Here is a 287,396-nt window from a genome sequence, read left to right on the forward strand (position 1 = left end):
TTGTTGTCATTTATTTCAATATACAGATTTATGTGAGCTGTGAGTAAATCTTTGAATCTGCTGTCAGAAAGTAAATGTGAACTAAATCTTCATTGTTTAAAATATGTCTATGATCAGAGATGACTATACTATGATAGTTTCAGGGGACAGCCTGCCACGCCATCCCTCAGCTCCACACACACACACACACACACACACACACACACACACACACGTAGTCTGTCCCCATCATACTAAGTATCGGCACCTGCGGCTCGTTAACTGCTGCCCTACATAAACTCCTCTCCTGCTCTCACTCACCGTCAGTTCTACTATCTAACGTAGATAAACACTGTGACCTCGCTATATGACAGGCCACCTTCCTGTGGATATCCGCCGCGTTCTCTATACCTCCAGAGACCGCTCTGTTCTTCCTCCCCGAAGAACCATTTACTTTTTGTTCGGCATTTCTGTTTGTTTACCTGTTGCACTACTACTTCATTAAAACCCTTTTTTTCACTACCCTGGGGTTTTGCTTCAGTCACTCTGCAACCGTGACAGATAGTCACATGAACTGACAGAGTGCATAATTCTGTTATCTAAAAGAAAAAAATAGATCCGTGAATATGAATAGTCAACTTATGAGAAAAAGGAGAAGGCTTTGCTAGCCGGAAACCTTGCTCTCCAGGGCAATCTGTTTAGTGTAACAATAAAAGTCTAGCAGAGTTAGTCAGCATTGACTGTTTGAGGAAGACATGTCCAGTATTGTATTTTACACCAAATTAAAATCTCCCCCATAAATTATGGGATGATTATCAAGATTAGGGAATACAGAATTTATTTTTGCAAAAAATATATTATTGTCCTAATTTGGACCATATATACATGCTAAAATAACTGGAATCGTTTGTAAAATCCCAGTCACAATCACACAGTGACCATTCAAATCTGTGACCACTGATTCTGGTTTAAAAGCAATGTTCTTGTGTACAAGAATCGCTGCTCCTCTTGCCCTCACACAAAATATGGAGTGAAAATAATGACTGATCCATGCACTCTTATTAGTGTCTTGTAAAAAAAAAATGTATTTCCTTTAATAGACTGTAAATGTGAAATAACATTTTTGGTCTTAAAGGAGATCTAGTTGTCGGAGAAAAGAGAAGCACATCTACTCCATTACCCTGCTAACCGCCCATCTCCTTGACTTTTTTTTTTGTTTCAGACTTTGTTTGAAACTTTTTGCCTGAGAAGATTTTTTAAAATTTTAAATTGTAGACTTACTTTTGCTCTAATTTTGTGTTGTAATTTTTTAGATTTCGTGCATTTCTACCCTTTGCCCTAGACCAGACATGGGCAAACTACGCACGGGTTTGGGTTTATTAATCCGGCTCGCCGAACGTGACCAAATTCTATTAAAATAGGTACTGGTAAACATTGTTCAATTTACCTCTACCCTGTAATGCCCACGGTTCCCCTAAAGATGTCGCACTTCAGCTCCATTGACGTTGTTCGCGTAATCTGATACTCTTTAAAAACTGCGACAGTTTCTGACAAACATCTCGGATCTATCCTGAGAATTGCCACAACAAAACTTACTCCAGACTTTGATGAACTGGCAAAATAAGAAGTTCAACAACACTGTTCCTACTGAAACTAAACTTTTGTTGGCAAAAAAAGATCCACAAATTGTTGATCTTCTGGCATTTGATGAAACTGAATTTGCCAAATTTCTAATGTAATATATACATACATATATATATATATATATATATATATATATATATATATATATATATATATATATATGTATGACCCGGCCCCTCTGTCAAATTTTAGAACCTATTGTGGCCTGTGAGTCAAAAAGTTTGCCCATCCCTGCCCTAGACCTTTTTGTTCTGTGAAATGTATTTTTATTTTTATTTTTTTTTGGACATTAAAATAAAAACTAAAGATTTTTCAATGTGTACAAGTCTGTCTCTCCACACACCTCCCCGTGGCACACTGCTAGACCTCACACCTCTAATGCAGTCCTGAAAATGATAGCACCTGCTGAGAAATGAAAGAGCACTGGTTATAGTAGACTCTGTTCTAAGGCATGTGAAATTATGCCTTCAGTCACTGGTGTGGTGGTTGTGTACATATATTATTAATCTTCTGTGGGTGTAGTAGAGCTTCTGTGCTGGTGATCATCAGGATTAATTAAAAATGTCAGGATTCTTGGACATGAAAAGAATTTTGCTATGTTTGGCTATGTAAAGTGTGGTCCTTGCACTGAAAAAAACAAACAAAAGGCCATTAAATCTTGTCTAGAGTGCTTGGACTCTACTGTCCAGTTCACTTCGAGATCCATGAGAAACTGCACTCAGGACAGCATCACAAATTAACAAATGCCACAGGGTTTCTCCAAGACAAGATCTGCTCTAGACATGGCAAGCTGCTAGAGGTCTTTTGTTGCTTGAATCAGCAATGTGTCTGTTTTATGTGTACAATGGATGATCATATAGGACATAGAATTGTGTCTGCTTTAGCAGAGAGAACAAAGAAACAAGTTTGTAGTAACTACTCAATGTTTCCCAAAATAATGTATTAAGCTAAGACAACTAAATTTGAAAGCATGCATATATGCTATATCCAGCTTTATTTAATTATATTTAATAATTAAAGTGCATACTTATAACTGTGCACTGTGAGACATTTCTCCTGACTTGTACTTCTGGAGTTAAAAGTTTTTTTAAAGGTCTATTGATGTGTTATACTAAATTAAGTTGTATAATGAGAGGTGTTAAAAATTATTTTGTCAGCTTGTGCGTAATTGTCAGGGATCCACCAGCCACACCTCCACCTATCACTCCAAGCAGCTCTCCCACATACTAATCAGCTACACCTGGCCCTTATCAGTTTGCACTCTATTTAAACCCCATTCTCCCACCAGTTCTTTGTCTGTTCTACAGCTTAGGCAATAGAACACTGTCGGACTACCCAAGCTACACAGTTTCGTTTATCTTTGGTTACGGGACTCTATGTGGGTTTGTTTTACTTCAGTCTGGTCCTAGCTCTCACCTGGTTTAATTAACCTGGGGTTTCATTGCGGTTTACCGTTTTGTGCCTTGTCCTGTTATTCCTCATTAAAAAGCCTTGTGGATTTCACTTCGGTTTCCGGCACGTTCTTTCGCCTGACAGTAATTTGAGTATGAAAACACACATAGATGCTGCCAGTTACCAACCTCATCACATTCTGTAACTTAGCATATTCGTCTGTCCTAAAAAACAAACAAAAAAAACCCAAAGCATACAGTTCATTCAGACAGATAAAAATAAAAATAGCGATATACCAATATAATGTTATAATACTACTGCAATAAATCTTTACACTTTCACATTTATCCAATAAAAAAATATATAAAAATTGAAAGGACAAAGTTTATATTTTAAAATATACATTTTTAAAAATAATTACTAAGTAAAAATGTAGTTTTTAACTGATTAAATTAGGTATCATCATAAGTATATGATTTTTACTTTACTTTTAGATCTGATGAGAAGTTTTGGAATTTTATTTTTAAAGCACTGTTATTACTTCATCAGTCGGTCCCTTCATCTGCTGGTCATCTGCATGACTAATGCAACACTGTGCTTTAGAAGTAAAACTCGTCATTAATGTACAACATTTATCATTAGCTTGAATTTGACTTGTTTGCCTAGTTATTAGCTGCTGGAGTTTTGTGTTAAGTAGTCTATTTCCAACCTTGTATTAGAAATCAGGCATTTATCTTAATGAGAACTATAGACAGATATTAGCAAATTACTGAGACTAACCTAAACTTACTTTTTCAGTTCCCTTTCAGGAACTCAAGCTGCGTCAAAACACTTTGGGAATGCCCCCGCGTTGTCCATGCTCTGAATCACGTGTAAAATCTGGCCAATAGGCAAATCATGACCTCATCGGTGGGCGACATCGCGTAAACCAGGAAGCTACAAAACGGCTGAGCAATGGTAGCGACATTAGCTTCTGTTGTTCAGGTAAGCGCTTTGTGTGTAAATCTGTGCAGCCACGAGCTTTAAATGCAAGCAGAATCTTGACTGTCTGACAGGCGATGTATTGTTTGCTTGGCTTAGGAGCATGCTTAGTCGGCTCTCAAGAGAGTTGACTGTTAGCATGTTTAGCCGTGAGGCTATGCGCTCCCAGAGAGCACTCTCCGAGGTGGGTGCTCTCCCTTGCGGCTCAGGTCCCGTTCTTTCGCCGAGGCGAAGCGAAGCGGCGCCGAAGGTCGCGGGTTTTGCAGGCCGACCTAGCAGAAGGCATGGAGATGGATAAGTCCTCTTCAGCCTCTCCTGCTGGGCCGAGCTCATAGGGGGAAGCACCTCTGTGGCGGTTTCTTCTTTCGGCGCGTGTAACGCGGTGCTCTGGATTTCTTCCACAGAGGAGGGATGCTCGGATGCTAGCGAGCCCATGGACTCCTCACAGCCTGTGCTGTTCAAGGAGCTCCTGGAGGTAGTGACGCGGGCCATCACTAAGCTAGAGATAGCTTGGCCTAATGAGTAGTGGAAGCAACGTGTTCCCAGCAAGCTGGATGAGCGTTTCCTGCTTCCCCCGGGGCCTACCATTTTTTCCTGACCTACACACCGAGGTGTGTAGGTCAGGGGTCACCAACGTGGTCGCCTGCAAGGACCACATGAGACGCCCGCAAGCCTTTTCTAAAAATAGCTGATTAGTACCTTGTTAAATCATTGTTGATAATTATTGTAAGAAATTATTAACATGATCAGTGTCTTCATATAGATCAGGGGTGTCAAACTCAGTGTCAAATCCAGCCCGACGTACTATTATATCCGGCCCGGCAGATGATTTTATATAGATCTATTATTATTATAATGTCCCGGCGATATGAAGTGCTGATAACACAAACTACAGATCCCATAATGCGCTCGGCTACCTGGGAACATTCCAGCGTCAATCAAGTCGAGCTTCTGTTGATGTATTTAACCCTATTGTAAAGTTATTGTGAAGTACCTCACAATGGCGAAGAGAAAAGTTGATTCTGAAAACAGAGCCTTTCAAAACCGATGAAATTCTGAGTATATGTTTACTGACACTGCCGGTAAACCCATGTGTCTTATTTGTGGAGCGAATGTGGCTGTAATTAAGGAATTTGATCTAAGACGGATTACGAGACAAAACATCAGGATAAGATGGAAAACCTGAATGCAGAGCAGAAGATACAGAAAGTAGAAGAGTTAAAGAAGAATTTAACATTTCAGCAGACGCTTTTCACCAGAGCACAATCACAAAGTGAAGCTGCTGTAAAAGCAGAGGAGAAATCAGAGGCACATCAGCCAGTTATTTACCCAGGGAGAGTTTCTGAAGAGCTGCATGAAGCTGTGAGATGTATTGTGTTTGACAGGAGATATTTTTATGGAGAGCAAAATATTTTAATTTATTTAAAGTTTCAGATTATTTTTTATAAAATGGCATAAGAGCAAATAAATCTGATTGTTTTGATCTGTTGTTATATTAACATTTACATAAAAGCACAATTTTTATTCATTTGTTCAAGGTTTTTTCGCAGCATGTTCATATTTCTAACTTGTATAATTTTGACAGGAGATATTTTTATAGAGAGCTATTTATTTAACATTTAAGTTTATTTATTCTGGAATAATATTTCTGTCTGTATTTATTCATATTTATGTTAAAAAAACATTGTTTTAGTGTGTTCAATAAATGTTTATCCTGTTCGGTCCGCGACCAAAAGTGTGCTTTGAGTTTTGGCCCCCTGTGCAATTGAGTTTGACATAGATAAATATCATTAATTATTAAAAATAACATACAATTAAAGGTAAATTAAGCAAAATTGTTATTTCAGAATTGTGTATCAAACTGGTAGCCCTTCACATTAGTCGGTACCCAAGAAGTAGCTCTCTGTGTCAAAAAGGTTGGTGACCTTTGGTCTATGTTCTGGGAGACCCCAGGACCTAGACCCAGTACCTTCCCCCGCATCACTATACACAACTATAGTAGGTTTCAGGGAGTGCGGCTATGGGGAGATGCCTAGGGTTAAAGAGACGCTAGCAATGGCTATCTCTTCCCAGATAGAGGCATCACGAAATGCTCCGGTATTGCCAACGAAAGCCACTTCACCTCTAGTAGGTAGGGCTTACATGGCGACAGGTAAGGCCAGGGGTTGCCTCCACACGAGTGTGTTGCAGGCATACCAGGCTGACCTGCTATGAGAGATAGCGAGGGATTCAGCTCTAAGGCTAACATGCACATTATCAACTTGTGCTGTTAATATCATGAACAGCAGCTACGCTAATTTTTCTCCACTGCTTTTCTTTCTCTCCCTATCCCGAGGCTTTCTGAGGTTTGGCTAGCTCCAGTCATGTCCCACCTCATGAAGATTATGGACTTTAAAGAAGTAGATGCCAAACTCGCGAACATCCTGAACCATCTAGAGACGTACCAGTGCCAATTGGATCCCACTGCATGTGTGGAGTTTGACATTGGACCTCCTGGAGTGTTTAAAGGCTCTGGCATGGAGAAGCTGATGCTGGATCTGTGATGATCACAAATGTTGAGCTCAGTAGCTCCTACTTTTATACCAAAGACTGTTAAAAGAACATTTCTTATAATCTTATACTCCAGTGCTCATGTTAGTTCTCACTCCCTAGTGTTCTGTATTGTTGAAAATTTTTTGATCAAACTCTTGATGTCACCCAAATGAGGATGGGTTCACCTTTTGAGTCTGGTTCCTCTCAAGGTTTCTTTCTCATAACATCTAAGGGAGTTTTTCCTTGCCACAGTCGCTATGGCTTGCTCATCAGGAATAAATGCACACCATTCACCTTGACTGGTGATTTCTGTAAAGCTGCTTTGAGACAATGTCTGTTGTGAAAAGCGCTTTACAAATAAACTTGACTTGACATTACCGCCCGCAGCACGGTCAAGTCCCATACCACGCCCAAGAAGATGGTTTTCCGCAACTCTCTCCCCTGCGTTCAGTCTAAACCCCAGCTCCTCCAGGCAGGCGAGAACGACATCTCAATGCCGGACTGCCTGAAGCTCTGATCGAGATAATACCAACCAATCGTCGATATAGTTCAGAATGTGGATGCCCTGAAGCCGTAGTGGGTCTAGAGCCACTTTGTGAAGGTGCAGGGCGAGAATGCCAGGCCAAAGGGAAGGACCCGATTTTGGTAAGCTTCACTACCAAAAGCAAACCTCACCACCATTCTGTGAGCAGGAACGATGGCTATGTGGAAATCAGGTACTAACCCTCTCAGAACGGCTGGAGCAGTGCCCTGCAGCTGTTGGAGCCACTGGAGAGGCGGCAAATCCTCCCCATCCACAGCGATCTCTCGGTCGGAGATGGGAGGAAGCACCCACACAAGTGTAGACCACCCCCTCAATGCAGGGTGCTCCGGTTGTCAGGGTCGCTTCACCACCGTCCATTTGTTCGAATATAGGACCCCCTTCAGGTTGGCCGACACCTTCGATTTGGGCCTAGAGTGTCGCATGGAGCCCTCCTGTCCTGGGCTGTCCTGGGCCGTCCTGGGCCGTCCTGGGGGTGCGTTTCTGGGCCTATGCCTGGCCGTGCCGGGCTGGGGCTGCACCCGCCGAGCAGCCCCATGAGTGGCGGGGAAGTACCACTGAAACACCGCCACGGTCTCCTGAACCTGCCTACAGCATCGCCTGAACAGGCCAGGAGGAGCCACCAGGGGTGTTCAGAAGGAAAACCCTGTCCCTATCGAAATCTCCACTCACAGAAGCCTTTCTGTGGCTACTCGAGCTGACAATGACCGATCTATGGCCCATGCTGTACCTTGGCGACCCTGAGGGTTAGGTCGCAGCACGACGTAATTCCTAATTGGCAGCCTTAGAGCTGAATCCCTCGCTATCTCTCATAGCAGGTCAGCCTGGTATGCCTGCAACACACTCGTGTGGAGGCAACCCCTGGCCTTACCTGTCGCCATGTAAGCCCTACCTACTAGAGGCGAAGTGGCTTTCGTTGGCAATACCGGAGCATTTCGTGATGCCTCTATCTGGGAAGAGATAGCCATTGCTAGCGTCTCTTTAACCCTAGGCATCTCCCCATAGCCGCACTCCCTGAAACCTACTATAGTTGTGTATAGTGATGCGGGGGAAGGTACTGGGTCTAGGTCCTGGGGTCTCCCAGAACATAGACCAAAGGTCACCAACCTTTTTGACACAGAGAGCTACTTCTTGGGTACCGACTAATGTGAAGGGCTACCAGTTTGATACACAATTCTGAAATAACAATTTTGCTTAATTTACCTTTAACTGTATGTTATTATTAATAATTAATGATATTTATCTATGTCAAACTCAATTGCACAGGGGGCCAAAACTCAAAGCACACTTTTGGTCGCGGGCCGAACAGGATAAACATTTATTGAACACACTAAAACAATGTTTTTTTAACATAAATATGAATAAATACAGACAGAAATATTATTCCAAAATAAATAAACTTAAATGTTAAATAAATAGCTCTCTATAAAAATATCTCCTGTCAAAATTATACAAGTTAGAAATATGAACATGCTGCGAAAAAACCTTGAACAAATGAATAAAAATTGTGCTTTTATGTAAATGTTAAAATAACAACAGATCAAAACAATCAGATTTATTTGCTCTTATGCCATTTTATAAAAAATAATCTGAAACTTTAAATAAATTAAAATAAGTTTGACAGGAGATCTCCTGTCAAACACAAGCTGCTTCATGCAGCTCTTCAGAAACTCTCCCTGGGTAAATAACTGGGTGAGTGTGTCTAAACCCCGAGCACTGTCAGGAAGACTATTCCAGAAGTTAGAAGCTAAATGTAAAAATGCTCTATCACCTTTAGTGGACTTTGCTATTCTAGGAACTACTAGAAGCCCAGAGTTTTGAGATCTCAGGGAGCGTGACGGATTGTAGCGTGTTAAAAGACTGGAGAGATACATGGGGGCCAATCCATTTAGTGCTTTATAAGTGAGTAGCAGTAGTTTGTAGTCTATTCGAAACTTAACCGGAAGCCAATGTAGGGACGATAAGATTGGGGTTATGTGGTCATATTTTCTTGACCTTGTAAGAACTCTTGCTGCCGCATTCTGAACTAACTGAAGCTTGTTTATTAATGATGCAGGACATCCACCTAGTAACGCATTACAGTAGTCTATTCTGGCGGTCATAAATGCATGGACGAGCTTCTCTGCATCGGATATAGACAACATATTTCTTAGTTTAAAAATATTTCTAAGGTGAAAGAAGGCTGTTTTTGTAACTTGGTTGATATGATTTTTAAAAGATAAGTTGCTGTCTAAAATAACTCCCAGGTCTTTTACTGTTGAACTAGTGGTTACAGAACATCCGTCTAAATGCAGGTTGAGATGCTGGTGCTTCTGTATACTAGTTTTTGGGCCGATGAGCAAAATCTCCGTCTTAACAGAATTTAAAAGTAGAAAGTTATGGGTCATCCAATCTCTTATTTCTTTAACACACTCAGTTATCCGGGTTAATTGAGCTATATCGCCTGGTTTAGATTGGATATATAGTTGGGTATCATCAGCATAACAATGGAAGCTAATTCCATACCTTCTAATAATACTTCCTAAGGGAAGCATGTTTATTGTGAAGAGCAGGGGTCCTAGAACTGAACCTTGTGGCACGCCATAGTTCACTAGCATTAGCCTGGATAGCTCTCCATTTAAATCTACGAAATGGTAACGATCGGACAGGTAGGATTTAAACCAGCCTAATGCCTGTCTCTGAATGCCAATGTAATTCTGTAAACGATCTAGTAGAAGTTCATGATCTATAGTGTTGAACGCAGCACTAAGATCTAGTAAAACTTACAGCGAGATGAAGCCTTGGTCTGCAGCTAAAAAAAGGTAATTAATGATTTTAACTAGGGCAGTTTCTGTGCTATGATGGTATTGTCTCCTGCCCGGATTGCAGCCATTCTCATGGCAGTCAGGAGAGTGAGAGAAGGCCAACCACTCACTGTAAGGCAGTTCCAGAGGCTGCTGGGTCTCATGGCGGCGGCGTCCAACGTGATTCTGCTTGGCCTCCTCCATATAAGGCCCCACCAGTGGTGGCTCAGGGACAGAGGGTTCTCCCGAGGGGGCAGCCCACTCTGTACTATCAAGGTTTTGAGGTGAGCTCCTCGAACCTTGGATATATGGAGGGAACACGTTCTTGTCTCAGGGCCCAGTCCTGGGAGCGCCTTGTCGTCGCGTAACGCTAACCAAGGTCGGTGGGACGAGCTACATAGTTTATGGCACCTAAACTGTATGGAGATAATGGCTGTGCTTGGAGCGTGTAGTGATGGTCTTGGAAATAGTCACGTCATCAATGCACTTGCCGATGTAGCTGGTCACTGTTGACGTGTACTCTTTCAAGTTAATGAAATTGTTGTTGGTTGCAGCTTCCCTGAACATGTCCCAGTCGGTAAATTCAAAGCAGTCCTGGAGAGCAGACATGGATCCTGCTGGCCAGGTTCTCACCTGCTTTCGAGCTGGTCTTACATGCTTGCTGAGGTTTCTGTATTCTGGGATCAGCATAACAGAGATGTGGTCATATGTATTGCTGCGGGTTGGTCCACCCCTTTGACCTTTGTCAGGTTTTACGACATCGACATGAGATGGTGTAATCTCATCAGTATGGTGTAATGGTATGCTTGTTCCCAAACGTACGTATGTAACCCATTATGTATGTAACCCTAGTTCCTTGAGGGAACGAGACGCTGTGTCTCAAGCCATACTCCCTGCATCCCTGAAAGTGCTTACCTTTTCTTTCCTCAGAAACTAATGTCGCTACCATCGCTAAGCTGTTTTGTAGCTTAATGGTTTACACGACGTCGCCCGCCGATAACATCACGACTTGCCTATTGGCCGGATTTTACACGTGATTCAGAGCGTGGACAACGCGGGGGCGTACCCAAAGAGTTTTGAAGCATTGTCTCATTCCCTCAGGGAAATAGGGTTACATACGTAACCTGGAGACATTTAGATGGTGTAAAATTTCGCCCGTTAATGGCACCAGCAGCACAGGTTAGTGTATACCAGGCACCATACAGAGAAGGGAATCATTCAGGAGCTAATGATATGTTTCCATTTACAAGCAGAGGTTACTTTCACCTTTGGCTTGCTGATTTGGGGATAAACTTATAGAAAAAAATGTATGACGCTAACATTTATAGTTGCAATCTATTCAATTCTGTAAAGTGAAAACAACAGATCTATTTGGATTTATTCATTTTAAGGAAAGCACTTTTTACCAATTTGACCCTATCTCTATTGCATTAACCTCTAATGAGATCACCTGTGACACTAAATTTACCTTTCTGCAAAGGCTTGAGAAGCTGGCAAAGTCAACAGGTCTAAAGCAAATTGTTTCAGCAAGTGATAAAAATTGTCCCTTTTTGCCGGCAAAGGCTGTTCCCTTTTTGCCGGCAAAGGCTGTTCCTGTGTCATCAGTGATGAGTTGTTGTAAAAACTCTTCCTTGTACTTCCTGATCTGCTACTTCATACTAGTCGCGGAAGACCTTTATCTAGGCCTTCTGCAAAATTTTGAAATAAATAAAAATGTTGGCTATTTTGATGAGGATTTTGCTGTTTCCGGTCCTGCAATATTCTCCTCTTCTGCATCATCCTCAGACTGTTTGTCACATTGTGTGTGAAGAAGATTGTTTCACCTGATAATTCTGTGCCTGTTTCAGGAATATTGTCATCAGCCACATCTAAAAGAGTTTCACAGACAGCAGGGTTGACAAAGCAGGCATCTGCAGCAAGTGGTGAGAACCTTTCACTTGTTGGATCCAAGAGCCAAGCAAAACTTTTTACTTAGTTCTTAGACATACGAGGTTGTATCAAAACGTTTTGAGACTAATGGTGTTAAGTTATGCTATACTGACCATATGGTACCACTTCTGTGATTTCATCATGGACAAGTTTGAACAAAGAGCAAGTGTAAAATTCTGTGTGAAACTGAGCAAATCTGCCTCAGAGACATGACATACATTTGACTTTTGAGGTGTTTTGAGCAGCACACCCACTTTACGAGCGGAAGAACATTACTGGAAGACTTACGAGCTCAACCCCCAAAAATGGTTCTATTCTGCAACTTGTACACGATGATCATTGGAGAACAATCCACATGGTTTCACTTCCGCTCCCACCGTACTCACCAGATTTGTCTCCTGCGGATTTTGCCCTCTTCCAGAAGATGAAGATCCAGCTTAAAGGTTGCCATTTTGACATCATTGGAAATCCAGCATGAATCGCAGAAGGTGCTTGACACACTTCAAAAAGAAGACTTCCAGGACATATTTCATAAGTGGCAGGAATGCTGGGAGGACTGTATTGAATTTTGTATTTTGAAGGTGATAGTGTGTAAATATAGATAAATAAAGTACTGTCTTGTAAACAGTGTTAGTCCTGAAACTTTTTGATACCACCACACCTTTTTAGTAATACTCATATTTCCAGCCTTCTGTTGCCCCATCCCAACTTTTTTTAGACATGCTGAAGTCATCAAATTCAAAATAATTTTTTTTTTCTTTTTTTTTTTTCTTTTTTTTAACTGAAAATGGTGCATTTCCAAAAATGTGTTTTCTGTGTTATATTGAAAATAAAATTGGGTGCAATTGCATTCTCTTTGTATTTACATTTTACATAACATCCCAACATTTTTCACAGTGTCCCACTAATTTCTGAATATCACATATTTACTATTTCGGAATGGAACAGTGATGTAAGACTCCATGTGAGTTCAAGTCTAAACACTAATCTGCCACTCAATGTTACAATGTTACTTTAAAAATCACAATTACCATCAGACTGTTTTATTTGTTTTAATGTTATATGCTAAATGGAGTCCTACTGAATTCATGTATGCCAAATGTAATGTGTATGTATCAAATAACAGAAGTATTAAGTAACAAACAGCAATACTGACACTCTTCTTAATGCCCAAGATGTCCACTTCTAATGCACTATGTACTGTGGATATGGATAGATGGCTGTTGTCAGCTTTATTTATAACTTGATAGCTGACTACTTAAGTGAAATTTAACCTCTTTCTCTCCCCCCACCCCTTCTCTTCTCCCTTCTAAAATCAAATGAGACTTCTCCTCTTCCTACTCAGTCCTCCGTGTGATTTTCCACTAGTGTGGTGGCTGTGAACATCTATTAATAATCTTCTGTGTGTGTAGTAGAGCTTATGTTCTGGTGATTAGTGATATCAGGATTAATTAAAAATGTCAGGATTCTTGGACATGGTGGCCAAAAATAAGAATTTAGCTATGTTTGGCTATGTAGAGTGTGGTCCTTGCACTGGAAAAAAACAAAAGGCCATTAAATCTTGTCTAGAGTGCTTGGACTCCTACTGTCCAGTTCACTTCAAGATCCATGAGGAACTGCACTCAGGACAGCATCACAAATTAACAAATGCCACAGGGTTTCTCCAAGACAAGATCTGCTCTAGACATGGCAAGCTGCTAGAGGTCTTTTGTTGCTTGGATCAGCAATGTGTCTGTCTCATGTGTACAATGGATGATCATATAGGACATAGAATTGTGTCTGCTTTAGCAGAGAGAACAGAGAAACAGGTTTGTAGTAACTACTCTTTGTTTTCAAAAATAATTAATTAAGCTAAAACATCTAAATTTGAAAGCATGCAAATATGTTATATCTGGCTTTATTTAATTATATTTAATAATTAAAGTGCATACTTATAACTGTGCACTGTGAAACATTTCTCCTGACTTGTACTTCTCAAAATGTTTTTTTAAAAGGTCTATTGATGTGTTATACTTAATTAAGTTGTATAATGAGAGGTGTTAAAAATAATTTTGTCAGCTTGTGCGTAATTTGAGTATGAAAACACACAAAGATCCTGTCAGTTACCAACCTCATCACATTCTGTAACTCATATTCGTCTGTCCTAAAAAAAACCCCTAAAAAATAGATTTCATTCAGTCGGATAAAAATAAAAAAGCGATATACCAATATAATTTTATGATACTACTGCAATAAATCTTTAAATTTTTACATTTATCCAATAAAAAAAATATAAAAATTTAAAGGACAAAGTTTATATTTTTAAACATACTTTTTAAAAAGATTTACAAAGTAACAAAAATTACTTTTTTTTAACTGATTAAATTAGTATCATAATTAGTATCATCATAAGTATATAATTTTTTACTTTACTTTAAGATCTGATTGGAAGATTTGGAATTTTATTTCTAAAGCACTGTTATTACTTCAAACATCAGTCGGTCCCTTCATCTGCTGGTCATCTGCATGACCAGTGCAACACTGTTAGCTTTAGAAATAAAACTTAATGTACAACATTTATCATTAGCTTGAATGTGACTTATTTGTCTGGTTATTAGCTGCTGGAGTTTTATTTTCATTAGTCTATTTCCAACCTGGTATTTGAAATCTGGCATTTATCTTAATGAAAAATATAGACAGATATTAGCAAATTACTGAGACATACGTAAACATACTTACTTAAACATACTTTTTCAGATTGGATGGTGTAGAATCCTTCTAGGGAAGCAAAAATAGGTTTTCACTTACTCCAGAACATTTAAAAACTTTACTGATAAAGTGCTAGGATGCCTTATCCACAAAAACAACACTGCAGTCTAGTGCCTTATATATCTTCAGATGCTCATGGATGTGGTAACCACCTTGTTTAGCATGAGAAATTTACCACAAATTAAAACTTAAAAGAGCTTAAATGTATTCTTTAAAAATATGTATTGTATTTGTGAATTGATTACACAAAACAAAAAAAAGCCTGATTGGTAGTGTATACATAGACTAGGACCTCACTGCACATGAATGTAATGTTTACACAGTTCAACTGAATGCTATCTATATTTACAGAGCCAGATAAGTGAGCCAAAGATGAAATCACAGCAGAGGATCCTGGACAGAAAAAGGGAGCTGGGAGACCTGCAGAAAGCTGTTGAATCTCATAAGGTTAGTTTCTGAGCATGAAAAAGAGAACCTAAAACCTTTTCTAGATTCAACCAATTATGGATTATAGTGCAGCACCATTGAGTATTGCTGTTAAGGAAGAGAGTATCATTAATCACAAGTTGCCTACACTTTGGAATGAATAAATACAAGTACATTTATACAAGCTCCATCTTGTGTGTGTTTGTATGTGTGTGTGTGTGTGTGTGTGTGTGTGTGTGTGTGTGTGTGTGTGTGTGTGTGTGTGTGCGTGTTTGTTTAGCAATCTGCAAAGGCAGCACTGACCGAGTGTGAGAAGACCTTCACTGAAATTATTTGCTTTATTAAAAAAAAACAGTCTGAGGTTCAAGACCTTATTCAAACTCAGGAGAAGATTGCAGTTAGTCAAGCTGAACACCTCCTGAAGCAGATGGAAGAGGAAATTGCTGACCTTCAGAGGCAAGATGAAGAGCTGCAGCAACTTTCCCTAACAGAGGATCACATTCACTTTCTGCAGGTATTGCCCTTTACATTTAACCCAACTGGTGCAGCAGACCTCATATGACTCTGTAATAGAATGCAACATATAGTAGACTATAAACTATGTTCTGACATTTTTGTTTCCTTGTTTTTAGCGTTACGTATTGCTTACTGCCACTCATGGATCATCAGATTTACCATCCATCACTGTTAGCTCTGTCCTGTCCTTTGATGAAGTAGCAAAAGCCATAACTGAACTGAAAAAAAATGTGGAAGATTTTTGTAAATCAGGAATGGAAAAGATTGAAAACAGAGGTAATGTTCAAATCACTTTGTTTGCATTAATTATTTTACTTCTGCCTCTGAAACTCCTATATATTGTGAACATTCACATGTGTGTAGTCATTGTACTCTATTTACTGATATTAAGAGCCATCTATCTGGGCTGTAACATGGTGTGTTTTACAGGACAGCCCATAGTTAAATATATTTCCTTCCCACAGGTTATATATCCTTTCCATTACACATTAGTTTGCATCTACATTACACACTATAATAGCACTGTTTATAGTGGCACAATTATATATTTCTTTATATTTTAATGCATGCGGAACCCACCCCAACACACACAAACACACACACACACATGGAGTATGTAGACCATATAAATGTTGCCTTAAATCTTTTCTGTTTTCACAGTCAAGCAAATTCAAATCCTTACACCCATGACTAGAGAGGAGGTGCTGCAGTGTATGTTGTTCTGACAAAACACAAACACACACACACACACACACACACACACACACACTTCCAATGACATAAAAAAAATTAATAGAATGTCTAAAACTACAGTAAATAGAAACATATACTCATTAAAAAAATTATTTCTTCATCTCATGGAGATTAGCTATCACTTATTAAACAAAAATCATGTTTCCTTATCAGATTATTGTGAGCTAACCATGGATCCCAACACTGCATACAGACGCCTTGACCTGTCTGAGGGAAACCGAGCTGTGTCCAACCAGGACCGCGACCTACCTTACAAAGATCATCCAGAGAGGTTTGACTGGCCCCAAGTGTTGTGTGAGCAGCCAGTGTGTGGACGCTTTTACTGGGAGGTGGAGTGGAGCGGTGGAAATGGTGTTAACATTGCTGTCTCATATAAAAGCATTCGCCGGAAGGGTGGCCACAATGAGTGCTGGTTTGGCTGCAGTGAACAATCATGGAGGCTGTACTGTTCACCATTTAGATATGCCTTTAGGCATCATGGTAAGGAGACATACATCCCCAAAACAAACAACTCCACCAGGATTGGCGTGTATGTTGATTACAATGCTGGTGCATTGTCCTTCTACAGCATAGCTGGAAAAATGATTTTGCTTTACAAAGTAAAGTGTGAGTTCACAGAGCCTCTCTATCCAGGATTTACTGTGTGGCCAGGATCCAGGCTGACACTATGTTCTCCTACAAATGTCAAATAGAGAGTAATAAGATTCTTGAACCCACATTTTTAGTGTAGTTTACTGAAAGCAGTTTATATGTTAGTCATTTTTCACTGTGGAAAAACAGGTGACCCAATATCAGCTAGGTGTCTTTGGTATGCTGACAGTGATTATAAAATTAAAATGTAAATTTATATAAAATGTGCTTACAAATATCAACAAATATCAAAACGTATTTGAAGTCAAAATACTTTATTTAATAATATCCTAAATGGTTTGTTATTAGCAATTATTGAAATAATAGTTGCAGTGTCTAACAAAACTGCCTATCAAAACCTTTTTTGAGACATGCATGTTCCTTGTAGTTAATTAATTTTAATGAATGAAATAAAGTTATGTGGACAGATGTGAAACTTTCAGCTCTAACAGAAAAACATATGTAAGACAGAGAACAGGAGAGAAAATGTTATGAGACTGCCTACACCTACAGTCAAACATAGAGTTTGAAACTTTATGGTCTGGGGTTGTTTTGGAGCATGAAATGTTGTAGATTTATTCTGGGAGAAAGGAATGCTGAACCATCATGGATCTTGGCTAATTAGAAACAACTTTACTATACAAGAGTAGAATGAGCCAAGCCAATCTGCAAGTGTTATTTAGACAAAATCAGTCAGCTGGAGTGTTATCTATTATGGAATGGCTTGCTCAGTCACCAGAGCTAAATCCTATTGAACTGCTCATTGGCATGGCAAAGTATTTCAGCTGAATGTTTAGACAAGCTAACTTTCTGTACATCAAAGGGGTGTAAATCTGTTATTCATGCTAAGTATTTTTCAGTGCACATGTACATTTATATTTTTGTTTGGTCAAAATAAATCTTCATATTGTTAAATCATCTAGTTTGTTGCATTTTAATGAAAAGAACATGCATATGCCTCTCAGGAATTATAAAAGACTAGGTGTTTTCAAACCTTTCTCAGGCCCTGTACAGTTTTAGAAAATGTTATGTTTTATACCAGTGCTGTTATGAAAATTTTAATGGCTTATACTATTTCATTTATCCTAAACGTATGCATGTGTGCACATGTGAGAAGACTACAAAATTATGTGGTGACCTTATGGCCTTATAAAATACCACTGTCAACACTTTCGAGCTATCTGCACAATAGCTTATGACTATAGTCAGAGAACCCTGTCCTATAAACTGGTTATCGTTTTAAAATATCTTCATAAGTACTATTGCTATGATTAACATAGATTATCTACATCAGGGGTGGGCAATTAATTTTTACAAGGGGCCACATGAGAAACCTGAATTGTGTCAGAGGGCCACACCAACTATAATATTTTAGGGATGCACCGAAATGAAAATTCTTGGCCGAAACCTAAAACCAGAAAATGAGGAAACCAAGGCCAAAACGGAAAACCGAAACACCGAAAGAAAAGATTATGTCAATTATTAGAACCATTGCATTTATGGCTATGAGTGTGTACTAACCTCACTAAAATCAATGCATTGCAATTCAAAGAATAAATCAATTACAAAAGTTTGTTATTTATTATTATAAAATATTGTTATTTATTTGTTACTATGCATAGTATTCACATACAGACAGCGGTCAATTATTATCAGCAACGGTCTGTTAGATGAAAATAATTGACCGCCGAACGTTTGGAAGCCCATTCAAGTGAATGGAACATTCTAATCTACAGCATTAAGAAGAGCTGTGTAATAAATTATATTATATTATAATTATTATTATTTTCGGGATCCACGGGAAATGTTTCAAAGATCAACCGGTCGATCCACTGGCGACCACTGATCTAAGGCAATGAATTCCATAATTTTTTGTGTTATGCCTTTTGCCTTGTCACCATCACTGGAAAACTTTCCTGCCTTTTTAAAAACGTCCTCTACAGGCAGCACCTAGGGCACCTTTCTTTTACACCTGGGACCCTTGGTGTGCCCAGGTATAAGCCTATATCTGGCCACAACAGCTTGTTAAAACGCCACTAATGTGGTGGAGTTTTTTCTTTAACTCACAAAAAAAGAAAAAGTGTTTCCATTTCATGTTTCCATATTAATGGCAAGTAAGGAGAAGTAGGCAGAATACACTGTCTGTATGTATTTTATTCTTTGTGGCATTCCAGGAGGGTTGTGGCAGTGTCTCTCAGAATCAAGATGGGCAGAGGATCACCAATTTCCTCAATGCTGCGGTGAAAAATAGTGGAGCAATATCAGAAAGGAGTTTCTCAGAGAAAAATTGCAAAGAGTTTGAAGTTATCATCATCTACAGTGCATAATACCATCCAAAGATTCAGAGAATCTGGAACAATCTCTGTGCGTAAGGGTCAAGGCCGGAAAACCATACTGGATGCCTGTGATCTTTGGGCCCTTAGACGGCACTGCATCACATACAGGAACGCTACTGTAATGTAAATCACAACATGGGCTCAGGAATACTTCCAGAAAACATTGTCAGTGAACAAAATCCACCGTGCCATTCGCCGCTAAAACTCTATAGGTAAAAAAAAAAAAAGCCATATCTAAACATTATCCAGAAGAGCAGGCGTTTTCTCTGGGCAAAGGCTCATTTAAAATGGACTGTGGCAAAGTGGAAAACTGTTCTGTGGTCAGACGAATTAAAATTTGAAGTTCTTTTTTGGAAAACTGGGACGCCATGTCATCCGGACTAAAGAGGATAAGGACAACCCGAATTGTTATCAGCGCTTAGTTCAGAAGCCTGCATCTCTGATAGTATGGGGTTGCATGAGTGCATGTGGCATGGGCAGCTTACACATCTTGAAAGGCACCATCAATGCTGAAAGGTATATCCAAGTTCTAGACGACATATGCTCCCATCCAGACATCATCTCTTTCAGGGAAGATCTTGCATTTTCGAACATGACAATGCCAGACCACTGCATCAATTACAACATCATGGCTGCGTAGAAGAAGGATCTGAAATGGCCAGCCTGCAGTCCAGATCTTTCAACCATAGAAAACATTTGGCGCATCATAAAGAGGAAGATGCGACAAAGAAGACCTAAGACAGTTGAGCAACTGGAAGCCTGTATTAGACAAGAATGGGACAACATTCCTATTCCTAAACTTGAGCAACTTGTCTCCTCAGTCCCCAGATGTCTGCAGACTGTTTTAAAAAGAAGACGGGATGCCACACAGTGGTAAACATGGCCTTGTCAGATGTGTTGATGCCATTAAATGTAAAATTACATTATTTTTCCCTTAAAATTATAAATTTTTACATGTCATCTATTTTGTATTCTGAATAAAATTTTGAAATTGGAAACTTCCACATCATTGCATTCTGTTTTTATTCACAATTTGTACAGTGTCCCAACTCTTTTGGAATCAGGTTTGTGTGTGTGTATATATATATATATATATATATATATATATAGTAAAATTATAAAGTAAAATTAAGAGGAGCTATAAGGGAGCGTTCCGGTTATAGCAGTGCTAGTCAAAAGTTTGAAAAAGCCTATTCTTTTATCAGTAACAAACTCGGTAATTGTACAGTATGGGGATTGTACAAGTGCTGGTACAACAATGCAAGTTAAATCTTCTCTTAGCATGAACTGCAGCTTTAAACACTCTTGGCATCAGGATAGTTAGTTTGAATTGCTAGAATTGAGGGGAGGCTGGGGGGGATCCAAGATCCCCATAAGGCATTAGGGACCCCCATGACAAGAAAAAAATAGACTTAGGGGGGTCCTAGTAAAACATATATGAATTACACAACAACTGGGGACCCCCTCATAAGACTTGACTCAATTCAAGCACTTATTATTGTAGTATTGGAAACTACTTCATGCACCCATGTTAGTGTAAATGTATGTAAAGTGCATGAATCAAAATTCATACTAATAACTAAAGTAATCAATACAGCAACATCTCTCTCACCTCCAAACCAGACATTTCGGGAAGTCTAACCGGCCATTTAGTAGCGGCCGAATATTTAAAAAGCCTGCACCTGCCCTTGTAAGTATCGAAAAGTCGCTAAACGAGAATACAGATTGTCCATAAGATTTTGAAGGGTTATAGGGAGGTTAGAAAAAAAAAAACGACGCTCATCGCGATATCCAATCTGGTCCTGTCTTTCTAAGCGAAATAAGCAATCAAATGCCGCGTTGTATCGAGGCCAGTTTGTGTTGGTCTGAGCATGCGCGTCTGTGACAGTTGGTAACAACTGCAATGTGGTCTTGCGTTGGAAGCATCTGGGAACGCTTAAACCAGTCATATTTGTTAAATATATAAATACGATTTAATTCATGTATAGAGTAGTTTTAGACAGAGAACATTTGAGCGGTCATAATGCTTCGTCAAAGTAAAAATCTCATATACCTGAGGTGAGTTATTCATTTCAATTTCAATTCCATTTAAGTTTTGAATTAATATAGACCTACGATCATTGTCCCAAAGCAGCTTTGCAGTTATACTGTATGTACTTCTTGGTGGAGAGAGTTATATGGGAAATTACTATTGAATACTATTACAATACTATTGAATTGGAACTTGTCGCTGGTCGTGCTTTAATAGTTTCACCATAAGATATATTTCAGCTCCTCAGATTGTTCACTTGCAAAGTATGAGTTTAACAAGCAAATGCTGAAATAATCAGTTATATGTATAATATCGTTGGACTTATTTTTAGATTATGTAGAGAATATTATTTTGTCTAATTCTTATATAAATCTTTCGCATACAATTATTATTGCTGTTTCAGATGTACACCTGTTGTTGTTTAAAGCAAAGCCAAATCACACTTCAGTTAAACTTGATATAAAATAAATGTTTTGTTGTACATTAGGCTTAAGGGCCAGTATGTTTGGAGACCAAAGAGCAGCTCAGCCCCTGAACGAGCTCTGCAATATGTGACAGGCCAGAAGATCCATGGGTTTACCATCCAAGAGGTAGTCAACAAGAAACAATTCTGATCTCACAAAGCACATACATCACCTAGAACTGCAGGAACAACTAAGACAGCAAATTTTTACAAAAACCTGTATTACTACTGATAAGTGGGAAGTGTTGGTTGCTAAGATTGATTACTGTTCAGCTAATTGGACTATTGTAAAACATCTCTTAATGCTAGGCATTTCCCCTTCTTTTCTTTTTTGTAAAAACACTAGATCCTAGAATGTCTAGAACTTCCAAACTGTAATGGCATTTCCTGTGCCTAGCCTGCTTTAGGTCACCCCATAGTTATTTCATATTATATTTTATATTGAATTCAAGTTCAGGGTTCGTCAGTGGCCTTTCCAATCATCAGATCCGAATCCAGTAGAACACCTTTAGGATGTGGTAGCATGGGAAAATGACAGCATAAAATCTGTAGGATTTTTGCTCTCATATCAACAGGGACCAAAATTTCATTCTAATTTTTAACATTTTGTGGAATCCATGCTGTAATGAATTGAGGCTGTTTTGTTAGCAAAGGGAAGCCCTGGCCATTATAATGTAAAGTGTTCCTAATAATGTGTTTGGTAACTGTAAATAACCCAAGATAAAATATATTCGTTTTATATGTGGCATGGAAACCAAATCCAAGGATAAAATGCACTATAAAAAATATAAATGCCATTTGTCTGAGAATTTAGTTAGTCTAGTATAACTTCCTAGCACAGTTATAGCCTACATTAGTGTATTGAGTACATGCACATGATCAAGTGTAACTTGCATTACAGAGGGCAAAATAATCATTTAGCATTCTGCTATTCTGCTGTAGATTCTGCTGTAGAAGCTAATTAAAATGATCAGATACAATATTTTAAAATTTTTTATTACTGAATAGATTTTTTTCTATGTTTGGAATTACTCTATTGCACTACATCATTGAATTTAGACAAAAATAAGTTAAAATCATCTGATTATTACCCGTTGAGTCGCCACTAAATCGAAAGTGTATGTCATCTAGGTTTAATATTTGCATGTACAGTTTAAACCATGAAAGTATAAAATGCCTGTAAAAACGTGTACATCACTTTCAGTATACTGTGTGTTTATGTAGGTAACTCAAGTGCCTGATCTGTCCTTGACAGCAGTAAAACTCATTCATGATGTCACAGGAGCTAAGTATCTACATACAGCAAAGGATGACTCCAATAACCTCTTCAGGTGTGCATGGCTGAGTATTTACATGTGTGCATCTGTGTGTTTGTATAATTTTTTGCATGTTGGTGTCCAAGTGTTTTGTGTCTGCATTTGTTAGGATTGCACAAAGTCAGGGATTTTATGGAGTCAGGTGTATGATTAACCAATTATAATAAGCGGGTGCTAATGATTCCATATTCATATTCCGTACATATGAATCCATTTTATATGTACACAATTAACTGAAACAGAAACAGCTCTGTATGAGGTTCAAAAAATAGTTGCGAAATAGCCAAACTCTGCTTCTAAGGTGAGGTTGTTTCATGTCACAGCTCATACACTACAGCAAGACTGAGCACAGTAACAAGACATGTTATACTATATTAGCAATGTGTCTCCCAGGTAAATAGTGAAGACCTTCATTACAAATGCACCGTTCAAGCTATTTTAAAGAAGCACAAAGAAATGTTTGAAAGAACTGGCAGAAACCAGTGGAATCTACTGTCTCTGTCTCAAAGTAGTCTGGACAGAAGTGGTCTTCATGAAAGAATTACAGTTTTCTTGTTCCTTGCTAGTTTGGAGCTGCATTTCTGCAAAAGAAGGTGAAGATTTAGTCAGACAGATACTTAGCCATAATGCAATATCATCAGGGAGGTGTCTTATAGACCCAAAGTTAGTTTGCAATAGGACAATGACCCCAGACTTACAGTCCATGTCATTAAGAACTATATTCAGCATAGAGAACAACAATGAGTCTTGGAAGTGATTGTTTGCCACTGATCTCAACATACCGTATTTTTCGGATTATAAGCTGCTACTTTTTTCTCACGTTTTGAACCCCGCGGCTTAAACAAAGAAGCGGCTTATTTATGATTTTTTTTCCTGGGTTTTTCCCGGTTTCACAAACTTCAAGCCAAAAAACTGAGCCCCATAACATTAGACCAATGAAATTTCCGAACGGAAACGAAAAAACACACCTCACCTGTGTTCTGAGCTGCACGGCATCGAAAGAAAAAACGTTTTTTTTAAACGCACGACGATGCCAAAAGATAAACTCCAGAGAGAAATAGTTGAGAAAGGAAGGAGGAAGAGAGTGAACAATGACTTTCTTGGTAGGCTACTGTTTAGATACAAGTCGTTGTAACGCGTTGAGTGTGGGTTAAGGGAGAGCTTGCTAACCTTAGTTGCAACAGAAATCATATAAGTACAGACAGGTTTCCAAAACTCGTGCTTTTTTTTTTTTTTTCTTGGCAACAGCATTATGGGTTAGTCAAAGAAACTTAGAATGAGCATCAGAAAATAATAAGGACATATTCCTCGGTCTCCACACATGGAGTAATAGCAGAAAAATGCTGCGGCAGGCTATTCCCAAAATTACGCTCTGCTCTTAAAGGAGCCACAACATATTTCACCCGTGCAACAGTCACTGTCGTTAAAGCCTGTGTAAAGTTCATTAGTTTCAGTGTAGACATGCGGCTTATACACAGGTGTGGCTTATTTATGTTTAAAATAAACATCTTTGTCAAATTCAGTGGGTGCGGCTTATATATGGGTGCACTTTATAGTCCGGAAATTACGGTAATCAAGTTTGTCTGGGATTACATGAATTGGATTACATTCACACAAGAACTGTGGTTAGTTTATTAATGCTCTACTTAACAGCTTTTTTTCAAAACCTACATAAAACTTTTGCACAGTACTGTCTGCTTTCTCATCTGCATGCGCCATGGCTAAGGCATACATTTGTTTGCTCCAGGGTAAAAAAAACAAAACAAAAAGTAGCCTATAATCAATTCCTATATGTTTGAAGTAAAGGCATGCATCCTGGTAACCTTTCATTTATCAGTTTTTAAATATTCTGCTTTTGTGTATTTTCAGTGTGCAATTTCGTACCACACCCATGGACAATACTGGGGTTGCCCACATTCTAGAACACACAGTTCTGTGTGGCTCTCGGCGTTTTCCCTGCCGAGATCCGTTCTTTAAAATGCTGAATCGCTCTCTCTCCACATTTATGAATGCTTTTACAGGTATTGACTACCCTTGGTGTGTGTCTAGCCTTACAACAGTATTTTCTAAGAAAAAATGCATATTGTACTTTGCTAGTTAATCACTGGCTAGTGGGGGTGTTAAATGTATTTTACAAAATGGAAATTTTTTAATTATCATATTCTGAATCATTTTGAAAGCCCATCAAATTAAACTCATAATTGAGCTGATTACTATTAAAGATTTGTATAGGTTTGTGTGTCTGCATCTGTGAGAGGAAAGAAACTAACTGCACTTGTTTTTTCCCCCCAGCTAGTGATTATACAATGTACCCATTCTCCACTCAGAATGCCAAGGATTTCCAGAACCTTCTATCCGTCTACCTTGATGCTGTATTCTTCCCCTGTTTGCGAGAGCTTGACTTCTGGTACAGAATTTATATACATACGAATGTCATTTCCTGATATATATTCTATAAGTTAAATAACTTCTAGTTTTTGCTACTCAACCAGTATTATAGTAGAATATATGTGTCGATCAGTATCATCAAATCAAAACAAATTTTATTTGTCCAAACACATACATGCACTCTGGTCCTTCACCGCGTGCTGTAGATGTCCTGCAGGTTAGGGAGCTCGGTGTGGATGGTACGTTCAGCTGAACGCACCACCCTCTGGAAAGCTCGCCTGTCCTGCAAGGTGCTGTTCCAGAACCAGGAATTGATGCTACCCGTCAGAACGCTCTCAATGGTGTAGAAAGTCTTTAGCACCTGAGAGGGTAGTTTAAAGTCCCTTAAGCGTCTCAGATGGTACAGACGCTGCCGGGCTTTCTTCACTAGGGTGTTGGTGTGACAGGACCAAGCCCGGTCCTGTGTGATGTGAACACCTAGGTACCGGAAACTGTACACTCTCTTCACTTGGGTCCCGTTGATGTTTAGCGGTTGGTATGACTGCTCCTGCTTCATGCTGAAGTCCACTTTCAACTCCTTAGTCTTGCTGACGTTCAGGAGAAGGTTGTTCTCCTGGCACCATCTCTCCAGGTTTTTAACTTCCTGTAGGTAGGCCCTCTCGTCGTTGTTGGAGATCAGGCCCACCACAACAGTGTCGTCAGCAAACTTGATGATAGTTGTGGAGTTGGAAGTGGCCACACAGTCGTATGTGTACAGTGAGTACAGCAGGGGGCTCAGAACACAACCCTGTGGAGCTCCAGTGTCGAGGGTGGATGAGGTGTGTTTGCCCACCCATATGGCTTGTGGTCTGTCTGTCAGGAAGTTAGAGATCCATTGACATCCATTGAGTCCCAGGACCTCCAACTTAGAGGTAAGCGTGGAGGGAATTGTGGTGTTAAACGCTGAACTGTAGTCCACAAAGAGCATCTTTCTATAATTCCCTTTTCTGTAGTCCAGGTGGCTCATCGTAGTGTGGAGGAGATGAGCAATGGCGTTCTTAGTAGAACGGTTCAGGCGGTACGCAAACTGTAATGGGTCCATTGTGTCAGGTAGTAATGAAGTCTCTAATCAGTCTCTCAAAGCACTTCATTACCACTGAGGTCAAGGCTACAGGGCGGTAGTCGTTGAGGCAGGCGGGCTGGGCTTTCTTCGATTTGATTTGATTTGAATATGGGTTTTTGTCTGGCCGATGCTGATACTTAGAAATCAGGGCAAACAAACACAATGTAAAAGCAGCAAATAACAGCAGCTATAAACGATTACATTTTTAGTTACTGTCGTGGTGTACGGATAATGATTATGCATTTGTACAACAATGCATATTTTATCTTTTTTTTTAATCAAGTCTGTTAGCTTGCTGTGCTGTTCCACGCTTATCTTCACAACTGAACAAAATGTTTTTCTTTTTTTTTTTCAGATTCCTTTAAGCAAGGTTTTCGAATTGCCATCTGCTATTATTATTAAAAACAAGACAAATGTTAATTTAGACAAATTGCTTGACCTTGCATACTTAAAAAATGTTTTGATTTATTTGAGATATATGGTATATACATTTTTTTTTTAAATTTATTTATTTATTTTACAGAAACAAACAACCCAGAATTAGTGAATTTGTTCAAAGTATAAATCCCCCATGCACTCCACAACAAACAACTACTATAAGCTTTAAAATGTCTAAATGAAAGATATTTAAACTTAATATGTGCATTCTTTTAAAGTAAACTGTTATACAGAAATACTGTGGATATAGTTATAATAACAGCAAAACATCTGAAAATCAAAAAAAAAAACAGATTAAACGATTATTCGGTTATTATATATCACATTAATCTGATTAGTTAGCCGGCCTTTTGAATCAACGGCGGCGATAATTAGCTTAGCAAATGAATACACAAAAAAGACGCTTGTTGTCGCTTAGCAGACCTGTTTGAAAAAAGCTACATGAGTCCATTAGTAATGATCGTGGCATGTGAAAACTGCTTGCTTTATATATTTGTAGTTCTAGCTCTTCCGCTTTCCCTGTTTGGATGCCGACTGACACTTATTGGTCGATCTCTAATAATAAACATTCTGGGGAAAAAATCAGCTTGTTAGTACTTTATAGACTGCAATCCATAGGCTGTTTTGGTTTGAAGCTGGTGATTTGCTTCATGCCAGCCCATGCATCTTTTGCAAAAGCCTAGCACTCTGGCAGCACAGATTTTTTAAGTGCCAGTGTACGTGACCTATGGTTTTCCGTTATGTAGACTGCATAATTGTCATGTACATAAATAAGTATGTACCAAAACAGACTAAACGTTATAAATAGGCAAAAGGCCAAATTAAAAAAAGTAGCATATATTTAAGTCTATAAAATGAATATAGTTAATATAACTCTCAAGACAGAGTCAACTGGTATTGCTCCACATTTCAGAATTTTGTTTATTTTAATGCACTATAGAACTGTGGGAAGAATTACTTCCAGAGTCTGCAGTAGTTAGGATTAAAGACAAGGCTTCTGAAGTACATCATCTTTCTTTGTTGAAACAACTAGTAAATGTATTAGTCTGTTCACCTCTATGTTTGTGTATCTGTGTTTTGCAGGCAAGAAGGCTGGCGTTTGGAAAATGAACATCCTACAGATTCATCCTCTTCACTGATGTTTAAAGGAGTGGTTTTCAATGAAATGAAAGGAGCATTTGTGAGTCAACCAAAATGTGTTTAATAAAATGTTTAATATTATAAAACATGGATCTTTTTAAAAACTTTTTTAAATAAGCAACAGTACCTTCCAGTTATAAGTTTTGATTACTTTGATATAAAAAGCTACTGTAATAATTTGTGTGCAAACCAATTTTTGTGTGTGTTGCTGCATGCTAAAATGGAGGAGTAGGTTCTGTGCAAGGTTTAGAAAACAAGAAAAGACACTGCAGACACAAATTATTATATTTAATCAATTAAGATATATCGACCTGATGCAGTGTCTTTTCTATATATATATATATATATATATATATATATATATATATATATATATATATATATATATATATATATATATATATAGATATATAGATATATATATATATATAGATATATAGATATATACATACATACAGTGAGGAAAATAAGTATTTGAACACCCTGCTATTTTGCAAGTTCTCCCATTTAGAAATAATGGAGGGGTCTGAAATTGTCATTGTAGGTGCATGTCCACTGTGAGAGACATAATCTAAAAAAAAAAAAATTCCAGAAATCACAATATATGATTTTTAAACTATTTATTTGTATGATACAGCTGCAAATAAGTATTTAAACACCTGTCTATCAGCTAGAATTCTGACCCTCAAAGACCTGTTAGTCTGCCTTTAAAATGTCCACCTCCACTACATTTATTATCCTAAATTAGATGCACCTGTTTGAGGTCGTTAGCTGCATAAAGACACCTGTCCACCCCATACAATCAGTAAGAAGCCAACTACTAACATGGCCAAGACCAAAGAGCTGTCCAAAGACACTAGAGACAAAATTGTACACCTCCACAAGACTGGAAAGGGCTACGGGGAAATTGAGAAGCAGCTTGGTGAAAAAAAGGTCCACTGTTGGAGCAATTATTAGAAAATGGAAGAAGCTAAACATGACTGTCAATCTACCTCGGACTGGGGCTCCATGCAAGATCTCACCTCGTGGGGTCTCAATGATCCTAAGGAAGGTGAGAAATCAGCCCAGAACTACACGGGAGGAGCTGGGGAAAAGAGCTGGGACCACCGTTTCCCAGGTTACTGTTGGTAATACACTAAGACGTCATGGTTTGAAATCATGCATGGCACGGAAGGTTCCCCTGCTTAAACCAGCACATGTCCAGGCACGTCTTAAGTTTGCCAATGACCATTTGGATGATCCAGAGGAGTCATGGGAGAAAGTCATGTGGTCAGATGAGACCAAAATAGAACTTTTGGGTCATAATTCCACTAAACGTGTTGAGTACCATCCCAAGAACACCATCCCTACTGTGAAGCATGGGGGTGGTAGCATCATGCTTTGGGGGTGTTTTTCTGGACATGGGACAGGGCGACTGCACTGTATTAAGGAGAGGATGACCGGGGCCATGTATTGCGAGATTTTGGGGAACAACCTCCTTCCCTCAGTTAGAGCATTGAAGATGGGTCGAGGCTGGGTCTTCCAACATGACAATGACCCAAAGCACACAGCCAGGATAACCAAGGAGAGGCTCTGTAAGAAGCATATCAAGGTTCTAGCGTGGCCTAGCCAGTCTCCAGACCTAAACCCAATAGAGAATCTTTGGAGGGAGCTCAAACTCTGTGTTTCTCAGCGACAGGCCAGCAACCTGACTGATCTAAAGAAGATCTGTGTGGAGGAGTGGGCCAAAATCCCTACTGCAGTGTGTGCAAACCTGGTGAAAAACTACAGGAAACGTTGATCTCTGTAATTGCAAACAAAGGCTACTGTACCAAATATTAACATTGACTTTCTCAGGTGTTCAAATACTTGTTTGCAGCTGTATCATACAAATAAATAGTTTAAAAACTATAAAAATCACATATATTGCGATTTTTGGATTTTTTTTTTTTTTTTAGATTATGTCTCTCACAGTGTACATGCACCTACAATGACAATTTCAGACCCCTCCATGATTTCTAAGTGGGAGAACTTGCAAAATAGCAGGGTGTTCAAATACTTATTTTCCTCACTGTGTATATGTATGTATATATATGTGTGTGTGTGTGTGTGTGTGTGTGTGTGTGTGTGTGTGTGTGTATATATATATATATATATATATATATATATATATATATATATATATATATATATATATATATACACACACACACACACACACACACACACACACACACACTGGCGATCAAAATTAGAGAACAATTAACAATTCTGAAATAATGTTTTCTTCACTGCTCAACAGTTGAAGGAGTTTTTGTCCTGTCTATACCATGCTACCAGAACACCTTTTCCACAAAATAACTAAGGCATTTAAATAAAAAAAACATTATTTTGCAGAAAACACACTGATCAAAATTAGAGAACAACAATGACTGTAGCATCGAAAAATATTACAACAAAATTTTCTGAAGGTTACAAGAGTCAGCAATTAGTAGGAAGTGTACAGGCCTCTGCTCTGAATGACTTCAGCACATCTGCGGCCACAGGACAGCACTAGTCTCTCACACTGCTCTGGTGTGATTTTGGTCCACTCTTCTTCCAGTCTCCTCCACAGTTCGGAGACTGTAGTGGGTTTCTTGGCCATAACTTTGTAAACTTGCTTTCAGCACTGAAGTGAACTTTGGACCAGTTCTCTTCTGTCCACACAACATGTTCCTCAGCAAAGCTTAGTCTAGCCTTTTGATTCTTTCTGCTAATGAGAGGTTTGGTCACTGCAGAGTGGGCTTTTAGTCCAAATGCTCTTAAACGTCGAGACACTGTATGACGAGAGAGATCCTTACCCTGTTCAGCACTGAACTGGTGAGCAATTCAATCAAATCAAATGAAATCAAATCAAATTTTATTTGTCACATACACATACATACAGGGTACGACATGCAGTGAAATGCTTTTAACGACGGTCCGGCATGAGGGAATAAAATAGGGTAAAAAGGGGAATAAAAATATAAATATAATAACAAAATTTAAAGAAAAATATAGTAAGAAAAAGAAGGCAGATAAATAAAGATATAAGGATATCTAAATATATATGTATATATACATACATATACATATATACATATATATATATACACATACACAGAAAATGTTTATGGCAGTGTGCAGTTAACCAGTAAACAACAGTAAACAGTAAACAAGTTAGGCATGTTTTTGATTGTCCATAAGTGTCCGTGTGCAGTAAGGTGTGGTGTAAAGTGTCCTTGTGCGGAATGGTGTGGTATAAAAAAAGAATATAAGAAATATGAAATAAATATGAAAAAGATATTGAAAATATGAAAAGTAAAGTGCACTGTGCTGTGCAAGTCCAGTGTATAATGTGCCGTAGCACGAAAAGTGTGATTGTGCAGGGGAAAAAAGGGTGATGATGGAGAGTGGGCCAGTTTTAGATCCTGGGTGTTTCCTGGTTTAAACACCGAATGGCCTGCGGGAAGAAGCTCCTCCTCATTCTCTGTGTTCGCCTTCAGGGAGTGGAAGCGTTTCCCCGAACGCAACAGAGAAAAGAGTCCATTGTTGGGATGGCTGAGGTCCTTCACAATTTTCCTGGCTCTGGTCCTGCACCGCGTGCTGTAGATGTCCTGCAGGTCAGGGAGCTCGGTGTGGATGGTACGTTCAGCTGAACGCACCACCCACTGGAGGGCTCGTCTGTCCTGCATGGTGCTGTTCCCGAACCAGGAAGTGATGCTACCCGTCAGAACACTCTCAATAGTGCAAGTGTAAAAAGTCTTAAGCACCTGAGAGGGTAGTTTAAAGTCCCTTAAGCGTCTCAGATGGTACAGACGCTGCCGGACCTTCTTCACCAGGGTGTTGATGTGACAGGACCAAGACAGGTCCTGTGTGATGTGAACACCCAGGTACCAGAAACTGTCCACTCTTTCCACTGGAGTCCCGCAGATGTTTAGCGGTTGGTATGACCGTTCCTGCTGCGTGCTGAAGTCCACGATCAACTCCTTAGTCTTGCTGACGTTCAGGTGAAGGTTGTTCTCCTGGCACCATCTCTCCAGGTTTTTAACCTCCTGTTGATAGGCCGTCTCGTTGTTGTTGGAGATCAGGCCCACCACAACGGTGTCGTCAGCAAACTTGATGATGGTTGTGGAGTTGGAAGTGGCCACACAGTCATATGTGTACAGTGAGTACAGCAGGGGGCTCAGAACACAACCCTGGGGAGCTCCAGTGCTGAGGGTGAGGGTGGATGAGGTGTGTTTTCCCACCCGTACAGCTTGTGGTCTGTCCGTCAGGAAGTTTGAGATCCATTGACACAGCGGCAGGCTGAGTCCCAGGACCTCCAACTTAGAGGTGAGTGTGGAGGGAATTATGGTGTTGAACGCTGAACTGTAGTCCACAAACAACATCTTTGTTTCAATTCCAGCTGCAGTGTGGAAACGATTGCCCATTGAGATCCTCAGCAGTATCTTGTCTAGGGATGCACCGAATATTCGGCCACCGAAAATTTTGATCCACCGAAGACTTTGATCACCGAAAAAACTCGGCCAAAATGGTTTGTTGTGATGACGCAAACAGAAACCGCGCCCTGCATGTGCATGTCTAAAACATGTCTGCGGTGTGGACGTATTTCAGTATATCTGAGAAAGACCCACGGATATCGATTTGCAAAACATGTAATGCCGAAATTTCATCTGCAAAGACTTTCTCCACGTCGGGTTTAATTTATCACCTGAAATCCAAACTTCCCAATCGCTATGCTGAATATGAGAGGAACACGGCACAGAAAAGCAAAACCCCTCCGAGCACGCGCACTCCGTTTTTGAAGAGGCAGGAAGTTTCCCAGTGATATTGTTGTATCTTTAAGCAGTTGCACTTGTTCTGAATGCACTTTTGTTTTTATGAAAGAACATATATTTACTTTTACAACCTTTCAGCAGGCCAGAGGGCCTGTACATTATTATTTAATGTACACGAGTGCATTTAAGTTAAACATTTAAGTTTGAATTTTAATTTATTTTATCTTGTGCATTGTTGCAATGTGCTATAATATAATATTTTCATAATTTGTAATTGATTTATTCTTTGAAACTTTAATATTAATTTATGCAATTGAAATGCCTTGATTTTAGTAAGGTTAGTACACAGTCATAGCCATAAATGCAATGGTAATAATAATTGGAATAATTTCTTTCGGTGTTTCGGTTTTCGGTTTTCGGCCTTGCTTTCCTCTTTTTCGGTTTCGGCCAAGAATTTTCATTTCGGTGCATCCCTAATCTTGTCCTCTCTTGTATTTGTCTTCCGTGGACGACCAGCCTTCTTGGCGGACTTGAATGAGTTTGTGATATTGTAAAGATGCAATATTCTTGAAATCACAGATTTGGAACAACCAACTTGTCTTGCTATGGCTGATAGGGTCATCCCTTTGGCCTTCATCTGGACAACCTGCTGCCGGAGGCTTTCAGTCACTTTAGAACAGACCACCATCTTGCAGAGTCAGTGAAACTGGAAGTTAGGCTGCCAGTTAAATAGGGGTTGACAGATAATCAAAGAAATTAGCACCAGGTGCCAGATTAACACCAATAACTGGGAGGTATCTGAAATTGTTCTCTAATTTTGATCAGTGTGTTTTCTGCACAATTTTTTTTTAATGCCTTAGTTATTTTGTGGAAAAGGTGTTCTGGTAGCATGGTATAGACAGGACAAAAACTCCAACTGTTGAGCAGTGAAGATGACATTATTTTAGAATTGTTCAATTGCTTAAAAATTGTTCTCTAATTTTGATCGCCTGTGTGTGTGTGTGTGTGTATGTATATATATATATATATATATATATATATATATATATATATATATATATATATATATATAAATATAAATAAATGTGGTTGTCTCTCTCTCTCTGTGTGTGTGTGTGTGTGTGTGTGTGTGTGTGTGTGTGTGTGTGTGTGTGTGTGTGTGTGTGTTTAGTCTGACAAAGAACGAGTTTATGCCCAGCACTTACAGAATAAGCTGTTACCTGATCACACATATTCTGTGGTGTCTGGAGGAGAACCTCTTGCCATCCCTGACCTCACATGGGAACAACTAAAACATTTCCATGCGACACACTATCATCCTAGCAATTCAAGGTGCGCAGAAACACATTTTCTAACATTCCAGATATGTCAGGGAATAGGTTTATAAATATATTCAGCCTCATACATGCCCACCACAACAATGGTAAAACATCAGTATAAACAAAACAACCAGTCAGTAGTAAACTCAAATTGTGAACTCCAAATTATAGCATACCTTGGTTATAAGTTTAATGGGTTATTGAAAGAATTATGAGGCTATTTTCACACTGAAAATCAAATATAATTCATTTGACTTAAATCTAAGCAATTTCAAATTTTATTAGTCACACAACCATATGCAGCACAACCATACAAATGGTATTTATTAGGGGTGTAACGGTACACAAAATTCATGGTTCAGGACGTACCTCGGTTCTGGTTGGGTCATGGTTGGGTTCAATTCAGTACGGTTATTTTTATTAATATTTGCGATCATTAACATTTGAACGGTTTCCATTTTTAAAACAATTTTTAATTTAAAGCCTGCTTGGTTAAATAATCTATAAAATAATATTTTACAACATTTAAAAAAAAAAAAGAATAAACTTGAATTTATGCAATAAACTTTTCATTATATTGATGAAATTGTGTATTCAATTAAATTGACACAAAATAATTTATTAAATAAAATTAAATAAATGGAAAAAGTTGAACTAAATAATTTACATGTGTGCTTTACATTTTAATATTTAATTTTCCAAAGATATGTTTTACTTAACTGTTCTACTCATTTCAACATACCGTATTTTCCGGACTATAAGCCGCTACTTTTTCCCCACGTTTTGAACCCTGCGGCTTAACCAACGAAGCGGCTAATTTATGGATTTTTTTCTGGGTTTTTCCTGGTTTCACAAACTTCAAGCCCAAAAACTGAGCTCCATAAAATTAGACCAATGAAATGGCTGAACGGGTTAAGGACTGTCAACAGGAAATGCGAATCATTCGTTAAGCTGAAAACAACCGGGCATGAAAAAACGCACTTTACCTGTGTTCTGAGCTGCACGGCATCGAGAGAAAAGCTTCCACCGATGGTGATTTTTAAACGCACGACGATGCCAAAAGATAAACTCTCGAGAGAAATTGTTGTGAAAGGAAGGAGGAAGACAGTGAACAATGACTTTCTTGGTAGGCTACTGTTTAGATACAAGTCGTGTAACAGGCACTGTCTTTCGTTAAAGCCTGTGTAAAGTTCATTTGTTTTAATGTAGGCAGGTGCGGCTTATTTATTCAATATTTCTTCAATATGTGGAATTGTCAGGAATTTCTCCTATCAAGAGAAATCTTTAAAGCTGGACATATAATGCTGAAGAATCTGTAGCACCAGAGTTAGTTGCTAACCAGGAAGCATTATTGATTCAAAATTCAATATTTTTTATTCTGCACAAACATGGTTATATGCAGGATACAAGTTGCAATGAAATAATAAGTTAAAAAGAAAATATTGAATCCATAGTGCTAGTGGCTGATACACAGGCTGTGCTAATGTTCTGTTTTTGTTTAACAGGTTTTTTACCTATGGTGACATGCCATTGGAGCAGCATCTAAAGCAGATACAGGAAGAGGCCCTGTGCAAGTTTCAGAGAACAGAAACAAACACAGCAGTACCAGCCCAGAGCCGATGGGACAAGCCAGTTAGACACACATACACACAATCACCTACAAAAATAATCAGTGGCATCAAGAATGTCATTCTATCTCAGTCACACATGGTGTATTAATTAATTTGGCTTGTTTGTTTAGAGGGAAGCTCATGTGACCTGCAGTCCTGATGCATTGGCTCCAGATCCGGCTAAACAGAACACACTCTGTGTTAGCTACCTGCTGGCTGAGTAAATGTTCACACACACACACACACACACACACACACACACACACACACACTTACTAATCAGTATCTCTGTTTACTTTGTGTGTGTTTGTGTGCATGTATGTGTTATTTACAGCATCACAGATACATTTGAGGCTTTCACTCTGAATTTTCTCTCTTCCCTGATGATCTCTGGCCCGAGCTCTCCATTTTACAAAACACTGATTGAAACGAAGATTGGCACTGACTTTGCTTCTGTAGTTGGGTAAAAACACAATTCACAATCTATTTCTGGACATTTCTGATAGCGTGGAGTATAGTGTACGTGTCAGCTTGAATTTTTTTGCAAAAAAAAAGTTTTAAACATATTGCATTTATTAATATTTGACATATTACACAGGTATGATTGCAGTACCAGGGATGCCTCATTTAGCATCGGCTTACAGGGTATGGCAGAAGAGGACATGGAGAATATCAAACATATTATTAGCCAAACCATTGATGACATCATAGAGTAAGCAATATCATAGAGTTAAAAGTGTTTAAAATATATGTTTTCAAGCTAAACACAGAGGAAACATGTGAGCATGCCATTTTTGTGCACATGCTAAAAAGGTATTGTAAAACACTGATGGGTGCCTGTTCTGAAATAGATATTTTAAACTTGATGGTAAGCTCATTGTCAATTTTCATTAAAATTTTTCATTGCCAAATTGACAAAATTTGTAGGAGAAATACACAATGTCTCAGAGCTTGCATTGCTTGAGTGTATTTACACGGTTTGTAAAATACATTGCATTCATGACTGTGTCTCTGAGTATAAAACAGGAGAATAATGTAAGGCCAGAGGTGTTTATCACCTTTTTGGTTAATAACCTCCTTAATGAATCTTGCACTTCCAACCTGTTATATTATTGTGTAATCTTATATTGACTTCAGAGGCACATGCTTGGATGCAAATGTTTTTAAAAAGTTACTTGTAGGTTTTTGCTAGTATAAAAGTATGTTTTTATGACTTTTAGCCTGTTAATAATTATGGGGTTAGTACTAATTGTTTGTGCTTTATTTGCAGGGCCGGGTTTGAAGAAGAACGGATAAAGGCTTTGCTGCACAAAATTGAGATTCAAATGAAACATCAGTCTACCAATTTTGGCTTGTCCCTTGCCTCTGTGAGTAATATACCTCTAGATATAGTACACACACACTAAATTAAGATTTGATGTGACTACATTTTGGCTTTCAATTCTTACACTTCAGGTGTGTAATTGATCAATTATACAGAGCAGGTGTTAATGGCCATCAATTTCATATTCATGTTGAAGCACAGTAATTAACTGAAACCGAAACAGATGTGTAGGAGGCTTGGATGGGGAACAGGCAACCACAGGCTCTGGAAAACAGTTTAATGTCATGGGTCACACCATGGCAAGACTCAGCACAGAAACAAGTTACAAGGCAGCTATACTACATCAGCAATGTCTCTCCCAGGAAAAGATTTCAAAGCAGACTAGGGTTTTTGAATGTACTGTTTAAGCTACTTTGAAGAACCACAAAAAAACAGGCAATGTTGAGGACTGTAGATTCAGCCAAGGAAACTTTACACAGCAGATGAAAGATGCTTACTTTCCTACGACATTGAAAGATGTCCAGCAGTGCCATCAGCAAAAAACTGGTAAAAACCAGTTGAAGGAGTGATTTGTGATAGAAGGGTATCTGCAAGAGTGAAAGGGAAAGTTTATAGGACTGCGGTGAGACCTGCGATGTTGTATGGTTTAGAGACGGTGACATTGACTAAAAGACAGGAGGTGGAGCAGGAGGTAACAGAGCTGAAGATGCTGAGGTTTTCATTGTGATGAGGATGGACAAGATGTAGAATGAGTTTATTAGAGGGCCTGCACATGTAGGATGTTTTGGTGAGGGAGGTGTGATTGAGAAGGTTTGGACATGTGCAGAGGAGGGACATGGGTTATATCAGTAGGAGAATGGTGATGATGGAGCCACCAGGAAGGAGGAAAAGAGGAAGGCCAAGGAGGTGGTTTATGGATGTAGTGAAGGAAGACATGCAGGTACCGGTAGTTGGTTTGAAAGAGGCATATGTAGAAAAAAAAAGCATCTGGCTTAACAGCACCACAAAAAGAAGGATTTCTTATAGTATAGAGTGCATTAGTGTCTGGAGAATGGGCATCTTGCACTTTTGGAAAGGCTCAGTCTCTAAGAAACAGTATATACAGGTATAAGAGTATTAAATGCTTCAATTCAGAAAGCATCTTTTTTCAGGGAAGTGTAGACCTTTCACCATTTAAAGACATTTGGCACATCATGAAACAAGACGTTCAAAAGGATACCATAACTCATCAGACCTATTTGGCACAACATTCTTCTTCCAAAACTTGAGCAACTTGTCTCCTAAGTTCCCATATTTATACCGACAGAAGACAAAATAATTGGCCTTATTTTTTCCTTATAATTGTCTATGTTCCCAGTTTAAACATTGAATGTTTTGTTTTATTATGAATAGAATATAGATTTATTATATTTGCAAATAATTGCATTTTGTTGCAAATTAAGAAGAAAAAAAAATTATACATATATACACACACACACACATATATATATACAGGGAGTGCAGAATTATTAGGCAAGTTGTATTTTTGAGGATTAATTTTATTTGAGGATTTAATTTGAACAACAACCATGTTCTCAATGAACACAAAAAACTCATTAATATCAAAGCTGAATATTTTTGGAAGTAGTTTTTAGTTTTAGCTATTTTAGGGGGATATCTGTGTGTGCAGGTGACTATTACTGTGCATAATTATTAGGCAACTTAACAAAAAACAAATTCATACCCATTTCAATTATTTATTTTTACCAGTGAAACCAATATAACATCTCAACATTCACAAATATACATTTCTGACATTCAAAACCAAACAAAACAAATCAGTGACCAATATAGCCACCTTTCTTTGCAAGGACACTCAAAAGCCTGCCATCCATGGATTCTGTCAGTGTTTTGATCTGTTCACCATCAACATTGCGTGCAGCAGCAACCACAGCCTCCCAGACACTGTTCAGAGAGGTGTACTGTTTTCCTCCTTGTAAATCGCACATTTGATGATGGACCACAGGTTCTCAATGGGGTTCAGATCAGGTGAACAAGGAGGCCATATCATTAGATTTTCTTCTTTTATACCCTTTCTTGCCAGCCACGCTGTGGAGTACTTGGACATGTGTGATGGAGCATTGTCCTGCATGAAAATCATGTTTTTCTTGAAGGATGCAGACTTCTTCCTGTACCACTGCTTGAAGAAGGTGTCTTCCAGAAACTGGCAGTAGGACTGGGAGTTCAGCTTGACTCCATCCTCAACCCGAAAAGGCCCCACAAGCTCATCTTTGATGATACCAGCCCAAACCAGTACTCCACCTCCACCTTGCTGGCGTCTGAGTCGGACTGGAGCTCTCTGCCCTTTACCAATCCAGCCACGGGCCCATCCATCTGGCCCATCAAGACTCACTCTCATTTCATCAGTCCATAAAACCTTAGAAAATCAGTCTTGAGATATTTCTTGGCCCAGTCTTGACGTTTCAGCTTGTGTGTCTTGTTCAGTGGTGGTCGACTTTCTGCCTTTCTTACCTTGGCCATGTCTCTGAGTATTGCACACCTTGTGCTTTTGGGCACTCAGTGATGTTGCAGCTCTGAAATATGGCCAAACTGGTGGCAAGTGGCATCTTGGCAGCTGCACGCTTGACTTTTCTCAGTTCACGGGCAGTTATTTTGCGCCTTGGTTTTTCCACACGCTTCTTGCGACCCTGTCGACTATTTTGAATGAAACGCTTGATTGTTCGATGATCACGCTTCAGAAGCTTGGCTATTTTAAGACTGCTGCATCCTCTGCAATATATCTCACTATTTTTGACTTTTCTGAGCCTGTCAAGTCCTTCTTTTGACCCATTTTGCCAAAGGAAAGGAAGTTGCCTAATAATTATGCACACCTGATATAGGGTGTTGATGTCATTAGACCACACCCTTCTCATTACAGAGATGCACATCACCTAATATGCTTAATTGGTAGTAGGCTTTCCAGCCTATACAGCTTGAGTAAGACAACATGCATAACGAGGATGATGTGGTCAAAATACTCATTTGCCTAATAATTCTGCACTCCTGTGTATATATATATATATATATATATATATATATATATATATACACAGGAGTGCAGAATTATTAGGCAAGTTGTATTTTGAGGATTAATTTTATTTGAGGATTTAATTTGAACAACAACCATGTTCTCAATGAACACAAAAACTCATTAATATCAAAGCTGAATATTTTTGGAAGTAGTTTTAGTTTTAGCTATTTTAGGGGATATCTGTGTGTGCAGGTGACTATTACTGTGCATAATTATTAGGCAACAACAAAAACAAATTCATACCCATTTCAATTATTTATTTTTACCAGTGAAACCAATATAACATCTCAACATTCACAAATATACATTTCTGACATTCAAAACCAAACAAAACAAATCAGTGACCAATATAGCCACCTTTCTTTGCAAGGACACTCAAAAGCCTGCCATCCATGGATTCTGTCAGTGTTTTGATCTGTTCACCATCAACATTATGCAGCAGCAACCACAGCCTCCCAGACACTGTTCAGAGGTGTACTGTTTTCCTCCTTGTAAATCGCACATTTGATGATGGACCACAGGTTCTCAATGGGGTTCAGATCAGGTGAACAAGGAGGCCATATCATTAGATTTTCTTCTTTATACCCTTTCTTGCCAGCCACGCTGTGGAGTACTTGGGCGTGTGTGATGGAGCATTGTCCTGCATGAAAATCATGTTTTTCTTGAAGGATGCAGACTTCTTCCTGTACCACTGCTTGAAGAAGGTGTCTTCCAGAAACTGGCAGTAGGACTGGGAGTTCAGCTTGACTCCATCCTCAACCCGAAAAGGCCCCACAAGCTCATCTTTGATGATACCAGCCCAAACCAGTACTCCACCTCCACCTTGCTGGCGCCTGAGTCGGACTGGAGCTCTCTGCCCTTTACCAATCCAGCCACGGGCCCATCCATCTGGCCCATCAAGACTCACTCTCATTTCATCAGTCCATAAAACCTTAGAAAATCAGTCTTGAGATATTTCTTGGCCCAGTCTTGACGTTTCAGCTTGTGTGTCTTGTTCAGTGGTGGTCGACTTTCTGCCTTTCTTACCTTGGCCATGTCTCTGAGTATTGCACACCTTGTGCTTTTGGGCACCCAGTGATGTTGCAGCTCTGAAATATGGCCAAACTGGTGGCAAGTGGCATCTTGGCAGCTGCACGCTTGACTTTTCTCAGTTCACGGGCAGTTATTTTGCGCCTTGGTTTTTCCACACGCTTCTTGCGACCCTGTTGACTATTTTGAATGAAACGCTTGATTGTTCGATGATCACGCTCAGAAGCTTGGCTATTTTAAGACTGCTGCATCCCTCTGCAATATATCTCACTATTTTTGACTTTTCTGAGCCTGTCAAGTCCTTCTTTTGACCCATTTTGCCAAAGGAAAGGAAGTTGCCTAATAATTATGCACACCTGATATAGGGTGTTGATGTCATTAGACCACACCCTTCTCATTACAGAGATGCACATCACCTAATATGCTTAATTGGTAGTAGGCTTTCCAGCCTATACAGCTTGGAGTAAGACAACATGCATAACGAGGATGATGTGGTCAAAATACTCATTTGCCTAATAATTCTGCACTCCTGTATATATATATATATATATATATATATATATATATATATATATATATACACTCCTGTGTGTATATATATATATATATATATATATATATATATATATATATATATATATATATATATATATATATATACACACCCAGTAAGGAAAATAAGTATTTGAACACCCTGCTATTTTGCAAGTTCTCCCACTTAGAAATCATGGAGGGGTCTGAAATTGTCATCGTAGGTGCATGTCCACTGTGAGAGACATAATCTAAAAAAAAAAAATCCAGAAATCACAATATATTATTTTTAACTATTTATTTGTATGATACAGCTGCTTACAAATATTTAAACACCTGTCTATCAGCTAGAATTCTGACCCTCAAAGACCTGTTAGTCTGCCTTTAAAATGTCCACCTCGGTTTGAAATCATGCATGGCACGGAAGGTTCCCCTGCTTAAACCAGCACATGTCCAGGCACGTCTTAAGTTTGCCAATGACCATTTGGATGATCCAGAGGAGTCATGGGAGAAAGTCATGTGGTCAGATGAGACCAAAATAGAACTTTTGGGTCATAATTCCACTAAACGTGTTTGGAGAAAGAAGAATGATGAGTACCATCCCAAGAACACCATCCCTACTGTGAAGCATGGGGGTGGTAGCATCATGCTTTGGGGTGTCTTTCTGCACATGGGACAGGGCGACTGCACTGTATTAAGGAGAGGATGACCGGGGCCATGTATTGTGAGATTTTGGGGAACAACCTCCTTCCCTCAGTTAGAGCATTGAAGATGGGTCGAGGCTGGGTCTTCCAACATGACAATGACCCGAAGCACACAGCCAGGATAACCAAGGAGTGGCTCTGTAAGAAGCATATCAAGGTTCTGGTGTGGCCTAGCCAGTCTCCAGACCTAAACCCAATAGAGAATCTTTGGAGGGAGCTCAAACTCTGTGTTTCTCAGCGACAGGCCAGAAACCTGACTGATCTAGAGAAGATCTGTGCGGAGGAGTGGGCCAAAATCCCTCCTGCAGTGTGTGCAAACCTGGTGAAAAACTACAGGAAACATTTGACCTCTGTAATTGCAAACAAAGGCAACTGTACCAAATATTAACATTGACTTTCTCAGGTGTTCAAATACTTATTTGCAGCTGTATCATACAAATAAATAGTTAAAAAAATCATACATTGTTATTTCTGGATTTTTTTTTTTTTGGATTATGTCTCTCACAGTGGACATGCACCTACGATGACAATTTCAGACCCCTCCATGATTTCTAAGTGGGAGAACTTACAAAATAGCAGGGTGTTCAAATACCTATTTTCCTCACTGTATATACATATATATACAGTTGTGTTCAAAATTATTCAACCCCCATTGCTGTAAATGGTTTTAGGCAATTTAGTGTACATTTGTAATTGTATTCAGAATGAAATCCTACAAGGACTTCTTAAAGAACCATATGCAACTAAAATGACATCAATTAGTTTTGTAATACAGTAGTAAATGTTTCTTTTGTGAATTCTTCATTGACATAATTATTCAACCCCTTAAAGACTACCACTCTGAAGAACAGAGGTTCAATGAAGTGTTTTCAATCAGGTATTGAAAACACCTGTGGATATCAGGGAGCAGCAATAAAGCCTAATAAGCACCAATTAGGCAGCTTTAAAATGACTGTGATACTCAGCTCCTTCTAGACATTTACTGGTGTGGTTACAAACATGGTGAGGTCAAGAGAATGGTCCAGGAAGACAAGAGAACAGGTGATTACTCTTCACAGGAAGGGCAATGGCTATAAGAAGATTGCAAAGATGTTAAACATACCAAGAGACACCATAGGAAGCATCATTCGCAAATTCAAGGCAAAGGGCACTGTTGAAACGCTACCTGGTCGTGGCAGAAAGAAGATGCTGACTTGACTGCTGTGTGCTACCTGAAGCGTAGAGTGGAGAAAAGTCCCCGTGTGACTGCTGAGGAACTGAGAAAAGATTTGTCAGATGTGGGTACTGAAGTTTCTGCTCAGACAATACGGCGCACCCTGCGTAATGAAGGCCTCCATGCCAGAACTCCCAGGCGCACCCCTTGCTGTCCCCAAAGAATAAGAAGAGTCGACTGCAGTATGCCAAAAGTCATGTGGACAAACCACAGAAGTTTTGGGATAGTGTTCTGTGGACTGATGAAACAAAATTAGAACTGTTTGGGCCCATGGATCAACGCTATGTTTGGAGGAGGAAGAACAAGGCCTATGAAGAAAAGAACACCTTGCCTACTGTGAAGCATGGCGGGGGGTCAATCATGCTTTGGGGCTGTTTTGCTTCTGCAGGTACTGGGAAGCTTCAGCGTGTGCAAGGTACCATGAATTCTCTTCAGTACCAGGAGATATTGGATGACAATGTGATGCAGTCCGTCACAAACCTGAGGCTTGGAAGACGTTGGACCTTTCAACAGGACAATGATCCCAAGCATACCTCCAAGTCCACTAGAGCATGGTTGCAGATTAAAGGCTGGAACATTTTGAAGTGGCCATCGCAGTCACCAGACTTAAATCCGATTGAGAACCTCTGGTGGGACTTAAAGAAAGCAGTTGCAGTGCAAGCCTAAGAATGTGACTGAACTGGAGGCTTTTGCCCATGATGAATGGGCGAAGATACCCGTAGATCGCTGCAAGACACTTGTGTCAAGCTATGCTTCACGTTTAAAAGCTGTTATTACTGTAAAAGGATGTTGTACTAAGTACTAAGATTGAATGTCACTTGGGGGTTGAATAAAACTGATAATGATGTGAGCTCAGAAAAGACATTTGTGGTTATTTCATTATAAATGTTATGTTATATTTGTCTGACCTACACGTGCCTCTTTGATTTAATTGTAAGCAGGATGACTGAATGATCATAATCAATGTCAAACCGACCAAAACAATCAATTTCAGTGGGGGTTGAATAATTTTGAACACAACTGTGTATATATATATATATATATATATATATATATATATATATATATATATATATATATATATATACATACATACATACATACATACATACAGCGGGGAAAATAGGTATTTGACACATCAGCATTTTTATCAGTAAGGGGATTTCTAAGTGGGCTATTGATCCACCAGATGTAGCCAACAAGCCAAATATTGAATTCATACAAAGAAATCAGAACATTTATGTATACAAGTTGAGTCATAATAAATAAAGTGAAATGACACAGGGAATAAGTATTGAACACATGAAGATAACAAGGTGCAAAATGGCATAGAAAGCCAGGAGATCACCTGAAATCTGTCAGTATTGAGAGAGAAACCCTGCCCCCTATCAGTACTAATTGATATCAGCTGCTTTAGTCCTAATGGATGGCCTATAAAGACTTCTCATTACCTAGGAGGCACACAGGAAAGACTTCATGATGGGTAAAAGCAAAGAACTCTCTCAAGATCTTCGTAATCTTATCGTTGAAAAGCATTTAGATGGGAATGGTTATAGGCGCATTTCCAGAATGCTAAATGTTTCTGTGAGCACTGTGGGGGCCATTATCCGGAAATGGAAAGAGCATCAGTTCACCATAAACCGGCCACATAAGATCCCTGTCCAAGAAGTCCAAAGAATAATCAGGAGAATTCACCAAGAGCCAAGAACCACTCGGGTAGAACTTCAGGAAGACCTTGCATCAGCAGGTACTGTTGTTTCAAAGAAAACTATAAGCAATGCACTGAACCGCCATGGCATCCATGTACGCTCACCACGCAAGACTCCACTGCTGAACAAAAAGCATGTTGAGGCTCGGTTAAAGATTGCGAAAGAGCATTTGGAAAAGCCTGTGGATTATTGGGAGACTATAGTATGGTCAGATGAAAGCAAAATTGAACTTTTTGGCAGTCATTCTACACACCATGTTTGGAGAAGAAATGGCACTGCCCACCACCCCGAGAACACCATACCACCAGTTAAGTTTGGGGGTGGAAGCATCATTGTTTGGGGCTGCTTTTCAGCAAGGGGTACTGGCAGACTTCATATTATTAAAGGCAGGATAACTGGAGAAATGTACTGGGACATTCTGGATAAAAATCTGCTGCCATCTACCAGAAAGCTGAAAATTAAAAGAGGGTGGACATTTCAGCAAGACGATGATCACAAGGCACAAGAAAACAATGAAGTGGTTTCAAAGAAAGAAAATCAAGTTGCTTAAAGTCAATCACCTGACCTAAATCCCATAGAAAATCTATGGAGAGAACTGGAGATCAAAGTTCATAAAAGAGGCACAAGGAACCTTCAAGATTTAAAGACCATTTGTGTGGAAGAATGGGCCAGAATCACTCCTGATCAATGCAGACGACTGGTCTCTCCATACAAGAGGCGTCTAGAAGCTGTAATCACCAACAAAGGCTTTTCTACAAAATATTTAATAAAGTGTGTTCAATACTTATTCCCTGTGTCATTTCACTTTATTTATTATGACTCAACTTGTATACTTAAATGTTCTGATTTCTTTGTATGAATGTAATATTTGGCTTGATGGCTACATCTGGTGGAAATTTTGTGTCAATAGCCCATTTAGAAATCCCCTTACTGATAAAAATGCTGATGTCAAATACTTTTTTTCCCTGCTGTGTGTATATGTGTGTGTATATGTGTGTGTGTGTGTATGTATGTATGTATGTATGTATATGTATGTATATATATGTATATATATATATATATATATATATATATATATATATATATATATATATATATATATATATATACACACACACACACACAGTGGAACCCGGTTATGTCAATGTCCTAGGGGGTTGCAAAAAAGCATCGAGATAACCGATGATCGAGATAAATTGAAAATCAATATGGCGGCAATATATTAACGTGCTTGAAATTTCTTTATGTACATGATGTGCGTTAATAAATGAGAATGTGCATGCACGTGTTTTTGGAGGGGTTTTTTACACAACAGCGTTGCGCCGATTTGTTTGATGAAGGCATGCTATAAAAATGTACATACAGTACATGTTTGTTAACTGTCAGGAATCCACCTGCCACGCCCCCTTCGGTGTGCTTTCTCGGCCGCTTTCTCTGAAGCTCCCGGCTTCAATCGCGCACATATGGTGCTTGTTTAGCATCATCACCAGCTCCTATTTAAACTTCCACACTCTCACTGTCCGTTATCGTTATCGCTCATGCGTATCCCGGTATCACGTGCCTTCCCACCGGCACTCTCTCAACGGCTGCGATTTTCTTTCCAAAGCGCATCGCGGATTCCCCCCGATCATGCCGTTGTTAATTCTATGCTTTTGCTGCTCATCCCACGCGCTCCTATCAAGCGCCGCGCTGTGCTCCTACCGAGCGCCGCTTTCGCCTCCCGTTCATCGCATAACATTTAACAACAAAAGGCATTTGTGCACTAACTAACAGCAGAGATTCACTAGTATACAATACAACACCTGTATTGTATCTGTATCTGTAAGGCTTGATTTTTCAGCCACTTTTGCGAGTTCTTCTGCACAGTGCCGATCGAGATAACAAATTTAGCAAATTTTCCCCCCCTTGTGCTCGAGATATTAGGGTTCGGCGACATAAAAAATTCGACATAACCATTAAAAAAAAATGCTTGGACAAAGCGAGAATTTGGCGGTTCCACTTCAAAAACGTCGACTTAATAGGGTTGTCGAGTTACCTGAGGTCGAGATAAGAGATTTTTTTTTTCCATCAATTTGGATTTTTTTTTTCACTGAATAATTGTACAATAATTAAAGGATGTATTTATTTTTAATTCTTTTAGCAGTGTGGTTCAATATTGTTTAAAAAACACACAAGAACACATCTACCAGGGGTGGCAATAATTGTGGAGGGTTCTGTGTGTGGGTGTGTGTGTTGCTAATTGCATTCATATTATGTACATTATTTAATTTAATTTCAATATTCTTGAATATTTCACTTTCTAGTATATTGCATCCTGCTGGAATCATGATGGAGACCCAGTGGAATTGCTGAAGATCAGTGAGCATGTCTCCAGATTCAGACAGTGTCTGCAAGACAACCCTCGCTATCTACAGGACAAATTGCAGCACTATTTTAAGGTAATCAACAAATTTTAAAGACACGTGGATGGATGGATGGATGGATGGATGGATGGATGGATGGATGGATGGATTGATTGTTTGTTTGTGTTTCAGGCCAACACACACAGATTGACATTGTCCATGAGCCCAGATGAACAGTATATGGAGAAACTGAACAAAGCAGAACAAGAAAAACTAAAGCAAAAAGTACAAGCTCTGACTAAAATTGACTTTAAAGACATCTATGAAAAAGGTATTAACATGATTTATGCGCACTTGCCTTTGATACATATAATGAGCTTTGCTGTATGTTTTATGTTAACCCCCTTCTCACAAATATTTATCAAATTTCTCAATGTCAAGTGGAAAGTTTATTAGCTCAATTAAGTGCAATACCTTTCACCAACTATTTAAACACACACACACACACACACACACACACACACACACACACACACAAACTTTAGACAGTTTAAGGAATAACGCATGATTCACAAAATTTACAGTATCTGTAACAAAAATGTGAATATTGTAAATTACCCCATTTACAATGTCGCCAGTGAAGGGTATATATTATGCACAAATTAAACAGTAGGTTCTAGAAGGTTCTATGTTAAAAGATGAAAAATGTTCCAGTTAACGGTCTGAGTGACTTTGACAAGAGTCAAATTGTGATAGGTAGACAACTGGGTTAGAAATTCTCCAAAACATCAGGTCTCACACTCTGGACAAGGGTGTCTGCTAAATGCACTTTTCACAACAGACATTGTCTAAAAGCAGCTTTACAGAATGTAAAAATTGTAGAAAAAAAAATTAAGTGGATTATGTGTTTTAGTCCCTAATAAGTGTGGCAAGGGAAAAACTCCCTTAGATGGTATTAGTAAGAAATCTTAAGAGGAACCAGACTCAAAAGGGGAACCATCCTCGTTAGGGTGATATCGAGAGTGATTATGACTAATGTCCTTTCTACAGTCTTATACAGTTCGTTGACCGTGTGGAACCAGGAACTACTGAGCAGTTCATAAAATAGTCAGTATGAATATGATAGAATACTTTGGACAATATTCTGCACCAACTTCCTAGACACAAAGTAACTATTATTTAATAGTACTGCCATTTTTTTAGCAGGTTAATGTGTTAATGCTCTTTGCCACATATAAATTATTTTTGAGCCTTCAGAAATGGATCATTATTCAGGAATGGTTTAAGGAACATAGAAAGTTCAAGGTCTTTACTCGACTTCCAGATTTCCCAAATCTCAGTTCAAATGATCATTTTTGGTATGTGATGGACAAACAAGTCTGATCAATTAAGGCCCCACCTAGCACCTTACGAGATATGCTCCTAACATCTTTATTTCAGATACCACAGCATTTACAATTTACATGTCTTGATGTGTCAGGCTATTTTGAGAAATATTGTGCCAATTGATCTTTCCAAACCACCAGTCACAAATCAGACCCTAACCATTACCATATTTGAATTACATTGATAGTCACGCTTCAGATCCTTTTCCTTGTATGCATTCTTTTGTTGACAAATTGTGCTTAATGATATATTTTAATGCTTACATATTTTATATGCATTGCTTGTCCAGGTCAAAATATGCTTTCTGTTGAAAGTTTTATGTTTTTTTTTATATAAATGTGCCACTAGGAAACATGATATTTACCCCTCAAGAATATACACATCTGGATGTTGCATAATACTTGTTTGTATTGTGTTCATAGTATTTCGAACTGCATTTGATATTGTAGATGTTAAACTGAATTGGGCTTCGTCTATTTTAAAAGGTTTTTAATTTTAAGGTGAACCCTACAGCTGTGCCATAAAAATATAAACAAGGCTGCCCAGCAAATACTTTATTAGATTTTTATTTATTGATTTATTCCTGTTTGTTGATTATAGTTCTTATGTAACTTTATTCAACTCCAATATTACATGTCCTGTGGAAATTTTGTTTAAGCTTTCTATTTTCTAATGTGACTGACTAAGCAAGCTAGCTATGTCTTTTGCAAATCAGTTGGAAACAGTAACATTTACATTTATTCTATTTCATTTTATTTTGAGAAACATTTACTTAACACCTACCATAATTTCCGGACTATGAAGCCGACCCAAATATAAGCCGCACCCAGTGAATTTGACAAAGATTTTTATTTTGAACATAAATAAGCCGCACCTGTCTGCTTACACTGAAACAAATGAACTTTACACAGGCTTTATCGAAAGACAGTTCCTGTTACACGGCTTGTATCTAAACAGTAGCCTACCAAGAAAGTCATGGTTATCTTTTGGCATCGTCGTGCGTTTAAAAATCACCCTCGGTTGAACCTTTTCTCCCGATGCCGTGCAGCTCAGAACACAGGTGAAGTGTGTTTTTTCATGCCCGGTTGTTTTCAGCGTGACGAATGATTCTCATTTCCTGTAGACAGTCCGAGTGAGCGGCAGGTCAAACGTCAGAGGAACCTCATCCATATTTATGATGTGGTGTGGCGCGATTCAGTGGGAGCGCGATTTAATATAAAGAGTTTCATTGGTTCACCTAAACCTGTTCAGCAATTTCATTGGTCTAATGTTATGGGGCTCAGTTTTTTTGCTTGAAGCTTGTGAAACTGGGAAAAACCCAGGAAAAATCCATAAATTAGCCGCTTCATTGTTTAAGCCATGGGGTTCAAAGCATGGGAAAAAAGTAGCAGCTTATAGTCCGGAAAATACGGTAATCAGAATCTCTTATAATAGCGTTATGCTGTCTGTTTGCTTTTTCTGTCATTCAAATATTATTAAATTTCAGGTTTACAGTTGCTCACTGAACACAGCAAAAGTACGGACGCATCCTGCTTACCTGCCCTAAGGGTATCCGATATTGAACCCACCATTCTTCACACATCTGTGCAAATGGGTACTGCAGGTATTTTCAGTTCAGTTCCTTTATTATAATTGTATCCATTTAATTAGGGCCTAAATCTCATGGACATATAGGATAGTACTTTATCTTTGGTTCCCTTAAGAGACAATTTCAAGATTACATACCCATATAAATACTATTCCTCCGGGTTTATCAGATTCAAACCAATTTTGGTCAGTATGACACAAGGTATCTATAATGCAAAATTGCTAAGAAATATTTGAAACCTTAAGAAGGGTTTGATAATTGCATTAGACAAGATGCAGAGAGAGGAGTTGTATTTAATGAGGAAGTCAGGTGTGTCAGAGAAGTATGTGAGGGTGGTGCAGGACATGTATGAGTATGTTGCAGGGAGAAGAGGTGGAGAAGGTGGAGGAGTTCAGGTACCTGGGGTCAACAGTGCAAAGTAATGTAGAGTGTGTTAGAGAAATGAAGAAAAGATTGCAGGCAGGGTGGAGTGGGTGGAGAAGAGTGGCAGGAGTGAATTGTGAGAGAAGAGTATCTGCAAGAGTGAAAGGAAAAGTGTATAGGACTGTGATGAGACCTGTGATGTTGTATGGATTAGAGACAGTGGCATTGAGTAAAAGACAGGAGGTGGAACAGGAGGTAGCAGAGATGAAGATGTTGAGGTTTTTGTTGGGATTGAAATAAGGCGAGCTTGAGATTGTTTGGACATGTGCAGAGAAGGGACATTAGGTGTATCGGTAGGAGAATGCTGAGGATGGAGCCACCAGGAAGGAGGAAAACAGGAAGGCCTAGGTGGAGGCTTATGGATGTGGTGAGGGAAGACATGCAGGTAGTTGGTTTGAAAGAGGCAGATGTAGAGGACAAGGCGGTATGGAGACTGATGATCCGCTGTGGCGACCCCTAATGGGAAAAGCAAAAAGAAGAAGAGCAGGGTTTAATAATACACAAACGGGAAATGTTTGTACACTGTGGCTCAAAGTGACACATTAGTTATTTTCATTGATGGGGCGTAATCAGGGGCACATGCCATTACTAGCTCATTAAGGAGGCCTCACCTTTGATGTTTGGGCAAACCAAATGCACCACATAGCTATATATTTTTTATTTCATGTGTATGTATTTGCAATGTATTTGCAATTAAGTTAAAAACACTAAACGCAAATAGTCTTCTTTTTTTTTTTTTAAAAAGCAAACAGAAGTATTGTGTTTTATTTCTATTTTTCAGGAGGAGTGCCCGTTCAGTACTGTGAGCAGCCCACTAATGGCATGGTGTATTTCAGGGCCATGTGCAATCTCTACACTCTCTCAGAGGACCTGAAAATCTATGTTCCCCTCTTCTGCAATGTTATCACTAAGTAAGTCTTATATATGTGATACATACACAAAGTAATATGTATGTACACTTGCAATCAGAAATATTCAACCCCCTCACCTCAATAGACAATACAGTGATGTTGATGAAAGATAATGAAAATAAATGGAAAAAAAAACTCGTGAAGTAACAAACAATATTTATTGATACATATTTGAGTTATTTTGACAACAGAAGTTGACTTAACTTTGAAGTTCAAATGAAAATTTTAAGTCTTGTAACACATGAGCATGTGCAGTATTATTCAACCCCCAGCTTCAGTACCTTGTGGAGCGCCCTTTAGTTTTTATAACTTCTAACAAGTGCTGACAAGCTTCTTACACCTCTCGATTGGAATCTTTGCCCATTCTTTATGTGCAAAAGCCTCTAACTCGGTGATGTTTGATGGCTTCTGTGCTGCAACTGCCTTTGTCAAACTCAATCAAAGATTTTTAATTGGATTTAAATCTGGTGACTGAGAAGGCCACTCTAGGACACGCCATCATCTTTTCCCCAACCAAGCTTGATTTGGTTGGTATGCTTGGGATCATTGTCTTGCTGGAAGATCCAATGATCACCACGGTTTTAATTTTGAACAGAAGGCATCACGTTCTTCTTCAAAATGACCTTCCAAATGAATCCATAATGCAGGGTACACAATCAAGATTGCCAGTTCCTGCCGCAGAAAAACATCCCCACATCATTATTGACCCACCTCCGTGCTTGACCGTGGGGATGGTATTCTTCTGGTCATAAGCCTGACCTTTTGCACGCCAGACATACCGCTGGTCCATATGTCCAAAAAGTTCCAGTTTGGTTTCATCAGTCCATAGAACTGTCTCCCAGAACTCTGTAGTTTTTTTCCAAATTCCTCCTGGCATATTCTAGTCGACTCCTGATGTTCCTTGAGGTCAAGAGTGGAGTGCGTCTTGGGGTCTGGCCATGAAGTCCTTGATTATTCAGTGCACGTCTTATAGTTGCCACTGAAGCACTTGTACCAGCCTTCATCATGTCATCCTGTCTTGCAGTCACACAGGGGTTTTCTTAGCTGTCCTGACTAAGTTGCTAAGGGCCCTTGATGAAATTGTGAGCTTTTTTCCATGGCCAGGCAGGTTTGCAGCTGTCCCATAAGTTTTAAACTTCCTTATAATGCACCCAATGTTGTCTCTTGGAATGTTAAATGTTTTGGAAATCTTCTTATACCCAAGGCCCTTTAGATGTGATGAAATAATCTCCTCTCTCAGCTTTTGTGGAAGCTCCTTTGTCTTTCCCATGATTGCAACTCACCTTGGTCGGGGTTTATATATGCATCACAGCTGAAGCAAATAAAGGATCGTTATAGAGTTCCCAAAGGCTTAATGATGTTTTAGCTCCACTTGAGGCCATAAAAACTGTCAGAAAGCTTTAAAAACAACAATATTATATAGGGGTTGAATAATTGTGACATGGCGATCTTAACAAAATATACTGTTACACACAAATGCTACATCATACATTTTCTGTGTTGATTTTATGTATCATTAAACTCATTAAGAAGCCATCCAAAGCAGAATCCTGCACTTTGAAAAGATTTTTATTTATAAATCCTTAAAACTCTGTAGGGGTTGAATATTTCTGATTGCAAGTGTATGTATGTGTGTGTGTGTGTGTGTGTGTGTGTGTGTGTGTGTGTATTTATATTCATATATCTCTCAGTGGAAAAAAATCCCACATTAAGATGCACCTTCCAAAACCACTGCTATTTCTCTTAAACATCTCTACACTTCTACTGGTATGCTATCTGGTCCTACCAACTATTCACTCTTCATCTACCACTATCTGCGCTTCCACATTAAAGTCTGCCCCAATCATCAATTGTTCATTCCTAGGTACACCTTCTTCCACTTTATCTAACTCACTCCAGAATTTTTCCTTCTCTTCCATCTCACAACCCACTTGTGAAGCATAGGCCTTGATAACATTTATTTACATTTACATTTGCGGCATTTAGCAAACGCCCTTGTCCAGAGCGACGTACAAAAGTGAATTGCATCTCTAGCAATGAATAAATCTACACTGGTACGCTAGAACAAACTTAATATAAATCAGACTATAACTCTTGAATTATACAAAAGCAAACTTGGAAAGTCCTAATTTAAGCGTTTCAGGAAGAGGTAGGTCTTCAACTGTCGCTTAAAGATAGCCAGGGACTCCACTGTACGGACATCTAGGGGAAGTTTTTTCCACCACCTTGGTGCCAGAACAGAGAAGAGCCTTGAAGTATACTTACTTTTCATTCTGAGATAAGGTGGTACCAGTCGAGTAGTGCTGGAGGATCTCAGACTGCGAGGTGTGATGAGATCTCTGAGGTAAGATGGTGCTGGTCCATTTTTGGCCTTGTAGGCAAGCATTTGTGTCTTGAATCTGATACATGCAGCTAATCGAAGCCAGTGAAGGGAGCACAGCAGTGTGATGGTATGGGTGAACTTGGGCAGATTGAACACAAGTCACGCAGCTGCATTTTGTACCATTGAAAAATGTTTTGCTGGTGTTGAGTTTTAATTGATGAGCACTCATCCATGAAGATATGTCTGTCAAGCATGCCGAGATCTGAGCGGAAGCTGTGGTATCTGAGGGAGGGAAATTAAAGATGACTTGAGTGTCATCTGCATAGCAGTGGTAAGAAAACCCATGTGTGGATAGATGTCAGGATTTATCGTCACTCTTTTAACTTCAAGCTTTACGTTCATCACCCTATCAGATCCCACCCCCCTCCAATGTTCCTGGCCTTACTGCCTTTCCACTTGGTCTCCTGAACACACAACATATCTACGTTTCTACACTCCATCATATCAGCTACCTCTCTCCTTTTACCAGTCATAGTACCAACATTTAAAGTAGGGATGCACCAAATATTCGGCCACCGAAAATTTTCGGCCGAAAATGAAAATGGCCCAAAAGTGCATTTTCGGTTTTCGGCCGAAAGACTTTGATCACCGAAAAAACACGGCCGAAACAGTTTGTTGTGATGACGCAAACAGAAACCGCTGCCTGCACGTGCCTGTACAAAACATCATGTCTGCGGTGTGGTTGTATTTCAGTATATCTGAGAAAGACACACGGATAGTGATTTGCAAAACACGTAATGCCGAAATTTCATCTGCAAAAACTTTCTCCATGTCGGGTTTAATTTGAAATCCAAACATCCGATCGCTATGCTGAATATACACATGAGTGCATTTAAGTTAAACATTTAAGACTAAATTTTAATTAATTTTATCCTGTGCATTGTTGCAATGCTATAAATAAATATTTTCATAATTTGTAATTAATTAATTCTTTGAGACTTTAATATTAATTTATGCAATTGAAATGCCTTGATTTTAGTAAGGTTAGTACACAGTCATAGCCATTAATTCAATGGTAATAATAATTGCCATAATTTCTTTCGGTGTTTCGGTTTTTGCCCTTGCTTTCCTCCTTTTTCGGTTTCGGCCAAGAATTTTCATTTCGGTGCCTCCCTAGTACCAACCTGAATCTCCACTCTTCTACACTTCTCCTTTCCCTGTTGTCTCTGTAGACGTCTCCACTCCTTCTCCTCCTTCGGCCAACAGTAGCCCAATTTCCACCGATACCGTGTTGGCTAACAATACCTGTGGTGGTCGTTTACACGGCCGGCATCCCAGAAATTACACAGTTTACATGGCCGGCATCCCAGAAGGAAGCCTCTTTTGCAGCTGGCTCAAAAAAGCCAGGCAACCGTTTGCTGAAGACAACATGTCCATGAGCATAAATTACTGGAACCATGTCTTGTGGTCTGATGAAACTAAGATAAACTTGTTTGGCTCAGATGGCATGTGCGATGACGCTCAGGTAAGTATTACCAAAAAATTGTGTCTTGCCTACATTCAAGCATTGTGGTGGTAGCATCATGGTCTGGGACTGTATGAATGCTGCTGGTACTGGGGAGCTGTGGTTCATTGAGGGAATCATGGATTCCAACATGTACCTACAACATGATATTCTAAAACGGATCATTCACCAGCGCTGCACAGGTTGTTGCTGGGATCCTCTTCCACGCCTTCATAATGACATCACGGAGCTGCTGGATGTTAGACACATGATGCTTCTCCACCTTTCACTTGATAAATGGTGAATGGCCCACAGGTGCACAGGAAGTTTTGATAAGAAGGCTGTTTTTGTAATATGGATATCACAATTTTTTCCCTTACCTATCATTCCTGCTTTAAACACATCAACTGAACTGACTCTTCAATTGCTGCTTAATACAGTATAATATCACCCCTTGACAGGTGCCATTGTAACAAGATGATCAGTTCACGTCACCTGTGACCTGTTTAACTGTTTTAATGTTATGGCTGAGCAGTTTATACTGGCTGTCCTTGATTATGGAACCATTTGTTAGACTTTCATTATTTAAATCCTATTTAGAATGGGTTTTAAAAAGTAATTTTGTTAAATCTTTAGTTGTTTTAGTAATTATGTAGTTTGAGTAAATTTAAGAAATCAGGGTATCAGTGTTGAAGTAATGTAGAAGTCATTATTTACAGAAATTATAGTTTAGTTATTGTGTTTTTGTAATTTCAGGTTGGGCTGTGGGAACCTGGATTATAGGCAGCAGGCCCTGCAGATGGAGTTGAAGACAGGTGGCATATCTGTGACTCCACAGGTCATACCAGACACAACTGACCTTGACACGTTTGAACAGGTAAACACAATAAAATAATATTTCTTTTTAGAAATCGGCTATAACGTTATTTTGAATGATTACAACAGAGTTTAACTGTATTTGCATCCAGAATACCACATTAATTATTATTTTTTTTTTCTTCGAGGACTGGTAAACTGATTAACATAATATTTATACATTTAAAAAATGTTCTTTGCTAAGATGTCAGTCCAGAAATCTCTGTTCATGGTCACAGATTCTAACTCCTGCTTTCAAGCAAACTGTATAATATAATCTGTCCAGCAGGTTTTGAGCCTTTCTTGGGACTGACCAACAGAGAGCTTTGTCAAAAACTTTCTGAAAAATAGGAACCACTATCAATGTTTGCCAGCCCAAACGCAGTACCCAAGTATTTTATACAACACTTAATATTTATATTTACCACATAATCCCCAAAATATATAGTGCTATCTATGGTCAACTCCCTGCAGTCTTTTTATAACTCTTATAAACTCTTATAACTCTTTTTTTATAACTCTTTATAAAAATGTTTAATGACATGGTAATCTTGGCCACAGGCAGCAGAGATTTTTTTTCATACTGCCTTCTAAATCTAAAGCATGTCCCTTCAAGGAGTTAATCAAGTTGTCCCAATACTTAATAATATTTCAGTAGTGGTCAGAATTTCCATGCACTTGCTCAGCAGTGCTTGTGCAAATTCTTTTGAACCAAAACGCTACTGCATGACTTGTGTTCAACCTGCCCAAGTTCTCTCACTGCTGCGCTCCCTCCACTGGCTTCCAGTAGCTGCACGTATCAGATTTAAAACACTGATGCTTGCCTACAAGGCCAAAAATGGACCAGCACCATCTTACCTCAGAGACCTTATCACACCTTGCACTCCACCACGCTGTCTGAGATCCTCCAGCATTGCACTACTGATACCACCTTCTCTCAGAATGAGAGGTAAGTATACTTCAATGCTCTTCTATGTTCTGACACCGAGGTGGTGAAATGAACTTCCCAGATGTCCGAACAGCAGACTCCCTGGCTGTCTTTAACCGACGGGTAAAGACCTTCCTCTTCCTGAACTTCAAACCTTTTATTTCCAGCCAGCAGCATTATGGAAACAAAATGATTGATGGAAAATGTAGCCAATAAGTGTGGGATTCTAACAATATATCGAAGGTATTTATTCACCATGTGGGTGAGTTTTAGTTTTATTAATCGTTACAAACTCTTACTGGTCAAAGCAGCACACATGCACAGTGACAGACCAGGAAGTGGATGCAGGTCTCAGTTCTGCTCAAACAGCTGTTTCTAGCTTGTGCTAACTGGGCTTTGTTTACAAAGAAAGAAAACAAAGAAAAAAATGGACAATCAAAAAAGATTTGCACAAAGCAATGATGGGGAAAATATTCTTGGGGCGGAGAGACAGAGACTCGAAAATCTGCATGGATATGGAAAATCTTAGTCTATTTTACATCTGTAAGTTACAATTTATCTCTTTTTAAAGTTTTATACAATTATATAGTTTTTGTTGCCCGTTTGTTTGTATAAGAGAAATGCTTGAAAAGTGTGTGTGTGTGGGTGTGTGTGTGTATTGTTGGGATTGGAATGGCCGGACATCAATATAAATGGTCATGACTGTAAAACAAGAGCTTGTCTGGCTACCTGGTCATCAATATGAATGGCAAATCAATATCAATAGCCCCAAACATGTATAACAAAAGCCTTTAATGGTCAGCCATTCATTTATATACAGACTATGAATAGAGTATGAATGGCCACCTGAGTTTAGCAGGTGGCTCTCAAACAGGGGGAGAGAGAAAATTATCAGACATTAGTCTCAGATAAATGTTTGTAGGAATTATCTTCACAAAATTTTAAATATAAACTCATGAGACATGTAGCTTTCAACCCAGTACTTTTCAGGATTGCTCCAGGACTGATTTCATGTATTTATATATGAAAAAATAATACTGTTCAATGCAGGAAATGTATATCCATGGCACTTCCAAAAAAAAATCTGTGGCGAAGGCACACCTTTTTACGAACACCTTTTCAAGTTTGCGTTGTTCAAAAAACCTTTTCAGCTAAATGCCATAAATGTTTTAACCCATCCATGTTAATAAAATGTTTGTGGTTTTCTACTTTATTTGTGTCATTATTACACATTTTATAACCTATCAACCTGAGATCAAAAATCCTGTCTACAAACTGTTTTATAACTATTTGTGTCCTACAGGGCATACTTCTTACATCCTCCTGTCTGGAAAGGAACTTGCCTCATATGTTCCTCCTGTGGAGTGACATATTTAACTGGTGGGTATATTTAAGAATGGGCTAATAATGAAAAAAATACAGTGGAACCCACTTATCTCGACCTCGGTTAACTCGCCAACCCTATTAAGTCGACGTTTTTGAAGTGGAACCGCCAAATTCTCGCTTTGTCTTAGCATTTTTTTTTATTGGTTATGTCTTTTTTTTTTTTTTTTATGTCGCCGAACCCTAATATCTCAAGCACAAGGGGGGGCAAATTTGCCACTTAACGTCGGTTATATCAGGAATCCCCCTGCCACGCCCCCTTCGGCGGTGGCATTCCCCAAGGCACCCAGCTTCTTCTCCTGTGCGGGCGAGCTCATCGCAGTCACTCTGATCACACACCTGACTCTCATTCACTCACTCATCCCATCTCCTAGTTAAGCCCCTCACCTCCACACACTCGCGGTCCGTTATTGTTTGTGCATGATCGTATGTGTTGGTTCATGGCGGTCTGTGTAATCGCGTATACGTATCCCGTTACGTACCCTTCTTCTCGGACTCCGCATTCTCTCAACGGCACCCCGGATTACCCCGATCCTGCTGTTTTCCATGTTCACGCTGTCTGCACCACGTTTATCCGTTGCTGCCCAGCGCTGCGCTTTCCATAGCGCAGATCCGTGGATTCTCTACAGGATCTGTCTTTCTGCTTTCACAGAACTTCGTGGACCGCGCTCCCGGAGCGCACCACTGGATATTACTGCTTCGCTACAAGTATTGGTGGATTATCTCCTGAGTATTCTCAATAAACTTTGTTTGCGTTTACTTCGGCTTCCGCCTCCTTATCCTCATTACAGGTTATCTCAATCTGCATGAACAATCAGACAAATTGCGGCGACGCTGTTGTGTAAAAAAAACCCTCCAAAAACACAGGCATGCACATTCTCATTTAATAATGCACATCATGTACATAAAGAAATTTTAAGCACGTTAATATATTGCCGCCATGTTGGTTTTCGTTTATCTCGATCTTCGGTTATCTCGATGCTTTTTGGTGTCCCCTAGGCCGGCAACATAACCGGGTTCCACTGTGTATATATATGGTTTGTTGTAATTTCAATTACAATTAAAAAGCCCTTTGTCTTCTAGTCCTCATTTTGATGACGAGGAGAGGCTACGAGTGTTGGTGATGTCGATAGCTCAAGACTTGTCCAATGGGATTTCATATTCAGGTCATATTTATGCAATGACACGAGCAGGGCGTTCACTTACACCTGCTGCTGATCTGTATGAGACCTTCACTGGTATGGACCAGGTAGGTTCCAAGATTACACCTAATGTATTTTGCATTACTTAGGTTATGACAGGTTTACATTAAGATGATTCAATTCCAGTTATTTTTAAAAACTATTTTTTCGTCTCACAGGTAAGGTTCATGAGGAGAATAGCTGAGATGCCTGATTTGACATCCGTTTTAAGAAAGCTACCCAGAATAAAGAGACACCTCCTAAACCCAGATAATATGAGGTACAAGTTGTCTAAATGATCTCACAAAAGTGAGTACACCCCTCTCATTTCAGCAGCCATTTTAATATATCTTCTCAAGGGACAATAAAATATATTAAACTTTTTTTTCTATAGTAGATTAGTCAATGTGCAACTTGTATAGCAGTACAGATTTACTGTCCTCTAAAAACAAATCTCAACATACAGACATTATTGTCAAAATACAATAAGTGAACATGTCAGGCTGTGTCCAAACTGTCAATAATTTGTGTAAACACCATTGCTCTCTAGCACTTCTTTAATCCTCCTAGTCATACAATTGAGCTGAGATCCTCTTCCACTCCTCCATAATGGCATCTTGGAGTCGCTTTATGTTAGACACATGATGCTTCTCCACTTTCCGTTTGAGGTTTCCCCCTACAAGTGCGCAATAGATTTCAGGTCTGGAGACATTCTTTTCCACTCCATCACCTTCAGCTTCCTCAGTGTCATCTTGGCGGTGTGTTTATGGTCGTTATTATGTTGTAAAACTGTCGTTTGGCCAAGTTTCTGTAGGGAGGGCATAATTTTCTGCTTAAGAATGTCACAATACATGTTGAAATCCATGTTTCCCTCAATGTAAGGTTCACCACAGAGCATCACCACACACGCTGGACACCATCTAAGCCAATCAAATGTATCTTAGTCTTATCAGACCACAGGACATGATTCCAGTAATTCATGCTCTTTGACAGATACAAGCACTGACAAGTGGACTGTCCACTTCTGCAACTTCTAAAGCAATGCTGGCAGCACCCATGTGTCTGTTTTTTTTAAGCCAGCTTCTGCACCTGACACAAAGCACAAGGATTCAACTTCTTTGATGGACCCTTGCGAGGCCTGTTCCGAGTGATAACTGTCTTGAAAAACCTCTGTATGTCCCTGACTGTAACTCAGTTTCAGGGTGTTACTGATCTTATATCCTCGGCCATCTTTGTGGAGAGCAACAATTCCGATTCTCAATTCCTCAGGGAGTTCTTTGACATGAGGTGCCATGTTTAACATCCAGTTGTCAGTATAAGAGAATTGAACTCAAAGCACCAAATTTTAACTACTTTAATACAAGATACACAAATATGTATGGTCCTATCAATCAGTTAAAAACAGGAACATGATGAATAGGACCTTAAGCAACGTACAGCTGTGATCACTATTTTTACAATAATGGCTGTATGTTATTTTCAGACGACTAATTCATCTATACAGTAATCCCTCGCCTATTGCGAGGGTTACGTTCCAGACAGCCCCCCACCCCTCCCATGTGATGGGCGAAAATCCGCGAAGTAGCAAACTAATATGTATACAGTATAATATATAGAATACCAGTATATCGTCAAGCTTTATAAACTGTCCCAACACTCTTATAAACACAATTAATATTCTTAAACCTATGTAATTTTAACATAAAAAATTTATAATTAAGTTACAACTTAAATTATGATGATGAATTAAGTGTGCAGTACTAATGATGATGATGGTGGTGATGATGAAATGAATGTACTGCAGAAGAGCATTACAACTTTTCTGAAAGCTTAATTTATTTGGCTAGTAAATGCTTATTTTACCGCAAAAATAAATAAAACAACTCTTATCAATACTACCTTCATACTGCAAAATCCCAAGATACAGTGAAAAATCCACAAAACAAAATTAGATATTTTCCATGTAAAAACCCGTGTTAGAGTGAGGCCGCAAAAGCTGAAACATGATGTGGCGAGGGATTACTGTACTGTTATACAAACTGCACATTGACTACTCTAAAATATATCCATCTAGTGCATTTCTATAATATTTTCCTTTGAGAAGTTATACTAAAATGTTGGCTGAAATGTGAGGGGTGTACTCAATTTTATGAAATACTCTAAATACATATCCTTAATTGCTTCAGTACATCTGCCATTATCCTAAAGATAATTAATAGAGTATGCATGTTTGCTTAATTCAAAGCATAATATTGCATTTAACATTACATATAGCACCTAAGAATTCTACCTGTTATTGTCTACTTTATACATCCCAGAACTCTAGAAACACTTTCACCCCCAAATCCTTTGAAAAACTGATCTGATATAGTTTTAGAGATCTGGATTTAGGGTTGAGTTAAAATATAAAAAGAAACAATTGACCCCCACTGAACCACATAAACTGAGCACAATGTTCCAGTGTTTCAAACATTCTGAAGTCTAAGAACAAGTATTGAGGCCCTGAGGTTATACTCAAATTAGATCACAATGCAAAAAATGAAATAATGCAGTTTTGTCTTTTAAATAACATTCTTAGATGTGCAATTAACGCTACTCCTGAGAAAATGAGAGAAGCTGAGGTTGAGCTGGAGAAGTTTGTTTGTAGTGTATCCTCTAACAGAAAGGAGCGGAAAGCCATCAAAGCAGTTATTGTTGAGGTACTGTAATTAACCAGACCTGCTTATTTGAATTAATGTCATAATTTTAAAATGTATTTTATTCACTGTACTGTCTTGTACCTTTGTGTGTATGCATTTCAGAGACCACTGGATCCTCATGCCCCTGTTGGATCAGTTCCTATTCGTAACCTTGTCTCTGTATGTACATTTATACTATAATGCTTTATTCAGTATTTATAGTATTTATTTACCTTTTGTATTATAATTTGCATCCATGCTTGGGTTTTTAGGCGGCTCATTTTAAACCATGTCAGATGAAGACTTATTTCGAATTTCCATTTCCTGTGAACTTTGTTAGTGAATGTGTGCGCACTGTCCCCATGACACACGAGGATTATGCCAGGTAAATCACAAAATGTGCTTTTACCACATTTAAACAATTTACCGTATTTTTCGGACTCTAAGCCGCTACTTTTTCCCCCACGTTTTGAACCCTGCGGCTTAAACAACGAGGCGGCTAATATATGGATTTTTCCTGGGTTTTTCCCGGTTTCACAAACTTTAAGCCAAAAAACTGAGCGACATAACATTAGACCAATAAAATTTCCGAACGGAAACGAAAAAATGCACCTCACCTGTGCTCTGAGCTGCAGGGCATCGTGAGAAAAACTTTAACCGGTGTTGATTTTTAAATCCACGACGATGACAAAAGATAAACTCCCCAGAGAAATACAGTGGTACCTTGACCTACGAGTTTAATTCGTTCCGTGGACGAGCTCGTATCTCAATTTGCTCACACATCAAATCAGTTTTCCATATTGAAAATACTTAAAATGGCATTAATCCGTTCCAACCCTCAAAATGACTCCCCGTTTTTGTTTCATGTTATTAAATTGGAAAATACATTTCTAAATAACAAATCTTGTATAAAAACATAATAGAAAGCATATGTAAAGATATAATAAGGTTTTATTCAGTGTATTTTCCTTGTAGATGAGACGACTTGAGCTAACGAATACACCGGGGGGGGTTGTGTGTGTGTGTGTGTGTGTGTGTGTGTGTGTGTGTGTGTGTGTGTGTGTGTGTGTGTGGAGGGGGGGTAGAGGCAATAAGCGGAGGAGGAGGGAAAACTCGTTTTTAACTATCACTCGTGTACACTACGTATCCCTAAACTTTAAAATTTTTACTTTTTCTTCTTTGTTTATCTTAATTTTCGTCACAATCAGTGGTGTTTCACAAGTGAAGACAGTGAACAATGACTTACTTGGTCAGCTACTGTTTAGATACAAGCCGTTGTAACGCGTGAGTCTGGGTGAAGGGAGCGCTCACTAAAACTCCAGTTGCAACAGAAATCCTTTAAGCACAGACAGGTTTCCAAAGCTCGTGCTTTTTTTTAAAATTTTTCTTGGCAACAGCGTTATGGGTTAGTCAAAGAAACTTAGAAATGAGCATCAGAGAATAATAAGGACATAATCCTCAGTCTCACACACGCAGTAATACCGGAAGAATGCAGTGACCTGCTTTTCCCAAAATGCCGCTCTGCTCTTAAAGGAGTGTGGCTACAACATATTTCACCCGTTACAGACACTCTCTTTCGGAAAAGCCTGTGTAAAGTTCATTAGTTTCAGTGTAGACATGGCTTATAGACAGGTGCGGCTTATTTATGTAAAAAATAAAAATATCTGTAAAATTCAGTGGGTGCGGCTTATAGTCCGGAAATTACGGTAGTTGTTTGTCTAGTTTGCCTAACATAATTTGTTCTCTCTAGTCTCTGTGTTTTAGGAAGAATGATGAGTGCTAAGTTTCTACATTCAGAAATCAGAGAGAAAGGTGGAGCCTATGGAGGAGGAGCAAAAATCGGAAGAGATGGCCTATTTGCTTTTTACTCTTATAGGTAAGAAACTTAAACGGCTACTGTGTGTATTATTTAGGAATTGTGCTGCATTCTTTACTGTGCAGATTAATATAACATGCAACTTCAATGCAATACACAATCAAAAACTTGCATTTTACATTTATAGCATTTAGAAGACGCCCTTATCCTCAAATCTTAATTTAATTTAATTCTTGACCAGTCAAGGCCTGGGTTTCCAACAACCGCCACTGGTATTGTTAGCCAACAGGGTACCGGTGGAAATTGGGATACTGTTGGCCAAAAAAGGAGAAGGGGAGGGGTTGGTACTTTAAATGTTGGTACTATGACTGGTTAAGGGAGAGAGGTAGCTGATAGTAGGTAGCTGATGAGGTAGAAGAAAGGTAGTTTAGGAGATAAAGTGGAAAGGGAGTAAGGCCAGGAATATTGGAGATGGGTTAAACTGTTTTTATCATGGTGTGGATGGAAAGAGAAATGGTGTAGGGGTGATCCTGAGGGAAGAGTACAGTAAGAGTGTAGTGGAGGTAAAGAGAGTTTCTGATAGGGGAAGCTGGAAGGTAAAGGGGTGATGATAAATGCCATCAGTGCCTATGCTCCACAAGTGGGTTGTAAGATGGAGGAGAAGGAAAAATTCTGGAGTGAGCTAGATGAAGTGGTAGAAGGTGTACCTAGGAAATAATAATTGGGGCAGACTTTAATGGCCATGTTGGTGAAGGGAACAGAGGTGATGAGGAGGTGATGGGTAGGTTTAAAGGAGAGGAATGTGGAAGGGCAGATGGTGGTAGATTTTGCTAGGATGAAAATGGCAGTAGTAAATACATATTTTAAGAAGAAGGGGGTGACGTATAAGAGTGGAGGAAGGTACACACAGGTGGACTATGTTCTATGTAGGAGATGAAACCTGAAGGAGATTGGAGACTATAAGGTGTTGGCAGGGGACAGTGTAGCTAGACATCGGATGGTGGTTTGTAGGATGGATTTAAAGGTGAAAAAGAGGAGGAGGAGAGTGAGGACTTAAAAAAAGAATAAGATGGAAACCGAAGGATGAAGACCGTAGTGTGAGATTCAGGGTAGAGGTCAGACTGGGGCTCGGTGGTGGTGAAGAGGTGCTGGATGATTGGGCAACTACTGCAGAAGTGATGAGGGAGACAGCTAGAAAGGTGCTTGGTGTGACATCTGGAAATAGAAAGGAAGTGGCAGTGGAGTTTTTAACCAGATTATTTAAAAGGATTTTGGAAGGTGAGGGGATGCCTGAGGAATGGAGAAGGAGTGTGCTGGTACAGATCTTTAGGAATAAGGGAGATGTGCAGACCTGCAGTAACTACAGGGGAATTAATTTGATCAGTCATACCATGAAGCTATGGGAAAGAGTAGTGAAAGCCAAGCTGAGAGAAGAGGTGACCATCTGTGAGCAACAGTATGGTTTCATGCTGAGAAAGAGCACCACAGAAACATTATTTGCTTTTAGAATGTTGATGGAGAAGTATAGAGAAGGTCAGAAGGAGTTGCATTGGGTGTTTGTGGATTTAGAGAAAGCGTATGACAGAGTGCCAAGAGAGGAGTTGTGGAAGTCAGGTGTGGCAGAGAAGTATGTGAGGGTGGTGTAGGACATGTATGAGAACAGTTTGACAGCAGTGAAGTGTACAGTAGGAACGACAGACTGGTTCATGGTGGAGGTTGGATTGGATCAAGGATCGGCTCTGAGCCGTTTGCTGTTTGCAGTGGTGAAGGGCGAGGTCAGACAAGAGTCTTCGTGGAGGCTGAGATTTGAACTCGCAAAGTTCAGAGCTGAAGTTAAATGCCTTAACCACTAACAACTAACAACTAACTACTATCTGGATAACATTCTATACACCTCAAAAAGCACACTAGCATTACATTTCACTGTGTAATTCTTTTTAAAGATAGAAAAGTAGTCAAACCAATGACAAATACAGTAAAATACACACTTGTGTTTCTTTCCACAAGTGCTAAATGTTATTGCTTTTTTTTTGTTGTTTAAAAATGTATTACAATTATTCATTTATGGCCATTAGCTATAAAACTTCTAAAAGGTATGGCTGTTTATAGCCAGGTTTGTAATAACTATAAAAAAAAAAAAAAAAAAAACCCGCAGTGCTTTGTGTCTTTCCTTTTTTATTTTTTATTGTCTTAAAAACATCAACAGGAAATATCTGTTTTCCAACTAATATTTTAGTTTTAGTTTTGCACCTAATGCCTTATTGGCTTACAATTTCTAATCATATGGGGACACTGGACACTTTCAGGTTGGGACACTGTGTAAAATGTAAATAAAAACAAAATGTAGTTATTTGCAAATATCAAAGCAACATTTTACTTTATAAGATATGCAGCTTATTGCAAACTGTTTTTATTTACATTTTACACAATGTCCTAATTTGTTTGGAATTGAGGTTGTATTTAATTGTTGTGGAGTGGCAGCACCACACTGAGACCTGAAAACTTGGTCATAAATAAATGAACAAATTATTAAATAATAGATATATTTATATTTTGTATGTATTTAACAATTTTTTTAAATACCTTGTGTATTTTTTAATTCCACATTATCTTAACAGAGACCCTAACTGCTCACAGACTCTTAAAGTGTTTCGCAGTGGTGTGGAGTGGGCTCAGGATGGCAGGTTTACACAGCAGGATGTGGATGAGGCCAAATTGTCTGTCTTCTCCTCTGTAGATGCCCCAGTTGCCCCATCAGATAAAGGTCAGCCATTGCATACAGATTTTTTGTTTGGTTGCAATCATTGCCTCTGTTATTGAATATTTATAAATAATGCTTTCAAACTTGCAGGTTTGGGGCTTTTTTTAAATGGGATTACTGATGAAATGAAACAGGCTCACAGAGAAAGACTCTTTGCTGTCACACAGAAAAGCCTTATAGATGTGGCTAACCGGTAAGGGCATTTTTAACAGAAAAACGTAAATAATATATATAAATCCCATTTTCATGTGCAATTACTAGTAATCCTTGTGGCAGCTTTTTCTTTTAATATTACTGTAAAAATATGTAGACAACAAATCATTCAGTAAACTATTTCCTGTACACTTTTAAAATGTTAACTGCATAAACACTTTTTTACAAATGATGTTTCAGCATGTATGCATTTTGTCTGCAGGTATCTTGGCATCGGTCAGAGGACTTGTGGTACTGCAGTTTTGGGTCCCAAAAATGAGAGTATCAAAAAGGACCCATCCTGGGTTGTAAAATAGGCAAAACAATCACATGTTCTGAATGCTATATTTACATACACATCAAAATAGTGATGTAAATTACTTATGATGATGTGTGTAGATACTCTCGTTTTTCTCGTTTTGTCATTGTTGTTTCAAATGTCTTTTTCGACTTGGCAAGCACATTCCAATATTAAAAAATCTATTATCCAATATCGTGTTGTCTATAGCTTCTTATATTTTGTACTAAAATTAATCTTTTGCAAACACGTCAGAGTAAAAGAATGCCTTGTATCATAGTTTTACATTTTAAATGTAATACACAATAATTGCTTCAGGTAGATTGGTGTGTAGTATTCGACAGTGTCCAACAATGCCATACATTTTTTGTTCATTTTAGTACATCTTAAATTGGAAAAGGAGGGTGGCATCACATAATATGGCACATTGTTTGCACTTACATTGTTATGCTAATTACAAAGTAATTCAAATAACTTAAATTCATGCCTATGGTATTATAAATAACTTTTTTCACAGGAATTTTACTTTTGCTCAAACGTGATTGCTTCATTTAAAAAAAGCCACAGTTATTGAAGAATTGTTATCAATAAAACTTTGATAGTCCAGAACAGTCTGGGTGTTTATTTTAGACTCAGTAGGGCAGTGGCGGGCCGTTCATTTGGTACCTGGGCCTTCAGTGGGGACTTACCTGACTTAATCCACCTCTTAATACCGCCACTATTACGTCGCAATTATAGAAACCATCAATACTGCACAACGTGAAGGTATTACTCGAACAACGTGTGGTATTACAGAGAGAGAGGAATTTCACATATGGGGGGTGAATACCATTTTACTAAAGTAAGAAACCCGCAGTTCAGAATCAATATTTGTCTAATAACATGACAAAAACTTTCAAATGTAAATAAAATACACCCTACTCACCAGAGATGCAGATTTATAATTTGCACCGCTCCTCAGAGGCTGTAAGCCAGTGGTACTCAGTGGTCTGGAAGCAGTAAACAAACCCTTTCCCAGGTTGAGACACACTAACTAGCTTCGGGGTTGGCCAACCTCTCCTCACGGTGTCTAGCTTTTCCTAAAAATGTATTTTTAAGTGTGTCCGAGACCAAATAAATTTTTCTTCCTCCAGAGGCATAAAAAAGTCTAACTGTGATGTAATCATGTGTGCAGCGTGCTACACACGTGTTTTGCCAGTCAAACTTGGCTGTAACGGTTTCCCTCTGACCAACCAATCAGAGGACGGAAAATATTCTATTCTGGGCCAACGAGCTTGCTCTCTGAGGTGAATATGAAATTTGATTGGTTAAAGAAACAGATCCATTGCTTATAAAGATTATGGTAAAAAGGCCAGCAGTACAGACATTGAAGGCCCTGGGCAGAATAGATTGACATGGCAGCACACAGAGGCCGAAATCTGATTGGACAAAAAATCTAACACACGTGTTAGAGAAGGCTCTGCTGGCCCTGACCGCCCACCACTGCAGTAGGGGTCAGTCAGAATGTAAAAGAAGCACTGATGCTCTAGCTCATGAACACTGAAGTGTCTGCCACAATATTCTTTTAATAATTACAAACTTTTTTCCCCAAATCATCGTCTTTGGACTTGGTTTGATGATTTTCTGACTGACACTTTTCTAGTAGTCTCATGTTTTCAGACAACCTTGATGTGTTTGAATGCAAATCCAAACGTAACAAAACTGATTAACTACATAACTTTTAGCAAATAAATTCACGTTTTAACTGTGACTGACACAAACATTAATTTTTACAGACTGCTGCCTCAGTTTTTATGATGGCAATTTGCATATACTCCAGAATGTTATGAAGAGTGATCAGATGAATTGTAATTAATTGCAAAGTTCATCTTTGCCATGAAAATTAACTAAATAAATAAAAAAAATTTCCACTGCATATCAGCCCTGCCACAAAAGGACCAGCTGACATCATGGCAGTGATTCTTATTAATACAAGTGAGAGTTTGTTGAGGACATGGCTGAAGATTACTCTCATGCTAATTGAGTTAGAATAACAGACTGGATGCTTTAAAAGAAGGGTGGTGCTAGAAATCATTGAAAAGGGGCAGGAAAGAAGCCACTTCTATCCAGGAAAAACATCAGAAACTGACTGATATATATTGCAAAAGGTACAGAGAAGTTATTTTCTTCAATGAATCCCCAGGGAACAAATTAAAATTTTGGGTCCATGTCCAGAAATCTCCAAAGACCTTAATCCCATTGAGAACTTGCTGTCAATCCTCAAGAGGGAGGTAAACAAAAAAACAAAACAAAAAAAATCCCTAAAACCCCGTAAATCCTGTGATCAGGCAGGATGTGGCCCAGAATTTAATTGACAAGCATGCCAGGGCAGACTGCAGAGGTCTTGAAAAAGAAGGGCTAACGCTGCAAATATTGACTCTGCATAAACATATAATGTCTGACAAAAGATCGAAAAACACTGAAGCACAGACTTTATGAAAATTAATATTTGTAATTCTCAAAACTTTTGGCTATGGAGCCATGCAGAAAGCTTGTAGTCAATTTGACTAAGTTATTAGTACTACATACTATTGCACATCCCTCTTCCAATTCCTACATTCCTTATGTATCTTTTGATATCTTTATTCTGCTGTTTTTTGTTTTCAAACTTTTTTCAACAGACAGTGGCTAGTGGAGGTGCTACACAGTTACTCAGACAAAAATGAGTAGACATCTTGTATGTAATGTCCAAGAGATATTGTGCAACATCAAGGTAAACATCTTGTTTAAAATTTGTCTGAAATTTTAATAAAGAAAAATAAAATAAAGTTACAAAGCATGGATTTTTAAGGATTCTTCTATAATATACAAGGTGAAACAAACTCATGAAAAAAATCCACTCAAGCCTCTATATACTGAAATAAAATATAGCCCAGGTTAGCATACAGAAAACAATCAAATTGATTACAAATTGTAATTCTAAATTGTATCCCAAATTTGCTTATCCCATTGCAAGTTATACAACATGTATTTAGATTTTTGTCCAATGCATGTAAGTGTGGCTAGACCCCAAACTAAATTACAAATATTCAAACCTACCAACAATAAACATTGCAATAACATGTCATGATTGTCATGTTATGACATATGACGTATGGTTATCTTCATTTCCTCTCTGTTCAAATGACCTAATTTTCAAATGACTGATGTGGTTATGCTAGTAATGGATTGCAGCAATATTACATTCTAATTAGATATATTTGTAATATTCTACATGGTTCTTTATGAAAAGCATTGTGATTTCAAAATAATGGATTAGTCCACAGCAGACAGAATGTCTTCACAAATTTGCATGATGTGTGTTCTAGATGACTTCTGGGAATTCTTTCTCCTTCTGGTTATCAGCTGGGCATGCATTAGAAGTAGCTGAGGCACTTTTGCTCCACACCAGATCTCAGGAATATACAAGGACAACAGCTTCAGACCTATTTCTAAACAAAACAAATTACAGTAAAGCAACAATCAGTAATAAAAGAGAAAAGTGATAAAAGTGAAAGTTACCTTTTTTAACCTGATCATCAGTTGGGTACGAGCATACTCTTATTATATTTTTGTGAAGTTTTTCTCCAACATCTAACAAGTGCACCATAACTGTGGTGAAAACCTGGAGTGTCCAGTTTGTAAGCACTTTGTTCACATGTTTGCTGGTACAGTTTTAAGAGGTCAATTCTCATAGCTTCATCAGATATTAAAGACCTTGCAATGGCTTCATGGGGCACTATAACTTTTTCCATCCATTTCAAGGTTGCAAAGGTGAGATATTCATCAAAAGGCATCTCAGATAAAGTCCAGAGGGTCCATTTGATGAGCGTGTGGGCAGTTGCAGTCATGAGACTTGCTGTTTTATCAGAATGAAGGCAAAAACTGTTGGGTGGCAACACTGTTGCGGGGTTAGAGTTTTTATCAGACCATGGGTCCCAGTGTGTGAGAACACTCAGCAGTAAGGGTTTGCATTTAATCAAAGACTGCATATATTTCTCTGTATGACAATCCTTGCAATTATCTGTTCCTTGCACTTTCTCCTGCCATGCTCCTGCGAAAACAAATCATTTTTGGTATATACAAATATTTAAACAAATATAGTGTAGTAAAGAATATTTCAGTTGATACTTAGACACAACTTATGCAGGTCAGAAAACAAGAATACACAGCAATAAAAATGCTTAAAATATTATTATTATTATAATTATTTGTGCTTAAATTGAAATAACATCGATTAACCATCAGGACGCTGCGCTTATTGTGGTCGGAGATTTCAACAGTGCCAACCTCAAGCGCGCACTACCAAACTTTCATCAGCACATCACCTGCCCCACCAGGGGCGAAAGGATACTGGACCACTGTTACATAACACTAAAGAACAGCTACAAGGCACAATCACGTCCACCATTTGGGAAATCGGACCATGCCGCCTTTACAAATCTTCCTCATACCTGTTTACAAACAAAGGCTAAAACAGGAAGCTCTGGTTCAAAGAGAGGTTGCACGCTGGACTGACCAATCGGTGGCCGCTCTGCAGGACGCTTTGGATGATGCAGACTGGGACATGTTTACGGAAGCGGTTGTGGGATTCATTAGGAAACTAGCGGATGATACGGTGCAAAAAAACACTATCAGAACGTTTCCCAACCAGAAGCCGTGGGTGGACAAAACCATCCGCGACGCTCTGAGATCCCGCTCCGCTGCCTACAACACGGGGCTCGCCACCGGGGACATGGAGGAGTACAAGGCGTTTTTTTTTTTTCAGTTTTTGCAGAGCGGTGAAGGATGCAAAAGCGGCGCTACGAGAGGAAACTAGAGTCACAGTTTTAACATGGTGGCTATAGGAGCCTGTGGCAGGGACTAAAAACAATAAGCGGCACAACCAGCACGCACGCCGAGAGAGCCGGAGAGGTAAACACGTTCACCATCTCGGAGCATGACATGAGGAGGGCATTCAAGAGGGTGAATACCTGGAAGGCAGCAGGACCAAAAGGCATCCCAGGTCGGGTTCTGAAAGCCTGCGCTGACCAGCTAGCACTGGTGTTCACTGAGATATTCAACCTCTCACTGGAACAGTCTGTTGTTCCCTCATGTTTCAAACAGTACACCATTGTTTCCGTCCCGAAGAAACCCCAGCCCAACGGCCTTAACGACTACCGCCCTGTAGCTCTGACCTCAGTAGTGATTAAGTGCTTCAAGAGACTGGTCAGAGACTTCATCACTGCCCCAATTCAGTGGGAGTGCATCTGATTTAATATAAAAAGTTTAATTGGTTCACTTTAACCCGTTTGGCCTAATGTTATGATGTTCAGTTTTTTGGCTTGAAGCTTGTGAAACCGGAAAAAACCCAGGAAAAATTCATAAATTAGCCACTTCGTTGTTTAAACCGCGGGGTTCAAAGCGTGGGAAAAAGTAGCGGCTTATAGTCCGGAAAATACGGTAATATCATTGTGCAGGGTTAAATGGTCAAAAAGCATGTTGTAAAATGCAATGAATTAGTAGCACCTCCAAAAGGCCACGTAAGATGTTTAAGATCAAAATTAAGATAGATTTTATCGATAGCAAAAATACAGTAATGTGAGTAGAGAGAGGTGATAAAAAAGCATCTTATATGCAGACAGATTTTTCTTTGCATGTCAAAACTTTTTTGCACACACTGTAGATATTCTTTGCATGTGAGGGATTAAATAAAGTGGAAAGCAATTATAGAATTGATAATGTCTGATCATCAGAAACATGTGACCTTGTTTTTAATACAAAGGCTGTAACAATGGAGGAAAAAAAAAAAGGTTTTCCACTGCACCAGTGAGAGCTAAATAAGACCACACACCATACATACATTTGGATATTTGAAGTCGTGCCTAACTGTAAAATTAAATACATCCAAAGGTGTATGATTTACACTTACCATGCAGTATTTTGATGTTCTGCAATTTGAATAGGTCATGAAGGCAACAAAGTAGTTTGGTATCAGAGGCCAGTTTTCCCCAGCAGTAAAGCAGGTTGACCGCAGCTGTACAGGACAGTGTCTGGGGATGCAGCCAGTTTGTATCCTTGTTACTATTCAGTGCAGTGCCATGATGCTTCAACACTGAATGAAGAATTTGCAGAAAGCTTTCCATGTCAGATGGTTCCACTTCAGTTCTAAATAAAAAAAAAATTATAGAGCTCTCATTTGAAATGAATAATTATAAAATTCTATACATATCACAACTACAAAATCTTGATCCTTTTTTAAATGAAAAATGTGATTCAAGATCTTAAACGTGATCTAGAAAAGATAGGGATGGGATGTCCAAAAGGAACTGAAATGTTGGAGAACATTTTTAGAAATTTAGTACGAAGGACGTTTTAAGCAGACTCTAGGAACGGTACCTCTATCTTGTGACTGCTGGCGTTTGGTGGTGTATGGTTTTGATCTGAGAGCCTGGGCTACCAAAACACTTCCATGTACAGCTGTAATTTTACTTCATCTAGTCATTTGAATACAGCCATACAAAGACAAACACTAACAGTAGAATGGCTCATTCAGAAGAGCTCTGTGATGTTTAACGTGACACTAAGATGCAACCAATGCAATAAGACTATTATATTACTATTATTACTATAAAATATTTTTCAGAATTTCTGCCCTGTTCATGATGTGCCACAAATGTCAAAGTGTCTAGGCCTAGCTCTATTGTGAAGTGATAGACCACACAAACTCACAGAACAGAGCCATAGAGTGTCAAACAAACAAAATCGGACCTTGGTCAGTTCTAAAATCTGCCTCTGGAAGCAACGTGCATAACAACCCAATTAAAATACCTGAATATTGTACAATATTTGTACGTAGGGCATTAATTCATGACCTTTTATTTTTTTTTCTCTCTCTTTTTACCTCCACCTAATTCATTCTTAATAATTATACCAGGGTTTGTTGTTGTGTTGTTTTGTTTAAGTAGGCAACTTTTTGTTGAGGGCTAGAGTGTACTTACCTGAGGTATCTAATGACTGACAGCAGAGCACATAGGAAGTCATTGACAAGTGAAAATGGAAGACATTTGCCCAAACTCTTTAGTTGCATATCTGCACTATTGCTCCATTGCACCCTACTTGTCTTGCCAAGGAGAGAGAACCATAGATTATAGAGCAGTCCTATTAAAATTGTAGGCATCCTTCTGTCAACATTTCTGATAGAAACAAAAAGACAGATTATAGTTAGTCAATTTTTAAATATAAATTTGCATATGAACTGAAACCAGGAAAAAACATTTAATTATTTAAATAGGGAAAATGTCAGAAGTCATACTCACTCCCTTTTTGTCAATTGTAATATCCATGTTAAAATTCCATGAGTCTTGCTGAAGTCATGAGATGCTTTGGGAAGTTGAGCAGTCTTGCAAAGTACATTCACAATCTGAATCTGCAAGAAAGTCAGTTTAATACAACTAGGGCTGTAGCTATCGATTATTTTAATAATCTAGTATTCTACTGATTATTCCAACGATAAGTAGTACTTTTTTTTTTTATAAAGAGCAATACTAAATTTAAAAGAGAAAATAAGACAGGTTTCTTAAAATGAACAAGTAATTGTTTTCCAATTAGAAAAAATTAAATTTGATTGCTGAAATTGCATACAAGAATATCTGTGAAAACACATTTTGTGCATTTAATATGAACTGCACAAAAGTTGTCCTAATTAAAAATTGTATTTTTTTTTTTACTTTTTTTCTCGCAATTTTTTTCAGCAACTCGGGCAGAGTCACCCCCTCAATAGTGTCTGAAAGCTTTGAAATATCAACCCTGCCCGCTAATTGCAATTTTTTTGAGTATCGCCTGTTGATAGTTTATATAATAAGCGGCATGTTGATATTATTGCTTTTGCCTCACTGGTAGCCAGAAAACAAATACTGCTTTATTGGAAATCCTCATGCCCTCCTGCTAATTTTTCTTGGTTAAAGGACCTAATGTCTTTTCTACATTTGTAAAAAACTTATTTTACAAAAACTGGAATCCAATGATTTTCTTTGTTGTATACCTTCATTTTTTTTTTTTTTTTTGTGGGATACTTTGGGTTGGTTGGGGATAAGGAGGATGTTCCGGTTATTTACATAACATTCATTTTTATGGATGTTTAAAAAATAAAAAAATAAATAAATAATAAAAACCACAGGTTATGTTTCACATAAACCATGTATATTATGTATTTTTTCAAGAACCTGCTTAATAACGAGGAAAATGAGAAAAAAAAATTCAAATATATAAATAAAATACACATTTCTGATAAATCTTAAAAATAAAATAAATACATTAAAAAAAAAAAGTAAATGCACTGTAGTGTTTTCCTTATGTTTTAGTTTGAAATGATCCTAAACTTTGGAAATTTTGTCTTTTTTTTTGGCCTGAATAATACAAAGCCTGTTTCCACCACATAAAAAAAATTGCCTAATTCCACCTTTTTTCGTGCAATTCTGACTATTTTTCGTAAAAATCCACAAGCAACCATGTTAGCCTGCCTGAAGTTTGAAGCTGTAGGCGTATGAACAAGGCTCCTCTGCTTCATCTTTCTTGTTCTGTCTCTTTCAGAGCTGATTGTTAGACAGAGATCTCTCCATGCGTCTGAGATTAAGTTTAATACCATGCGATTCTATTGGTTGTAGCCTATTTCAAAGCTTTCAGACACTACTGAGGGGGTGACTCTGCCCGATTTGCTGAAAAAAATTGCGAGAAAAAAAGTAAAAAAAAAAAATTTTTATAAAATTTTAATTAGGCCAACTTTTTTTTTAATGCGGCCGAAATGGCCTTCAATAGGAGTCTTCTCCTTGCCCCACGCTGTTTTCTCCCCAGTCCTCCATTTTATTAATTCTGCAGCATCTTCTGTGTTTACCTGTCCAGAGCTATCCAGAGTTTAGTGGGTGCTGCGTCAGTAATAATGGTCCGTGGGGAAACACAATGCTCCATATGTAATTACACAATGCTCCATATGTAATTAAATGGACTAAACGAAGCACTGAGGCAAATAATGTTTGGTATAAAAAATTTTATTTCAGTCCCCGCTGAAGTGAAACACACACAACAAATTGCTGCCACCAGCATGCTTTTCAATAGCTATGGTGTACTTTGGGTGGTGTGCGGTGTTTGCTTTTTGCCAAACATAGCGGTTGGCATTTAGTCCAAAACAGTAAAATTGGCCAAAAAATGCATGTAAAGCAAATAGACAAATATTAACGGTCTTTATGATACAAAAATGTCAGTCTGCAGCCTACTGTGTATGAAGATGCTTAGTTGCAGGTCAAAAGCCATTAGCATCCATGTGTATGAGCATCAGAAATGCACTGTAGCTTTATTGCATATTAGTCAATTGATTACTTGTGGGCTGTGTAATACAACTTTTGCAATTGCAATGCAATTTAAAAACAAAAAATTTAACATATGCACATATTTGTAAAAGACACCTAATATAAAGTGGGATTGATGATTGTATTATACTATTTGTATTACCATTAGCTATGGTATTAGCAGAAGCATGATCTGACAACTAACTTAGTGTTTTACATCTAAAAGCTACATTCCTAGGGAGGCATTCTCTACATTTATTGAAGAAATAATAGTATTTCTTACTCTTCAGTCAGGGATGACATACACTCTCAGGCATATACAGTATCTCACAAAGTGAGTACACCCCTTACATTTCAGCAATAATTTTAGTATATCTTCTAAAAGGACAATACTATAGAAAATAAAACTTGAATGTAAGATAAACTTGTTTGGCTCGCATGGTGTCCAGCATGTATGGCTGTCTTGCCTATAGTCAAGAATGGTGGCAGTAGAATTATGGTCAACATAACAAACCTTACTGATGGTAAAGGTAATGGAGTGGCTAAGTATGTCTCCAGACCTGAACCCCTATTGAGTACTTGTGGGGCATCCTTAAGAGGAAGGTGGAAGAGGATCCCTTCAACAACCTGTGCAGCTCTGGTGAATTTCATGCCCAGAAGGATTAAGGCAGTGTTAGATAACACTGGTGCTCACACAAAATATTGACACTTTGGATGCAGTTTTGATGTGTTCACTTAGTGTACTCACTTTTGTTGGCAGTTATTTTTACAATAATTGCTGTATGTTGAGTTATGAGTCAAATATCCAAGTTTTATTTTTATAGTATTATCCCATGAGAAGATATACTAAAATGGCTGCTGAAATGTGAGGGGTGTATTAATTTTTGTGAGATACTGTATAGCACTGTTCGTTAAGCTACAAATTAGGCTTTGTCTGTTTATAAGTGTGCGCCTCTCTGGCGCTTGTCCATGTTAACGCAGCCATAAAGTGCAACCACGAACAGCACGTTGTTCCTGCGAATCTTAATGACATTTTAAGATATTCTCGTTTAAAAAAAAAAAAAAAAAAAAAAACGCACATAAACAAAACGTATTGCTGTCGGCTGAAGTCAGTCAGCGCTGCTATTACTTCCGGCAAATGTTATACCCATAATCGTTTTACAGCAGTGCCCCAGAAAACAGGTAGAGGGCTATTAAAGGTAACAACGGTAAGTTCTAAGATATAAAGACTGCTGTCTGTCTAACTTTTGGGATATAAACTTAAACAAAACAATTGCCATGAATCTTATATGATTTTTTTTTTCATATCGATATTGCGTTTTTGAGAATCAAAACAGTATCTCCAAACTAAATATCGCAATACTCGTATGATATTTTCTTACATCCCTATTACAAACTGAAGCACACGCTCATGATCCAGAAAACACAACATATTTATAGTTTTTGAAAGTATGCTGTATTAAAAACCAGGGAATAATTGGAATTTGTACCTGGACAGACTGGTCACAGAGTGGGCTGCTACTGAATCCCAGAAGTGTATGGAAGATGCTCTGTTGTTCACACAGCTCATAGCAGAGCCCATCTCTCATACCCATTTCCAGCACCTTTAAGAGCCAATCCCTCTCCAGTTTATGCTGAGGTAAACAATAAAGGACAAAAAGACTAAATGAAACAATAATTCTTTGATAATTTATATACGTTAACAATGGCAAAAATAAACTATGAAACAATATTAATCGAAAAGGCAAGGCCTTACTTCTAAATCAAAGCTGTAGAAAAGTCTGAAGAAGTCTGGAACCCTTTTGAGATCTACATACTGGCTTCCCAAAAGAAACTTACTGATCACCAGGTACATGTGCTCCTCTGTAAGTAAGCAGACAGTTTTGAGCTTAAGCAATTAAATGAAAATATAATAGAACAATTTCTGTATGTAAACAAATAAAAGATCCAGAAATAATACACACCTGGTCTTAAAATCTGCTGTGCCACCTTTGCAATGTAGACAGCATGCATGAAAGAAACTCTGAGATTCTGCTTTTGAATCGCATTCCTGATTGTATCCAATAAATAAATTAGCTGGGGGAAGGAGACAACAATGTGCTTAGCAATCAGCTCTAATAATTTAATCAAGTAACTGTTTGGGGCTGAGCTGGATACCTGTTTTTTCTCTTTGAAATGACCTGATTCCAAATGCTGGTAAAAGGAACCCAGGACATGGTACGCTGCAGCTCTCATTTTGTGATCATAGCTGCTTAGGGCCACTACTGTAAGGCCCAGAGCATGTCTGCATACAAACGTTCGACAATCTAACAAAGCCTCTGTGAGGAAAGATGACATGAACAGAAAAATGATAAACAGAACAAAGACCACTGTGTTTGGGATGTTAACTTGTATCGATTGTTTTTGTAGAACAAATTATAGCTAGAATACATACAAAATATTAAAATATATAATACTGTACAACATTGAAAAATTGCACATTAACCTAAATATAACCAAGAAAAAAAATATATAACATATGACATAAAAAGAAAGCAGTAATTAGATTGGAAAAAGCAAAACATTTTGAGGTTGCACAGAAGACTTACTTTACAGTCACTTTTACAGTAGAATCGCAAAAACAATTCACATAAATCAACTCAAAATATGGCTAGGGTTTAATAATCATACACACACATACACATACATACACACACACATACATGTGTATATATGTGTATAGAGATTATATATATATATATATATATATATATATATATATATATACACACACACACACACACACACACACACACACACACACACACACACACACACACACACACACACACACACTTACACACAGGCGATCAAAATTAGAGAACAATTTATAAACAATTGAACAATTCTGAAATAATGTTTTCTTCACTGCTCAACAGTTGAAGGAGTTTTTGTCCTGTCTATACCATGCTACCAGAACACCTTTTCCACAAAATAACTAAGGTATTTACAAAAAAAAAATCAAAATTAGATCAAAATTAGAGAACAACAATGACTGTAGCATGGAAAAAGATTACAACAAAATGTTCTGAAGGTTACAACAGTCAGCAATTAGTAGGAAGTGTACAGGCCTCTGCTCTGAATGACTTCAGCACATCTGCGGCCACAGGACAGCACTAGTCTCTCACACTGCTCTGGTGTGATTTTGGTCCACTCTTCTTCCAGTCTCCTCCACAGTTCGGTGACTGTAGTGGGTTTCTTGGCCATAACTTTGACCCACCAGGAATTTTCCAGAGGTTCTTTATTGGGTTGAGTTCAGGACTCTGGGCAGGCCATGTCATTATTTCAATGTTTTCAGTTTCAAGGAACTGCTTTACCTGTTTTGCTGTGTGACATGGAGCATTGTCCTGCATGAACACTGTGGGCTGATTGGGTGATGAGCGCAGGGAAGGAACCATATGTTGTTGAAGAAGGTTCTAAAAACATTTGCATTCACTCTGCCATGTAGCTGTATAAGAGGCCCAACTCCTGCTGCAGAAAACATGCCCCAAACCATGACACTTCCTCCTTCACTTTTCACTGACTTCTTTACACACTTTGGGTTTAGTCTTTCTCCAGTTTGTCGCCAAACATAATGTTTCCCATCGGACCCAAATAAATTAAACTTGCTTTCATCACTGAAGTGAACTTTGGACCAGTTCTCCTCTGTCCACACAACATGCTCCTCAGCAAAGCTTAGTCTAGCCTTTTGATTCTTTCTGCTAATGAGAGGTTTGGTCACTGCAGAGTGGGCTTTCAGTCCAAATGCTCTTAAACGTCGAGACACTGTATGACGAAACAGATCCTTACCCTGTTCAGCGTTGAACTGGTGAGCGATTCCAGCTGCAGTGTGGAAACGATTGCCCATTGAGATCCTCCGCAGTATCCTGTCCTCTCTTGTATTTGTCTTCCGTGGACGACCAGCCTTCTTGGCGGACTTGAATGAGTTTGTGATGTTGTAAAGATTCAATATTCTTGAAATCACAGATTTGGAACAACCAACTTGTCTTGCTATGGCTAATAGGGTCATAGAACGATCCACCATCTTGCAGAGTCAGTGAAACTGGAAGTTAGGCTGCCAGTTAAATAGGGGTTGACAAATAATCAAGGAAATTAGCACCAGATTAGCACCAATAACTGGGAGGAATCTGAAAGTGTTCTCTAATTTTGATCAGTGTGTTTTCTGCAAAATAATTTTTTTTTTTAAATGCCTCAGTTAATTTGTGGAAAAGGTGTTTTGGTAGCATGGTTAGACAGGACAAAAACTCCTTCAACTGTTGAGCAGTGAAGATGACATTATTTCAGAATTGTTTAATTGTTAATAAATTGTTCACTAATTTTGATCGCCTGTGTGTGTGTGTATATATATATATATATATATATATATATATATATATATATATATATATATATATATATATATATATATATAGTATTTTCAACAATTGAGCTGAAAAAAAGAAAAATTATTTTGTCTGTGTAGTCTCAATGGCGGTTCTACCTACAAGCATCCAAATGTACTTTTCAAATGGCAGAAAATCCCAACTAGTCTACAGACGAACAAAATGTTTAAGTTTTTTTTATGGGCTGCTCTGAATCACTGGGCAGCATACCAAATATTATACCTGCCCCTCTTATACATTATTCCATATATATGCACACATGCCCATAATTAGCTAAAGTTGTTCTAACTAACAAGGAAGTGGGTATGCCATTCCTGAAGACCCAAAGAACATGTCAAATTTGGTTCCAATCGCTCTCAGCCACAGTGGAGGGGATTCAAACACATTGCTTTAAAATAATTTTGGAATGTATGGTGGTTATGAGTTTAGTTACCTGGGGTCAACAGTGTAAAGTAATGGAGAAGTAGAGAAGTAAAGAAGTAAAGAAAAGAGGGCAGACAGGTTAGAGAGGGTGGAGAAGAGTGATAAAAGGGTATCTGCAAGAGTGAAAGGGGAAGATAATAGGACTGTGGTGAGACCTGCTATGTTGTGCTGTTTAGAGACAGTTTCAGTGACTAAAAGACAGGAGGTGGAGCTGGAGGTAGCAGAGCTGAAGATGTTGAGGTTTTCATTGGGAGTGACGAGGATGGACAAGATTAGAAATTAGTTTATTAGATTAGGACGTTTTGATGACAAGGTCAAAGGTGCAACTGAAATGGTTTGGTCATGTGCCGATCAGGGACATGGGGTACGTAGGTAGAGGAGGCCAAGGAGGATGTTTATGGATGTAGTGAGGGACGACATACAGGTAGTTGGTTTAAAAGAGGCAGATGTAGAGGACAGAATGGTATGGAGACTGATGATCTGCTGTGGCAAACCCTAACAGAAGCAGCTGAAAGAAGATTATGTTGGTGTTCAGTTGATTACCTGGGCGGACAATGTAGCTGAACAAGGGTATAAGGAAAGCAGGATCGTAAAGACACATCGGATCTGGTGAGCCTTCTTTCTCGTCTGTAGAATCCAAATCTTCATTCTCCTTATTAACACAAATAAAAATTAAACATCCAACTAACAATAATTGTACACCTACTGATTGTTTCTTTTAAAGAATTACTATAATATTTGAAATAAAATTTCACTATAAATAATTCATGGCAAATATATAAAACCTTGGTACAAACTCTTCAACATTAATTTAGAGCTGTTTAAAAAATGCTGTAACTTTACAGTTACAGTGCATCGGGAAATTATTCACAGCGCTTCACTTTTTCCACATTTTGTAATGTTCAGCCTTATTCCAAAATGGATTCAATTAATTACTTCCTTTAAATTCTATAAACAATACTTCATTATACTTCATTAATGACAAAGTGAAAGAAGTTTGTTTAAAATCTTTGCAAATTTATAAAAATAAATAAATAAATTTCACATGTACATAAGTATTCACAGCCTTTGCTCAACACTTTGTTGAAGCACCTTTTGCACCAATTGCAGCCTCAAGTCTTTTGAGTAAGATGCTACAAGCTGGGCACCTATTTTTTGGGCAGGTTCTTCCATTCTTCTTTGCAGAGCCTTTTAAGCTCAATCAGGTTAGATGGGGAGCGTCGGTGCACAGCCATTTTCAGATCTCTCCAGAGATGTTCAATCGGGTTCAAGTCTGGGCTCTGGCTGGGCCACTCAAGGACATTCACAGAGTCGTCCGCAGAGATGGTTGTTGTTCTGGAAGGTTCTCCTCTCTTCACAGAGAAACGCTGGAGCTCTTTCAGAGTGACTTCTTGGTTCTTAGTCACCTCACTGACTAAGGCCCTTCTCCCCGATCACTCAGTTTGGCGGGCGGCCCGCTCTAGGAAGAGTCCTGGTGGTTCCAAACTTATTCCATTTACGGATGATGGAGGCCACTGTGCTCATTGGGACCTTCAATGCTGCAGAATCCTTCTGCACCGTTCCCCAGATCTATGCAATCCTGTTTTGGAGGTCTACAGAAAATTCCATGGACTTCATGGCTTGGTTTGTGCTCTGACATGCACTGTTAACTGTGGGACCTCATAAAGACAGGTGTGTGCCTTTAAAAATCATGTCCAATCAACTGAATTTACCACAAGTAAACATCTCAAGGATGATAAGTGGAAACAGAATCCAGGTACATTTTGTGTATTGTCAAACGCTGTGAATACGTACATTTTATTTTGGTTTTTAATACATTTGTAAAGATTTTAAACAAACTTCTTCCATGTTGTAATTATGGGGTATTAGTTGTAGAAAAATAATGAATTTGATCCAGTTTGGAATAAGGCTGCTCCATGCTTCCCTGATGCACTGTAGATAAAATATGTTAAAAGTAGCCATCACTGTATTCTTTTTTCTGGTCCTTAGTGGTACAAAAAAGAAATGTGTAATTTGTGTCATAATTCAATGGGGTGTGCAAATATTTAAGTAACACAAATAGGGGCTTCTGATAGACATAGAATCGAGATTCGACAGGTTTAAATATTGATAACCATGACTTTTTGCATTGCAAGTACAGTGGTACCGCCTCCACTTATCGCCTCTACCAACGGATTAATGGCATTTCAATTAATTTCAATGGGGAAATTTGCTTTGAAATACGAGCAATTTGACATACAAGCAAGGTTACGGAACAAATTAAACTCGTATGACGAGGTACCACTGTATTACAAGTATCAAGGCATTTGTTTGTTTTAAGTGTGTCATACAAGTGTTATAGATAGTTAAGTATTTTTTTTTTTTCCCCATTCTGTTTTAAGTGGAATAAGGTGTTGGTGTTAGTGCGGTACCTGTGGGACAAGACACTTATTTAGTGGAAAGTGTGTAATAGTATTTAACATCCTGTCTTCAATAAGTTGGTCCAAAAGCGACTCAGAGTTAAGCTGCTGCCAAAGTGATGGACCCAGGCTCTTCCGTGCTTTGTGGTACTCCACTGCTGCATGACCCCATAGCAAGTACCTAAACATAAACAAGAAAAAAATATTTGGGAAGACTATTGCTTGTGCCATTTACAAAGTCAATTTTAAATACATTTGGAGCAGTGGTAGCTCAGTGATGTAGGCACTGGGTTATTGATCAGAAGAAAAAAGGCCCCAGCATTGCCATAAAAAAAGCTTCTGTTTCTTAACTTAATGTTAAGAAAGTGTTTCAACCTGGCTTTAGTTTATTGCTTCAGTGAAGTGAGTGACAGCATGCATTTGTTCATACTTTGTACAAGACAAGAGCTAGAGTGATCCTTGACTTCTGATTGGAAGACAGAGTTCAAATCCCAGCCTGTTAGTTCCAAACAAAAATGTTTTAATATTTCTGCAAGTGTTGATTTACTAGGATCTTGGGAGTTTAATCAAAATGATGCAATAAAAAGAGCAATACATCCAGTGAGAGCTGGTGCTACTGACCAAAAAACCTTGCTGATGGAAGGTCAAGAGAGAATGGCCAGACTGGTTCGAGCTAACACAGACTACACCTAAAGTAGTATGACTACAAAATAAGCCCATGTAAGGTTCCACTTCTGTCAACCAAGAACACCACGTTGAGGCTGCAGTGGGCAAAGACTAGTCTAGAGTCTGATGAATGTGAAGTTCTGCAAGAGTCACACACATGGTATGGTCAGAATTTTATGCTCACAATCCACACACTAAATTTAACTTGCTTCAGTGGTGGAATGGTGTGGGGATTACTGCATGAATGCCATAGTCTATTTGACTTTTGCTGAGCATGTTCATCCCGTTCATGGTTACACTTTATCTTAATCTATTACCTAGCTATTATCTTCGAATGGCTACTTCCAGCATTAAAACACACCAATTTACAAAAAAAAATAAAATAAAAAATTATTTCACCCATAATACTTAATCTTTATTTTGACTCTGTGGACAGTAATAAAAATCCATGCCCTCTCATTTTGCTGAAAATGTCTTCTTTAATTTCATCTATTAAATAAAATACACACACAACCATCCAACCAGAACCACAACCAAAAAAAAAAAAACAACCATCGATATAAATATCACAGATGCAGTAAAGAAACTATGTGACTCCCCACTCCTGCATATATTCCTGATCGGCATGCTCCCCTGTCCTGCTCTTACCAAGCCAGTGAGGCTGTTTTGAGAGCACAGTGAGACCCTACACACTATAAGCATATTGTTCCTAGTAAAGTGCCCAGTGACTCTGATGCACTGCAGAAAGAACAGTCACATTTGCAGACATGACCAAAAAAAAAAAAAAACTTACTGAAATTCCATTAAACTCATGTTGTTCTTCTCATATTCTTTAAGCAGCAACAACATTTTCTGATCTGTAAATGTTAAAACAAATAACCATTAGAAACACTTTAGTATTTGTGTTGAATAACGCACAATATGTTCATGCAACAGGTTTTAAAATGGACACACAGGTGATCGCAAATGCTTTACTTATCTGTTTTACAACTTTACAAATGTCTTTACCTATCTTTACAGTATCTGTTTGCATGGCTGAATGCCATCAGTTCCTACTAAAGTGGACCGTGCTGACCTTTTATTAGAGCAGGGCATAGATTCAGGTAAAGCAGCCCTTAACCTTAATGTGAAAGAAAAACCTTATCTACTCGAAAGACATTGCAATAGAATGTAGTTTTCCCCATGAACCAGGTACCTTATTAAAAAAACAATGCAATATACCCAAGAAAATTTTAATTGCTGCTTAAATATGATAGTATTATGTCCAAACCAGGTGACCTGACAGCATAAGAATTACAGCATGTTTAAGGGACCAATTCTAACTGGCATGACCAGGTAAATGTTACTCCTTCATTCTTTTATTTACATTAAAGTAGATAATGTTGAGAGTTTTATTTGGCAATGGATTTGAAATCTGTTGCTGTTAACTGAAAATATGAAGTCCATAGTGTTGTTTAAATAAAAATCCTGCAATTTGTTGATATTCGGCAGTGAGAAACAACCCGAGAATGGTTTTAATGTTATGGACCAACTGTGTATCTCTCCATTGTATTTCTCCAATCTAAGGTTCACCCTTAGATGGCAACACCTTTAGGGTAGAGCTGGAAGTCTGCACTTTGTGCTTATATTCATTATTTAATGTCTTATTATGCAATAACTTAAAATTGGTACGGTAAACTTGATGTTTTTTCAGTGTGAAATGTTTATAGACCTGATGCATACAGTACTGTATATCTGACTGCAGCATTGCACTATTTGATCAATAATTGTTCATTAAACAATTCTTTTTATACAGATCAGCCAGATTCAGACCCCAGCACACATTCAGAGGTCTATGTTTTATGTAGCACCACTGTGTACTGAACTGTATATGACAGTAAAGCCACCTGAAGAAGCTTTAAAAAAATAATGCAACAAAGGTTCTCTTTGGAATCTCATGAGTAGATAAAAAGATAAATCAGATTTAAAAAGAAGGGTTGCCCAGTCCCAGACTGTCCAGTTATATTCTAATGGTCTAAACCTATCATGGCCATTTTAGAAGTCATTTAAGAGCATACTCTTTCAAAATACAACTTGCTTATTTTATAAATGTGTACAGACTATTCCCTGTAATACACGCGCACTGTGCGCACACACACACACACACACACACACACACACTTACCTGTATTGCTCAATGTTGCTCCATACGCACCAAGTAGAACATGAAAATGATTGCTTTTGCAGACTTCCGGACATTTTCTCACAAGAGTGAGCAGGAGGGTTACTAGTGCCTCTAAAAATAAAGTTTTTATTTATTATAGTAAATATTATACAATTCTATACATAGAATTACAAACCACAGGGCCACAAAAACTGGAAAAACTGGACTCTAGGAATTACAATGATTCAGTGTTAAGCATAGCCTGCAGCAATTCTTACCCTTAGAATAAGGAAAAAATTCTGTGTCATCCAGAGGAGCCAACATTGTAGGCATGAAAAGAGAGTGACTAGTGACCATCATGTGAATGGTAGATATGGGTAACAATTCTTTAGAACTTAACACACTTCCATACATTGGCTCCAACAAAGAGTTCAGTGTGGAGAGAAACATTTTGTCTTTGTAACGATATCTGTAAGTATAATTCAGGGGGAGATGATGTTAACAAAACAAAACAACAAATTACTATTTCTGGTTTTTAGATTGGTTGGTATTAAGGATAAATGTCACTTACTTTAAACCTGACTTAACAAAAGTGTTCCAGTCCAAATCCATTACATCCTCTGAAGAGATCTGGAAGAATGTAACAACCCCCAAAAAGCATACATAAATATTTGCATTACAGTCATAATATACAATAACCTGCACAAGCATAACAGTTACAACTATTTACAAAGGTTATTATTAATTCAGGATTTAGTCTGTAAAATATAATAGCCATAAAAGAACAGGATCAGGAACTACTGTAACGTAGTAAAATAAACATTTACAGAAACATGCTTGATTCATACCAGTAGTGACTTCAGTCTGTGTAACATGGTCTCCTCTGTTTTAATAAGTGGCTTCGTGTGCTCCTTATATGTTGCTGACAACCAGCGAAGGGAAGAAGTGAGCAAAGATTTCCTCCACTGCATGTGCTCTGGAGTACAAGTCAACTTCTTAGTGATTATGTCAGCCAACTGCCACCTGGAACAAAATCAATCCTTAAATATAATAGCTATGTAATTGGCAAAAACCAACTGCATGACCAAGATACACTTCACATTACTGATAGCAATCATCATGTTTAACCGTTACAAAAACATTTGCATGAAAATGTGGATCATCAACTGATGATTTTTTCCCCTAAAATGCTAATGATTTGCAGTCATACCACCCCCTTCCTCACAATAATATGATTAAGACCAGTCATACGCAATAAGGATGTGTCAATATTTGCGCATTCTTACAGGCAAATTTTCTGAAAATCAGTTGTTCTGCTTTTCCAAATAACTCAATAATAACAATAATAACAACTGTTTGTTTATTGCACAAAAAGCATAAAAAATTTCTGTCATGCACATATTTTTTATATTATTTGAGTCCTGAAATATTGAAGTGTCCATAACAATGTGTAACTTGCTCGATATACCATATAAATATAAAAGCAGATTCTCCGGTTTAAACGACTTTACCTTTGGTCACTGGTTTCCGGTTTTTCAAGGAGGACAGGCAAACCTTGCATAAGTTTAGTGACCTCAATATCCATAGCTCCCAATGGGATGAGGCTGGAGAGCAGTTCCACACCCAGTTCTAAAGGCACATCAGCATGTTCCTGCAGCACTGAGCATGACAGCTCATCCAGCAAAGATTTGGTCAGCACCTGTATTACTGCCTTTTGAACTGCTCATGAGAGGACAAAATGTAATCAGAATAGAATAGACTTTACCACTAAGCTACCACTATCCCCCACTGAGCTACCACTCTCCCATTGGAAATAATAAAAAAAGATTGCTATGTACAAATGAAATTCATTTCACTATATTTCAAAATAACACGAAAAAGTCTAATTAATTAACTGCAATAAAACTATGCCATGAGAGTGTACCGTTATTCCTCTTGCCCCTGTTACTCAAGGTTTTATCACTGTTAATTTTGTGAGCCCATAAATCTTAAAAAACTAAGGCTCCTGACAGTAATGTCTCTTCTAAACATTTACACAAACTAAAGAAACAAAAAACAAACACAATTTTAAGCATTTGTTATGTTAACTTATCTGACAACAAGTGGTAGTATTAACCTTCTTTAGGTCTGCAGGGGTCTTCGGTGGTGACTTGTTGAAAGTAGCTGCTCAGCAGGGGGAGAAATCCACTGTTCTGCGCTGTGATGTGCGCAAGATCACTCTGTTCGAGGCACCAGAGCTCAAAGGTTAGACAGTGCGTGGAGCAGTGCTGCACCAGTAGAGCAGCAAGTTCTAAAGAACAACTGAACTGGAGGCAATGAAGAAGAACATCAGTGGGAATCATTTTAGCACAGCCAGGATCTCTGTGCAGCACCTACAAAAGAAAAAAAAAAATTAAATAAAGTAGCTCTCAAAATAGTGTTTATAATCAATTAGGTTTCACAAATTTCTACTTTTGTCTATTAATTAAAAAAAAATTCAAAGATTTTTTTCATTGTATTTAGGCTGTTCTTTCTGACTCTAAACTCGTGTCTCACATGGTCTTACACAACCTCTCCATTTCAGACAAAATAATCAAGTCCTAATTAAAGCAAAAGTAAAGGTAAATCATCTTTGTTGTGTTGTCCCCACAAGAAAGGCTAATAAATTAAGTATTATTAGTCAATTGTGCAACTGCAAGTTTTTATCTGTTTTAGCTGCAGCTTCACTACACATACCTGTAAAAAAATTTCTTCCAGTTCAGTGGTGTAGCAGGAGCTGTGAAGGGCAGCCAGACTGCGCAAATGCACCTGAGATAAACTGTGGGTGGTGCTTCCATCGCAGGTATGAGAAATGCTTTTGGTGAGGATTTTCAGTAGTGTATTGCCATACAAACTCATCTTGTCACCACCAGCCAACAAACTGCTCTGGGGCAGCAGCAAGAGAGCTGTCAACACCTCACTCACACTGGACGGTTCAATGTATTCATGCAATGCCAGGAATGCTTCAACTGTCTGCGATTCTTCTACCAAACACCTAGTAATGACACCCACAGTTGAAAAGTTAGCCCTAATCACAGGATGATTATAGTAGTTGTACATTTAAGATTCATTTTAGTAGGTTCACTTGCTAACACTACAATACATGGTGTTGCCTTAATAATTTTAATTAAAAAAAATGTAAAACAGTATAAAAAAAAAAAAACACAGTTTAACCAAAGACAGTTTAAAACAGGAAGCTTTGCATTTTTATTAGACAGAAGATACAGTATTGGTGGTTCAACAGAACTTACACTAAAACACTAATTTTCAGATTCATCAGCCACTTCTTAAGACTGAAGAAAATTATTCAGATGCTTATTGTTAAAAAAGTATGGATTTCTTGTCAATAATGTAAATAGAATAATCCATAAGAACAAAGCAATAAAGTTTCTCATTTAAAAATCTTTTTATATCTATTTAGAAAAATAAGAAAAGAACGTTAATTTACGTTAATAGCCCTTTCCAAAAGGCTGTGTACTGAATAAAACCTCTGCAAACAACCATGTAGTGTGTGCACACCCTTACACTAATACAACTAATTACAAACAATTTAAGAAATGTAGTGTGTAAGGGTCAGTGATTTTTGTTAAGTGATTTTGAAAGTCATGTATCGTATGCCTGGGAAACCAAAGAAATTAGAGCAGAGTTTCAAAATAAGAAACAATATTCATGGCTTACTGAGGCTGTTTCTAAATTTGTGTTGGCATAGATCATTTGAGTTGCAATTGTACTGTTGTGCAGGTCTGGAATGGATGCAGCACTATGACACTAATTCTGCAATTTACTTAACTATACTTAACCCTTATTTACTAAAACTTAATCAAATTGAATAAATTGTATTAAGCGAAATAATAATTGAGTGATTTGTGATAGAAGGGTCTCTGCAAGAGTGAAAGGGAAAGTTTATAGGACTGTGGTGAGACCTGCGATGTTGTATGGTTTAGAGACAGTGGCATTGACTTTTTCGTTGTGAGTGATGAGGATGGACAGGATTAGAAGTAAGTTAATTAGAGGGACAGCGCATGTAGGACGTTTTGGAGACAAGGTGAGGGAGGCGAGATTGAGATTGTTTGGACATGTGCAGAGGAGGGACATGGGGTATATCGGTAGGAGAATGCTGAGGATGGAGCCACCAGGAAGGAGGAAAAGAGGAAGACCAAGGAAGAGGTTTATGGATGTGGTGAGGGAAGACATGCAGGAGGTAGGTTTGAAAGAGGCAGATGTAGAGGACAGGAGGGTATGAAGACTGATGATCCGCTGTGGCGACCCCTAATGGGAGCAGCAAAAATAGAAGATAAAAAGAAATAATATGGTAAGTAAGGATTAAGATAGCAAACCTGTTGATCTGTTTTAGCTCACTAAGCAAGGCTCCTTGTATGGCTGACAAGTAAGGGTTTATGACATCCATGCCATTGAGGGTTTTAAGTGTCTCAACACAGGACTTCAGCAGTTTTAGCACACCCTTTGTAAGTTGACGAGAGATCTGCCTCATTCTCTCTGAGTCCAGGGAGTGTGACGGCATCACTCCCAACTCAAATGCCAGGAAATACTGCTGCAAAACTGGGTGCTTGAACACCAACTTGGACACAATAAGTAAAACCTGCAGAATGGTAAAAAATAGTCATGTCAATAACAGTCTTAAGGCATTACAAAAAAACTACATACAAAATGACACTTAATAAACTATGAAACTAAATGGTGAAGAAAAACAGTTCAAGCATGATTTAATATGAGCCGTTTGCACATTCCATTCAGGCTGGGTTAGTTTTGAGCAGATTTCTGAATATCTTTTATCTTACATATTTAGTAATATGAATACTACTACTACTATTTTAGCTTCTCTCAATAAAGAATGTTTTAACGGCAATATCATGTGAAATGCAAAATGCATACTTTTTCAAATAAAATTGGTAGTAAAAAAAAAAATAAAAAATTACATTTAACCTTTAAAAATGTCATGCCTAATAATATTCCTGTTCTTAACAACAGGTTCGGGCATTATGATTTATTTATTTATTACACGATACGAATTATTTTTGAATACTGGTGGTACACCCGTTGAAATTAATCCAGTCAAGCACTTTTGTTGGTTTTTAATCGCATGCCTATATATTGCCTGCCTAAAATTTCAGTCACTTAACAAATGATTGAACTTTGATGTATATCTTGTTTCCAAGTTGTAAAAAAAAAAAAAAAAGCACTGTGTAATTTGTCAGTTAATTACCACTGCATCATATTTTTACTACTACTATGTATATCCAAATGTAGGCTGTAAAAAAATGTATTAATAAAGATGAAGATTTTAAATCTAGGTCTGGATTAGCTTTTAAATCACCTTAATATTTGCCGCTTGCTACCTAAACTTGGATCCCCCATAGTGCCATAGTTCCGCATGTTCTGCAAAACTGTGTTTTATCTTAAATTTTATTTATATTATATATACATACTGTATATATACTATATATATATATATATATATATATATACTGAAAATATGTCATATAGTAGGTTCTTCAAAGTAGCCACCTTTTGCTTTGATTACTGCTTTGCACACTCTTGGCACTATATATATACAGGGAGTGCAGAATTATTAGGCAAATGAGTATTTTGACCACATCATCCTCGTTATGCATGTTGTCTTACTCCAAGCTGTATAGGCTGGAAAGCCTACTACCAATTAAGCATATTAGGTGATGTGCATCTCTGTAATGAGAAGGGGTGTGGTCTAATGACATCAACACCCTATATCAGGTGTGCATAATTATTAGGCAACTTCCTTTCCTTTGGCAAAATGGGTCAAAAGAAGGACTTGACAGGCTCAGAAAATTCAAAAATAGTGAGATATATTGCAGAGGGATGCAGCAGTCTTAAAATAGCCAAGCTTCTGAAGCGTGATCATCGAACAATCAAGCGTTTCATTCAAAATAGTCAACAGGGTCGCAAGAAGCGTGTGGAAAACCAAGGCGCAAAATAACTGCCCGTGAACTGAGAAAAGTCAAGCGTGCAGCTGCCAAGATGCCACTTGCCACCAGTTTGGCCATATTTCAGAGCTGCAACATCACTGAGTGCCCAAAAGCACAAGGTGTGCAATACTCAGAGACATGGCCAAGGTAAGAAAGGCAGAAAGTCGACCACCACTGAACAAGACACACAAGCTGAAACGTCAAGACTGGGCCAAGAAATATCTCAAGACTGATTTTTCTAAGGTTTTATGGACTGATGAAATGAGAGTGAGTCTTGATGGGCCAGATGGATGGGCCCGTGGCTGGATTGGTAAAGGGCAGAGAGCTCCAGTCCGACTCAGACGCCAGCAAGGTGGAGGTGGAGTACTGGTTTGGGCTGGTATCATCAAAGATGAGCTTGTGGGGCCTTTTCGGGTTGAGGATGGAGTCAAGCTGAACTCCCAGTCCTACTGCCAGTTTCTGGAAGACACCTTCTTCAAGCAGTGGTACAGGAAGAAGTCTGCATCCTTCAAGAAAAACATGATTTTCATGCAGGACAATGCTCCATCACACACGCCCAAGTACTCCACAGCGTGGCTGGCAAGAAAGGGTATAAAAGAAGAAAATCTAATGATATGGCCTCCTTGTTCACCTGATCTGAACCCCATTGAGAACCTGTGGTCCATCATCAAATGTGCGATTTACAAGGAGGAAAACAGTACACCTCTCTGAACAGTGTCTGGGAGGTTGTGGTTGCTGCTGCACGCAATGTTGATGGTGAACAGATCAAAACACTGACAGAATCCATGGATGGCAGGCTTTTGAGTGTCCTTGCAAAGAAAGGTGGCTATATTGGTCACTGATTTGTTTTTGTTTGGTTTTTGAATGTCAGAAATGTATATTTGTGAATGTTGAGATGTTATATTGGTTTCACTGGTAAAAATAAATAATTGAAATGGGTATAAATTTGTTTTTTGTTAAGTTGCCTAATAATTATGCACAGTAATAGTCACCTGCACACACAGATATCCCCCTAAAATAGCTAAAACTAAAAACTACTTCCAAAAATATTCAGCTTTGATATTAATGAGTTTTTTGTGTTCATTGAGAACATGGTTGTTGTTCAAATTAAATCCTCAAATAAAATTAATCCTCAAAAATACAACTTGCCTAATAATTCTGCACTCCCTGTATATGTGTGTGTGTGTGTGTGTATGTGTATGTGTATGTGTGTGTAGTGTATATATATGTATATACAGTGGAACCCACTTATCTCGACCTCGGTTATCTCGACAACCCTATTAAGTCGACGTTTTTGAAGTGGAACCGCCAAATTCTCGCTTTGTCTTAGCATTTTTTATCGGTTATGTCGACTTTTTAATGTCGAAGAACCCTATTATCTCGAGCACAAGGGGGGAAAAATTTGCCATTTAACGTCAGTTATCTCGATCAGCACTGTGCAGCCGCAGAAAAAAATCAAGCCTTACAGATGCTACAGGTGTTGTATTGTATACTGGTGAATCTCTGCTGTTAGTTAGTGCACATATGCCTTTTGTTGTTGAATGTTATGCGATGAACGGTAGGTGAAAGCCGCGCTTGGTAGGAGCGCAGCACGGAACGTGGGATGAGCAGCAAAAGCATAGAATTAACAACGGCAGGATCGGAGGGAATCCGCAGTGCGCTTTGGGAAGAAAAGAGCAGCCGTTGAGAGAGTGCCGGTGGGAAGGCACGTACCGAGATACACATGAACGGTAACAACGACCGCCGTTAACCAACATATACCAACAATAACGGACAGTGAGAGTGTGGAAGTTTAAATAGGAGCTGGTGATGATGCTAAACGAGCACCATATGTGCGCGATTGAAGCCGGGAGCTTCAGAGAAAGCGGCCGAGAAAGCAGTTACCAAACATGTATGTACATTTTTATAGCATGCCTTCATCAAACAAATCGCAGCAACGCTGTTGTGTAAAAAAAAAACCCTCCAAAAACACGTGCATGCACATTCTCATTTATTAACGCACATCATGTACATAAAGAAATTTCAAGCACGTTAATATATTGCCGCCATATTGATTTTCGTTTATCTCGATCATCGGTTATCTCGATGCTTTTTGGCAACCCTCTAGGACATCAACATAACCGGGTTCCACTGTATATATATATATTATATATAAAGGAGCAGGTTTTGAAAAGAATTGCTATTTTTCTAATTTTCAGTCTGGTTTTAGAAATGTAGTGCTGCAATTTAAACAACAAAGCACCACATAGCTTGCCCTCAACCCTGGCAAGTCTCTAATTTCCTGCTACCCACACAGTATGATGCTGCCACCATAATGCTTCACTGTTGGGATGGTTATGGACAGGTGATGACCGGGACCTGGTTTTCATCCAGACATTCTATTAAGAATTAAGGCCAAACAGTTAAAACTTGGTTTCATCAGACCAGAGAAAATTGTTCCACACAGTCTATCATTCAACAGGCTTTCATGGGTTTTGTAATGATCAGAGACTTCCAGCTAGCCCCTCTACTTCGAAGTCCAGATTGGTGGAGGGCTGCAGTAATGATTGTTCTTCTTACATTATTACATCTAAATACAGGATCTCTGGAGCTCTGACCAAGTCGTCTAGCCATCACAATTCGAACCAAGGTCAAACTCACTCACAATTCTTACACGTGCCAATTTTTCCTGCTTCTAACACATCAACTTTAATGACAAAATGTTAAATTGCTGTCTAATATTTCCTACCCACTCACTGGTGCCATGATTATCTCTTCATCAGTGTTATTCACTCATGTTATAAAGGCATTTTATGCCTGGTCTGTCTAAATATGAATGCATTTTTTATGTTCCAGAGCAATATATTAAAACAATAGTCACTTTATTTTATGTTTGTTACAGTAAAAGGTCAATTAAATTAAATTTTCCCTTCATTATAAGGCTGAACTCCACCTCTAGACTTATGACTCTGTTTCTGTCAACTGTTTTAGCGCTTTTAATTGTTGATTTTCCACCTTTTTTTGGCCTTGCCACTATTGTAAAAAAAGGTTCTACCCAATAATAATAGCTAGTAATTAAATAAAAATTAGTAAAAGTTATTCACTGCTAAACATATAAACCTTCATACCTGCTCCTTACTGACTTCCTGAATGTCTGTAAAGTTCATATCCAGAAAAAAGTCTTCCTCCTCTTGGGTGTCTGACTGGATGGCTGGGGTTTCAGCAATGTTGTATAGTTTGAAAATCAGAGCATGCATAACTTCCAGCATACAGCCCACTACATTGGATGCATGGTCTCTAGAGAGCTGCACCATTGCAGGAAAGGAAAAAAAAAAACTGCATTAAGGGATTATCACATACACAACAAAACATATTTGTAAACTACTTTAGTGATTAAAATGTATTTAATTACGTAACATAAAATAAGACTATAATTAGACTATAATTAGACTATAACTATTCGGACACTAGGGGAAGTGATAGCTCAGTGCTTGAGATGTTTTAAATACCACTGCTGGCCCCTTGAGCAAGGAAGTTAACACCTTGTTGAATAGATGAGATTAAATGTTACTCTGGAGAATGGCATCTTCCAGAATGCTTATAATGTAAATGTTTAATTTGGGTCTTCAAACCTGGATTTACAAATATGAGGAAAAAGGATTGTGAACATTGTCTATTTTTTAACCTTTGATTATTTTGTTTAAAAAATAAATAAATAAATAAATAAATAAAATCACTAAAATACTCTTATAATTGACAAAGAATTTTATGATAAAACTGTGTTGTGTTTGAAAATCCATATGTCTTGAATGTGTGGAGTAAATTTTGTGCTAGATCCCTCTGCCAAGATAACAGGTCTTCTATAATGCGTAATGAGGTCGGAGAATACATGGCAAGGCATGAGTCCATTCGTCCATACAGAATCTCTCCTCTTCATTTCACTTCACAGGGCATGTTATGGGGTTTAAAATAGGGGACTAGAATTGACATAGCAGGACCTTGATTTTTATGAATTTGTTGCATGTTTTAAATTATTACCCTGCTGGAAGATCCAACCATGGTCTATTTTAAGCTTTCTGGTAGAGACAGTCAGATGTGCATTTAATATCTGTTGATATCTGATAGAATCAATAATGCAACCTCTCTGTGTGCACCAGACCCACCTCTATGTTTGTTTATTGTGTGAATTCTAAGGGATTTTGGCCTATATGTTAACTTATATTTGTACCCCTGTGAAACAGGAAGTCATGGTTGAACAATTTTCTCTTCCTGGGCTCCAAGGTGTACTAAAATGTGAAATATTATTTAGAAAAAATACTTAAAATATATTTAACTCGTATGAATTCAAAAAGGTGCTAATAATTGTGCCACACAGATATATAAAAGAAATTGATAAAACTGTGCTGAGATTGCATTTATTTGATTTTAGATATTTTGTTCATTTTTCAAACAAAGGCTTGAACATTTAATCAAAGTAAATTTCCACAGCCACTTAGGCACATATTTACTAAGGGTGCCAATATTATATAATGCAAGTGCATATATAAATTATTTTTTGTACAAAATTAGAAGTTACCGAGCAGAATGTCTCCACAAAAGACTTGAGATAGATCAGTGTTTGACTGACAGCCCCTATAAACTCTGATAACTTTAAGGTAGACAAAGATTTCTCTAGGCCTTTCCAGAATGAGTCCTTGAGGAATGTGCTAGGTCCTGCACAGTAGCATGCCTTCATGTAGGCAGAAAAATCCGAAGCAGGCACAGAAGTAGTGGACTGCACTGGGCTGAACTGTAAGAGGTGAAATAATAATGATGTCAAATTTGCATTCTCATTTTGTATTAACAAATACCAACTTATTAAAAAATTGATTACTACATACATTTTTATCTAAATTCATTGATTAGGTGGGAGACAATTTACAGTTTGCTCTCAGAGTTTCGAATTATCGAAGTACAAATACTTTGTTACTCTACTTAAGTAGATAAGATTTTTTACACAAATATCTGTATACATTTCCAAACCAGAAATGTTACTTTAGTTTTAATCTACTTGGTGACAATCAATATTTTTTCATCTAATTGCGTGCTACTTTCAGTCCATCATCCTATTTTCTCTCATTGCATGGCTTTTTTTAACCTACCGCTGGTGTCTCATTTCCTGGCTACCAGACAGAGGGAGTCAGCAATGTAAACATGACTAAGAACAGAGACATTTCTGATCTCCTGATTATCACCATCGTGGCTCTGCTTATGTTCTATATGGCGGCTGTTCAGCCTGGATACATTCATTAGGTAACAAAAATTCTAATTCGTTTTGTATCAATATATTAATATGATGTGAGGTCCAGTTATCAGCGTGACACTAAAACAGGTAGTAATAATGGCTACTTTTTACATGTCAGAGCCCAAACTTCACTTTAACTTGAGTAAAAAAGAATAGTCAGTTCTTTAACTTTTATTTACGAGTCTTTTAAAACATGAGTACCTGTACTTCTACTTGAGTGAACAATGTGTATACTTTTGCCACCTCTGAATGAAGCTGACTGTAAAGTACATATAATGTAGAATAATAAATTACATGGCAAAGAAAGCCTTACCAGTGTTTCCTGATGCAGTTGATTGAGCCATTTATAATAATACATGTGGAAGTCAGAAATTAAGGTATGTGTGGAAAGGTTTTCAGAAGAGAGAAGCTCTTTATCGTAGCTTTGCAGAGTCAAACACAGAGCTAGTGGATCCCTCTGTGAGTGAAGGATATCACACAGAACTGCACATATGTACTCACAGAGCACACCTATAAAACAACAGCCCAGCAAAAAGCATCAGTTGCAGTACTTTTGGTGCAAATTAAATAGCAGGATAAAGCTAAAATTAGAATCATGTCTTACTGACATGACTTAAATTAAGAATCAGAGCTCCTGTTTGGGAGAAACTATACAATCTTCCACATTTACATGATATATTAATATTCCAAATGTCTATAATGTAATAATATACATGACAGACACTGGGAGAGTATTGTGTCAGTTGCAAAAAAGAAAACTACAAAAACTTTCCAGATTACTTTTTCCATCTATAAAGGCTGCATGTTGCTTGTTCCGAGCCTCTAGGACAGCAGGCACAGCAGCACTGAAAGGAAATGTCTGGAGAATAATGTCATCAGTAAGTGACAGCCCAGTATTGTCAGGATCCTTTCCACTGGCCTCTATTATGACATCATCTACACCAGGCACATCTGTTAGGCAGTAAACGTAAACATAAATAAACTAACATAATTCAAAAACTTATTACCATTATCTGACCCACTATTTTAAAGTCTGAAAGTGTATGATTGCTCACCATCAATACAGGATATTGGAGCAAACCTAGTGTCCCAGTCCGCTCCTCTAATTTTAGCCTGAAGACACACAGCCTCCTGCACCATAGCTGCAACTGTATCCGTGTATTTGTAAGGGTTAAGCACCACCCTCATCAGAACCTGCTCCACACAGACACATACGGACACACAAACTGGTTGTTTGAACCCTAAAAAAACTACTGTTAATTTAGCTGCCTACCACAGTTTGGTGGAAAGTCATTTATATAAATGAAGGTAAACGAACTAAAGTGTTGAATGACAGCTTTTTCATGAGAGCAATTGTGAACAATGTACCTATTACAATTACTTTTAATATGTAGTGTATATACCCAGTTATGCTCAAAATTATTCATACCCTTGGACAGATTTATAAAAACTACTGCGGCAAAACTTCCATTGTATTTAATATATATTAGTTGCTACGCACAAACCCACGTGTTTAGCTAAACATTTGTATACCAACAGAGATGGCCAGAAATTCTCTTTTGAGCCTGCTCAAAATGAATCATACCCTATTCCCAATCTCAGAAGAGATTCCTTCTTTTGTGAAAGTGCACATGGTTTCACACTCCAGTGAATAAAATCAATTAAGGCCTAATTATGTTCAATAATAACACCTGCTCTGTAAAGTTTAATTAAGAGGGCAAAGCTTTACTTAGTTTTAGTCAACAAGGCCATTTAAAAATAACTGAATGTCCCTGTATCAACCGTTGGTACAGAGTATCATCAAGAAGTTTAAGATGTTCAAAACTGTCAAAAACCTGGATGGGGAAGCGAAAATTATTCTCTAGAGTCGCTAGAAAGATCTGCTGCGATGCGAACAACCCCCCCGTATCACCACTAAAGCTCTAATAGACACTCTCAACCAAGCAGGGGAGACGGTATCAAGATCCACCATTCAGCGAATTCTGCATCGAGGTGGTCTCCATGGACATCAACCCAGAAAGGCACCACTCCTTACTCGGAGACACCGGGATGCACGCCTGGCCTTTGCGAGGGGTCACCGAGATCAGATCCTCTGGTCAGATGAAACTAAACTGGAGCTCTTTGGACATTTGGGTGTTGCATATGTTTGGCGTAAAAAAGGAGAAGTCTTTAATCCTGGAAATACTATTTCAATGGTCAAGCATGGCGGTTGTCACATGCTTCTCTGCCAATGGTACAGGTAACTTTGTTAATATAGATGATATCATGAAAAAGGAGGACTAGCTCAAGATTCTTAATAAAAACCTGGTGGTGCCAGCACCTGCCAGAGAATTGGACCTACCAGCAGGATAATGACCTGATGCATAAGGCATAAGTGGTCAAGCAACAGTTCAGGGACAACAACAAAAATGTTCTGGAGTGGCCAAGTCAGAGCCCTGACCTAAACCCAATTGAGAATTTGTGGAGAGAGTTAAAGATCCTAGTCAATGCTAGGAAGCCTCCCAATCTCCAACTGGAGGCTTTTGTGAAGAAAGAGTGGGGAAACATTCCACAGCAGACCTGTAGAAATCTTGTGGAGGCCTACAAGAAGTGTTTGCAGGCCGTCATTAAGAACAATGGCTTTTCTATTGATTATTGAAACATTGTAATATAAAGGGTTTGAATAATGAACATGGATATTTTTGAATATTTGTCAATAAAAAACCCATTAAGTCATATTTCTTGAAATATGTTATTCTTTCAGTTGTTTGTCACATATTAAATATATGAAAGTATTATAAAACTCATTCATCAGACAAGACAAGTCAAAAACACTATAAAATACCAAGGGTATGAACAATTCTGAGCACAAGAATATATTTTTACATTTTATGTTTTAGTACAAGAGTATATTTTTATGGTACTAAAATTCTATAGCAATACAGACATCACCAGATTCTGGCTTTGTCAAGTGCAAAGCAGGTTTTCTAGTGTTTGTGAGCTAATGTGTCTTCCTACAAAATGTTTTTACTCCATGATGGGGTTGATTTTATTGTTCAGTCTAACTGGCAGTCTTATTATATATATTCAGAGTTAGCAGGAATTTTTTCCACATGGAACTGCCACATTTGAAATCAACTTTAGATCTTTTAATTTACTTATTTGTAGAAAATATAGAAAAGTATACACCTGGCAAAGGAGCAATTTAGCTGCAGATAGTCCAATTGGGGGTTTTTTTTGGTTCCTTAAACAGGGGACACCAATAAAAGGGCTGTAATTCCTACAATTTTAGACTATCCTCAAATTAAAGATGCAATGCTGCCCATTGAGCTATTCTTCATTATTTCATATCAACACCTATAACGTGTCAGTTATTTTTATTTGAGCTGTCTATGTCAATGTCTGAATATTAAAGACCCTGGCTATAAGTTATTTATGGTAATCAAGACAAATATGACCAGGTTAGTGAGGTGCAGAAGTATGTTGTAGTACCAAGTCTAAAAAGTGGATGACTGTCTCTTGTTGAGAAGGCTGCAAAAGGACCAGTTGATTGAGCCAAAGTTCCAATTCTTTCCAGTTGTGCTCAAATGCACCACTTTCTCTCAAGACCTGAGAACAAAACAACAACAATTTAATATAACACACATTACCTTTCTTAACAACCTAATAATGCAATTTTAATGTAATGTAGACACTTCGGTATGTCCGCTTACATACACTACAGTGAACAAATTAAAACAAGGTATATAAATGTAAAGCAAGGTTTTATCTACTGACCTTTATTATGAGCATCTTAGTTGCACTCCTCAGTTGAGTGTTGCTACAGTTGACAAACATCTTTAGCAACATATATAATACAGACGAATCCCGGCCTTCAAACTCTGGAGCCACTACATCCTGTATTACCAGGTAAAGCAAGTAATCAGAACTGACACAGGCAGGAACTGAAAAAATCTCTCAGGCAAAAACATTGATCTCATTGAAAACATTTGAAAAATAATAATAATACAAAATAAATAAATACACGCCCATATGGCAAAGCATGGTAAAGCCGTTTGTGAAGGGAGGGTGAAGCCAATGGAAGCAAGTGATAAGGATTTCACTCCTGTGTGCGGATTTATTAATTAATTTCCTCTATTGAAGAAGTGATTGAGCAAGCGTTAGAAAGGGGCAAAATAAAGCCTGTTTTTGCTGAAGAACCAGGAAAACAGTGCATCCGGAAAGTATTCACAGCTCTTCACTTTTTCCACATTTTTTGTTACAGCCTTACGACTAACTGATTACATTCACTATTTTTTCCAAAATTCTACAGACAATACCCCATAATGACATGAAAGACGTTTGTTTGAAATCTTTGCAAATTTATTACAAATAAAAAACACAAAGTACAGCCTTTGCTAAATACTTTGTTGAAGCACCTGACACCAATTACAGCCTCAAGTCTTTTTGAGTAAGATGCTACAAGCTTGTCACACATTTTTATACAGTTTCTCCCATTATTCCTTGCAGAACCTCTCAAGCTCCATTAAGTAGGATTGGGAGCGTCGGTGTACAGGCATTTTCAGATCTCCGAAGAGATGTTCAATCGGGTTCAAGTCTGGGCTCTGGCTGGGCCACTCAACGACATTCACAGCGTCGTCCCGTAGCCACTCCTTTGTTATCTTGGCTGTGTGCTTAGGATTGTTGTCCTGCTGGAAGATAAACCGTCGCCCCAGTCTGAGGTCCATAGTGCTCTGGAGCACGTTTCATCAAGGATGTCTCTGTACATTGCTGCATTCATTTTTCCCTCGATCCTGACTAGTCTCCCAGTTCCTGCCGCTGAAAAACATCTCCACAGCATGATGCTGCCACCACCATGCTTTACTGTGTGTGATGGTGTTGGCCAGGTGATGAGCAGTGCCTGGTTTCCTCCAGACATAGCAGGCCATTAAGGCCAAAGAGTTAAAGAATTTTGTTTCTCATGGTCCAAGAGTCCTTCAGGTGCCTTTTGGCAAACTACAGGTGGACTGTCGTGTTTTTACTGAGGATTGGCTTCCGTCTGGCCACTCTACTATACAGGCCTGATTGGCGGAGTGCTGCAGAGATGGTTGTTTTTCTGGAAGATTCTCCTCTCTCCACAAAGAAACGCTGGAGCTTTTTCAGAGTGACCATCGGGTTCTTGATCACCTGCCTGACTAAGGCCCTTCTTCTTCCTTAGTTTGGCCAGGCGGCCTGTTTTAAAAAGAGTCCTGGTGGTTCCACATCTATTTACAGATGATAAAGGCCACTGTGCTCATTGGGACCTTCAATTCTGCAGAAATGTTTCTGTACCCTTCCCCAGATCTGTGCCTTGATACAATCTTGTCTCGGAGGTGTTTAGACAATTGCTTGGACTTCATGGAATGGTTTACGCTCTGACATGCACTGTTAACTGTGGGGCTGTAGCAATCGATTATTTTAGTTAAAGTATTCTACTGATTATTCCAATGATTAATCAAGTAAATGGATAATAAGTAATTCTTTATTAAAAGAGCAATACTAAATAAACAAGAGAAAATAAAGGTCTCTTAAAATTAACAAGTAATTTGTTTCCTTTTTCTCAAAAATTCATATTTTATTGCTGAAATTGCATGTAAGAATATATGATAACTAATCCCATGTTTAAGCCCATTTTTAATGGCAATTCAAACCCATTTAATTGCGATATTACATGAAAATGCAAATACAAATATATAAGTAAAAATATATATAAATAAATTTCAGATAAAAAATAAAAAAATAAAAATCACTATAAAGTTTTTAATCCAGCCATTATGGTTGCACAAGCCGGTGCACTCTTAGTGCCGGTCCCGAACTAATGGGGAGGGTTGCGTTAGGAAGGGCATCCAGCATAAAACGTGCCAAATCGAATATGCGTATCACAAAAAAGAATTTCGAACCATGTCGGTTGAGGCCCGGGTTACGAATGACCGCCACAGGTATCGTTAGCCAACCAGTAGTACCGGTGGAAATTGGGAAAGTGTAGGAGAGTGGAGGTTCGGGTTGGTACTTTAAATGTTGGTACTATGACTGGTAAAGGGAGAGAGGTAGCTGATATGATGGAGAGGAGAAAGGTAGATATGTTGTGTGTTCTGGAGTGGAAAGGGAGTAAAGCCAGGAACATTGGAGGTGAGTTTAAACTGTTCTATCATGGTGTGGATGGAAAGAGAAATGGTGTAGGGGTGATTCTGAAGAAAGAATACAGTGAGTGTAGTGGAGGTAAAGAGAGTTTCTGATAGGGTGATAAACGTGAAGCTGGAGGTTGAAGGGTTGATGATAAATGTCATCAGTGCTTATGCTCCACAAGTCGGCTGTGAGATGGAGGAAAGGGAAAAGTTCTGGAGTGAATTAGATAAAATGGTAAATGGTGATGGATAGGTATGACTTTAAGGAGAGGAATGTGGAAGGGCAGATGGTGGTAGATTTTGCTAAAAGGATGGTAATGGCAGTGGTGAACACTTAGGCAATAGGCCCCATAATTTCCACACACTATACCAAGGCAGGCAGAGGACCGGAAGGTGTTCCGAAGAGAACAGCTAAAATCCTTCTCGTATATCCTTTTTCCCCACCAGACACATTACACGTGTCCAGATCACTTTAATTGACAATGGTTTCTGAGATGCTTCTGTGTAATAACTGTGTAAAGTTTTGATATGATCCCCTGTGTTTGTCTCACTGAAGAGACATCAGATGTTTTGTATGTTCTAAAGTGAATAGAATATGGATTTATGAGAGTTGCAAATCATTGCATTCTGTTATTTACATTTTTACAGCATCCCAATTTTTGGGAATTGTAACCCTTCTAAGCACAGTAGTGATGTTTGGAATACTTGCATTTGACAGACAGCAGACACAATGGGTATACACAACATACCTGAAAACGGAACCAAGAAAACTTGCTAGCAGGCAGCTCCAGTGCCAGCTGCAGTATTTGGTACTGCAGGATGGGAGGAACATCATCATTCATTCCTTTCTCTGAAACAATGCCTGGAAATTTTCAAAACCGAAATTAAATACAACAATACACACAAAGAACTGCAAAAACATACTTGGCTATCCCAGTCCTCTGCCTTAAAACCCAAAGAAAGAATCTGGGTGAACTAAAAAACAGAATCCACCCCCATACGCCTTTATATTTGAAGAAGCTGGCGAGATTCTGTGTGGAGTAACAGTCTCAAATCGGCTGCCATTGTTCTCTAATCTCCTCAGGCTTTATAGAATAGTTGTTATCTTGGCAAAGGAAGGTAGCAATAACCAATAATTGCACCACACACACACACACACAAGATAATTTTATAAAACTGTTTTTGTTTGTTTGTTGTCTTGTGCTTTTGTGTTGTACAACTGGTTAAATATTAAAGCAGAGTTTAAGGAAACTAACTGACTCTTACCTACATAAAACCCTGACTATTTCAGTAAGTTGAAAACCTTTTGAAAAATAAGACCAGCTTTGTGTCTCTCATTAAATGTCACTAATATTTCAAACATATAGCTGTATAAGGCATTTAATCCTTTTGTACTAAAAACTGGATTGTTTCTGTTTTATTTGTTATATAAGTTTCATTGAAAAAGCAAAAAACAAAAATGAAGAATCCAATTTATTTATATAATGAAATAGAAAAATGGCAACTTTGTTTGTAATTTAATAAAGTAGGTATAATTTAACATTTACTTTTTGGCTTTTCATAGGTAAAAACATTTTATACATTTGCAATCATAGCTTTCCTTACTTATACACACACACACACACACACACACACACACACACACACACACACACTGTATACTAATGCACAAATTTACTTTTCTGATATATATAAACATATACTAAAAAGCAATAAACAGTGATAAACAAAAATTCAATATTTGGAACAAACTTTTTGAATAACCGGTCGCAGATACAATTTGCACTGTTTTAACATGCCTGACTAAAATGATGCAACATCTTATTATGAACTGATATTTGATTGGACTTTTTAGGAGAAGGCACAGTTTAGGCACTTTGTAGACTTTTAACACAAAGTGTTCAAAAGAAGAACATTTGAGTATTGTAGAGAACCAACCTTTAAACAGTTTGCTGAAGTCAAACTTGCTTTCTGTAACAAGGTGTGGAACAACCTTCTGATATAAGCATATCACCTGCAGTAGCAGAGCCTTAAACAAAATCAACCTTTGATTTTGGTCACCTGCAGACATAAGGTAGTCACTTAAATAAAATCAGCACAATTAAAACACAGTAAATAAAACAATTAATGCAAAGCGCTTTACCATGTTCATGAGCTGTTACCTCCTCCTCTGCACTTAATTTTGACAAACCAATCTGTAATTCATCCTCTTTTTTTTCATATTTTGACAGTGACTGCCATTTGGAAACAATGGACATGATGTCTGGTAAAACCTGTGAAAAAAAACAGAACAAATGTTTTATGTACCATCATTGCGTTAACTGACAGCGAATCATATCAAATCAAATAAAATTTTATTTGTAACATACACATACAAACAAAGTACAACATGCAGTGAAATGCTTTTTACGACGGTCCGGCATCAGGGAATAGGATGGGGAGAAAAATAAACCAAGAAAAAAAAGAAGGCAGATAAATAAAGAGTATAAAATATATAAAGATATATATGAGAAAAAGTGTATATAAAAGGATGCTTATGACAGTAAACAGTAAAAATTTAAGGTGGTTGATGTGATTGCCCTTGCACTTGCACAGTGCACTTTATACCACACCATACCGTACACGGTCGTGTACGGTATGGTGTGGTATAAAGTGCACTGTGCAAGTCCAGAGTTAAAGTGAGTCCAGAGATTAAAGTGATTAAATATACCTCTTTCTTTGTTTTATATACTTTGTGAGATTGTTCATACCTTACTTAGCGCTCCCCTGTAAAGCTGGACAAACTCATCTTTGGCATTTCTTTCGCATCCTTGATTGCATGCATCAAAACTGTCCAACATTGGTCTCTCCAGGCTGAACACAATATTCTTCTGAGCTCTTCTTAGAATCAAAGCTATCACACTAAGTGTCACATGCTGCCCCAGCACACTGTTTAACTGTGATAAATAACACGAGTAGTAAATTAGTTACACTGTAGGACACCTGCACGCTGCTCATTTATGTAATTATCCACTCAGCCAGCTATGTGGCAAACAGAATCTCAAATTCACACAGGCCAAAATTTTGGGTTGGTTAGTTATCTCCTGGGATTTTCAAAGGAGAGATTTTTTAACTGTTGAAAGTTTAATGCTGAAGTTCAAAATCTCTACTATGAGATCTTACATTATTTAATGGCAAATATTGTGAGACTAACAAGTTATTTTTAATTGTCTGTGTCCAAAAATCTATAGACTACATATGCTCTCAATCATCCTCTAGATAACTTTACTCAGCTAGGAAGATGTTTCTTACTCTCCAACCTCTAGTATTTCAAATAAATTTCATAATCAAGAAATGTGAACTCACAAACATGCACCCCCTCTAACTTATCCTCATTTCTTCCTTTTACATTTTATTAATCTTTTTAAAATTTAGTGATTCTCAAAGATTTACAGTTAATTCCTAAGCAACGAAATTAAATAAATTATTGTACTAACCTTAGTGAAAGCACTATGAATATAAGGATTATGTTTATTATACATTTAGCCCATTATAATGTTATTATAACAATGTTGCTTTAATTATTGAATAATATCCATTACATTCCATTATTTGTGACAGTAAGACATATGTAAAGCTAAAACTTATATTAAATATCTTATTAAGTTGGTTAAGATGGTTTAGGAGAAGGTGGTTTGCACTAAATGAGACTCACATTCAGGCCCTGAGTAAAAAAGGCCTTGTTACAGACTGGAGGGAGGGTAGTAACTAAGACCATGCTGAGTAAATGGGGGACAGGAACCACCTCCTGCAGCTGGAATGCCTGAGACACCTCAGGCTGGGACTGATAGATCTATGTTAAAAAAAGAACAAAAAAACAAAAACAAATGAGGAGTTAAATGTGTCACTACTGCAGTAACACTATTGATCAACTTAAGATTCTTTCCCACATAGAAAAATACTTACTTTCTTGAGCAGTGTAATGCTGTCCAGCCAGGCTCCTTTCATGCGTGGAGTAAAGCAGATTTGGGTTTCCATAAAATATCGGTGCAGAATGTCAGGGTTGGACTTCAAAATGCTGATAAGCAGCTCAGCCACTTTTTCATCCTCGACTGCCTGCTTAAGGCTCACCACAAACTGTAGCAGGACAATATTCCCAGCTCTGGAAAAAAAAATTTAGGTGTTGCTTTTTAGAAAAAGAAGATGCATTTAACTGCATTGCCAACCAGCCAAATTATAGTGATCATGGAAAAAGTTGAATGCGCTCACTGGGTTGCAAAACAAAGAAGAAAAACTGAGTTTGCTTCAAAGTTTTAAAAGAAAGTTCTCTACCAAGCTGCAAGTTCAATAAGAATAGACAGTGTCCCAATCATTGTAATTAAGTTAGTCCCCCCACTTCTTTAATCACATACTCGCCTAGTCGAAGAAGTTATCGCAGACTGGATTAAAAAAAAATTATAATATTAGTCTAAAAATGGATGTTACCTTTTCTCTAAAATATAAATATTATAAAAGTTGCCAGAGTTCACAAACATTTTAATACAACTATGTAGGAAAATGTAAACATAACTGACAGCAGATAATCATCGCAAGGCTTTCGTTTCTTTGCTAGATAGGCTTGAAAAAAAATTAACCATTGCTCTCTTAAGAAAATTTACAAGGGCTCATAATTCCATAGTTCAGTTCTGCTTGCACATACATAATAATCCAACCTAAAATCATTTATCACTGTTAAAGGATAGTTTTCTATTACATTTCTTTGCAGGGAAAAGGACATTTCTGTGTTAATTGTTAAAAATGATTAATCACTTATTAAAACAAACAATAAATGAATTCATATTAACTAAAATTAGATTTATTGCAAATACTGCATCATTCACACCATTTGTAATGTGATTAGGGCTACATACCTTCCAATTGTCCCCAGACTTGTGTCATGGAAGCTTATGCCATGTTTGCGAGAGCAGCAGAGATCAAGAAGGAAGCTGTGAACAGATTCCCGTACAACAAGCCTTCCTTTTTCCTGTTCATTCATAGTCTGAGTCCAAGTACAAAAAACTAATCAATATTACAAATTAGGAGACATACAAACATGCCAGAGAGGACATAAACATGACTTCATCCCATTCCTACCACACTATGATCAGTAATATTCACAGTCCCATTCCATCTGTACAGTGAAGCAATCCGAGTCAAAGTAGAAGCAGTGAAGAAACGGATCTTCTGAGTTTTGCTCACAGCAGTATTTTGCACAATCTGCAAAGATAATCAGAATAATGTAGACTACAACTAGTAAACCATGACATTGAAATAGCTCTTACAAAAGGAAAAAGCCTTGCCTTAGTCTGAAAGGTAGATAGTATCAGACTGATTGTTGATATTCTGTCTTCTTTTAGCTCTGTGTTTAAGATTTCTGACAGAAAATCTGAATAATGAAAATTTGGTTAGTGCCAATGCCACAATGCATCATTTTATGTACTTAAATGAAGTAAATATTACCTTTGGTGTCTAATGCATGTATTATAGTTGCAGTATCTCCATACATCAGAAAAGAGAGTGCAAACTGAATATAAGACATGCGAATATCTGGTCGGCCCTTTTAATCAAAACCAAAAATAATCAATTAATCTCAATTAATAATTTCAGACAATACAGCAAAGATTTGTGGACACCTGAGCATCACACTTGTATGTTCCAAAAATTGTTGCCGCAAAGCTAAAAACACATAAGTAGACATAAGTGGAAATGAGGTTTTCCTTAAGTGGAAATGAGGAGCCTAACTCAAATAAATCTAAAGATGGTTTTTGCCAGGAAATAAGAAAAAGAAACAAACAACCCCATTAAGCATCCATGTGAAGAACTTTAACTGTGCACCATCTGTGCACAAGGCTTTCAAAATACCTAATTTTTCCAGAGATTCTTAAATAAATTCTTAAATCTTGGATCTTAAATTTAAAAAGCTTTCCAACTATTTTTCTCCCAACAGAGTTTTAAATGGATGGTTTCCTTAGACTGAGTCCTACTGAACCTGTATTAGAATGTATTTATTGATTGAGACTTCAAAGCATTCTGGATAAGGGTGTCACTCTGGATAAGGGTGTCTGTCAAATGCCGTTAAATGTGAATGCCATCAATCATATCATCTGTGCCTTGCCTCACGAATGCTCTTGTGACTAAATAGGCAAGTACTCAAAGCCACACAGCAAAATCTGGTGGAAATGATTCCAACAGAATATGCTGTAATAGCAGAAAAGTGGGACCAACTTTGAAAACAGCTGTTTAACATGCAAATGGGTGTGATGGCCAGGTGTCCTTTGACCTAAATATGGTCATATAGTGTAGTCTTTGTCCTAGTTAATCGTGTTAAATGTACCGTAATTTCCAGACTATAAACCGCACCCTTATATAAGCCGCACCCACTGAATTTGACAAAGATTTTTATTTTTAACATAAATAAGCCGCACCTGTCTATAAGCTGCAGGTGTCTACACTGAAACTAATGAACTTTACACAGGCTTTAACGAAAGACACTAAATGCAATATGTTACGCTTCTATTAGGAGCATAGCGGTATTTTGTGTGTGTGTGTGTGTGTGTGTGTGTGTGTGTGTGTGTGTGTGTATATATATTGTATTTTTTTTTTTTTTTTAATACAGTAAAACCCTATTGTATGAGCGACTAATAGTACAAGCAAACGGAGATATGAGCAAACTTGCTCGCAAAATAGGGTAAAATTTTGCGAGCAAGTTTGCTCATATCTCCGTTTGCTTGTACTATTAGTTTTGCTTGTACAAATTTCGAAGGTACGATCAAACCAGCTGCTGGTTCCCCCTTTTTGTCCATAGGGTAGCATCAGTGCAGCAAAAACATAACTTTTTTTTAGCGTCATATTTTTTATTTCACTAGAAATCTTGAAAAATGTCTCCGAAGAAAATCGGTGATTGTGCTGTGAAAACGAAAGTAAATAGAATTACCATGGAAACCAAGAAGGTTACGAGCATGGTGTGCGTCTCACACTCACAATCAACCACTACCACATGGGTAAGTGTCAAATTATGTTTACCGTACGGTAATTTGCGGTGTATTTGTTTGTTAAAATAGTCTACAAATACTTTTTAAGTGCAGAAATAAGCAATCGAATGAGGTCACGGAACGGACTAAATCTCTTTTACATTCTTTCTTATGGGGAAAATTAGTTCGAATGTACAAGCAAATGGACCTACGAGCAATTTTCAAGAACAAATTATGCTCGTACAACGGGGTTTTCTGTATATATATATATATATATATATATATATATATATATATATATATATATATATATATATATATATATATATATATATATAAATATATTTAAACACAGAAATAATTAAAACAAATAGCTCACAGTTCTGTCTCTCTTGTGAGCAAGATTGCTAAGGGATTTGTTGAAGACCAAACTGTTGAACATTTCATTTGCTGACTCAGTACCCTGAGACACCATTGCTGTCATCAAACAAAGACATCGTCGCACAAACCTGCATACAAACAACCCAAATAAAAAAAAATTATTAAAAAAAACTCATGTGCCTTGAATGGCAAATATTCCTGAATACTCATTTTAATTGTAAGAATTAGTTATGTCTTAGGTTTAAATATTTACAGGTCCATAATGAGAACTGGTTTAGAATTACTGATTCAAGCGCTGTTTAGGCCAGGTCAAATTTCAATTATAATATTAAAATACACAAAAATGCAACAATGTCACACACAGGTTAATTGTTTACTGTAACTGGAAATAATGTTGATCAGAATAATTTAAATAGATGGTTTGGAGTATAGCAACTTACTGATGATTTCCTGAACACAAAGAAGACTGCAGCAACTTCATGTGTGATGAGACAATCTTCTTTACAATGTGGGAGCCCAAAAGGTTAAAACAAGAAAGGTCGCTTGCTGTCCGTAGCAAAATTAACTCTAAACTCTGAAATATCAGCATGAACTGGATAAAAAAAATTAAAAGATTTTTAGCAATAATTAGTGTTAGTGTAGTAAATAGTGTTTAATTGTGCCCTAGATAGGGCTGCAACAACCAAAAAAATAATAGAATCAAAATTCAACCAAAAAGATAATAATCGATAAAGAAATTCATTGTCAACGAATGCCATAATGCCGTTATCTTCAAAAGTAAACAAAATGTCTGTGTATTTTTAAAGCATGGTTGTCAACTTGCCATCTGCAATTATTAATAGAAATAATACAAATGATGATTTACACAATTTACACATTGCATACTCAAATGCTTGTTTTTTTTTGGGGTTTTTTTACAGAAAGAAACAACCCAGCATAAGAGAATTTGTTCAAATAAAAAAAATCCTCCATGCATTCCTCAACAAGCAGCCACTATAAGCTTTAAAATGTCAGAATAAAAGAAAATTTAACTCAATATGTGGCTTTTGCATTTTTTCTAAAAGTACACAGCGAATACATACTTAGAATTTTAATACTTAATTGGTGTTCTATATAGTTTCAACTTATTTATCTGGAAAAAGAAAATATCCCTAGTATTATCTTACCTCAGTCTCAGAATGGGTATCCCCCTCTAATAAGGCCAATATTTCTGCACATTCTGCTGAGATTTTGATGTAACCCTCTACTACATCATACAGGTTGGCACATGGAAGTTGCTTTGCTGTTCCAATAAAGGTTTCCAAGGCTAGAGAGTAAAACACAGAAAAAGTTCATATAACATTATGCAGTATAAATATTGCAATTTTTCTGTGTACTACATACATACAAAAATACATATTAAGCGTGAAAAACATTGCAAATCTTATAGAATAATGTGTCATTTGGATATATATTTGTATATACAGTGTATTCAGAAAGTATCCAGGTTTTTCAACATTGTTATGTTGGAGGCTGATACTATAACTTGCTTTCGGCTTCTCCCATTAGGGGTCGCCACAGCGGATCATCCGCATGTTTGATTTGGCACGTTTTTACGCTGGATGCTCTTCCTAACACAACCCTCCCCATTTATCCGGGCTTGGGACCGGCACTAAGGCTTGTGAGGCTGATACTATATTCCTTCAAATTTATTTTTTCCCCCTCATTATCCTTCCTTATCATCACACTAAATGTACATTTACATCAGCTACTGAAGTTAGTTTTATAAATAATCTCCAGAATTATCATCAACAATAATTAGATCGCCATCTGAACCCATAAAACTCGATCGGGCTAAAAGCAACATTCTGTTGCACTCTGGATAAAGTAGCTCCCTGTAAAAGAAACAAATGGCACTATGTTACAATGATCATACAGTCCAGTCCAAAATTTTTACGTAAATTGCATTAAACTAAATTGTTTGAATTTCAGTCAGCATGGAAGGGGAGCCTCCTGACCTATAAAAACTCTCTTAGTGCTGAACATATTTCTGCCCTCATAGAAGATATCCTGGCAAGCATAATACTGGATTTTTGTTTAATACTGAAAAATTACTAGCAAACCGTGTGTGCAAGATACAATATGTAGCAGCAATGAGTTCAATTTATTGAATAAGTTTTTCAATGGCAAAATTGAAAATATTAGGCATGTAATCCAGAATATTTATTTAAAGCCATACATAACCCAGTGAATAACAATATAAAAACTGATGATATATAGTTGAATGTTTCAACAAAGCCAGAGGAGAGACATGAGATTATAATTTAAAAAACACTTAAGATATGTATTGTGTTGCACTATTACATGCTGCAACAAACTAATTGATAAAATTTATATTACTCAATGATGAAATTCGTTCTCAACTATGCTGTTATCTATTAGTTAGACTGTTCAAGTTAGAATTTAGTGTGATGCAAGAGAACACCGCCGCTTGTGAAATGGCAGAGAGTACAGCTCAACCAGCAGCAGGAAAAAGTGTGCGTCACAAGTCATCCAAGCTTTGCGAGCATTTTATATTAAACGCAACAAAAAAGTCTGTACCCTGCAAGTTATGCAAAGCGGAGCTTGCGTGTCTTGGAAGTACCACTTCTTCATCATCATCATCATCTTCTTACGGCTTCTCCCATTAGGGGTCGCCACAGCGGATCATCTGTCTCCATATCCCCCAGTCCTCTACATCTGCCTCTTTCAACCAAACTACCTGCATGTCTTCCCTCACCACATCCATAAACCTCCTCCTTGGTCTTCCTCTTTTTCTCCTTCCTGGTGGCTCCATCCTCAGCATTCTTCTACCAATACACCCCATGTCCCTCCTCTGAACATGTCCAAACCATCTCAATCTCGTCTCCCTCACCTTGTCTCCAAAACGTCCTATATGCGCTGTCCCTCTAATAAACTCATTTCTAATCTTGTCCATCGTCATCACTCCCAATGAAAATCTCAACATCTTCAGCTCTGCTACCTCCAGCTCCACCTCCTGTCTTTTACTCAATGCCACTGTCTCTAATCCATACAACATCGCAGGTCTTACCACAGTCCTATAAACTTTCCCTTTCACTCTCACAGATACCCTTCTATCACAAATCACTCCTGTCATTCTTCACCACCCACTCCACCCTGCCTGCACTCTTTTCTTCATTTCTCTAACACACTCTCTATTACTTTGCACTGTTGACCCAGGTACCTGAACTCCTCCACCTTCTCCATCTCTTCTCCACCTTCCAAAATCCTGTTAAACAATCTTGTTAAAAACTCCACTGCCATCGCTTCTAAACAACTTCATGCTTCTACCGGTATGCCATCTGGTCCAACCGACTTTACACTCTTCATCCTCTTAATCGCTGCTCTAACTTCCTCCTTACTAATCCTATCCTCTTCTTGCTTTACTCGCCACATCATTCAACCTTCTCTCTCTCTCTCTCTCCCATTTTCCTCGTTCAGCAGCATTATCAAAATAGTCATTAATGGCAACACACAATCCTAACTGTTCTATCAAAGACGAAAAATTCTGATATGATGTGTTGTACTTTGTGTTGAACACACATAGGATGTACAGTACGCACTGTACAAAAAAAATATCCCTAGTATTATTTTACCTCAGTCTCAGAATGGGTATCCCCCTCTAATAAGGCCAATATTTCTGCACATTCTGCTGAGATTTTTATGTAACCCTCTACTACATCATACAGGTTGGCACATGGAACACACAATCCTAACTGTTCTATCAAAGACAAAAAATTCTGATATGATGTGTTGTACTTTGTGTTGAACACACATAGGATGTACAGTACGCACTGCTAATAGGATTTTAAATATAGGTAGAATATATCACTAGTTTAGGTGATGTGTTTAATCATATCGGGAATTGTGCAAGAGTCATGCGGCATTTAAGTTGCAACAATACAAGAACAAGAGAAAGCACAGGGGAAGTGTACACTGCAAGCTTTTACAGGGATCTAGTGCTGACCAAACACACAACACCTAAACGATTACTCGTTTAAAGAAAATGTCTTGGAACTTTTTTTAACCACGTGGGAACACGCACTTACTTACCCTTGAAAGCTTTACTGGGATCCTTTAACATTGATTTAAAAACAGTCCCATTGAACTCGCTTTTATTTTCTTTAGCTTTCTTCTCTGGCATAAGAGACTTTAAATCTTTTTTTTTACGCTTACTTGCCATGATTTAAACCGAATTGCACCGAAGATGTAGAGATAGTGACGCGCGTGCTTCTCTTCTTCTTTTGCGGTTTAGTTGCTTATAAGAAATATTTTACTGCCACCTAGTGATGACGTTCAGATTATTTGCTTGCCTACAGAAATAGCAGCTTTACTCATGTATGTATCGCTGAAGTTTGCCATAGAGAATGTTAACAAAGCCCAGGACTTCTGGAATAATGTTCTTAGAAACAGATAAGTTAAAATTTTTACTATTTGGACACTGAAACGGAGGACACGTTTGGCATAAACCAACATTCCAGGAAAAGAACCTCATAACAACTGTGAAACATGGCGGTGGAAGTGTACTGGTTTGGGAATGCTTCGCTGCAGCAGGACCTGATCAGTTCACCATCATAAAATCCACCATGAATTCTACTATTTATCAGAGGGTGCTTGAGGAACATGAGATCATCTGTAAAAAAGTTAAAGCTGGAGTGGAACTTCATCCTGCACCATGACAGTGACCTACCAGTCTCTGACATCAGTCTGAGGAAATTTCAGAAAATTTCAGAGAAAATTTCAGGACTCTCCATTTTTTAGTTTTCTATCCGGTTGTACGGTGGCGGGAAAAGATCCCTCATGACCGTGTGCATGCGTGTCTATGATCTCATCCAAAGACTCTTATCCCCTGTGCATAGTGTGTTTGGGAGTTAGACACGTGCAGGCTGTGCTCGCTAGACCCGGGTGCTGCCTGCACTGCTCTTATTTCCCGTTAAGGGTTTGGGAGCGCCGAAAGCGAGTCGCGGCCGCGAATAAAGGAGACCCATGTCCCTTCTCAGACACGATGTAGCTGGGGAGAGTTGATGGATAAAGTGTCTCCTGTCTTTTCTTCGCTCTTTGATTCAAACCCTTGACTGGGGGACAAGGAAGAGGAAGATGATGAGGTTGCTCATCTTTTGGAGGAAGATTTGGAGGAAGTGGAGGAGAATACTATCCTTACTCCCGATCTTCTCTCCAGGCCAGGAAGTGCTATGAGCCCTTACCACATGCCAGGTGAGCTGGACCTCGTTGAGATGTAGCAGCCAAAATGCATCAACTGGCCATCTCAGCAGGTGCACCAGGACACTGAGAGGGATTTGTATGATGGGAATATATGTATGATTCCCCAGTTAAGCAGCTGATTCCAGCCATCCCTGCGTGTGTGGCAGAAATGCGGCGTTTTTGGGACAAACCCTTCCCACATAGGGTACCCGTTAAGGGTTTCTCTAGACTGGAGGTGCACAATATGGAGGATTTGGGGATGTCCAACCCCCAATATGCAATAAAGATGGGGAACAGTGGCGGCTACTGGTCTGTCAGAGAGGGGAAGCTCATTTTCGGCCTACATCATAAAATTGTCTATTTATTTAAAAGTAAATTCTGCCCTACGTTCCTTTTCAAGAAAATGGTCTGTGACCCTGTCGTACCAACTAGGAGTCTTTTCAAGTGACTTGACCAGTGTCCTCTCAATGGCCAGCAGAGCTAGGCTGCTTAAACGGCCTTGGCCCATTGTGTTTCGGGTGTAGGACTTGAGTCGCTTTAAACAGGAGAAGCTCCTTTCTACACCTGCAGATGTAGCTCCAATTGTTGCCACTAATGAGAACAGTTTGTAAAGCTGAGGCATTGCACTGTCCAACTCCATGTCTTTAAGGAACACCAAGTAATCACACAGCTTTCCCCTGTTACCCTGCAAGTCCTGATCTGAATACAGGACTTGAAGTTCTGACCTCAGTCTTCCTGAATCAAAGTGATGGCCATGAATGAAGGAATGAATGAATGAATGAACGATCTAAAAAAATATTAAACTCTGTAAAACTGAAACAAGGAATGTGGTGTATAATTGTGTGAAATGTATGATGAAAATCAAGCAATTTCGCCAAGCAAATATCAAAGAAATAGGTTGCAGCAGTTTTATTTCGACTGAACTTGAGAAATCCGCGATGGGACTGAGCGCGAATAGCTTCAGTGATTCCTTATAGTACAGAATCGCTGTCAGTCAAAAGGAGATGCAGTCTTTCGACAGACCCTCCAATCATCACGCAGAAGCTCGGAGTCCGGGCCAGCCCACTCCCATTCACCCCAGAGACGCTGAGCGTCCGTGGGTGGGACATAATCGCAGCGTTTATCCAATGACCGTCTAGTTTCGAAGCGCTGAAAAAAACCGTTCAAAGCAGCCCCATTGAAGTCAATGGACGCTGGGCTTCAATAGGGAAATGCACTGTGACGCTGCGGGAATGTATGAGAAGGAAATCGAGTCAGCCGACCTGCTATATGTAACTGATTCTGAACGAACTCGTCTTTGAGATGAACGTTTTCTAACGCATTTTTAGTCAATAAAATGTTAATACAATAGTACATATTTGACCATTAATTTTGTGACATTATAAGGGAAGCCGAGCTTCCCTTGCAGTCTTAAAGAAATCGCCTCTGATGAGGAAGCATTTGAAGCATGCCTCTCAAGAAATCCTACTGCTCGCCCCAGCTCCAGCAAGGCATCTTTTGCGGCAGCGGCAGCTGGGCATCGCCCAGCAAACCCTCAGGGAGGGTTGAAAAGACTGGCGACCTAACCTGTGGTCTGAATTTGGGTCAAAAGAGGGGCTACAGCACTCGCAAAGTTTCTGTAGCACCCCTCGACTCATCTCAAGAGACTTGTCCTCCCCCTCTCCAAAAAAAGGGGAGTGGTTCAAGAACAATGTTCAGTAAACGAAGGTTCTCCGGTTGGAGTATTGGCACCAGTTCCCCCTGTGCCCAAAAAGTTATGAGGGAGGTCAGAAGGTTCTGTGTTTGTTCTCTTTCTCAAGAAATAAAAATGTGTTCTGTGCATCCAGACAGTGGGCCGAGGGCACAGACGTGTAAAAAATCGCATAAAAACACACAATAAAACTCGAATCAGCGCTGCGACCCCCCAAGATCCGCTGCTAGATGGCGCCACCTCTTTGAGCGCAGAGAGTTGGCACGCCTGCGCAGTACACCCTTAGGTTTTGTCCACAATACAGCGAGAGTATCGTCTGCAATTTGAAGTGAGACTACCACTCTTCAACAGTGTGATATGGTCAACAGCGGTGAAGAAATCAGCTCAGGTCTTAGAGGACGAAATAACTTCCTTATTGAGCAAAAGGGTAATTCAATCGGTACCGCGGAAGGACAGCTAGCACGGTTTTTACCGGGGGGCTCTCTGTCCTACTCTGGATTTACGGAACCTTAACAAACTCAAGCAAAGTACAAGTTCAAAATGCTCACAATAAAAGCATTGTACAGTGTTATTCGTCTTAGAGACTGGTTTACATTAGTGGATCTGAAGGACGCTTACTTTCACATAAGTATTTATCCGGCACACAGGAAATTCCTACGCTTTGCCTATCAGGGCTCAGCCTACTGGTATCTCACTCCTGTTATCAGAGAACCGGGGTTACGAAAGTAACCTAAAGTTAATTTAGTTGTTTAACTGCAATTAAATCACATTCTTTTCCAAAGAAAATAAAAACAAGTTTAGACATCAATTTCATTAACCCTTAATGAACAAAGATGTGGTCTGCAACCTGAGAAATCTAACTCCTCCTGTTTGAGCTGTGAAATTGACAGCACTTTAATCCATTGGCATTAGGAGGGTGCCAAGAGAGGAGTTGTGGTATTGTATGAGGAAGTCAGGTGTGGCTGAGAAGTATGTGAGGGTAATGCGGGACATGTATGAGGACAGTGTGACAGCAGTGAAGTGTCCGGTGGGAACGACAGACTGGTCGACAGACAGGTGGAGGTGGGACTGCATCAGGGATCGGCTCTAAGCCCTTACCCTTTGCAGTGGTGATGGACAGGTTGATGGACAAGGTCAGACAGGAGTCTACTTGGACTATGATGTTTGCGGATGATATTGTGATTTGTGCTGAGAGTAAGAAGCAGGTTGAGAAGAGCTTGAAGAGAGGATAGGTAGGTTACAATGAGATGGTTTGGACATGTGCAGAGGAGGGACATGGGGTATATCGGTAGGAGAATGCTAAGGATGAAGCTGCCTTGGAAGGAGGAAAAGAGGAAGACCAAAGAGGAGGTTTATTGATGTGGTGAGGGAAGATTCACAGGTGGTTAATTTGAAAGACGCTGATGTTGAGGACAGGGTAGTGTGGAAAAGGGTGATCCAGAAGCAGTCAAAAGAGAAAAAATATAATAAAAGAGGTGAAATGAAAACCTTTAGCACAACACACGTTTATTCACAACATCCTTTCTTTACTCAGAAATAAACAATTAAAAAAACTCCACCAAAAAAAGTATTATTAGTCAGTAAATATTTATTTGGCCCTCACCCACCTGGATAACAAGGACTCGTATGTACGAATGCTGTTCATTGATTTCAGCTCAGCATTCAACACAATCATTCCTCAGCACCTGATCGAGAAGCTGAACCTTCTGGGCCTGAACACCTCTCTCTGCAACTGGATCCTGGATTTCCTGACTGGGAGACCTCAGGCAGTCCGGATCGGGAACAGCATCTCCAGCACCACCACACTGAGCACTGGAGCCCCTCAGGGCTGTGTGCTCAGTCCACTGCTGTTCACTCTGCTGACTCACGACTGTGCACCAACGCACAGCTCGAATCATATCATCAAGTTTGCTGATGACACGACCGTGGTGGGTCTAATCAGCAGGAACGATGAGTCAGCATATAGAGAAGAGGTGCAACGGTTAACTGCCTGGTGTGGAGCAAACAACCTGACTCTGAACGTGGACAAAACGAAAGAGATGGTTGTGGACTTCAGGCGAGCACAGAGCGACCAATCTCCACTGATTATCGATGGATCCTCTGTGACCGTTAAGTGCTTTATACGTCAGTAGTAATATTTTATAATCAATGCGAGATTTGATTGGGAGCCAGTGTAGACTGATTAAAACAGGGGTGATGTGGTCGTATTTCCTAGATCTAGTGAGGACTCTTGCTGCTGAATTCTGAACTAACTGAAGCTTATTTATGCACTTACTCGAACACCCAGACAGTAAAGCGTTACAGAAGTCTAATCTAGAAGTAACAAACGCATGAACTAGTTTTTCTGCATCCTGTAACGACATCATATTTCTAATTTTAGCAATATTTCTAAGGTGAAAGAAGGCGATCCTGGTGATATTATTCACGTGAGACTCAAAGGAAAGACTCGGGTCAATAATCACACCAAGGTCTTTGACAGCCGTACATGCTGAAACAGAAACACCATCTAGAGATGCTACGTAATCGGAAAGTTTACTTCTAGCTGCATGTGGTCCTAGTAAAAGTACTTCCGCCTTTACACACTTCTTAACATTGTTAAGCTGATCTCGCTCATCTGGCTTTGCTGAAATATACAGCTGTGTGTCATCAGCATAGCAATGTAAGCGAATCCCATGTTTATGAATGATTTCACCAAGAGGCAGCATATATAAAGAGAAAAGCAGTGGGCCTAAGACAGATCCTTGAGGAACACCAAACTTTACCTCATAGAGTGTGGAGAACTCACCATTTACATCAACAAACTGATAGCGATCAGTCAAATAAGACCTGAGCCAAGAGAGAGCTGTTCCCTTTATTCCTACAACGTTCTCAAGTCCAGCAAGCAGTATAGTGTGATCAATGGTGTCAAAATGGTGTCAAAATGGTGTCAAAAAATTGTATTCCTTCCATAATGTCCTGTGCTAATCTTTTACATGGATTATAAAAGTTTATTATGACATAATTCTTTATTTCTTTATTCCAAACCATATAACATGCTCCTGTGACCAGTGTTTCTGCCTCTTTCTTCTCCTCAGATTTGTCTGCTTCCTCCCAGTCTTACTCTGGATGGTGTTCTTTCCGATTGGAGGCCACTCTGCAGATAGTAGTAATGACTATTTTTACATAAGTACATGTCAATGCCCAAACCTCTTTACTTTATGTTGAGTGAAAAAATTTAGTCAGTACTTCAACTTTTACCAGAATATTTTAAAACCTGAGTATGTGTACTTCTTCGTACATGAAAGATCTGTGTACTTTTGCCACCTCTGCCGGTTGCTTGTGAGGGACAAACTTATGAAGAACAATATTATTAATTCTTTCTTACCACACTAAATGTGTAAAGCTGCTTTGAGAGAATGTCCATTGTTAAAAGTGCTATACAAATAAAAATATATTGAATTAGAGAAACTGGGTAGCTGATAAAACCCGTCTTATTTCGATCTGAAATTTATTTCCCTTCAAATTTTAGACACACTGACAAACTGTGCATTCTTCTCTCTTCCCTGTTCATCTTTAAATGGACTGCTTCTATAACTTCCTCCCCATCTAGATTCTTTTTTAATTCCTCCATATTCACTCATACTGGAACTTCATTTATTATACCCACCATTTCTGTACTACAATCATATAATTTATTACTGTCTGCTTTCCCACTGTTTTTAGTTTAATGGCTTTGTTTTTCTGCTCTTCATTCTTGCAAACTATCAGTAAATTGCTTTTCCAAACACTATCTCGCCTAAGTTTCTTCAATTCCCATGTCAATGGCAATGGATTTACTCCTGAAACTCTTTCCTCTACTTCAAACTTCAACATTATCTTAAATTAATTATTTACCTTATTTCTTCCATCTCCTTCCTCACTAGCTGACAAACTAATTTCTGATCCTTCCCTCTTACTTTTTTTATACCTTCTTTCCTGTTCTCCCCACTGTGTCTATCCTGTTTCTATATCATCTTCCTCTTCTCCTATATTTTCCACTCTTCCATTCTCAGTTCAATTTCTTAGAGATCTATTCATATTTTTTCGTATTTTTTTCGTGTTCTTTCAAATTTTCGTATTGTTTGAATCAGCCGCCATCCCAGGATCCACTCACCAGCAGCTTTACTTAATAGAGAAAAAAAAGGTTTCACAAAAAAGTTTTTTAAATTAAAAATCATAAAATGTTTCCTCAGTGCTAATGGAAAACACAAGTATTATTGTTTAATAGCTCTGCTGGAGTAATTAGACAAACGCATCATGTGAAAATTGCTCATGCTGAGATTGGGGATTTCCACTTAAAGCATTCCTTAGGGCATGCCTTCAACAAAATGAGTGTAATTTGCCTAATCCAGCCTAGCATTGTGTTAAAAGGGTGATTGTATGCAACAACCTCTCTAAATATATTTCAGTCTGTGTGCTAAAAACAGACCACAACTAATGTGATATCTCCCTCAGGCCAGATTCTTTCCTGCTTCAGAACTGGTTTGACATGTTTCAGTAGTGGTCTCTATGATCGGATTAACCCCAGCATAGTCCCATAGTGATCACTTAGCACTTCTTTTCCACCAGGTGGACTGTGTGTATGGTTGTAAATTCCCTCGAGAGGTAGTTATGGCTAGCATTTTTAAGTCATGGATTGCACCAGCTACAAATAGCAATTTTGCATCATTCAGCGTTTGTTTAAACACACAAAACAGGTTTTACCACACAGTGCTGTAATCTGAAAATTGTTTGCCAACAACACAAATAATTCTGCATCTATCTATGCTTAGAGTGTTTGCCTTTTATGTTTCGAACAACTAAATAATAAAACTCTTTTAAAAAAGCAAATTGCCTTCACATGACTGGAAAAAAAAGTCAATTGAACAAATAAAACAAAGTGATTATCAAATCATTTATTTTTCTGATCTTCAGTGGTTAAAAAAGCCTTAACAATTCAGAACCTCTCTTACAACTTTCCCCCATGATAATAAAATCTGTTTATTAAACTATTACTCTATGTAGGCACTAGAAAATATTTGTGTGTTTTATTTTACAAATATCTCCGTTTGGCAGGGTTATAGTCTGTAAGAATAATATCCAGGTTCATTCTGACAACAAAACAACACAGCATTGTGGTTTCTAAAGATATGCCATGAATCATTTGTGCTTGTGTGTGTGAGAGACAGAGAGATAGAGAGGGGAAGAGAAAGAGAGCGACATGGAATGCCCAGCTGTTCATTTATTTCAAGTAATCTTTTTTTAGTATATTACTAGTCAAATATTCCTCCAAATGTACATGCACTCTATGACATACACACACAGAGATTATCAAGGTTCTGCACAGAATCAAATGTTCCCAAATAAGATTTTATTTTTTAAATCTACATATTTAAAAGAATATGGCCCAATAACTAGTGTTCCCCACTACCAGATAGGTGAGGTCACCGTTCTGAATATTCTAGTGCTTTTTCTACGCCAGTAAATCTATTTCACAAGCACATACAACCTGTGTGTTATTAAACAATATGTTGGACACTTGCTTTGTTTTCCAGTTTCCTAAACACAGAATTACACAGATAGCATTACCGGTATGACTTTCATTCTCAAAAATGCTGTGTAGTCCTTATTACTCACTGAGTAGATTTGCCATCCTGATACTTAGTCTGGGAGTTCTCAGTCATGATTCACTTTAAATTAGAATTTTATATCCACACACACATTCAGACCAATATTATTTATTTATGATAAACTTTCTTTTTAATTTTTTTTTTTAGCTTTCTCTCATACTCTTCTCTATTCCTCTCTAATATTTCTTTTACTTCTCTGGTGTTTCAATGGCCAACCCACACTTTACTTCCTCTGGAATACGGGTGGCTTGTTCCTCGGATACAGGCCCTTCCCGTTTGATTTCTGTAACAACCTCTGAATAGGTAACTTCTGAGGTTATCTTCTTGCCTTTTGGTGGAGTAACTGCAGGCTCTGCCTCAGCACCCTCCTGGCCCTCAGCAACAGCACGCTCTTTCTTTAGTTTGATGGTGGGAGCTTTCTTCGCAATGTTTTCCTTCAGCCTCTCTCCACTCTGACGCATCTTCTCCCGCTGCTCAAGAGGAATTATCTTTTCACCCAGGGTGTTGATCTTTGTGCCCAAAGTCTGTCCTGTCTTGCTTAGGCTCTCCTTAGTCTTGTTGAGGTTCTCCCGTGTTCGAAAACGGGTCTTACTCATGTTCTCTTTGGAGAAAGCTGCTCTGATGTTGTCTATCCCTTTCAAACCTGACTGCTTCAGCCGTGCTGCTCTTGATGACTCTGCCTCTTCCACAACCATATACTCCTCATCGGATGAGAGGTCTGGAGGGATTTCATAATCATCCGGCTCCACCTCAACATTGGCCAAACCTGCATCCTTAGGGGTTTTTGTCACAGCCACTGATGGAACCTCAGCCTCACCCTAAAGTAAAAGAGAACAGAGAGAAGAGAAAAAGGAATAAAATATAGTTCTTGTTCATTTAGTATAAAAATACAAATGATCTGTTTGTATTTATGTGTAGAGTATACATACCTGAAAAATGACCACTCTGAACTTGTTCCTCGTGAGAAGTTCATCTTGCGTGGTCTCCACTTTTTTCACACGGACATTCTGCTTCTCCACACGTGAACGCACCTCCTTCACATGAGCACTTACACGCCGGGCCTTCTGCAGCAACTTGTCCACGGTGGTTGCTGTGGCACCATGGTTCTGGACCAGTTTAAGCAACTCTGATTGGACTGTAGCAACAGATGTCTCTAGCTGATGTTGGCGTTCTTCCATTCGCTGCTGGCTGGCTTGCACACCATCAATGATAGTGGAGACACGTTCCAAAAGAGACAGGATGGACAGGGCAGACACTGGCTGTCCAGATTCATCTTCAATGCCAAGTACTATGTCTCTACTCTTCTCCATTTCTGACAAATTTGTACACACACTCAAAACAACTACTGATGGTTAAAGAGAAGCTAAGTCATTAGCTACACATTAATGCCAGTAAGCAAGAGATTTACAAGCCTGTGAGACTGAGAAAGACTGACTGTCCTGATCTGTTCTGCCAGAGAGCCACCAGTCTGACTCATGCCCCCTACTCACACACCCCACAGATATAAATAAGTATAGCTGTAAGAGGACACGGGCATTTAGGGAATCACTAGAGCAGGGAAACAAATTAGAAAGTCCTGGTAGTTAAAATGCTTCAGCACATATACAAATGCATTTTATGTGTATTACACTCAGTATGATTGTGTTAATAATGTATTGATCAAAAGTGTAACAGCTCTACATACAATTTTCTTAATGTGTGTATGCTTGAGCTGTTAATTTGGCTGCAGAAGCAATGCCCCACCCTTGGGAATACATAACTAATGTGATTGAAGGCAGCAGGTGCAGTTGTCTCACGGAGGGTAACATGATCGCATAGGTATTTCTGCACTGACATTTACAGACTACACATCCCAATGTACCCCCTGATTGTGATATCAGTGTGATATGGGGCTGCAACTTAATAAAAAAAAAAAGTGATAATGTGTCACATAAAACAAATTATTATTTATGCCTCTGCCTGTCCAGCTGCAGATGAACCTTTAAATATTGGAACTGATTTAACCAGGGTCATGGTTGAAGTTAGGTCAAATACCTTTTACATTTTAAATAGCTTTTCTTCATGGCTTTTTTCCTGTAATACATAAAAAGTATTCTAAAGCTACAGTAAATTATCCTTATACAAACATACAATAAATTACACTAAGATATTAAATCAAAATATCTATGCCTTCAACTAACCAGACCAATATTCTGCAGACCAAGTGATACCAAACAGAATACAGAATGATACTGTCCTTGTCATTTCATGGATGCCATAATGGGTCAGGGAGGATCCCACCTCGGCTAACACATCTCTGTGATGCTGATCCCAGGTGTTCAAATCCAGTTTGAGAAACTGGCCAGCAGGAGCCAACTCTGCTCTTCAGGACTGCTTTGAATGCACTAACTGGGACATGTTTAGAGAGGCTGCAACCAACGGCGACTTCACTGACTGGAGTACACTTCGTCAGTGACCAGCTACATCAGCAAGTGCATCGATGATCTCCAAGATCATCACTACACATTCCAATCAGAAGCCGTGGACTGCAAAGGTGCATGTGCTACTAAAGTTTAGAGACTCTGCCTTCAGAGCAGGGGACAAGACAGCCTTTAGAACAGCAAGGGGCAAACTGTCCTTAACCATGAGAGAGGCAAAGCGCACACAAGCCAAGAGAATCCGATTTTTAGGACAGGGTATCCAGGCGATCACGAACTACACTACTGAACTTCACCTGCCTGTGAGGTGACTCCTCCCCCCAGATGCGCTGAACGTCTTCTATGCCTGTTTTGAGGTGCAGAATGTGGTGGAAAGGAAGTCCACTCCTCCTCCGTGCTCTGTCTAACCACAGCCAAAGTGAGAAAAACTCTGCAGAGTTAACCCACGGAAGTCTGCTGGACCAGACAACTTTCCTAGCAGAGTGCTCAGGGAATGTGCATAACAGCTAGCAGATGCCTTCACTGACGTTTTCAACATATCCCTGAGCAGCACCGTTGTTCCTATGTGCCTCAAGACAATGACCATCATCCACATGCCGAAGAAGTCTACAAACTCCTGCCTCAATAACTACCGCCCAATCGCACTTCGAGAGGCTCGTCATGAAGCACATCAACACCCAGCTACCACCCTCACTAGACACCATGCAGTCTGTGTTTCGTCCAAACCGTTCCATGGACAATGCCATTAATACCCTCCATCTGGCCCTCACCCACCCGGACAATAAGGACACGAATGCTATTCATAGTCTTCAGTTCAGCATTCAACACAATCATCCCTCAGCACCTGATTGAAAAGCTGAGCCTACTGGGCCTGAACACCTCCGTCTGCAACTGAATCCTAGACAGTCCGGATCAGGAACAACATCTCCAGCACCACCACACTGTGCACTGGGGTCCCTCAGGACTGTGTGCTCAGTCCCCTGCTGTTCCCTCTGCTGACTCACGACTGTTTAGCAACGCACAGCAGAAACTACATCGTCAAATTTGCTGATGACACGACTGTGGTGGGTCTCATCAGTAAGAATGAGTCAACATAAAGAGAAGGTGCAACAGCTAACAGCCAGATGCAAAGCCAACAACCTGTCTTTCAACATTGACAAAACTAAACAGATGCTTGTTGACTTTAGAAGAGCACAGATTGGTCAATTTCCACTGATCATCGATGGATCCTAAGTGGAGATCGTCAAGAGCACCAAATTCCTTGGTGATCATCTTCACCTGGTCACTCAACACCAGCTCCATCAGCAAGAAAGCCCAGCAGCATCTTTACATCCTGAGAAGTCTGAGGAAAGCCTCTACAGAGGGATCATACTGTGCAGCTGCATCACTGCCTGGTTTGGAAACTGCACCGGCTCGGATTGCAAGACCCTACAGTGGATTGTGAGAAGATCATTGGAGTCTCTCCCCCCTCCATTACGGACATTTAGACTATACGCTGCATCCACAAAGCTAACAGCATTGTGGATGACCCCCACACACATTCTTCACCCCTGTACCATTAGAAAAGCAGGGGGTAGATCTTTCTCTTATAAAGCCCCACAGTTATGGAACAGCCTTCCAATCAGTGTTCGGGACTCAGCCTCAGTGTTTAAGTCAAGGTTAAAAACTTCTTTATTTAGTCAAGTCTTTCATTGGTAGATTTTTCTTAGGTAAATGAGCAAATCTGGAGAGATCATGTATACATGGATACATATAGTGTGTTTGGTGAACTGGGATATTTGTATGCTGTCGTCTCCTCACTTAACTCAGGTTTGTTGATGTAATGTGGTGGGTCGTCTCTTATCCCAGAGATCCCTCATGTCTGTGTTACCTTCTGGTTCTCCCATTTAGTTATGCTGCCACAGTGTCCTTAACTTTCATACAACAACTTATTGTTGTATGAAAGTTAAGGACACGGTTTAGTTGGGGACTCCGCAATACTCGCTATGGCATCCTTCTCTTCCTGTCACCCCTCTCTCTCTCTCTCTCTCTCTCGGTCGAGTTAAACATGCTCCTGAGGTTCCAGTGACCACTGTTCCAGCCGCTCTTCCCTCTGCGGATTTTTCCACTTCGTCCATTGTCCAGGCCTACCTCTGGATAGTGTCTCTCTTCAATTTGGGCCCCCCTCTGTGCAGCTAGGGATGGTTTCTCATCAGCACCTAAGGTGGTTCCATGAAATTCCGGAGTAAGAACTGGAGCTTTGAGGATGGATTTGGACTGTAGTTAGTCAACAGTCTGCTGAACAAAACAACAGTCATCCCCAAGCCATCAAGCTCTTCAACACACAGAACTGAATGGGTGTTCTTCTGAAAGCTTCTCCTATCTTCACAGAGAAATGCTGGATTTCTTTCAGAGTGACTGTCGGGTTCTTAGTCACCTCCCTGACTAATGCCCTTCTCCCCATGTCCCCACAGGAGGCATCTGAAGTCAATTTTGAGTGTTATGGCAAAGGCTGTGAATACTTATGTACATGTGATTTTTAAACAAACTTCTTTTATGTTATCATTATGGGGTATTGTTTATACAATTGGTGAGAAAAAAATGAATTTAATCCATTCTGGAAAAAGACTGTGACATGGCATAACGTGGAAAAAGTGATGAGCTGTAAATACTTTCCGGATGCACTGTATTTCAAATCACACCTATGCCAACATTTGTTAATTCCCTCCATACATACTTTCAAATGTCTATATAATTCAGTTTGAAAGAATTTTCCCCTGTACACCTAATTAATAATACAGTTACCCAATCAGTGAGTCATGTGGAAACAACACAATGCATAAAGTCATGCAGATACAGATCTTTAAATCTTTAGGTAATATTCACATAAAATTTCAGAACTAAACAGAAATATGTGATCTCTGTGATTTCACCAAAGTATGGTTTTTGGTAGTGGTAGGGCTGGTTTAAGTATTTTTGAAAGATCTTCTGGTAAAAACAACTCTATTTTGTTAAAAATATCAATTACCCCAACCACACTGTGTGAAATCCAACTTAATAGTGACAAAATTAATAATATATGTCAAAAGTATACAGATGATTCACATTATTTATTTGTAGATATGTAAGAGATGATTGCTGCATAAAGAGGCCAGAAATAAAATCCATATTGAAATGCAACAATGCAACTATTATTAACCCGTTGGAACAGCCAAAATATCAAAAGAGGAAAAAAGTTCCTGTATGGATAAAATGTAAAACGTACAGATTGTACGCGTAAAGACAGACACGTTTTTAGGGACATGGAGTAAGTGCTGCCATTAAAAGCTCCATTTTGTAAACAAAGTTCCTGCCCTCCATCTTGCTCCAGTGCACTTCCTTATATGGTCCTCTCAAATAATTCCATTTCCCATCCTGCAACACATCGCTTTTAGGGAGATCTTTAGCCTGGCAACGTGGAAATTGAACCAGAACCTTAAATCCACTCTCAGGTCCATTCCGTACTGGAGGGTAAAAATAAATAAATAAAAACACATGAGTTTGATTAAAAACAGACATACATTCTTATGGTTCTAATTGACAACATTAAGATGCCTGAAATAGTGAATTTCTGTAGTGTCCACATAATGCAATTATGTGGTCCAATTCTGATGCTCACATGCCCACTTTGACCAGCCTTGGGGTTATTATAATTGGGGTTAATATATAATTATTTCCCCCACTGTATACAAGAATACATTAAAAAGTATAACATTTCAGGGGGTACAATGATCTTTTGAAAATTAGTTATTCTTTTAACATCATTCACACCTAAAAAGACGTTATTTCATCTTAATCCAGCTCTTGCAATTCCCTGGTGCAGGTCATTATTTCAATGCAAATGCAGCCAGAGTAGCTGCTCAGAGTAATTTTTCTGCATTTGCAAGAAGTTGCCTGATTTTTCACCTCTTAAGATTGGCAAGGGGATGCTAGGGTCCTATACTACTCAGAAGCTCGAATTATCAGTAACATTAATATTTTTATTAATTGTCTAATTGGGTGTAATAGGAATCTCCTTTCTTACTGCACACACGTGAGTTGCAAACTGGAAAACAATGAAGATATTTGCATGTACCTGAAATGGCGTATGCTCCATTTGGTGATGCTACAGTAATGGCAGATGCATTGCCAATGCTCTCGATGGCTCCAAGTCCCACATGATTACTGAAGCTTAGCACGTGCCAGCCCATTACCTTTGCCAACTGCTGCACTGCATGCACCTGATGCTGAGACATCTGTAATACACCCAGACACCCAGCTAAATAAATTTTAATTTTAAACCATTTTAATGTTATACTGATTATTATAATTTTACATTATAAATATAATTGAAACAGCTGTTGATTTATTAGGTGCTATATATATATATATATATATATATATATATATATATATATATATATATATATATATATATATATATATATATATATACAGTGAGGAAAATAAGTATTTGAACACCCTGCTATTTTGCAAGTTCTCCCACTTAGAAATAATGGAGGGGTCTGAAATTGTCATCGTAGGTGCATGTCCACTGTGAGAGACATAATCTTAAAAAAATAAAAATAAAAAATAAAAAATCCAGAAATCACAATATATGATTTTTAAACTATTTATTTGTATGATACAGCTGCAAATAAGTATTTGAACACCTGTCTATCAGCTAGAATTCTGACCCTCAAAGATCTGTTAGTCTGCCTTTAAAATGTCCACCTCCACTACATTTATTATCCTAAATTACATGCACCTGTTTGAGGTCGTTAGCTGCATAAAGACACCTGTCCACACCATACAAGCAGTAAGAATCCAACTACTAATATGGCCAAGACCAAAGAGCTGTCCAAAGACACACGAGACAAAATTGTACACCTCCACAAGGCTGGAAAGGGCTACGGGGAAATTGCCAACCAGCTTGGTGAAAAAAGGTCCACTGTTGGAGCAATCATTAGAAAATGGAAGAAGCTAAACATGACTGTCAATCTACCTCGGACTGGGGCTCCATGCAAGATCTCACCTCGTGGGGTCTCAGTGATCCTAAGGAAGGTGAGAAATCAGCCCAGAACTACACGGGAGGAGCTGGTCAATGACCTGAAGCTGGGACCACCATTTCCAAGGTTACTGTTGGTAATACACTAAGACGTCATGGTTTGAAATCATGCATGGCACGTTAGGTTCCCCTGCTTAAACCATCACATGTCCAGGCACGTCTTAGTTTGCCAATGACCATTTGGATGATCCAGAGGAGTCATGGGAGAAAGTCATGTGGTCAGATGAGACCAAAATAGAACTTTTGGTCATAATTCCACTAAACATGTTTGGAGGAAGAAGAATGATAAGTACCATCCCAAGAACACCATCCTGCAGTGTGTGCAAACCTGGTGAAAAACTACAGGAAACATTTGACCTCTGTAATTGCAAACAAAGGCTACTGTACCAAATATTAACATTGACTTTCTCAGGTGTTCAAATACTTATTTGCAGCTGTATCATACAAATAGTAAAAAAATTATACATTGTGATTTCTGGATTTTTTTTTTAGATTATGTCTCTCACAGTGGACATGCACCTACGACGACAATTTCAGACCCCTCCATGATTTCTAAGTGGGAGAACTTGCAAAATAGCAGGGTGTTCAAATGCTTATTTTCCTCACTGTATATACAGCCAGAGATGCTTGTTTATAGATACCCAAAAATAACAGTTTTAGGCAGCATTGGGTTTCTTTGTCAAATGTAACAAACAAATTATATATTTCACCAAAACAACATAGAAAAACCTTTTTTTGCATCTTACACTTGTCTCACTTACACTTGTATTTATGTATTTATCTCAATAAATTAGCATATCATTAAAAAGTTGATTTATTTTGGTAATTCAATACAAAAAGTGAAATTTGTATATTATATAGCTTCGTCACACACAGACTGATATATTTCATGAGTTTATTTATTTTAATTGTGATGATTTTGGCTCACATTTAACAAAAACCCACCAATTCACTATCTCAAAAAATTTGAATACTTAATAAGACCAATTAAAAACAAATATTTTTTGTGAATTGTTTGCCTTCTGGAAAGTATGTTTATTTACTTTATATATACTTAATACTTGGTAGGGGCTCCTGCTTTAATTACTGCCTCAATTCAGCGTGGCATGGAGGTGATCAGTTTGTGGCAATGCTGAGGTGGTATGGAAGCCCAGGTTTCTTTGACCGTGGCCTTCAGCTCATATGCATTTTTTTCCTTTCGTTTCTGGTTTTCGTCTTGACAATACTTTATAGATTCTTTATAGGGTTCAGGTGTGGTGAGTTTGCTGGCCAGTCAAGCACACCAACAACATGGTCATTTAACCAACTTTTGGTGCTTTTGGCAGTGTGGTCAGGTGCCAAATCCTTCTGGATAATTAAATTAGCATTTCCAGAAAGCTGGTCAGCAGAGGAAAGCATGACATGCTCTAAAACTTCCTAAAAAGACGACTTTGGCCCACTGAGCAACAGTCCAGTCCTGTTTGTCCTTTGTCCAGGTAAGACACCTCTGACTTTGTCTCTGCGTTGTGGCTCTTGAAGCACTGACTCCAGCTGCAGTCCACGCTTTGTGAATCTCCCCCAAATTATTGAATGTGCTTCGTTTAACCCTTTTCTACCACATTTATCTCTTCCATTAATGTGTTTGGATACAGCACTCTGTGAACAGCAGCTTCTTTAGCAATGATCTTTTGTGTCTTACCCTCCATGTGCAGGGTGTCAATGATTGTGAAGCCTGAACCAGACTGTGATACCATTTAAATGCTCAGGAAACCTTGGCAGGTGTTTAAGTTTAATTAGTTGATTAGAGTATGGCACCACGTGTCTCCAATATTAAACTTTTCACAATATTCTAATTTTCTGAGATACTGAATTTTGGGTTTTAACCCAGCCATTAGGGGGGCACAAGCCAGTGCACTCTTAGTGCCGGTCCCAAGCCCGGGTAAATGGGGAGGGTTGCGTTAGGAAGGGCATCCAGCGTAAAACGTGCCAAATCAAATATGCGGATCACAAATGAGAATTTAATACCGGATCGGTCGAGGCCCGGGTTAACAACGACCGCCACAGGTATCGTTAGCCGACAGGGTACCGGTGGAAATTGGGCTACTGTTGGCCAAAGGAGGAGAAGGAGAGAAGGAAGACGTCTACAGAGACGGCAGGAAAAGGAGCAGTGTAGGAGAGTAGAGTTTCGGGTTGGTACTTTGAATGTTGGTACTATGACAGGTAAAGGGAGAGAGGTAGCTGATATGATGGAGAGGAGAAAGGTAGATATGTTGTGTGTTCAGGAGACCAAGTGGAAAGGGAGTAAGGCCAGGAACACTGGAGGTGGGTTTAAACTGTTTTATCATGGTGTGGATGGAAAGAGAAATGGTGTAGGGGTGAAAGAAGAGTACAGTAAGAGTGTAGTGGAGGTGAAGAGAGTTTCTGATAGGGTGATGATCGTGAAGGTGGAAGTTGAAGGGATGATGATAAATGTCATCAGTGCATATGCTCCACAAGTTGGCTGTGAGATGGAGGAGAAGGAAAGATTCTGGAGTGAATTAGATGAAGTGGTAGATGGTGTACCTAGGAAAGAACGATTGGTGATTGGGGCAGACTTTAATGGGCATGTAGGTGAAGGGAACAGAGGTGATGAGGAGGTGATGGGTAGGTACGGTTTTGAGGAGAGGAATGAGAAGGGCAGATGGTGGTAGATTTTGCTAAAAAGATGGAAATGGCAGTGGTGAACACGTATTTTAAGAAGAAGGAGGATCATAGGGTGACGTATAAGAGTGGAGGAAGGATGCAGGAGATATTCAGGAGATGCAACCTGAAGGAGATTGGAGACTGTAAGGTGTTGGCGGGGGACAGTGTAGCTAGACAGCATTGGATGGTGGTCTGTAGGATGGTTTTGGAGGCGAAGAAGAAGAAAAGTAGAGTAAGGATTGAAAGAAGAATAAGATGGTGGAAACTGAAGGAGGAAGAGTGTAGTGTGAGGTTCAGGGAAGAGGTCAGACAGGGGCTTGGTGGTGGTAAAGAGGTGCTGGATAATTGGGCAACTACTGCAGGAGTGATGAGGGAGGTAGCTAGAAAAGTACTTGGTGTGACATCTGGAAATAGAAAGCAAGACAAGGAGACGTGGTGGGAATGAGGAAGTGCAGGAGAGCATTAGGAGAAAGAGGTTGGCAAAACAGAAGTGGGATCGACAGAGTGATGAGAAAAGTAGGCAGGAGTACAAGGAGATGCGGTGAAAGCCAAGGAAAAGGCATATGAGCAGCTGTATAAGAGGTTGGACACTAAGGAAGGAGAAAAGGATTTATACCGATTGGCCGAGGGACCGAGCCGGCGATTAAGAGGATGAAGAATGGAAAGTCGGTTGGACCAGATGACATACCGGTAGAAGCGTGGAGTTGTTTAGGAGAGATGGCAGTGGAGTTTTTAACCAGATTGTTTAACAGGATTCTGGAAGGGGAGAGGATGCCTGAGGAATGGAGAAGGAGTGTGCTGGTACCGATCTTTAAGCATAAGGGAGATGTGCAGACCTGCAGTAACTACAGGGGAATTAAGTTGATCAGTCACACCATAAAGTTATCGGAAAGAGTAGTGGAAGCCAGTCTGAGAGAAGAGGTGACCATCTGTGAGCAACAGTATGGTTTCATGCCAAGGAAGAGCACCACAGATGCCTTATTTGCTTTGAGGATGTTGATGGAGAAGTATAGAGAAGGACAGAAGGAATTGCATTGTGTATTCGTGGATTTAGAGAAAGCGTCGACAGAGTGCCAAGAGAGGAGTTGTGGTATTGTATGAGGAAGTCAGGTGTGTCAGAGAAGTATGTGAGGGTGGTGCAGGACATGTATGAGGACAGTGTGACGGCAGTGAAGTGTGCAGTAGGTACGACAGACTGGTTCAGGGTGAAGGTTGGACTGCATCAAGGATCGGCCCCGAGCCCTTTCCTGTTTGCAGTGGTGATGGACCGGTTGACGGACGAGGTCAGACAGGAGTCTCCTGGACTATGATGTTTGCAGATGATATTGTGATTTGTGGTGAGAGTAGAGAGCAGGTTGAGAAGAGCCTGGAGAGGTGGAGATATGCGCTGGAGAGAAGGGAATGAAAGTCAGTAGGAGTAAGACAGAGTACATGTGTGTGAATGAGAGGGAGGGCAGTGGGCGATGCGGTTGCAGGGAGAAGAGGTGGAGAAGGTGGAGGAGTTCAGGTACCTGGGGTCAACAGTGCAAAGTAATGGAGAGTGTGTTAGAGAAGTAAAGAAAAGAGTGCAGGCAGGGTGGAGTGGTGGAGAAGAGTGACAGGAGTGATTTGTGATAGTAGGGTATCTGCAAGAATGAAAGGGAAAGTTTATAGGACTGTGGTGAGACTTGCGATGTTGTATGGATTAGAGACAGTGGCATTGAGTAAAAGACAGGAGGTGGAGCTGGAGGTAGCAGAGCTGAAGATGTTAAGGTTTTCGTTGGGAGTGACGAGGATGGACAAGATTAGAAATGAGTTTATTAGAGGGACAGCACATGTAGGATGTTTTGGTGACAAGGTGAGGGAGGCGAGATTGAGATGGTTTGGACATGTGCAGAGGAGGGACATGAATTATATTGGTAGAAGAATGCTGAGGATGGAGCCACCAGGTAGGAGGAAAAGAGGAAGGCCAAGGAGGTGGTTCATGGATGTGGTGAGGGAAGACATGCAGGTAGTTGGTGTGAAAGAGGCAGATGTAGAGGACAGGGTGGTATGGAGACGGATGATCCGCTGTGGCGACCCCTAATGGGAGCAGCCGAAAGAAGAAGACTGAATTTGGGGTTTTCATTAACTGTAAACCATTGTCATCAACATTAAAAGAAATAAACACTTATATCTCAATAAAGCTTGTAATCAGATAACAGCTGTTGGATTCTCTGTGATGCTCCTGTACCTTGGTCAAAATAGAAGCTTTAGATGTATTTTTCACCCTATTTGCTTCTGGGGAAACCAGAATTTGACATGCAATAACGTTACAATAACCTTTACTTCAATAACCTGCACAAAAAATACTGATTTTGTACTTGTGCTAAGACAATTTGCTAAATTATTTCATACAAAATGTGTTACAATAATATATCTTATGTTTCATCTTATACACTGTGTGCACATTTATTGGGCAAGTAATTATTTTGACCATATCATCATTCTATCCATAATTTTTCAAGTCCAAGCTGAATAAACTTGAATGCTTATTGGATTTAATGCATATCAGGTGATGTGTATGTGTGTTATGATGGAGGGTGTGGCCTAAGGAGATCAACACCCTATATCAAGGTGTGCATAATTATTAGGCAGATTCTTCTCCTCAGGAAAAATGGGCCCAAACAGAGATTTAACTGACTCTAAAAAATCAAAAATTTAAAAAAGTCTTTCACGGGGATGCAACACTCTTAAAATATCTAAGATATTGGGGGTGTGATCACAGAACCATCAAACGTTTTGTAGCAAATAGTCAACAGGGTCGCAAGAAACAAACAAGAAGAAAAGACTTCTCTAACCGCCAAAGATTTGAGAAGAATCAAACAAAGCTACCAGGAACCCATTATCCTCCAGTGCTGCCATATTCCACAACTGCAAACTACCTGGAGTGTCAAGAAGTACAAGGTGTTCAGTTCTCAGAGACATGGCAATGGTAAGAAAGGCTGAAACCCGACCACCTCTGAACAAGACACATAAGCTGAAACGTCAAGAATGGGCCAAGAAATATCTGAAGACAGATTTTTTAAAGGTTTTGTGGACTGATGAGATGAGAGTGACTCTTTAAGGACCAGATGGATGGGCCCGTGGTTGGATCAGTAACGGACACAGAGCTCCACTTCGACTCTGACACTTCGATGCCAGCAAGGTGGAGGTGGGGTACTAGTATGGGCAGGTATTATTATTAAAGATGAGCTAGTTGGACCTTTTCGGGTTGAAAATGTACTTGCTGCCAATTTTTAGAAGACACTTTCTTCAAGCAGTGGAACAGGAAAAAGACTGCATCCTTCAGGAAGACTTTGCAAGACAACGCTCCATCACATGCATCAAAGTACTCCACTGCGTGTCCAGTCAAGGCCTTAAAAATAAAAAAAACTAATGACATGGCCCCCTTCTTCACCTGACTTAAACCCTATTGAGAACTTTTGGGCCCTTCTTAAGCAGGAAATGTACAGTGAAGGTAAACAGTACACCTCTCTGAACAGTGTCTGGGAGGCCGTGGTTGCGGCTGCACAAAAAGTTGATTCTGACCAAGAAACTGACTGACTCCGTGAATGGAAGGCTTGTGACTGTTATGGAAAATAAGGGTGGCTTTATTGGTCACTGAGGTTTTCTTTTTGAAATTTCAGAAATGTTCTTTTGTAAATTTTGAGTTTGTTTATTATTCTCACTTTAACAAGTGAAATTAAACAAGTGAGATGGAAAAATATTTTTTTTCATTTAGTTGCATAATAATTCTGCACACTAATAGTTGCCTAATAATGGTGTACGTATTCTCTTAAGAAAGCCAAAACTTCACTTTTACTACTTAAATGTTCAGGTTTGAGGGTTTGTTAACATTTTGGATTGACCAAGAGCACTGTAGTTGCACAATAACAAAATTTATCCTCAAAAATACAACTTGCCTAATAAATGTGCACACAGTGTAATTGTAATTACATTCAATTCAATTCATTTGTATTTGTATAGCGCTTTTAACAATGAACATTGTTTCAAAGCAGCTTTACACAGATAATATGGTGATTAAAAGTGAATATGTTCTTTATAAGTAAGTTTGTCCCTGATGAGCAAGCCGGTGGCGACTGATAGTCGTGCAATATATTAATACATGGCGTGATCAACCATTTATAACTTTCAAATTTCTAACTTTCTAATAACTTATTGTAACACTACATTTTGTTTAGCACACACTTTATACCATTATAACTTGAATAAATATCTATTTTAAAACAGAATTTACGCATGAAGCATTTTTTCTCCAACAACTGGTCATAATCTGTTCAGTAAACATTATGGGATTTTTTCTAACAACCAGGGTTTAATGGACACCAGCTCAAACTCTGTGTGAACATAATAATGTAGGTTAAAAAAATAATAAAACCTTTTCATTCATTTTGAGAAAGTTTTTAAAGGTAGCTAAAAAGCACACTTTTTTTTTTGCATATCAAATACAACTTTAGTCATTAGGTATTAAATGTTTAAATTCATGTTATCTAATATACATAACTAACAAAATGAATGCACATATTGAGCTCCTGTGGGTCTGTATTTACCTGCGACAGTAAAAAGTCCTGCAGCTCTTGCTCTTGGTGGGAAAGAGTGATGACACGACCATCTCTGTGCACAACTCTGATCTGCTCCACTCCAATGTTCAACTGTAGCTGGATAGACCTGAGAGTAACGTGTGAAAACAAAGGTGGTTGAGGTATTGAATATTTGTATTAGGTTTGAGACACTAAAAGCACAAAATGACAAATATCCAGGCAGACTTGATGAGATGATAAAATTTAAAGTACTGCTGCCTGTCTTGAAATTCTGGATAATTAAAAAATAACTGTGCAGTCATGTACTAAGGAACATCTAAGCCCCCTGTTCAGTGTTCAAGGTCAAATGAAAAAAGGCTATAGGATGGATTTGACATGTGCCACAGTGTGTTCTTATGATTAGCATAACATTATGTATTAAGCAAGCATATTTAAAAGCAGATAGTTTCACACTTACAAAGTTCATAACGCTGCCACTACCCCTGTATACTAATATGTCTAGTGCGTCTGCCTAGTTTGCTAGTATTAAATGGAAATACTACAATGCAAGCATCAAGTGTGTCTCATTAGTAAATTGCACTGCAATATTCAATACAACAATATTCTCTCTCATTTATACATTTTTTTTATTTTATTAATTCATTACTTACATTAGTATATGCACAAAACACATATATACATCTATGTGTAATCTGACTGAAAGTTGAGTGTTAGTTCGGGAATCAGAATCTTCTCTTACTTGCAGATTTGCTCATATCCTTGTGAGGTGATGAGCACCTTGACACTGGACTCATAAACATCGTTAATATTGGACCAGTGAGCCTGAATTTGAGGATCCTCAATACGACTTGCCAAGCTGTCAATAGTTCGTGCCGTCCTGAAAGACAAAGACTATAGTATATAAGCTCCAACAAATGTACAGTGTGTATATTGTTGTAGTTCATGCATTTGCATTACCTGCTCCTGAGGAAAATATGTTTGGCTTGTTTGACGATTTTCTCCAGCAAGCCCTCATTTTGCTGCAGCAAACTGATCTCTGACTTATCATAAGCCATTGGTCCAGCCACCCGCAGTCGCTTAGGAACAAATGGAGCACTTGCAGGGTGTGGCATCACAGAGGAGCTCAGGGTCTGTTTATGAAACTTGACACAGAAATATAAAAAAAATTAATCTTGTCATTAACCTAACCACTTACAAAAGCATTACCGTCTGTCTGTAAGTGTAATCATGTAGATATGCATATCCTTTATTTGAAGCCTATACTTGGGACAATACTTGAAATACACCTTATGTATGTACTCAATTTTAAATAACTTTATTAAATCAAAAACATTGTGCATGTATATATTTTCCTAATAACTTGGCACAGCATTTTATGTGGAAATTGTTTTTTGTGTACCTCTCTAATAAGTTGGTGCAGGTTGTGTTCCAGCACATACAGATGGTCATCTGGTTTATTTTTTTCTGGTGAAGCTCTCTGGCTCTTCTTATCCGTAGTAGAGTGGCATAATGAGATGGAGAGCTGAAGACCTAAAATTACCAACTGACTGTTAGCTACATACAAACAGCAATGCAAACAACCAACCTTGAATAAGACATAGCTCTGAACTTACATATAGTACAAATACATATAGCCAAGCATATATCATTATTATAAGCTTCACTAGGCACACTTCCACGGAGCATTGTATGGTAATCGGTTTAAAAGTCCAACCAGAAAGAAAATGCTCCATATAAACACATCAATCGGAATAAAAATGTCCAAACCGAAAGAAATTGTAATCGGTTTGAGAGTGGTGGAACAAACATTTTTAATAAACCAAGCAAAATAAAAATTCTACCATGTAAATGCTTTAAACTGATTACTTGCAGAAGATGTACACTAACTTTTTTTTACTGTGCTCTTGTGAACACCGAACTGATTTGCCACAACACGTTATTCTGCCCAGCTTCAGAGTTTGTATAAACCATGCAAAATTAGGGGAATCAGGTCAGGTCACTAAATTCCAGCAATACAATACAATACAACCAATACAACTTTTTTTTTTTACCAGGAAAAGGCTGAGATATGATCTGGTTTTTGACGACAATGTGTGGTATATGGGACTTTATCTGCACTGCCTCCCGAGAGAGCTGAGCAAATATCTCCTTACATAGCAGCACATTCTGAGCAGCTTCCAGCTTTAGATGCCAAGCTTGAGAGCCTAAAAAATGTGGAAAAAAAAAGAACAGAAGACATCCGTTTATTGAAGCATGCAAATGTGTTGCATTTGAGAATCTTAATGTGTGATCTGTGATTTATATCCCCAATTTATGTGGGTTTAGTAGAGGTTTTTCTCAGTACCTGACTTAGCTTTGGGTGGCTTCCTGAAAAGATTGACTGTTCCCAGGTCCCCTATATCAGCAGACTGTTTCTGAATAGAAACCTGTAAAAATATAAAGCCACCACAAAATGCAATTATGCCTTTGCAATATATAAGTATGCCTTGTGTTAAACACAACATTAGATCTTTACCTTAATGTATGCAGAGCCCTCTAGGTCACTTGGTATCTGGACATTGAGTGGACAGTAATCATCTGGAATTTTCTTATCCAAATCAATATCTGTATTTTTAATGACCTCAAAGGTGCCATGATGAGTAAACAGCGACCCTGTAAGGATAATTGGACACTTAAGATAAGATATACCTTTATTCGTCCCACAGTGGGGAAATTTACTTCAGAGCACTCTCCACAGTGGGGAATAACTTCAGCGCATATGTTAATATCTTCGCTTAATAATTATCACAGTCATAGCCATAGACTCACCTGCACTACGGTAGCTAAGATCTCCAAGGATTTTGTCTCCAACTTTGCGCAACTTCCACTGTGAGCGCAGGTGTAGTAGTTCTGCGTTAAAATCACGCTGACGCCACTGATCCTGACTTTCCACTACAGATTTATTTAACTTCTCTGCCCCCCTCAGCAGCAACTGAGCTGCAGTGGCCAGAGACTTCTTCTTACTGATTAACTGGAAAACCTGAGGGGTCTGGCAAATGACACACATTACCTCTGATGTAATGATGTAAATAAAAAAATATTTATTGTACACACACACACACACACACACACACACACACACACACACACACACACACACACACACATATACATGCCAGTATTTACAGAATTATTTTAATGATTGTGGAGTAGGGCAGGACCACAACATTTATGCCAGATAACTATAAAATGTCACATTTGAATATTTTACAGTTCTAATAATGCTGGACGTACTGCATGAGAATGTTCAGTTACTATGTACACCCTTTTTCTAGTGGTTAAGGCTTCTTCCAAATTAAAGGCAGTTTAGATACTTTAAAGACAACTGCTTGGTTAGAATTTTGCTATGTTTCTGTTCTGACCAATAATTTAATAATATAATTTAATAATAGTAATTACTATGTCAGGGTCTCTATGACATCCAATAACCTACACAGCATGTCCTACACATCATTAAACTGGCTTAGAGGGATTTTTTATTAGCAGCCACGTTTCCCTTTATAAAACAACATATAAAACCTATTTATTATTAGTCTTCTGCCATACAAATACCTGTGTAAAAGTGTTTACTATAAAAACAATAATGCATGAGAATAAGTGTATTAATGTTAACCTATTGATCCCTTTCTAATCAGAATTACGGTCTGGGGCATATAGTTGGTATTAACATTATTGACAAAATAAAACAGAAGGTGAAGAGAAAATGAAGCAGTATTGAAGCTTGTATTGTCTTACTTTGACAACAATGGGATCCTGAGAGACTGGATCAAGAGCCATATACTTCTTCTCCTTGATGACACTGAGCATGTCATGGAGCACACACATCTCAGTCAGAGCACTCCGTAGATGATTCCTCACAGAGTCCCACGGCCATGAACAAGGTTGGAATTTGACCAGTCCTATAAAATGTCGGTTTATTCTTTACTGAGACACCTAGTAATAGTACACCTAATACACTTAATTCCAGTGTATATCAAATTAGTGATGATGAATTTACTCATAAACTCTACTCACCATCTTCCCCCTCTAGGTCCTGCTTGCTCCAGTCAGATACTCTGCTTGGTCCATTTGGATCCTCTTCATCTGAGTCAGAGCCCTGGCCAAAATCAATGCGCTGTGCAAGCTTTGCAAGGTTTTGTGACATGGAAAGTGGAGGAACATATGTCTCCACTCCATCCAGTGAAACCTCCTGCACCTGCCGCTCACATGATGACTCTATACTCACACGCACTGCAGGTACACCTGACATCCTGTTCTCATTCATTCTGAAAATAAAACAGACAGAAATAAGTAGAGCAGAGGTTCCCAACAACCAGCTCGAGACCCAGTACCATAAACGTTCTGGGGAAATTGTCGATAGACATGATACTGCATTATTTATTGTGCATTTTTGCTCTTCAAGGTTCGCTTTACGAATACATACAAATTACAGGTGGCAAGATTTCAGAAAACAAGTGCAACAGGTTCAGCGAATTACCGTCTAATTAACTGCTGTTTGTGTGTTAAATCCTCAGGCACTACAACTGTTGTTTATTGTAGATCTAGTTGTGTGGTAACTATATATCTGTTGTTAATTGACTTATATATACGGTTTACGTTTTTTTTTTCTTTGGCACTAAAGCAAGCACTTATCTCATTATTGAGTTATTTCTTAATCGGGTGCAGTCCTTGTCACTTACGCTGTAACAGAAAACGTTGAAAGTAACAGCAGCTAACTTACATCAATGTACAGAGATGGCTATCGTTATCCTAACTAGCAACCGGCTAATTCATTCTTAATATTAATACTATTGCCAAAAGAACAGCGAGCTAATACACCTATAAACGTTTAACACTACTTAATAACTCAGAGTTATTATTAATATTATCTGTAACCTTTTTATTGAAAGAAAAGGGTAAAACTATATATATATATATATATATATATATATATATATATTCTCTACACAGAAATCTTCTTTATCCGCGCAGTCAACACATTAGTTTCTTCGTGTATGTGTTTGTTGGAGGGCAGAACGGTGGGTTTACTGCCCCCGGCTGGTCCGGAGCGCCCACATCGCGCTAACTCCAGCTTTCATCGAATTTAATTCGTATTATGGTGTTTCAGTAAAAAAATAAAAATAAATAAATAAATACAACTACAAATGTAATAAAATCAGTAATTAGTTTAATAAATTATTTACACGTAAAAAATATTTTTAAAAATGTAATGAAGTGCTTCTATCTATCTATCTATCTATCTATCTATCTATCTATCTATCTATATATATATATATATATATATATATATATATATATATATATATATATATACATATATTTTAGATAGATAGATAGATAGATAGATAGATAGATAGATAGATAGATAGATATAGATATATAGTATAAAGTATATACTCCTTTTTTGCATAAAATGCCAAAAGTTGCTGTTTAAGTATATTTGTTTCTTATTAGCTAAATTATTGGTATTGATATGTATTCCGTTTATTTTTATTTGGTTTATGTATTTATTATTTTTTGCCTAACTTTTTAATATAGAACTTTTATTTTTGACCAAAATAACGTCTAGTGAATTTCACCCGGAAGTACATAATTCGCATGTTGTTGCTGGTGCTCGTGTTGTATCCTGACAACGGTAACTAAGTTAAAGACAGCAAGCGTATTGTATCTACCGAGCTAGTAGAAGTGTAGGAGTCTTAACCTACTCCTTTTACACTGGGTCCAATAATTCACGTTTACATCTCAGTTCATGCAGTAAACTGCAAAACCCGCTCCGAAACATTTACAGTAGATTAAAGTAAATTTTCTGTGGAAATTAAACATGGCAGACGATGATCGAAGGGAAGAAGATGATGAAAGAAATCCCGGATTACAGCATCAAATGTTTGTGATTATGGAGGATTTATTAGATAAACTAAAACTGTTGGATTATGAAGAACAAATCCTTGTAAAGCACAACATGAAACCTCTATCCAGGTAATGTGGGAATAAAGAATCCTGTGAGAAAGTTGATTTATTGATTTAGATGGTTCTGCATTGCCTGACAAACTGACTAGTTTGATGTCTTTAATTGTCTAGTTTTATCCTAAACTACACAGAAAATAAATGTAAAGTGCCTCACATAATGTTTTTAACCCAGACATATAGATGCTGAGAATGTCCGATTGTTAGAGCTTAATTGTTGTTAATTATGTTTTGCTGCGGTGTTTACACACACACACACACACACACACACACACACACACACACACACACACACAAACATTATACAGGTGCATCTCAATCATTTAGACTGTTGTGTAAAAGTTCATTTATTTCAGTAATTCAGCTTAAATTGTGAAACCCATGTATTAAATACATTCAATGCACAGGAACTGAACTGAAGTGGTTTACGTCTTTGGTTCTTTTAATTGTGATGATTTTGGCTCACATTTAACAAAACCCACTATTTCACTCAAACACTCAGACAATCAATGACACTCTTCACAAGGAGGGTAAGACACAAACATTCATTGCCAGAGACGCTGGCTGTTTAGAGTGCTGTATCCAAGCATGTTAACAGAAAGATGAGTGGAAGGAAAAAGTGTGGAAGAAAAAGATGCACAACAACCGAGAGAACAGCAGCCTTGAGAGGCTTTTGAAGCAAAATCGATTCAAGAATCAGGGTGAACTTCACAAGGAATGGACTGAGGCTGGGGTCAAGGCATCAAGAGCCACCACACACAGATGTGTCAAGGAATTTGACTACAGTTGCCGTATTCTTCTTGTTAAGCCACTCCTGAACCACAGACAGTGTCAGAGTGTTTTACTCTAAAAAGAAGAAGAACTGGATTGTAGCCCAGTGGTCCAAATTCCTCTTTTCAGATGAGAACAATTTTTGTATTTCATTTTGAAACCAAGGTCCTAGAGTCTGGAGGAAGGGTGGTGAAACTCATAGCTCAAGTTGTTTGAAGTCCAGTGTTAAGTTTCCACAGTCTGTAATGATTCTGGTCCACTGTTTTGTTTTTTTTTAAACCAAAGTTACTGCACCCGTTTACCAAGAAACTTTAGAGCACTTCATGCTTCTTTCTGCTGACCAGCTTTTTAAGGATGCTGATTTCATTTTCCAGCAGGATTTGGCACCTGCCCACACTGCCAAAAGCACCAAAAGTTGGTTAAATGACCATGGTGTTGGTGTGCTTGACTGGCCAGCAAACTCACCACACCTGAACCCTATAGAGAATCTATGAGGTATTGTCAAGAGGAAAATCAGAAACGAGAGACCAAAAAATGCAGATGAGCTGAAAAAAAAACCTCGGCTTTCATTCCACCTCAGCAGTTTCACAGACTGATCTCCTCCATGCCATGCTGAATTGAGGCAGATTTTAAAGCAAAAGGAGCCCCTACCAGTATTGAGTACATATACAGTAAATGAACATACTTTCCAGAAGACCAACAATTCACTAAAAATGTTTTTTTATTTGTCTTATGAAGTATTTAAATTTTTTTGAGATGGTGAATTGGTGGGTTTTGGTTAAATGTGAGCCAAAATCTTCAATTAAAAAAACAAAAGACTTAAACTACTCCAGTCTGTGTGCATTGAATTTATTTTTTATCTTTTTAATAAAACCTTTGGTAAACCCTTTGCAAAAATGAGTCGAAAGTTCGACTTAAAAAATAATAATAATCTCTGATATTCACTGTTCAGCTAACATGTCTGCACTGGTTTGGTTCTGTTCAGGCAAAAAACCTAGTACTATTTTGCAAAAGTATGTTTTGGACATATCTAATAATGCGGAAAAAACGGACTTCGTAGAGCGAATCCATTAATAGACATTCTGTTTTCTTTTTTTGACACAAGGATGTAAAACTTTTGGTTCAACGACAAACGGTCTGTGAGCTATGGACAGAAATGTGTGAAATTATGGTGTGTTTTTTTTGGACTGTAGCGCCCCCATTTGGCCAATTGGGTTGATACTTAGTCAACCTCCCCTCAAATCGAGGTGACCTACTACCTGGCCAAGTTTCATTGGTATGCACGATCAGTTTTATGGTGGAAGATTAATAATAAAAATCCCTACAATTACAATAGGGTTTCTGCATTACATGTTTAAACTACATGTTTAATAGATTGCCTTTATTAATGTGTGTATGATTAAGTGAACACATTGAATGAAATTGTAACAAAAACTGACCACTAATCTCTGCTTCTTATCCCCAATTTACTCTCATCTATTTCTCTTCCAGGCATTATTTTGTAGGAAGTCCTTACACTGTGAGTAATCCTGGTGAACAATTCTACATGTTCAGTGTCATCGCAGCGTGGCTCATAACACTGTGTGGCCGCTTCTTTGAAACACCACAGGAATATGACGACCCCAATGCGATTGTTTCAAACATTCTGACGCACCTAAGGGCACTGGTCAGTTTCAACTCAACTAAAACACATGACTGTTTTGGATTAAATGTGTGAAAGAGCAATAAAGAGAGACAAACACCGATTTCTAGAGATTCTACTTGCTTTATGACTTTATGATTGATTGTATGGTTGGTGTAGGGTGGGACAGTTGATTTCCCTCCATCTAAGTTGAAGTCTGGTTCTGGGGAGCATGTGTGTTTTGTCTTGGATCGCCTGGCAGAGGAAGCTCTGAAGTGTAGACAGTTTGTCTGGAAAAGGTAAAGCACATTTTAAAAAAGTGATTACAAAATGTTTAGGAAAGTTTAATATAGATTTTTTTACTGTCTCAGGCCTCTCTACCCCTCAGATGAGTTGGAGGAAGAGTGTGTGGTTGGAGATGATGCTGAGCTCACTCTCAGCAAAGTGGAGGAGTTGACTGTAAGGCACACACACACAGAAGTAACACATACAGTCAAATCAATATGTGGGCATTAATAATGTTCGTTTTTTAGCTGTCTACCACAGTAAATTGAAGTTGAAATTGAATAATAAATATGACCTCAAAGTGCACACTTTCCACTTAAATTTCAGGATATTTTATATCCAAACCCAGGCACCCAAATCAGATAAATGTTTGATGAAATGTGAAAGGAATTATACCAGAGGATGTTCATAGAACATTTAACTAGGTGGAAATAAGGTCATTTATGTCCTTAAGGTCCAGATCAATCTGCTGTAGGGTCTTGCGAGACGGTGCAGTTCACAAACCAGGCAGTGATGCAGCTGCTCGGATGCTTTTGATGGTCTCTCTGTCGAAGGTAGTGAGGATGTGTGGTGGAAGCTGTGCCTTCCTCAGCTTTTTCAGAAAGTAGAGACGTGCTGGGCTCGGGGACGAAGGTCGTTGTCTTGAAGCACATTCAAACAACAGCGCTGTTTAGAGAGATGTTGAAGATGTCGGAGAGAACATCTGCCAGTTGGTCTGCACATCCTCTGAGCACTCTGCCAGGAATGTTGTCTGGTCCTGCAGCTTTTCATGGGTTGACTCTGCTTAGAGCTTTCTTCACGTCAGCAGTGGAGAGACTAAGCACCTGGTCGTTGGAAGGAGGGGTGGTCTTCCTCGCTGGCACGTCGTTCTGCGCTTCAAAACGGGCGTAGAAGCTCTGCTTTGCCTCTCTGATTCTTAGGGCTGCCTTGTGGCCTGCCCTGAATGCAGAATCTTGTGCCCTCAGGAGTGCACACTCCTCTACAATTATCCAAGGTTTGTGGTTGGGGTGCTTTCTGAAAATAGTTTTCAGATTACTAAACAAAAAAGACCAGATAGTCTCACGGAGTGCGCGTGTGGCCACGTGACTTTCCGGTGTGCAGCGCGGAGACCAGATGCAGCTGGATGCCAAGCAGACCGACACTGAACTGGTAGCCAGAAAAACCATACCTCTTTTATATGGTGATATAACCATTTACATATACATATATAATTTTGTTTCCTTAAATGTGGGGAACTACATATAAAAACTCCTGTAATTCCTGCATGATTCACACAATTTGAATACAAATCACGTCAAATTAAAGCCTGAACTGTCACATCAAATTGAAAGTCTGCACTGCATGCTTTTTTAATTTCTACCCCAGTATACTCTGGAAAACATTTGAAGACCGTAATCTCAATACAGCCTTAAATCCTGTCTCTTTGTAGGAGGAGGCTGATGAGGAAGAGGACGTTATTGATTTGGAGGAACTGAAGTCCAGAACTAGTCAGAGTGTAAGTTTAAGCACTAGCAGCATTGTTTTACCTAGGAGGCCTGTATGGTTAAGTTAAGTCGATTGAGTGATTTATTTAATAGTTAAGTGTAAAAAATAAAATAAAGTAAATGAAACATAGTAATTGGTGCTTTGGTATAACAATTAATGTCATAATTTTCCACCTTTAAAGTGATATAGCAGTATTAACAATAAATTAGTGAAAATCAAAGAAACATTTAAAATAAATACAAAGTGTAAGTGTGCACACTACTACTACTTTGTTATAGCACCTTTGGTTTGTAATAGATGGAATTAGCTCAAAGTGTTCTGTATTGTTGAAAGATTTATGATCAAACTCTTGATGTAACCCAAATGAGGATGGGTTCCCCTTTTGAGTCTGGTTCCTCTCAAGGTTTCTTCCTCATAACATCTAAGGGAGTTTTTTCTTGCCACAGTCGCCACGGCTGCTCATCAGGGATAAATGCACACTATTCACCTTAACTGTTGATTTCTGTAAAGCTGCTTTGAGACAATGTCTGTTGTGAAAAGCGCTATAGAAATAAACTTGCCTTGATTTGACTTGACTTAATACAGCACTTAAGTCATTTTTGGGTAAGATCTCCTCTACAAAACACTCTTCAAATAATTTCATAGTTTGTAGCAGGATTTAGATCTGGGATCCAACTGGACATTTAAAAACTTTGATAATCTTCTTAAGCAATTTCTTCTTTCCTTTCTTTTCCATCTTTATCATGCTGGAAGGTGAAAATTTTCACTTTCAGCTCTCTAACAGAGGGATGCAGTTTCCGTGCTTTACATCACATTATATTACAGAACAATTTAATTCTTGAATCTTAGTTTTAACCTACTGTGTTTTGTGTGTAAGAGAGAAAAGGAGAAACTTATGAACAATATCAAAAATAGTAATAAACCATTAAAAGTGAAAATTTTAATAAATAAATTGCACATTGTAATCGTTGCAAAATTGCAGTTGTATAAGTGGAATATCACTTCAGAACAAGTGCTATTTACATAATTATTCCATTATTTATCCTGGTTAATTTTTTTTACATCAAGAAAAGTGGTGAGTAGACTTTTTAAATTCACTATATTTTCAAAATCATGTCCAGTCTGACAAATCTCATTTGTTAAATATCTGAGAGAAGATCGATGTAAATGGGATGCACTGCATTGAGTTTGATATGTTATATAGTGTGATCTATGTTTTTTAATAAATGAATATAATATACTTTATAATATATGTTTTACTGCTTTATGTGATGTGCAAGTGAATATTGAATGTTTATAGGAAGGGAGTGGTCTGAGACCTGAGATGATCCTTGAGTCAGTGACTGATTCTGCAGAGTGGAATCTGGAGGTAGAGAGGGTTCTGCCCCAGCTAAAAGTCTCTGTCCGCACAGATATTAAGGTTAGAGATTCCAATTTCACATATCACTTCTAACTAAAATTCTAATCCTAATCATGACATTCACACCAAAAATTGATATTAAGATATAGTTTTATTTTGTATTATAAAGCTAAAATGAAATGCTTTAACCTGCCCTGAAGATCAGGATGTTTTACCAGTGTGAAGTTTTGAGTAACAGGAAATTGTGGAAATGTTCAGGATTGGCGGGGCCATGTGAGCCAAATGCATCAGCACCAGGATGGCATCAAAAGCTCTTTGAAAGAAGCCAAGGTGTATTGCATGTTTTACACAGAACTTTGTGTATACTTTTTGCCACTCAATGCTTTTGGAGCTCAGTGATTGTGTATGTTTTAGGCATATTTGAATAAGCTGCTGGAGGAGATCAGTAAGACTCAGGAGAAAGTGAGCAGCAGAGAAAAGTACATCAATACACAGCTAGAACACCTAATCACAGACTACAGGAACGCACAATCAAAATACTGTGAGGTAAAGTTCTATGCAAGGTACACATTATAGCGCTTTAGGCAACGTTTATTGTTTTGTCTGTTCATTACTGACTGACAGAGGTGACACATTAATACGCATTAATTTTAAAGGCACATATTGATAAGCGTGCATTTCTGACAATTTTTATAAAAAATATAAATAAATATAAAAGAGGTGAAATTAAATCCTTCAGCACAACACACGTTTATTCACAACATACTTTCTTTACTCAGATATATAAAAAAAGACAAACATCACTGAAAATTAATTTTCAAAGAGTAAATATTAGTTTTACTAATGCGGCAAGACTCAAATCGGCCACAAAATCTGACATGATTCACACAATTAACCCTCAGGTGTTGACAAACACACTGGCGCGTTTTGTGTCATTTTTTTCCTCATAATGCCGAAATGAACATATTTTACTCTCTATTTTTTTTTTATCGTACAGTTAAGATAAATAATTTGTCTACTTTTATTTGTATATACTCATAATAACAACAAACTGTGCTTTTGTAAAATGAAGAAAACAGAACAGGGTGCGGTTTCTGTGTCTCTGTCTCCTTTCTTCACAGACACACAAATAAAACAACCTGAATCTCAATAAATGCTTAATCTACAAACATAACAAATATATAAATAGAACCCTTGAGATGTCCACTTTAAAATAAACTAATACAAAATAAACAAAAACAAATATTCTCTGATCATGTAATCCATATGAAAGTTAGAAGAGGTACAGTTGCTCCGGTATCATCTCATTAACCGTCCATGTGGAAACATAGCAAAGGGTCCATTTGGTGTCCTGATGATTTACGTAATGTAGAACACCATAATTACTTTAAAACATTTACAAGAATATTTTGTCTTTATGCTGTATGTTGAGTATGGTTTTACTAATAATAAACATAAACATGCTCATGTTAATAAGAGTATTAAAGACGTAAAACATTAATTTAAGGTTCATTTAGAACAGATAAAAATGTGCGTTTCAATTGTGATTAATCATAAGTAGACTCACAACAATCATGGGATTAATCGCGGTTTAATATGTTAATCGATTGACAGCCCAGATATTAATATAATGCGAGGTCCAGTTACCAGCGTGACATCAAAACAGGTGGCAGTAATGATTACTTTTTACTTAAGTACATGTCAGAGCCCAAAGTTTACTTTAACTTTAGTAAAAAAGTATAATCAGTACCAGTGTGGGCAGTAACGCGTTACTGGTAATCTTGTTGATGTTTACTATGGACTGGGCATCATTATGATTTCCTGGAATTTTGCATCAGTGTTTTTAAATGAATCTTAAAATTTGTGTGTGTGTGTGTGTGTGTGTGTGTGTGTGTGTGTGTGTGTGTGTGTGTGTGTGTGTTTAGGCCAAGGAGCAGTATCAGCAGGGCAGTGGAGGAGTGAGTGAGAGAACCAGAATCATAGCAGAGGTGATACAAACACTGCAAATGTTCCTGCCTCTCAGAAAAGCTTATATGTAACCCATATGTTCCAAACACTGTTTTGTGTATTTCAGTGTTTTCTCCGCTATATCAAAATCACTGCAACTCATAAGAGTGTAAGAGCAGAGAAAACAGTACAATGAACAGATTAATGTTTGTCAGGAATGAAAAACATTGATATATCCCATTACATTTTTTTTAAGTAAAAAAAAAAAAAAAAACATACAAAATACCCCCCCCCACACACACACACACACACTTACACATATACTTTATCATGTTTTGATAGCATTTGCTGATAGTTTTTTATCATTATGTCATTATGTATAGATCAGTGAGGAGCTTGAGAAAGTCAAACAGGAGATGGATGAGAAGGGTAGCAGCATGTCAGATGGAGGTGAGTCAACACACCTATATTCTTTATTGTACAATTTCCTGCTGACATTTGTTAATTTTCTAGGTATAAATTAACATTTTATTGTTTAGCTCCAGTAGTAAAGATCCGGCAGAGTCTGACTAAGTTAAAGCAGGAAATCCAGGAAATGGATGTGCGTATGGGTGTGGTGGAACACACACTGCTGCAGGCCAAACTCAAGGAAAAGGACAATATGACCAGAGACATGCATGCCACACACATCACAGAGACACACACCTACTCATAACCATATATATATATATATATATATATATATATATATATATATACATATATATAATTTTTACCAAGGCCATGTGCATAAAATGTGTTGATTTTTTCTCTTCTTTAGTGCCACATTGCAGATGAAAACATTTGTTTGAAATTTAGTTTTTGTTTTTTAGTTTGCATGTGTCCATTTTTTCCTATTCTGTTGATTGATCTGGACATTTACTTGAGCTTTTAGCTGTGTGATCTTATTGTACTCCTGTCACATGTAATGATTGTGTACAGCTGTGTATGTAATAAAGTGTGTTTGAGTGTACATATGTCTATGTATATATTTTTTCCTATGCCCTCTGTTAAACTTTGCAAAATGTATTTTGACCAAAGAAATATGTAAATGTACAGATGTTGAATTTTATTTTAATTGAAAAAATCCTCCCTAAGAATGAAGAACAGATTTACACATTCTTGGCATCTATAGATAGATTTGCTAAATACTCATCTGAAATACTTTGGTGTTCTTTGCTAGTTGGATATTAATTTCTAACCTTGTAATCCAGTTCATCCCAAGCAGTTCATAGGTTTTAGGATCAATAACTGGGCAGGTGAATTTGGTTCCAATTAATTACAGTCCCCATTAAGTTGCATGTTGCTGAAGTATGGAATGGTAGCGAGGTTGGTTCAGTATTTCTTTCACCTGAAATCATAACATCATGATTTAGGCCTCATCATAGCACAGAGACAGCGCTGGTTAAAATAGTAAATGGCCTCCTATTGACCTTTGCTAAGGTTTGTGTCTCCTTACTTGTGTAACTTGATCTTAGTGCAGCTTTTGACACCATGGAGCATAATATAATAGACTAGAAAATGTTGGAATAAAGGGAACAGCTAACCACATCCATAGACCTCCTTCTTGGCCCTCCTCTTTTCCTCCTTCCTGGTGGCTCCATCCTCAGCATTCTTCTACCGATATAGCCCATGTCCCTCCTCTGCACATGTCCAAACCATCTCAATCTCGCCTCCCTTACCTTGTCTCTAAAACGTCCTATATGCGCTGTCCCTCTAATAAACTAATTTCTAATCCTGCTCATCGTCGTCACTCCCAATGAAAATCTCAACATCTTCAGCTCTGCTACTTCCAGCTCCGCCTCCTGTCTTTTAGTCAATGCCACTGTCTCTAATCCATACAACATCGCAGGTTTTACCACAGTAATATAAACTTTTCCTTTCACTCTTGCAGATATTCTTCTATCACAGATCACTCCTGCCACTCTTCTCCACCCACTCCACCCTGCCTGCACTCTTTTCTTTACTTCTCTAACACACTCTTCATTACTTTCCACTGTTGACCCCAGGTACCTGAACTCCTCCACCTTCTCCACCTCTTCTCCCTGCAACCTCTCATTCACACACATGTACTCTGTTTTACTCCTTCTGCCTTTCATTCTCCTTTTTTCCAGCATGTACCGCCACCTCTTTAGGCTCTTCTCAACCTGTTCCCTACTCTTACCACAAATCAAAATATCATCTGCAAACATCATAGTCCAGGCTCCAGACTCCTGTCTGACCTCGTCCGTCAACCTGTCCATCACCGTTGCAAACAGGAAAGTGCTAAGAGCCGATCCTTGATGCAGCCCAACCTTCACCTTAAACCAGTCCGTTGTTCCTACTGCACACTGCACTGCTGTCATACTGTTCTCATACATGTCCTGCACCACCCTCACATACTTCTATGACACCTGACTTTCTTATTACAACTTCTCTCTCAACACCCTTTCGTACGCTTTTCTCTAAATCCACAAACACACAATGCAAATCCTTCTGACCTTCTCTATCAACATTCTCAAAACAAATAATGCGTCTGTGGTGCTCTTTCTCTGCATAAAACCATAGTGTTGCTCACAGATGGTCACCTCTCCTCTCAGCCTGGCTTCCACTACTCTTTCCCATAACTTCATGGTGTGACTGATCAACTTTATCCCCCTGTAGTTACTGCAGGGCTACACTTATCCCTTATTCTCAAAATCGGTACCAACACACTCCTTCTCTATTCTTCAGGTATCCTTTCACCTTCCAAAATGTTGTTGAACAACCTGGTTAAAAACTCCACTGCCATTTCTCCTAAACATCTCCATGCTTCTACCAGTATTTCATCTGGTCCAACCAACCTTCCACTCTTCATCCTCTTAATCGCTGCTCTCACTACCTCTTTACTAATCCTATCCATTTCCTGCTTCATCTCCACACCATCCAACCTTCTCTCTCTCATTTTCCTCGTCATCAGCTTGCTCAAAATACTCCCTCCATCTTCTCAACACACTCTCCTCACTAGTCAACACATTTCCATCTCCATCCTTTATTGCTCTAACTTGCAGCACAGTCCCTCTGTCTGGCCAATCGGTATAAATACTTTTCTCCAACTTTACATACAGCTCCTATTATACCATTTCTTTGGCTTTCGCCCACATTCCTTTCTCTACACTCTCTGAGATAAAGTTTGGTGTTCCACAAGGATCTGTCTTACTGAGTTACTCTTTATATGCTGCCTCTGGGTGAAATTATACGTAAACATCATATTAGCTTCCATTGCTATGCTGTTAATACACAGTTGAACATTTCCACAAAACCAGATTAGAGAGATCATCTTAAAAATTTTGAAGAGTGTGTAAAGGGCATTAGACAGTGGATGCCTGAGAACTTTCTTCTGCTTAACACGGATAAGACAGAAGTAATTTTACTAGGTTCACATGCAGGTAGAGGTAAAATTTCAGATAATAGCATCCCTGGAAGGTCTTTTTGTGTCAGTGTGTACAGCAGACCTTGGTGTGATTGTTGGCTCTCATCTGTACTTTGAGGCTTATGTGAATAACATTACCAGGATAGCCTTCATTCACCTTAAAAATATTGCTAAAATAAGAAATGTGATGTCATTACAGGATACAGAAAAATTTCAATTTCATTGTTTTTGTTATATCGAGAGTAGACTATTATAACACTTTACCATCTAGATGTTCTAGTAAGTGCATAAATAAGCTTCAGTTAGTTCAGAATGCAGCAGCAAGAGCCTGTACCAGAACAAGGAAATATGACCCTGTTTTAATCAGTCTACATGAGCTCTCAATTAAATATCTAATTTATTATAAAATACTACTACTGATGTACAGTATAAAGCTCATCCAGATCTTCAAAAACACTCAAATTAATGCAGTCAAAACAGGCTTATAATGCCTGCTTTGTTTCATTGGTCCATATCCTTACGGTCCTTACTACAGGCTTAGCAGATTTGAGTTTTTACCCCTATGTTCCCTAGGGAGTAGATGAACCAGGCAGTTGGTCCAAACCGAGGATTTCAGCATGAAAGATCTCTTGTATAAGAGATGACTGGGATAAGAGCAGCCTTGGATAAGATGTCTGGGATAAGAGACGAGCAACACTTCAACATCAGCATACCTGAATGAACATGCGAGGTTGGGAAGACAACACAATCCAAATATCCTAGTTCACCAAAACACTTGTCAGGATTGTCTATGAGCTGAAGTCTTCAAGAGTCTCATCTCACTCTTTTCAGTTTTCTCCAATACAGATCCATGAATATCAGTCACACAGACATCAGGACGTGTATGAAAAATATCCAAAGTTTAATAGAGAGAATGTATATACAGTATAGAAATTTTTCAGTCAAGAAACAGCCATCTAATAAGGATTCTACCAAATTAGACAACTTTATTGTCATTGTGCAGGGTGCTAACTGCAATGAAATGCAGTTAGCATCTAACCAGAAGTGCATAGATAGCTTATTTACAAGTGACAGTGTAATAAATAAGGGTATGAGGTTATACGGAAGGTGTGGTAATATGTACATATAACTGAATAAGGGTATATATAGCGTGGTTTTTATGTAAGTATGATACAGTAAGAAGTGGTATGACAGATATAGCTGTACAAAAGGAATGTCATTATGAATATATACATCTATATCTCTATCTATATCTATCTATCTATCTCTCTCTCTCTCTCTCTCTCTCTCTCTCTCTCTCTCTCTCTCTCTCTATATATATATATATATATATATATATATATATATATATATATATATATATATATATATACACAGAATAAACAGAATAAATATGGATGGATATACAGAAGTGTAATGAGTTTTTGGGTGGTGCAAGGATGCATGATTTTAAAGTGGTGCAAAATAGTGCAAAACACAGAAGAAAAGTGGCAGTGCAGTGGTGATTGTTAACACCATATCAGCTGTTCAGTGCAGAAACAGCCACGGCAAAGAAGCTATTTTTCAGTCTATTTGTTCTGGCTCTGAGACAACGGTAGGGTCTGCCCGATGGGAGAAGTGTAAAAGTAGGCGTGGAGGATCATACTGATACAGAAGTTCACTCAGATACTGTGGTGCGAGACCGTTAACTGCTTTATACATCAGTAATAGTATTTTATAATCAATGTGACATTTAATTGAGAGCCAGTGTAGTCATATTTTCTAGATCTACTCACGACTATTGCTGCTGCATTCTGAACTAACTGAAGCTTATTTATGCACTTACTCGCACACCCAGACAGTAAAGCTTTACAGTAGTCTAATCTAGAAGTGACAAAAGCATTAACTAATTTTTTTTGCATCCTGTAACGACATCATATTTCTAATTTAAGCAATATTTCTAAGGTGAAAGAAGGCGATCCTGGTGATATTATTCACGTGAGCCTCAAATGAAAGACTAGTGTCAATAATCACACCAAGATCTTTGACAGCCGTACACGCTGAAACAGAAACACCATCCAGAGATGCTACATAATCCACTGTCTAATGTCCTTTACACACTCCTCAACATTGTTAAGCTGATCTCTCTCATCTGGTTTTGCTGAAATATACAGCTGTGTATCATCAGCATAGCAATGGAAGCGAATACCATGTTTCTGTATAATTTCACCCAGAAGCAGCATATAGAAAGAGAAAAGCATATATATATTATATATATATATATATATATATATATATATATATATATATATATATATATATATATATATATATATATATATATATATATAAAAGCATATATAAATTAAATCTTTTTATTTATTATTAAATGCTTCATGATCTGTTTAAAGAAACATAGAGGTAATGGATTTAGAACAATAGTATTAATAGATTTAATTCTTAATCTATATTAATAGATTTTGCAAAATAAAATGAATTTGCTCTCTTGTACGGGGGTAAAACTTTGATTGTTTGCGTGTTAAAATAATATTGTTATCAACAGGTTTATATTGCTATATACATAGTCTGGATTTAAATTAATAGTCTATATTTTTGTCTGATATTTAAAATTGTATAACTGAAATTGTTCAATAAATCGTCAGTGCCTATTGATGGTGTGCTTGTTAGTGCGGTGCTTCTATTCCTAGTTAATTTATTAATTAAACCACAGTACTGAATAAAAATCTATAATTATGCTTGTTGTCTATTGTGAGGGTAGAAAGACTTGCTGATCTAGCAACACTAAAAGCTTTTCTATAACTCAGGATGCTTCCATGCTGACTGAAATTGATCTAACTTCTCCATCTCTATATTTTTTTTTCATTTTTTGACTTTTAATCTTTTGATTTCGCTTACCAAATGATACGTTATATTCACCTAGGATAAAAGAGCTATTTATCTGTATTTTGTTAGCTCCCGAATGAAAAAAAGCTTACGTTGATCAGTAATCAACCTTAATTTTTATTGTGTAAAGTCATTGTCAGTGCATATCTATAAACTGGAATTATGCCTTAAGCGCAAATATAAAACATGCAAAATGCCATACGTATTTTTTATTCCATTGCTCCGCCCTTTAACCAGCAAAACTCATAGACTTTAATGTATGTCTTCGTTCGTTTATTAAGTGCGTCGACGACGATTACAAATCTGTTAAAAATCAGTCAGTAACCAGTTCCTCCCGAATCAGAAAGCGCCGCTTTCGCTCAGATTTAGTGTCAAGTCTCATTCATAAGAGGCGTGTTCTGTCAGAAGCTCAAAAAAACAACAAGCTCCTTCACGCGTGTCCAAGCAGTTACGTGTTTTATATGGGCGGGACTTAAGTGAACAAAAAATGTGAGTCAATACATGGGAGTCAACTAAAAAGATTTATTCAAAAACAACCGATCCGTTGGATACAATGTGGAGGCTGGACTAATGCAGGCGATTATCACCGCGCTTCCAGTTGTTCCCCCGCCTACAAGTTCTCCGTCCGGACCGCTGAAAATACTTTGGGGTCTGGACAACCCCTGCCCTCTTCCTTTTTGCTGATGTAATGTTAAGCCAGACTTTGTTTTAAAATACAACAGTGCTGGATCTATTGGCGGAATTTAAAGTATCCTCTAGTTGTTCTCGTATTTGTCGGTGGGAATTGCAGCGTCTCTCTAATTTCACTGGTAAGATGGACTTGACAAATATTGTTTTATTGTCTCATCTCGTGTATGTATGTAGGCTTTTGTAGAGATTGTAGACATGCAAATCAGCCAAGTTTTGTTTTATTATCGTATTATAAAGTTTATATTACTACAAGTACTACAAAATAGTGTTATAAGATACTGTAAATGAACGATGCTCGCTTTAATTCCAGGATACAATGCGATCTCCACATTTCTGCTGATTAGCATTTCCTACTACAGAGCAAATTCTAAATGTCATATAACTGTCACAATAACTTTCTGACAGCATTCAAATAATCATATCGCAAAAGGACAAAGAAGCATCAAAATCCTGTGTACAATAACATTAATTTTGCTTGAATGTTGAAATCGTGATTAAAGCATTTGCACATTAAATTAGTTTTATTTGTTGCTTTACTACGCGTGTTTTTTTCAGGCAGTCCAAATAGAACTGACAGATGTACACACACACACACACACACACACACACACACACACACACACACACACACACACAGGAGCGGATGTAAATAGTGAAACAATATTGGTTGAACTCTTTAGAATCAAACCCCTGAAGCCAATGAGCTTGTCTCCAGGAAGTGCAGAAAAAAACAGGAAGTGGTCTATTCTCCTCCCATTTTGCCAGCATCATCTCCAGTGTTGTCAAGCCAATTTCACTCCTCCCATTTCCTGCTTCTTTGCGCTTTCTCTCAAGCCCCCACATGACCCCCTTTTCACTCTCTTTCAGCCAGCCTTTTATTCCTGTTTTTTTTTCTCTTCTTTATTTTCTTTTTTTTAAGATGTAAAATGCTCACCGACTTCATTCGGTGTTGAGGCCAATGATGCTGCGGTGTGGCTGATTGCTCACTCCAAACAAACCTATGAGAATTTTTAACACTATCTAATAATGTAATGTAGAATTAGTTAGACAGTATACTTCATAGTACACATACTGTTACTGTACATATATTGATTAATTTTATCAAGTTCCAGAAGTAATTAGTGGTTGGTCCAGTTACATTACTTATCAGTTGATGTTGATGTCTGACAACTTTCTTACATACCTGCTCTACATCCTTTTCCAAAACAATGGTAATACTATGAAGTTTCTATTCTTTTCTTCTCTTCTCTGAAAAAAAGGCTTTCTGTCAGATTTTGGAATGTTGTTGGCACTTCTGCTCATTCAGCCAGCATTAGTGAGCTATTAAAGCCATTTTTAAACAATTTTCTACTTTCATCTGTTTGTCATCCATTTTATGAAGGCTGACATATGGTTTGTGTGTGATGATCAAGTGTCCATATACGTTTGGCCACATAGCATATGTTTCTAGTAGCCTGCCAAGCAACTGTATCATAATGGTTTTTATTTATATGCATAAAAGTGATGTCTAGTTCCAAGGAGAGAGGAAAAAGAAAGTTTTATAATTTATTACGTTTGGTCCTTCTATTTAGACTGGGTGACAGTTTACCATTTATCAAAACTAGGTTATAAGAGGTTAATGTTTTAGTAACTTTAATGCAACAACTTTTATAGTTAGCTCTGAACATCTGAAATTAATTAGATATTCTTCTGTCTACAACCCCATTTTCCATAAAAGTTAAATTGGAAAAACAGAATGCAATGATTTGCAAATCTCATAAACCCATATTTTATTAATGATAGAACATAAAAAAAAAAACATCAAATGTATAAATTAGGGAAATGTGCTATTTTGAGGAAGGAATCTGGTCATTTTTAATTTGATTGCTGCAACATGTCAAAAAAAGTAGGGACGGGAACAGAAGGCTGAAAAGGTCAGTAACAGGACTTTAAATAGAAAATGTAGATCTTAGAAAGGTAGCGTTTGTCAAAAGTGAAGATGGGCAGAGGCTCACCAGTCTGCAAACAAATTAATCTACAATGTTCCTCAACATAAATTTGAAATACTGATTATCTCATCTATAGTGCATCTCATCATGAAAAGATTCTGAGAGTCTGGAGAAATCTCTGTGTGCAAGGGATAAGGGCAAAAATAATTTCCTAGTTTTTGTCTGCGATGCTCAGGCCCTCAAACAGCACTGCATTAAAAACGGGCATGATTCTGTAATGGAAATCACTATCTGTGCTCAGAGTTTGCCCTGACATCCACAAATGCAGGTTAAAGCTTTACTATATAAAAAACAACTATATTTTAAAATGATCTAGATATGCTACCATTTTCTCTTGGCAAAAGCTCATTTAAAATGGGCAAACTGAATTTTAAATTCTTTTTGGAAACCATTAATGCCACATTCTCTGGACTAAAGAGGAGACAGACTATCTTTCATGTTATCGCTGCTCAGTTTAAAAGCCTGCATCTCTGATGGTTTAGGGGTGCATTAGTGCCTGTAGACTATAATGGGCAGCTTTTACATCTGATAAAAAGCATTATCAATGCTGAAAGGTTGATCAATGGTTATCAATGCTGATAGGTTTTAGAGCAGCATATGCTTCACTCCAGATATTTTTTAGGCAATGCCTTGCATATTTAGGCAAATTAATGTAGGAATACAGATTGCTATTAAAAGAGGGAGTGTTAGACAATCTTGGTACAAACTTGGTAAACTTGGCCCTATCCCATCTTTTTGCGGGCATCAATTTGAACATGAACTTATTTTTTCCTAATTTCCATTCAATTTCCTCCGTTTAAACATTTGTTATGTTCTCTATAATCTATTGTAAATCAAATAAAAATTTCTGAGATTTGCAAATCATAGCATTCTGTTTCTATTTACAATTCACTCATGGTCTCAAATAAATGGGGTTGTAAACTGTAAAGACACCTAGCCATAAAATTTGCCTGTGCTTTTTTAACATCCTATTCCACATTTAGTCCCAATTTGCTGTTATACTAACCTCCAGTGTTAATCTGGTAACTGACATTAGTAATGTTGGGTGCTGATGTAGGGTGGAACTGCCAAATTCTCGCTTTGACTTAGCATTTTCTCATCGGTTATGCCGATTCTTTTATGTCGAGGAACCCTAATATCTCGAGCACAAGTGGGGGCAAGTGGGGGCAAATTTGCCACTTAACGTTGGTTATCTCGATCCGCATGACCAATCGCCGGCTTTTGCCACGTCACCATCTCACTACCGTATTTTCGCGTATCTAATGTCTTATAGAAAGTTTTACATAACCCTTACCCAGGGTGCATCTTATATACGCGAAAATACGGTAGTGAGAAAGCATTGTGCAGCCGAAGAAAAACTTGCGGAATTGGCGGAAAAATTAAGCCTTTACAGATGCTACAGGTGTAGGATACTTTTCAGAGCTGTGTGTCAGAGTGAAATGACTCGAGAATTTAATGTTGACACTGGTTAGCTTTTTGTAAAAACGAACTACACCCCGCATGTTTTGTGTGATTTTGTGAGCGATCTTTGTGTTTGCAATGTTGGAGAATATAATAAAGGTTTGTTTTGAGAATGGACGGTGGTTTGTATTGTATACTGGTAAATCTCTGCTGTTAGTTGGTGCACTTATGCCTTTTGTTGTTATTAAACCAGTATGTACATTTTTATAGCATGCCTTCATCAAACAAATCGCGGCTACGCTGTTGTGTAGAAAAACCTCCAAAAACACATGCATGCACATTCTCATTTATTAACGCACATCATGTACATAAAGAAATTTCAAGCACGTTAATATATCGCCGCCATATTGGTTTTCGTTTATCTCAATCATTGGTTATCTCGACGCTTTTTGGCGACCCCCTAGGCCGGCGACATAACCGAGTTCCACTGTAATCCTTAACTGCATCCAGCTGCAGTTCTCACTGCCACTGTAAATTAAGCCTACCTTTTCTGCTTAAAGAGCAATATTTGTATAAAAAGCGATAGTGTTTAGGAAAAATGCACTTCATTGTAGCAAAGGAAAGTGTCTCATAATGTCAGAACAGAAACTTGTAGCTCTTTAATGTATTTCATCCTGTGACATTTGCATGTTTTTGTGTGTAGAATGTTATTATGACTAGAGTTTAATGTGAAGGTTAGATAAACTTGCATGTGTGTTTTGCAGGCTGTACTGCTATAGGAGCCATGGATTTATTTTTCAGAGGAACCATAACAAGTTAGTATTATAATCCTCTCTCTCTCTCTCTCTCTCTCTCTCTCTCTCTCTCTCTCTTATACATAGTGTCACTGTTGCTTTATTTGTTTCTTTGTTTGTTGTAGGTTCACCTATAAAAACCAAGAAAACACAGGAACATCAGCTATCCTACAGGTACAAACCAGATACTATCTATTTCAAGCAATGAATGAAACAAAATTGGAAGCGGTTAAAGTTTCTTTCTCAGTCCCATGCGTATGTTAAATATCATAAATATCTGATTATACATATAAATATATACGATATAAATGTGTGCGATATAAATGTCTGCTTTATCCCTTCAACATTCAAACACACATTGTTTAAACATTAGAGGAAAAAATCTTCACAAAATCTTTTACGTGTGCATACAATCTGGTGCTGATCTAGGAAGAGGATGTGTAAAGAAAGGCCATTATCATCACCTCTAACTACTTTGAATGTCTAGAACTCTTTGGATGTATGGCTATAATAAGGTCATAAGGGCTATCTTCAGTACCCGCATTAATTCACTGTCAGATTAACAATGTAATTTAAAACATGGAAACCCTTTCTGATACCACATTTTATTAACAATATAACATGGGAAATATATCAAATGTTTAAAGTGATGTTACATACAATTCTAAGGAATAAATAATGTACATTTTAATTTGATGGCTGCAACAGGTCTCAAAAACGTTGGGACAGGGCGAAGGTTACCATTATGTAGCATCTCTTCTTTTATTTTTAACAAACAACCAGTGTCTGTTTAGTTGAGGAGATGAGTTGGTAGAGTTTTTGAGAGGTTGTTGTCCTATTTGTGTCTGATACAGAATTTTACACGATAAACAGTCCTGGGAGTCCTTTTGCTTTTTTTTTTATCGTTTTACAATGCACCAACCTTTTAAATTGGTGCAAGGTCTGAACTCCAGGCATGCCAGTGTAGCACCTGTACGCCTACTATATGTCCATGCCATTGTAATAGATAAAGTATGAGGTTTATGTTTGTCTTGCCAAAATATCCAAGACCTTCTCTAAAAAAGACATTATCTGGATGGATGTTGCTCTAAACCCTGTATATACCTTATAGCATTTGTAGTGCTTTTTCTAGAGCCAATAAGACTGCAAGGGAAGCTCGGCTTCCCTTATAATGTCACAAAATTAATGGTCAAATATGTACTATTGTATTAACATTTTATTGACTAAAAATGCGTTAGAAAACGTTCATCTCAAAGACGAGTTCGTTCAGAATCAGTTACATATAGCAGGTCGGCTGACTCGATTTCCTTCTCATACATTCCCGCAGCGTCACAGTGCATTTCCCTATTGAAGCCCAGCGTCCATTGACTTCAATGGGGCTGCTTTGAACGGTTTTTTTCAGCGCTTCGAAACTAGACGGTCATTGGATAAACGCTGCGATTATGTCCCGCCCACGGACGCTCAGCGTCTCTGGGGTGAATGGGAGTGGGCTGGCCCGGACTCCGAGCTTCTGCGTGATGATTGGAGGGTCTGTCGAAAGACTGCATCTCCTTTTGACTGACAGCGATTCTGTACTATAAGGAATCACTGAAGCTATTCGCGCTCAGTCCCATCGCGGATTTCTCAAGTTCAGTCGAAATAAAAACTGCTGCAACCTATTTCTTTGATATTTGCTTGGCGAAATTGCTTGATTTTCATCATACATTTCACACAATTATACACCACATTCCTTGTTTCAGTTTTACAGAGTTTAATATTTTTTTAGATCGTTCATTCATTCATTCATTCCTTCATTCATGGCCATCACTTTGATTCAGGAAGACTGAGGTCAGAACTTCAAGTCCTGTATTCAGATCAGGACTTGCAGGGTAACAGGGGAAAGCTGTGTGATTACTTGGTGTTCCTTAAAGACATGGAGTTGGACAGTGCAATGCCTCAGCTTTACAAACTGTTCTCATTAGTGGCAACAATTGGAGCTACATCTGCAGGTGTAGAAAGGAGCTTCTCCTGTTTAAAGCGACTCAAGTCCTACACCCGAAACACAATGGGCCAAGGCCGTTTAAGCAGCCTAGCTCTGCTGGCCATTGAGAGGACACTGGTCAAGTCACTTGAAAAGACTCCTAGTTGGTACGACAGGGTCACAGACCATTTTCTTGAAAAGGAACGTAGGGCAGAATTTACTTTTAAATAAATAGACAATTTTATGATGTAGGCCGAAAATTAGCTTCCCCTCTCTGACAGACCAGTAGCCGCCACTGAACCGCACCCACTGAATTGTACAAAGATTTTTATTTTGAACATAAATACGCCGCACCTGTCTATAAGCCGCAGGTGCCTACATTGAAACTAATGAACTTCACACAGGATTTAACGAACTAAGTTTCACGGCTTGTATCTAAACAGTAGCCTACCAAGAAAGTCATTGTTCACTGTCTTCCTCCTTCCTTTCACAACAATTTCTTTTTATCAAGTTTATCAAGTTAGTAAACAAGTTTATCTTTTGGCAGCGTCATGCATTTAAAAATCACCATCGGTGAAGCTTTTCTTCCTATGCTGTGCAGCTCAGAACACAGGTGAAGTGCGTTTTTTCATGCCCGGTTGTTTTCAGCGTGACAAATGATTCGCATTTCCTGTAGACCAGGGGTGGCCAACTCGTGGCTCTCGAGCTCTTTGGCTGGTTTCATGCAGCTCTTACATTCATATCGAAGTTTGCGTTTGTGTTTTTTTTAAATGTGCAAACACAAACTTTGATATGCAAATTGTTTACTTAAATTTTAAGTAAACAATTTGCCCCAAGTTCGCTTTCAAAATGGCAGGAAAAAATGCACAGCAAAACGAAAATATGAAGATAAACACAGGACGTTTTTAACAGAGTGGGAGAGTTTATATTTTTTTGTTAAACGTAATGACAAGTCATTCTGCCTTATGTCAGGCGTGATTAGCGCATTTCAAAGTTTCAAATCTTTGAAAAAGTTTCAAATCAATTTCAAAGCTCACTCCATGCTAACATCGACCAGGAATTTCCAAAAGGGACTGAACTTCACAAGCACAAGCTGGTCACTTTGAAAATTCAGGCAGAAATGCAGATACAGTTTTAACTGGTTTGGAACATTACACAAGCTAAAAAGCCATACAATGAAGGGGAGTTCATTAAAAAATGCCTGAGTGCGTTGTTGAAATCTTGTCTTCTGAAAACGACAAACTAAACCGCATGGTATCAGACGTCTAACTGTCCCGCCACACTGTTGAACACAGAATATGGGACATTAAAACAGCTACTGAATCACAGTTGCACTCTGACCTGGAATGCCAGAAGTCCCACTAAGCAACATGCATAGTAAAAGAAAAGCGCTAATTGTAAATTATTATAATTCTGTTTGTGGACTTGGTTGAACTGAGTGTTTGTGTGTGTGAGACACACAATGTTCATTGTTGAAAATGACTGGCCTGTGGTCTTAGTACTGTAGGAGTACTTTCTGTCATTATCATGTTGGTGTGTGACATTTATAATACTTCTGGCTGATCAGAGGTGTGTGTGTGTGTGTGTGTGTGTGTGTGTGTGTGTGTGTGTGTGTGTGTGAGAGGAAGGGATGGGTGATGTTCACTTCATTGTTTAAGCCGTTGGGTTCAAAGCGTGGGGAAAAAGTTGCGGCTTATAGTCCGGAAAATACAGTACTGCAATAAGTAAAAAAGCGTCATTGCACTCTTAATAAGCCCGGATAAATTGGGAGCATTAGGAAGGGCATCCGGCATAAAACATCACGAAAGAGAAATTCATACCGGATCGGTCGAGGCCCGGTTACCAACAACCGCCACAGGTATCGTTACCCAACAGGGTACCAGTGGAAATTGGGCTACTGTTGGCCAAAGGAGGAGAAGGAGAGGAGAAAGACATCTACAGAGACAACAGGAAAAGGAGAAGTGTAGGAGAGGTTTGGGTTGTTACTTTAAATGTTGGTACTATGACTGGTAAAGGAAGAGGGGAATGATCTGATATGATGGAGAGGAGAAAGGTAGATATGTTGTGTATTCAGGAGACCAAGTGGAAAGGAAGTAAGGCCAGAAACATTGGAGGTGGGTTTAAACTACTATTTGATTGTGTGGATGGAAAGAGAAATGGTGTAGGGGTGATTTTGAAGGAAGAGTACAGTAAGAGTGTAGTGGAGGTGAAGAGAGTTTCGGATCGGGTGATGAACGTGAAGCTGAAAGTTTAAGGGGTGATGATAAATGTAATTAGTGCTTATGCTCCACAAGTGGGTTGTGAGATGGAGGAGAAGGAAAGATTCTGGAGTGAATTAGATGAAGTGGTAGAAGGTATACCTAGGAATGAAAGATTGTTGATTGGGGCAGACTTGAATGGGCATGTAGGTGAAGGGAACAGAGGTGATGAGGAGGTGATAGGTAGGTATGGCCTTAAATAGAGGAATGTGGAAGGGCAGATGGTGGTAGATTTTGCTAAAAGGATGGTAATGGCAGTGGTGAACACTTATTTTAAGAAGAAGGAAGATCATAGGCGCACACAGGTGGACTATGTTCTATGTAGGAGATGCAACCTGAAGGAGACTGGAGACTGTAAGGTGTTGGTGGGGGACAGTGTAGCTAGACAACATCAGATGGTGGTCTGTAGGATGGTTTTGGAGGTAAAGAAAAAGAGGAGGAGCAGGAGAACTGAAAGAAAAATAAGATGGTGGAAACTGAAGGAGGAAGACTATAGTGTGAGATTCAGGGAAGAGGTCAGGCAGGAGCTCGGTGGTGGTGAAGAGGTGCTGAATGATTGGACAACTACTACAGAAGTGATAAGGAAGGCAGCTAGAAAGGTGCTTGGTGTGACATCTGAAAATAGAAAGAAAGACAGAGACATGGTGGTGTAATGAGGAAGTGCAGGACAGCATAAGGAGAAAGAGGTTGGCAAAACAGGATTGGGATCAACAGAGTGATGAAAAAAGTAGGCAGGAGAACAAGGAGATGCAGCAGCAGGTGAAGAGGGATGTGGCGAAAGCCTAGGAAAAGGCATATGAGGAGCTGTATGAGAAGTTGGACACTAAGGAAGGAGAAAAGGATTTGTACCAATTGGCCAGGCAGAGGGACCGAGCTGGAAAGGATGTGCTGCAAGCAGAGGTGGCAAAAGTACACACATCCTTTACTTAAGTAGAAGTACAGATACTCATGTTTTAAAATACTCGGGTAAAAGTTGAAGTACTGATTAAACTTTTTTATTCAAGTGAAAGTAAAGAAGTCTTGGCTCTGACATGTACTTAAGTAAAAAGTAGTTTGTGTCGCCATTATGAGGGAAAAACCCACAAAACGCCACCTAGAGGGTAAATTGTGTAAAACATGGCGGATTTGGTGTTTGATTTGAGACTTGGCGCATAAATAAAACAAAAGTTTACTGATTAAAAATATTTTTATCTGGAGTTTAATAATTTATTTTATATCTAAGTAAAGAAAGGATGTCGTGGATAAATGTATTTTTTTCCGAAGGTTTTAATTTCGCCTCTTTTATATTTAGTTATTTATTTATGTATTTAAATTTTTTATAAAATGGTAAAACAGAAATGCGCTGAATTGATAGCGTTAATAACATTTAGTGCCGTTTACAATAATTTTAATTTTGACAGCCAAATATATATATATATATATATATATATATATATATATATATATATATATATATACAGTACAGACCAAAAGTTTGGACACACCTTCTCATTCAAAGAGTTTTCTTTATTTTCATGACTATGAAAATTGTAGAGTCACACTGAAGGCATCAAAACTATGAATTAACACATGTGGAATTATATACATAACAAAAAAGTGTGAAACAACTGAAAATATGTCATATTGTAGGTTCTTCAAAGTAGCCACCTTTTGCTTAGATTACTGTTTTGCACACTCTTGGCATTCTCTTGATGCCTACTTTGAAGAACCTACAATATGACATATTTTCAGTTCACTTTTTTGTTATGTATATAATTCCACATGTGTTAATTTATAGTTTTGATGCCTTCAGTGTGAATCTACAATTTTCATAGTCATGAAAATAAAATAAACTCTTTGAATGAGAAGGTGTGTCCAAACTTTTGGTCTGTACTGTATATATATATATATATATATATATATATATATATATATATATATATATATATATATATATATATATATTTACAGTGGAACCCGGTTATCTCGCCCTCGGTTACCTCGACAACCCTATTAAGTCGACGTTTTTAAAGTGTAACCAAATTCTCGCTTTTTCTAAGCATTTTTTATCGGTTATGTCGCCGAACCCTGATATCTCGAGCACAAGGGGGAAAAAATTTGGTTATCTCGGGGCAGCCGCAGAAGAACTCGCGGAAGTGGCGGAAAAATCAAGCTTTACAGCTGCTACAGGTGTTGTATTGTATACTGGTGAATCTCTGCTGTTAGTTAGTAAACATATGCCTTTTGTTGTTAAATGTTATGCGATGAACGGGAGGCGAAAGCCGGGCTTGGTAGGAACGTGGGATGAGCAGCAAAAGCATAGAATGAACACCGGCAGGATCGGGGGGGAATCCACAGTGCGCTTTGGGAAGAAAAGAGCAGCCGTTGAGAGAGTGCCGGTGGGAAGGCACGTACCGAGATACACATGAGCGATAACAATGACCGCTGTGAACCAACATATACCAACAATAACGGACAGTGAGAGTGTGGAAGTTTAAATAGGAGCTGGTGATGATGATAAAAACGAGCACCATATGTGCGCGATTGAAGCCGCGGGAGCTTCAGAGAAAGCGGACGAGAAAGCACCTGACACGCTGAAGGGGGCCGAAGGGGGCGTGGCAGGTGGATTCCTGACAGATAAACATGTACTGTATGTATTTTTATAGCATGCCTTCATCAAACAAATCGCGGCAACGCTGTTGTGTAAAAAAACCCCTCCAAAAACACGTGCATGCGCATTCTCATTTATTAACGCACATCATGTACATAAAGAAATTTCAAGCACGTTAATATATTGCCGCCATATTGATTTTCGTTTATCTCGATCATCGGTTACCTCGATGCTTTTTGGCGACCCCCTAGGACATCGACATAACCGGGTTCCACTGTATATATATATATATATATATATATATATATATATATATATATATATATATATATATATATATATATATATTAATACAAAACAAATTAAAAATGTTACCAAATGAATGTATCCAGGCTGAAGATCCACATATAGAACACAAGCAGAGAAAAGATGATGATGATCATGAATGTGTCTGTTCTCGGTCATGTTTACATCACTGACTCCCTCTGTCTCATCCACATTAACCCCAAACTTCTTACTGCCTTCTGCCTGCTGATTCTTATCTTCGTAAAGAGTGAGAGTCAGGACTTTATATACCAGCAGATTGAAAAAGACGCGCAGTAACAGGAAATCGGTTGTTCGGCTAAAATCGGCGCGCAGTGAAAATAAATATTTTATATTTCACCAAATCAATGGATTAAAACTAAAGTAACGAGCCAGTTTTGAAAATGTAAGAAGTAAAAAGTACAGATATTTGTGTAAAAATGTAATGAGTAAAAGTAAAACATTGTCTGAAAAATAAATAGTGGAGTAAAGTACTGATACCAGAAAAATCTACTTAAGTACAGTAACGAAGTATTTGTACCCCGTTACTTCCCACCTCTGGCTGCAAGTTAGAGCAATAAAGGATGGAGATAAAAATGTATTGACTGGTGAGGAGAGTGTGTTGAGAAGATGGAGGTAGTATTTTGAGCAGCTGATGAACAAGGAAAATGAGAGAGAGAGAAGGTTGGATGATGTGGAGTTGGTGAAGCAGGAAGTGGATAGAATTAGTAAGGAGGAAGTGAGAGCAGTGATTAAGAGGATTAAGAGTGGAAAGTCAGCCAGATGACATACCGGTAGAAGCATAAAGAGAGAGATGGCAGTGGAGTTTTTAACTAGGTTGTTCAACAAGATTCTGGAAGGTGAGAGGACGCCTGAGGAATGGAGAAGGAGTGTGCTGAGTTGATCAGTCACACCATGAAGTTGTAGGAAAGAGTAGTAGAAGCCAGGTTGAGAGAAGAGGTGACCATCTGTGAGCAAAAGTATTGTTTTATCCCAAGAAAGAGCACCACAGATGCAATATTTGCTTTATGGAGAATGTTGATGGAGAAGTATAGAGAAGGTCAGAAGTAGTTGCATTGTGTGTTTGTGGATTTAGAGAAAGCGTACGACAAGGTGCTAAGAGAGGAGTTGTGGTATTGTATGAGGAAGTCAGGTGGGTCAGAGAAGTATGTGAAGGTGGTGCAGGACATGTATAAGGACAGTGTGACAGCAGTGAAGTGTGCAATGGGAACGACAGATTGGTTCAAGGTGGAGGTTGGACTGCATCAAGGATCGGCTCTGAGCCCTTTCCTGTTTGCAGTGGTGATGGACAGGTTGAAGGACGAGGTCAGACAGGAGTCTCTGTGGACTATGATGTTTGCCAATTATATTGTTATTTGTGGTGAGAGTTGGGAGCAGGTTGAGAAAAGCCTGGAGAGGTGGAGGTACGTGCTGGAGAGAAGGGAAATGAAAGTCAGTAGAAGTAAGATAGAGTACATGGGTGAGAATAAGAGGGAGGGCAGTGGAGTGGTGCGGTTACAGGGAGAAGAGGTGGATAAGGTGGAGGAGTTCAGGTACCTGGATTCAACAGTGCAAAGTAATGGCAAGTGTGTTAGAGAAGTAAAGAAAAGAGTGCAAGCAGGGTGGAGTGGGTGGAGAAGAGTGGCAGGAGTGATTTGTGATAACAGGGGTATCTGCAAGAGTGAAAGGGAAAGTTTATAGGACTGTGGTGAGACCTGCGATGTTGTATGGATTAGAGACAGTGGCATTGAGTAAAAGACAGGAAGTGGAGCTGGAGGTAGCAGAGCTGAAGATGCTGAGGTTTTCGTTGGGAGTGACGACGCTGAAAGAAGAAGAAGAAGAAGAAGTTTCCTCACTGCAAAGCGAAAACTGCCTTTTTAAACTTTATGGCCAAAACGGAAAGAAAAATATGCGCTTTTAAACAATAACGCATTGATGTGGACATGGCCTTTTTTGCATGATTGAGTTTTAACCTGCATTTCTGGATGACACAGTGAAGTGTGTTCACAGGTACTGACTTTTGGAGGTGTTTCTGAGCCCATGCATTGATTTCCACAGACAGGATGGTTGAAAAAAAGAAACAGTGGAGAGGAATTAGCAAAGCTTCTGTTAATAATTTTAACAAGCACACAATGATGTGCATTTGATCAGATGTACTGGAGCACAAGGAATGATACGAAGTGATACGAATCAGAAAGGTGCAAGACTAATTTTGTAACATGTCAACACAACAGCAGCACAAGGCTGCATGCACAGACACAGGGAGCACCAACCTTCGTAAGTCAGCGTGCCAAAAGACATTGTCCTGTGTATATCTGGAGCTGTGCAATAGGTGCTATTCTGACCACAGCAGATCAAGCACGTTTCGCAGAAACATTACAATAGTACAATCTGGAGGTACAGTATTATCTCAGATACAGATAATATATTTCTTAGCGTAGCAATATTTCTAAGGTAAAAGAAGGCTGTTTTTGTAATATGGGTGATATGACTGTTAAAGTAGCTGTCTAAATAACACCCAGGTCTTTCATTGTTGAAATAGTTACAGTGCATCCTTCTAAATGCAAGTTGATTTGCTGAAGCTTCAGTGTACAGTTTTTTGGATCAATAAGCCATATCTCTGTCTTATCAGAATTTAATAATAGAAAGTTATGTGTCATTTAATCTTTTCTATGCTATGATGGGGCCGGAAACCGGACTGAAAGTATTCAAAGATAATATTTCCTTTAAGAAGGAGCATAACTGGGCAGACACAATCTTTTATAATAATTATTATGTGCTAATTGTTATAATTATAAAATGTTAATTAATTAAATGATTAATAATTTTAAAAATGTATAATTATTATAATAATTTCAGTGCTTTAGTTGGAATGGGATCTAACAGACATTATTGGATTAGCTGTGGTGATCAGATCATATACGTAGCTCTTACTGTCTTATGCTTGTAAAGCATTGTAATTGTAATTGTGGAACTTTAGGTGGGCCTGGATCAAAAAATGCTGTCAGAGGTTGAACCCCACAATTTTGTTTCTTCTACTTTACATTTTACTTTTAGTAAAGAAATTCATACAGTCCTCACTGCTAAAATAGTGGAATACTCTTTTCAGATCTAGGGTTGCATTGTACCATGTATTTTTTCGTACAATTTTTAATCGGATGGTGGCAACGGTGTCTACTGTGCTAGGTGAATATAGTACATATGCTGTTAGCCACTTCATCTAGATCATTATCATAAAGCACTTTTGTACGTCGCTCTGGATAAGGGCATCTGCTAAATGCCACAAATATAAATGTAAATGTAAATCATTAACATTACGGGTATTGTAAGAAATTGTGACAGATCAGGCAGGTAACTTGTGAATCTGTTTTTAGTGGTTGGAACAATAGTAATAGAATGAAAGAAATCGATGTAATTCTTGGGCGGTTTATATACGGTGGCCAGAGCGAGAGATAACAGGGGATTTCTATGTATGTTCTGAAAGTGCAACATTAAGAACTAGCACTTGAAATTATTTAAACCTGAATCCCAATCTCTGACTAACAGTAAGAAGAAAACAAAAATAATTACCGCACCACCTCCATGACCAGTCTGACAGGGCTCATGCTTATATCCTGATGGGGTAGACTCATTAACACCAATGTAATCATTTGGTTAAAACCAGGTTTAGGTAAGTCAGAATGCATCACGATTACTATCTGTGATCATTTACAATGGGTGCTTTGGGTGCTTTTCAATCAAATCAATCAAATCAAATTTTATTTGTCACATACACATACATACAGAGTACAACATGCAGTGAAATGCTTTAGAAGCCCAAACTTTAAAACTTGTATGTGTGTGCTCATTTTTTTGTTTTAAGTGCACTAAGATTATTTCTAGATCTTGTAATGAGTTTGTTCCTTGATCTCTCTGTTTGATTTGTCAACCCCATACACCCCTCACACACACTCTTCACTTTTTCGTTCCATCAGGGAAGCGGTTGGGAAGCAATTGGCCTCACATCCAGACTGTGCAACAATTTTTTCCCCTCAAGCCATCAGGCTCCTCAACACACAGAACTGAACTGTAGAAAACTAACACACTCTAACTTAACTGTGTGTTACCAAACAGTTCAACCTGAACTCAACTCACTTAATACTTATTTGAATTCATACACATCCATATCTTCAACACCACCCAGATTATATTATAATCATATTATACTGATTACATGCTGTTTGCACACGTCTTAATCGCTGCTCTCGCTGTTTTTGCACAGCACTGTGCTTATATACACTAATAGGTACACTCTTGTGTACAGATCTCTTTTGCACATTGTACTGTATAACATATACAGTAGGTTTAGTAGTAAAAAAAGAAGAGGAAAGCCATCAGTTTAGAGCAGAAAAGGCTGTCACAGTCATAACACCATCTTCAACGTCGATATTTTTGACTTACGATGGGGTATAATGTAGAGGAATACCTGTATATGGTTGAATTGGCAATAAATGCTTCTTGACTTGACTTGACTTGACCTGCCTTGATGATGATGTCATGTATGTAGATAATGAGATATTCTAAGTCTTTCCAAGTGTACCTCTCTAAGATAGCCTTTTTATACTTAATCATGTTACTTACCTGTGACCAATTAACCTAATTAGTTTCAAATGTTCCTCTAGCTTTTTCTTTTTAGTAACATTTTCTTTTTTAGCCTTTTGCTGCTCCAACTTTTTTGATATCTGTTACAGCTATTAAATTAATTTTTTTCTATGTTCTATGTTCCTATGTTGTGAACAAAACATGGATTTATAAAACTTGGCGTCCCTGAAGACATCATGATTGGACGGAAAAAACTTCTCATTGTATGTACTGTATGTCAGCCTGACGTCAATTTATCATACCCAGGCTAATGAACAAGTAGAAAGTGCCAACCCAAAAATATGGTGATTCCTATGCACATTCTGCACTTAAGAATACTGGGTAGAATTATTTCCATGTGCACAACTCCCTCTGGCACTTAGCCAAGTTAACCCATTCTCAAGTGTGTACTTGGATACCAGGAATTCCAGTTCCCATGGAATGCCAACCCAACAGACTTATCTGCAGTGGACAAATGGTTCAGGCGGAGTGAGCAGATATGAATACAAGTCAGCACCAAACACCCAGCACAATTATGCAAAGACTTCACAGATTGTTGTAGAAGTTAGACTAGTCATGAACAGTATTGTATGACTCTCACACTAACTTGTCATTGCAAACGATACTCTATGTTTATTGTTATTAAGCAATGCATTTATTTATAGTTTTTGATTTTGATCGCATTTTTGTTGTTCCGTTTTTGCTCATTATCTAACCCTTTTTATGCTGATGATAAATTGCCTGACCTTTTGGATCTTGGTGCAAGCCTGACAAAAAAAAAGCTTTCAGTTACCTGCATCAGTGCCTATATCTACCAGTGCCATTATTTCTTTCTGACATGCACTGAAAGTTGTGGGCATTATGTAGACAGATATTGGATTGAATTATACTTTCTAATTAATCTTTTAATGTAAATCATGTTATTTGTAAAAGAGGTACAATGTATTAATGATTTTGAAGCATCTTGTTATTGATTAAACATGTTATTAGTATATCTCTATGTCTGTGTGTGAGCTTTTGTTTGTCTTTTTTCTCTTCCTCAGTTTTGACACATCCTTCCTAACTGATGCTTCTTTTGAGTGTTTCTCCACCAATCCGGAAAAAGGCTTAGTGCATGTGTGCCGTCGTAGTCCACGCTTACTTGCAAATGGCTACTATGTACTGACAGAAGACAGTGTTGTTACAGACGACCAGGGTAATCTGACCCTCACTGCAACAGAGACCAACATTTCCTACAAAGAAAATCTTGCTCGGTCAGTAACAATGAGAAACTGTATGTGAGTGAATGCAGATAAAGAAGAAAACAGAGGGCAGAAGAGAGACTGTAAACCTTATAATTCACTATTACTTCAAAGTTTAAACTTTTTCCGTATTCTTATCTAAATTACCTTTAAATTAAGGTTAAGGTTAGGTTTAGGGGCCTTGCTCAAGGGCCGAGCAAAGATGGATTGCAGAAGAAAATAGGCCATCATCAGCATATGTATGTGTGTGTGTGTGTGTGTGTGTGTGTGTGTGTGTGTGTGTGTGTGTGTGTGTGTTTCTATTTATTGACATTTTGTCAGCTGTGAAGCTTCAGGTAGTGGGTAAAAAGTTATTTATGTTGCAGCACTTCAGTGAAATTAACTCCAAATCAGTCAGTGCTGTGTGTGCTAATTGGTGAAACATTTAGGAACCTAATGTGAAGCAAAATTACTTTGTACAAAAATGACAGCTTTAACTAATTAATGCCTCGTATAATAAAAAACATTTTTGAATCAGGCACACTTTCACATGTAAAATATAGAACACTGATTGTAATGTTTGCATGTTTAGAATTTTTCGTCGGAGACGCAAAGCGAAAAGATCTTTTGCCACCCTCTTGACTGACGTCAGCCAGTCCTTGCTCAGTGGAAGTATTTTTGGTCGAGATAAGTTCTCTACTGAACTATCATCATGTTTGGATGTTAGCATTGAGAATGAACAAGACACCTCTGTTTGTTTCAAATATGGTGAGGTCTTTATTTAGTTTTGAAAATATTTTTATTGCAGAGTGGTTGTATGCTGTATTTGTATTCTGTACCTGTGTATATTTGTTGCAGATGGAAGAGAAATTCTGCCTTTAAAAGACGAGGAAAGATTTTCACCAGAGGTGGAGTCTCTCTCTCAAGATTGTTCTGCTCCTGATTTGCCTTCTACCTCACTGAATAGTCTGACTGATGTCCCAATACAATCTAAATGTTACTGTTCATGCACCAAGCCACCATCAGGTGAGAGGAAAATGTGCTAGTAAACAGTACAGAATATGCATGAATACTATCAAACATATTTACATGTTAAAGATTTAACTTTTTTACTACTACTACTTCTACTACTACTACTACTAGTAATAATAATAAAAGCATAGCCATAAATGTAGGGATTCTGAAGTGATTTGCTGTTGTACCTATGATGTGTATGTTTTGACCATGGATAATAGAAGAATTTTATATATGGATTGTATATGGATAATGGCTGTAGAAAAAAAATAATATATAAACAATTGAGTAGCAGGGTGTCAAGATGATGTGAGCCTAATCTGGTGAAGATAATATTTGGAGGAGGAATAGCAATAATGGTAGCTGTAGATGTAACCATTTTAGCATGTTTTTCTGTATCAGTATTGGGTGCTGGCAAAAACATATTTGCAAAGTTTATAGTCTTGAAGACATCCATCAAGTTTTGATTTGAATATCAAAATTCTTTGAACTCATCTAAACCCAAAAAAATAGAATTAAGGTGTTTTTCAACCTTTTTTGGTAACATACTTATTCTAATATTAATCTAGGATTTAAGATTATTATATGATATAAAACATCATATGTTTCTACTGATACAAATTAGCATGGCATTTAATTAAATTAAATTTAACATATTCAAGATACAATACTGGCATATTTTTGTCCAGTTCCTTTCTTAATGTTTTTATAAATTCTTGTGTAAGGGCCCAAAATAGACTCTAGACCAGACATGGGCAAACTACGGCCCGCGGGCCACACACGGGTTTGGGTTTATTAATCCGGCTCGCCGAACGTGACCAAATTCTATTAAAATAGGTACTGGTAAACATTGTTCAATTTACCTCTACCCTGTAATGCCCACGGTTCCCCTAAAGATGTCGCACTTCAGCTCCATTGACGTTGTTCGCGTAATCTGATACTCTTTAAAAACTGCGACAGTTTCTGACAAACATCTCGGATCTATCCTGAGAATTGCCACAACAAAACTTACTCCAGACTTTGATGAACTGGCAAAATAAGGAGTTCAACAACACTGTTCCTACTGAAACTAAACTTGAGTTTTTCTGCTGTGTTTATTGTTGCACTGGCAAAAAAAAAGCTACACAAATTGTTGATCTTCTGGCACTTGATAAAACTGAATTTGCCAAATCTCTAATGTAATATATACATATATATACATACATATATATACATATGTATGTATATAAACATATATGTATATGTATGACCCGGCCCCTCTGTCAAATTTTAGAACCCATTGTGGCCCGTGAGTCAAAAAGTTTGCCCATCCCTGCTCTAGATTTACATCCAGTGAACCCATGAGAACCTATGGGCTCCAGTCAATACAGGCCTTCCTTGAGGATAATGTTATTAATTTGTAAAGGCTTTTAATATTATATTAATCATTTATAATTTATTTCTAGATGCTGTGTTTAGGAAAGTCATCCTTGTCTTCCTCATAACACTGTGTCTCTGTGCGAATATATTCTCCAGGTAAGATCAGGAAAGAAGGAATGTGTAAGAGAGAAATTGAACAACTTTCTGAATAACAACAGGCATATTTCTTTCTTGTCACTAAAAGTGTTTCTGACACAATAACAATGTAACAATGCAATTACTTTATACCCTAATAGGTATGTGTGTGGGGGAATTGCTGTGGCAATGGCTTTCCTTTTCCTGATATCATCAACATGTAAGTTCACATACCCAAACTTTTCAGCTGACACAAGTGGTTGACTATTTGTAGGATTTATATAAAGTTGTGTAAAGAGCACATGAACAGATACAATTTTGAAATCGATCAAAACAGGGACAGGGCTTTTTTTTTTATAGCCTCCTAATTGTTAAAGAGATGCATTTTTGAAATATAATGTGTGTGTGTGTGTGTGTGTGTGTGTGTGTGTGTGTGTGTGTGTGTGTGTGTGTGTGTGTGTGTGTGTGTGTTGGTTTTTGTGTCAGGTGACTATAAGTCTAGAACAGCATACAGAAGATCGACAAAAACTGAGGTAGGTTTTTATAAAAATGACCTTTGTATATGGAAACCATTCATAGACCTAGGCTTTTGTTTGATTTTAAGTTCAATATGAATAACATTATAAATGGTGGTGAAACACCCTTTCCAGAAGTGCTCACAAAGACTTTGTGCCTTTTTTTAGGATATCACATCAAGACATGAATGATGAAACACAAATGGACACTCGTATATACACAATCACCTTAGTGAACTATTGAATCCATATCCTAAGTAACTCAAGTACATGCAAATGTGCATAACGACACCCAAATATCTCGCTTTTTCTAATGTCTGTAATCATTTGTTTTTGTGTTCTGCCTAATATTCAAATGATTTTAGGGTTGGGCTCTTAAACAAGCTCATCACTGTTCAATAACATATTTATACATCTAATAACAGTTCCCACTGTACACACCAAATAACAATTTTAGTTTTAATTAGTAAACCTTCAGTTCTAGAAGAGCATCTAAAACTCAAAACTATTTAATGGAATATGGAAAATAAAATATTATGATATAATGTGGAAAAGAATATTATGATATTTATAATCTATTTTAATGATTATCTCAGTATGGACAGTTAGTAGGGAGCACTCTCTCTGTTTATAATGCAGTGTTGTTTTACTATGTGTTAATAATGATGATATTATTATTATTATTATTATTATTATTATTATTATTAATAATAATAACAACAATAATATATGTGATTATTAGTGGCTCTGAGACATAGCAATAGTAATAGTTAATCTGCGCCTAAAATGGCTTATAAGAAAAGTGTCATAAATGTTTAAATGAATTGCAGTTTTCTTTAGCTCAGAATGGTACTGTACTGAAAATGTAGTACTGCTCATTAGTAATTATATTATAAGATTGAAATAAATATTTAAAATTGTCTATAAGAATTTTGGAAAGTGGCACAAATGTTTTGTGCAATGTTTTAATTGGCCACCATACAGTCCAGACATAAACTCTATTGGGAATCTTTGAGATGTGTTGGAGAAGACTTTAGACAGTGGTCTGACTCTCCTGTCGTCAATACAAGATCTTGGTAAAAAAAATGTATGTAGTTCTGGATGAAATAAATGTGTGACATAGCATTATCTTATATAAAATGGTGCCACAGCAAATGTGTGCTGTAATGAAAGCAAAAGGCTTTCAAGAAATATCTGTGAGACCTTTGGCCAGGCACAAGTAAATCTTTAGATTAATGACCATACATAATTATTTTTAGTCAATATTAAAGAGCAGTAAAAAAAATCTAGATTCTGTAGGCTAAAGTGGCAAATATTTAGTGTGACCTCCCCTCAGTCTTGAACATTAGAAGGAACCTGGATCTTGTAAGCCTAAATGTAATGGAACCCTAATTAATGTCATTGTTAACACCTGTATTTGTCTACTCTTTCTTGTTAAAAAGTTTTCTATGTGTAAGACATACTTGAACAGTACATACACACGTAAGAGTTTTATTCACTGGAAGCTGATCAACCTTTAATTACATCATTTCATGATTCCACAAAGTTTACCTAATTTGACAGACATAAAATCATAATTTTGCATAAGCAAGAAAAAAAAAATCAGCAAACAAAATGAAATCAGCAAACAAACTTCAAACTCAAGATGGTATTCAAGCACCTAACAGGAAACTGAAGAATCGGGAGGACAAAAAATGTCAAGGACAAAAAATGAAAAAAAAAAGCCAATGAGACGTTTTTCTTATAGTTCCTTATAGTTATAGTTTCTTTGAGAGACTGGAGGAAGTTCAGCAAGGACTGGCTCAGTATCTGACAGTGTTGATAGGTATGCCAAGTTGACCCTTCTACAGTCCAAAGAAGCTTGATCAGCAGTGGTCTTTGTGGAAGGGTAGCAGCCAAGAAACCACTTAGACAGAGTGACAATTTCAAAATTTACATTTTTGAGTCCAATTGTCAACAATATGTTAGAAAAAGAGTGAGAGAGAGAGAGAGAGAGAGAGAGAGAGAGAGAGATGGAAGAATAAATGCTTGCAGCCGTCAATGAAACATGGTGGAGGTTCTGTCAAAATTTGTTGCAGCATTTCTTCTATTGGTCTTGGCAACATTGTCTGAATTGATGGGATCATGAAGGCTGAGAATTACAGACTGGTTTTAACTCATCATTGGGAATAGTTTTATTTTTTACCATGATCCTGAGCACATTAATGCAGTAAATTATATTTAGAGGGAAAAACAGCTAAAAAACAGTCATGGACCCGGCCTCCACAGCATCCAGAAATAAATATTAGTTATATAATATTTAGTATTGGATCACTTGGACAGAGAAATAAATAAAAGAAAACCTAAATCTGAAGAAGACCTCTGGAAAGTGCTGAAAGAAGACTGGTACCAGAAGTATTGTTAAAACATCTTGACAGTCTCCCCAAAAGAGCTCAAGAAATTACTCGTGCAGAGGGAGGTCACGGTAAATACTGCCTTGTTTTTTTTTTTGTGTACAAAGTTCCTGTATTTTCTGTTTGTATCTTGTAAGAGACCAGAAAAAATGTGGATGGTCAATTAAAACTTTGCTACAACAACACAGCTGATGTGGGATATATATATATATTTCATTAATTAAATTAATTAAACATTAACTTTAATTAAGTGCCTTTCGTGTTGCATAATCCTGTACTTGAAATCATGCTGCTGTAATTTCCATAGGCTCAGTGCATTGCTGTAATTTTAATGAGTCCCAAACCAGAGCAGTGCTATTAGAGATATGTTTATAGTTTGTCCTGCACTTTCCTTTACAGGGTAAAGTAATACAGTCACTAGCTCTACATGTACTGTCTGTTATTGTTTAATTTAAATAACAAAACTATATAAATGAGTCATTGATAAATCTTTTTGACCCTGTTCAGATTAGTTAAGACGTTGTGTTTAGGTATGGCTCAGTACTTTGAATGTGATTGAGATCAAAGATAAGCTATCTATATTCTGATTAATCAGATGCTTCATCTTTTTAAAGTAAGCACTTAGGCCACACAAATATTGTGATGTTATTAAACAACATTTATTTTGTGGCTCACATCTGTGTCCTTGACTGAAAATTTTTCTAGATTTATAAGTGATTATCAGTACTTCATCACTGAGCTTAAGCAGGTTTTCAAGGCACCGCTTTACCCCTGATTTATCCAATTACTTATATATTAATTTATCAACATTTTCCAAGATATGATTATCAAGAAATGTGTCACCTGATGGTTGTTCTTTTCTAAATATTATTAGGAACTATGATATAATGCTTTGCATATATCCAATCACCCAAAACTCTATTTGGAGGTGATACAAATGCAAAAGTGTCCTAATGCAACCCAGGCAGCAATAATGGACCACCTACTGGTATTTGACTAAGTTCCCCTTATTGGAAAATATGGAATCAATGGAAGACTGCTTGGGGCTGAATTGTAAAGTTCTCCACTGCTGGGCTAACAGATAAAAGTGAGACTTCCAAAGCAGAAACAAAGCTTCTTTTAAAGTCTCAGCTCTCATTTTCATATGTTTCATTAGTAGACCAGGTGGTCAAATTTGTGTTACAACTCATCATATACTGGATCGGATAAGATTTGTGAGATATTTCTGCCTGAATTTTAATCCAAATGAAGTGGTCAATGAACTGATCACTCAAGAATTACTAGGTGTGAACATAATGATAAGATATGTGACCAAAAATGTTAAAATAATGTTATAAAATATAAATGTTAAAATAATGTTAAAATGATCTGCAGATTGTGTTTGGGTCCAAATATAGACACAATGTTTTGTTTTTTCAACTAAGCATCCTTTTCAACAAACAAAAAAAGAGACATTAAACTTTAAAAGAAGACCAAAGACCTAAAAATTAGTTAAATTATATTTATTCTATATGGGTACAAATTGTGCAGTGAGGGTAAAGGGCTTGCTCAAGGGCCTGGAAACTCACAAACTTTCAATCAAAAGTCTCAAGTCATAACCACTGAGAGATCACTTCCCCAATATATGCAGGTAATCTTGCATAGTCTTTGCCATTTTTTCAGTGTGGTTTTTGGTTATATTTTTGCCTAAACGGTTTAGGCTTCAGGTAGTTTAATTTCAGATTGTGTTTCAGAGTCAGTGAATGTAAATGTTTCTCAGACAAACCAGGTGTAAACAGGAGTTTGAAACAAGTTTTACTGAAATATGTGCATTTCTGCTCTATTTCTCAACACCTGCATGCAGGAACGCGCGCTTCATGCCAGTGATTTCATTGGCGACTTTATTTAATTCAACCCGGAGACTTTTATTTTGATATAATCGGAGATTAAGTCAAGGCGGAATTGATATTTAATTGACAAACCTACGAATTAGCAGTTTAGTACGTGAGTGTCTGAAACCATAAACCGCCTGTTTGCTTTCATCGCACTGCGCCTCGGTTTTCTTCATCTCCTGTCACTGAATCTGCCACAATCGTGTACGAGGAGGATGGCGAATTACCGTGCATTTCACACACAACTCGCGACCATCATGGAAACCCTGACTCGGGCGGCGGTGGCTGAAATCTGCGAGCTGGTAGATGACGGTTACGCGGTTTTACACATGGAGATTTCACGACACCAGAAGGAGAATGAGGAACTCCGGCGAAAACTCCAGCTGATCGACTCAATAGTAGCTGCGCGCGGCTATAGCGACGAGACCGCGGCCGTGCAGGAGGCCATGAGCCGCCGCCACCGCGGGGAGGTGAGAATGGTTACTATTCGATTTATTTTTAAAAAAGGAACAAAACAAAAACACCATATATTGTCAGGCGATTTTGTTATTATTTTTTTCCCAACCATTGATCCATTAGCAATGGGATTAAATGCTATGCTTCTCGGACCACTGTACGAGAAAATACAGCATTTACCAACAAAATACAGCAAGGTGGCACTGTACAAAGGAGCGAGGTTGCCAGACAAACGCAAAACTGCCCTGCAGGACAACTCGAACCCATAGACTCCTTACACTGGGAAGTTACAATGCATATTTAGGTCGCACATTCACTATATTGTTGCCTTATCTAGGTCATAAATGTTCTATTATTATTATTATTAGTAGTAGTAGTAGTAGTAGTAGTAGTATTATATGGGGTAGCAGCTAGGCAATATGGTACAAGTGTTTCCACCTGACAGCTCCAGACACTTAACCTCTTCTCTGGCCAAGGGTTTTGCCAAAACCGCTTACTGTTTGGTTGAAAAAAAAGGTTTATACTGTGATACTGTTTTGCCATTTTTTAAGTTATTAAAACCTTCATGCTTACATGCATTATTCATTTTTGATCATTTGTGGGTTTGTTCCCTGGCAAATATCAATTTGATTCAGAACTTGCAGGACTGTCCAAAAGAGTTAAGTGTTTCAAATACTGTTAAAAACAAAGTAAATTTAAACTTGTATAAATAATAATAAAAACCCAGTAAGTAAGATGCTACTGAATGCCACTGAAAGATTTTACATCTATTTAATCTATTGCATGTGGTGAGCTTGAGGGAGTGATTTAAGGTCCTCTCTTTTATAGTCCATCCTGTATCATTTTTAAACACTGAGAGGAATCAATTCAGCTTTGGAACAGAACATAAGGGGGAAAAAAAAGCATGCTGGGTGTGTTGAACGAGGGAAATAATTCATAATAAACACCTTATGATGTGATCAGCCTGACAAAAAATGTATGTGGTTTACACTTGACACGTGACTTGCATGCAATAAAGAAACGGTGGCAACATGAGCATCACTGTTCACATCAGCTTTGTAGTTTGTGTACATCTGGTATTTACTGTAGTTCTTCAGTTCTTCTACACAATTCCTCAGTCTGTCCTCGGTTCTCATCCTTGTCAACCAAAAGACTTGTCAATATTTTACACATGAATTAGTCAAGTGTACGAATAAATTAAAAGAGGAGATTGGGGATTACTCCATTTATAATATGTGCCTTTTGTTGGATACCGTAATCCTTTATAACTGTGTGTATACAGTGCCCTCCACAATTATTGGCACCCCTGTTTAAGATGTGGTCGTAGACTTCTAAAAATTCTCCTTTTTTTTAAAACAACATAGAACAACATAGAACAACATAGGGCAGTGGTAGTCCAGTGGTTAAGGCTCTGGGTTACTGATCACAAGGTCAGCGGTTCAAGCCCCAGCACAGCCAAGCTACCACTGTTGAGCCCTTGAGCAAGGCACTTAACCCTATCAGCTCCAGGGGCGCCGTACCATGGCTGACCCTGCGCTCTGACCCCAGCTTCCAGATGAGTTGGGATATGCGAAAAAACTAGAAATTTCCCCACTGTGGGACGAATAAAGGTTAAATTATTATTATTAACCCAAATGCAAAAAAAGAGAAAAATCCAACCTTTCATTTAAGTACATAACTTTGGTGGTAAAAAAAATCATACATTTAGAAAAAAAAAAAACCTTGAAATCATGTGTCCCACAATTATTGGCACCCCTAACAATTCCTCTGAAAAATTTAATTTTTTTTTTTTTTTTATATATATATTTTTCTGTAGTTGCTAAGGTTGGTCAGGGTATCTAGGGACTTTTAATTAGTAATTCATGATTTCCTGTTTCCCTGGGGTATAAATATGACGTGACACAGAGGCCTAATTCTCTTACCCATTTGTCAACATGGCAAAGACAAGAGAACACACCATTCAAGTAAGGCAGATGTGTGTCGACCTTCATAAGTCAGGCAATGGCTACAAGAAAATAGCCACTCGCCTTAACTTGCCGGTATCTACAGTCAGAGGAATCATTAAGAAGTTTAAAACAACTGGAACAGTGACAAACAAGGCTGGAAGAGGTCCCAAGTTTATCTTGCCACAACGCACAGTGAGGAGGATGGTAAGAGAAGTAAAAAATTTCCCAAGCTCACCGTCACAGAATTGCATCAAAGAGTGGCATCTTGGGGTCACAGAGTCTCCAAAACAACCATCAGACGCCTCTACATGCCAACAAGCTGTTTGGGAGGCATGCAAGGAAAAAGCCTTTTCTCACTAACACTCACAAACGTAAACGCCTGGAGTTTGCTAAGCGGTACTGGGACTTCAACTGGGATCGTGTGCTTTGGTCAGATGAGACTAAGATTGAGCTTTTGGCAACAAACACTCTAAGTGGGTCTGGCGAAACAAAAGATGAGTATGCCGAAAAGCACCTCATGCCCACCGTGAAGTATGGTGGAGGATCTGTGATGCTGTGGGCCTGTTTCTCCAAAGGCCCTGGGAACCTTGTTAGGGTGCATGGCATTATGAACGCTTTGAAGTACCAGGATATTTTAAATAAAAACCTGATGGCCTCTGCCAGAAAGCTGAAGATGGGTCGTCATTGGGTCTTTCAGCAGGATAATGATCCAAAACATGTGGCAAAATCTACACAAAAGTGGTTCAGCAGTCACAAACTCAAGGTCCTCCCATGGCCATCTCAGTCCCCAGACCTCAACCCAATCGAAAACCTGTGGGGCGAGCTAAAGAGAAGAGTGCATAAGAGAGGACCCAGGACACTGGATGATCTAGAAAGATTGTGCAAAGAAGAATGGTCAAAATCCTCTCTGTGTTCTCCAATCTTGTGAAATGTTATAGGAGGAGATTAAGTGCTGTCTTGTTGGCAAAAGGAGGTTGTACAAAGTATTAACATCAGGGGTGCCAATAATTGTGGCACACATGATTTCAAGTTTTTTTTTTTTTTCTAAATGTGTGATTTTTTACCACCAAAGTAATGTACTTAAATAAAAGGTTGGATTTTTCTCTTTTTTTGCATTTGGGTTCTATGTTGTTTTAAAAAAAAAAAAGGAGAATTTTTAGAAGTCCACGACCACATCTTAAACAGGGGTGCCAATAATTGTGGACGGCACTGTATAAGACTAAGGGATACTCAAGAAAAATGAGGAAAATTAGAAGGTCTTTTGTAACCACACCTACAACTACACAGCTGATTGTTTGTTTTTTATTTGCCAACAAGATTCTTTTGTATGAAAACTTTATCTTGTTCGTATTTAATAATTGTTAGACATGTTAATTGTAACAAAACATTTGTTACCCAAAATGCCTTCCATAAAGTTAGTCTAGAGTGCCTCGTGTAGGGTCTTATCACTGGAGAATTGGAACATTGCTTGACAGACTTATCTTTTAAGCAACATAATGCATTTATGTCCAATTTTTCTTTTTTTTTATACTCTTTTAATCTTTTGTAGTTCATATCAGTACTTGATCAACTGTCACTTCAATATGTGTATGCCCAGAAAACAAAGCAAATCATTTTTCTGTCATGGTGTGGCGCCTTTTCTCTCTTGAATGTGGCCACTGCATATGGTTAGTTTTAAAATGAGGACAAGTTAGGAAAAAAATTTGAAAAAAAAAGTAAAAAAAAAAAAGACATTTAATGTCTAATCTCAAATGTTTTTTTAGCATTTATATGTGCCATTTGGTATCTAATATATCTTTATTTTGTTTATTTAGCTGATGCTTCTTATCCAAAGGCACATTCAGCTGAGACAGGATACAGCTGAGCTGGAGACCAGCAGGGGCAGCTCACAACCTTCCGATCAGCAGCCCACTCCGATCAAAGTTTCAACATTATTTGATACCAAAACAGCAGACTAATACATACATACATACATACATATACATACATATATACATACATATACATACATATATATATATATATATATATATATATATATATATATATATATATATATATATATATATATATATATATATATATATATATATACACACACACACACACACACACACACACACACACACACACACACACAGTACAGACCAAAAGTTTGGACACACCTTCTCATTCAAAGAGTTTTCTTTATTTTCATGACTATGAAAATTGTAGATTCACACTGAAGGCATCAAAACTATGAATTAACACGTGGAATTATATACATAACAAAAGTGTGAAACGACTAAAAAATGTCATATTGTAGGTTCTTCAAAGTAGCCACCTTTTGCTTTGATTACTGCTTTGCACACTCTTGGCATTCTCTTGATGAGCTTCAAGAGGTAGTCACCTGAAATGGTCTTCCAACAGTCTTGAGGCCAGGTCATCTGGCGCAGCACCCCATCACTTTCCTTCTTGGTCAAATAGCCCTTACACAGCCTGGAGGTGTGTTTGGGGTCATTGTCCTGTTGAAAAATAAATGATGGTCCAACTAAACGCAAACCGGATGGAATAGCATGCTGCTGCAAGATGCTGTGGTAGCCATGCTGGTTCAGTATGCCTTCAATTTTGAATAAATCCCCAACAGTGTCACCAGCAAAGCACCCCCACACCATCACACCTCCTCCTCCATGCTTCACAGTGGGAACCAGGCATGTAGAGTCCATCCGTTCACCTTTTCTGCGTCGCACAAAGACACGGTGGTTGGAACCTAAGATCTCAAATTTGGACTCATCAGACCAAAGCACAGATTTCCACTGGTCTAATGTCCATTCCTTGTGTTCTTTAGCCCAAACAAGTCTCTTCTGCTTGTTGCCTTTCTTTAGCAGTGGTTTCCTAGCAGATATTCTACCATGAAGGCCTGATTCACACAGTCTCCTCTTAACAGTTGTTGTAGAGATGTGTCTGCTGCTAGAACTCTGTGTGCCATTGACCTGGTCTCTAATCTGAGCTGCTGTTAACCTGCGATTTCTGAGGCTGGTGACTCGGATGAACTTATCCTCCGCAGCAGAGGTGACTCTTGGTCTTCCTTTCCTGGGCGGTCCGCATGTGAGCCAGTTTCTTTGTAGCGCTTGATGGTTTTGTGACTGCACTTGGGGACACTTTCAAAGTTTTCCCAATTTTTCGGACTGACTGACCTTCATTTCTTAAAGTAATGATGGCCACTCATTTTTCTGTACTTAGCTGCTTTTTTCTTGCCATAATACAAATTCTAACAGTCTATTCAGTAGGACTATCAGCTGTGTATCCACCTGACTTCTGCACAACACAACTGATGGTCCCAACCAAGAAATCACACTTATTAAACCTGACAGGGGACACCTGTGAAGTGAAAACCATTTCAGGTGACTACCTCTTGAAGCTCATCAAGAGAATGCCAAGAGTGTGCAAAGCAGTAATCAAAGCAAAAGGTGGCTACTTTGAAGAACCTACAATATGACATATTTTTCAGTTGTTTCACACTTTTTTGTTATGTATATAATTCCATATATAATTCCACGTGTTAATTTATAGTTTTGATGCCTTCAGTGTGAATCTACAATTTTCATAGTCATGAAAATAAAGAAAACTCTTTGAATGAGAAGGTGTGTCCAAACCTTTGGTCTGTACTCTGTGTGTGTGTGTGTGTGTGTGTGTGTGTGTGTGTGTGTGTGTGTGTGTGTGTGTGTGTGTGTGTGTGTGTGTATATATATATATATATATATATATATATATATATATATAAATAATTAAAGTAGCGGTCAGAAAATATGAAAGGGAGGTGTCTAGACTAAAATACCCCATCTAGCTATGCCTGTGCCCCTCCCTCTGCCCCACCCTAATCCAATCCCTTCCCATTTGCTCTCTTTGAGATCTTGGAGAACAGTCTGATTAACCACAAGGAATAGCAGGAAAACATGCACAAGTGGATTCTTATTAAATGAGTGTTCAATTATTTTACAGTCACGAGATTCAGAGGAGCATGCTCTCGTCGCAGTGCATGTCAAAGAGGAAGGTCAGGAGCCACAAACTGGTGAGTCAAAAATTTTTTTTTTACCAGTTAAATAATGGAGCAGATTATAATTTTTAATTTTTTTTCTTTCTAAGATGATGACGATGATGACGATGATGACGATGTTGCTGTGGTAACTCGTGATTCTCCAGATGAAAAAGTCATAGCACTTTTGTCACAAAAAGTCGGATCAGATACAGCCTCTGGAAATAATGACCTCCTTACACATGCTCTCGCCAACACACGCTCCCCGAGCCTACCTCCACACGTACTTGCAGACACACACTCGCACACTGAGGAGTCGCAACACTCAAGCGTGGATCTAACAGCCTCTGATGAACCTCTCTGTTCTTTTAACACACAGAGTAATGTGCACTCGTTGTCTGATACACACACTGATGCCAGCGGTCATAACCGTCCATTTCCAGATAAAATGTGCATGAAGATGGAGCCTATGGTGTCTGACATGAATATTACTTTGGATTGGAGAACACACCCAGTACATACTACACTGTCACACTCCCACAGTTCTTCAGGTGGAAATGGCACAAGGACACTGCATACTGCCCACAATTCCCCTCTTTATACTGCACAGCACTTGCTTGGACTGGGTAATGTGGCCGGGCTGGGGTTGTTTGGAGGACGTGGTTCCTTGCAAGGGGGTGGAGTTGGTAAGAGACATTTTATCTGTTCCATCTGTGGCAAGAACTTCACCACAGCACAGAGCTTAGACACACACATGCGCATACACACAGGTGAGCGTCCATATCGCTGTGAACAGTGTGGCAAGCGCTTTACTCAGTCTGGCCACCTTACAGCACATCAGACTGTTCACACTGGAGAAAGACCGTATGAGTGTACACACTGTGGCAAACGTTTTGCAGGCAAGCAGTATCTACGAATACACACCAAGAAACACCACCCTGAGTAACAGCAGTTCAACAAACACAACAGAAATGATACACTAATGTGCATATATTTGTGTATCCATAATATACTCTCCATGAAACACTACACTGAGTAATAGACATGTACCCACACATGCTTTGCAGAGGACATTAAAACAAATTAACACAGATGAATAAAATAAGTGTTTAGAATTCAAAAACTCTAAAAATGCTTCACAAACTATAACACAAATGTATTCAATGTGTGAGTCATAAAGACCAAATGTAATTTGAAATTAAATAATTACTCCACACAAAATAACACTTTAGACAGGAAAACATTTTGTAGGAATTATAGCAAAATACATGTGGGGAAATACTACTCAGAAATAGTCTTGTAAGCCAAATAAATATTACAGTAGCTTCTAGGTTCAGGACATTTTATTATTATGGAACTGAGCTACGACAAACAGGAGGAAGACGGTAGAACTCCACTGGTGATTATAAATGATTGAGTGTTTTTTATTTTTTATGTGCTGCTGTTTTTCTTTAGGGAAAAGATCATACATTTGATCATTTAAATTTAACTTTGGATGGTAGAATAACATGACTGAAGCAGAACTTTGTACAACATAATATACATTATTTCAGCTAAACAATTCCATGTGTTGGGTCATTTATATATTTTTTCTTTAAAGTGGGTGTAAGAAATTGAGCCAAACAAGAAATACATGACTGCATGTTGGTTTTCATGATTTACAGACTGTTGAAGATGTTCGAGCTCAGGGAGATTTATGTGGCTCTTATTTGCAGTAATGCGTTATATTACCTTGATCACAAAATATTTGTTTCCTGTGGCTATCAATTTAATATGGGTTTCTTAGATTGACACTGAAGTAGTCTGTGTTTTCATCTGACATGCTAAGCATACAGTGTCTGTCATATGTTTGGAAACACAGTCTTGTGTTTTTTTAAAAGACACATGCATGTTAATTAACCTTTATATGCAGCAAACTAGGTAAATGACAAAACAATAAATAAATAATTGGACTGTGAATGATTGGAAGAAAGTTCTGTGGACCGATGAGCCCAGATTTGCTATTTTTGGCTTTAACAGAAGAACTTATGTAAGACAGAACATAAGAGATTTTAGCAGACTTCCTCACACCTACAGTCAAACATGGAGGTCGTAGCTTAATGTTTTGAGATTGTTTTGGGGCTGGGAAGATTAGACATATTCCAGGACAAAGAAATATTGAATTAACACTGCTACAGTTTGATACTGATATCAATGAAAATCAACCTCTTTCCTTTAAATGACCTAGTTTGTTGCATACAGTGGTGTAAATAAATGTTTGCCCCTTCTTGGTTTCTTATTCTTTCGCATGTTTGTCACACTTTAATGTTTCAGATCATCAAACTAAAAATTAAATATTAGTAAAAGATAACACAAGTGAACATAACATGCAGATTTTAAATGAAGGTTTTTATTATTGAGGGAAAACAAAATCCAAAACTACATGGCCCTGTGTGAAAACCGAATTACTGGTTGGGCCGCTCTTAGCAGCAACAACTGCAATCAAACTTTTGTGATAACTTGCAATGAGTCTGTTACAGCGCTGTGGAGGAATTGTGGGCCACTCATCTATGCAGAATTGTTGTAATTCAGCCACATTGGAGGGTTTTCGAGCATGAAGCGCCTTTTTAAGGTCATGCCACAGCATCCCAAAGAGATTCAGGTCAGAACTTTGACTAGGCCACTCCAAAGTCTTCATTTAGTTTTTCTTTAGCCATTCAGAGGTGGACTTGCTGGTGTGTTTTGGATCAGAACCCAAGTTCGTTTCAGCTTGAGGTCACGAACAGATGGCAGGACATGCTCCCTCGGGATATTTTGGTAAACAGCTGAATTCATGGTTCTATTTATTACAGCAAGTCTGACAGGTCTTGAAGTAGCAAAACAGCCCCAAACCATCACACTACCACCATATTTTACTGTTGGTATGATGTTCTTTTCCGAAATGCCGTGTTACACTTTACGCCAGACATAATGGGACACACACCTTCCAAAAAGTTAAACTTTTGTCTCGTCAGTCCAAAGAGAATTTGACCAAAAGTCTTGGAGATTATCAAGATGTTTTCTGGCAAAACTGAGACGAGCCTTTATGTTCTTTTTGCTCAGCAGCATTTTTCGTCTTGGAACTCTTCCATGCAGACCATTTTTCCCAGTCTCTTTCTTATGGTGGAGTCATGAACACTGACCTTAACTGAGGCAAGTGAGGCCCGCAGTTGTTTGGATGTTGTTGTGGGGTCTTTTGTGACCTCTTGGATGAGTTGTCACTGTGCTCTTGGGGTCATTTTGGTTGGCCGGCCACTCCTGGGAAGTTTCTCCACTGTTCCGTGTTTTTGCCATTCGTGAATAATGGCTCTCACTGTGGTTCACTGGAGTCCCAAAGCTTTAGAAATGGCTTTATAACCCTTTCCAGACTGATAGATCTCAATTACTTTCTTTCTCATTTGTTTCTGAATTGTTTTGGATCTCGGCATTAATCAGTAATCAGTGGCAGTAATCAGGCCTGGTTGTGGCTAGAGAAATTGAACTCAGGTGTGATAAACGACAGTTTTAACAGGGGGGCAAACACTTTTTCACACAGGGCCATGTAGTTTTGGATTTTGTTTTCTCTCAATAATAAAAACCATTTAAAAACTGCATGTTGTGTTCACTTGTGTTATCTTTTACAAATATTTAAATTAGTTTGATGATCCGAAAGGTTAAAGTGTGATAAACATTCAAAAAACTAAGAAATTAGGAAGGGGGCAAACACTTTTTCACACCACTGTATATCCAAAAAGAAGCATTCATTATTTGGGCTATTTATATCAAAATTAAGTCACTGATATAGAAATTGCTAAACTTTTTAAAACGTAAACTTAAGGGTCAAAAAGTAATTTGAGCACTTTGAGAAACTGTCTAAACTGGAAACAATAGCTATGATATTATGCTGGGTTTCTTTTCTAATCCTATGCCAGGTCTGTCTTCAGCTCCTGCTTGTTTGTGGGAGTTTTGTTCAAAGTCATTTTCAACTGGAATCACATCAGATGATTTGCAAAGCCAAACAATTCACTACTTTGCCTAAATAATCTCTTGCACTGCTTTTAAGGTACGCTTGGGTCAGTGTCCATCTGCTATGTAAATCATGTGAATGGGTTTAAAGCTGTGGCTGAATTTTACTGCCCCCAAAAAAAAAAAAAAAAAAAAGATATATATAATATATATACATACACACACACACACACAGACACACACACACAGACACACAGTGGGTACAGAAAGTATTCAGACCCCCTTACATTTTTCACTCTTTGTTATATTGCAGCCATTTTTAAAATCAAGTCAAGTCAAGTCAAGTTTATTTGTATAGCGCTTTTCACAACAGACATTGTCTCAAAGCAGCTTTACACAAATCAACAGTGATGGTGAATGGTGTGAATTTGTCCCTGATGAGCAAGACTGTGGCAAGGAAAAACTCCCTTAGATGTTATGAGGAAGAAACCTTGAGAGGAACCAGACTCAAAAGGGGAACCCATCCTCATCTGGGTGACATCAAGAGTTTGATCATAAATCTTTCAACAATAAAGAACACTGGACAGTGAGAACTAACATGATTACTGGAGTATAAGATTATAAGTGATGTTCTTTCTGCAGTCTTATACAGTCTATATGGTTAGTAGCTCCGAGTTTTATGAGCTCAGCATTTGTGATCACCACAGATCCAGCATTAGCTTCTCCATGCCAGAGCCTTTAAACACTCCAGGAGGTCCAATGTCAAAACTCCACACATGTAGCGGGATCCAAATGGCACTGGTACGCCTCTAGATGGTTCGGGATGTTTGTGAGTTCGGCATCTACTTCTTCAAAGGTCCGTAATCATCACGAGGTGGGAGGTGACTGAGCTGGCCAAACCTCAGGGTGTCTCGGGATGGGGAGAGAAAGAGAAGCAGTGGAGAGGAATTAGCGTAGCTGCTGTTCATGATATTAACAGCACAAGTTGATAATGTGCACGTGATCAGATGTTCTGGAGCACAAGGTTATGATGTGAGACGTATGTTATGTGTAGGCTTTGCTAAAAAGATATGTTTTTAATCTACACTTAAACTGGGAGAGTGTATCTGAGCCCCGAACACCGTCAGGAAGACTATTCCAGAGTTTAGAAGCTAAATGTGAAAATGCTCTACCACCTTTAGTGGACTTTGCTATTCTAGGAACTACTAGAAGCCCAGAGTTTTGAGATCTCAGGGAGCGTGGCGGATTGTAGCGTGTTAAAAGACTGGATAGATACATGGGAGCCAAACCATTTAGTGCTTTATAAAATCATCCAAGTTCATTTTTCTTCCTCATTAATGTACACATAGCACCCCATATTGACAGAAAAACACAGAATTGTTGACATTGTTGCAGATTTATTAAAAAAGAAAAACTGAAATATCACATGGTCCTAAGTATTCAGACCCTTTGCTCAGTATTTAGTAGAAGCACCCTTTTGATCTAATACAGCCATGAGTCTTTTTGGGAAAGATGCAACAAGTTTTTCACACCTGGATTTGGGGATCCTCTGCCATTCCTCCTTGCAGATGCTCTCCAGTTCTGTCAGGTTGGATGGTAAATGTTGGTGGACAGACATTTTTAGGTCTCTCCAGAGATGCTCAATTGGGAGAATCGGGAGAAGGTTTTCATCCAGGACATCCCTGTACTTGGCCGCATTCATCTTTCCCTCAATTGCAACCAGTTGTCCTGTCCCTGCAGCTGAAAAACACCTCCACAGCATGATGCTGCCACCACCATGCTTCACTGCTGGGACTGTATTAGACAGGTGATGAGCAGTGCCTGGTTTTCTCCACACATACCGCTTAGAATTAATGCCAAAAAGTTCTATCTTGGTCTCATCAGACCAGAGAATCTTATTTCTCACCATCTTGGAGTCCTTCAGGTGTTTTTTTTTTTAGCAAACTTCATGTGGGTTTTCATGTGTCTAGCACTGAGAAGAGGCTTCCGTTGAGCCACTCTGAAATATAAAGCCCCGACTGGTGGAGGGCTGCAGTGATGGTTGAATTTCTACAACTTTCTCTCATCTCCCGACTGCATCTCTGGAGCTCAGCCACAGTGATCTTTGGGTTCTTCTTCACCTCTCTCACCAAGGCCCTTCTTCCCCGATAGCTCAGTTTGGCCGGACGGCCAGCTCTGGGAAGGGTTCTGGTCGTCACAAACGTCTTCCATTTGAGGATTATGGCGTCCACTGTGCTCTTAGGAACCTTAAGTGCAGCAGAAATGTTTTTGTAACCGTGGCCAGATCCGTACCTTGCCACAATTCTGTCTCTGAGCTCTTCAGGAAGTTCCTTTGACCTCATGATTCTCATTTGCTCTGACATGCATTGTGATCTGTAAGGTCTTTTATAGACAGCTGTGTGGCTTTCCTAATCAAGTCCAATCAGTATAATGAAAACACAGCTGGACTCAAATGAAGGTGTAGAACCATCTCAAGGATGATCAGAAGAAATGGATAGCACCTGAGTTAAATATGAGTGTCACAGCAAAGGGTCTGAATACTTAGGACCATGTGATATTTCAGCTTTTCTTTTTTTAATACATCTGCAAAAAATGTCAACAATTCTGTGTTTTTCAGTCAATATGGGGTGCTATGTGTACATTAATGAGGAAATTAAATGAACTTAAATGATTTTAGCAAGTGGCTGCAATATAACAGACTGAAAAATTTAAGGGGGTCTGAATACTTTCTGTACCCACCGCGTGCGTGAGTATGTATGTATGTATGTATGTATGTATGTATATATATATATATATATATATATATATATATATATATATATATATATATATATATATATATATATATATATATATATATATATATATATAAAAGATAATTTATACATTCAACCTGCTTATACTTTCTTCTCTTCATTCTGGCACAAGATGATTTTTGAAAGACACGTTACTGTAATTTAAACACCAAAACCTCTACTCAGAACATTACATTTCAATATACTAAAGGTACAGTTAAATAAGAACTACAATTACTATGTTATTGCATCGTTTTTTTATTATTATTATTATTATTATACAACAAATATTCATGGACCTGATTGTTAATTACATGGAAAAGAGACCAACACCTGCCCTGTGGTAGATATCACTTAATTCTCCAGATGTACATATGCAAGCTAATATGTAAATAATGCCTTGCACACATGACGTCACCCTTTAGGAATAAAATGGGCCTTAAGGGTGAATGTGACTAATCCTGGAGTAGTTCATTAATTCAGATTTATACTGTAAGTGTTTTAGGTGTGTCAAAATCTTTCTACTTCATTTTGACAGAGTTCAGTCTTTAGGCAACCAAACCTTAAATTAATTAACAGTATTATAGAATATTACAATACTGAACAAAATACTGTATAAATCTTTCAGCATTTGTCAGATTTTCTTGAAAGTAAAATCTTGAGCACAAAACAAAATTACAAAATCTTTAAAAAAAAAAAAAAAAAAAAAGCATCTCAGTACAACACAAACTAGAAAAACAGTGTCCAATCAGCCCCACACATACATGCGTTTTTTTTTTTTTAGCTGGGCTCTTTTAAATTATATTTTCCAATGGAGCATAAATGCTGTTACCCAAACACTAAATATAGCAATCAGCTAAAAGATCATTTAGAAAGTACACCACATTCAAAATATTTCTTCAGCTTATGCAGATTTATTTAAATCCAATCCACATAGAACTTAAATACAGCTCCAAACTGTTGGTTGAAGTAGTTTCTGCAGAACACCATGAATTGTGCACATTTGATGCTGGGTATGTCAATACACCTGGATATCAAAGATACTAATTTCTAAGCTTATTCATCCACATCCATGCACACAGAAGTATTAGTAAAATGACTGTTTATCGACGGCTGGTGCTGCCTGATTTTCTCTTTCCTGCAAGCAGGTGTTTTGGTTTTAAGTCAAATATGTGTCTGTCTGCTTCACCCTTCTTTCCCTGCCTGTTCATCCCCTTCTGAGAGTTCTTCATCATAGTCTTTGCTTTCTTCATCATCTGGAAAGGGTAAAATAATGAAGAGAAAAAAGATAAAACATGAATTAAAAGATTCAGTAAAATAATCAAACAACTCTCTGATTTACAGTCCAGCTTCAAACTCCCGAGGCTAAACACTTTTTTTAAATAAACTGCACTTTTTAAAGTTTAGATTGCAATCCTAAACAATAATATTCGGTTCATTCATACATACCTTAAAAGGGAAGAAAAAACCCTTACCTACAGTTTTGTTTGTACCAGGTTAAACATTAAAATACTTCACGTCAGTTAACAAGTTTTATTCATTAGGCATCTAAAATCTTTTCCCAAAAGAAAACATGTCGATGTAATCAATGAGCATCTGTTGTGTACCTTGGTATCTCTGATTCCTGACTGGTCACGTGGTTGTTTCGATGCACTTTGACTACGGGTGCGTGAAGTTGGCTGGACAGATGTTTCCCTCTTCCTCTTTCTAACCAGTGAACGTGACCTCTGGGCCTGCTGGGCATAGTGGCTCTGCAGAGATGAAAAAATAAATAAAAACCCACAAAAACAAAAAGATTGAAACATAAATGGGGGGAAAAATATATAAATATTCAATACATTTAAAACTAGTGGATGTTAAAAGTCTACAACCCACATTTAAAAAGTGGTATATTGTTATGCACAAAAAAGAGATTTAAGCATTTTGATAACAATACAAACAGACATTCAAGAGGTCTATATTAGGAACAGGAGTGCACAGCTCTTAAACTTTGTTACAGCACATTTTCTTCTAACATTTGAGCAGTCTAATTGAGAAATTGTACTCCATGTTTCCTTGCAAAAAATATCCAGCTGAAATTGCAAGTGTGAAATTGCATCTCTGTGCAGAACCCTCTTCTGAATCCTTCCAATTATGTTTTTATAGGATTATCTAGGGCTGCAACAACATTGATAAAATCGGATGCCGTTATCTATTCGTTGAGACGCTTAACTTCTAGATTAGCGCGAGGGCAAAAGAGAGAGTACAGGGTCAACTGGCACTAGGAAAAAGTGTGCACCCCAAGTCAGCCATATCATGGGAGTATTTTATATTAAACGAAACAAAGCACTTGCACGTTATGCAGAGCTTGTGTGGGATGCTCTATATTCTATTTTTAGAGGGATTTGGATTTAGAAATTCTTCTGCATCCCTCTACTAATTGATGTTTCTAAGGATCTAAGATAAATTCAAGAAAATACTAAAGATGAACAGTTCCTAATTAAAAGGAGATTTTAAAGATTTTCCTACATTATCTTTGTCTGTCATGTCCAAACCAAGTTCTTCCATGTCTCTCTCCAATTTTGCTTTGTCCACCTGCAGACAACCACCAAAGCAAATCACATACCCATCAGACAACAATGTCCTTCAAACACACCATCAATCAAGCCAAATATACCAAATTCAAAAGAATTTATGAATGTATACCAAGTATATCCAATTATATTTATAAAAATATCTTGACAAAATGTAGTTTATAGCTAGCAAGAAGAGCACATTTACCTTCTTGACAGTACGGGGCATTCTGGGTCCTTGTACATCTTTTTCTTTTGACTCCAGAATCTTCAACTTCCTCTTCTCTCGAATCTGTTTGGCCAGCTGACGAATTTCCTGCATCTCTTCATCCTCACTCTCTTCATTAGAGTCATACTCCCCTGCCTGTTCACGGAGCTCTTCCTCTTTCTCTAGCTCAGCCAATCGCTGAGGTAAGTGACCGAGTGAACAGGATTAATACTTTCTGTGCAGTTATTAACATCAGTCTTTATTGCACTGAGCACACCAAGTAGGTAGCCAGTATTTCTGTTCATATTTCTTACTTTCATGATTTCAGGATCAATGTAGTCAGCAATGTTGTGTCCTTCCCAGATCTCAGGAATTTTATCTTGCTTCTCATTGGCATTCATCAGGTCCCAGTATTCTATGACCACACATTCGTACATTTAAGGAAATTTGGATGCATAACTTTACAACCATTTCAAAATATATTGTTAGAAATGCTTGTGTATTAAAAACTACAAATAAATATATTGATTAAAATGTACTATGTGTAAGTGACTTACTCTGCAGATCGAGAGTGTAATCATCTCCAAGCTCTAGCTCAAGGTCTCGCTCCAATTTACGTTTAGGAGCATCAACCTCCATCGCCTTTTTGCGAAGAGCTGCTCCCTCAGGGATAAATGGTGGTCTTTCCTAAACACAATTAGGGGTAACTGGTTAAACCGCTTATAATTGTTTATATTGGTGTTTCACATTAGTTATGATAATACAATTACCCTGTACAAGGCTCTTTATTAATGCAGCCATTTTCACCTCTTCTTCAATCAAACAGTATCTAATGTATATGTCTCTAAAAGATCATGTTAAAACATTGTTATAACATCTATGAATGTGGAAACCTTGTCATCTCTCTTGTTTGGCATCGCAAGATGGAGTCTGTTCAGGATGTCATGTACTTTCTTCCCCTTCATCTTTGTGTCCACACGGTGTACCAACAGCCGATCACATGCCTGTAAGCACAACGGTTACCACTACATCTAAAGAAAACCCCTTTTCAGAACAACTGAAACTGTAACAACATTTAAACGCACAAAGATTTTACTTCACCAGTGTAATCCATGCTACTATACCAATTCAATTGATTTAATTAGTAAAACTAATGAGGCAGGAGCACAAAGATGTATTCTTACCTCTGTCTTTACTTGCATCACCCCCTCCTCTGTCAAAGTACTGGTCTCAATCACTGGGATTCCCTCAGATAAAAGATCAGCAAAGATTTTCTAGAAAAACACAGGAAAAAAAACTAGAGGTTACTAGACAGTAGGGGTGGAAGAAAAAAAAAAATCGATTCACCAAACTATCGCGATTCTCTTTAAAACGATTTTGGGATCGATTTGTTTACCTCAGAATCGATATATATTTAATTATTTTACTTTTCCGGAGAGGTGGTGGGAAGACGTTACAGCTTTTATTCCAACAGAGGGCGTATTTTGTTGTTGTCTGTATTAGATGACGTCGTATCCGTTTTAAGCTGGCGAGAGAAAATCAAAACCATGGCAGAGGCAGGGGAGTAAACCTCTTTGAGAATAGTTTAATGGATAAAGACCCTGCTTTAGTCACAGACAATGCGTCTAATATGGTTATTGCTGCCCAATTAAACGGCCTTCTCCATATGAAGTGCTACGTGCACACTCATAATCTGGCCTCATAGCGCGCACTGAAGCTGCCCGCTGTCGCAAAGTTACTCGGACGAGTACGACGCATCACTGGATTTCCATAGAAGTGCTGCAGGACTTCATGTTTTGCAGGAAAAACAAAAGTTACTGGAGCTCCCTGTGCACAAACTTATAACAGACGTTTTAACGAGATGGAATAGTGCCTATGACATGGTTGAACGTTTTCTGGAGCAACAGCTGCACTGCTCTCACCTGAGGTGAGGAAGAGAGAGAAGGATATTAAGTTGGACACTGGAACAGTTTAACAGCACTTTTATTTTATTTTCGAGAGTATTGTTTTTAGTTATTTTGTTGCACATGTAAATATTATATTCAAGTTTTTGTTACTTGAAAGTTTTATGGTTGAAGGTTCTTTATGCACTATGTATGTGTGTGCTTCTGAAATAAAAATTCAGAAAGATGTGATGCATTGTTTTTGTTAATATAACTCATATACCGTCTCTTTAAGGGTATGATCAAGTATTTGCCATTGTCTAATCTTTATTAAGCAAACAAAAATCACAATTTAAACAATGAATCGCAATAGCAACAGAATCGCAATATGTATTGAATCGGCACAGCCCTAGTAGACAGTAAGTTTTAGCTGTAATATCAGATTGAACTGATATGCTTTTATAGGTTACACATGTCCTATTCATCGTGGTTAAGTTTTACCCTTTACAATATAACATTGGTGCTCACACAAATAGACACCTTGGACACAGTTTTGACGTTCACTTACAGTGTACTTACTTTTGTTGCCAGCTATTTTGACAAAAATAGCTGTATGTTAAGTTGTTTTTAGAGGGCAGTAAATCTACACTGCTACACATTGACTAATCTAAAAATATATCCAAGTTTAATTTCTATAGTATTGTCTCTTTAGTAGATACACTTAAATGGCTGCTGAAATTTAAAGGGGTGTACTCACTTTTGTGAGATACTGTATATGCAGGTTATATAGCATATGACAAGAGTGTCTGCAAGAGTAAAAGGGAAAGTTTATGGGACTGTGGTGAGACCTGCGATGTTGTGTGGTTTAGAGACAGTGCCATTGACTAAAAGACAGGCGGTGGCGCTGGAGGTAGCAGAGTTGAAGATGTTGAGATTTTCATTGGGAGTGACGACGATGGACATTATTAGAATCGAGTTTATTAAGGTGCATGTAGGACGTTTTGGAGACAAGGTGGGGAAGGCATGATTGAGATGGTTTGGACATGTGCAAAGGAGGGACATGGTGTATATTGGTAGAAGAATGCTGAGGATTGAGCCGCCAGAAAGGAGGAAAAGAGAAAGGAGAAAGTTTACAGATGTGGTAAGGAGAAGACATGCAGGTAGTTATTTGAGAAAGGCAAATGTAGAGGACAGGATGGTATGAAGACGGATGATCTGCTGTGGCGACCCCTAATGGGAGCAGCCAAAATTATGTGAAGATTTTGCATATAACATTTTAAAGTGAATTTTGCTACCTCTTTGCTACCATACTAAACACAAGATGAAGTCTGTATGTATTCTTAATCATAATGAGATTTATGCTTGATTTATTAGCAGAATAAAAAATAAATAAAAAAACATGACCACGGTACAGTGAAATTTAACTCTATGCCCCAGACAGTGAAATGTCCACTAGAACATGTAATAGATGCCACAACTTACCTGATTCTCCTCAGACAGCTCAATGATTTTCTTCACATCACACTTATTGGCCACCACAATCAGAGGCTACAGTGCACACACAAGCACATGGATCATTGCAGTGATTCTGAAGTTAGCTGTTGACATTTTTAATGTATATTGCAATGAAAACGTACAGTACAGACCAAAAGTTTGGACACACCTTCTCATTCAAAGAGTTTTCTTTATTTTCATGACTATGAAAATTGTAGATTCACACTGAAGGCATCAAAACTATGAATTAACACGTGGAATTATATACATAACAAAAAAATGTGAAACAACCGAAAATGTCATTCTAGGTTCTTCAAAGTAGCCACCTTTTGCTTTGATTACTGCTTTGCACACTCTTGGCATTCTCTTGATGAGCTTCAAGAGGTAGTCACCTGAAATGGTCTTCCAACAGTCTTGAAGGAGTTCCCAGAGATGCTTAGCACTTGTTGGCCCTTTTGCCTTCACTCTGCGGTCCAGCTCACCCCAAACCATCTCGATTGGGTTCAGGTCCGGTGACTGTGGAGGCCAGGTCATCTGGCGCAGCACCCCATCACTCTCCTTCTTGGTCAAATAGCTCTTACACAGCCTGGAGGTGTGTTTGGGGTCATTGTCCTGTTGAAAAATAGATGATGGTCCAACTATACGCAAACCGGATGGAATAGCATGCCGCTGCAAGATGCTGTGGTAGCCATGCTGGTTCAGTATGCCTTCAAATTTGAATAAATCCCCAACAGTGTCACCAGCAAAGCACCCCCACACCATCACACCTCCTCCTCCATGCTTCACAGTGGGAACCAGGCATGTAGAGTCCATCCATTCACCTTTTCTGCGTCGCACAAAGACACGGTGGTTGGAACCTAAGATCTCAAATTTGGACTCATCAGACCAAAGCACAGATTTCCACTGGTCTAATGTCCATTCCTTGTGTTCTTTAGCCCAAACAAGTCTCTTCTGCTTGTTGCCTTTCTTTAGCAGTGGTTTCCTAGCAGATATTCTACCATGAAGGCCAGTCTCACACACAGTCTCCTCTTCACACAGTCTCCTCTTAACAGTTGTTGTAGAGATGTGTCTGCTGCTAGAACTCTGTGTGCCATTGACCTGGTCTCTAATCTGAGCTGCTGTTAACCTGTGATTTCTGAGGCTGGTGACTCGGATGAACTTATCCTCCGCAGCAGGGATGACTCTTGGTCTTCCTTTCCTGGGGCGGTCCGCATGTGAGCCAGTTTCTTTGTAGCGCTTGATGGTTTTTGTGACTGCACTTGGGGACACTTTCAAAGTTTTCCCAATTTTCCGGACTGACTGACCTTCATTTCTTAAAGTGATGATGGCCACTCGTTTTTCTGTACTTAGCTGTTTTTTTCTTGCCATAATACAAATTCTAACAGTCTATTCAGTAGGACTATCAGCTGTGTATCCACCTGACTTCTGCACAACACAACTGATGGTCCCAACCAAGAAATCACACTTATTAAACCTGACAGGGGACACCTGTGAAGTGAAAACCATTTCAGGTGACTACCTCTTGAAGCTCATCAAGAGAATGCCAAGAGTGTGCAAAGCAGTAATCAAAGCAAAAGGTGGCTACTTTGAAGAACCTAGAAAATATGACATTTTCGGTTGTTTCACATTTTTTTGTTATGTATATAATTCCACGTGTTAATTCATAGTTTTGATGCCTTCAGTGTGAAGCTACAATTTTCATAGTCATGAAAATAAAGAAAACTCTTTGAATGAGAAGGTGTGTCCAAACTTTTGGTCTGTACTGTATATGTACGTTTTCTTAATTACTAAACATTTTAATCACACTACCTCAGTTTACACCAACATGTAGGGCCACAATATAAAGCTAATTCATATAAAATTACAACGTAATATCTCATTAAAACGACTTTTTAGAGAAATTTGCATTAGAGAATGGGGTTGGGTCAGAGAAATAAGATAAGAGCTTTGTGATTCTTAGTGTCTTTAAGTGATTTTAACTTCAGATTCAGATTTTGCTGGGTTGCTGTTGGAAAACACTATGGTTAAGTAAGGCAACCAGGTTTTTGTTTCAAATATGCAGATTCTTAACAAAAATCTTGACTATTGTTAATGTTCACAACACCACCTGCACTGCTAAGTGGACCATCACAACATCCCACAATGATTTGCAAACCAAGTTGACCCTGGTTTAAAGGACTTTTTATTTTGTAAATGCATGTGTTTTTCAGACTACTTACTTTTAAGTTGAAAAAAGAAAACCCATAAATCATTGTGTGTTTAACTCATTATGAGGTCAATCAATACAAGAAAGTGTGTGCAATGGCTCTAAATATACCTTGTTTGCAAAGAGAGGTCTAATGTTGTTAAACAGTTCAAGCTGCTGACACAGTGTGTGCCCACACTGCTCAGACACATCCATCACATAGAGCACAGCGGCTCGCAGGTGGGCCAGGGCAGTGATTGCCTGCATCTCAATTGTGTTCCTCTCTTCCAGTGGATGGTCCAAGATACCAGGGGTGTCTACAACCTGCACAAATACATAAGAATAACTTCATCATACTTTTCTCCTTAAAATGCATCCTTTATTTAAAAGCAAAGCCATTAATTTAGAAATGCTTTATATATATGAAGCATTTATATTATTCAAAAGTTAATATTTCTTGCTTGCATACCTGTTCTTGAAACAGGGCAAATCTGGACTGCTGATTCATCATGACCTTTTTTCCGTTCAGTTTATTTACCATAATTTCTTTACTATTAAGCGCATCCAAATATAAGCCGCACCCACTGAATTTGCCAAGTATATCTTTTTTTTTATCATAAATAAGCCGCACCCGTCTATTACACTGAAACTAATGAACTTTACACAGGCTTTAATGAAAGACAGTGTCTGTTACACGGTTTGTATCTAAACAGTAGCCTACCAAGAAAGTCATTGTTCACTGTCTTCCTCCTTCCTTTCACAACTATTTCTTTCGAAAATCTCTCTCTTTAGGCATTGTCGTGCATTTAAAAATCACCGTCAGTGAATCTTTTCTCCAGATGCCGTTCAGCTCAGAACACAGGTTGTTTTCAGCGTGACGAATGATTTGCATTTCCTAACAGTCCGAGTGAGCGGCAGGTCAAACGTCAGAGGAACCTCATCCATATTTATGATGTGGTGCGGCCCGATTCAGTGAGAGCGCATCTGATTTAGTATAAAGAATTTCATTGGTTCACCTAAACCCGTTCCGCAATTTTATTGGTCTAATGTTTTGGGGCTCAGTTTTTTGGCTTGAAGCTTGTGAAACCGGAAAAACCCAGGAAAAATCCATAAATTAGCCGCTTCGTTGTTTAAACCGTGGGGTTCAAAGCGTGGGGAGAAAAGTAGTGGCTTATAGTCCGGAAAATACAGTATTTATCCCCGTATTGAAAATATATTTAATACATTTTTCCAAACCTGGCATTGTTTTTATTTGCTTTTTTTCCACATTAGCTTTACCAAATGGTGTACTTGTGGTCACACAACTGTGTAGTTACAATCCTGTGAGTTCTCATCACATTGTGCATGTACAGATGCTCTTACTTTAATTATGAAACATACCCATTAGTTCTACTGTCAATTTTTAATGAAGTGACATCAGCATTAAGATCTCTGATCAATTAATACTTTTTTTCTGACCACATTCCCTCCATTAAGTTCACAATTATTGTTTAATAGTTCTTAACCCAATTCAAGTGACAAGCAATCTTCTCAGTTTCCTTTCATGTATGTTAAAAACAAAACAACTTGCCATGCTATTTCAGAACATTCCTGAGAGCAATGTATGAAAAAGGCTATTACACTCACCTGCCAGCGCAGGTACTTATAGTCCATGTGACCCACGAACAGAGATTTGGTGGTGAAGGCATACGGCTGCACCTCTACATCTGCACGTGTGACCTGCATGCACAGAAACAATCACTTTATAGCACAGATTAAAAATGTTCACAGATCTCAGCTCTGTTTAAATAGCAGCTGAATTTAATTAACAATTTAATGGGCTAATGCTTTTGCACAGGAAAGGAAGAGTAAAAAAAAAAATTCTACATTTTGCTGAATCATCCCAAGTTTTTTTATTTATTTTATAAATTAATCAGTTACTACTACTACTACAACTTAAAACTGTCCTAAAAACCCATGCTGACCCAACACCTTGCCAACACACAAAAACATCAACTTCTATAGGCAATCTATAGTGTAAAAATCTTCATAACTTTATTAACCTAAAGAAGCTACCCAAGTTCTTAACATCCTCACAGAAAAATTACTATAGTAGAAATAAAGCACACATTTCAGAATTAATTCAATATGGATCCATACCTACATCATGTGAATTACCACTGAAATGTATAAATTAAATATATAAATAAATGTTGTCTTTGTTGTCCATTTTACAGAGGAAAAGGGCAAATAAACCATTGACATGCAGTCTCAGTTATAAAAACTAAGAAAAAATATACACATGACAATGCCTGAGTAAAAAAAAAAAGAGTACAGATTAACTCTTTCACATACCTTGTTGATGAAGCTGGACTTGCCAACATTGGGGTACCCACAGAGCAAAAGAGTTCTGGTGTTTGGGTCGATTGTGGGCAGACGAGAAAGATGCTGACGAACTAAGAAAACAAGCACAAAGATTAAATGCATTTATTTATTAGCATTGCTGCTCTTTACACATTAATCCTATTGCACAGCTGCTTACCAGTCTGTGTTAGCAGATTAGAAGATGAACTAAGAGTCAATACCTTGTTCTAGATATTCCAGACTTTGTTTCTGCCTTTTCAAGATGGTGCACATACGTCCAAGTGCTGCTCTCTTTAACTGCTTACAGCGATACAGTGAGTCGCCATACTTCATCAGACGCACATAGTCTTTAGCCACACTACATACAGGCACACACACATTCTACATCATTTCTCTGTCATTCCAGGGACCTTCCATGGACACAAAGAATGGAACAACAAATCATCAGTGTGGAAAAACTTACTTATCAATCAGGTTCTTGGCAATGTTGATCTGACCTAGGGCAAGTTTGTAATGATCCTTATCATACAAAACATTCATCAGATCTGCATAAAAAGGGTGAATATCCTTGAATAATAAAAAAAGGAGGGAACAAAAAGAAAAATTAGAAACATTCAAAAACACAGTGTTAACATTATCTCGTTCATTCCATGAAGTCAACACAGAAAAATTTAAGATTCAACTTTGCAACTTACATCTAGCTTGGGAAAATCCGTTAAAATCTGCGAGAGCCGGTCGTGGTAGTTCTGTTGCGTGAACTTAACCTTGCGCATATAGAAGTGGCGAATGCGATGAATCTGATAATGCTTGTGAACTACAGTAGGGGTTTTGCGCTGGGTTTTGGACAACGTCAGGTCAATGAAGTCCTGAAGAAACAAAAAAAAAAAAAAAAAAAAAAGGTGTTAATTTCATAAGCCAGGTTTTATTCCAAAATGCCTGCTGATCAGGCACTTTATCATAATTCCAAGTAAAATTTCTCTCTATTAGAAAGACTAACATTCCAAACCCCTATCATTCTCCTAGTTATTCATTTTGACCAATCTTCAGTACTTCAGCATGGTAGCACATGGGTTCATAGAGGTACAGTATGAGCCCCAGATCTAAAAGCTTCTCCTCGAATGCATGTTTACTAGGCATATTTAAATATTTTATACTATATAAAAGATATATAAGGACAGTACATTTGAGCATATAATTTAGTCGATGCCTTCTCCGAGTACCTAAATGATACTTGATATATTTCATAGAATTCCAAGAACAAGTCCTGACCATCTCAAAGCACTCTGCCTAATCAGATAACCCCTAGCACTATGAAGGTTGGAATGTCACCGTTTTGTTTACAAGCTGCACTAAAAAGAAGGTTTTGTGTTGTACCCAGGTATCCAGCCCTTCTGTTGGCTGCAGGAGGTAATATGCTTTACATAAAGAGTTAAACAGTGTTAAGTGTGTAAAATAAAAAATAAAAAAAAATAAGCAGAACTGTTAAGTAGATTTTACCTGTAGAACTAATAATGACACGCACTTACAGTGGTGTGAAAAAGTGTTTTTTTTTTGCATGTTTGTCACACTTTGTTTCAGATCATTAAATTTAAATATTAGCAAGCGATAACAAGTGAACACAACATGCAGTTTTTAAATTAAGGTTTTTATTATTGAGGGAAAACAAAATCCAAAACGACATTTTCACAACTACATACTCTTTTTGTTACCACTGTACATACACATCTATTACCCAAATGGGGTTTAACAAATGTAAATTATACCTTTTTCCATTTATTAATTTTATTGAATCAATTTAATTGATTAATGAAGTGTATTTAATAAAGAATTTAACAAGCAATTTTATGTTTTCCATTTCTTCCCCCTAACCGTGCTGAACTGTGAATCTGAACCGTTACAACCCTATTTTATTTATATATATATATATATATATATATTTTTTTTTTTTTTATTTATTTACTTACTAAATACCATAACTTATACACACATATACACACACAGTAAACCTCTTCTGAAGCCGGCTCAGAAGAAATCCTGCAAATAGTTTGCTGATGTCAACATGTCCAAGAGCATGAATTACTGGAACCATGTCCTGTGGTCTGATGAGATTAAGATAAACTTGTTTGGCACAGATGGTGTCCAGCATGTGTGGCGATGCCCTGGTAAAGAGTACCAAGAAAATTGTGTCGACTACAGTCAGGTATGATGGTGGTAGTACTGGGGAGCTGCGGTTAAATGAAGGAAACATGGATTCCAACATGTACAGTGACATTCTGCCCTCCCTTCAGAAACTGGGCTAAACAGCAGTATTCCAACATAATAATGAGCTCAAACACATCACTAGGATGACAACTGCCTTGCTGAGGAAGCTGAAGGTGATGGAGTGGAAAAGTATGTCTCCAGACCTGAACCCTATTGAGCACTTGTAGGGCATCATTAAGTAGAAGAAGCACCATGTGTCTAATAGAATATTAACACTTTGGACAGTTTTGACATGCTCACTTAGAGTGTACTCACTTTTGTTGCCAGCTTTTTTGACAATAATCGCTGCATGTTCGCTCATTTTTAGACGACAGTAAATCTGTACTGCTACACAACAGCATAAACATTTTTCTTAACTATATCCAAGTTTCATTTCTAAAATATTGTCCCTTGAGAGCATTTAATAAAATTGTTGCTGAAATGTGGGGTCCTAAAAGTTTTGCGAATGCGTGGAAATTTAGAACGCTGGGAGTTTTTTTTTTTTTAAACCCAAAAAACCCACATTGCGGAAAAAAATCTGATGTAGCCTTAAGATATATTTCAGCTTGTACCCACGTGTTACAGAACCACTTTCACGGAGCAAATACACTTATAATACACTTTCCAAAGTGCAGCCAAAGTACAAATACGCTAATGTATAAACATTTTACTTTTCTGAGCCGAAGCACTTTTAAGTCTTTAAATATTTTCAAAGTAACGGATTTTCGAATTTTCCACTAAAAATAACTGTAAACCATTTTCTTTTTAAATCCACAATAATTATACTTTTGATTATACTTATAAATAATAAAACCTTTTAACAAAACCTTGCCATAAATCATTTCACTGTAATTAACGTTAGGTCCCTGTGCTAAATTCAGCCTGCTAACTTGCTGACACGCGTCAAAATCGGACCCGTTTACAAAAAGAACAATGACGCCAAATAACTACGGACCTAACGTTAAAAAATTAATAAAACTGTACCTTTGCAGTGGGGACCACCATAATCTTTTTAAAGTTATAGAGCGCCATGACGGTAACGCACGTGCTGCCAGCGTTTACAGCACCGGAAAAGACCGAATCCAGCCACCGAGGCGACTCAGCAAGAGCGAATTATCACGCCCCACTTCTGTCACACTGCCCCCTTACGACCACGCCGTAAACACCTCTGTCTTTTTCATTAGTAGTGCTGCAAAGCACTACTCTTACAATGCTGTGGCCCATTAGGAATATTTTTTAATATTAAAGTATTTCATGGAATATGGGTTTACTGACTGGGTCGGACTGCTGCTACGTGAGAGACTTGATTGAAACAGTTCTAATTATCGAGTACATTCGTTAAATCACATGACCACCTCAAGCGGTGTATATAATGAATATAAAACATCTACACACCATGTAAAAAAAAAAAAAAAACAGGTTATTGTCATTTTAAATATGAAAGGATAATCAAATATATATATATGTATCAGTCAATATAAACATGTCCATATTTAACATAAATATTACAATCTGTAAAATTGAAAATCAAAACTGTTAAATTTCAAAGGAAAAATATAACTTGGAATAAAATAAGTGCATAAATGTTCATACCACTGTAGTAAACTATATTGGCAAAAGTATACACTCACCCATCCAAATCATTTAATTCAGGTGTTCTAATCACTTCCATGGTTGGAGGTGTATAAAATCAATCAAATACAGACTGCTTCCACAAACATTTGTGAAAGAACGGGTCGCTCTCAGGAACTCAGTACCCCCATGACAGGATGCCACCTGTACAATAAGTCCAGTGAAATTTCCTCCATACTAAATATTCCACAGTCAACTGTTAGTAGTATTCTAACAAAGATAAAGCGTTTGGGAATGACAGAAACTCAGCCACAAAGTGTCAGGCCACGTAAAATCACAGAGCAGGTCAGCGGATGCTGAGACAAATAGTGCAAAGAGGTCACTAACTTTCTGCAGAGTCAATAGCTACAGACCTGCAAACTTAATGTGGCCTTCAGAATAGCTCAAGAATAGTGTGTAAAGAGCTTCATGGAATGTGTTTTCATGGTCGAGCAGCTGCATCCAAGCCTCACATCACCAAGTGCAATGCAAAGCATCGGATGCAGTGGTGTAAAAAACTGGACTCCACTGGACTCTAGAGCAGTGAAGACACATTCTCTAGTGTAACAAATCTGGCAATCCGATGGACGAGTCTGGTTTTGGTGGTTGCTAGGAGAATGGTACTTGTCTGAATGCATCGTGCCAAGCGAAAAGTTTGGTGGAGGGGGGGTTATGATGTGAGGTTGTTTTTCAGGAGTTGGGCTCAGCCCCTTAGTTCCAGTGAAATGACCTCTTAATGCTTTAGCATACCAAGACATTTTGGACAATTTCATGCTCCCAACTTTGTGGGAACAGTTTAGGGATGGCCCAATCCTGTTCTAACATGACTGTGCAACAGTGCACAAACCAAGGTCCACAAAGACATGAATGAGAGAATTTGATGTGGAAGAACCTGACTGGCCTGCACAGAGACCTCAACCTGATAGAACACCATTGGGATGAATTAGAGCGGAGACTACAATCCAGGCCTTCTCATCCAACATCAGTGTCCAACCTCACAAATGCACTTTGGAAGGATGGTCAAAAATTCCCAGTAACACACTCCTAACATTGTGGAAAAGCCTTCCCAGAAGAGTTGAAGCTGCAACGTGTGAGCCAACATCATATTCAACGATTTGGATTAAGAATCAGATGCAACTCCAAGTTTATTTGCATGCGACGGCAGACAAGCGAATACTTTTGGCAATATAGTTTTATTTAGTTAAAGTACCGTTTGGTATTAGGATAAGGGTTTGCTAGGCACATCTTGACAAATATTTTGCAATTTATCTGCCAAATTACTAGGACATCGGTGTACCGTTTACTTCTCTTCACAGTTCCTTTACACATTTTTTATAAGATTCAGGTCTGTGGTCTGGCTGTGCCATTCCTAACCCAGAAACTATAATTATCTAAGATATGATTTTTTATTTAGATTAGAATACAAGCTGAAAAATGGCATGTTTTTAGCAAGTAGGGTAAAAGTGAACATCCAGTAAGTTCATGTGGATGCAGGGAGAACATGCAAAACTGCCTAACAATCCTACCCACTGCACCTGCTACAACAGGAAAAAACACTCAAATACATCTACCTGTTTTATTTTTCCACACAGTCTTTATAACAAAACTTAACTGAAACAGAATGTGAACAAAAGAAAACACTCAAAGCAGTTACACTTATGCACATTCTAATAGCATATAAAATGCTTAATAATACTTTTACAGGTTATACAATACCATAAATAACTACATTTTTTGTGAAAATGTTGCACTGATTGATAAACCCCATTATATACATGACTGTAATGTAACTTTCAGCGTTATTTCTGCATAAGCATTCTCTCAGCTGTCCACGCAGACAAAAAACATAAAAAAGTGACACTACTGGTTTCTACAGAGTAACAGTATGAAAATAATATTCTAATGAGACAGTAGAACTTTGACTATAATGTAACATCTGCTCCAAAATTCAACATTTTTTTTTTGCAGGACCTGTATTTGTATTATATTTTATTTATATTTGTATATTAAAACAGGTTAATGAATTAGATTTGACTATGAGCCGTGAACAAGGTGTTAACTGGGGCAGTGGGGTTGAGATTAGAATCCAATAACAAGTTGAATTTTGTGTTCAAATATGGCGATGATGAGCATGATGCCGAAACCAAGCAGGATCCCAACATTTTGCAGGACAAAGAATCCATAATGACTGAAGCCTGTTTCACCAGCATCATTATGTAGCATCTCGGGAACCTAAACAAATACATATAACATATGTTTAAAAAAATTAAGGAAAGATTGACATTAAAAGTAGACATACCCTATATGAACAAAACTTTGTGGACACCTGACCATAAGTTTCATGTGTGCTTTTTATACACATTCAGTCCCATTTACTTTTACAATAACCTCCATTCTACTGGAAAGATGTTCCACTAGATTCTGGAGTGTGGTTGTGGAGATTTGTGCTTATTCAACCACAAGGGCTGCAGTAAAGTCAGGTACTGATGAAAGGTGAGGCCTGGGGAGCAGACAGCATTTCAATTTATCCCAAAAATAGAATTGGATTTAATAGGGTTGAGCTTTACAGCACTATTCAAAATATTTCACTTCAACCCATATCTCGATGGAGCTCACTTAAGCACATGGACTGTTGTTATGCTGGGACAGATTTGGGTCTCCTAGTTCAAATTAAAGAACAATATAGTTCTACCACATCCAATGACATCCTATACAATTGTGTGCCCCAAAGTTTGTGGTAATATTTTGGAGAAAAAAGCACACACAAAAGCTAGAAAAGTCTGATGTCCCAATACTTTATTCATAAAGGGTATGTTCCAATGTGCTGAAGTAATCAGTAATCAATAAATGATGACAAAAATGTTAAAATGTATTAACACTAAAATAATGTAAAGATTTGAATAATTGTATTATTTATTAAATGTTTAATAGATAAAGGACAACAACTAATAGAAAAACAACTCCAGGAGGTTTGGTCCAACTAAGCCCATGTAAATAACAAATAAGTTCTCCAACTTCGGAATTACAGAAATATTTTGGTGTCTTACAATACTGACATGATATAAATAGGCTTACATGCATGGATGTTGCGCATCTATAAAATGTTACTCACCATGTCCACCAGTGCAACATACATGAAGAGTCCAGCTGTGAGAGCAAAGATCCACATGGCCACATTCTCAGCATAGTGACCAATCAGAATCCCTGTCACCATTCCCAAGTAGCCCATCATTGCTGAGAGCAAATTGTAAAGAATTGCCTGTTTCACAGACATTCCAGCCTTTAGCAAGACTGCAAAATCTCCTAAAGGATAAAAAAAACAAACAAACAAAAAAAAAAAACTCCAGCTTAGTCAAGGCAAAGCAAAGAAGCAGCAAAATTAACTTAAAAACTGCAAACATATGCATAGTATACCAATGCAACAGAAACAACATATGCTTAAACCTGCACAATGTTGAGTTTACTAATAATGGTGGTTAAGCACTTACCCAGCTCATGAGGAAGCTCATGGCAGAACACAGCAACTGAAGTGCTGAGTCCACTAGACAAACCTTTTGTAAAAGCTGCTCCTAAAATAGATAAATAAATAGATAGATAAGTAGATAAATAAGTAGTTAGGTAATAAATAAGTAGGTAGGTAGATAAGTAGATAAATAAGTAGTTAGGTAATAAATAAGTAGGTAGGTAGATATGAGGCGGTATTAAAAAGTTTTGAGTCAAGCTCAGACAGATCCGGTCAGTTTCCCTGGATGTCCTCCCGCAGATGTCATAAAACCTGACAGTAGAACTCTCTATTGACGGTCTGTCCCCTGGAGACAGAATCTCAATCCACAATGCCATTGATGTAGAAAAAGACAATGATCATGCACTTGGTCAAGCTGTGGACCTGCCTCGCATTTTTCTTCTTATGTACATGATGGGCTCTTCCACTGTTCTTGGCAGACTTCGATGTGGTGTTCCTTCTGCTCCTGGTTCAGCAACACAGCCATGTTCAAATCATACGTGTGGATTTTGTCTGGACTGTTCCATGTGACACACCGACAATGGCAGTAAATGTTATGGATTGTCCTCAGATGTTTATCATGCACAAGTTGGCAAATGGTTTCTACATTTTCGCGGGTTGAGCTCATTGAAGGTCTTCCGGAGCTGTTTTCAACTTCCAGTGATGTTCCTCCACTCTTGAAGCACTTGTGCCACTCAAAACACCTCGAACGTCTCATTGCAGCATTGCTGTAAACTTGCAGAATCATGTCAAACATAATTTTATGTTAGCTCTTTGTTCTAATTTGACGTCCCTGATGAAATCACAGATGTTGTAACGCACTGGTCAGAATAGCACCAGTTGACAGCTCCCGATGTACATAGGACTAGGGCTGCAACTAACAATTATTTCGATAATCGATTAATTGCACGGAGTTTGAGCTCCCTCCAAAGATTCTCTATTGGGTTTAGGTCTGGAGACTGGCTAGGCCACACCAGAACCTTGATATGCTTCTTACAGAGCCACTCCTTGGTTATCCTGGCTGTGTGCTTCGGGTCATTGTCATGTTGGAAGACCCAGCTTCGAACCATCTTCAATGCTCTAACTGAGGGAAGGAGGTTGTTCCCCAAAATCTCGCAATACATGGCCCTGGTCATCCTCTACTAAATACAGTGCAGTCGCCCTGTCCCATGTGCAGAAAAACACCCCAAAGCATGACGCTACCACCCCCATGCTTCACAGTAGGGATGGTGTTCTTGGGATGGTACTCATCATTCTTCTTCCTCCAAACACGTTTAGTGGAATTATGACCCAAAAGTTCTATTTTGGTCTCATCTGACCACATGACTTTCTCCCATGACTCCTCTGGATCATCCAAATAATCATTGGCAAACTTAAGACGTGCCTGGACATGTGATGGTTTAAGCAGGGGAACCTTCCGTGCCATGCATGATTTCAAACCATGACGTCTTAGTGTATTACCAACAGTAACCTTGGAAACGGTGGTCCCAGCTCTTTTCAGGTCATTGACCAGCTCCTCCCGTGTAGTTCTGGGCTGATTTCTCACCTTCCTTAGGATCATTGAGACCCCACGAGGTGAGATCTTGCATGGAGCCCCAGTCCGAGGGAGATTGACGGTCATGTTTAGCTTCTTCCATTTTCTAATGATTGCTCCAACAGTGGACCTTTTTTCACCAAGCTGCTTGGCAATTTCCCTGTAGCCCTTTCCAGCCTTGTGGAGATGTACAATTTTGTCTCTAGTGTCTTTGGACAGCTCTTTGGTCTTGGCCATGTTAGTAGTTGGATTCTTATAGATTGTATGGGGTGGACAGGTGTCTTTATGCAGCTAACGACCTCAAACAGGTGCATGTAATTTAGGATAATAAATGTAGTGGAGGTGGACATTTTAAAGGCAGACTAACAGGTCTTTGAGGGTCAGAATTCTAGCTGATAGACAGGTGTTCAAATACTTATTTGCAGCTGTAACATACAAATAAATAGTTTAAAAATCATATATTGTGATTTCTGGATTTTTTTTTTAGATTATGTTTCTCACAGTGGACATGCACCTACGATGACAATTTCAGACCCCTCCATGATTTCTAAGTGGGAGAACTTGCAAAATAGCAGGGTGTTCAAATACTTATTTTCTTTACTGTATATTTAATTTACTTTTGTATGATAAAATTATATATTAATTAATTAAATATACAAACATTGAAAACAAGCATTTGAAAGGAGTAAAACTGCAGTAAATAACGTTTTGAAAACAAGTTAACTGTTGTAGTAGACAAATGCTATAAAAAAAAATTAAAGTTCACAGACTGAAAAGGAAACAAAAAGGAAAAAATACATATTGGTGTGCAAATACTTAAGCATTTGCAGAAAACCACAACAGTAAGTAAAAATCTAATCAATAATTGCTGAGATGTTTTATTAATTATAACTATATAAAACCTAATTGAGGGTATTTATAAATAAAAGTGTACTTAAAAAATGCAAAAGCCACATATTGAGTTTAACTATCTTTAATTAAGACATTGTAAAGCTTATAGTGGCTGCTTGTTGAGGAGTGAATGGGGGATTTCTCCTTTAACAAATTCACCCGTTATTTGCCGCTTTTCGATTTAGTGTTTGTTCGCACCGGTTTAATTAAATCTGTCACGATGTTGCGAGCGAGCTGATTGTGCAACCTGATGCTCATGACTCAGATCCAGTAAGACTTTCCTGAAGTTACAACCAAACAGTTTACACAATATCACTTCATTAAACTGTACCATTTTCACATGATGAGGATTATATAGTTTCTGCTCACCGTGCTAATGTTTCTTCTCATTCGTGCTGGTGCATCACTGTTGTACTTCCATCCCACACAAGCTCCGCTTTGCATAATTTGCAGGTTTTACAGTCATTTTATTATAAAATGCTCCCATTTCCATTAGGGATGCACCGAATATTCGGCCACCGGAAATTTTCGGCCGAAAATGGCCCAAAACTGCATTTTCGGTTTTCGGCCGAAAGACTTTGATCACCGAAAAAACACGACCGAAACAGTTTGTTGTGATGACGCAAACAGAAACCGCGGCCTGCACGTGCTTGTCTGAAGCAACATCTGCGGTGTGGACATATTTCAGTATATCTGAGAAAGACCCACGGATAGCGATTTGTAAAACATGTAATGAAATTTCAAGAGGGGGGTACCTCTGCAAAAACTTTCTCCACGTCGGGTTTAATTTATCACCTGAAATCCAAACATTCAGATCGCTATGCTGAATATGAGAGGAACGCGGCTCAGAAAAGCAAAACTCCTCCAAACATGCGCACTCCGTCTGTGGCGGACGTTTTTGAAAAGGCAGGAAGTTTCGCAGTAATAGTGTTGTATTGTTGTATCTTTAAGCAGTTGCACTTGTTCTGAATGCACTTTGTTTTTATGAAAGAACATATTTAATTTTACAACCTTTCAGCAAATTATTATTTAATGTACACGAGTGCATTTAAGTTAACCATTTAAGTTTGAATTTTAATTTATTTTATCTTGTGCATTGTTGCAATGTGCTATTAATAAACATTTTCATAATTTGTAATGATTTATTCTTTGAAACTTTAATATTAATTCATGCAATTAAAATGCCTTGATTTTAGTAAGGTTAGTACACAGTCATAGCCATAAATGCAATGGTAATAATAATTGGCATAATTTCTTTCGGGGTTTTCGGTTTTTGGCCTTGCTTTCCTCTTTTTCGGTTTAGGCCAAGTATTTTCATTTCGGTGCATCCCTAATTTCCATGCATTTAATATAAAATGCTCTAATGCCTTGAATGACTTGGAACGCACAATTTTTCATGCTGCCAGTTGATCTGTACTTTGTTCTGCTGCCATATGGCAAGTGGCTATGTTACCATGCCATCACGCTAACCCGTAACTTGAGCAGCCCAACTAATCAACAACGGCATTTGTTGACAACGAAATTCATTATCGACTAGTTGTAGTAGCCCTACATAGGACAATGTCTTTTTACAGTGCTCCATGTGACAGTGCGTGCAGCCTTGTGCTGCCATCTGTTGGCGTGTTACAAAACTAGTCTCGAAACTTTTTGATATTGCCTCGTAGATAGATAGATAGATAGATAGATAGATAGATAGATAGATAGATAGATAGATAGATAGATAGATAGATAGATAGATAGATAGATAGATAGATTTTTAAAAGTTGATCAACATCAGTGCTGCAAGTTTGCATTAATAACTAATTGGCCCTTTATCAGTGGGCTGTTTTTACAAAACATATATCCAATCATGAGTGTGTGATTTACCTATAGCCAGGCCATCACTGAAGTTGTGCAGGCCATCCCCCATAATGACCATCCAGGCAAGGGTAGCAACACCAGCATTTTCAAAATGCTGGACAGAATAAGAGTGTGTATGTCTGTGTGTGTGAGTGTGGGGATGATGGTTTTGAGAGTGGTGGTGATGCAGAATATGGTGGTAGTTGTGGTGATGGTGATGCTGCTCGTCTGACTGGCCAACAGTATCGTGAAAGTGGGAGTGGCACTTGTTCTCACATTCTTCATCAGTGTAAACCTGAGATAACATCACTTCTTCCTCTTCAGGCAGACCCTGTCCCCATGCATGCCTGCCATTGACCTCAGAGTCTAATGTGGAGAAAATGGGAGGAAATAAAAACAAAAAGGACAATATATGTCTTCATTATCCACCAAGTGCCATGGGTTTTTCACAACATATTGAAACATGGTTGTGAAAGGCAAATATATTGCATTATATAGTCACAAGCTTACCATCCAGTGGTTTAACTTTAGGGTCTGCCATTACTGACACAGTCTGAGAATCTGAAACTTCAACAGCCAAGTCTGCTCTCTTCTGCACCTGCACACACATTCAAGCCATACTAATATATATATACATAGAAGTATTTTAGCACTACAATGTCAATATACACACAGGCGATCAAAATTAGAGAACAATTTATAAACAATTCAACAATTCTGAAATAATGTTTTCTTCAGTGCTCAACAGTTGAAGGAGTTTTTGTCCTGTCTATACCATGCTACCAGAACACCTTTTCCACAAAATAACTAAGGTATTTAAAAAAATAAAAAAAAACATTTTCCAGAAAACACATATAGACAGGACAAAAACTCCTTCAACTGTTGAGCAGTGAAGATGACATTATTTCATAATTGTTGAATTGTTTATAAATTGTTCTCTAATTTTGATCGCCTGTGTGTGTGTGTGTATATATATATATATATATATATATATATATATATATATATATATATATATATATATATATATATATATATATAAAAATATTGGGGCAGATTGAAAGAAAGATAAGCAGTTTATACTTAGTACTTAGTAGCCTTTCTAGTACTAACAACCATGCCACAGTTAAGGTCAGACGTAACACCTATCCAAATATCTTTTTCTTCTTACTGTATATATGGTGTGAAAAGGCTGTTGACTTATCACTTAACTATTTTGTGTGTATGTCTGTGTCAAAGCCTCACTTCTGTTTGTGTCTAACCTTTTGTTTTTTGTCTTTGAACATTTTTGCAAGGGTCAAAAAGTGTTCTATGAGAAACATAATGTAGACTCCCCCCAATGCAGTCAATCCTGTCCAAACAGGCTTAAGAGAATCTTCACTGTCTCCACTGAGACCATGTTCCAAGCTCTCACTGGCAGCATGATGGTGCTTATGGTGACCCTGGGACTGACCGACAAATAAAACAGTTAAACAGGTACTTAAACTGATTTTGCTGCATGTGTTGATATGCATTTAGATATAGCTCAGAACACACAAATTAACAAATCCATGTCTTAACTTACATGTGGGATAAGATGCAGCAGGGCATCTCCACTGAGCGTACCTACTGCAAGGGCAACCAAGAAGCTGAGCAGGAAGTTAAAACAGACTTTGTTGATTAGTGGAATTAGCACACCACCAACCAGAGCCAGCAAACTGATTATTGTGATAGAGAGAAAACCTCCAATCCAAGCTGTAACAAACAGACACGTTTTATTAGGAAATATAATTATTTAAACCACTTTTTATACAAATACAATCATGTGAAAGATAAAGTTTACCCTCTAAATTCTATAGCCTTATGTATCAGGACATAAAAATAATCTTGTCTTTATCAGTTAAAAACAACCTCAGGTTACACCATGTCCTTATTTACCAACCACGTCATTATTTATCATTAGATTATTTACAAAAATCAAGCTGAAATGTAAAAACAATGTGTGAAAAATGGTGCAGCGTATGAATCAATAGCTTGTAGAAGCAGCAATAATTAAGCAGCAATAATTTTAAGTCATAATGTTCTGTAAGTCTTTATCAGTTTCTCATCCTTCTGGAGGAATTCTGAACCACTCTTCTTTAAATGTTGCTTTACAATTGTTGTTTCAGTTTAAGTTTGCAGGCATCTGTTCATTCACAGCTCTCAAAGTGCTGCCACACTATTTCAATCAAATTGAGTTCTGAAATTTGACTGGGCCATTGCAATACCTTTATTCTTTTTTTTTTTTTACTGTTCTGCATATATTTGCTGGTATTTTTGGGATCCTTGTCCTGTTGCATGACCAAATTCCAGCCACGTTCCAGCTGTCGGACAGACGACTCTAGAGTTTTTTGGTATACAGAGGAGCTCATGGCCAACTCAATGACTGCAAGTTGCCAATGTCCCGTGGCTGCAAAACAAGTCATCACCCAACTCATCACCCCTCCACCACCGTGATTGACAGTTGGGACGAGGTATTTGTGCTGATATGCTGTGTTTGGTTTTTGCCAAACATGGCACTGTGATTATGGCCAAACATCTGCACTTTGGTCTCATCACAGAAGACTTGTGGTTAGTATAGACGCAACTTTGCAAACCTAAGCCATGCTGCAAAGTCCTTTTTAGAGAGAAGCACATTCGAGGCTCGAATATCTGTATTTGTATACTTGTGTATTCATGCACAGAAAGGAGTTTTCTTCAAGGAAATGTTTACGTATATCTCAAGAGTACACTATTAGTACAAATTTCTGTAGTCTGTAGTAAAAAAAATAAAAACTCCAGCTAATGTATAACTCTCACTTGAAGTGAGCCAAATTAAAAGCATGTATCTGTGAAACCAGAAGTGTAAGCTTCTTGCTCATGAACATGGTACAAAATCTTGTACAATATCTATGAATTTAAATCTTAACCATTTGTGAGATAATACCTATTATAAATAAATTAAAAAAAACTGTAAAGCACTGATGTGCAAGAGGAAAATTCATTGACATACTGTACACATACCTACTTTAGTTAGACCACATTAACCACCTATCCAATCAGTCATTTAAGTAGAAGCAATGCAAATAAATTAAAAGATACAGGTCAAGAGCTTTAAGTAATGTGACCTGATGACCAGTGGGTATTAAGAAGCCTCTAGAAGTACACAGGATATTGTGAACAAATCCTCAAATAAAAATAAAATAAAATTAATAAGAGTAAGCTTTTTGATAAGAGGTGAAAGGAATCACCAATTTGGTTTAAGCTGCCAGGAAGCATATAAATCATGGAATCACTCAGTGTGTAAACAACACATTTATACAGTTTATTTGGTTTTGCTGTAGATTAAAGAAATTTGGGTTTGAGATCAACAGAAGAATATGATCGTTGAGTTTATTTAGAGTAAATAGCAGGAGTTTCTTGTTACCCAGGTACACCCAGCAAATTAATTGTCTAAACAATAGCCTCGAATGTCTACACTTGGTTTTAACCTTTAGTTTCATCTGTAAAGACTGCAATTTTTGTTGAAAGGATAAGCCAAGATGAAGATCAAACTGTCTACAAGAGAAAGGCAAAACTTTTGAAGTTGAAAAAGTATTGCACAAACAGTGGGCACAGCCAATACAACATTTTGAAATGTCCTGAAAAACAATGAAACTACTAGTTTACTAATAAACAGAAACAGAATCCAAATGGGTTAGCCAAGGAAAACAAGTGCTGAAGGAAGAAACATTGTGAGCGCTATGAAGAAAAACCCAAAAACAACATCCAGTTAACTTAACATCCTCTACAGAGCAGGGGAGGAAGTATCACAACCTGCCTTTTTAAAAACAAAACTTTCATTGTTTTAATTATTTGATTTTTGTGAACTTTACCACACATTTCACATACTTACCAATATAAATGGAAGGATTCTTCTGGCTTTTTCCAGCATTTTTATCATGCTGGTGGTAGTGATCTTTATATACTAAAAAGAAATAATAATAATAATCTATCGACTGATTACATATTTCATATCATTATTTAGAATAACACAATTTCTATAAAAATAATTATAACCATACACTAACCTGATTGGTTCTCAGCATGCAGAATGCAGGACTTAAAATCGATCTGCACAAGGAGGGCAGGGCAAAGGAAGCTGAAGTCATTAACAGAGAGAGTTGTTCCTTGGGACATGCCATGCATCTGCAGAATCATGCTGGCATTGTGACACTAAGATAGAGAGAAAGCAAGCAGAAATCAAAAAGCCATTACTACATGTGTTTCCACTGGTGTGCACTGGTTCTTTAAATGGACCTCTAAATGTAAGGATTTCCAATGACTGTATATGAAGTACAGGTATTCCCCGAATTACAATGACTGATTGAAAATATCCCGACAAGACATGGCCTAGCCTACCCTTGGAATCTTAAAGAATGGTGATCAGGATGGGGCAGTATGCATATACACTGGCGATCAAAATTAGAGTAGCATGGTATAGACATAAGCCGCTACTTTTCCCCACGCTTTGAACCCCGCAGCTTAAACAACGAACAGCTAATTTATGGATTTTTCCGGGTTTTTCCCGGTTTCACAAACTTCAAGCCAAAAAACTGAGCCCCATAACATTAGACCAATGAAATTGCCAAACGGGTTAAAGTGAACCAATGAAACTCTTTATATTAAGTCAGATGCACTCCCACTGAATCGGGTCACACCACATCATAAATATGGATGAGGTTCCTCTGATGTTTGACCTGCTGCTCATTTGGACTGTCAACAGGAAAGGAGAATCATTCATCAAGCTGAAAACAACCGGGCATGAAAAAACGCACTTCACCTGTGTTCTGAGCTGCATGGCATCGGCAGGAAAGCTTCACCGATGGTGATTTTTAAACGCATTGTGATGCCAAAAGATAAACTCTCGAGAGAAATAGTTGTGAAAGGAAGGATGAACAATGACTTTCTTGGTAGGCTACTGTTCAGATACAAGCCGTGTAACAGACACTGTCTTTCATTAAAGCCTGTGTAAAGTTCATTAGTTTCAATGTAGGTACCTACATTGATAAACAGGTGCGGTGTATTTATGTTCAAAATAAAAATCTTTGTCAAATTCAGTGGGTGCAGCTTATATTTGGGTGCACTTAATATTTCGGAAATTACGGTACACATATACACACACACACACACACGTGTGTATGCAAGTATGTATGTATGTATGTATGTGTTTGTGTGTATATATATATATATATATATATATATATATATATATATATATATATATATATATATATATATATATATATATTTTGAGCAGCTAATGAACGAGGAAAATGGGAGAGGTTGGAAAGGTTGGATGGTGTGGAGTTGGTGAAGCAGGAAGTGGATTGGATTAGTAAGGAGGAAGTAAGAGGAAGAAGTATGGAAAGTCGGTTGATCAGATGACATAACAGTAGAAGCGTGGAGATGTTTAGGAGAGATGGCAGCGGAGTTTTTAACAAAATTGTTTAACAAGATTTTGGAAGGTGAGAGGATGCCTGAGGAATGGGGAAGGAGTGTGCTGGTACCGATTTTTAAGAATAAGGGAGATGTGCAGACCTGCAGTAACTGCAGTAACAGGGGAATTAGGTTGATCAGTCACACCATGAAGTTATTAGAAAGAGTAGTGGAAGCCAGGCTGAGAGAAGAGGTGACTATCTGTGAGCAACAGTATGGTTTCATGCCAAGGAAGAGCACCACAGATGCCTTATTTGCTTTGAGAATGTTGATGGAGAAGTATAGAGAGAGTCAGAAGGCGTTGCGCATTGTGTGTTTGTGGATTTAGAGAAAGCATACGACAGGGTGCTGAGAGAGGAGTTGTGGTATTGTATGAGGAAGTCAGGTGTGTCAGAGAAGTATGTGAGGGTGGTGCAGGACATGTATGAGGACAGTGTGACAGCAGTGAAGTGTGCAGTAGAAAACGACAGACTGGTTCAAGGTGGACGTTGGACTGCATCAAGGATCGGCTCTGAGCCCTTTCCTGTTTGCAGTGGTAATGGACGGGTTGACCGACGAGGTAAGACACGAGTCTCCATGGACTATTATGTTTGAGGATGAAATTGTGATTTGTGGTGAGAGTAGGGAGCAGGTTGAGAAAAGCCTGGAGAGGTGGAGGTACGTGCTGGAGAGAAGGGGAATGAAAGTCAGTAGGAGTAAGACAGAGTATGTGCGTGAATGAGAGGGAGGGCAGTTGAGTGGTGCAGTTGCAGGGAAAAGAGGTGGAGAGTAAAAGTTTATAGGACTGTGGTGAGACCTGCAACGTTGTATGGTTTAGAGACAGTGGCATTGAGTAAAAGACAGGAGGTGGAGCTGGAGGTAGCAGAGCTGAAGCTGTTTTTTTTTTTTCGTTGGGAGTGACGACGATGGACAGGATTAGAAATGAGATTATTAGAGGGACAGCGCATGCAGGACGTTTTGGAGACAAGGTGAGGGAGGTGAAATTGAGATGGTTTGGACATGTGCAGAGGAGGGACATAGGGTATATATCAGTAGGAGAATGCTGAGGATGGAGCCACCAGGAAGGAGGAAAAAAGAAAGGCCAAGGAGGAGGTTTATGGATGTTGTGAGGGAAGACATGCAGGTAGTTGGTTTGAAAGAGGCAGATGTAGAGGACAGATGTATGCTGTATGTAGACGGATGATCCGCTGTGGAGACCCCTAATGGGAGAAGCCAAAAGAAAAATAATTTATCATAATGTGTGTACTCCGCAACAATACAATTACAGCCTAACTAGTCTAGTTGGATTGTAGTTAAAATAGCACTTATTTGATTTGGTTACCTTTTATTGAGCTATAGGTTTTTATGAAGATTTTCTATGACTGTACTGAATATGTCCCAAACTGAGTCCAGTAAGTGGAATCTCCACTGCAGCTAAAAAGGCTAATTAAAAAGACATAAGGATATAGATGTTGTCTATCTTATTGCTACAATTATCCAAGGAGTTGTATGCTTCTTGGTTCAGAGAGTTTGATAAATTGTGCACAATGACGTGTATTTATCTGTGCAATAAATGCATTTAGGGTGATATTTATACATGAAAGTGAGCTCACAGAAATGTATCCAAATTTGAGGACTGCTCTAAAAATGACTTACTCATCCAGTGACGGCAGCTTTTACAGCTGAAACTAATCAATGGGGAGACGTTGGGCCATGGCATGGTTCACCCTGGGAGTCATTCAAGTTAGAACCGCCATTGCCGGTTTGTTGTATCTAATTAGTACAAAAATACTTTCAGTTCAGCATCTGTTCAACAGCAAGCAGAATATTTTTAAGTAATAAATGATGAAAGAACTCGACTTCAATTTGCTCGATTTTTTTTAAGTCGTTAAAAAAAAGGTTTGGGGCTCATAATTAATAATAACTGATAATTAATTAGATTACACTCGGTGATCAATATCATTCTATTAATAGATTGGAGCGCAACAAAGTAACAGAGTCCTTTTGCACAAACTAAGTTGATTCAGCAAAGAGTCTTGTAATAAAAATGATAATAGGAACATTATAGCCATTATAAATCATAGTACTTTGGATACTTAAGTACATTTGAAGGCAAATACTTTTGTAGTTTTACAATTTTACTGCAGTACATGCTTTGTGTACTTTGTCCACCACTGCTGTAGTGCCAGAAAGCTTTACTAATTAAAAATAAAATGGGATCACAATCAATAGAATCACATGGAATCAAACTACTCCTCCGATCCCTGGAAAGATCTTTAACAATCAGCTCTGGAGTAGGCGGAACAATACAGATGAACCAGAGGAGCCACGTTCATACACCAACAGCTTCAAACTTCAGGCCGACAACATGGTTACCGGTGGATGCAATAGGAATGTTGAATGTTTATGAAATAAAGTCACAATTGCAAGCAAAAAGAAAAGTCTGATTGGGGCAAACATTTTTTTATGTGGCAGAAACAGACTTCTATACAACACAGAAGATGCTGCAGAGTGAAAAATGGAGGAGAAGATTTAGGCCAAAGAACACTACAGAAAGTTTTCTAAGTTTGGGATCATCACCACCATACAGTGCATTAGCTTTTTTTTTTAATTGGACTTCTTTTTCATATTATATATATTTCACAGTGTGGAATTTCTTAAAAATATCTTTACAATTATTTTGTATCTCTATCATTATTGTAAAATCAAAAACTCAGTCAAACCATCGTAACCCAAGGACTACCTGAATAGTTTTATGAACTCGTGCACCTTTTGGCTCTATTGATGTTCGTACTAAACTACACACACTTGACTGTGGCAATGTTTTGAAAAACATGCAACCTCACACCATTATTACCCCTCACAATTGCATTAATTTTTGTTGTTTCACTCTGTAAAGCCTTTTCCAGCACACCTCAAACACTTTCAATGAGCTTTAGATCACAGTTTTATGATTTTTATGTGTAAAAATGATCCCATGATAAACCCTAGAGCTAGGGCTGGGCAATAAATCGATTTTATTGATTAACTCGAATGTGTAGTTCACATCGATCTGTTTTTATAAAAATCGGTTTTCTCTTTAATGTCCGCGGACGCTCCCCTCTGGGCTTCCATAGTTTCGAATGAACTCAGCCCTTCCCCCGTGCATTTGCCATAGAGATACACAAACAACATGGCAGCGAGCAGAGTAGAACTCGTTCCCAAGAAAGGCACAGTGTCATCTGTAATTTGGAATTGGTTCGGTTTTGCTGCATCAGACGCAGCACACACAACAGCTCGCTGCAAACTGTGTTTAAAGGCTGTTGCAAGCAAAGGTAGCCGTACCACCAATTTACTGCAGCACCTCAAACAGAGGCATGCTGTCGAGTGGGAGAGACGTAGGGCCCTACGACATGAACAAGACAGCTGCAGCACAAGAATGCGGTTAAGCAGCCGCATCTTGAAAATACACGGTTAAGCAGCCGCACTTTGTTTAGTGTTGCACATCTAATCGTACACGTACGGTATGGGTGGTGGGAACGGTCAAAATACATGTAAGAGACACTTCAGAACGGCGTTTCCTTTAAGAAACAGAAAAATCAGAGCATTTGAATCACCACATTTAAACACTCAAAATTCTTTTTGAGGTTTGCTCAATCTTTCAAATACTTCTTATTTAGAATCTCCCTGTCTATTATATTCTTATTTTAAATTTTATCTCATTTTACTGTGGAGTTTTGGAGAAAAGTAAAGGCAAAATCACTCAAAACCTCAGGTGCATTTTCAATCATGTTCCATATTTAAACACTCATAAAACATTTCTCTTTGTAGGTTTGCTCATTTTATGTTAAGTTACGTTCTATTTTCACAATTTACAATGGCAGGGCCGCCATCTTGTATTTTTGGCTTGTTTGTGAGTGCACTTTAACCCAAAGTGGGTTATAATCCCCGAAGGTTAAATAAACTTTATTTAATAAAGTTAAAACTTTTTTGAACATTTTCTTTGTCATACGCAGATTGATTTTAAGCAGGGGGAAAAAATCGATTTAAATCGCAAATTGGATTTTTTGTGAAAAAAAATCGGGGATTTTTTTTTTTAGGCTATATCGCCCAGCCCTACCTAGAGCCCATATGAGCCAGGTAAATCTTGGCACTGTCATTCTGAAATATGCTGTCAGAAAAGAAAAATTTATCAACAGGATGACCCAGTCATTCATTACTTCTAAAACTGACTATCCATCTCTGTGGAACGTGGTAAATCTTAACTCATCAAATTATGTAACTATTTTTCATTGTTTCACAATCATTCAAGATTTCCTTTCAACCAAATTTCTTACACAAATGTCCCAGTTCACCACGATCAATCCAGCTTTGAATAATGTGAACAGTTCTAAACCCAATTCCATTTATTTCAGCACTTCTTATTTCAGCACCTTACTTATTTCTTTGCTTGATAAAACAATATAAACAATAAACATTTGTCCCATCTAAACAGAATAACATTTTTCCATGACCATGGGACACTTTCAGTTAGGGTTAAAAGCTTCAACATTATACTACAATAAACCAATCATAGGCATAGATACATTGTCAGATAAAATCAGTTCGTTAGAATTATTTAGTGTTATTGAGCATGCTGTGGTGCACTACTGCTTTACTTTCTCAAAAAAAAAAACAAAAAAAAAAACAAAAAAAAAAACTCTTGTTATATAATATACATTATAAAATTATACTGTTGGCCACATGACATAACTTTCTCCCATGTGTGTTTCATTTTTTAATCATTCATTATGGTCAACACCACCAGTGTTATTTATTGAAAGGTTGCAAGGGAATATCTTTAAACAATTTCTTTAAAAATTACCTCTTGATTGAAGTTATAGCTCAATGGAGTATGCAGATCCTTGTCCTGGTAATAGTGGTCATCCAGGGTGTGTGTGGATATGTTTTCGGTGCGATACGTGTCATTTGAACGTGTTGTATTGGTCTGGGAATAATCCGAGTCCATAAGCTTGTAGTCTGCACTGCGTTCAACACGGAGTGATTTGGTGACATAAGATGGTGTGGTCAGGATTGCTGTGGTATCAGAATCTCTCTTAATGTAGAGATTGTGGTGAACATCCGACTGGCTCTTTTTCATTGATGTTGAGTCAGGATGCACACTGGAGGAGTCACTCTTCTCCGAACTGGAAATATCACCATCCATCTTGCTACCACCAAAATGTGCGCGTGTGGTATGTTTGTGCACATGTGTTTGTGAGTGTGTGTGTTCATGATTGTTTCCATGGTGTTGCACTGTTACTCTCCTAATGCGGTCTAATCCCAAACCCTCAAGCAGCCTTCGGAGACCAGACAATGAGATGGTCCCATTCTCACCATACTTAAGAAAAAGTGCATGCAGATTCTGCTTCTGTGTTCTCTCTGCTAAAAGACTGTCTGTCGCTTCTACCAGAGGTCCACAGTTTCCATTTGCATCAATCAGCAACAGAGCTGTCACTATCATGAACCGTATCCACACTGCCATCTGCGGAACTGTGAATTTCTGCAAATAATAACAAGCAAACATCATTTAGAACATGATTTATCCATGCTTTTCATTGTGGTTGATTTTACATGTCTGACTGACAGACAAATTCCCACCTGGTTCCCGGATGTCTCGGACCCACCCCAAGCCCTGACCATGATAAAGCAATTAATAAAAATGATCAAATGAAAAAACTCGTTTACAGTCCCACAACCTTATACAAAGTCATACTTTTCATTCCAAGAGAACAAAAAGTACACTGCAGCAGATTGCCTTTATTATTATATATGCACAGCAATTCATATACACAAACATTCTAAAACGCTTAATGTGGCTTAATGTGATAAGACAGCACTGTTAAAAACTCAAATTGCTTGTCTGTGCATAGTATGCTTTATTAATGTGTTTAATAATAAAGCATACTATTATAAAATGTCATCAATATCTGATGCAGAGAAGCTCATCCATTTATTCATGACCTCCAGATGGGACTATTGTAATGCATTACTAAATGGATGTCCTGCACCATTAATAATCAACTACAAACTATTGCCGCTTACTTACAAAGCCCTAAATGGTTTAGCTCCCATGTATCTATCCAGTCTTCTCACAAGTTACAATCCATCACACTCTTTGTGATGTAAAAATTCTGGACTTCTAGTAGTTCATAGAATTGCAAAGTGCACTAAAGGCGGTAGAGCATTCTCACATTTAGCTCCTAAACTTTGGAATAGTCTTCCTGACAGTGTTCGGGGCTCAGACACACTCTCCCAGTTTAAGCGTATATTAAAGACATATCTTTTTAGCAAGGCCTACACATACAGCACCACATCACATATCATAACCCAGTGCTCCAGTACATCTGATCATATACACATTATCAACTTGTGCTTGTTAATATTATGAACAGCAGCTATGCTAATTCCTTCACTGCTTCTCTTTCTCTACACATCCTGAGGCATTCTGAGGTTGCACCAGCTCCAGTTGTGTCCCACCTCATGAAGATTATGGACCTTCAAAGTGTAGATGCCGACCCCGCGAACATCCCGAACCATCTAGAGACGTACCAGCACCATTTGGATCCCACTTCATGTAGAGTTTGGACATTGGACTTCTATGAACATTTAAAGGCTCTGGCATGAAGGGGCCGTCGTTGGATTTTTGATGATCTCAGATGTTGAGCTATTTGATGAGTTGCTCAGTAGCTCCTGGTTCCACAAGGTCAACCAGGCTGTATAAGACTGTAGAAAGGACATTACTCATAATCACACGCTCATGGTAGTTCTCACTCTCGGGTGTTTTGTATAATTTTTTAGATTTATAATCACACTCTTGATATCACCCAAATAAGGATGGGTTCCCTTTCTGTTCCTCTCAAAGTTTCTTCCTCGTACCATCTAAGGGAGTTTTCCATTGCCACCGTCACCCCAGGCTGCTCATTAGTGATAAACACACATCATCATCATCTTATTTCAGCTTCTCCCATTAGGGGTCGCCACAGCACATAATCTGTCTCCATACCGCCCCCCGCCCCCAGGGTATATTATTATATATATATATATATATATATATATATATATATATATATATATATATATATATATACCCCATGTCCCTCCTCTGCACGTCCAAATCACATCCATCGTCATCACTCCCAACAAAACCTCAACATCTTCAGCTCTGCTACCTCCTGCTCCACCTCCTGTCTTTTACTCAAAACCACTGTCTCTAAACCATACAACAAACAAACTACATATCTACCTTTCTCCTCTCCATCATATCAGCTACCTCTCTCCCTTTACCAGTCATAGTATCAACCAGAACCTCCACTTTCCTACACTTCTCTTTTCCCTGCTGTCTCTGTTAATGTCCTTTTCCTCTCCGTCTCCTCCTTCGGCCAGCAGTAGCCCAATTTCCACCGGTACCCTGTTGGGTAACGATACCTGTGGCATTTTTTGGTAACCCAGGCCTCGACCGATCCGGTATGAATTTCTCTTTCATGATCCGCATATTTGATTTGGCACATGTTTTACGCTGGATGCCCTTCCCAAGAAAACTCTCCACATTTCTCCGGGCTCGGGACCGGCAATAAGAGTGCACTGGCTTGTGCATTCCTAATGGCTGGGTTAGTAATAAATAAATAATTAATAATTAACAAAATTTTTTGTTCTATAAATATTACATTCTGTAAATCTGATTTGAGAAAATGTCCACTGTGAAAAGCGTTATAGAAATACACTCGAACTTGTTTACTGAGTTTGGTCTTTTACAAACGCTGTCTTATCGCATTATGCCATGTGAAGCGTTTCAGAATGTCTCAAATGCAGTGTTTTTGCTTCCTATTTTAAAAGCGCCTGGGTGACGTAAAGGGGTTACATCATAGGGTGACAAAGGCCATTTAAACATAGGTATGTCTATGCTAATTCATTAAAAGTGAAAAAAGTCAGGAATGAACCTAAATCATGTGTTCGATAGGAATATAAAAAAATTATTCACGTGTTACGTGAAATACAATAACACCATATGTCAGCATCCCATGTTGTCACCCCTTAGCAATGTAACCGCATGCAGGACATTGTTATTATTTATGTCACATTCTGCTAGTCTGTTTATGAATTATATTAGCTGTAATATGTTTTAATGTATTACACTTTGAAACTGTTAAAAGTTAAAACGGTGTGTGAACCCACACGCGAACAGACCGTGTAGTTCCCCGGATGCGGCCTGCTCAGTGCTCCGTCACACTCATTTTTATAAATAAATGAATACACAATACAGTGTAAGAACAGCGGAAATGTAATTTACCTGAACGATAATGAAGAAATAGAAAGCACCTTTGCAGCTCTACTGCTAATTAACACGTCATTAAGACTCCAGTTTTTGGGTCCCGCCGAACACTGAACAGCTCCAGTTAGTCATCAAGACCACACTTCCGCTTGGTGAAATCAGACATGTGGTGCATTCAGTTTAACTGGGAAGTGGGAAGTCGGAGCTTAAAACAGGCCACTCAGCAGAGGATGAGTTCCCTCTTGAGTCGGGTTCCTCACAAGGTTTCCTCCTTTTGCCATCTCAGGGAGTTTGCCCTTGTCACAGTCACCACTGGCTTGTTCATTCATTAGGTAAAAACTTACTTAAGGAACATTTTATTCATTTTTTTTACAATATTATATGTGTAAAGCTGCTTTCAGACAATGTCCATTGTTAAAAGTGCTATACAAATAAAAATTAATTGAATTAAAAACATAAACAAAATTCACTTCTATACACTCTATACACAGTATGACTCATTTAAAGAGTTGAGAAGCCCATTCTGAGTTTAGTCTGGGAAAAAGTGATCAACCACCTTAAAATCTTGCAAATGACATAATTTTTCCAGCCATTTTTGTCTTTTTGTATCAACAGGCTCTTAATTAAAGTAAATTAAAGGTTTAAGTTAACCAGTTTTTTAATTAAAAAATAAGGAAGAAATTAGCACATTTTGCTGCAGTGTTGTCATTTCACAACTGTCTGGTGAAATAAGTTCTTGGTGAGAGTGCTTTATTGAGAGTGCTTTTTAGCAATTCTACCTTGCAGACTTGCTCCAAATTCATCAGTGGTAGCCTATTGTGGTTTTAAATTGTTATGCCATAGTTTTTCAATGAGATTAAGATTTATTTTTTTAACAAGTTGTGCATTGCTTTGGAGTCCTGCTGAAAGTTTCTTTAAGGTTTTTTAAGCAGATTGGAGCATTCTAGCTTTAATTTTGTATTAGTATTTGATAGTATAAATTGAAGTTAAAGTAAAATGATGCATTATACTGTAGGGATGGTCTGCATTGGCATTTTGAAACATAGTACTTTATTTCAATATGGTATCATAACACCAAAAATCCACTTAACTTCAAATCACTTCTGTCTTGTGATTTTTTTTCTAAGCAATGGTTTATTTCTAGCCATTATACATAGTCCTCAATTATACAGAGTTCTTCAAATGGTTGTTTTTTTTGCATGTTCACTCCACTCTCAGCTAGGGGTGTGCGATATACACATATACACATAAAACAACAATTACGAGATATATATATATATATATATATATATATATATATATATATATATATATATATATATACATATATATATATATATATATATATATATATATATATATACACACACACACACACACACACACACACACACACACACACTCACCGGCCACTTTATTAGGTACACCTTACTAGTACCGGGTTGGACCCCCTTTTGCCTTCAGAATTGCCTTAATCCTTCATGGCATAGATTCAACAAGGTACTGGAAACATTCCTCAGAGATTTTGGTCCATATTGACATGATAGCATCACGCAGTTGCTGCAGATTTGTCAGATGCAAATCTCCCATTTCACCACATCCCAAAGGTGCTCTATTGGATTGAGATCTGGTGACTGTGGAGGCCATTTGAGTACAGTGAACTCATTGTCGTTCAAGAAACCAGTCTGAGATAATTCGTGCTTTATGACATGGTGCGTTATCCTGCTGGAAGTAGCCATCAGAGGATGGGTACACTGTGGTCATAAAGGCATGGACATGGTCAGCAACAATACTCAGGTAGCCTGTGGCGTTGACACCAGAGGCGATTTCTTTAAGACTGCAAGGGAAGCTCGGCTTCCCTTATAATGTCACAAAATTAATGGTCAAATATGTACTATTGTATTAACATTTTATTGACTAAAAATGCGTTAGAAAACGTTCATCTCAAAGACGAGTTCGTTCAGAATCAGTTACATATAGCAGGTCGGCTGACTCGATTTCCTTCTCATACATTCCCGCAGCGTCACAGTGCATTTCCCTATTGAAGCCCAGCGTCCATTGACTTCAATGGGGCTGCTTTGAACGGTTTTTTTCAGCGCTTCGAAACTAGACGGTCATTGGATAAACGCTGCGATTATGTCCCGCCCACGGACGCTCAGCGTCTCTGGGGTGAATGGGGAGTGGGCTGGCCCGGACTCCGAGCTTCTGCGTGATGATTGGAGGGTCTGTCGAAAGACTGCATCTCCTTTTGACTGACAGCGATTCTGTACTATAAGGAATCACTGAAGCTATTCGCGCTCAGTCCCATCGCGGATTTCTCAAGTTCAGTCGAAATAAAACTGCTGCAACCTATTTCTTTGATATTTGCTTGGCGAAATTGCTTGATTTTCATCATACATTTCACACAATTATACACCACATTCCTTGTTTCAGTTTTACAGAGTTTAATATTTTTTTAGATCGTTCATTCATTCATTCATTCCTTCATTCATGGCCATCACTTTGATTCAGGAAGACTGAGGTCAGAACTTCAAGTCCTGTATTCAGATCAGGACTTGCAGGGTAACAGGGGAAAGCTGTGTGATTACTTGGTGTTCCTTAAAGACATGGAGTTGGACAGTGCAATGCCTCAGCTTTACAAACTGTTCTCATTAGTGGCAACAATTGGAGCTACATCTGCAGGTGTAGAAAGGAGCTTCTCCTGTTTAAAGCGACTCAAGTCCTACACCCGAAACACAATGGGCCAAGGCCGTTTAAGCAGCCTAGCTCTGCTGGCCATTGAGAGGACACTGGTCAAGTCACTTGAAAAGACTCCTAGTTGGTACGACAGGGTCACAGACCATTTTCTTGAAAAGGAACGTAGGGCAGAATTTACTTTTAAATAAATAGACAATTTTATGATGTAGGCCGAAAATTAGCTTCCCCTCTCTGACAGACCAGTAGCCGCCACTGGTTGACACGATGCTCAATTGGTACTAATGGGCCCAAAGTGTTCCAAGAAAATATCCCCCACACCAATACACCACCACCACCAGCCTGAACCATTGATACAAGGCAGGATGGATCCATGCTTTTATGTTGTTGACGCCAAATTCTGACCCTACCATCCGAAATGTCGCATCCTAACTACTAGACCACCATGGAACCTTACGATATATACACATATACACACACACACACACACACACACACACACACACATACATACATACATACATACACACATATATATATATATATATATATATATATATATATATATATATATATATATATATAGTAATTGTTGTTTTAACGACATACAAAATAGTATTTTAAAGTGTCAATTATTATTAGTAACCAATCAAAACACTGCATGAATTGATCACAAGTTCACTGCTTGCTGTGTACCACTGCACTTCGAACTTCCCACCATACTGAATATAAGAAAAGCTTTAGGAGTCAGCTGACACAACTCGCCTGCAGCAGACAGGGCAATATAAAAAATAAATATGCTGGAAAGGGAACTACTGACCATAAATAAGACTTACGCTTTTACCCTTTTGCCATGGGCGTAAATCCCAGGGGGGACATGATCCCCTCCGAGGGTTGTCCCCCCAAAAAAAAGATTATTTAAAAAAATCACACTCTCTATTATATGTATACCTAAATATTTGTGCATTTATAAACAGTTGAGTTCCCCCTCCCCTTCCTCACAGTGGTTTGACCCACTGCCTGTTTCCCAGTTCATCTCACCTTCTCTACACACACGAGTCAGGTGTGTCTGCGGCTCTATTAATGTTCAACTCCATTAACTAGGGTATTTTATTCACTTTAAATAAAGCGATTCTCTTTAATGTAATTGATGCAGACTCATTCATAAATTAGTTGCGGCAAAAATGCTGATTAGCGATGTAATTTTCCGTGAATCTGCTCTATTAGCGATTAAAATATGACTTATCTAGTGAACTTTAGCTTGTTTACAATAGCTTGTAGCATAGTGCACTGACACTAACACACCAAAGCCGTTTCCCATGCAGTGTTTTATTTGGGACGACTTGGTATAATGTTAATATTAACACACAATTACTAAATGAGCACTGTGCTACATCTGAACTGACCACACTGTATTTTTATAATCAATTTCTATTGTTCTTAAATGTCTTAATTAATTTGTAAATTAAAAAAAGTGATTTTTTTAAGATAGTTTTACTTAATTTGTGTAAAGCAGTTTGAATTACCATTGTTATTGACGCAGTCTCCATGCAACAATAATAATGATAGAAACAAAGTCACTGTGGAGACATATCTTTATATTGTAAGTACAATTTGACTGTATTATTTGTGTCCCCCTTTAAAAATTGCTCATGAGAAATTTTATATTTATTGTCCCCCCTACTGTTAAATGAAATTTAAGCCCATGCCTCTTGCACACATTAGGCCTTACTATGGATATACTGAGTACACTTTTGCTTTGGGTAATACTGAGTGGTACAAACATAAATAAGTAGTTAACAAACAAAAAGTGATTAACAAACAGAAATAGATATTACTGTGAATGTGAGATGTGATACAATAACTAATCAAATAAAATAAACCAAAGGGAATGACAAAAGAAATAACTAATAACATATGTGCTACAAAAAAACACCATATATTCTCTCCTCTGGGGCTTAAAAAGCCACGTCAACTCACATCAACTCCAGTTCTTTCTTTTACACAAACCTACAGAGGCCAAGCGACCTCCGCAATCTATACTTACAATAGCCAGTCCTCTACTCTGTCCTCTTCCAGGAATCAGGACCAAACATCTTCTCCTACACTTGACTAGGGAGGAGAGAAAGATCCCTCATCCAGCCAATTAGTGCATATATCATTACGAAAGTCTTGCTATTGCACACACTTGCATGCTTATCCAGCAGTTTCATCTGTACAGTAGATATACAAATAACTATAAACTAATTCAACACTTTAGGCAAACTGGTTAATACCTTTGTCATTAGCCAGCATAAAACTATCCAGTACATCTTAAGTAAAACTTTCATAAAGTCATATTAATAGAGTGCATATAAATAAATGATCAGTAATGTGAGTAATGTGAGCAAACATGCTTCTACTAATCAAAAAATCCTTCAACCAGTACCTTCAACATATAGAAATAATACATTCAAACAATACTTGTGTATGTTCCAGCGTAGATGTGAGGTTACATGTATAGCATATATGTGTATGTGTGTATGTGTGAGTAATTTATAAATGTATATGTGTATGTATTAGTATAGGAGTCTGTGTGTGTATGTATATGCATGTGTATGTATATGTGTTTGTGTGGATGAGTGCATACGTGCAGGTTAAATGAGTCACTGTGTAAACAGTAAGAAAAATGTATAGTCCAGTGTATGTAAATGTTAAAGTCCAACGAGCAAAAATGACTGTCTCTGATCCCTGGAGGTCCCCACATCACTGCCATCTGTTTTATGGTTGCCCTTATAAAGAGAGATCTGATAACATGAATAATGCCACAAAACAACAAACTCACAATAAGTAATATCATACCTACAACTGTTCTGTTCCTGCATCTCCTTGTCTACTCACTAGACCCAGGCTGCGGTTCATCAGGTACATCAGGCACACTAATATAAGTAAAATGTTCCGTGTCATGTTAAGTGTCACTCTCATACCTTTCAGCAGCAGCCTTACCTGGAGGTTCTAATACCTCTCCCATCTCTCGTGCTTCCTCCTCTTGGTCAGGAGTGTGTCCTATGTCACCCGTTGTTCCTTCACGGGGTTGCACCCTTGGCACTCTGGTGCAGTGATTCAGATGATACCAAGCGGTACTGCCTTCAACCTGTACTGCTGTCAGAGTAGCTCTCACCACTGTGTATGGACCTCCTCCTCTAGGCTCATTCCACTTCTTCCGGAACACTCTAAGGTAGTTTTGATCACCTGGAACAATGGGATTTGGTGTATCTGGTTCTTGCGCCCGCTCTTTTCTTTTCTCCGGTAATAGACAGACTTATGTATTGCAGTTAGTTGCTGAATATAAGCGAAGGTCCTTTATATGGACCTCTTAAGAAAGGCACAGTCATTGGTCGACCAGTTAGCATTTTATGCGGTGTTAGATGCGTAGTTCTAAAAGTCTGCATGCAATAGGACTTTAGTGCAAGCAGCAAAACATCAACCCAGTTTAATTTAGTACTAGCACAGATTTAGTTAAGTTGAGCTTTTAGAGTGCCATTCATCCATTTATCCTAAGCTGCTGCAACACCTTTTTCACTGTTCTCTGAATAAAACCTGATCCATTATCTGATCTTTTCTCTGATGGTATACCAAACCAAGGTATCACTTCTCTTGTTAAAAACGTAACCACTGTTCCTGCTCTGATCTGCAGATGGCATTGCCTCTACCCATCTGCTAAATCTATCAATGATTCTCTTGCCTTGCATGCCTTTAATCATATCTACATAATCCATAACTATATGTTTAAATGGAACTTCAGGCATTGGAATGTGATTAATTCGAGTAGTATTTTTTCTGACATTGTTCTGGACACATACCTCAGATGTAAATAAAAACTCATCTACAATGGACTGCAGATATAGAGACCAATATCCCTGCAGTTTAATCTTCCTAAGAACTTTACTCTTCCCACAGTGATAAAATCCATGAACATCTGCAATCCGAACCTGCAAAAGTACTGTATGGGCATCAATCATACCTTCATGTGAATGCCAAATACCATTTGCATCCTTTTTAGCTTCTCTCTGATTCCACATGCTCATTTCATAGGGACCTGCTTGCAAACAATATCATCTGGCTGTACCTGGGATTCAATTAGTAATAGGAGCTAATGTTGCAACTTGGCATCCTGATGCCCCTTTGTTTCTGAATCAGCAGCATTATTTATCTTTATAACTAAATCATTGGCCTTTTTATATGATTCATTATAGCTAACCTGCTAGGTGTTATCATGGCAGAAATAAGTTGAACAATCTATTCCGCATGTTGGACTGGTGTGTACTATCACTTTTCTTAAATCCATGCTGCTTCCATACAGACCCAAACAAATGAGACACTTCATGTGCATAAGCAGAATCAGTGTAGATGTTGGCTATTTTCCCATAGCTAACTGACATGCTGTAGCTAAATCTTTTAGCATCTTATCTTTAATTGAAAAATCAAAGGATTTTCTGTATCTTCAAATTAAACATTTTGTACAGATTTCATCATGGGACCAAGATCTCTGGCTTTCTACACTTTACCTATATACAAAGAAACATGCAGAACTGAATCAGGCATTTGAAACCATTTCTCAAGAAAGGTAAAATTGTCTACTTGCATAGCTGCCCCTTGTTTCCCAATGAGTATATACTGAGACATTAATGGTAAATTCCTTTGTTCTGTTTTCGTTGCCATGCCTCTTCCAGTTCTGGATTGCAAGTAGAATAATAAATCATGGTATTCAGACTTCAGAAAGGTAATCTAGCTTCAGGCAGTTGCGCTTCAATATATTTATCCGATTTATTTACATTGTTCTGTACATCAACCCCTAACTGACCCCAACCAATGCACATTAGCCCTATTTATAGTCATCACCAACTGTGTGTTTACACCTTCATGTACCTTCATTTACATATAAGTGATCAGGTGATCACCATATCTGTAACTGTAATTGAAAAAGAGCTATTGAATCAATAGTAGTTTGCTCAGATAACAAAATGGGCAGTATAGCTGTTCTGTTTTTAGCTTTGAGACTCACTCGAGCTGTCATTGGAATTAACTGAGTTTGTCCCGAGAATCCTACGAATTTACCAGACATGGGGAGGTGTTTTGCCTAATTTGAAATTACACACATGTAAGTTGCTCCAGTGTTGACTTACATGTGTACAATTTTACATTCTACTTTAACCTTCAACATCGGTTCTTGTTCAGCCCTAGTTGTTAAAAGTGGCAGTTGAAAAGTGGCACCCTTACTGGTCGCTGAGGTTGAACTGTTACCTAAAACTGATTTGGATAGAACTGACACCAACTCCTTCCACCCCAGGAGGCTGTTGCCATGGATTGGTATATCCAAAAACCTTTTTCTTGTGCTTAAACCTTTTTCTTGTTAGAAAATTCTTCCATCTGCAACTGCGCCATCTTCCTCTGTATCTCTCTTCCCTGGCTTTTCAATTTCAGTTAATTCCACTGCATGAGCCACATGATCACATTATTCTTTGTGAGTCTTAGAAATCAAACCGACTACATCTTCCAGCTTGATTTATACAAGTGCTGGAATAGCATCCATGATGGCTTCTCTGAAGAGTTTGGTTAGCACAGAGTCTCCCTCTGGATCTCTTCAGTTGTTTTTGCACATATGTGAATGGATTCTCATTTTCACCAGTTATTCTCCTTTTAATGCTTCTAGGATCAACTCTGGAGAAATACAGTGTCCTTAGAGCTTGTCACATAGCTAAAAGGCTGAGATCAAAGCCTATACCATCCTGCAAGGTACATAGATTGCACCTGCAAGATAACTGTCATTGAGAATCTCTGGATGTGCTGCTGTACTGTTTCTGCCACACCGCTTCTGTCTCTTCTTGCTCCTTTCTGCTTTCCACTCTCCCTTGCTCTTCCGTTAATTCTACTTTCCCTTCGATTTGCATTTTCCCTTTAATTACAGGATACTGACCCCCTTGTGTATTATAAGGTGGAGGTTTCACAAATGCCTTCTTCAGCTTTTACTCCATCTCTCTGTCTGCTTCTTTAAATATTTTTCTAGCTGTTCTCAAATTTCTCCATGTGTCTTTTGCTTCTTTTTTAAACATATTAATCGCTTCTCTGCTTCTCTTTAAATCCCTCTTTTTACATTTATCACTTACTTTGTAATTTTTTATCAAAGTTTCCATCTCCTCATACAACACTACATTGAATAAACCACCTTACAGCCAGTGAATAAATGAATGAGTTTATTTGTACTTAATCAGGGACAATGCACAGAGAAAGAAGAGATGTCATGTGCCAGGTTATAGCAAAAAAATGCTAATTTCCACCTGCAGTCCCTAGACAGATGTTACATTTGCAAAAGGTCATGAAATACATACAGTATCATACATGGAAACATTATTTCACTCACATCAATAAAATCACTAAAAACACTCTCCACTTCATAATTTAACAGAAGTTATACAAGAAAAACCTTACTTCACTCACATCATTAAAACACTCTCCACTTCATGAATCTAGCACTCACTCACTCACTCACTCACTCACTCACTCACTCACAGTCTACATTGTTCATATCAAAATCATTTAGTGCTCACAAGTTTGCTTTGTTAATAGCCACTGTTTGGTCAGGCGTGTGAATGTGCTATAGTTTGTACATAAAGCCAGTGTGTCCTTAGTGGATGTGTAGCTCCCAACACTGCTTAGTGGATGTTTAGCTCCCAACACCTCTACCAGTGTAGTTGTCATTTTACACTCCTCTTACTCTAAGACTTCCTAATCTTTCAGGGAGACTGCTTTCTGACTTATTAGTGATTATTGTTATAATTAGACTTTTCAAAGTTAAGGCTTCCACTTCCATTGGTGTACTATCAACTGCTTTACGTCAAATTGACCACTGTGCCTTACGAAATACTGGAACCACTGCAAAGTGAGGTGCTTCAATCTGTCTGCCTATTAGTCCTTTACCTTGACTGTACTCCTCACCTCTGTCTAGATATGGTTATACTTGTTGTGTTACGTCAAAATAACCAAAGTGCAATGGCACAACAGGATTGGAAACAAGGATCAATAATAGGTCTAAAACTTTACCCAATTTACATACAGCCACTCGTCTACCAGTCCCTCAGCTTTCAAAACCAAGAAAAAAAAAGTAATAAAACGGGGTACATTTTACTTAAAATAAGCAACAGAACAGGAAAATACAACTTGCCAAGATTTTTTTAAAACAAGTAAATATACCTAGTCTCAAAGAACCCACAGACGTTTTAAAACTAGTGCAGCCAGACTAAAAACAAGTAAATGTTCTTAATACAAACAAAAGATTAAATAATTATTTTCTCAATATATAGGAAAAGTACTTAAATTTAGCAAAGGCTAATGTCATTGTCTTTAAATAAGGCTGTATATGTAGGAATTATATCTTAAAACCAGTAAAGCTAGACTAAAAACAAGCACATCTAAATACTAAGAAATGTTTTAAGAATTATTTTTTCAATTTATAGTAAAATATGCCTAAATTATAATCAAGTGGTTGACAACTATTTTGAAACAAAGCTTTATACCCTAGCATTTTTTAAATAAAATCAGAATATTGTGCTTATAATAAGAGAGAAATAAATAAAAACATTTCATTACATTTTTGTCACCACAACTCCATGAGCTGCATATGGGCAAAACAAAGAATGCAACAAAAACATTTCTGGCCATGGTTTTGTCCATCACCTGTACGGTTAATATCTTGCCTGGTTCTATAGAATCTCAGTAGTTTCAGATGCCAGAAAACAGATACATCACACTAGCACAGATGTCCTCTTTTGGGAAGGTCACCACAGGCATGGTTCCAATCGCCAGTAAGCAATTTGTTTTGCAGACAATCATGACAGGGCTGATGAGTGGTGTCATCTGAAGAAAGGTGTTTGGATCTTCTGCAGATGAATACAAACCCAGAGAAAAACAATTATTACCACAAAGACAATTCACGCTTGTTGTATCTTATGGTAAAGTAAGTAATATGAAATTTCTTATTCATGTTTAAATGCTTTTACCTCAAGAACGTGCAACATAGCTTCACTTGCATGTCCTAACTTCTTGGGTGGAGCCACAGGTGAAGGGAACATTTCTGGTAAAGCCTTTATCAAGGCAAGTGAGTGCTTCACTGGTAAAAACAAAATTAAAGTAATTTTACTTACAGAAGTGAGTTATATAAACAAACTAATACTGGATGTTCATGGGATTTTACATTGTTAACACAGGCAGGAATTACCTTTGACCTACTGTGGTGCTTTCATTAACACCCTATAAAACTGTGCCTTCTCATAAAAGGTCCCCCAGCGGGTCTACAGGTCAGGTTTGAAGTGAGAGTTCCCTCGATCAAGAATCTGATGCAGTTCATCCATGATCTGAAATAGACATACCGATAGCCAGAGAGAAGTGAAAGAAATGGAGAAAGAGAGAGAGAAGGGTTACATAAAGGTGATATCATCAATCATGGAGTTTGTTAAACACTGTAAATATTACACAACCTACCTGTAAGGCCTAAGAAGCATTAGCCTGGTTAATATAAGACTGAATTCTCACAAGTTAACCGTTTTACATTTGTCCATAGCAGTTTGTCTTTGTACCTGCTATGGCTTTTATGTACAAGTCTACATTTATACATAAACACTATCTTTTGACTAGTGACCACTCCACTGGCTGCAGATTTGTCCATCAGCATTGGGAGACGCTGCACCATTACTGTGAGTTCACGGCTGCATGTATACTGGAAGCCACCCCCTGCTGCTCTCTTTATCAAAATCATGCATGTTACTGTATTTCTGTTAAATCGACAGTGAAGATCTTTGGAAAGGACATAGTCTCCTTCTTGTCTAGTACGCTGGAAAAAAGGTGCTTTTTGGTTGCTACAACTCTGTGTCTGTGTATATTACGTGCTGTGGACTTTGGACTGTTCAAAAACATTTTCTTGTGGAGTCTACGCTTTGTTGTTTAGACTATCCACCATTTCAAACTATACGCTTTGATGAAACTGTAATGGCTTATTAAGTTGATGTCCCACACCTTGCACAGGCTACTGAACTTGTGGATGCTGAAAAGATGGTTGATTTGACCTTTTATTACACAATTTGCTACAAGAGGCCAAACATATGTTCAAGTAAGATACCATCTTGAGGATGTAATAGAACTGTACAACATTTAATATGACTTGTACTGTGTTAGCTTCAATGCTCTTAAAGCAATCTAGTAATCTTTGGCTGGTTAAAAACCGACTCAGGATAGACTCGGTGTATAAGAAGATGGTGTGGTTTCTTTAAATAAGCAATTAAGATCTTTGTAAAATCTTTGTAAAATACCAGCTGTATGTATGTATGTATGTATGTATGTATGTATGTATGTATGTATGTATGTATGTATCTATCTATCTATCTATCTATCTATCTATCTATATATATATATATATATATATATATATACACACACAAACAATGTATATATATATGTTTTTACTACAACAGACAGACCCAAATCATTCCCATAAGCACCAATTATACTACACCAAATAGGCTTACCTTTTAGCAGCCGATGCTTGTGGGAAACCAAGCGTTAAATGAAGCAAATCCTCCTGGGTATAGTTACATACACCAGCCCCGTCTACATGGCAGAGGAGTCGGAGTTGCAGCTATTTATAATAATAATCTAAGTGTCACACAAAAAACTAAAAACAAATGTTCTTTACACCAACATAAAATATTTAGTGTCCAAAAGCAGGTCTAGTCAGTAAATTCCATTAATTATTATTTATAGACCCCCAGGGCCCTACTCTGATTTTCTCATAGAATTTGCAGATTTCGTCACAAATTTAGCTACTTCTTTAGACAAAGCGTTAATTATTGGTGACTTTAATATTTATCAGGAAGACTCCTTAAGAACAGCAGTTTCCATTCTAAATTCAATTGGACTAGGACCAACTGAATAGGACCCACTCATAGTGGTGGACACACTCTTGATTTGTTATTAACATTTGGATTAAAATCATAATTCCACAGTCTGAACTATTTTAGATCATTACCTCATCTCTTTTAAATCTACCTCAGTCATTGCATTAGTTCCTCGCCACGTTACTGTGTTAAGCGTACATTCACGTCAGCTACAGCAGCGAGTTTGATCAATAATCCTCCGGAACTGTCGATATTAATTAGATCTCCATCTGACCCCGCAGAGCTCGACTGGGCCACTGAATACCAAGCCACTGAAAACCAAAATGATCAGGGAGAAAAAATTGCACGGTGATATAATGATCATATGCACACCTTAAAACAGACCACTCGGAAATTAGAACGTAAATGGTGTCAAACCAAACTGACGGTATTTCAAATAGCATGGAAGGAGAGCCTCCTAAATTATAGAATCTCTTAGTGCTGCTAGATCAGCATATTTCTCCACCCTCATAGAAAATAACAAGCATAATCCTAGATTTTTATTCAGCACAGTTGCAAAATTAACAGGAAATAAAAGCACTGCGCTAACATGCACACCATCATAAGGTAGTAATAATTATGAACTTTTTTAATAATAAAGTTGAAAACATCAGGCAAGAATGGGTAATAAGACGGGTAATATAAATCCAAACTACTTTACAAGTAACCCTGTAGACAGCAGCGTAATTATAACAGACAATCAACTACAAAGCTTCACTCCTATTAATGAGAATGACTTAATTTTATTAATTTCCTCATAAAAATCATCAACCTGCATTCTTGATCCTTTGCATACAAGTTTTTTTAAACAGATAATTCCAGAGGTAATTGAACCTGTTTTAAAAATAATAAACTCTTCCATTAGCACTGGTTATGTACCTAAATCCTTCAACCCACTAATTAAGAAACCTGACCGTGCCCCTTGTCAGCTGTCCAACTACAGCCAATATCAAACCTCCCCTTTATATCCAAGATTTTAGTAAAGGTTGTAGCACAGCAGTTATGCTCACACCTACTTAGGAATAATATTTTTTAAATGTATCAGTCAGGATTTAGGCCTCATCATAGTGCATGTTATTGGACTCTGATCAGGGTTTTGTCTCTTTACTTGTTTTGCTCGTCCTTAGTGCCGCTTTTGACACCATTGATCATACTATCCTGAGGATCTGTCTTAGGCCCACTGCTTTTTTCTTTATATATGCTGCCTCTGGGTGAAATTATACATAAACATGGTATTTGCTTCCATTGCTATGCTGATGAGACACAGCTGTATATTTCAGCAAAACCAGATGAAAGAGATCAGCTTAACAATGTTGAGAAGTGTGTAAAGGACAAAGACAGTGGATGCTTAATAACTTCCTTCTGCTAAACTTGGATAAGATGGAAGTACTTTTACTAGGACCACATGCAGCTAGAAGCAAACTTTCCGATTACGTAGCATCTCTGGATGGTGTTTCTGTCGCAGTGTGTACAGCAGTCAAAGACCTTGGTGTGATTTTTGACCCGAGTCTTTCCTTTGAGGCTCACGTGAATAATTTTACCAGGATCGCCTTCTTTCACCTTAGAAATACTGCTAAATTTAGAAATATGATCTTACAGGATGCAGAAAATCTAGTTTATGGTTTTGTTACACCTAGATTAGACTACTGTAATGCTTTACTGACTGACTGTCTCAAGACAAAATAAATAACTTATAATATGATGTGCTACAAAAAAACACCATGCAATATATTGTTTTAGTAAGTATTAAAGTGAAATCGTAAAAAGGGAGCTGGTACCATTTAAGAAATGTACAAACACATTTTTATCGCACACGTCCTACTCTCAACACTGTACTCAGTAACTACTTTAGCGTAACTATATGCCTCACTGTGGATTCCCTCACGTCTCTGTCTTGTTGTGAAGGGCCTCGTCAAGGTTGTGCTTGGATAGTGTGATGCAGCTTTCCTTAGTGTTGATTTAACAGTGCTTACCAAGTTATGAAATCCTATTACCCTACAGAATCTTTAACATATTTAGAATATGCATCAGTCTTCATTTTTACTCCTTTCATTTGTACAATCTTTTCAATAACAGTTCAACCGAGGTGTTTTTGAATTTTCAGAAAATCTAAGTTGTTTTAATATTCCACAGGTGAAGGCCAATTTATGGCCAATTATAAGTAATCAATAAATAATGCCCTCATTAAGACAATATCCTTCATGTGAAGCTTTCAGTTTGGTGAAAAATTACCTTAGATAAAAGATAAATATAAAATAAAACTCTCACGAGCAATAGCTGGCCCAAAAGTAATAGATTTATTCTCATCACTGCATAGGAGAAAAACTCAATTGCTAACAAGGAAGTACATAGGGCTAGAGTTTGGGATAGGGTTATATTAAAGATCTAACATAGCAAAAATATTATTTGTGTTTTGGGATTTTAGGTCTATTCTAGCTTGTATATCACAGAACAATGCAACTACAACTGCAACTTCCATTCTCTTCAAGTGCCTTATATAATTCAGAATATGACTCCTTTTGTTTTTTAAATCCCTTTTTTTCGTTATACAAATAAATCTAAATAACAAGATGTAATAAGATTCTGGCTACCAACATATATGTGACTACAGCATATAATGATAGATTAACTAATAAAAAGACAACCTGGCAACAGGTCAGTAACATGATTGGTTATAAAAAGAGAATCATGGAGGGACAGATAAGCAAAGGTTCAGCAATTTGCAAAAAACTGCATCTATAAATTGTGCAACAATTTCAGCATAATGATCCCCAACATAAAATTGCAACTACTTTAAATATATCATCGTCTACATTTCATAATATAATCAATTGGTGCCTCTGGGATCTGGAGAAATCTTTGTGCGCAGGGGACAAGGGTGAAAATCTGCATTTGATGCCAATGATTTTCAGGCTCTCAAAGAGCACTGCCTTAAAATCAGGCATGATTCTTGACTAATACTAATTTAACATAGACTAAGACAAAAACTAAAAGATTTCCTCAGAAAAATTTACATTTTAAATTATTTTTGCAAACCATGAACACTACCCAACCCCAATCCTATTTCTAAATAGGAGTTATGTGATGTGCTAGCAGTCGCATAACTGGAAATTACTTTTGGTGTAATTGTAACTATGCAAAAGAAGCTTATCATTGTTATCTATGCAATAACATTTTTTACATTTTTTTTTTTATTTTTTACTCCTCTGGTTTAGTTTTCTTTAGTCTCATTGTTTAGTTGTAAGATAATTTTTCAGTGATATGGGTAAATTTATTTTGCTCTTAAAGCATACTAATAAACTTGTTTCATAAAATACGGCTGCAGTGTGTCATTACAGCAACATTGCAATAATATATATACAGTGAGGAAAATAAGTATTTGAACACTCTGCTATTTTGCAAGTTCTCCCACTTAGAAATCGTGGAAGGGTCTGAAATTGTCATCGTACGTGCATGTCCACTGTGAGAGACATAATCTAAAAAAAAAAAAATCCAGAAATCACAATGTATGATTTTTTAACTATTTATTTGTATGATACAGCTGCAAATAAGTATTTGAACACCTGAGAAAGTCAATGTTAATATGTGGTACAGTTGCCTTTGTTTGCAATTACAGAGGTCAAACGTTTCCTGTAGTTTTTCACCAGGTTTGCACACACTGCAGGAGGGATTTTGGCCCACTCCTCCACACAGATCTTCTCTAGATCAGTCAGGTTTCTGGCCTGTTGCTGAGAAACACGGAGTTTGAGCTCCCTCCAAAGATTCTCTATTGGGTTTAGGTCTGGAGACTGGCTAGGCCACACCAGAACCTTGATATGCTTCTTACAGAGCCTCTCCTTGGTTATCCTGGCTGTGTGCTTCGGGTCACTGTCATGTTGGAAGACCCAGCCTCGACCCATCTTCAATGCTCTAACTGAGGGAAGGAGGTTGTTCCCCAAAATCTCGCAATACATGGCCCCGGTCATCCTCTCCTTAATACAGTGCAGTCGCCCTGTCCCATGTGCAGAAAAACACCCCCAAAGCATGATGCTACCACCTCCATGCTTCACAGTAGGGATGGTGTTCTTGGGATGGTACTCATCATTCTTCTTCCTCCAAACACGTTTAGTGGAATTATGACCCAAAAGTTTTATTATGGTCTCATCTGACCACATGACTTTCTCCCATGACTCCTCTGGATCATCCAAATGGTCATTGGCAAACTTAAGACGTGCCTGGACATGTGCTGGTTTAAGCAGGGGAACCTTCCGTGCCATGCATGATTTCAAACCATGACATCTTAGTGTATTACCAACAGTAACCTTGGGAACGGTGGTCCCAGCTCTTTTCAGGTCATTGACCAGCTACCCCCGTGTAGTTCTGGGCTGATTTCTCACCTTCCTTAGGATCATTGAGACCCCACGAGGTGAGATCTTGCATGGAGCCCCAGGCCTAGGGAGATTGATAGTCATGTTTAGCTTCTTCCATTTTTCTAATGATTGCTCCAACAGTGGACCTTTTTTCACCAAGCTGCTTGGCAATTTCCCCGTAGCCCTTTCCAGCCTTGTGGAGGTGTACAATTTTGTCTCTAGTGTCTTTGGACAGCTCTTTGGTCTTGGCCATGTTAGTAGTTGGATTCTTACTGATTGTATGGTGTGGACAGGTGTCTTTATGCAGCTAACGACCTCAACCAGGTGCATCTAATTTAGGATAATAAATGTAGTGGAAGTGGACATTTTAAAGGCAGACTAACAGGTCTTTGAGGGTCAGAATTCTAGCTGATAGACAGGTGTTCAAATACTTATTTGCAGCTGTATCATACAAATAAATAGTTAAAAAATCATACATTGTGATTTCTGGATTTTTTTTTAGATTATGTCTCTCACAGTGGACATGCACCTCGATGACAATTTCAGACCCTCCATGATTTCTAAGTGGGAGAACTTGCAAAATAGCAGGGTGTTCAAATACTTATTTTCCTCACTGTGTGTGTGTGTGTGTATATATATATATATATATATATATATATATATATATATATACAGTACAGACCAAAGGTTTGGACACACCTTCTCATTTAAAGAGTTTTCTTTATTTTCATGACTATGAAAATTGTAGAGTCACACTGAAGGCATCAAAACTACAATTAACACATGTGGAATTATATACATAACAAAAAAGTGTGAAACAACTGAAAATATGTCATATTGTAGGTTCTTCAAAGTAGCCACCTTTTGCTTAGATTACTGCTTTGCACACTCTTGGCATTCTCTTGATGCCTACTTTGAAGAACCTACAATATGACATATTTTCAGTTCACTTTTTTGTTATGTATATAATTCCACATGTGTTAATTTATAGTTTTGATGCCTTCAGTGTGACCCTACAATTTTCATAGTCATGAAAATAAAGAAAACTCTTTGAATGAGCAGGTGTGTCAAACTTTGGTCTGTACTGTGTATATATATATATATATATATATATATATATATATATATATATATATATAAACGTTCCCATCATCTATTATTTTTTTTATGTAAATGTAGGAATTAATAATGAATGAGGTCAGTGTCCCACTACCATTATTGCCTTCAATATAGTCCTTCTACAGATCCTGTCTCTCCATGCTGTTTATTTTTAATCTATATCTAAAGGAGATCTGATTTTCAGGTGGCATTATGCCGAGACCTGCTCGGCTTTTGTTCATTGTTGCACTCTGCTGACCGGCATTGAGCTGCAAATCACACATCAACAGTGTAATGCACAAAAATTGCTTTAGCTCATTTATGGCAAAGAATCGTCCAGGACACATGGTAGCCCCTGATCCAAATGGCATGTGGTAGTAACGAACCTTCAGATTGCTTTTGTAAAATTCTGTTTTTATCTTTCCATTTTCCACAAACCGGTTAAACTGGTATTGCTGCAGAACACACACACACACACACACACACACACACACACACACACACACACACACACATCACAGTTAAGTTTTAGAATAATTTTAACTTATTATCATAGCTTATCAGAATCACATTGATATCATCCTTACAGATTTACAGAAGAGTTACCTGTGGATTTGGGTAGATCTCAGGGTCCAAATGTGTGCTCTGGGGGTAAAGAGCAACAATGTCTCCTTTACGCAAACAAACCGAGCAGTGAGGGTTCAGACGCAGACAGAAATCCTCCTGAACCACCCGGATATTCATTGAGACAGAAGAAAGACGGAGACTTTCATTAATAGCACTCTCTACAGTGGAGAAGGAAACCAGGGGACAAAAAAAACAAGTGCCGAGTGGGTGAGAGCGAGGGGGAGACATGGAGATAAATAGAGATATGAGTTAGTAGTTATCTGCAAAAAGTTTTTGCAATCTGTATCATTTAATTTTAATGTGTTAACAAATGTGAATGTGGGCATGAGTCTGTATGAGTTACCAAGGTAAATGAGTTTCTCTAGGTGCTCTCGATTCAGTTTGTCACACTTAAGAATGGACCCAGGCTCCTTTTCTCCAAACATGCCTATAATCTCATCTCGCACAACTGAAAATGCCTGTGGGCTAGAGAGGAGGTGGTACAGACACCAGAAGCATGCCGGAATAGTGTTCCCCACTGATGCCCACAGGATTGCAAAGTGGTGTGCTAGAAAGGGAAAGAATTTTGCAAGGTTCTGTTATAATTGTCAAACCACAATGCAAAATTATTTAAACTATACCAGTTGTTTCTTTTATTGTCTATTTGAAGTACTGTATATCTATATTTTACCTGCTTTATCCATGTCTTTCAGTGTGTCATACTGTTGGAAAATATCCTTACGTGCCTGTACAAACTCTGATGGACATGTCCATGTGGCCATTCCATTAGGATGAAAAAACCTGATTAGTTGCTCCCGAATAGATTTAGTTTTCCCCAGCAGACCAATGGGTATTCGGGCAATTAACAGAGGAAACATTGCATCAAACTTCCTAAAGTTATCCCGCAGAGCATCTAGCCAACTCTTACTGTCCAAGTTTGAGTGAACCTCCATGTTTATTTGTGGGGGTTGCCCATACAGTGTCAGAAACGTTGCCTTAAACATCACACGTTCACAGAACTCATATAGGCCTTCCTCCCGCCAATCACACTCTCTTTTCATCACATGGCTGGAGAAGAATACATTTTGTAAGACCAGCTGCAAGTTTCCCATCATTTTCAGAGTTAAAGAGTTTAGAGTTGAGCCCTGAAGGAGCAGAAATGATCTCTGTATTTTGTCACTCAAGCCAGGGAATCTTCCAGTGCACATAGCAGGATAGCCAAAAGTTGTGGAAGCCGCTGCATCTGAAAACTCATGGAAGTCCAGCTGCTTCCCCTGCTTAATGACAGCTGGGTACAGGAGCGGGTTCATCACAAATGTCATGTATTTACCTACAACAGGACACACACGTTAAAAATCTTTTAAATGTAGTTTTCTTACATATTGACTATAATTATATAATAACAAGAAGTGATTCATATATTCATTGTTGGATGGTTATTAGCAATCAGAATTCTGTGTGATGAACTTAACTCCAGGGCCATGAGGGAGATGTCAGCTTTAGGGCTGCAACTACCCAGCCAACATGTCCATGTGGGCCCCACATGGGTTTTATCTGGGTTATATGGGCATCATGTGGGCATGGGGTCAGAGTGGGCACTTTGATGGGCTGAATGTGGGCCCCAGTTAGGCTGCCCATTTTGTTTATTCGAGGGTCTTGTATGAGCCACATTTGGGCTATATTTATCTATATTTCTGACAAGAAATCTATCATTCAATTATTCAATTGATGATAAATTCAATTGATATGTTTTTTGCGTGTTTTATAACATCAACAGATTTTTAAAAAAAAGTATATATTAACAATAACATGATATGACCTTAAAAATAAATAATTAAATAAATCGGTTGTGGAGCTCACAAAGTCTCTCATTGGCTCCTGTGTTCCCGCCTTCTGATTCTGAAGAAACGATCATCACTCACTACACTGGAGCACCTGACCTGACCTGGAGAACATGACCTCTCTGTCACGGTAAAAAAATTAGGTTTTGTTTTAAATTAATCACATTTTACTGTTGTTTTGATTTAGTGTATACTTCTGAAAGATTTGTGGTAATTAAAGTAACACGCACGATATAAAGAAGGTCAGTGTGGAGAGTGAACTGGTTTACCTCAGAGATAAACACCTGTGGAGAACTGAATATTCTTAACGATTAGCAGATAACTAGGACATTGTCTACTAAAATGTGGAAATAACGACTTTTCAAACCATTTTCACCCGTGTTTTCTCCATATAGTGTCCTCATGATAACAGGACGGTGAAACAGTAAAAGCACTGTGGAGTCTCTTTCTCTTTACTAGCTTTTATAACGTGTATATACAATACACAGAGAAAAGCTCTGAGGAGATTGTGACAATACATGACTATTTTAATGTGATTTAGGTGAAATAGGTAGAGGTGATGAAAAACGTTAATTTTTACATCATTTCTAAACATTAATAAAAATATGATACGTTATGATTACGGTAAAGATAAGGTAAATTTGCGCCATTCAGAAAGTCAGTCAGAAGCCTTTTCTGTCTTCTCTTTCTTTACTGTTTTGTAGGTGTGCAGCTGAGGAATCTGCATAGACCCACCAGTGAACTATTCTACTTTAGTAATTCTGTTATTCCTGTTTCCTGTTTTTTTACTTGAATTATTTTAAATTAAATGTGATTTACACATTCTGAGTTGAAGTAATATATTTTTCACAGTTCAAATACTCAACCATGTAATTTTAAACATAGAGCAGCACATACAATCAACTAATTAGTTATTTGTTTGGTCAGGGACAGTTTTACATTGTAACTGAGGTTTGAATGGTTTTTCAGTGATTTTTCCATAGTAAGATTAAATACACATTAAGTTCACCCACAGAAATCAATGATGAAATTAATAAATGGGACCCAATTCTCACCCACTGTGGTCCCATAAGGGGCCCACATGTAGCCCACATTGGCCCCATTTTTAACACCTATTTGGGACCCAAATAGGCCCATATAAAGAACAGCTATATGGGCCCCACTTAGAGCCCAACATGGACCCATCTGTCGCCCTTCTGGGCTAACACACATGGGGCCCATGTGGAGCCGATGGACAAATTTCTCTGGGCCCCATTTGGGCCCAAATGGGACAGCCCATGAAAAACCCACATGGGGCCCACATGACAATGTAGGCTGGGTAATGATTATTTTGATAAACGATTAATTACACGATTATATTTTCTTCTTCGAGTAATCAATTTATAATATATATATATATATATATATATATATATATATATATATATATATATATATACACACACACACACACACATATACTGTGTGTGTGTGTATATATATATATATATATATATATATATACACACACACACACACACACACACACATATACTCAAATATACATACATACATACACACAGTGGTGTGAAAAAGTGTGATTTCTTATTTATTTGTATGTTTGTCACACTTTAATGTTTCAGATCATCAGATCAGTAAGCATGTGAATACCAAACATTTGCAATTGGAACAATTTTCTGAAAGAATTGCAAGGGTGCTGATATTTTTGGCCACGAGTGTATATATGTTAATGTTTCAGACCAATTAATTTAATTCAAACCAAACTAATTTAAATATTAGTAAAAGATAACACAAGTGAACACAACATGCAGTTTTTAAATAAAGGTTTTTATTACTGAGGGAAAACAAAAACATTTATCCAAAACTACATGGCCCTGTGTGAAAAAGTGTTTGCCCCCTAAACCTAATAACTGGTTGGGCCACCCTTAGCAGCAACAACTGCAATCAAGCATTTGGGATAACTTGAAAATGAGTCTGTTACAGCTGTCAGGGTGCGAATGAAACGGAGGCGGAAGCCGAAGTACGGCTCGATCGGGTTTAATACAGAGAGTGAGGGAGAGAGATACACACAAGCACACGCGCACACACACTCACACACGCCCTCGGCAGTCTTTGGGTAGAGAGAGTACGAGGTGCGCTTGGGGAGAAGCGTGGCATAAAGAGTCCTGCATTAAGCCATAAACACATACACATAGACCGCATGTAGCGTCCAACACATATAATAACGAACCCTGGATGAATGTGAGAGAGAGTGGTTATGTAGGAGCGGGGTGGAGTGATGAGGTGCTTCAGGTGTGCGTGATTAGGCCTGGAGCTCCAGAGAGAGTGGAGGCATAATTGATGATGAGCCCCAGGTGTGCGTGGTTAAACCTGGAGGTCTAGGTACAGCGGAGGAATAGAAAGCCACCAAAAGGGGCGCGGCAGGTGGTTCCCTGACATTTACCCCCCCCCCCCATCCCCCCTGAGGGGGCGGTACCTGACGCCCCAAACCCACAGACGCCCGGCGGGCCAGGGCACTCGGAGGAGGATCCTGGGTCGAAAGGGACCTGGTCAGAACCGCCGCGGAACCGGAGAAGGCCGGGGAGGACCTGAGGCGGAGCGCAGGAACCGGACGATGCCTATCCCGAAGACACAGGACGGAACCATGCTCCCAGCGGAGGTCCGGAACGGCGTGTAGCTCATCGTGGAGGCCAGAAATGGAGCGAAACCATTGGCGAAGATCGGAGCCAGGACGAAGGCCGGATACAGAGAGACGCCTCCAGCGGCGACCGGGGACAGAGAGCTGCTTGTAGCGGAGACTGGGGACCGAGGGACGCCTGCAGCGGAGGCCGGAGACAGAGAGACGTCTTCAGCGGAGGCCGGAGGCGGAGAGACGTCTTCAGCGGAGGCTGGAGGCGGAGAGACGTCTTCAGCGGAGGCCAGAGGCGGAGAGACGTCTCCGGTGTAGGACAGGGACCAAGCTGTGCCCGCAGCAGAATCCAGAGGCTGAGCGACCTTCACAGCGGAGACCAGAGACTAAGTGATGCCCTCAGCGGTGATCAGGGGTGGATTGACGCCCACCATGGAGGTCTGGAGCAGAGTAATGTCCAGCACGGAGATCGGAGGCCGAGTGATGCACTCGGTGGAGACCGGGAACAGAAGAACGTCCACAGCAGTGTCCAGAGGGCGCGCGTCACCCACGGTGGAGTCCAGAGGCCATGACGACGCGTTCAGAGGAACTCGGAGGTGTGGCTTTGCCCGGAGAGGAGCCCAGAGGTGAGACGTCTCCTGGAGAGGGACGCTGAGGCGTGGTTTCGCCTTCAGACGGCACTGGAGATGTGGTTTCGCCTTTTGGGAGACTTGGGACTGAGACGTCTTCGTCGGAGGAGCTTAGGAGCGAGACGTCGCATTCAGGGGTGCCCAAGAGCGAGACGATGCCGACGGAGGAGCTTGGGGCGAAACGTCGCCATCGGAGGAGCTCAGAGGCGTGACGTCGTCATCGGAGGAGCTCAAAGGTGTGACGTCGCCATCGGAGGAGCACAGAGGCGTGACGTCGCCATTCGAGGAGCTCAGAGGTGAGACGTCGCCATCAGAGGAGCTTGGGGCTATGGTGTCGCCCTCAGAAAAGTCCATTCCTTTTGCGGCCAGGTGGTGGTACGACGTCCTTTTTGCGGCCAGGCGGCGGTACGATATCCCTGTTGTGGCCAGGCGGCGGCACGACGTTCCCTTCGAGGCCAGGCAGTGGCACGACGTTCCCTTCGTGGCCAGGCGGTGGCACGACGTCCCTTTCGCAGCCCGGTGGCGGTACAAAGTCCTTTCTGCGGCCCGGTGGCGGTACGAAGTCCTTTTCGCGAGAACCACGAAACAGAGTGGCGTGCTTGTAGATGTTCTGAGATGGCGCGGCCTGCTCGTAGGAATCCTGAGACAGCGTGGCACGCTCGTAGATGCTCTGAGACGGAGTGGTGCGCCCACTGGCGCTCCGTAACAAAGCAGCGCACTTGTAGACCTCCTGGGGTGGAGCCGCGCGCTCGTCGAAGCTCAGTGACGGAGGTGCGCACTTTTGGAGGCACTGGAACGGAGCCGCGCGCTCGTGGGAAACCGGGAACGGAGCGGAATCAGAACCGAGGTGGCTGCAGTGTGGAGCCGCCACAGTCAGAGCAAATCCCACCTCTGAGGTACGGCTCGCACCGGGGTGATAATCCGATCATTTCTCTTGTAATATTTTTTATTTTTTTTTTTATCCTTTTCAGGAGGTTCGCTATTCTGTCAGGGTGCGAATGAAACGGAGGCGGAAGCCGAAGTACGGCGTTTAATACAGAGAGCGAGGGAGAGAGATACACACAAGCCCGTGGCAGTCTTTGGGTAGAGAGAGTCCAAGGTGCGTTTAGGGAGAAGCGTGGCTGATGCAGGATATTGGATTCCGGATGAAACGGAACATAAAGAGTCCTGCATGAAGCCATAAACACATACACATAGACCGCACGTAACGTCCAACACATGTTATAACGAACGCTGGGTGAATGTGAGAGAGTGGTTTATGTAGGAGCGGGTTGAGTGATGAGGAGCTTCAGGTGTGCGTGATTAGGCCTGGAGCGCCAGAGAGAGTGGAGGCATGATTGATGATGAGCCCCAGGTGTGCGTGGTTAAACCTGAAGCTCTAGGGAGAGCGGAGGCATAGAAAGCCAACAAAGGGGGCGTGTCAGCTGATTCCCTGACAACAGCACTGTGAAGAACTTTGGTTCACTCAATGCAGAATTGTTGTAATTCAGCCACATTGGAGGTTTTTCGAGCATGAACCACATTTTTAAGGTCATGCCACAGCATCTCAATAGAATTCAGGTCAAGACTTTGACTAGGCTCCAATTTGTTTTTCTTCAGCCATTCAGAGGTGGACTTGCTGGTTTTGGATCAGAAACCATGTTTGATTTAGCTTGAGGTCACGAACAGATGGCCGGACATTCTCCTTCAGGATTATTTGGTAAACAGCAGAATTCATGGTTCCATTTATCACAGCAAGTCTTCCAGGTCCTGAAGCAGCAAAACAGCCCCAGACCACCACACTACCAAGACCATACTTTACTGTTGGCATCAATCAATCAGTGAATCTCTGACTACATTTTTACAGTCTATGTTTCCGGTTTGGCTTCAGCTTCCCGCGGGTTTCCCTGCCATCGAGATCGAGAGAGTGCAGAGAGCCCCCCTTCCTTCTCAATTAACAACAAACACACCGCCGAGGAGTGTTATTGTGCGGTTCCTCCGCTTCCCAGTAAGAGAGGCGGTTTTGAGAGCTGCCAGGAAAACACTGGTTAACCCTAGTGGTGCCACGTTAACTTATCGGCAGAGGTTGTGCGGAAACGGCGAGCATTTGGAGGCGTGTGTAAAATAATGGTGGATCGAGGGGTATACCGTGGCTTTGCTTATCCAGCTAGACTCCGCTGTTTACACAATGGAAAGATAATTTTATTTGACACTGTGGAGGCAGCTACTAACTTTCTGGATGCAGCTGAGTGATCTCTTGCTTTTCCTTAGACAATAGGATTATTCCCTTTAATCACTTCAAGGGCATTTCATGTTTCTCCTTACTAAACTTGAACACAATTATATGGCTTTTTCAAGGTGTTGCAGGACCACTCGATGGAATTTTTTTTGTTGGGACAAACTTCGGTTCTATATTTAGGACTGTTATGCCGGGTCTGCACTAAAGTTTTTTTAATTTTTCTTCTCTTTGTTTATAGGTTGTATTAAATTTATATTTTTTCTTATTAAGGTTAATAGGGTAGACTTTATTTGTTTATTTCTAGGAGTTTTTAGGAGGTTCTTTCTGTCTGTCGTGTTTCTGGGTGGTCAACGGCGGTGTTGGTGGATGGTATGTGTGATGAGTTGATATGTGAGCCATATCGTTTTGGGATGTGGCAGAGGGGGGAGGGTTAGTGGGGGTTATTGTTTATGTTTAGGAGAGCCGGTTATATTACAGAGTTATGTTGTCTTGATCTTACTTCTGTCAGTCCACGGCATTCGAATACTTTAAACAGCACTGATGTATGTCTGATCTGACTAGGGTGGTCACATGGAATGTGAAGGGCATGGGTAATGTAGTCAAAAGAAAGAAAGTTCTAACATTCTTGAAAAAGGAAAGGGTAACTATTGCACTCCTACAGGGGACACATTTGTCAGATGCAGAACATTTAAATCTTAAAAGGGACTGGATTGGAGAGGTATATTTTAGTTCTTTCTCATCAAATAAACAGGGCGTGGCCATTTTGATACATAAAAGTTTATCTTTTATCTTAGAACAGGTTGAAAAAGATTTTATACTTTATATTAAAGATGGTCCTATTGTTTAATAATAAGTGTAATGGCCTGGGGATTATGGCTGGGGACTTTAATTGTGTCATGAATGGTAGGTTAGACAGATCATCTTTCACAAGATCATCTGCCTGTTCTTCACGAACTCTGCAAAATATGTGTCGTGCTTCAGGCTTAGTGGACATATGGAGAGAGCTACACCCAGGGGTCAATGATTTTAAATTTATTCTTCTCCCTATAATTCTTATTCCAGATTAGACTATCTATTCTTGCCTTCCAGATTTGTTAATTGTGTAAGATCCTGTGAAATTGGTCCAGTGGTTCTTTCCAGTGTATTTAGATTTAACAGAATTTTCAACCCCAAAATCTTCTTACTGAAAATGTAACAGTTCTCTTCTTAATGACAACACTTTCTGCCAGTTTCTTAAAGAAAAATATCCCAGTACTGGCAGGATAATGAATTCTGTCCAGTGAACAGCACCACCAAATGGGATGCAGCTAAGGCCACCTTAAAGGGCCACATTATCTCTTTTGCCACATGGTGTAAAAAACAAAAGGCAGAGAACAGGAAACATTAGAGGAAGAGATTAAAAGATTGGAATTTATTCTTAAAATTTCACCCACGCAAAACAACTGGAATTTTCTAATTGGTGCCAGATCTAAACTAAACTTAAACTATTCAGAACATGTAAAAAAGTTAGTGATGGTCAGCAGGCAAAGGTTTTAGCAGTATGGGAATAAACCCAGTCATCTCTTGGCATATCAACTCAAATGGGAACAAGCTGAAAGGTTTATTAGGGCCATTGAAACCGATGAGGGAGTAGTTTCACATGATCCAGCTGAAATAAACTTTTTTATGAGAATCTGTATACCTCCTCTTGCACACCCCAAGACCCTGCCACTTTTTTGGATAGGATACCCCTACCCTCAATCTCAGACGAGGACCAGGTCTTTCTCAATACCCCTCTGACAAAAGGTTAAATCTTTGCCGCTATTCAGTCTATGCCTAGTGGGAGGGAACTAGGGTTGGATGGCTTCCCTCCGGAATTTTACAAAAGTTTTTGGCATGTGCTGTTCCCTATTTTCATGCCAGTAGTTAATAACATTTTGGAAGAGAGTCTTACTCCAGATTCCTGGAGGACTGCTTCTATTAGCTTGACCCCCCACAAAAGGAAAGATGTAGACTTAAAAAAGCCTTAGCTCGTCGCCTGGAAAAGATTCTTCCTAAGATCATTAAACCAGACCAAACTGGATATATTAAATCCCGTTATGGTTCAGACAACGTTCGTTGTCTGTTAAACACAATACAGCATCTGATGGTGACCCGGCTGCTATAATATCTCTGGATGCAGAGAAAGCGTTCGACAGGGTTGAGTGGAGGTTTTTATTTCAAGTGTTGGACAAATTCAATTTGGGCTCCAACTTTATCAAACTAGTGAGACGACTTTACTCTAGCCCGTCAGCTGTGGTTAATACTAACAGTTTACTATCAAGTAGACTCTCGATCCAAAGAGGCTGCCATCAGGGCTGTCCCCTGTCGCCACTCTTATTTGCTTTATATATCAAACCTTTGGCAGAAAGTATTTGCATAGGGGCATCCGGGGGGTTATGGCAGGTGGGATGGAACACCGTCTATCATTATATGAGGACGATGTTCCTCTTTACTTAAAGCAGCCACAGTTATCCATTCCCAGTCTGTTAATCAATTTGGTAAATTTACTGGATATAAAATAAATTTTGGAAAATCCCAGGCCATATTTTTGAATACCCCACAACCTGTTAATTTACATTGTACCTTTCACATCACTGACTCTGGGTTTCTTTATTTGGGCATACACATAACCTCTGACTTAAAGGATTTATTCTCTAAGAACTACTCACACTTAATGGCAAGACTTAAGCAAGATATGAATAGGTGGACCCCTTTACCAATTTCTTTCTTTGGAAGAATTAATACAATCAAAATGAATGCGCTCCCCCATTTACTCTATTTATTTCAGTGTATACCCTGTTACTTGGATCAGAATTTGGATCAGAAGATCTAAATGCAGCTATTGGTAAGTTTACATGGAACAATAAAACACCTAGGATTAAACTTGCTTCTCTTTTGAAGCCAAGGGAGTGTGGGGGTGGCTCTTTGCCCAATATGCAGCTATTTTATTTGGCTGCTCAGATTAAACAAATGCTTAGGTGGTTTTTAAATTATACAGACTCCTTGTGGGTCAGTATGGAATCTTTTGCATGCGTGCCAAGAATGCGAACAACCCCTTCCGTTTATTCATAACTTTAAGGAGGTCCAGTAGCTGGAAATTTTTTGCTATTAAACACACACACATCTTTTGGCTTGGGATGATGCCAGGAAGTATCTCAATGTACCCAAGAAATTGTCCATGCAATCCCCAATTGCTTTACACCCTGACTTCCCTGACTCGTTAGCTAGTATTGACCTTCTGGCCTGGGCAGAAAAGGGTATATCTAATTTGGCTAGTTTATTTACAGGAAAGGTCTTTAAATCTTTTAAAACGTTTAGGATAGATTACCAAATTCCCAAAACAGATTTTTTCTAATTTCTCCAATTACATCATTTTATTCAGTCTGAAATGAGATGGAAACTTTCTGGGAAAATTCGCTGGGAGCTTTCTGATGTTGGAAATAGTCTTCTTCCGGGGGCACTAAAGGGTCCGATTTCTTATCTGTATTCTCTGTTATCAGAAACCTCTTCCCCTTTAAATCCTTTAAGAAAGGTTTGGGAAAGGGATATGGGCCAATCATTTACTGATGACGAATGGCTCTCTATACATGAGGAGGTTTTTCATAAATCAATCTCACACTCTGTGCATGAGCCAATTTATATACAGGCATGGGCGTAAATTTCATTTAACAGTAGGGGGGGGACAATAAATATAAAATTTCTCATGAGCAATTTTTGAAGAGGGACAAATAATACAGTCAAATTGTACTTACAGTATAAAGATATGTCTCCACAGTGACTTTGTTTCTATCATTATTATTATTGCATGGAGACTGCGTCAATAACAATGGTAATTCAAACTGCTTTACATAAATTAAGTAAAACGATCACAAAAAAAAAAAAAAAAAATCACAACAATAAAAACAAGGAATTAAAATAAATGTTTAACATTTTATTTACAAATTAAATTGTGTGTTAATGTTAAGTTAACATTATACCAAGTCGTCCCAAATAAAACACTGCATGGGAAACAGCTTTTGGCGTGTTAGTTGCAGTGCACTATGCTACAAGCTATCGTAAACAAGCTAACTAGATAAGTCATATTTGAATCGCTAATAGAGCAGATTCATGGAAAATTACATCGCTAATCAGCATTTTTGCCACAACTAATTTATGAATGAGTCTGCATCAATTACATTAAAGAGAATCGCTTTATTTAAAGTGAACAAAAAACACTAGTTAATGGAGTTGCAGACACACCTGACTCGTGTGTGTAGAGTAGGTGAAATTAACTGGGAACGCAGGCAGTGGGTCAAACCACTGTGAGGAAGGGGAGGGGGAACTCAACTGTTTCTAAATGCACAATTATTTAGGTATACATACATATATTTTTCATATAATAGAGAATGCGATTTTTAAAAAAAATCTTTTTTTGACAACTCTCGGATGGGGGGGACATGTCCCCCCTGTCCCCCCCAGGATTTACGCCCATGTATACAGGATATATCTTATCCCAGTACGCCTCCACAAAATGTACCCAAATGTATCTCAGATGTGTTTTAAATGTAAATCTGAAACAGGAACATTGATGCATTTATTTTGGGACTGTAAGAACATTAAACCTTTTTGGCATGAGGTACATGATATGGTTCAGAAAATGCTGGCTAGAAAATGTACTTTGTCTCCAACTATTTATTTACTAAACTTCAAAACATCATTGGATTTCTCTACTAACTCACAGTCTTTATTAATTATCATTAATTATTTGGCAAAGTTCCCTAGTGGTCTAGTAGTTAGGATGCGGCGCTCTCACCGCTGCGGCCCGGGTTCGATCCCCGGTCAGGGAACCGACCTCAGCCATTAGGGTTGCACAAGCCTTAGTGCCGGTCCCAAGCCCGGATAAATGGGGAGGGTTGCGTTAGGAAGGGCATCCAGCGTAAAAACGTGCCAGATCAAACATGCGGATGGTCCGCTGTGGCGACACCTTATGGGAGAAGCCGAAAGAAAGTTTATTAATTATTTGGCAAAGAAATGCATACTTATTCTATGGTCATTACCACAGGTACCAACTTTAAAGATATGTTTAGCAAATGGCTAATCACTGTACTTTTGGCCATATGCAGCTTAATGCTAAGTAATATACTCTACATGAAGCAGAAAGAAAATAGACCATGCTTTCATGTTCTCTAGGCTGTTTGGTCTCATTCCAAGTACATGAGAATTTTCTTGGTCTATTGCATTTTACTATACTTGCTTTGTATTAAATGTGAAGGCTCTTTGTCAGTAACTAGTACAATTAAGTTTTTTTTCTGTAAAAAACTGCCATGAGATTACGGTTCAAATCTAGAACACAATCTTAATCATTAAGTTTAAGCTAAAAACCTATTTGTTTGCTTAGGCCTATTGTTCTTTGATGAAGATCTGGTGGGTTTACAGGCAGGCAAATGTGGCAAAAGTACACATTCTTCACTCAAGTAGAAATACAGATACTTATGTTTTAAAAGACTGGTAAAAGTACTGACAACACTTTCATTCAAAAAATACTTCTTTACTCCATAATTCTTTACTGAAAGTAAAGAAGTTTGGGCTCTGACATGTACTTAAGTAAAAAGTAGTCATTACTACTACCTGTTTTAGTGTCATGCGGGTAACCGGACCTCATGTTAACCATCATAAAGAACACGAGCAGAGCAAATATGATGTTGATGAGGTGATCAGGAATGTCTCTGTTCTCAGTTATGTTTACATCGCTGACTTCCTCGGTCTCATCCACATTAGCTATACTTCTTGTCGCCTTCTGCCTTGCTTGTTGTTAGCTTCGTAAGCTAGCCTGTCTGTGGCGAGTGATATCCAGGAAATGATACACCAGTGGTAGATTTAAAAATCTGCGCAGTGACAAGAAATAGGTAGATGGGCTGAAAATGGCACACAATCAGAAGAGAAAATATTGATCATGTCACCAAATTAATCTAATGTAATGAGCCTGGATTGAAAATGTAAGAAGTATAAAGCACAGTTTTTTTTGTGTAAAAGATGTTATGAGTGAAAGTAATTAGTTAAAAGAGTGAATTAAAGTACTGATACCAGAAAACTCTACTTTATTATAGTAATAATTTGCACTTCATTACTTCCCACCTCTGCAGGCATGCAAATGGATGTTTTGCTATTTTCGCCTTGTTCTCCCAAAAATACATGTTCATGACAGCTGTTTGTAAAGGGAAGGAGTAGTGTGCCAGGTTAGTGAAGCTCATGAATATGAGAAGTGTGGACAAGTATGAAAGGTTGCAACTACAGAAGCAACATTGTTGGTTGGATGACATTTAAGGCAAGAAGCAGTAAAAATTTTAAACATTAAGCGTTTAGAAGGGTTGACATTTCTTCCTCTTCTTCTTTCCCATTAGGGGTCGAGACAGCAGATCATCCGTTTCCATACCCCCCTGTCCTCCACATCTGCCTCTTTCAACCCAACTACCTGCATGTCTTCCCTCACCACATCCATAAACCTCCTCCTTACCTAAATAAAGAGTGTCATAACTTCAAGATGGTGAATGAAAATTCAATAATAGATATTCATTGCTTTAATGACAAGTAGTAAAGTGCACACCTTAAACAAAAAGAACAACTAAAGTAATGAAAGTAAACTTCAAATGATGAAAAACATGGATCATTTATTAAAAACATTTCAACTGTTTAGTACAGGGATATATATCCATACAAAAAGGATATGTGTATTGGTAAGAGAGGTGGGGTTGCCATAATTGTAGTATTGTCTTTGGAAACCTTTTGGCCACAATCTTTTTTAAAAAAATGGCACGTGCTGCAAAAAAAAAAAACGAGAAGGACTCTTCTCCTGCCGAGTCAAATGATTAACCGGGACATTCTGAGGGTGAGGCTAGTGGCGATCCTGAGTTAAGTCTGGCCATGACAAAGGCGCTTCAACATATGACCGAGAAGATTTCAAAAACAATAAATGCCAAATTGACCTTTTAGCTGAGATTGTACATATTCATTCTCAGCAATTGGAGAACTGCAAGACTTGCCTGGATGAGGGGGAATGAAGAATCGCAGCTGCATTACTCACTGATCACGTATACGATTTAGAGAACAGAGGACGGCGCAAAAACGTTTGCGTTCTCGGCTTACCAGAAGGGGCAAAAGGTTCTAACACGGTGTCATTTCTCCAAAAATGGATCCCAGAGTTTCTTCCGTTTGCAGACTAAAGGTGGCTACATCAAGATTAACAGGGCTCATCGCACTCTAGCTTCCAGACCAGGTGTCAAAGAGAGAAGATTTCTCCGCCGCTGTGCTCTGTAAGTGCAGGCAATTTAATTCAGCTAAACAACACTTGCAGGAGGTTGGAGCCTGCTATGCAATGTTATACCCAGCTAAGCTGCAAGTAACCATTGGGAACACCACCCAGGTTCTATGCACACCTGCAGTGGTCTTAGAGTTTATTAATCAGAAGGAGCAGCATGTACAACCTGCTGCAAATGACAGTCCTCCGGTCAAATCTGTGTCTGATTCTTAAATGGCGATGTTGTTCAAACTAAGCCTTGCGGTGCCTGGATTAGTGTTGAATAATAGACTCGAACTTTTCACTCTAATTTACATTCTTCACTTTTAAGTGAATATATAGCTGTTGCTGAGCGGTGCGGACAATGTTGATAAGCTTGTTTACTTCTTGAGTGAGTTGTTTTTGAATGTGTTCTGTTCAAGATTTACTGAACGGAAAGGATGGTTCTTTGGGACTTGAGTTCCCTTTATAAAAAGGGAATATGCTTCCTTTTCTTTGTTCCTTTTTCTTCTTTTCCTTAGCTAATCTGTTTTTTCTTTTTTATGGTTATCATCTTCCAATTATGTTACGTTTGGTTCCTCAATTTCAGTATATGTTCCACTGCCCAGAAATGTGTTACAGTGGAACCCCGTTGTACGAGCAAACAGAGATACGAGCAACCTCGCTCGCAAAATTTTACCCTGTTTCACGAGCAAATTTCGAAGGCACGAGCAAACTCACGCTGCCGGTTCCCCGTTTTCGGCGGAGGGTCGCATCAGTCGCTTAGTTGATGACGTAGCACTCGGTCGCTCTCGTTGTTCAGTGCAGCAAAAACGCATGTATCTTAGTGACGAGTCCGGCAAGATGGCAGGCTGAACACATGTGCTCTTACTAAGCGGCTTAGTTATCTCCCGTTTTCTCAATTACACCTACCAAGAGTGATATTTAAGTTTTGTGTTACTGTTACGGGCCTCCAAAATGCGAAAATCTCAACAGACAACTCACCCAAGGATTGTTATTCCTTCGGCTCAACGCGTGGCTCAAACTTCAGCTTCAGAAATGGAAACAGAGACTGATCCATTAGAAAAACGACGTGATTCCTCTCACTTTACACCCACTAAAACGAAAAAGCTAAAATATCAAGAAGACGACATCACTAACGCTACTCTGCTGCAAGCCATTACTTCCCTGACTGCTCGCTTCGACTCACAAGATGAAAAGCTAGAAGAAATGACGAACCAAATGCGAAGCAACAGCATAATGATAGCGGAGATCTCCAAAGCTGTTGAATTTAACTCTGGTGAGATTAAAGAATGCAAAGAAAAGTGCAACGAGATGAGCAAATCGGTCCTGAAAATAACTGCTGCTCAGAACGACCTGGAAAACAGAACATCAGATCTTGAACGATATAAGAGAAGATGGAATCTCCGGATCAACGGCATGAAGGAAAAGTCTGAAGAGGATGCCCAGCGAGGTGATTGGCCTGATTGCTGAAATTGCTCCGCACTTGATACAGAAATTGGACGATATTGTTGACATAGTGCACCGGATCGGTAAGAAGGAGCCAGGAAGACCAAGACAGATGATCGTACAATTCACAATGCGGAAATACAGGGACGAAATATGGAAATCGACGAAAAACTCTTCTATCTGCCTAAACCGTGGAGTCAGGTTTGTGGAAGACTTCACGAAGGAGGACCGAAACGCCCGTGCGGTTTTGTGGCCTCTGATTGCTCAAGCGCGTAAAGAAGGGAAAAAAGCGTACTGCAGAGGTCCGTTTGGTTATATTGAAGGAAGGCGCATTGACCCAACAAAACCCTGCACTTGAACTCTCTTACGGGTAGGATGGTGTGAGAGATGATAATTTGGAGAAATACTAGGTTGCGAGGTATGTACTCGGTTAGCTGTCACCCGGTTAGTACATATCTGTTGGCAGTCAGTGTTTGTTTGTTTTCTACCTTCAAAACAATTTTTTTTTTATGTTTCCAGTTAAGTTACCGTTTTCATTACTTTCTTTAAATGCATTCAAAACAAGGTCAAAAAAAAGGCTATGTTTTTATTTTGTAAAGGAACTGGTTCGCATTGTATTTTTTTACAAGAGACACACTCTACTGTTGCTGATGCTGCTTTTTGGTCGAGTCAATGGGGAGATAAAGTGTTACTAAGCCACGGATCCTCCCACTCTGCAGGAACTGCGATCTTATTTAACAACTGTCCAGGGAAAGTTATCTCTGTCAAAACTGATTCTAATGGACATTGGGTTGCAATTGTGGTGAATATTGAATCCGTCTTTTTTATTTTGATTAATATTTATGGTTATAATAATGTAAAACAAAATCAGCAGCTTTTTGCTGATGTTTCTTGTTTAGTTTGTGATTTCAAGAAGTTATTCCCAACAGATAATATTGTTATAGGTGGAGACTTCAATGTTACACCAGATGAAACTCTTGACAGACATCCACCTAAAAGTAGTACCCCTCAACTTAACTCTATGATTACAAATTTTTGCAATAATCTTAAAGTATTGGATGTATGGAGACATCTTAACCCTAACACCAAACAGTTTTCTTGGTTTAGACCCAATGCCTCTAGCAAATCGAGGATCGACTATTGGTTAATTTCAGATAATTTGTTATATTTTGTTAAGCATTGCATTATTTCACCAGCACCTCTAACAGATCACTGTGCTATTACCTTGGATGTTACGCCAACACGTAAAGTTTTACATAGTAAGGGATATTGGAAATTTAATTCTGATTTGCTTGTAAATGAGGGATTTTGTGCTAAGCTAAAAGATTTAATTAGGGAAATTGAACATAGTAATGACTTCAGTTCTCATAAAGCCAGGTGGGAGTTCCTTAAATTTAAAATTTGTGAATTTTCTATAAACTATAGTAAAATGCTTGCCAAAATAAGAAGACAAAATGAACACAAAATTATATCTGAAATTAATAAGTACTGCATTAAAATTTCTCTGAGTAGCTCAGAGAAAAGTAATTTTATTTCTCTTCAAACACAACTGGATAACTTGTACATTAAAAAAGCTAAGGGTGCATACATTCGCTCGAAAGCCAAGTGGATAGAAGAGGGAGAGAAGAGCACGGCCTATTTTTGTAGGTTAGAAAAAAGACGGCAATCCAAAAACAGTATTGTTTCCCTAATGGTAAATGATGTTGAAAATACTGATCCTAAAATAATAAGCAAAGAAATACATAATTTCTACAGTAACTTGTATTTATCTAATTTTCCTCCGAAAGAGTGTGATGACTTTTTTGAGAAAATTATAAATTTTATCCCTAAGATTGACAATAAATTAAGAGATCTTTGTGATGCACAATTATGTATGGAAGAACTCGATTTAGCTGTACAGAAACTCAAATCAAACAAATCAAATGGTCCTGACGGCCTTACAGGAAATTTTTAAACATTTTTTTGGGACGATTTAAAAATGTTACTGTTTAATGCCCTTATTGAATCTATTGAAGATGGTTCATTCGGCCCCACAATGAGTCAAGGCTTGATTACATTAATCCCCAAACCAGATAAAGATCATAGATTTTTAGATAATCTCCGCCCAATCACTTTACTTAACAGTGACTATAAAATTTTCACACACGTCTTTGTCAATCGATTGAAAGAAGGACTTAATGGAGTAGTTAATGAGGTTTAATCGGGATTTCTTAAAGAAAGATCCATTCACAATAATATAAGGCTAGTAATGGATTTGGTAGAATACAATCACTTGATAGAGGATGATGGATATATTCTTTTCTTAGACTTTAAGAAAGCCTTTGATATGTTAGAACATAGGTTTTTATTTAAAGCTTTGGTTTTGGTGAGCACTTTGTCAATATTATAAAAATGATCTATAAAGGTATGAACAGTTCTATTTCTCTTCCCTATGGTACATCACAAAGATTTCCTGTTAGTCGTGGAATAAGGCAGGGATGCCCTCTGTCCCCTCTTTTATTCATCTTGGCTGCGGATATGTTGTCTACTTTAGTTATTCATGATCAAACGGTACAAAAATTTAAAGTTTTTGGTAAAAGTATAGCAATTAGTCAATTGGCAGACGATACTACACTGTTCTTAAAAAACAAAGACCAAATTCCTCTGGCTATCTCATTAGTTAATGTTTTTTCTAAGGCATCAGGACTCCAGTTGAATCTAAGCTAATGTGAACTTCTTGCCCTACATCAGAGTGATAGTGCTTGTTTGCATAATATTCCGGTAAAAGATAAAGTGAAATATCTAGGCATTATAGTTACCAAAGACCAGAAAATAAGTACAAAAGAAAATTTTGATAATAACTTGCAAAAAGCAAACCGAATATTAAATTGCTGGTTACAAAGAGACATTTCCATCTTTGGCCGAATCTTGCTAACAAAGATTGAATATTTATCGAGACTGATTTATCCCACTCTTTCTTTGGCTCCTCCCTCAAATTTCATTAAAATTTGTTCCCTTTAAAAGTGATAGTTGTTCTAACAAATATATAAGACAGGTCATTTTACAAACCTGTTATCCTTGTCAAGTTAAAAGAAACAATTTAGATCATATGTTTGAGAAGAAAACTGTGATTTATCTTAGAACTGCTTACTTGAAATTTCCTGTTCCTCCTAAAGCTAAAGAAATACACTTCAAAATTTTAAATGAGATTTATCCTTCTTACAAATTCCTAAATCAGAAATTTAATATAGAAATTGTCCCCTGTTCCTTTTGTAAAAGCCATTCTGAAGACACAGATCATATATTTCTCTTGTGCAACTTCTCCAAACTCTTCTGGGTATCAATTCAGGACTGGCTGATAGGAAAAGAGGTGGTTGTTGATAGTTTTGTTTTTTCTTTACATCATATTTTATTTGGAGTACCTAAAGACTGTTGTGCTAATTCTTTTTTGCTAAATAACATTGTAATATTAGCAAAATATTTTATTCATAAATGTAGGTTCTTTAAATCCCCCCCACTACTTATTGTATTCAAAAATGACTTAAAAAGTTTTTCCAAAGCCCTTAATAAGATGAAAGGTCAGAGTGCTGTGAAGCTGCTTTATTTATTGACATCGTTTAATTTATTGTGATACTGCCCCCAATGTTTATCTTTATCTTTATTATAAGGCTGTTATGTTGTTGTTAGGGGGTTATTGAGTAGAGAGGATATAAGCCCTTTTGAATGTGTATTCCCTGCCAGGCTTTGCTCCTGAGCTTTTCACTAAGGCTTTTTCAGATCTGTTGGACATTGCGTCTGGCACAGTTTTAACTGTCCCTCTAAGCAATCTAAAACTTTATCCGTTTTGTGTGAAGAGTTTGGCTACAGTGATGTCTGACGTACTCTTAACCCACTGCAAATAGAATTTACATTTTACTTCCCTCCTCATAAGTCATATTCTAGAATAGATTATTTTTTTGTTCCTAGTGCAATTTTGCAATATATCTCCAGTTGTAATACTGAGAAAGGCCAGTGTCTCTCTTATTTAAAAAAATAAAGAAAAAGATCCAGAGATTTGTGGTTCCTACAGACCGATCTCTTTTTAAAACGTAGATTTGAAGCTGGGCAGCTGCTCTCCAAAATCCTCGCAATGCGAATAGAGAAAATACTTTCCTCTATAATTGACGAAGACCAAACAGGTTTCATTAAGGGTAGAAGTTCTAGTAACACTATATCAGGCGACTTCTTACTGTCTACTTTACTCTGCACTTCTTGCAGCCGTTGTCACAAACACCCACATCTCGGACAATTGCAATCTTTTTCGGGGCACTAAACAGGGATGTCCCCTCTCCCTGCTGCTGTTTGCCTTAACGATATAGCCACTGGCTCAGGCAATTAGGGGGGACATGACCATGTCTGGAGTGTTGGTGGGTGCTTAAGAGCATAAAATCTCCCTTTATGCTGATGATATCCTGCTTTTTCTAAAAAATTTGAGTCTCCTGTGCCAAGTTTGGTGGAGATTATTAGCTAATTTGGGAAATTCTCAGGGTACAAAATACAATTTTCCAAATTGGTTTTTGCTTTACACTTAAGACAACCAAGCGCACGCGTAATTAATGTCTTCCATTTCATTTAAAGTTTCGGAATCTGGCTTTACATATTTAGGAATCAAAATTACCCCCACAATTGGTCAACTGTCTAAAGCTACTTTTATACCACTGTTGGAAAAATGTCAGAATTATCTAATTAGATGGTCAGATCTTCCTCTCTCCTGGTTTGGGAGGATTGCCCTGGTGAAGATGAATGTAATGCCCAGGGCTTCTTTATCCACACCAGGTTGCACACGATGCACTTTATGTGGCAAGGACACTTACTAGTCCTTAGACCTACTGCATCAGCTATATATGGTTGAAATGACAATAAAAGCTTCTTGTCTTGACTTGAAATGATACCGTTCCTATTGCTGAATAAAAGAATAATGGAATTGAACGAGTGGCTTAGTTCATTTATATGGAATAAGCGGAAGCCTAGACTAAAACTCTCTATATTGCAGCTTCTAGTTCTTCTGGGGGCTTGTATTTGCCAAATATGAGAAAATATCAGTTAGCCTGCCATTGTGTGATGATAGAGTTCTATGGAATGCGTGGAAGGCCTGGTTTATTATACGTAGGATAGAGGGCAGAGCTGGATGGTCTTCTTCTCTAACTCCTATTTACAATAACCCAGAGTTTGCACCAAGTCTGTCTGACTCTGGTTTTAAAAACTTTGAACACCTATAGGATAAACAGACTCTGTGGTTTGTTTACTGAAAGTTCTTTAATGATTAAATATAAGATGCCCAGATTGAATTTTTTATTTATTTAAATTAGGGACTATATCTAAAAATACTACTCTGGTCACCAATTTCTCCATGTCAGTTAAGTAGAAGTGTTTGCTGAACCCCCCATTGTGTAAGCAGATAACTAATTTTTATAGCGCTCTCTGTTCATACAAGATGGTGAACACCGAGGAGCTTAAAGGACTTTGGGAGAGGGAATTACAATCAACCATCACAGAGGAGGAATGGGAACTGATCTGGAGTCAGGCAAATAAGATTTCTATTTGCAATAGTGCCAAAGCTATTCAGCTCAGGATTGTGCATAGATTGCATATTACACCACTTCTTAGAAGCAGGTTTGACTCAAGTAATTCACCATTATGTGTTAAATGTAAGATTACACCCACTTATTATAGAATTGTCCTGTAATTAGAAATTATTGGTCAAAAGTTTTTATTAGCCATATGTTTGGACTGGAGCTACAGATAGACCCGTTGTCTTTGATTTTGTCTTTAACACCAGCGGAACAAATTTATTTGATATTCTAGCCTTTGACATTTAGACTTCACATTAACATCACAACATTGTGCAAAGAATTGTATATGGAATGCGATTGATAAGATCACAATCAGTAGCAACCATTTCCCAAGTTGCAAAATTGGAAAAGAGGATATTCCACACCGGAAATTTAAATCTAGTGAATTGCAAAAACTTTATAAAATAAGTGACAAGAATGTTAGGGATATACAGAGTATAAGATTATAGAGGAATTGAAGTAAAATGTGATTTTCTTTAAAAGTGATTTTTCTTGATTTTGTTGAGCATAAGCACAATTGTTCAGAACAAAATTCAAAACAGCCAAAAAACAAGATCCACTGGAGAAAATATTGTGGTAAAATTGGAAAGAAAGAAAACATTAATACAAAATTAATAATAAAATAATAAAGAATATCATAAAATGTGGGGAATTATAAGAAAGATCGAAGACATATTCTAATAGACAATTACAAGTTCTTTCAATAATATTTGTTTGGTCCAGTTAAAGCAGGGGTGGCCAACCCGCGGCTTGCGAGCCGCATGTGGCTCTTTGGCTGGTTTCATGCGGCTCTTACGTTCATATCGATTTTTGAGACTTAAATGAGCTTGCCCCCTACTGGGAAACTTTTCGGTATATCAGACCTTGGCATGAGGCCAATCATAAATTATGGGATGCACCGAGAATTTCGGAAATCCCTAAATCACCGAAACAACACGGCAGAAACACATTTGTAATGACGCAATAAAAAAGCGCAGCAGCACACGGTTATCTGGATAAAAGCCACATGTGTGCGGTGTGTGGATAGCGATGTGCAAAACATGCAATGCTGAAATTTCAAGAGGGGTGTATCTGCAAAGAGTTTCTCCAAGTCGCAGAAAAGTAAAGTCAATCCGAGCATGCGCACTCCGTCTGTAGAAGACGTTTTTGAAAAGGCAGGAAAGTTTTCCAGCGAACACAAAAAATTATGGATTTCATTGACTTTTGAATTGAATTTTCATTTCGGTGCATCCCTAAAATATTATCGTTGGTGTGGCCCTCTGAAGGAATGCCAAAAGTCCCACTAAGTAACATGCATAGTAAGGGGAAAAACGCTATTGTAAATTATTATATTTTTGTTTGTGGACTTGGTTAAACTAAGAGTGTGTGTGTGTGAGACAGTGCACACAATGTTCATTGTTGAAAATGACTGTCCTGTGGTCTTAGAACTGTAGGAGTCAATTTCTGTCATTATGTTGGTGTGTGACATTTACAATAAATCTGGCTGAGCAGAGGTGTGTGTGTGTGTGTGTAAGAGGAAGGGATGGGTGATGTTCATGTGTGCCCATGTGTATGATGTGGCTCTTTGCGGGAACACAGTGAAAAATGTGGCTCTCGGTCTCTGACTGGTTGGCCACCCCTGAGTTAAAGGATGAGGACAAAATGATATGATGATGAATCATAATAAAAGAGTTAAACTCATAATAAAATCATATCCAAAAGCAAAATCTGATGGCCTTGCTAGGGCAGTTCAGCCTGACATGCTCCCTGATATGGCTGACGAGGTGGCCTCTCAAGCCAAGACCTAACCAAAGGTTGATGAGATGGCCTCACAATCCTAGCTTCAGCCAAAGGTCAACGAGACAGCATACCAAGCCAAGCCCCAGAGGTCAGACTGGGGCTCGGTGGTGGTAAAGATGTCCTGAAGAGGTGCTGGATAATTAGGTAACTTCTGCAGACAGCTAAAAAAGGTGCTTGGTGTGACATCTGGAAATAGAAAGGAAGACAAAGAGACATGGTGGTGGAATGAGGAAGTGCAGGAAAGCATAAGGTGAAAGAGGTTGGCGGCACAGAATTTGGATCGGCAGAGTGATGGGAAAAGTAACCAGGTGTACAAGGAGATGCGGCAGCAGATGTGGCAAAAGCCAAGGAAAAGGCATATGAGGAGCTGTAGGAGAATTTGGATACGGAAGGAGAAAAAGATTTGTACCGATTGGCCAGGCAGAGGGACTGAGCTGGGAAGGATGTGCTCCAAGTTAGAGCAATAAAGGATAGAGATGGAAGTGTGTTGACTAATGAGGAAAGTGTGTTGATAAGATGGAGGGAGTATTTTATGCAGCTGATGAACAAGTAAAATGAGAGAGAGAAGGTTGGATGATGTGGAGAGTGAAGCAGGAAGTGGATAGGATTAGTAAGGAGGAAGTGAGAGCAGCGATAATGAGGATGAAGAGTGGAAAGTCAGTTGTAATAGATGACATAACAGTAGAAGCACAATTAACACGATTGTTTAACACGATTCTGGAAGGTGAGAGGATGCCTAAGGAATGGAGAATGGTTTTATGCTGAGGACATGGACTACAGATGCATTATTTGCTTTGAGAATGTTGATGGAGAAGTATAGAAAAGGTCAGAAGGAGTTGCATTGTGTGTTTGTGGATTTAGAGAAAGCGTATGACAGGGTGCCGAGAGAGGAGATGTGGTATTGTATGAGGAAGTCAGGTGTGTCAGAAGTATGTGAGGGTGGTGCAGGTCATGTATGAGCACTGTATGACAGCAGTGAAGTGTGAAGTAGGAATGACAGACTGGCTCATGGTGGAGGTCGGACGGCATCAAGGATCGCCTCTAAGCCCTTTCCTGTTGGCATTGGTGATAGACTAATTAAAGGACGAGGTCAGACAGGAGTCTCCGTGGACTATGATGTTTGCGGATGATATTGTGGTGAGAGTAGGGAGCAAAGCAGGTTGAGAAAAGCTTGGAGAGCTGGAGGTATGTGCTGGAGAGAAGGGGAATGAAAGTCAGTAGTAGTAAGACAGAGTATGTGTGTGAATGAGAGGGAGGGCAGTGGAGTTGTGCAGTTGCAGGGAGAAGAGGTGGAGAAGGTGGAGGAGTTTAGGTACCTGTGATCAACAGTGCAAAGTATTGCAGAGAGTGTTAGCGACGTGAAGGAAAGAGCGCAGGCAGGGTGGAGTGGGTGGAGAAGAGTGGCAGGAAGGAGTAAAAGAGGAAGGCCAAGAAGGAGGTTTATGGATATAGCAAGGGAAGACATGCAGAATATTTGGTTTGAAAGAGACAGATGTAGAGGACAGAGTAGTATAAAGCTGAATGATCAGCTGTGGCGACCCCTAATGGGAGCAGCCAAAAGAAGTAGATGATGCATACGCAAAAGAAAAATACTCAAAGAGTGAGTAACCACAGTGACACTACACTAAGTCTAGTTTCTTTTTTATAACATTGGCATTGTTGTGTACATTTTTGAAGTTTAAAAATAATTGTAAAAATGCCTAAAGCGTTTAAAGTGCCAGGCGGAGACAAAAAAACTTGCGGCCCGGCACTTAACACATTCCTGAGGAAACTCAGATTGTAACTATGTTCTGCACGTAAAAAGGATTACTTTCAGGACACGTCACTGCATGAACATAGCAGAATCCGGAAGAATTTGGAAACAGTAAACTCCCACTTAATTTCAAGTTTGTCGGATGTATTCGATTAAAAACAAACCCAGATGCATAAATGTCTAAGAACACCCATGTAACTCAAGTCACTGGACATACTCGGGAAACCGTGACATTTGACGGAATAAAATGCATAAAATACAGCTAGTTGTGAGGACTGCTGGTGGCTCCTGAAAGGTGTTAGATGTCTGCTGTGATCCTAATGGGAGGGAAAAAGCTGGCTGTATTGTAGATCAAACACTACACTATTATAGAAAGAAGTTCATACAAAGTTATTTAATCATAATGTAAATTTACCTATCAATGGTGATATAATAAATGGTAATAAAAATAGCTATTTTTGACAACCACACAAAATATCTTTGATTAAATTGTTATTTTTTATAAAACTCACTCATTTTTAAAATATGATATAATACCTGAAGAGGACCGATTTATTTAAGCCTATATTGACAGAACAGGTACTACACAAACTGAAAACAAGTATCAATTTAATACACAATAGTAAAATAATAGGGTTTCTACTGAAGTTAGAGCTCTGTACCAAAATATTCCGGTACTAAAATTGATTTACTGTCCTTTGTATATGTGACAAATAAAGGCTATTCTATTCTACAGCCATTATTGTCAGTAAACCCTAAATGATAACAGCTGTAAGTCATGTAACCATGCAAAGCCACATGTCCTATTCATTACTTTTATGTTTTTGTATGCTTGTCAGGACCATATTAATGTGTGTATCTTGTTTTAGAGCAGTTAAAATTTGGTGCTTTGAGTACAATTTATTCATACTGACCACTAGATGTTCAACATGGCACCTCATGTCAAAGACTCTCTGAGGATTTCAGAATTAGAATTGTTGCTCTCCGCAAAGATGGCAGAGGATATAAAAAGAGCGGTGTCACCCTAAAACTGAGTTACAGTACAGTGGTAAGGGTCATACAGAGGTTTTCCAATACAGGTTCCATTTGGAACAGGCCACACAAGGTTCGATCAAAGAAGTTAAATCCTTGTGCTATATGTCAGGTGCAAAGCTGCTTCAAAACACAGACACAAAAAGCCGCCAGCATTGCTTTAGAGGTTACAGAAATGGAAAGGTCTGCTTGTCAGTGTTCAGACCATACACTGCCCACTGCAACAATGAATGGCCACTGTCCCAAAAGGAAGCCTCTTCTGAAGCTGACATACAAGAAAGCCAACAAACAGTTAGCTGCAGACAACATGTCCAAGAGCATGAATTACTGGAACCATGTCCTGTGGTCTGATGAGAAAGAGATAAACTTGTCTGGCTCAGATGCTGTCCATCATGTGTGGCAACACCCTGTTAAAGAGCACCAAGAAAACTGTGTCTTGCCTACAGTCAAGCATGGTGGCCGTAGCATCAATGTCTGGGACTGCATGAGTGCTGCTGGTTCTGGAAAGCTGCGGTTCATTGAAAGCAACATGGAATCCAACATGTACTGTGACATTCTAAAGCAGAACATTATGGCGCCATGTTACTAACATCCAGCAGTATACCCCTCACATTTCAGTAACCATTTATTTTTGTATATTTTTCCAAGGGAAAATACTAGATTTAGTAGGTTTAGTAGATTTAGACTAGGTTTTTTTCATCTTTGAACTCTTCCATGGAGACCATTTTTCCCAGTCTCTTTCTTATTGTGGAGTCATGAACACTGGCCTTAACTGAGGCAAGTGAGGCCCGCAGTTCTGTGGATGTTGTTGTGGGGTCTTTTGTGACCTCTTGGATGAGTTGTCACTGTGCTCTTGGGGTCATTTTGGTTGGCCGGCCACTCCTGGGAAGTTTCTCCACTGTTCCATGTTTTTGCCATTCGTGAATAATGGCTCTCACTGTGGTTAGCTGGAGTCCCAAAGCTTTAGAAATGGCTTTATAACCCTTTCCAGACTGATAGATCTCAATTACTTTCTTTCTAATTCGTTTCTGAATTTCTTTAAATCTCGGCATGATGTCTAGCTTTTGAGGATCTTTTGATCTACTTCACTTTGTCAGGCAGGTCCTATTTAAGAGATTTCTTGATTGTGAACAAGTGTTGCAGTAATCAGGCCTGGGTGTGGCTAGAGAAATGTAACTCAGGTGTGATAAACCACAGTTTTAACAGGGGGGAAAACACTTTTACACAGGGCCATGTAGTTTTGGATTTTGTTTTCCCTCAATAATAAAAACCTGCATATAAAAACTGCATGTTGTGTTCACTTGTGTTATCTTTTACTAATATTTAAATTAGTTTGATGATCTGAAACATTAAAATGTAATAAATGTGCAAAAAAAAAAAAAAAAAAGAAATCAGGGGGCAAACACTTTCACACCACTGTATGAAAGGCAATATTTCATTTTTAGAAACCAATATTAGAATCATGTGCGTCAGTTAGTCTGAGAAAATGTAAGTAGAATTCAGACTTTCATTTGAAGCTCATCCTGATCATATTACTATGATCTTTTATTCCAGTAATATAAAATGTCAGTACAAAAAAGTTAACAAGAACGATCTGATCACTTAAAAGTTTCATTCAAAAACACTAATTGAATATAACAGAGTGAATTTACCTAGTTAGCTAGTTTAACATAATTAAACAAGAACAATAAAGAAAACAGCTTTTTATACAAACATCCTAATCAGTATCAGCAGTAAGTTTCATTCTCTTAAAACATATACTTATATTGATAAGGATGTTTGTATAAATAGTTGTGGAACACTTTTTGCAAACTCTTATGAAGAAAATCATAAGAGGGGGGGGGGACACAAATACAAATTGTACTTACAGTATAAAGACAGTGTCCCCACAGTGAAAAACTTTGTTTCTATCATTATTCTTGTAGCACAGAGACTGCGTCAATTACAATGGTAATTTAAAGTGCTTTACATAAATAAAGTAAAACTATCATAAAAGAAAAAAATAATCACAACAATAAAAACAAGGAATTAAAAAAAAGGTTTAACATTTTATTTACAAATTAAGACATTTAAGAACAATAGAAATTGATTATAAAAATACAGTGTGGTCAGTTCAGATGTAGCACAGTGATCATTTAGTAAATGCACAGATAAACAATATGCTAATTGTGTGTTAATATTAACATTATACCAAGTCGTCCCAAATAAAACACTGCATGGGAAACGGCTTTGGTGTGTTAGTGTCAGTGCACTATGCTACAAGCTATTGTAAACAAGCTAAAGTTCACTAGATAAGTCATATTTTAATCGCTAATAGAGCAGATTCACGGAAAATTACATCGCTAATCAGCATTTTTGCCGCAACTAATTTATGAATGAGTCTGCATCAATTACATTAAAGAGAATCGCTTTATTTAAAGTGAATAAAATACCCTAGTTAATGGAGTTGAACATTAATAGAGCCGCAGACACACCTGACTCGTGTGTGTAGAGAAGGTGAGATGAACTGGGAAACAGGCAGAGGGTCAAACCACTGTGAGGAAGGGGAGGGGGAACTCAACTGTTTATAAATGCATTTTTGCGGGGGGGGGGTGTTCTACTTACACAATTATTTTAGGTATACATACACATATGTTTCATATAATAAAGAATACATATAATAGAGTGCGATTTTTTTAAATAATTATTTTTTTTTAGGGGGGTGGACAACCCTCGGATGGGGGGTGGGGGGTGGGTGGGGTGAGAAGACGGACATGTCCCCTCCGTCCCCCCCGGGATTTACGCCCATGGTTGCACCTACTACTCAAGCGTTTCATAACTGATCATTATTTGCTTTTTCCCCCTTTGCTCTTGTTTGCTGATAAAATCACTGTGCCTCATTTGTTTAAGTGTTTGCACTGTTTTGGTGGTTGTACCTGCAATCAGTACAGTGAAGACATCTCCGTGATACTTCTGTAGATGTTGTAAGAACTGAAAGGAATCTTTCTTAAATTCCAGAGATTTCCCCAAAAATGGAATCCATCCTTTTATCAGTGGAGGCTCTCCTTCTCTCCTTTAAACACACACGTTTCATTGACAGTGGAACTTTAAGATGTTTCAGTTTGACAAATACATCTTAAGTGAATTACATATTGTATTATTTAATGTCTAATACCACAGGAAAAACATTCCTTTGTCATTGTTAATGATAATTGAGTAATTTCTCTCTCAGAGGTTACTAAGGCAAATTAATTTGCTAAAGACCCATATATCACAGACGTGCAGTCAGGAGAGACAGGAGGCATATAATGATATGTTATCAATGCCATTTATCTATAATTCTGGTCGCTTTACTAAAAATCGGCGATTTTTAGGAGTTCTGTAATTCCCAGGAAAGCACAATGTCGAGAGTCCTGCATCACCTCTTCACACTGAACTGAGCGCGGAATAAGCGCGTGACAATTTATGTGAACATTACAAATATACTGTTAGAAGACCTCGTATTTGTAAATGTAAATATTTGCATAACAGTATGTCACCGCCTTTCATACAGCATTCTTGATCACTTATTTCACATATCTGTCTTGTCGCAACCGATAAAACTTCAATAAAAAGTACCATAAGAGGGAGCCATTACCCCTGCCGCGATGACGAGGGCGTGCAAGAACCCATGTGACACATTGTTATCATTAGACACATTGCCTAACCAAATCAAATGTTTGAGAATGTAATCATTTAATGTATTTGGGGTTTATATAATCAGTTAAGCCCAGTTGTTTATGAACATGACAAATAGAGACTTTATATTACTGTCCAATTGGCTTGGCAATCCGAAATGATTTTCAACTACCAAAAGTTGATTTATTACCAAATGTTCAATACACATTTCAATTATAAATATCAGTAGCAAAAGTGGAAGTAATAATACATAATAAGCATAAACACCCAAGTACTGAAAATGTATGTTAACCAATGAATTACATAAGGGAAAATTCTCACCGTCTTCTGCTGGACAGCATAAGAAGCAAAAGAATGGAAGCTGTGCCCAAAGTTATCGTCAGTAAAATGTCCAACATTGCAACAGCTTAAATAAATCACGGCACTCGGAATTGGTTTTAAAATGAATTTCTTCAGTAACTTCCTTTAGTGCGCACATGTGACGCCGAACAAACTCTAACGAACTCTACTGAATTTACCAGTAGGAGACCGCAGCGGGGCGGTCCGTGCGCATGCGCACAGAATTTAAAAGCACAGATCACGCTACACTACGCTGTCTGTTTTACCCAAACATTTTGCCAAGAAACAAAAAAATATTATAAGTAAAAAAAATTAAATATCCGGAAAATATTTTAGCATAAACCTACAACTCTCAGGAATACATAGCACAATGAATACATAAACACAATACTTTATCATTCATACATTTCTCAAGTCCATTTCACAGGCATTTAAAAAACATCCTGTGCGTGCGTGTGTTTTTGTGTGTATAAAGAACTCTGTCTTTTTTATTTCAGTTCCAATAAGTAATACTTTAAGCACTTACATGCATGAACTTAAAAAATAAACAGATCTTGGCCTCCATCTGTAAGGTCTAAAAAGTTGCAGAAAAGGGATTTTTGTTGACCAGTATATTTGATATATGTCCATGTTTTCAGTAGGGTTCAAAAGGATTTCTTTGTTTCTTAACCGCTTTCTGTGTTGAAGCTTGTTGAAAGCTCAATCTTTGACACGTCCCAACAGTGTCAGCTTTGTGGGGCTGAGATTTGAACTTACAACCAGTTAAAATACTACTGTTAATCATTTAAATTAAATTAATATAAATTAAATTTTATTTTGTATAGTGCGTTTAACAATGGATTGTGTCAAAGTAGCTTTACACAGATAAAGCCGTAATAAAAGAATAGATAAGCTGGTTCCTTATAAATGTAAGTTACATAACACTGTAGATAACAATATAATGTAACAATATAACTATATAAAATAAGCAATTACCATGTTTTACTTCTTTTCAAGCATCTGAACAACATTAATTACAACCCCAATTCCAGAACAGTTAAGACACTGTGTACAATTAACATAAAACAACTGCAAGTATTAAAAAAACTCATAAAACCATATTCTATTTACAAGTAGAAAAAAGAAAACACATAAATTGTTTTAACTGAGGAAATTTTACAAAAACAATAAGGTCATTTTGAATTTGCTAAACTAAATTTGCTAAAAGAAGAATATCTTATTATGTACAATACATAATATCATCAAAAATGTAAAGACTTCAGAAAAAACTCTCAGAGCTATGAAAACAGTTGCCATGCCATGCTATCCACAGTGCAGGTTATAGCAATAACATGCAAAAAAGAAGCTATATGTGAACATGATCCAGAAACAGAGCCATCTTTTCTGAGCCAAAGCTAATTTGAAATGGACTGAGGCAAAGAGGAAAACTATTTTGTGATCGGAGACAAATTTAAATTTTAAAATCTTTGTGAAAATCAACGGTTCATCCTCATAGAAAATTAACTATCCAACATGAGAAATCGCTTAAAAATCCTGCATTTCTTTTGCTATGGATGTGCATTAGTCACAGTGGAATGGACAGCTTACACATGTGGTAAGGAGCCATCAATGCTAAAAGGTATATATCAGGGCTATAAACATACACAGTGGGGAAAAAAGTATTTAGTCACCCAACAATTGTGCAATTTCTCCCACTTAAAAAGATGAGAGAGGGCTGTAATTTTCATCATAAGTACACTTCAACTATGACAGACAAAATGAGAAAAAAAATTTAGAAAATCACATTGTCTGATTTTTAAAGAATTTGTTTGCAAATTATGGTGGAAAATAAGTATTTGGTCAATAACAAAAGTTCACCTCAATTCTTTGTTATATACCCTTTGATGGCAATGACAGAGATATAATGTTTTCTGTAAATTTACACACTGTTGCTGGTAGTTTGGCCCATTCCTCCATGCAGATCTCCTCTAGAGCAGTGATGTTTTGGGGATGTTTTCGCTGGGCAACACGGATTTTCAACTTCCTCCAAAGATTTTCTATGGGTTGAGATCTAGGCCACTCAAGTACCTTGCAATGCTTCTTACAAAGCCACTCCTTCGTTGCACAGGCGGTGTGTTTGGGATCATTGTCATGCTGAATGACACAGCCACGTTTCAAAATCTCACGATACATGGCCCCATTCATTCTTTCCTTTACACGGATCAGTTGTCCTGGTCCCGTTGCAGAAAAACAGCTCCAAAGCATGATGTTTCCACCCCCGTGATTCACAGTAGGTATGGTGTTCTTTGGATGCAACTCAACATTCTTTCTCCTCCAAACACGGCGAGTTGAGTTTTTACCAAAAAGTTCTATTTTGGTTTCATCTGACCATATGACATTCTCCCAATCCTCTTCTGGATCATCCAAATAGCAAACTTCAGACGGGCTCGGACATGTACCGGCTTAAGCAGGGGGACACATCTGGCACTGCAGGATTTGAGTCCCTGGCAGCGTAGTGTGTTACTGATGGTTGCCTTTGTTACTTTGGTCCCAGCTCTTTGCAGGTCATTCACTAGGTCCCCCCGTGTGGTTCTGGGATTTTTGCTCACTGTTCTTGTGATCATTTTAGTCCCCTGGTGGTCTAGTGGTTAAGATGCAGCGCTCTTACCACTGCGACCCGGGTTCGATTCCCGGTAGGGGACCATCCCCAGCCACTCTCAGTGCCTGTCCCAAGCCCGGATAAATTGGGGAGGGTTGCGTTAGGAAGGGCATCCAGCGTAAAAACATGTGCCAAATCAAACGTGCGGAGGATCCGCTGTGGTGACCCCTAACTGGAGAAGCCGAAAGAAAGTTGTTGTTTTGTTGTTGTTCTTGTGATCATTTTGACCCCACGGGGTGAGATCTTGTGTGGAGCCCCAGATCAAGTGGGAGATTATCAGTGGTCTTGTATGTCTTCTTTTTTCTAATAATTGCTCCCACAGTTGATTTCTTCACACCAAGCTGCTTACCTATTGCAGATTCAGTCTTTCCAGCCTGGTGCAGGTCTACAATTTTGTTTCTGGTGTCCTTTGACAGCTCTTTGGTCTTGGCCATAGTGGAGTTTGGAGTTTGACTGTTTGAGGTTGTGGACAGGTGTCTTTTATACTGATAAGTTCAAACAGGTGCCATTAATACAGGTAACAAGTGGAGGACAGAGGAGCATCTTAAAGAAGAAGTTACAGGTCTGTGAGAGCCAGAAATCTTGCTTTTTTGTAGGTGACCAAATACTTATTTTCCACCATAATTTGCAAATAAATTCTTTAAAAATCAATGTGATTTTTTTTTCTCATTTTGTCTGTCATAGTTGAAGTGTACCTATGATGAAAATTACAGCCCTCTCTCATCTTTTTAAGTGGGAGAACTTGCACAATTGTTGGCTGACTAAATACTTTTTTGCCCCACTCTATGTGTGTGCATATATATATATATATAGAGAGAGAGAGAGAGAGAGAGAGAGAGAGAGAGAGAGAGAGAGTAAAGAAAGAAATTTCTGAATAAACCTGTTGCATTGCGCATTTTAATTTCGCCTCGTTTTTACTTATTTATTAACAGTTTTCATAAAAATTGTCAAACAGAAATGCTCACTGCATTAATCGTCGTTATTAAAATTAGTGTTAAAGAATTTGCAATTACTCGTTTTATATATATATATATATATATATATATATATATATATATATATATATATATATATATATATATATATGTATATTCTTGCATATGCATATTGATGCATATCTTGTAAAGGAGGAGATATTGTGTTCACAGAATTGATTTGGAACAAAAGGAGTATGACAAAAACATACACATGGAGTCTTCATCCATTCAGATAATTCAGCTGGAAGATTCCAAAAAAAACTCCTTATTCCTTTCACAGTATTAATTTATTAAAAACAATCTTTAATAATCCATGAAATAACAACAGGCAATGTTATGTTATCCTTAAGATTATGTTAATTAAAACAATTATGTGACATTGTGTTTTACCCAGTGACATTCTTTTCAAACATAAACTTTGAATAGAAATATTTACATGTAAACAACAACAAATGTGCCAGCAATAAACCCACACATATTATTTTTATGTAAATGTATGTATTTATTAATAGAGGTATAAAATTAATATAAACATTAATTTAAGCAAAAGTTATAAACTACTCCCTTTTTCTAAAATATTCTATTAATGGATTGGTAAAAATTTTCAAACCAGTTTAGAGAAATCTTATTTTAACCTTGACAATCATTCATAAATTATATCTACTGGAAGAATTGAGCCAAGCTAAGATTTAAGCCAGAAGACAAAAACAACTATGATGAAGAAAAAACAAGTCTTTACATTTAAAAGGTCTGGTCATTTAGTATGGTACATTCAGTGTCTAATGATTTTGAGTGTTTTTGGTGTACAGTATATGTTACTATAAACAGCAGTAGTGCTAATCTTTTAGGTGTTTGTGTGCAGTCTGCTTATAGTGTAACGACAGAATCAAGCTTTTGCTTCAGTGCACTACATTTTGTATATAGATGCATGTTTGTTAATTAGTGAATAAAGCATAATGGGATATCAGTAAAAAACAAAAAAACATGCTTCAGTTCAGTTCAGCTGCAAGTGTATATATTTGTATTGATTAATTTCTATTCCCTTTAAAGATTTATAGTGTTTTGTAACAAAAGAAATCAAATGTAAGCAGGATGATAAGCATTGGAAGTACAGGTAGTGCGAGGTATCACTGTATTGCAAAGCGTTAAGGAAAAACTTGTTCTCTTTATTCAATAAATTACAACAAAAAATATGAGTGGTTACGTCCAAACGGAGAGTTACACACACACACACACACACACACACACACACACACACACACACACACACATATATACAGTAATCCCCGCTTTACCGCGGTTCGAATCTCGAGCCCCCGGTTTAGCACGGAATTACAACTAATTTGTATAGCTGATTTTCCGGGTCTCTCGGGTATAGCATTTACTCACTATAAATGTGATGCAGTGTACTTTATTTCTACGGATTTACACAAAGTTCATCTC

The 287,396-nt window shown here is 38.3% G+C and overlaps 11 protein-coding genes and 1 long non-coding RNA gene across 24 annotated transcripts; 5 read left to right on the forward strand and 7 right to left on the reverse strand.

Moving 5' to 3' along the window:
- The first annotated feature begins 3,953 nt into the window (after positions 1-3,953).
- LOC124403371 (tripartite motif-containing protein 16-like) lies at positions 3,954-17,820 on the forward strand. Of its 6 annotated transcripts, XM_046877085.1 has the most exons (8): positions 3,960-3,999; positions 10,783-11,031; positions 11,700-13,589; positions 14,881-14,976; positions 15,236-15,469; positions 15,588-15,747; positions 16,132-16,182; positions 16,378-17,820. In XM_046877085.1, exons 3-8 carry the CDS (start codon positions 13,239-13,241, stop codon positions 16,914-16,916), a joined length of 1,431 nt encoding a protein of 476 aa, XP_046733041.1. In that variant the 5' UTR covers positions 3,960-3,999; positions 10,783-11,031; positions 11,700-13,238; the 3' UTR covers positions 16,917-17,820. The 6 variants fall into 6 exon arrangements, with proteins under 6 accessions (XP_046733045.1, XP_046733041.1, XP_046733042.1 ...); XM_046877089.1 differs by lacking the exon at positions 10,783-11,031 and having other exon boundaries at positions 3,954-3,999; positions 11,700-11,774; positions 16,378-17,819; XM_046877086.1 differs by lacking the exon at positions 10,783-11,031.
- Positions 17,821-21,073: 3,253 nt separating this feature from the next.
- Positions 21,074-68,118, forward strand: pitrm1 (pitrilysin metallopeptidase 1). Of its 2 annotated transcripts, none has more exons than XR_006928837.1 (27): positions 21,074-21,248; positions 21,710-21,812; positions 22,910-23,016; positions 24,871-25,022; positions 25,294-25,408; positions 28,013-28,109; positions 34,019-34,179; positions 35,672-35,798; positions 35,908-35,996; positions 36,111-36,239; positions 36,375-36,488; positions 37,047-37,143; positions 47,660-47,794; positions 47,891-48,029; positions 50,571-50,687; positions 51,877-52,006; positions 56,590-56,710; positions 58,920-58,996; positions 60,083-60,248; positions 60,360-60,460; positions 62,759-62,879; positions 62,982-63,038; positions 63,131-63,243; positions 64,609-64,734; positions 67,312-67,438; positions 67,526-67,628; positions 67,851-67,888. XR_006928837.1 is itself a non-coding variant. In XM_046876697.1 (27 exons), exons 1-27 carry the CDS (start codon positions 21,214-21,216, stop codon positions 67,942-67,944), a joined length of 3,072 nt encoding a protein of 1,023 aa, XP_046732653.1. In that variant the 5' UTR covers positions 21,074-21,213; the 3' UTR covers positions 67,945-68,118. The 2 variants fall into 2 exon arrangements, 1 of the variants encoding a protein (XP_046732653.1); XM_046876697.1 differs by having other exon boundaries at positions 67,293-67,438; positions 67,851-68,118.
- A 2,509-nt stretch (positions 68,119-70,627) lies between these two features.
- On the reverse strand, positions 70,628-116,332 carry urb1 (URB1 ribosome biogenesis homolog). Its single transcript, XM_046876440.1, is given in 42 exon segments — positions 70,628-71,395; positions 71,466-71,577; positions 71,579-71,997; positions 73,855-74,090; positions 74,924-75,118; positions 75,242-75,351; positions 78,757-78,900; positions 79,023-79,129; positions 79,231-79,342; positions 79,424-79,584; positions 82,654-82,762; positions 84,522-84,690; positions 85,969-86,032; positions 87,340-87,450; positions 87,597-87,787; positions 87,890-87,948; positions 88,167-88,341; positions 88,830-89,037; positions 89,435-89,690; positions 90,034-90,331; positions 91,674-91,936; positions 96,407-96,583; positions 97,855-98,067; positions 98,876-99,072; positions 99,343-99,513; positions 99,618-99,756; positions 102,034-102,150; positions 102,319-102,438; positions 105,434-105,546; positions 106,623-106,745; positions 106,828-106,957; positions 107,435-107,620; positions 108,379-108,516; positions 108,630-108,825; positions 109,574-109,701; positions 109,797-109,919; positions 110,003-110,088; positions 110,163-110,259; positions 112,053-112,182; positions 112,495-112,646; positions 113,221-113,360; positions 116,147-116,332. Coding segments are annotated over 42 exon segments (6,681 nt in total). The 5' UTR covers positions 116,277-116,332; the 3' UTR covers positions 70,628-71,219.
- A 7,879-nt stretch (positions 116,333-124,211) lies between these two features.
- On the reverse strand, positions 124,212-126,416 carry cavin4a (caveolae associated protein 4a). The gene is made up of 2 exons (XM_046876951.1): positions 125,542-126,416; positions 124,212-125,430 (listed from the first exon to the last, which is right to left on the reverse strand). Exons 1-2 carry the CDS (start codon positions 125,920-125,922, stop codon positions 124,801-124,803), a joined length of 1,011 nt encoding a protein of 336 aa, XP_046732907.1. The 5' UTR covers positions 125,923-126,416; the 3' UTR covers positions 124,212-124,800.
- Positions 126,417-129,853: 3,437 nt separating this feature from the next.
- On the reverse strand, positions 129,854-144,246 carry med17 (mediator complex subunit 17). Of its 4 annotated transcripts, none has more exons than XM_046876950.1 (13): positions 144,232-144,246; positions 143,371-143,621; positions 143,092-143,255; positions 142,126-142,345; positions 141,833-141,969; positions 141,662-141,743; positions 141,369-141,521; positions 140,717-140,847; positions 140,275-140,459; positions 140,057-140,194; positions 139,327-139,444; positions 131,123-131,282; positions 129,854-130,511 (listed from the first exon to the last, which is right to left on the reverse strand). In XM_046876950.1, exons 2-13 carry the CDS (start codon positions 143,618-143,620, stop codon positions 130,303-130,305), a joined length of 1,947 nt encoding a protein of 648 aa, XP_046732906.1. In that variant the 5' UTR covers position 143,621; positions 144,232-144,246; the 3' UTR covers positions 129,854-130,302. The 4 variants fall into 4 exon arrangements, with proteins under 4 accessions (XP_046732906.1, XP_046732905.1, XP_046732904.1 ...); XM_046876949.1 differs by lacking the exon at positions 144,232-144,246 and adding an exon at positions 144,077-144,225; XM_046876948.1 differs by lacking the exon at positions 144,232-144,246 and adding an exon at positions 144,036-144,225.
- Positions 144,247-144,926: 680 nt separating this feature from the next.
- Positions 144,927-153,801, forward strand: ift57 (intraflagellar transport 57 homolog (Chlamydomonas)). The gene is made up of 11 exons (XM_046877110.1): positions 144,927-145,332; positions 147,583-147,757; positions 147,893-148,011; positions 148,084-148,171; positions 149,427-149,492; positions 150,783-150,902; positions 151,101-151,172; positions 151,257-151,388; positions 152,768-152,830; positions 153,173-153,239; positions 153,329-153,801. Exons 1-11 carry the CDS (start codon positions 145,178-145,180, stop codon positions 153,502-153,504), a joined length of 1,233 nt encoding a protein of 410 aa, XP_046733066.1. The 5' UTR covers positions 144,927-145,177; the 3' UTR covers positions 153,505-153,801.
- Positions 153,802-159,560: 5,759 nt separating this feature from the next.
- On the forward strand, positions 159,561-183,016 carry tmem71 (transmembrane protein 71). 2 transcript variants are annotated; one of them, XM_046877074.1, is made up of 10 exons: positions 159,561-159,911; positions 163,946-163,996; positions 164,101-164,149; positions 176,750-176,959; positions 177,519-177,694; positions 177,785-177,952; positions 179,386-179,455; positions 179,596-179,654; positions 179,921-179,967; positions 180,118-183,016. In XM_046877074.1, the coding sequence occupies exons 2-10, from the start codon at positions 163,966-163,968 to the stop codon at positions 180,139-180,141; spliced, it is 834 nt and encodes a 277-aa protein (XP_046733030.1). In that variant the 5' UTR covers positions 159,561-159,911; positions 163,946-163,965; the 3' UTR covers positions 180,142-183,016. The 2 variants fall into 2 exon arrangements, with proteins under 2 accessions (XP_046733030.1, XP_046733031.1); XM_046877075.1 differs by lacking the exons at positions 159,561-159,911; positions 163,946-163,996; positions 164,101-164,149 and adding an exon at positions 169,062-169,093.
- Positions 183,017-183,855: 839 nt separating this feature from the next.
- si:dkey-7l6.3 (zinc finger protein 235) lies at positions 183,856-192,191 on the forward strand. Of its 2 annotated transcripts, XM_046877063.1 has the most exons (4): positions 183,856-184,683; positions 188,430-188,537; positions 190,597-190,666; positions 190,741-192,191. In XM_046877063.1, exons 1-4 carry the CDS (start codon positions 184,429-184,431, stop codon positions 191,574-191,576), a joined length of 1,269 nt encoding a protein of 422 aa, XP_046733019.1. In that variant the 5' UTR covers positions 183,856-184,428; the 3' UTR covers positions 191,577-192,191. The 2 variants fall into 2 exon arrangements, with proteins under 2 accessions (XP_046733019.1, XP_046733020.1); XM_046877064.1 differs by lacking the exon at positions 188,430-188,537 and having other exon boundaries at positions 183,857-184,683.
- A 6,091-nt stretch (positions 192,192-198,282) lies between these two features.
- gtpbp4 (GTP binding protein 4) lies at positions 198,283-211,434 on the reverse strand. The gene is made up of 16 exons (XM_046876228.1): positions 211,279-211,434; positions 208,749-208,919; positions 208,517-208,620; positions 208,275-208,411; positions 208,045-208,145; positions 207,337-207,429; positions 205,843-206,034; positions 203,514-203,579; positions 201,333-201,422; positions 201,042-201,152; positions 200,706-200,835; positions 200,463-200,563; positions 200,149-200,346; positions 199,897-199,962; positions 198,996-199,139; positions 198,283-198,644 (listed from the first exon to the last, which is right to left on the reverse strand). The coding sequence occupies exons 1-16, from the start codon at positions 211,324-211,326 to the stop codon at positions 198,492-198,494; spliced, it is 1,905 nt and encodes a 634-aa protein (XP_046732184.1). The 5' UTR covers positions 211,327-211,434; the 3' UTR covers positions 198,283-198,491.
- A 2,033-nt stretch (positions 211,435-213,467) lies between these two features.
- On the reverse strand, positions 213,468-233,594 carry slc39a6 (solute carrier family 39 member 6). 2 transcript variants are annotated; one of them, XM_046876226.1, is made up of 11 exons: positions 233,463-233,594; positions 229,969-230,646; positions 223,739-223,883; positions 223,564-223,635; positions 221,236-221,405; positions 220,934-221,119; positions 220,182-220,269; positions 219,699-220,037; positions 215,394-215,474; positions 215,018-215,208; positions 213,468-214,137 (listed from the first exon to the last, which is right to left on the reverse strand). In XM_046876226.1, the coding sequence occupies exons 2-11, from the start codon at positions 230,626-230,628 to the stop codon at positions 213,985-213,987; spliced, it is 2,085 nt and encodes a 694-aa protein (XP_046732182.1). In that variant the 5' UTR covers positions 230,629-230,646; positions 233,463-233,594; the 3' UTR covers positions 213,468-213,984. The 2 variants fall into 2 exon arrangements, with proteins under 2 accessions (XP_046732182.1, XP_046732181.1); XM_046876225.1 differs by having other exon boundaries at positions 233,434-233,580.
- Positions 233,595-242,329: 8,735 nt separating this feature from the next.
- On the reverse strand, positions 242,330-245,825 carry LOC124403176. Its single transcript, XR_006928850.1, has 4 exons — positions 245,667-245,825; positions 244,364-244,499; positions 244,146-244,255; positions 242,330-244,025 (listed from the first exon to the last, which is right to left on the reverse strand). It is a non-coding gene; the product is annotated as an uncharacterized LOC124403176 (long non-coding RNA).
- Positions 245,826-251,344: 5,519 nt separating this feature from the next.
- LOC124402937 (cytochrome P450 7B1) lies at positions 251,345-282,552 on the reverse strand. The gene is made up of 7 exons (XM_046876385.1): positions 282,321-282,552; positions 281,258-281,394; positions 252,819-253,457; positions 252,492-252,695; positions 252,128-252,306; positions 251,544-251,976; positions 251,345-251,391 (listed from the first exon to the last, which is right to left on the reverse strand). Exons 1-6 carry the CDS (start codon positions 282,395-282,397, stop codon positions 251,662-251,664), a joined length of 1,551 nt encoding a protein of 516 aa, XP_046732341.1. The 5' UTR covers positions 282,398-282,552; the 3' UTR covers positions 251,345-251,391; positions 251,544-251,661.
- Positions 282,553-287,396: the final 4,844 nt, after the last annotated feature.

This window comes from Silurus meridionalis, chromosome 20, assembly GCF_014805685.1.
Source record: "Silurus meridionalis isolate SWU-2019-XX chromosome 20, ASM1480568v1, whole genome shotgun sequence".
Classification (NCBI taxonomy): Eukaryota; Metazoa; Chordata; class Actinopteri; order Siluriformes; family Siluridae; genus Silurus; species Silurus meridionalis.

Coding starts and splice junctions, on each gene's coding strand:
- med17 (XM_046876950.1), bottom strand. CDS start 143,620: ATGAATGAGAACAGGATGTCAGGTGTACCTGCAGTGCGTGTGAGTATA. Junction 141,522..141,661: donor GCCACCCAAAGCTAAGTCAG/GTACTGAGAAAA, acceptor CACATTTTTTAG/GCTCTCAAGCTTGGCATCTA. Junction 130,512..131,122: donor TGGAGCATACGCCATTTCAG/GTACATGCAAAT, acceptor TTTACCCTCCAG/TACGGAATGGACCTGAGAGT.
- LOC124403371 (XM_046877085.1), top strand. CDS start 13,239: ATGTCAGGATTCTTGGACATGGTGGCCAAAAATAAGAATTTAGCTATG. Junction 13,590..14,880: donor CAGAGAGAACAGAGAAACAG/GTTTGTAGTAAC, acceptor CTATATTTACAG/AGCCAGATAAGTGAGCCAAA. Junction 14,977..15,235: donor AAGCTGTTGAATCTCATAAG/GTTAGTTTCTGA, acceptor GTGTTTGTTTAG/CAATCTGCAAAGGCAGCACT.
- slc39a6 (XM_046876226.1), bottom strand. CDS start 230,628: ATGGCAGTGTGGATACGGTTCATGATAGTGACAGCTCTGTTGCTGATT. Junction 223,884..229,968: donor GCTATAACTTCAATCAAGAG/GTAATTTTTAAA, acceptor TCTCTATCTTAG/TGTCACAATGCCAGCATGAT. Junction 221,120..221,235: donor TGCTGCATCTTATCCCACAT/GTAAGTTAAGAC, acceptor TTTGTCGGTCAG/TCCCAGGGTCACCATAAGCA.
- pitrm1 (XM_046876697.1), top strand. CDS start 21,214: ATGCTTCGTCAAAGTAAAAATCTCATATACCTGAG. Junction 21,249..21,709: donor AAAAATCTCATATACCTGAG/GTGAGTTATTCA, acceptor GTTGTACATTAG/GCTTAAGGGCCAGTATGTTT. Junction 37,144..47,659: donor TTGGCTTGTCCCTTGCCTCT/GTGAGTAATATA, acceptor TTCACTTTCTAG/TATATTGCATCCTGCTGGAA.
- tmem71 (XM_046877074.1), top strand. CDS start 163,966: ATGGATTTATTTTTCAGAGGAACCATAACAA. Junction 177,695..177,784: donor CTCTGTTTGTTTCAAATATG/GTGAGGTCTTTA, acceptor TATTTGTTGCAG/ATGGAAGAGAAATTCTGCCT. Junction 179,456..179,595: donor TGTGCGAATATATTCTCCAG/GTAAGATCAGGA, acceptor ATACCCTAATAG/GTATGTGTGTGGGGGAATTG.
- cavin4a (XM_046876951.1), bottom strand. CDS start 125,922: ATGGAGAAGAGTAGAGACATAGTACTTGGCATTGAAGATGAATCTGGA. Junction 125,431..125,541: donor TCAGAGTGGTCATTTTTCAG/GTATGTATACTC, acceptor CTTTTACTTTAG/GGTGAGGCTGAGGTTCCATC.
- LOC124402937 (XM_046876385.1), bottom strand. CDS start 282,397: ATGTTGGACATTTTACTGACGATAACTTTGGGCACAGCTTCCATTCTT. Junction 253,458..281,257: donor CTTCACTGTACTGATTGCAG/GTACAACCACCA, acceptor GTCCTGTTGTAG/GTAAATACATGACATTTGTG. Junction 252,307..252,491: donor AGAGAAACTCATTTACCTTG/GTAACTCATACA, acceptor TCTCCACTGTAG/AGAGTGCTATTAATGAAAGT.
- gtpbp4 (XM_046876228.1), bottom strand. CDS start 211,326: ATGGCGCTCTATAACTTTAAAAAGATTATGGTGGTCCCCACTGCAAAG. Junction 206,035..207,336: donor ATAAGTACCTGCGCTGGCAG/GTGAGTGTAATA, acceptor GTATTTGTGCAG/GTTGTAGACACCCCTGGTAT. Junction 201,153..201,332: donor TGATGCAAGTAAAGACAGAG/GTAAGAATACAT, acceptor TTGTGCTTACAG/GCATGTGATCGGCTGTTGGT.
- ift57 (XM_046877110.1), top strand. CDS start 145,178: ATGGCAGACGATGATCGAAGGGAAGAAGATGATGAAAGAAATCCCGGA. Junction 147,758..147,892: donor TGACGCACCTAAGGGCACTG/GTCAGTTTCAAC, acceptor TGGTTGGTGTAG/GGTGGGACAGTTGATTTCCC. Junction 151,173..151,256: donor GCTCTTTGAAAGAAGCCAAG/GTGTATTGCATG, acceptor TGTATGTTTTAG/GCATATTTGAATAAGCTGCT.
- si:dkey-7l6.3 (XM_046877063.1), top strand. CDS start 184,429: ATGGCGAATTACCGTGCATTTCACACACAACTCGCGACCATCATGGAA. Junction 188,538..190,596: donor AGCAGCCCACTCCGATCAAA/GTTTCAACATTA, acceptor ATTATTTTACAG/TCACGAGATTCAGAGGAGCA. Junction 190,667..190,740: donor AGGTCAGGAGCCACAAACTG/GTGAGTCAAAAA, acceptor TTTCTTTCTAAG/ATGATGACGATGATGACGAT.